This window comes from Amyelois transitella, chromosome 24 (assembly GCF_032362555.1).
Source record: "Amyelois transitella isolate CPQ chromosome 24, ilAmyTran1.1, whole genome shotgun sequence".
NCBI classification, from domain to species: domain Eukaryota; kingdom Metazoa; phylum Arthropoda; class Insecta; order Lepidoptera; family Pyralidae; genus Amyelois; species Amyelois transitella.
The window spans coordinates 5,968,722-6,257,079 of record NC_083527.1 but is presented as its reverse complement, the minus strand read 5'-3'; the positions used below and the strand labels follow the sequence as shown (position 1 = coordinate 6,257,079).

General features: G+C 36.5%; 17 protein-coding genes across 19 annotated transcripts; 7 read left to right on the top strand and 10 right to left on the bottom strand.

Annotated features, from left to right (window-relative positions):
• Positions 1–13,344: 13,344 nt before the first annotated feature.
• LOC106137573 (lipase member H-B-like) lies at positions 13,345–15,756 on the bottom strand. Its single transcript, XM_013338417.2, has 4 exons — positions 15,687–15,756; positions 14,968–15,117; positions 14,204–14,357; positions 13,345–14,023 (listed from the first exon to the last, which is right to left on the bottom strand). The coding sequence occupies exons 1-4, from the start codon at positions 15,754–15,756 to the stop codon at positions 13,345–13,347; spliced, it is 1,053 nt and encodes a 350-aa protein (XP_013193871.2).
• A 17,095-nt stretch (positions 15,757–32,851) lies between these two features.
• On the top strand, positions 32,852–41,839 carry LOC106137577 (lipase member H-A). The gene is made up of 5 exons (XM_013338422.2): positions 32,852–33,239; positions 34,700–34,824; positions 37,396–37,545; positions 40,153–40,306; positions 41,011–41,839. The coding sequence occupies exons 1-5, from the start codon at positions 33,232–33,234 to the stop codon at positions 41,681–41,683; spliced, it is 1,110 nt and encodes a 369-aa protein (XP_013193876.2). The 5' UTR covers positions 32,852–33,231; the 3' UTR covers positions 41,684–41,839.
• A 22,708-nt stretch (positions 41,840–64,547) lies between these two features.
• Positions 64,548–81,951, bottom strand: LOC106137575 (phospholipase A1). Its single transcript, XM_013338419.2, has 5 exons — positions 81,552–81,951; positions 72,332–72,459; positions 68,969–69,118; positions 67,748–67,901; positions 64,548–66,197 (listed from the first exon to the last, which is right to left on the bottom strand). Exons 1-5 carry the CDS (start codon positions 81,563–81,565, stop codon positions 65,522–65,524), a joined length of 1,122 nt encoding a protein of 373 aa, XP_013193873.1. The 5' UTR covers positions 81,566–81,951; the 3' UTR covers positions 64,548–65,521.
• LOC132903288 (myb-like protein X) lies at positions 76,250–80,943 on the bottom strand. 2 transcript variants are annotated; one of them, XM_060951172.1, is made up of 2 exons: positions 80,361–80,943; positions 76,250–79,905 (listed from the first exon to the last, which is right to left on the bottom strand). In XM_060951172.1, exon 2 carries the CDS (start codon positions 79,893–79,895, stop codon positions 78,258–78,260), a length of 1,638 nt encoding a protein of 545 aa, XP_060807155.1. In that variant the 5' UTR covers positions 79,896–79,905; positions 80,361–80,943; the 3' UTR covers positions 76,250–78,257. The 2 variants fall into 2 exon arrangements, with proteins under 2 accessions (XP_060807155.1, XP_060807156.1); XM_060951173.1 differs by having other exon boundaries at positions 80,361–80,937.
• Positions 81,952–94,167: 12,216 nt separating the features above from the next.
• On the top strand, positions 94,168–95,214 carry LOC106137578 (carbonyl reductase [NADPH] 3). Its single transcript, XM_013338424.2, has one exon. It carries the CDS (start codon positions 94,280–94,282, stop codon positions 95,135–95,137), a length of 858 nt encoding a protein of 285 aa, XP_013193878.1. The 5' UTR covers positions 94,168–94,279; the 3' UTR covers positions 95,138–95,214.
• A 690-nt stretch (positions 95,215–95,904) lies between these two features.
• On the top strand, positions 95,905–118,466 carry LOC106137574 (snake venom 5'-nucleotidase). Of its 2 annotated transcripts, none has more exons than XM_060951245.1 (15): positions 95,905–96,071; positions 101,795–101,915; positions 103,837–103,944; positions 105,433–105,519; positions 106,426–106,592; positions 107,686–107,784; positions 108,403–108,525; positions 108,860–109,025; positions 109,558–109,736; positions 110,013–110,168; positions 110,384–110,563; positions 110,992–111,116; positions 111,320–111,424; positions 112,064–112,160; positions 112,550–118,466. In XM_060951245.1, the coding sequence occupies exons 2-15, from the start codon at positions 101,855–101,857 to the stop codon at positions 112,631–112,633; spliced, it is 1,737 nt and encodes a 578-aa protein (XP_060807228.1). In that variant the 5' UTR covers positions 95,905–96,071; positions 101,795–101,854; the 3' UTR covers positions 112,634–118,466. The 2 variants fall into 2 exon arrangements, with proteins under 2 accessions (XP_060807228.1, XP_060807227.1); XM_060951244.1 differs by lacking the exon at positions 95,905–96,071 and adding an exon at positions 97,067–98,273.
• Positions 118,467–134,173: 15,707 nt separating this feature from the next.
• On the bottom strand, positions 134,174–136,928 carry LOC106142713 (protein SYS1 homolog). Its single transcript, XM_013344583.2, has 3 exons — positions 136,475–136,928; positions 135,797–135,918; positions 134,174–134,991 (listed from the first exon to the last, which is right to left on the bottom strand). The coding sequence occupies exons 1-3, from the start codon at positions 136,652–136,654 to the stop codon at positions 134,802–134,804; spliced, it is 492 nt and encodes a 163-aa protein (XP_013200037.1). The 5' UTR covers positions 136,655–136,928; the 3' UTR covers positions 134,174–134,801.
• Positions 136,929–137,650: 722 nt separating this feature from the next.
• LOC106142720 (uncharacterized) lies at positions 137,651–165,277 on the top strand. The gene is made up of 23 exons (XM_013344591.2): positions 137,651–137,803; positions 140,494–140,600; positions 141,339–141,480; positions 141,649–141,815; positions 142,951–143,214; positions 143,557–143,645; positions 145,793–145,940; positions 146,262–146,422; positions 147,332–147,493; positions 149,239–149,330; positions 149,973–150,255; positions 150,497–150,560; positions 154,540–154,591; positions 155,496–155,605; positions 156,548–156,689; positions 157,270–157,436; positions 158,638–158,901; positions 160,367–160,455; positions 161,482–161,629; positions 162,812–162,972; positions 163,746–163,907; positions 164,132–164,223; positions 164,878–165,277. The coding sequence occupies exons 1-23, from the start codon at positions 137,775–137,777 to the stop codon at positions 165,149–165,151; spliced, it is 3,369 nt and encodes a 1,122-aa protein (XP_013200045.2). The 5' UTR covers positions 137,651–137,774; the 3' UTR covers positions 165,152–165,277.
• A 266-nt stretch (positions 165,278–165,543) lies between these two features.
• On the bottom strand, positions 165,544–183,187 carry LOC106142718 (uncharacterized). The gene is made up of 14 exons (XM_060951264.1): positions 182,959–183,187; positions 182,221–182,683; positions 181,315–182,001; positions 180,194–180,346; positions 178,617–178,770; positions 177,211–177,388; positions 176,204–176,333; positions 175,739–175,871; positions 170,586–170,675; positions 169,240–169,351; positions 168,219–168,336; positions 167,269–167,446; positions 166,357–166,516; positions 165,544–165,660 (listed from the first exon to the last, which is right to left on the bottom strand). The coding sequence occupies exons 1-14, from the start codon at positions 183,109–183,111 to the stop codon at positions 165,562–165,564; spliced, it is 2,808 nt and encodes a 935-aa protein (XP_060807247.1). The 5' UTR covers positions 183,112–183,187; the 3' UTR covers positions 165,544–165,561.
• A 338-nt stretch (positions 183,188–183,525) lies between these two features.
• On the top strand, positions 183,526–196,656 carry LOC106142711 (trafficking protein particle complex subunit 12). Its single transcript, XM_013344581.2, has 11 exons — positions 183,526–183,731; positions 183,825–184,081; positions 184,612–184,692; positions 185,501–185,581; positions 186,645–186,825; positions 189,887–190,044; positions 191,217–191,360; positions 192,661–192,807; positions 194,223–194,389; positions 195,229–195,352; positions 196,019–196,656. Exons 1-11 carry the CDS (start codon positions 183,602–183,604, stop codon positions 196,265–196,267), a joined length of 1,719 nt encoding a protein of 572 aa, XP_013200035.2. The 5' UTR covers positions 183,526–183,601; the 3' UTR covers positions 196,268–196,656.
• Positions 196,657–201,932: 5,276 nt separating this feature from the next.
• Positions 201,933–204,828, bottom strand: LOC106142722 (histone-arginine methyltransferase CARMER). Its single transcript, XM_013344593.2, has one exon. The coding sequence runs from the start codon at positions 204,696–204,698 to the stop codon at positions 203,100–203,102; it is 1,599 nt and encodes a 532-aa protein (XP_013200047.1). The 5' UTR covers positions 204,699–204,828; the 3' UTR covers positions 201,933–203,099.
• A 778-nt stretch (positions 204,829–205,606) lies between these two features.
• LOC106142723 (protein LTV1 homolog) lies at positions 205,607–213,218 on the top strand. Its single transcript, XM_013344594.2, has 11 exons — positions 205,607–205,747; positions 205,828–205,986; positions 206,589–206,708; positions 206,971–207,130; positions 207,526–207,639; positions 208,005–208,117; positions 208,434–208,568; positions 209,863–210,020; positions 211,788–211,935; positions 212,255–212,442; positions 213,028–213,218. Exons 1-11 carry the CDS (start codon positions 205,745–205,747, stop codon positions 213,203–213,205), a joined length of 1,476 nt encoding a protein of 491 aa, XP_013200048.2. The 5' UTR covers positions 205,607–205,744; the 3' UTR covers positions 213,206–213,218.
• A 472-nt stretch (positions 213,219–213,690) lies between these two features.
• LOC106142727 (vacuolar protein sorting-associated protein 35) lies at positions 213,691–237,630 on the bottom strand. Its single transcript, XM_060951171.1, has 18 exons — positions 237,478–237,630; positions 237,257–237,333; positions 236,523–236,643; positions 235,459–235,652; positions 234,293–234,421; positions 233,517–233,602; positions 232,863–233,055; positions 231,248–231,376; positions 229,476–229,580; positions 227,773–227,921; positions 226,825–227,044; positions 225,655–225,764; positions 224,614–224,782; positions 222,489–222,586; positions 221,863–222,041; positions 220,575–220,708; positions 219,754–219,927; positions 213,691–214,321 (listed from the first exon to the last, which is right to left on the bottom strand). Exons 2-18 carry the CDS (start codon positions 237,329–237,331, stop codon positions 214,163–214,165), a joined length of 2,424 nt encoding a protein of 807 aa, XP_060807154.1. The 5' UTR covers positions 237,332–237,333; positions 237,478–237,630; the 3' UTR covers positions 213,691–214,162.
• Positions 237,631–237,713: 83 nt separating this feature from the next.
• LOC106142724 (isoleucine--tRNA ligase, mitochondrial) lies at positions 237,714–261,546 on the top strand. Its single transcript, XM_060951170.1, has 13 exons — positions 237,714–237,961; positions 238,231–238,353; positions 238,668–239,035; positions 239,727–239,840; positions 240,502–240,701; positions 241,263–241,429; positions 241,805–241,880; positions 242,167–242,324; positions 243,620–243,786; positions 244,598–244,736; positions 245,319–245,473; positions 259,645–259,788; positions 260,593–261,546. The coding sequence occupies exons 1-13, from the start codon at positions 237,767–237,769 to the stop codon at positions 261,449–261,451; spliced, it is 2,865 nt and encodes a 954-aa protein (XP_060807153.1). The 5' UTR covers positions 237,714–237,766; the 3' UTR covers positions 261,452–261,546.
• LOC106142725 (mpv17-like protein) lies at positions 246,268–257,217 on the bottom strand. The gene is made up of 4 exons (XM_013344597.2): positions 256,874–257,217; positions 255,448–255,581; positions 253,731–253,862; positions 246,268–249,590 (listed from the first exon to the last, which is right to left on the bottom strand). The coding sequence occupies exons 1-4, from the start codon at positions 256,998–257,000 to the stop codon at positions 249,405–249,407; spliced, it is 579 nt and encodes a 192-aa protein (XP_013200051.2). The 5' UTR covers positions 257,001–257,217; the 3' UTR covers positions 246,268–249,404.
• A 7,406-nt stretch (positions 261,547–268,952) lies between the features above and the next one.
• LOC132903287 (uncharacterized) lies at positions 268,953–275,296 on the bottom strand. The gene is made up of 4 exons (XM_060951169.1): positions 275,205–275,296; positions 274,462–274,619; positions 273,498–273,640; positions 268,953–269,030 (listed from the first exon to the last, which is right to left on the bottom strand). Exons 1-4 carry the CDS (start codon positions 275,294–275,296, stop codon positions 268,953–268,955), a joined length of 471 nt encoding a protein of 156 aa, XP_060807152.1.
• A 5,161-nt stretch (positions 275,297–280,457) lies between these two features.
• LOC106142712 (pancreatic lipase-related protein 2) lies at positions 280,458–285,222 on the bottom strand. Its single transcript, XM_060951332.1, has 8 exons — positions 285,112–285,222; positions 284,743–284,803; positions 283,932–284,080; positions 283,396–283,482; positions 282,864–283,010; positions 282,298–282,490; positions 281,312–281,449; positions 280,458–280,573 (listed from the first exon to the last, which is right to left on the bottom strand). Exons 1-8 carry the CDS (start codon positions 285,155–285,157, stop codon positions 280,516–280,518), a joined length of 879 nt encoding a protein of 292 aa, XP_060807315.1. The 5' UTR covers positions 285,158–285,222; the 3' UTR covers positions 280,458–280,515.
• Positions 285,223–288,358: the final 3,136 nt, after the last annotated feature.

Genomic DNA, 288,358 nt, shown 5'->3' with positions numbered 1-288,358 from the left:
GGGTAATTCAATTAGGGCAAAATATAATTGGCGCCACTATTTTAACAGGTGTAGGTAAAGGGGAAAGTGTAATGATACCTCGAATTCCAATAATCCCCACTGATTTTACTTTTCAATTTAAATGGGTACAGTTTCCCATAAACCTAAGTTTTGCCATAACAATTAACAAAGCGCAAGGGGATACATTGCAAGTTGCGGGAGTGCATCTGGAAAAGCCATGTTTTTCCCATGGCTGCCCATGTATATGTCGCCTGTTCGCGTGTATCAATTCACAAAATTTGTTTATTTTGGCCACCAAATGGAAGAACAAACAATGTTGTGTATAGCAGCGTACTAAAATAATTCTCAATTTACATACATACATCGTACATAGGTACATATGGTCACGTCTATATCCCTTGCGAGGTAGACAGAGCCAATAGTCTTGAAAAGATTGAATGGCCACGTTCAGCTATTTAGCTTAATGATAGAATTGAGTTTCAAATAGTGTCAAGTTGCTAGCCCATCGTCTAAAAAAGATTCCAAGTTTATAAACCTATCCCTAAGTCACCTTTTACACACATCCATAGGAAAGAGATGGAGTGGTCCTATTCTTTTTTGTATTGGTGCCGGGAACCACACGGAACAACCTATTTTATACCCTCATAACAAATTATTCCAATCCCATTCTAATATGGAGAAAAAACTGTGAGAAAAAACTGAAAAAAATGTACAAAAGGCGGACTTAATGCCGTTTGGCATTCTCTACCAGTAAACCAGCTGACCGAACAGAAAAAACTTTAAGTTGGTGGTGCGATAAAGTGCTGTGTGGTTCCCGGCACCAATACAAAAAAGAATAGGACCACTCCATCTCTTTCCCATGGATGTCGTAAAAGGCGACTAAGGGATAGGCTTACAAACTTGGGATTCTTTTTTAGGCGTTGGGTTAGCAACCTATCACTATTTGAATCTCAATTCTATCATTAAGCCAAATAGCTGAACGTGGCCATTCAGTCTTTTCAAGACTGTTGGCTCTGTCTACCCCGCAAGGGATATAGACATGATGATATGTATGTATAAAGTGCACATGCATACTGAAAAATACATACATTACAGATAAAAAGTGTGATGTGATGTGTGTATGACTCTAGATTATATATATACTTGTTTATCTTAAGTCATACTTATGTATGTATATATATATATATATATCATATAAAATAAACATATTAACATACTAATAGAGTTGGACAAGATAATAAAATTAGAACCTACAATAAACTAAACTAAATAAAATTTAAAAAAAAGATTTTTAATTTGAATTCAGTTCCCATCTATATCTTGCCTTGACCAGGATTCAAACTTGGGACCTTATCGCGATCTTATTGCACTTGAAGGTGACCTGATAGGGAAGCCCATATAGTATTGAACTAGTCCAAAACTAAGGAGAGGAGACGGCATCCTTAACATCAAAACATACGAGAATTAATTAGTAAGAGCTTTGCAACCCTTACGTTTATTTATTTAGACGATGGGCTAGCAACCTGTCACTATTTGAATCTCAAAGCCGTACAGCTGAACGTGGCCTATCAGTATTTTCAAGACTGTTGGCTCTGTCTACCCCGCAAGGGATATAGACGTGATTATATGTATGCACTAGAGGCCGCCCGCGACTTCGTCCGCATGGAAACCCTATCAATCCCGCGGGAACTCTGGGATAAAAAGTAGTCTATGTGTTATTCTGGGTCTTCAGCTACCTACATACCAAATTTCATGGTAATCGTAGTTTATGTAGTTATGTAGTGGTTATGTAGTGGTATCGTAATGGTTCAGTAGTTTTTGCGTGAAAGAGTAACAAACATCCATACATCCATACAAACTTTCGCCTTTATAATAGTAGTAGGATGTATGTAATTAGTTCCACTGTCATACTGGAATGTCAAATGTCATACTGTCTGGAAAATACTATTGGGCCAGACAGGCTCTCAACAATCCTGTCTTCAACCTTATACATAATTTTTTCTATGTAAGTTTATCGGTTTATTGTTTTCCAGACCTTTTTTTTTCCTTCACTTCTTCCGGGTGAGTGTGGGACTCCTGGCACCTAGTATACCAGCCTACCCACTTAAACCCCTCCGTTCGCCCTTCTTGCCATTTTGAGGGCATCATGGGATCGCAGGCATTTCACCACGATACCCTCTGGCCGCCCGGCGCTTCTGTGCCGGGAATTTTGCTCTAATGGGTAAGTTGCTGGCCACCCTTTCCATCCCAGGGTCGGGAAGTGACCCTAGTGAGGCAGCAGGCGCGCACGATAAAGTGCACGCCTTTCCAGACCTGACCTTTTACCAGTCCTCGATTTGACCAAGGAAGTTTCATCTTGGTGACGTTAAAGGTTACTTAGGTATTGGCTGGTAAACTTGGGATTCTTTTCGTATGCTATAGGCTTAGCAACCTGTCACTATTTCAATCTCAATTCCATATTAAACCGAACAGCTGAACGTGGCCTTTCTGTCTTTCGAGACTGTGGGCTCTGTCTACCCCGTTCTGTCTTAATATAATATATAAGTAATAGATATAGACGTGATTATTATGTATGTATATGTAAGGTCGGAGTGGGAAGACCTAGACGAACGTATCTTGATCAAATTAAGGACGTCCTGGTAAAGGGTCAGGTCAAAAGTACCCGAAACCGCCGAGCTTGCATGAAGAGAATGTGGATGAAGCGAAGGAAATATGCTGAGATCGTGGCAAGTGGAAAGAGGTAGTCTCTGCCTACCCCTCCGGGAAAGAGGCGTGATTTTATGTATGTACCTATGTATATGTAAGTGTAGTCTTGTCCTCTCCCTGTCGACGAGCAATGATGATTGATGATCTATATAATTAAAGTTGTAAGCTCTGTCTGTAACAGTTTGTAGATAAATTACGGAGACCTGGAATTAATTTTGTGGTAGTGTGACACTATTATTCGGGAGCGAACATAGGTGCCAGTGACGGTAGAATTGAGATTCAAATAGTGACAGGTTGCTAGCCCATCGCCTAAAGGAAGAATCCCAAGTCAATAAGTATATCGTTTAGTTGCCTTTTACGACATCTATAGGAAAGAAATGGAGTGGCCCTATTCTTTTTTCTATTAGTGCCGGGAACCACACTGCACTAATTGGATCTAATTAAATAATTATTTTCCTTCTCATATCATATAAGTATTTCCCAAAATTGATGAGAAATCAACTTTTTCTGATTGGCCTGGGTCTTGAATATTTATCTACATACATACATACATACATATGATCACGTCTATATCCCTTGCGGGGTAGACAGAGCCAACAGTCTTGAAAAGACTGAATGGCCACGTTCAGCTATTTGGCTTAATGATAGAACCGAGATTCAAATAGTGACAGGTTGCTAGCCCATCGCCTAAAAGAGGAATCCTAAGTTTATAAGCCTATCCCTTAGTCGCCTTTTACGACATCCATGGGAAAGAGATGGAGTGGTCCTATTCTTTTTTGTAATAGTGCCGGGAACCACACGTAATAGTATTTATTATTATACAGTATCGTTGCGTTAGTATCTCGTTACACAAGTCTCGAACTAACTTCGAGGCTAACTCAATCTGTGTAATTTTTCCCGTATGTACGTATGTATGTATTCGCACGTGGCCAAAACTAAACAGGATAGAGAATTTTTGTATATTTGAACCAGTAGTTCCTGAGATTACCGCGTTTAAACAAACAAACTCTTTACCTTTATAATATTTTTTTTTAATAATATTAATAATGAATATCTTTATTTGCTCCACAAAAACAACTTAAATATAACTTAATATTATAGATAGCATGCGCAATACAGCAAGAGATTGTGGAGAGCTGGTGCCCGTGCTAGGTGTCCGAAGAACCTGTGTTACGGGTCACCAGGTCTCACCCATTAATTTATAACTATTGTGGAGTGGAGTGAGTGTAGACGTATACAAAAAACACAATATACATAATTATTACATTAGGAAACCATTATTATTATATTAGTATAGATTTGACTTTATACAAAAATTTAAAAAGCAACAGCTTAATACCGGTACCAAAAATCCATTAGTACTTATCATGAAAACGTTTTAATGAAAGCCTCGTTCCTGGAAAATTAATAGGTAATTATTAATGTTTATTTGTTTCGTCGGCAAATTATAAAGCTATGCTTAATTACAGGAGATAGGTCATTATTTAGTGCAACTGGCTGTTGCCTGTGACGTTACCTTCATAATTTTCCATTTTTGTACGTAGTTACGTACATACATACATATAATCACGTCTTTATCCCTTGCCGTGTAGACAGAGTCAACAGTCTTGAGAGGCCACGTTCAGGTTCCACCTTTGGCTTACTGATTGAATTGAGATTCGAATAAATTTACAGGTTGTTAGCCTATCGCCTAAAAGAAGAATCCCAAGTTTAGAAGCCTATCCCTTAGTCGCCTTTAACGACATCCATGGGAACGAGATGGATGAACTATTCTTTTTTCTATAGGTGCCGGGAACCACACGGCACCGTTGCGACAACAAATACTAAAAAAGATTTGTATTTGCTTTTTGCTCTATATTAATAACGGTAACAGGTACACGCTTAAAATTTTCACAAAATATTTACTTTTATAATAGGTACATACTTTTCTAAATAAATAATTAAATAACAATAAAACTTTTATTATAGGTAGGCACCCATATAACAAACGTATTTTTAAGCAATTTCTTGGTCGATTTAAAGCATAATAAAAATTATTTATATAAAAGATAAATATTTAAGAAACAAACGCTATGATAGTTCGGAACCATTCGTGCGCGCGATCGCCTGCCACTTGGGCGCTTTATATATAGAGATGGCGCTGATATAGTTTCTTAAAATGCGGTTTTTTAAATGTTTATATATCTTGGGAACCGAGCTTTTCTCGAACCTCTCTTGGGGCTCTCTTCTTAAGGATCTTGATAAATCGATTCCTTGAGCCCCTAATCTGTAACTTTCATGAAAATCGTTGGAGCCGTTTCCGAGATCCTGATCATATATATACAAGAATTGCTCGTTTAAATATATTAGATATAGATTTTTAGATTTAGAAGTTTAATTTACATTTCTTATCTGTACCACATGTGCCCGCGACTTCGTCCGCGTGGAATAGATATTTTGGGCATCATTGAAGCCCTCAAGGATGAATAATTTTCCCCGTTTATTTTTTTCACATTTACCATTATTCTTCGCTCTTAATAGTTGCAGCGTGATGTTATATAGCCTAAAGATTTCCTCGATTAATGGTCTATTCAACGCAAAAAGAATCAATTTGAACCAATATAATTCTTGAGATAAGCGCGTTCAAACTGTGGCGCCATCTCTACGCCACTCGTCAACAACATCAAATCGCACAACAACTGTCAATCATCTCGAAGAAATCGACGCGCTCAGCCAATAGCAGCGAAGAACCCAAATCGCGATTTCAGAGATTTCACGGATTGGAGCTATATATACAACCTCCGACACAACATCGTCGGAGCCGCGGTTCCCCAGGCATAACACCTAGCCTGGCGGAAGATCTTCCCTTTGGTGGCGGTCGAGCCGAATCATCGCTCCCGCTACATTGGTGACCCCGACGTGATTGGAAGCAACCTTCTTCATCAACTCCAATCCTTACCATCATCACTCCTCACTCTGCAAGCAGTCTCACAGCAAGCCAGCAACTGGGTATCACAGCAGGTCCATCGCAGCCAACTCAACGAGCTTCCTGGTCCTGTCTCCACCCGCACTCACTCTCATCGACTTCAGCGACCGACGCATCTACCGCAGCCCACGCCTAGATCTCTTCGACGGCCGCTCTTCTCTCCAGCGTGGCAGCTCTGCACGATTTCTCCCGGCGCCAACAAGTCGACTTCGCTCTCTACTGTCTCGACTCACCACAGACTACGAGCAACGCAACAGCTCACTCCTGACTCACTAGGACTTCGAGCAACTTCCAACTCACTGGAAGACAACTGGCACTTGCAAGCTACTGAAGCACAGATTGCACAGCAAGATCAAGACTTCAGACCTCCGGTCTTGGGGGGGAGTACTGTGGCGCCATCTCTACGCCACTCGTCAACAACATCAAATCGCACAACAACTGTCAATCATCTCGAAGAAATCGACGCGCTCAGCCAATAGCAGCGAAGAACCCAAATCGCGATTTCAGAGATTTCACGGATTGGAGCTATATATACAACCTCCGACACAACATCGTCGGAGCCGCGGTTCCCCAGGCATAACACCTAGCCTGGCGGAAGATCTTCCCTTTGGGGGCGGTCGAGCCGAATCATCGCTCCCGCTACAAAACAAACAAACAAACTCTTCAGCTTTATAATAATAGTATAGATTTAAGACACTTCTATATTACTATAATATTTCTAATTCTATACAGGATGACTTTTAATTCAACTGCATAACTTTAACTGTTAAGTGTACTCATCTAAAGGATATTTAAAAACGTTAAAAGAAAAATATCGGTTCATATTCCAGAAAGTACGAAAAAAAATAAAAGTATCAAAATCCACGATCCTAAATACGTCATATCACCCCGGCCGGCGGAAAAGCGACGCGTAAGATTCAGAGGTCAACGACACAATTCATTCAGCTGAGCGATCTCGACAACTCTGTACTTTACTTGATCTTGATACTAGAAAAATAATTTATTTTTCAGACATTTATTTACATGTTTAGTTTTAATTTCTTTTTGTAGTATTGGTCTTTAATAAAGCGTGTGACGTAGTTTTTGAGGGTTTTTTAAATGTGAAAATGATGACGTTTAATTTAAATAAAAATAACTCAACAGCCAAACAGCTCAGAAGCATGGGTAATGGGATAGTCTATGTTTAAAAGGCTGCAGTTGTTTTAAATGTCACCCTGTATATATAAAATAGATAATTCCCAAACAGGTTACATTTCAACTGCAGCCTGCAACAATAAAGTTGCATACTGCAGATTTCTCCAATCTGAAACTTACTCTATTGGTTTGTAAGATTGTAGATTGAAAACATACGGAGCCATAATCCATCAATTCCGGTATAATAATCGCAAACCATATTTATAGAGAGATTCCAATAGTGACAGGTTGCTAGCCCATAGCCTAGAAGAGAAATACCAAGTATATATAAGGCTTTCCCTTAGTCATCTTACGACATCCATGGGAAAGAGGTGGAGTGGTCCTATTCTTTTTTCTATTGGTGCCGGGAACCGGGAACGGGATCAATATCATTATGTTTGAAAAAGCCTACTATGTGAACATTTTATTAAAAAAATGCCTGATTATTAATGTTTTATTCAAAATTGTATTTATTAACCATTCTACATACATATCATCACGCCTGCCTCCCACTGGGGTAGGCAGAGACTATGGATTTCCATTATTAACCATTCTGAAGTTATAATATATACTAATATTTTAAACCTGAAGAGTTTGTTTGTTTGTTTGAACGCGCCAATCTCAGGAACTACTACTGGTTCGAATTAAAAATATATTTTTTTTTAGACCATTTATCGAGGAAGGCATTAGGTTATATAACATCACGCTTCAACTATTAGAAGCGAAGAAATAATGGAGACTGTGAAAAAGTCGGGGAAAATTATCCTTGAAGGCATCTATGATGCCCAAAATAACTATTCCACGCGGACGAAGTCGCGGGCACAGCTAGTTTAGAAAATAAAATACAACACTAATTTCTCGTTCGACAGGTGTAAACAAAATAAATTTAATTCATCTTAATAACATTTTCGTGATTGTACAAGTGTTTTACAAAAAAACTTAATATTTATTTTTAATTAATTATCGTCGCGTATGTTTTCAACACAAATATTATATTTTAGTACACCAACTAAACCTATGTTTATGTTTAAAGAACTTTATTTCCTCATAAAGAATTAACAATTCACTTACTGAGAAACTAACAATGTACATCATAATTATAGCAAGACAGCGAGCGTATATAAAACAAAAATTAAAATAAGGAACCATGTAGGGTAGGAGTCACAAAAATCTGCGTCGACTGCTAGTTGCGCGTCGGGCAACCACGGATCTAAAGTTCACAGAGCGCAATCTGGATGTGGCATAATAGTATCAATGGTATTATAGTAAATTATTTTGCATCTGTTTTTATTAAGATTTTGTGATTAATTTCTATTAAATAATTCGTAATTTTCTATATAATATTATTGTTTATTAATTAACGTTTTTTTTTATTAATTCTACCTGTTGTAGGTTTTTAATGCATTACTTCTAATATGTATTGTTTTAAGAGTTTCTTAAAACTGATTAGTGATTTTGCGTCTTTAATTTCAACAGGTAATTTATTATACATTTTTACACCTTCGAATTCGATATTTTTTTTGCCATAATTAGTCCTTGGAGTGCGAGATATTAAATGATTTGCACTACGAAGTTTCATTTTTTGTAGTCGTCCCTTTTTCTGAAAAGATAATGTCGTATGAATCAGCTTGTTTAAAATTTTATGAATTAGTATACACGTATAATAAGTATATGTTTGTTTAATTGTCATAATTTTTGTCTCCTCATAGATTTTTTTAGATGGCGTACGATATTTGTAATGAAATAAGGATTTTATTAATTTATTTTGAGCAATTTGTAGGATTTCCAAGTTACATTTAGCTGCGGTTCCCCAAATTTCTATCAAATAGTCTATGTGTGGTTTAATTAATGAATTGTAAATAATATATTTTACTTTTCGGGGAAGGCATTTTGCAATATTTCGTACAATACCTGTCAAGGATGTCAGTTTAGTTTTAATTCTGTCTATGTGCTTTTTCCAGTTTAATTGGTGATCGATAACAAGGCCTAGATACTTTTCTTGAAATTTTTGTTTGATTATTTCGTTATTTATCCTAATGTCTGCAATGTCGTTAATTCGTTTATTTTTTGCGGCGAATATGATAAAATTTGTTTTTGTTGCATTAATTGTGAGTAAATTTGAGAAAAACCAGTTGTTAAGTAGATTTAAGTCGTTTTGTGCGTTAGACATAATAGTTTTAATAGAGTGACCAAAGTAAAATAAACTTGTATCATCTGCATATAAGGTGATATCAGCTGTTAGACCTATATGTTGTATATTATTAATATAAATTAGAAATAAGAGCGGACCCAAAATAGAGCCCTGAGGAACGCCAAAGGTAATTGGATTAGCAAAACTTTGATGTGGACCAATTTTAACAATTTGTTTGCGGTTTTGGAAATATGACTTTAAAATCTCATGAGCCTTGCCAGTGATACCGATGTCCAAAAGTTTTTCAAGAAGAATTTTATGAGAAATAGTATCGAATGCTTTTTTAAGGTCAATAAAAACACCAAGTATGATTTGTTTTTCGTCTATCTTGTTTCTTATTTTGGTTACGATATCGATTGATGCGGAAAGGGTATTTGACTTACTCCTAAAACCGTACTGCTTTTTATACAAAATTTGGTTGTCATTGAGATATTTTTCAATTCGATAATAAATTACCTTTTCAAAGATTTTTGAGATCACCGGCAAGACAGAGATAGGACGGTAATTACATGGATTAGTCTTGTCTCCCGATTTATGTATTGGTGTCACTTTAGCTATTTTTAGACTGTCGGGAAAAACTCCCTGTTTTAGACATTTATTTATACAATTTGTTAATGGAGTGACTATAAGTTTCAGTATACATTTTATGGATTTCGTACTGATACCATCAAAACCACAGCTTGTATTAGCATCCAGTTGGTCTACGATCTTAGTGATTTCATCCGTGGTTGCTGGCTCGAAGTAGGACAAACTTGTTAAATCCGCTGCTTTGGGTGTTAGCGATAAGCGGTCTCGGCTTGTCATTAGCGTATTTGGGATTTTACTTGCTAATATAGAGCCAATAGTTGAAAAATAATTATTAAAGCACTCACAAATTTCTTTTTCGTCTGTAATAGTTGTATTTGAATCCGTGACTAGTTTACTTGGGCCAACCGTGTCTTTTATTTTGTTGCATGATAGGTTATTGATCGCCTTCCACATTTTTTTCGGCTTCTTCATATGTTTCTTAAAATAATCAACATAGTAAGTTCTTTTAGTTTTCTGTATTGTATCATAAACTCTTTTTCTATATTCTTTAAATTTTGCTTCTAAATTTTTATTTGTTTTATTATTTTTATAATATTGCCATAATGTGTTCCGCGTATTTATATCATATATTATATCTTTGTTTATCCAATCTTGGCGTGGTAGATTCAATACTTTTGATTTGCTAATTCTGCTCTTTGCTGTGCAGTTTAGTATCATTTGTTCCAGGGTATTATAGTCATGTATATTTGTTCCATCGGTGTTGTTAAGGGAGCGTTCTACCAATTCATATAGTTTGCCATAATCTGTTGTTGTGTAGCTGACTTTGTTAACAGGTGCAGGTTGGTGATTTTCAATTTCTATGTATATTTGTTTATGATCGGACATAGAAGTATCAATAATATTGAAGTTGATATTGGTATCTTTTAAATTGGAGCAGACATGATCCAAAATAGATTTTCTGGATTCTGTCTCTCGGGTACAGTATTTTTTACAAATTTTATTCACAATTTTGAAATCGTTTTCTTTTACTGTATCCTTATATTTTCTAGTTTCTTTGTCATTCACCAGCAAGTCGAAATTGAAATCGCCAAATACAATTGCTCTCTTTTTATTTTGTAGCTGCATAGCGTAAGTTTCAAGAAAACTATCCACCTTTTTCCTATTGGGATTGTACACTGCGCCAATATCAAGACTTTTCTTTTCCAAATGAACCCAGAGATAGTGGACGTCGTCATCAATGCAATGTTCCTCGATAAGGTTATGCTTCAGATCATTATGAACGAAGATTGAGATTCCGCCTCCTTTTCGGTATTGCCTATGGTTACCATAGTGGGTGTAGTTTGGAAGTTGTAACATTTGGTGATCACTTTCATTTTTTATCCAAGTTTCTGATACTACAATAATGTGGGGTTTGATTGAGAAAACAATACATCTAAGTTCGTCAAATTTACCTGCCTTAACGAGACTACAGGCATTCATATAAAGACATTTAAGAGACTTTTAAACCTAACTTCGCTTGCCTGTTGTCTACAGATAAAATACTAAGCCGGTCCAATTTTAACCAATAGCTCTGTCGATAGTTTCCAGAATATTCCTAGAAAGTTACCTACCGCCATGCGATGTTCTAAAAATTGAATTTGACTTTCACATTTACATATAAAATTAGGTGGTATTATTACAATGAAACATTACTTTTGAAAAAGTATAAGAAACAGTCCTATAATTTTTTTCTTTTTTTATTATTTTTATAACGACGGTCAAAAGCTGTACTGATTACAATTTATGACTAAAATACTTATTGAACAAGCCAATTATCTATTCACTATTTGGCGACCCATCCGTCACGAGGCAAGCTAGCATTGCTTAACTTAATATTAGACGGCCTCAGTGGCGCAGCGGTAGTACTCTTGTCTGTGACACCGGCGGTCTCGGGTTCGAATCCCGGCCAGGGCATGATGAGAAAAGAACTTTTTCTGATTGGCCTGAGTCTTGGATGTTTTTCTATATAAGTATTTATTATAAAATATAGTATCGTTGAGTTAGTATCTCGTAACACAAGTCTCGAACTTACTTCGAGGCTAACTCAATCTGGGTAATTTGTCCCGCCCGTATATATTTATACTTATTTATTTATAATATAATTAAACACCTGCACCACAGCGTTGGAGGCACCCCGCGGTCTCTTAAATTACCGAATGTTTTATCGAATATAAATAACTGAACAAATTTCCCAATACACGCGTAGGATGAGTATGTTTCAGGGAAAATTTGATGTGTGTGCCGTGTGGTTCCCGGCACCAATAGAAAAAAGAATAGGACCACTCCATCTGTTTCCCGTGGATGTCGTGAAAGGCGACTAAGGGGTAGGCTTATAAATTTGGGATTCTTCTTTTAAGCGATGGGCTAGCAACCTGTCACTATTTGAATCTCAATTCTATTTTAAAGCCAAATAGCTGAACGTGGCCTATCAGTCTTTACAAGACTGTTGGCTCTGTCTACCCCGCAAGGGTATAGACGTAATTATATGTATGTATGTAAAATTTGATGCAAAAGTACGTTCATAAAAACACGCCTCCAACCTGAAAGGGTAGGCAGAGGCTACGTCTTTCTACTTGCAACAATTACAAGTCATTCGTAACTGTCTTAACGCAAGGTTCATGTTATGTATGTCTAAGAAGAAAATAAATTTGAAGATTTTTTGGTTTGCCATTAAGACTAAAATAAATATGCGAACCAATAGACAATTAAAAATGCCGTAGATCAAAAATTCATAGCAAAAAAAAATATATATTTATTTGTAAATCAAGGAAAAGTACATTTAAAACACCAAGGAAAACGAAAACACGAACCGCCATAACTAAAACTATAGCTGTCTCGCTTTTTATTGTAACGTAAAACGGGACAGCTATAATTTTTCGCTCGATCAAAACGGCGTCTTACGTGTTATGCTACGAGGGTTGCAAAAGTTTTTTTATCTGTGTCGCAAATGTCAACTTTTACCTCCAAAATAACATTTATATGATTAAATATTTAGTATTATCCGACCATGCGCGGTGACCTTTCACGAAATATTATTCCTATCCTTTTTTTAATCATGGTGGAACGTATATCAATATAGTCACCCTACAATGCGGCTTCCAGCAGTTCCAAATTATTATGCTCAAAAATATACTCATTCAATATTTTGATTGAATAACCTTTTTGTAAAAATACTTTCGCATTTCATGTTTTTTTTATTTACGCAAATAAAAAAATATATGTTTGACTTTGTCGGCGCGGTTACAACTTTTACAAGGCAAAAAGTAGTGCTCCTGGCACCAATAGAAAAGAATAGGACTAATAAATCTCACTTCCATAGATGTCGTAAAAGGCAACTAAAGAAAAGGCTTATAAACTTGGGATTCTTCGATTAGGCGATGGGCTAACCGGTCACCGTTGTTATCAGTTTTTTCAAAACTTTTAGCTGTTTACCCTTCAAGTGATTGAGACGTGATAGTATATACGCAAATTTAATACCTACTTTCCCAAACATTTTTTTTTAAACGACATGACTGTAAGACCATTCTTGGTAATTGACTGATAGAAAACGTACAGCAAAAACTACTGGGCGTAGGAAGCTGTAGAATGTATGTCTCTTTATAGGGCCATCAACACCCTTGAAAATAAATATCATTCAAATAATAATTACAAAATAGAAAAATTATAATAATAATTTTTAATTTTAAAAGTCCATCTTTGTTTAAAACTGTGTAACCTATCGGAATATATCTCTTCATTGTAATTAAACTTCTAGCACATCATTGTTATTGATCACTTTAATGCCGAGCAGTGCAAAATCATTGTCCGGTTTCACCGCGTCTTCCGGATTTTCATAGTAATAAGGGAAAACATTTATCGTACCCAAATAATAAATACCAGGGTTAGAAAAATTAGTCTCAGCGCCTAAAAAGTTAGTCTGACTATCTTCTTTGAACTTCCCCAACCTCGCATCTTGGATAGAGTTACACCTAATGCCTATGAACTTTTTTGGATTCTTCAAAGCTTGCCACCAATAAAAAACAGACTTTGCATGGCTACACGCTACACTACAGGGATTAAAAATAAGGTCACCAGGTTGGAATTCTCCTCCATTGATATAAAAATCTACGTGTCCTAGGCGTTCGGCTATACCAAAGCCATCCATATTTGTATGGACGACATCTACTTTTTCTCCATCTGAAGAATCTAATCTAAATTCCGGTGGCACAGACCTAAAGCAAGGTCCAGCTGGATCTAAACCAGTGACTCTTGATGGTTTATTGCCAGTTACCGAATAGAAATGTTTAGCAGCTAAGCCTACTATATGGGCACCAAGGCTTACGCCAACTAGTTCTAAATTATCAGCTTTCATCCCTTGTTTCGATAATTTTATCAGAAATTCACCCATTTCCTTGCCAATTGCTTTCACCAATCGAACTGATCTGAAAAAAATATATAAAAAATTATAATAATTTTGGTTGGCCATCAGCGACTTTAATACAATATTGAGTTAAGAATAATGCTTAGTCTCACACATTACGATAAAAAATGTGAATATAAAACGGTACGCAACTTTAGTAATCTTTCAAACGAGAGAGCTAAGAGATGATTGAAGGACTTACTTCGGGTAAATGAAATGGAGAAAATCGAAGGTATCAGTGATGAAGACGTTGTATCCTTTGCTGAGATATGTAGAAGCAATGACCCGGCTATCCAGCAAACCGGAGGTTTCGAAGTAGCCTACCGCGTAGAGGACTGTTTTCTTGTTCCTTAAATCTAAAAACAACAGGAAGACAAAAATAGAAATTGTGTCACAAAATATTTTTGTTATATAAAGTAACAGGAAAAAGAACAAGGAGTAGTGAAGTGAAAGAAGATTTAGCGACTGGAATAGAAAAGGGAAACTTTGATTTAATCATATTAAGTAAGAAAATATAAGATTATTGTTTACGTAGAAAAGTTGGAACAGGAAAGTCTAGATGATAAATGGATCATCACCAAGCTGGTATGTTCTGATGAAGAAGTAGGTACCCTAAACGGACTAGATTGTGTTATAATACATATTCATTTTATCTTTGTGGCTAATTAAATAAAGAGATAAATGAATCCCTGACTCTCCAGGGAGAACCCAACTGTTCTAAATGCCAAGAAGATAATCAAAGGTAAAGATTCAAGCGAGACCGACGATTCTAGCTCCACTACCATAAAAGGAAAGATCTTCTGCCAGATTTGGTATTACGGCTCAGAGTTTGTATTTATGCTCCAATCCGTGGAAATTTTGCTTGCACGAGTATACGCGCTTTGATTGACTATTGGATAGGATGATTGAATAACAAGCCACAATATTGTAGATTATGCAAAAAACATACAACAACAGCTGTCGTACCTATATTTCTATCATTGGCCACCATTTTGTCAGCCACGGGTATAGGCAGAGCCTTTCTAAAGTAACCACGCGATGTATTCTGGTGTGATATAACTTGAAGTCGCTGTAATGTCTTCGGATTTATAATGGCTTTTTTAAAGACCCCAGGACCTGGAAAGATGTTTCATGCTTAAAATGCTTTCGTAGTTACTTCAAGGGCCGCCTGGTGAGCAGTGTAGATATAATTAGTACCTATTAAGTGATGTGACGTCAATAAGTGATACCTTATATCCAGTGCCGTGTTCGTCCGTGGTTCCCGGCACCAATACAAAAAAGAATAGGACCACTCCATCTCTTTCCCATGGATCTCGTAAAAGGTGACTAAGGGATAGGCTTACAAACTTGGGATTCTTTTTTAGGCGATGGGCTAGCAACCTGTAACTGTTTGAATCTCAATTCTATCATTAAGCCAAATAGCTGAACGTGGCCATTTAGTATTTTCAAGACTGTTGGCTCTGTCTACCCCGCTAGGGATATAGACGTGACAATATGTATGTATGTATGTTATATCCATATTTGAAAATAAATCTATTCTATTCTGTATCAGCTGCTTTTCTTCGCCGTATGGTACCAGCAAAGTAGAATAGCACCACCCCATATCTTCCCGTAAGAGTCGATTAAGGGACACTATAGTCCAAAATCAATAGACACTGCGGGCACTAACCCTGCCTTCTACTCACAATATGGCAATAGCCCCGCAGGTCGTCCTATATCCGGTGGAATGTATGATCCAGCTTTAACAGAACTCATAAGACAGCCAATAACCATAGAAAACATTGTCCACCCCGATATAACAGCCATATTTCTGGAAAAATAAACGATAAATCGATTTCAGACTTAGAACGTGCCGTGTGGTTCACGGCACAAATAAAAAAAGAATAGGACCACTCCGTCTCGTTCCTATGTTGTTAAAGGCGACTAAGGGATAGGCTTATAAACTTGGGATTCTTTTTTTAGGCGACGGGCTAGCAACCTGTCACTATTTGAATCTCAATTCTATCATTAAGCCAAATATCGTCCGCCATTGTACATATTCTTCTAAATCCAATAACTGTTTTGTAATTTGTTATATTTATTTTTATGTGCCGTGTGGTTCCCGGCACCATTGCAAAAAAGAATAGGACCACTCCATCTCTTTCCCACGGATGTCGTAAAAGGCGACTAAGGGATAGGCTTATAAACTTGTGATTCCTCTTTAAGGCGATGGGCTGGCAACCTGTCACTATTTGAATCTCAATTCTATCACTGAGCCGGGCAGCTGAGCGTCTTTTCAAGATTGGTGGCTCTGTCTACCCAGCTAGGGATATAGACGTGATCATATGTATGTATTTTTATGTGCAATAAAGAGTTAACAAACAAACAAACAGACTTACTATACCTCATATACCATAAACCTATTACAAATAACGAGTATAACAAATCACTTTCAAATTCAAACTCACTTAAAATTTCATTCAGTTCCATATGTTGGCATCTTTACTCGTGAACTACTACTAAGTCTGAAAAACATTGTTTTCTTAAATCATCATATTTGTCCATACTATAATTTATGTAATAGTATTATCTATACCTAATAATAAAATTGTAATTGTTGTTTGTCTGTTCAGAGACAAAAATATGTTTAAAGCTTTTGAATGCAAACAGTATTCGAAAAGCTTATGTTTTAGAATCTGTCTGTCTGTATATTTGATGACGTATAAATCTATACTAATAATACTAGCTATGCCCGTGACTTCATCCGCGTGGAATATTTATTTTGGGCATCATTGAAGGCCTCAAGGAGAAATAATTTTCCTCGTTTTTTTCACATTTTCCATTATTTCTTCGCTCTTAATAGTTGCAGCGTGATGATAAATAGCCTAAAGCCTTCCACGATAAATGGTCTATTAAACACAATAATAATTTTTCAATTCGAACCAGTATTTCTGTATGTTGGCTTTGTCTACCCCGCATGGGATATAGACGTGATTATGTATGTATGTTAAAGTTATATTATTCGTATGAAATCCGCGGGCAAAAGCTAGTATCTGAATAATGGCACCAATCAAAAGTAATTTCCGGTAATCGAAAATAATTTCATTCTATCTAATTTTGTATAGGTACAGAAATAAAAAAATTATTTACATCCTGTTCAGCTTTAAAATACATTTTAACCGCCTTAAAAAATTAAGTGGTATTTAGTTTGACTTGTAGGTATGTGTGTCTGCCGGCGATTATCTTGCGTTTCGCTGAACCGATTTCGATGCGGTTCCCAGGAAAGTGGTTGTTACACTTAGGAGAATGTTTTGGAAATTTTACCGACTTTATTAAAGGAGGACATCGATTGGAGTTGGTTCTCTTTTTACAAAAGTTATACCATGTTGCGTCCCTCCCAGAGAACACCCTGGTTAAAAATACCCTGGTCAATATTTGCACAATTTTTTTTTCATTTTTCATTTTTCATTTTTATTTTCATACATACATACATATAGTCACGTTTATATCCTTTGCGGGGTAGACAGAGTCAACAGTCATGAATAGACTGATAGGCCACGCCCAGCTTTTTGGCTTGGTGATAGAATTGAGATTCAAATAGTAACAGGTAGTAAGCCCATCGCCAAAAAAAATTCCAAGTTTATAAGCCTATCACTTAGTCGCCTTTTCCGACATCCATGGGTATGAGAAAGAGTGGTCCTGTTCCTTTTTTTATTGGTGCCGGGAACCACATGGAATACATCTCTTTTCCATGGATATCGTAAAATGCGATTAACGGATAAGTTAATAAAGTTGTGATCCTTATAGGCTATGGGCTAGCAACATGTCACTATTAATATCAATTCCATCTTAAGTAAGCAAGGGATATAGACGTGATCATATGTAGGTATGTAAAATTATATGACCGTAGTACAAAAGTTTATTACTAGATGGCGCTAAATAGTCTAATTGCAACGTCTAAACAAAGGTTCATTTGAGCCAAAACAGTTAATGCGTTTATGATGAAGGTTTGTCCTAATTACAGAACATCAATCATGTTTCCTTTAAAACAGAAATAGGGTCATAAAAGGCTTCGAAATGAAGGCTCAAGACCACGGTGGTCATATTCTTTAGTGCAGGAAACCATATATTTTTACATATTAGAATAGTGCCGTGTGGTTCCCGGCACCAATACCAAAAAGAATAGGACCACTCCATTTCTTTCCCATGGATGTCGTAAAAGGCGACTAAGGGATAGGCTTACATACTTCTGATTCTTTTTTAGGCGATGGGCTAGCAACCTGTCGCCATTTGGATCTCAATTCCATCACTAAGCCGAGCAGCTGAATGCGGCCATTCAGTCTTTTCGGGACTATTGGCTCTGTCTACCCCGTAAAGGATATAGACGTGACTATATAGTCATGTATGTATGTAGAATAGAATTAGATTTATTTTCAAAATTGGATACAAGGTATCAATTTATTGACGTCGCATCACTTAAATCTAATTATACTACTACCGCTTCCAATACATACATGGAGTCACATTTATATCTCTTGCGGGGTAGACAGAGCGAACATTCCTGAACAGACTGACAGGCCACCTTTAGCTGTTTGGCTTTATGTTAAAACTAGAGGCCGCCCGCAACTTCGTCCGCATGGAAACCCTATCAATCCCGCGGGAACTCTGGGATAAAAAGTAGCCTATGTGTTATTCTGGGTCTTCAGCTACCTACATACCAAATTTCATGGTAATCGGTTCAGTAGTTTTTGCGTGAAAGAGTAACAAACATCCATACATCCATACAAACTTTCGCCTTTATAATAGTAGTAGGATTGAGCTTCAAATAGTGACATGTTGCTAGCCCATTTCAAATAGTGATATGTTGAAGCGATTTTGATGACTTACGATCTTGAAAACATCTTGCGGATTTAATACTAGAAGCATTATCTACTAGTCATATAATATATATAACATATAACCATTGTTGTAGTACCTAACATTTCCTATGTATCTACCAAATATCATCAAAATCACACCAACGTTTCGAAATTTATCGCACGTTATAACGTTACAAACATACATACATTCAGTCAGAAAAGTATCGGGAATGGATTATTTATTTATGTTTCCAAATTCAAATTTTTGTTTTTTTTGTTGTTGTTAGATTGGCACAACTGTGTTCCATTTTGGCGCGGAGTTTGAGTTGCATCTGTTGTTTACATTAAATACAGTGCTATTTTTAGTTATATCATATCTAGTGTGTATTGCTAATTTCATAATGGATAAAAACATCGAACAAAGAGTTTGTCTTAAATTTTGCATTGCCAATGGAATATCGTGTTCGGAGTCACTGAAAATGTTACAGAAGGTTTACGGTGAATCGACTTTATCAAAAACTCGTGCTTATGAGTGGTACAAAGCGTTCAAAAGCGGTCGAGATGTGATGGAAGATTTGCCTCGCTCTGGTAGGCCATCAACGCCTGCAACTGAAGTTAACATCGCAAAAGTGAAGGAAATAGTGACTGAAAATCCTCATTCAACTTTGAGAGAGATAGCCACCGAACTTTCTGTATCTCACGAGTCGATCCGTACCATTTTAACTAATAATTTGGGTATGAAACATGTTGCCGCTCGGCTAGTCCCAAAAGACCTGAATTTTTTTCAAAAACTCAATCGCATGAGAGTCGCTGAGGACATGCTAGAACGAGTCAATTCCGACCCAACATTCATGAAACGCATTGTTACTGGTGACGAGACGTAGGTTTACGAGTTTGACATGCAAACTAGTCAACAAGCTTCGGAGTGGCGCCTTCCAACTGAACCGAAACCGAAAAAACCACGCCAAAGTCGTTCAAAAGTCAAAGTTATGTTGACTGTTTTCTTTGACTATCGCGGTGTTGTGCACTCGGAATTCTTGCTGGAAGGTCAAACGGTAAATAAGGAATATTATTTGAGTGTTATGCGGCGTTTAAGAGAGCAAATCCGACGAAAAAGGCCAGATTTGTTGAAAGAAAATTCTTGGATTTTGCACCATGATAATGCACCTTCGCACAAGGCCATCATTGTGAACGAATTTTTAACCAAACACTCAACAAATACCATCAAGCAACCACCATATTCACCAGATATGGCTCCAGCCGACTTTTTTCTTTTTCCTAAACTCAAATTACCACTTCGTGGCACCCGTTTTCAATCGGTAGAAGACATAAAAGAGAATTCGCGGCGAGAACTGACCTCAATTCCGGAAACAGCGTTTAAAAAATGTTTTGATGATTGGATTATTCGTTGGCGTAAGTGTATCGTTTCTAAAGGAGCATATTTTGAAGGTGATAAAATAAATTTGGATGAATAACAAACAGTTTGTGTATTATTGATCTTTTCCTGCTACTTTCTTGACAGAGTAGTACATACAAACAAAAACCTTCTTCGTATAAAGCCTTGACTTGGGTCGTTTATCAACCTTTTACACGAACGTTAATCCTCATGAGAAATCCAATTGACATTTTAAAAAATTACAATCCACATTATAAAAGTAGGTTGCTTTAAAAGAGTTTTATCACGGACTTTATTCGCGCTAAAAGGCATTTTCAGCGACATTATCTATATCAACCATAGATTACAATTAAACGTTAGATACAGCACCCGTAGGTACTCATTTCAATCTTACTTACTTACTTTCTATACTTATCTTACTTAAGTAGCATTCCCATATTAATGATTTTCCCCGTTTTTTTTTTCACATTTTCCATTATTTCTTTGCTCCTTATAGTTGCAGCGTGATGCAAATTTTTTCAAATTTTTTTCAATATGAACCAGTAGTTCCTGAGATAAGCGAGTTCAAACAAACAAACTCTTCAGCTTTATAATATAGAAACATACTTTTTTATTTAGTTACTTTAAACCATTCGACCACCAACGAACTTAGTGTGCTTAGTAAAACAAAAATTACTTATAGGTTCCTGACTAAAAAGAGTAGCGTATCTTCTGTTTATTTTTAATCTGCGCCTCCATTTTCTATTTCAGGTCGAAAGTTGCAGCTCAGCCTATTCTACCTTCCATTACATAACATCATTTGACATTACCACAGTCTCTATTGCTAATCCAAAATGCACTCTGTTAACAAGGAAAAAGGTGGAAAATAGAGTAATTTTCCCGACCATTCGCTAAGTTAACTAGAGTTCAAAATTGGGTATTGTAACTTTTGGTGCACTTTGAGTATTTTTAGGTGAGAAATAGGTTTAAATTTGTAGCTTGAGCGATTTTAAGTACTCATATAATATGAGTACTAAAAATCGCTCAAGCTACAAATATGGTTTCTGCATGATTTAAATGTGTATTATCCTACTTAATATTATAAAAGCGATTATCCATGATCATATTATACAGCGAATTTAACTATATCTGTCTTTTTTCCTGTTTGTTTTTTCACGCCTAAACCACTGAACCGATTTCGATGAAATTTTGTACAGAGATAATGTTGACCTTAAGGAATATTATGTATGTATGTCCTCTTATTTATCCTTGGTTACCCATCCATCCATTTTTCCTTAAGATTTTCTCTCACCATTAGAGTATCGATAAGCAGCCAAACAAATGTACGGAACACAAAATAAAATAAATGACCGCGGTAGGATTCGAACCAGTGCATTACGTTTCTTCACATTTTCACCGTAAGAGTATCGGTTAGCAACCAAACAATTGTACGGAACACAAAATATAATAAACTAGCTGTGCCCGCGACTACGTCCGCGTGGAATAGTAATTTTGGGCATCACTGAAGCTCTCAAGGGCGAATAATTTTCCCCGTTTTTTTTTCACATTTTCCATTATATCTTCGCTCCTAATTGTTGCAGCGTGATGTTTTATAGCCTAAAGCCTTCCTCGATAAATGGTCTATTCAACACAAAAAGAATTTTTCAATTCGAACCAGTAGTTCCTGAGATTAGCACGTTCAAACAAACAAACAAACTCTTCAGCTTTATAATATAAGTACAGATGACCGCGGTAAGATTCGAACCAGTGCTACCCGTTTCATCATATTCTTAAGCCACTCTAACCGTTCGTCCATCGACGCTCAACTTGTAACAAAGACCATACCTTAAAAGTAGTCACGTCGGCGTTAAAACCCGCGTTTGCGAAGTTTTATGTCGCTATCTCCAAAATATATCTTCTAACATATATTGTACTCACATCTTTGTATCTTACGGGGTAGACAGAGCCAACAGTCTTGAAAAGACTGAAAGGCCACGTTCAACTGTCTGGCTTTACGATGGAATTTAAATTAAAATAGTAACAGGTTGCTAGCCCATCGCCTACAAGAGGAATCCCGAAAGAAGTATGCAGAGATCGTGGCAAGTGGAAAGAGGTAGTCTCTGCCTACCCCTCCGGGAAAGAGGCGTGATATTATGTATGTATGTATGTAAGAGGAATCCCAATAATCGCCTACAAGAGGATGTGAGTACAATTATATTTATACTTATCTGATATATAACATTCTCGAGTCACAATGTTCGTTCCCGTACTCCTCCGAAACAGCTTGACCGATTCTCATGAAATTTTGTGTTATTTTTCATACCCCTTAGTGATTAGCGTTGCCCACCCTCAAATTTTTTTTTTTAACTAGAAATTATTTATAAATCTATCTATACTAATAGTATAAAGCTGAAGAGTTTGTTTGTTTGAATGCACTAATCTGAGGAACTACTGGTTCGAATTGAAAAATTCATTTTGTATTGAATAGACAATTTATCGAGGAAGGCTTTATTTAGGCTATACAACATCACGCTGTAACTATTAGGAGCGAAGAAATAATGGAAAATATGAAAAAAACGGGGATAATTATTAATCTTTGGGGGCTTTAATGATGCCCAAAACAACTATTTCACGCGGACGAAGTCGCGGGCACAGCTGGTCATTTATATGGCAAAACAACGTTTGCCGGGACAGCTAGTATGTATGTAAAAACCTAAATGAGCAGATGCCACATTAACTCTTGTTTTATAAAATAAATGATTTACTATTTATTTATTAAAACTTCATTGCACAAATTGGCGGACTTAATGCTAGAAGCATTATCTACCAGTCATCCATTGAGTCTGACAGAGAACTTTATGTGGGGTCTAACTAAATAAATATATTTATATGTACATACATTCTTCATTCATACATAAAATCACGCCTCTTTCCCAAAGGGGTAGGCAGAGACTACCTCTTTCCACTTGCCACGATCTCTGCATATTTCCTTCGCTTTATCCACATTCATAACTCTCTTCATGCAAGCTATTTTTACCTACACAAAATATAAATTAATTATAATAGATATACGTACATAAAAAGTACAATAGATAAACAATATACATAAATAAATAGGTGCAGCGATTACCGAAATGAGTGAAAAGGCTTACCTTTATGTATTAAATACCCTCGCGACTCAAGAGAAACCCGTATACCCGTGATTTGAAACTAGAACGACTTAGGGATGTCCCGGCTTCAGAAATGGAGGGTATTCAAAATTGCACGGAGGGCCATTACTTATAACATTAGCATATTCTGACTATTTCACTACTCAACGTCCTAATGCAGTTTTAATGGCATTAAAAACTATATATTTCAGTACTCTGACTTTAGAATTTGGACTGGTATTTTAAGGAGTTAACTGGGACTGCGGTTTTATTCCGGTCGCTGTATTCTTTTATTTATACTAATATTATAAAGCTGAAGAGTTTGAGAGGGGTAGACAGAGCCTACAGTCTTGAATTGACTATAAGGCCAAGTCTATATCCCTATAGACGAGATTTTATGTATATATGTATGTATTTATGTACTTATTTAAATATTATTTTGATATTTTTACTTCGACGAGGTTCTTTATACTTTGAAAGGTACCCTATGTCCTTTTGCAGACCAAAAATATACGTAAAATTTCAAGAAGATTTATTCAGAAAATAACCCTAGAAGTGGTAACAAACATACAAATAACTAACTTTCGTATTTACAATATTAGTTGTGATGATTATTCTTCTTCTCCATTGTCACTATTATATTATACTAGAGGCCGCCCGTGACTCCGTCCGCATGGAAACCCTATCAATCCTGCGGGAACTCCGGGATAAAAAGTAGCCTATATGTTATATTGGGTCTTCAGCTATCTACATACCAAATTTCATCGTAATCGGTTCAAAAGTTTTTGCGTGAAAGAGCAACAAACATCCATACTGACATCCTGACATACAAACTTTCGCATTTATAATATTAGTAAGATTGCCATGTACTATAATCGAATTCACTTGTACTGACATTTCTAAGTCGGTTAAAAAAATAATTTCAGACGAAAGCTAGAATTTTAAAACGAGTGGTGTTACCATAACCCGTAAATTTTATTCTACTATTTTACCGCAATAGCTTAATAAAATTTCCCAAAAATTAATTAGAAGCAGATTACTTATTAATAGATAAAATGAAAAATAGATCAGATATAAATTAATATGAACACAATATTAACATATCTAACATATCACGAACGACATAATTATTTATATATTTATGTACATCAAGGAAAAATAATTATAATAACAAAACTTAAACTAAAGAGAAATTCAGCACAAGGGAACTACTTACTTAATCACGTCCATATCAGATAGACGTAGACAGAGCCTACTGTCTTAACGTCAGTTAAGCCACGTTCAGCTATTTGGCTTTAAGGTATCCTTTAGTCGCCTTTTACGACATCCATGAGAAAGAGACGGAGTGGTCCTATTCTTTTTCTTTTGGTGCCGGGAACCACACGGCACAAAATACCAAACACACATAATCCATACATTCTGTAATAACATTAGAATAAGCATTTGTTATCTATTTAGTTGTAACATCTGTGGTTTCCTTCTGATTTGTGGGACCACATAATAAAGAGCATTGTTCTTAAATTTTAATTAAAAAAATGTCTTTGTTGCTGAAGCTTACCTACGTTTAAACGAAAGCATTCTCCCCCTACATTTTTACAAAGATAAATGTGGGAATTTTTTCCTATTATGTGGTTCATTCATAATTGTTTATTAACGATTTTTCGGGCTTTCAGTCTTTCAATGACTGATGGCTTTGTCTTCCCCGAAGGGGATATGGACGTATTTATATGTTATGTTTTAATACCTGTATTATTTACAAATTTCAGCATATCATAGTATTGAACAATATCATTTTTAGGGTTTTTAGAAAAGTATTAACAATTTGAATGTTGAAAAATTTTTTTTCATCTTAACCACGGTAATCATGATACCTGGTAAATTAGAAATTGAAGTGGTACAGTCGGCATTGCAAATTCCGTCGCGCACCATCGCACAAGTATTTCATTGGTGACTGTACGTGATCTGCATATTGTTCTCGCACAGAGCACAGCGCTCCGTGTAGCGTTCAGTGCTCTGTGACAGCCGCAGAGAAAGTTGAGTGAAGAAACTTTATAAATGCAGAATCAGAGCGAAATTGAAAGCTTTTTAACGTGCGGCGGAGGATCTAATTGGCTCTGTCTACCCCGCAAGGGATGCGGGGTAGACAGAGCCAATTAGATAAGCCACTTTCAGCTGTCTGGCATAATGATAGAACTGAGATTCAAAAGGCGACAACGGGATGGGCTTTTAAACTTGGGATTATTTTTAAGCGATGGCCTATCAAGTCTTTTCAAGACTGTTATCTCTGTCTACCCCGTAAGGGATAAAGACGTGATCATATGTATGTATGTATGAATATGATACTGTTCTTTGCGAAACATTTAATCTAGAATTGTATATCATGATGTTGTGCCGACGGGCCCAGCTTAATTTGCATGCCCAATGACTGTCTGTCTGTATGCTCGTGCATATCTCATGAACTAAAAATGAAATGATGATTGCCCCGTCTCCGGGACACTGGGGGGTTAGGAGCGACTTTCATACCTTATAAGGTTATTTTTGTTTATGTGTTATTTTTATGAAAGTGAAGTAGACAAAGTGTCAAATTGAATATTTCGTAGGTAGTTTTTTTTTTTTTTTTGATATGGCAAGAATCAGTGTTTTCGTTTTAATTACTACATACATACATAAAATCACGCCTCTTTCTCGGAGGGGCAGACAGAGATCACTTCTTTCCACTTGCGATCTCTGCATACTTTCTTACTTCCTTTTTTTAATTAAGTATTTATTAACTTCTTATTTAGAAACCAAATTTATATCGAAGTATTTAAATTAAAATATTTAACATTTTATGTTGTGTAAAAACTACTGAATATATTTAAAAAAAAATCATACCCAAATCAGTAAGGAATTTTTGAGTTTATCAGGCAAAAACGCACATATAAAAAATTTTAATTCGAATATTTGTATTCTTTTTAGGACGTGTATTTAAATGTTTGCTCTGTCTACCCGGTAAGGGAATAAATCATGATAGGTATATGAATTAAATGTTAATGCGTTTGTAGGTATATCATATTTTATTAGTTTTACAGTGGTGTAAGGGTCTAAAAAATTTAATTGAGCTTCATGACTTTACCTTTAATTAGGTTTGTAGGGAGTTTTTAGGTTTTCTTAATCAGTGAAGAACCATCTTCAGAGCGTCGGTAAATCGGCAAAGTGCCCGGTTAAAACGCGTGTTGCGCATAATAATATAATATAATATATCTTTATTTCACCATAAACAGAGTTAGGTAAATAAATATAAAAGGTAGGTTACAAAATGAATATGGTGGGTTGACACCTGAACTAGGATAAATCCTGTATCTCAGGTTGCCAACCCTCCACCCCATATAATGGTCTTAATAACTAGGTAACATTATTTCTGATCTTAATACAGTAATTATGATTATCATTTATTACAAAGCTTGGAGGGTAGCAGCACATTTGTTCATCAGTAAGTACCAGACATCGCATACACAAAGTGCGCAGCGCAAGTGACTTCTGGCGTATGGTACAAGTTATAAGCTGTTAGTTTTAACAAACATTTTCAATTTTTCTTTTAAGAAGTAGTAACTCAATTTACTACCGTTATTATTATTTGTCTTTGCAAAATTGACAAAGAGAAGAAAAAAAATATATAAAAAATAAATAAAAATTAAACCATACAGAACTATAAAAATATATAATATACATAATAATAAAACAGTGAGTATTCAAAAATTGAAATTTGCACTATCTAAATTAACTTGTAATCTTAAGTATGTTTTCCGTTTCAAGGTAGTCCAATGCTATCAAGTTATTTTTCAATGACGTTTTTAGACTTTTTCTATTCATATTGAGAATTTTATTTGAATTATTGAAGTGTCTGTATAAGAAGGGACCAGTGAATGAAGCTTGCCGTTGGGCGAATGCAGATTTGAATGAAGGCACATTGGTTCGTATTCTTCTTCTATGTTGATTTATTTGGGAGGGTACAATTGTTTTGTGATGGCGGAGAACTGACTGAAGAATAAATAATTGTCTTACCGTAAGCATTTGAGATTCTTTGTACAGTGTATCTGTAGGGTATCTTCTGGGTTTGCGTAACATAACCTTAATAACAGCTCTTTGAGCTCTCTCTAACTCTAATAGGTGTGTTACAGCAGCTCCACCCCAAACAGGTATACAATAGGTTAAGAGGGATTGAACAAGGGCAAGATAAATATTTTTAATTAAGTTAATGTCAGCAGATTCCCTAAGATTTTTGAATATATGGAGCAGTTTACGAACCCGTTTACTGAGCTCAGAAATATGTGGTTTCCATGTAAGGTTTTTGTCCATTACAATTCCTAAGTATTTGTGGGTGTCTGTATGAATAAGATTCGGGCAGTGGCAGGTAGTGTTCGACTGGGGGTCTCTGGTACAGCTTAAAGTGTGGGCTTGAATATCAAAATCTGGTGGTGGTTTAGTTGCTTCTGAAATTCGAAAGCATATATATTTCGTTTTAGGAACGTTCAATGTTAAAAGGTTATGATCTAGCCATTTCATAACAGTAAGTAAACCAGTTTCTGCCGCTTCTTTTACTTCTGTCCACGAATCACCCCAAAACATCAAGGCAGTGTCGTCCGCGAATGCTAGAATATTACCGCTACTCAGTTTAAGATTACACAAACTATTAACATAGGCTAAGAACAGAGTAGGACCAAGTGTGCTACCCTGGGGTATACCGTATGTAATAGGTAGACTTGTGCTTTGAACATTATATCACGTCACGTCATCCATAAAGGCATGGATGACGTTAAAGGCGACTAAGGGATAGGCTTACAAGAATTTTTTTAGGCGATGGGATAGTAAGCTGTCAATTTAAATCTCAATTCTATCATTAAGCCAAATAGCTGAACGTGGCCTATCAGTCTTTTCAAGACTGTTGACTCTGTCTACCCCACAAGGTATATAGCCGTGACAATATATATGTACGTATGTTATTTTTTTATACAAATGCCACAAACTTAGTTTAATTCTGATGGGTGATCACGGAAGAATAGACAATTTGGCGAGATTTTTTTTTAATGCTTCATTTAAATGGGTTTCGGAGCTGTCACCCCATTTTTTTATATTGATTGATGAGTCCCACCCCGACAGCGTCCTAATAGAGTCTTAGGAGGCCCTTAAAAAATAGATTGGTATGGTAATATATCGGTTAATATCACCGAGTGCCGTGTGGTTCCCGGCAGCCATAGATAAAATTGCTCTCAGCATTAATTCCGCCAATTGTGCTGCTTTAGATTTGTATTTGTGTAATGAAGTTAAAATAAATAAACAAAAAAAGAGTAGGACCACTCCATCTCGTTCCCATGGATGTCGTTAACGTCGACTAAGGGATACGCTTATTAACTTAGGATTCATTTTTAAGCGATGAGCTAGCAACTTGTCACTATTTGAATCTCATTACTATCATTAAGCCAAACAGCTGAACGTGGCCTATCAGTCTTTTCGGAATGAATTAGATAATTTAGTTAAAAAGTTTGTTGCAATATTTAACAGCAATAGCACCTATATTCCTATCGATTTTAAAAGAAAATCAGACACACGCCATGAAAAAAAAAACTTAATTACTCTCTACGCAACTCAAAACCGTACGCCATCTTCAAAAAATAACTCCAGAATCCATCTTACATCTCTCACAAACGCACCGTGCTATCCGTCTTGCGTTATGTCCACCATAACGCGTGGCAGCCGTGATTTATAAAGTTAAAAAAGTTTGTTGCAATATTCAACAGCAATAGCACCTATATTCCTATCGATTTTTAAAGAAAATCAGACAAACAGCATGGAAAAAACTACATTGCTCTCTATGGACCCCAAGACCTACGCCATCTTGAAAAATAACTCCTGAATCTCTCACAAACGCAACGCTCTAACTCAAGACCTACGCCATCTTGAAAAAATAACTCCAGAATCCATCTTACATCTCTCACAAACGCACCGTGCTATCCGTCTTGCGTTATGTCCGCCATAACGCGTGGCAGCCGTGATTTATATCGCTTGTTATAAAGACTAATGATTGCTCTTGATGGGGAATAAACATGACTATGACTTGATGCCAGACTGGGCTGATTAACCCTCGAAGAAAATGAAGAGTGTTTTTGAAAAATACTTGGATAGTTCCTTTTTGTTCGAGTAGCTTGTGACGTCGTAGCCACTGCGTCCCTCTTCACAGCTCGGGAGCCCTACAAAAATGTCCGCGAACGTTCAAAAGTAAAATAAATGGGTATCTCTTGGACAGGCATGTAACATCATTGTCACTCACCATCAAGTGAGATGGAAGACAAATTCTTAATAACACAACATATAATCCCGTCTATATCCCTTGCGAGGTAGACAGAGCCAACAGTCATTATAGACTGAAACGCCACGTTCAGCTGTTTGGCTTGATTGTAGAATTGAGTTCAAATAGTGACAGGTTACAAGCCCATCGCCTAAAAGTGGAATCCCATGTATGTAAGCCTATCCTAAGGACTAGGCTAACTAACTACAGGATAATTAAGGGCTAACTAAAGGATAGGCTTACATACTTGGGATTTTTACTACATCCATGGGAAGGAGATGGAGTGGTCCTATTCTTTTATCTTTTTGGTGCCGGGAACCACACGGCACAAATGCTTATCCAATATTGAATAAATAAATATATATTTTTTTGTGTACATTCATTGATTCATATCTCAATAAGTCATAAAGAAAATTCATTATTTATAAGCAAATTAACATATTTTTTAACAAACATAACAACAAAAAAAGGTTATTATGTCAGTTTTAATTAACATAATTTCTCCATACGTACCTACTTTGATGATTCGCGCATTTCAATTGTTTTATGTTAATTCTTTTGTTTTTATACAGTGTAATTTCTTACATACATACATACATACATATGATCACGTCTTTAGCCCTTACGGGGTAGACAGAGCCGACAGTCTTGAAAAGACTGATAGGCAACGTTCAGCTGTTTGGCTTAACGATAGAATTGAGATTCAAATAGTGACGGGTTGCTAGCCCATATGCCGTGTGGTTCCCGGCACCAATACAAAAAAGAATAGGACCACTCCATCTCTTTCCCATGGATGTCGTAAAAGCCGACTAAGGGGTAGGCTTATAAACTTGGGATTCTTCTTTTAGGCGATGGGCTAGCAACCTGTCACTATTTGAATCTCAATCCTATCTTAAAGCCAAATAGCTGAACGTGGCCTATCAGTCTTTACAAGACTGTAGGCTCTGTCTACCCCGCAAGGGATATAGACGTGATTATATGTATATATGTATGTATGCTAGCCCATCGCCTAAAAGAAGAATCCCAAGTTTATAAGCCTATCCCTAAGTCGCCTTTTACGACATCCATGGTAACGAGATGGAGTGGTCCTATTCTTTTTTTTGTATTGGTGCCGGGAACATCAAAACATAAAGTCACCCCATTTTCTCTGTCTGTATGTATTGTTTTATGAGAAAGGTCTATCTATTAATGTTGCTTGTCTAAAGATAATCTACATTTTTTTTATTCCCATTATAAAGAACATACAACTTTTTTAACTATGTACTTACTATTTTCTTGTTACTGTGTAAATTTCTTTGCAATAAAGATATTACAAACAAACAAACAAACATAGATACATTTAGTCACGTCAATGTATTGCGGGGTAGACAGAGCCAACTGAAACGCCAAGTTCAGCATGTATGGCTTTATGATGGAATTGAGATTCAAATAGTGACAGATTGCTAGCCCATCGCCTAAAAGAAGAATCCCAAGTTAATACGCCTATCCCTTAGTCGCTTTTTACCACATTCATGGGAAAGAGATAGAGTGGTCCTATTCTTTTTCCTATTGGTGCCGGGAACCACACGGCAGAAATCTAATACATTTGAATTCAAATAACCTGAACCCTCGTTTTTTTTAAAGTCGTTTAAAAACACCATGGCACTTAACAGATGACATACGTAAACAAAAATGGCCGTTATAACCTGTTATTACATAAGTACTATTAATAATTCCGTGTTGACACATTTAAAAAATCTGCTATATCATTTACGACGTGCTTAACTTGTTTTGATAGTAATTTTATAGGGTCACGGTTCCTAAATAATAAGTCTAAACATGCTTTATGACGTCACAATAAAAAAATTAAAGAAAAAAACATGGATTTGAGTCATGCTCAAAATAATGAAAGTATAGAAAGAGTGTGCTTTTAAAACTTACAAACTTTTTTATGAGTTACTTGAAATTTTAGTTTTGTATAGGTGAGACCTCACTGAGCCATAACAGCTGAACGAGGTTTTTCAGTATTTTCGAGACGTTTAACTCTGTTTACCCCGTAAGGGATAAAAACGTGTGAAAAATTCTACCATCAAGCCAAAAGCTTGATAATAGAATTGAGATTCAACTAGTGACGGGTTGCCAGCTCATCGCATAAAATAAGATTATATTTTATAAGCCAAACCCTTAGTCGCCTTTGACGACATCTATGGGAAAGAAAAGGAATGGTGGTGAATTCTTTTTTTTTTTGTGTCCGGAACCACACGAAACAACTATAGTCAGGGTAAATCAGAAACACGAAGCGAATCATTCTTGACCTCCGTAAAATTTGCAGGGTAACCTAGCCCGTATTTTTTTTAACGTCTGGAAATACCTTCGTCTACCCGGCCGGCTACGGGAAGCCGGACGGGTTATGTGGGGCTTGAACCCACTAAAACCACACGGTGCTATCGCCTACCGCTTCGTTGCCAGGAGCATGAACTGCCCTCGATCATATTCCTGACGCGGCAGCCGCTTCCACGGCGGCCTCGGCTCGGCCGCTCTCCACGGATCAACCTAGCCCGTATAGCATCATGTTAAATGATGCCTAGTGATTCCTATCAGTCGTTTCGCGTGACAATTCAAAATCATAGTCAAAAGGTATATCTCTACAGATAGTGAGAACTCAAATGGAGTCAAAAAGATAACGCTAATAATAATAATTCCATCTGAATTAACAACCGTGAAAGTAACAACAAATAAGTGCCGTGTGGGTCCCGGCACCTACAAAAAAGAATAGGACCACTCCATCTCTTTCCCATGGATGTCGTAAAAGGCGACTAAGGGATAGGCTTATAAACTTGGGATTCTTCTTTTAGGCGATGGGCTAGCAACCTGTCACTATTTGAATCTCAATTCTATCATTAAGCCAAATAGCTGAATGTGGCCATTTAGTCCTCAAGATTGTTGGCTCTGTCTACCCCGCATGGGATATGGACGTGACCATATGTATGTATGAATTAACAACTATAATAGACCATAATAGTAACTTAAAAATGATATAATATTTTTATTACATTAATTATATCCATTATCAAGCTTCTTCGTATGAAGAGTCATCTTTTATTTTTTTTTAATTTGCATCACATTTAGTCACCATATCAGCCTTGCCATTAAACTTGGCCGCTAGTACCATGCACATCTCGTGATGGCAACATATCACCTTCATATTACGAACGAGAATCACGCGTGTTCGAATTTCGATCGGCATTTACTTTTTTTTTTTTAATAAAGACTTTTTAACTTTTTTTTTGGCATATTTTGTTGTTTTATAATCCGGTACGATTAATTTTTTTTTAATTTGTGCCAGTTCATTTTTTTTTATAATTTTTTGTGTCAATGTGAGATTTTTTTATTAATTTAATTAATAAGGTAATAAGCTACCTACAAATAAATTAAAAAAAAGAAATATAACTTACTGATTCAAGTGCAAACAAACATGGAAAGTTAATCACTGGTAATAGATTGCGAAAGTTTATTTGAACTTTTAAATGAAAAAGATTTTCTGTGTTACAAGTGTTTCATCCAATGAAAAGGTAAGTTTTTCTTTGCTTAGTAGGTAAATCTTTATTTTATCGTCTACAATTTACAAAAACACTCTTCAGCGAAAGCATGTTTCGCCGATTTTTTTATTGTCATCTATACTAATATTATATTATGCTGAAGAGTTTGTTTGTTTGAACGCGCTAATCTCAGGAAATATTGGTTTGAATTGGAAAATTATTTTTGTGTTGAATAGACCATTTATCGAAGTCTTTAGGCCTTAAAACATCACGCCCAGCTATTAGAAGCGAAGAAATAATGAAAAATGTGAAAAAAAAAACGGGGATAGTTATTCATCCTTGAGGGCTTCATTGATGCCCGAAATAACTATTCTACGCGGACGAAGTCGCGGGCACAGCTAGAAGTTAATATAGGTTAGGTCGGAACAGATTTAAACTTTAAGAAACAAACATATTTTTTTCAACGAAACGTGCTTTTTCTGACAAGTGTTCCTGTTTCAAGTAACTTTATATTGACTTATAACAAATAATTAAACATGAATTATTCATGTACCTTGAACCCATAACTCCTTTTTTGGCGTAGTCGTGCAAAACCGATTCTACAAGGAAATGGTCGACAAAAGTTAAGGTCAAATTTGGATAGCTTTTGTAAATTTGTTTAACATCTGTCATACAAAAACATTACAGGATATATCCATTGTATATAAATATATGTATGTATGTTTGTTTTATTAATTTAATACTAACTTTTGCACAGAGTTACGTTCCCATAGAAATGTCAAAAAAAAAACAGTTTGGTTTGTCGCTGTGCCAAATATTATCAAAATCAGTCAAGCTCTTTTTGAGTTTATTCCTTACAAAGATTTTTTTCGTATTGACCCTATACCTACACCACACCATACAAAAAAAAATAGGAAACATTTATTTTGTAGTAAGGCATATAAATTGAGTCATTTTAGCCTGAAAATAATAGATTATTCCCATTAAAGGGCATCCACATAAAGGTCATGCATACATACATATATGTATATAATCACGTCTATATCCCTTGCGGGGTAGACAGAGCCAACAGTCTTGAAAAGACTGATTGGCCACGTTCAGCTATTTAGCTTTAAGATAGAATTGAGATTCGAATAGTGACAGGTTGCTAGCCCATCGCAAGAAGAATCCCAAATTTATAAGCCTACCCCTTAGTCGCCTTTTACGACATCTATGGAAAGGAAAAGGAGTGGTCCTATTCCTTTTTTCTATTGGTGCCGGGAACCACACGGCGCAAAGATCATGGGATAGATAAACGACTAAAAAAATTTAAACAATAATGTTTTTTGCTTGTAATTTAGAATATTTTTTTTTATTATTAGTTTAATATTAATATTAGTTTTTAATTAGGTTAAGTATTTATTTTTAGTAGGTACATTTCTGATTAATTATAATAATCATAATAATTTATTGTTATTAAGGTGATAAACAACTCATTTATCCATTTCTTTCAGAAAAATGTCAAGCGCGAACATTGCAACTATATTGGCTATAGCGACTATGTTATTAGTCGGTTATGTCAAGACTGCATATATGCCATCACCTGATATAGGCCGGCCGGCCGGATTCCTACCAGATTGTAAGTCTATTTGACGTTCTGCCCTGTAGCGTGTCACGAAAACTATCGCCGTCCCGCTTCACGTCATAGTAAAAAGCGAAACAGCGATAGTTTTTTTGCGCGATAAAAAAGGTTTCTGCAAAGTAGCGAAAACTAACGCCGTCCCGCTTCACGTCATAGTAAAAAGCGAAACAGCGATAGTTTTTTGCGCGATAAAAAAGGTTTCTACCCTGTAGCGAAAACTATCGCCGTCCCGCTTTACGTCATAATGAAAAGCGAAACAGCGATAGTTTTTTTGCGCGATAAAAACGGCATCGCGCGTGCTGTGATACGGGAACTGGTCTGCGCAAGAGTACTCGATCATTTTGCATGAAGAGAGTTCATGATGTGGATGACACGAAAGAAGTATGCTAGGAGCAGCGGAAAGATGTAGTCTCTGCCTACCCCTCCGAGAAAAGGGATTTAAAGTCAATCTGAGAAATTTTGGCGAAAGTTTACGTCAAGGATTCCCTTAATATATAATACAAACATAAATATGGTCATGTCTATATCCCTTGTGGGGTAGACAGAGCCAACAGTCTTGAAAAGACTGATCGACCACGTTCTGCTATTTGGCTTATTGATAGAATTGAGATTCAATTCATTCAACAGGATGCTAGCCCATCGCCTAAAAAAGAACCCGAAGTTTGTAAGCCTATCATTTAGTCGCCTTTTACGACATCCATGGGAAAGAGATGGAGTGGTCCTATTCTTTTTTTATTGGTGCCGAGAACCACACGGCATTTGCATGCTGCATGATGTATTTCTTAATATTTGAGCCTTTTAAAAGAGATTGATGAATGTGCATTAAGCATTAGATTTGTCACGGTAACTGAAAATATTTTAGATTAAACTAAAGACTGCCCGCGACTTCGTACGCGTGGAATCATTCCCGCGGAAACTCCGAGATAAAAAGCCTATATGTTGTTCTGGGTCTTCAGCTACTTACATACCAAATTTCATCGTAATCGGTTCAGTAGTTTTTGCATGAAAGAGTAACAAACATCCATACTGACATACTCACAAACTTTTGCATTTATAATAGTAATAGGATTTATCACTATACATTGCCTACATCTACGGGAATCGGGAAGTAATTGTATTATGTAAGACACGAAATATAATACTTTCTGACGCTTTGAGAGTCACTTATTTTTCTGATACTTGAGATGATGTTACAGAAATCCAGTCAAAGAGGACAGACAAATACAAAAAAAAAAAGCAAAGACGAAAATGATGATGTTTTTGCTATAAGTTATTTGGAGTTTAGTACACGGGCATATCCCTTGCGGGGTAGACAGAACCAGCAGTCCTTTGTGTACATACATACATACATATAATTACGTATATATCCCTTGCGGGGTAGACAGAGCCAACTGTCTTGTAAAGACTGATAGGCCACTTTCAGCTATTTGGCTTTAAGATAGAATTGAGATTCAAATAGTGACAACTTGTTAGCCCATCGCCTAAAAGAATAATCCCAAGTTCATAAGCCTACCCCTTAGTCGCCTTTTACGACATCCATGGGAGGGAGATGGAGTTGTCCTATTCTTTTTTCTATTGGTGCCGGGAACCACACGGCATCCTTTGTGTTGTACAAATACATATAAAACAGAAACATGTCTGAATGTACTGGTTTCCTCACGATGATTTCTTCACTTTTTATCTTCCTTGATCGAGAATTGGTCGGTTGGGGAAGGCTATGTTCAGCTGTGGACGACCTACGTCTGTAATAGAATAGAATAGAATAGATTTATTTTCAAAATTGGATACAAGTTATCACTTATTGACGTCACATCACTTAAATCTAATTATAACTACTACCGCTTCCAAAGCGCATGTGTAAAAGAAGCGGCGGAACAAATGATGATGCTGCTGGTGAAGAGCATCTGTTAGCAATGAAACGTCATTCTAATCATTGTCCTTACCTTAATTATACGTTAGGTACTCATCATTTCCTAGTACCTAGTAACATTATACATAATTAGATAATTCATATAACCTTCGATATAATTAATCATTCATTCATCGACATAGTAAGTATTATCATTTACAAAGTATGTTTCCTGATGTTTTATCAATCGATATAATTAACAATAAGACTTAAGAACATAGACAAAGGTCAATCAAGTCGGGGACGTTCTGGAGGTAGGTCAGGTCAAGAGTACCTTAAACCGGCAAGTTGGCAAGTGGTCCGGTCAAGAGTACCCTAAACCAACAAGTTGGCAAGTAACGATTATATAGTATATATCCCTTGCGGGGTGGGCAGAGTCGACAGTCTTGAAACTACTGATAGGCCAAGTTCAGCTTCTTAGAATTATTATTTATTTAATTAGAATTGAGATTCCAATAGTGACAGGTTGCTAGCCCATCGCATAAAAAAGAATCCCAAGTTTGTAAGCCTGTCCCTTAGTCGCCTTTTACGACATCCATAGGAAAGAGATGGAGTGGTACTATTCTTTTTTGTATTAGTGCCGGGAACCATACGAAATCTATTTATTGGTTGGACAAAAAGACGTGACTGTATGTATGTTCGTTTCGTTTATTCCCCAGGCCCTGGAGTCCTGAAGAACACCACCATAAGTCGCAAGTCGCTGAGTCTGTTGAAAGTGGTGTCCCATCAAAGTACTCCCCACGGGAACATAAGAAGACCATATGCCCTTCCTGACGCCCACAAACTTGTAGCTGCTGATAAGAATATAGGTGAGATACATATACATACATAATACATACATACATAATACATACATACATAAAATCACGCCTCTTTCCCGGAGGGGTAGGCAGAGACTACTTTCTACAGAGCTCATCGCTTAAAATGTATGATATTTGTGTATCGGTGTAGATTTGAATACTAACCGATGCTCTTACGGTGAGGGAAAACATCGTGAGGAAACCTGCACATTCAGCAACTGTATGTGTAGCCATGATCGATCCAATACGGGTTCTTTTATAACTATGTAATTACTATTTTCTTGTTACTGTGTAAATTTCTATGCAATAAAGATATTTGAAAAAAAAACAGACGGGTTAGGTTCGCCTGAAAAGGTAGCGGAGGTCAGATGAGAGTCGCTTCGTGTAAAAACCTGACTTGCCCAATCCAGGGTCCATGGTCAAAGGCATACCCCGGGCGTCTTCTCTAGAGTGGTGAGAATGCAATCGTGACACCAAAGCCAAAAGGAGACAGACGTCGGCACGTCAAACTTATAACAACCCTCCTTTTCCGTCGGGGATTAATAAACTTTACCCATGATGTTCATAACGGTAAGAATTGCCCTGAAAAATAACAGATCATGAAGCGTAATAAAGATGTACCATGAATAAGATATGAGAGGCATTACAACCGCTTTTGCTTTAGGATATGATCACAAAATAGCGAGGGAACAGAAAGGTAGCCGATGGCCACATTAAAAAATAAACACACATTTCAGTGAATGAAAAAATTATGATATTTTTTTCTCTAATTTGAGAAAACAAACAATTTCTACCGGAAAAAAATGTGTTGGATAGCGACAAAAATTTATCGTATATTTTTTTCATGCTTTGCAATGTTACTTTTATTTCACAATATTTTTTTTTCAAACGTTCACTAAAGTATGAATTTGCAAAAATCCCTCCTAATAAATTTCTACCACAGTTGTAACCTGCTAAATTACAGGTGAATAATTCGGCTGTGAGTTGATATTTATCAATTACCTTAATTTTTTTACACTTACAGATAAAGCTTGTCTTCTATCTTCTCGCTATTTTTTATTACGCAACATGGCTTCATTTATGAGTAACTTTTGCTTGTTTCGTGACAAATTCATGAACTAAAATCGTATATCTAAGTTTTGTGTTATTCTCAGAAAATGTTTATTTTGAACCAAGACGATAGACAGATCTCTTTCATTTGAATATTGAATATATTACGCAAAAGAAATGTCTTACGAAACTACCCCACAAATGTATAATTTTTACAGATACTTAATACTTACCTCTTATACCTAGTATACCAGCGCTTGCGTGAAAAGCACAATACAATACAAATCATCTTTATTGCCCATAAAAAATACGTATATAGTAGAAACATACAATGAATATGTTGAGCAAAGGCGGACTTATCGATATGCAATCTCTTCCAGTCAACTTTTGGGTAGTGAAAGGTAAAAGGTAAGGTGAAAGGTAAAAACATGGAAAGTACCCTATGACCTTTTCTATACATCACTCTAAGCTACAGCTCTAAGGTTTCTTCTTTCTCTTGACTTTAGTCCCATTTACATCTGTAGCGGAAGCTTGACCGCTACCAAAGGGAAGATCTTCCGCCAGGCTAGGTGTTATGCATTCATGTTTTTTCATGTAGACAGTGTGCATTCGTCCACGATTTAGATTTAAGAGATCTATATTTGTAAATTGACGTCCGATGAAAATGCTGCAGTGTAGTTTGTTCCGCCGCTTCTTCTACACATGCGCTTTGGAAGCGGTAGTAGTTATAATTAGATTTAAGTTATGTGACGTCAATAAGTGATACCTTGTATCCAATTTTGAAAATCTATTCTATTCTATGCCTGGGGAACCGCGCGACAGACGATGTTGAGTCGGACATTGTATATATGCTCCAAACCGTGAAATCTTTGCTTACGCGATTTGGACTCTTCGCTGTTATTGGCTGAGAGCGTCGCGTAATGCTATTGTGACTTGTGGCGTAGAGATGTCGCCACACATCTTAACCACTCTAGAAAGGTGCCTTGGGAACGGCCTTGTCCATGAATCCTGGATAGAAGGAGTCAGGTTTTTTCGAAGCGACTCCCAATTAACCCCCACAATATTTACAAGGGAACCTAACCCGTACTGGATCATGGTTACACATCTGAATGTGCAACTCCTACTAGAGACTTAAAGCATCGGTTAGTGCTCAAACTAATGTAAAAAACTTCGAAAAAGTTATCGGTACATGACCGAGTTTAGCTTTAAACCGAAGCTCTTCTTACCTAATACATACATAGACTAAGGGTGGAGACACCCTTAGTATATACTATGTATGTATTTATTGTGCGGTTGTGTACCGTGAGGTTCCCGGCACCAATACAAAAAAGAATAGGACCACTCCATCTCTTTCCTATGGATGTCGTAAAAGGCAACTAAGGGAAAGGCTTATAAACTTGGGATTCTTTTTCAGGCGATGGGCTACCAACCTGTCACTATTTGAATCTCAATTCTATCATAAAGCCAAATAGCTGAACATGGCAATTCAGTCTTTTCGAGACTGTTGACTCTGTCTATCCCGCAAGGGATATAGACGTGACCATATGTATGTATTTTTCGTTTCAGATCTGAAGAACAAGAAAACAATACTTTATGCCGTGGGTTACCTGGAAAGTTCCATACTGCCGCATAGCCAGGCTATGGCCAATACTTATGTGAAGAAAGGCTACAACGTTTTTGTTACAGAAACCTTTACCTTTCTCAGCTACGTATACCCTAAGTAAGTATGAGTTTGAATGCCAACCGGTGTTTTAAGATGAGGAAGGAAATGGTGAAGAAACCTGCTTCTTCTTGCATCCTCACTACTCTGTAGAAGAGCCCGGGGTGAGCCCTTGACCACGGATCCTGGATTAAATAAATAAATATAAATATACACGGGACAAATTACACAGATTGAGTTAGCCTCGAAGTAAGTTCGAGACTTGTGTTACAAGATACTAACTCAACGATACTATATTTTATAATAAATACTTATATAGATAAACATCCATCATCATCATGGATTGGGTGAATCATATTTTTACAGAAGCGACTCCCGTCTGACCTCTATTACCTTTGCTGTCCTGTCATAGGTTTACAGGCATACAGATACTCTTACACATTTGTAATATTATGGTATGTTTGGCAAATATAATGAAACACATCTTCATTCTTGCCGTGTGGTTCCCGGGACCATTACAAAAAAGAATAGGACCACTCCATCTCTTTCCCACGGATGTCGTAAAAGGCGACTAAGGGATAGGCTTATAAACTTGGGATTCCTCTTTTAGGCGATGGGCTAGCAACCTGTCACTATTTGAATCTCAATTCTATCTCAAAGCCCAATAGCTGAACGTGGCCTATCAGTCTTTACAAGACTGTTGGCTCTGTCTACCCCGCAAGGGATATGGACGTGATTATATGTATGTATTTTCATTCTTCCAGAGCTGTTCGCGTATCAAGAGTAGTAGGACGGGAACTTGGTGAATTCCTAGCCAAGCTGACACAACACGGTCTAGACCCTGAGAATCTTGAACTATTAGGCTTAAGCTTGGGAGGTCACATCATCAGCTTCGCTGCCAAACGTTTCTACGCCCTGACTGGGAAAAAACCATCAAGAATCACCGCTTTAGACCCGTCCGGACCCTGTTTCAGAACCGTACCTCCAGAACATAGACTTAATCCGACTGACGGTGAAAGAGTTGATGTGGTACATACAAATATAGATGGATTCGGCAACGCTGAACGTTTGGGACACGTAGATTTTTATGTTAACGGCGGAGAGTTCCAACCGGGCGATTTGGCTATCAATGCCTGCACAACATTTTGCAGTCACGCTAAATCATTCCTGTACTGGTGGCAAGCTTTGGAGAATCCAAAGAAATTTATCGGCATCCAATGTGATTCGGTGCAAGATGCCAGAACCGCTAACTTCAAGAAAGGTAGCCTGACTAACTATTTGGGTAGCGAGACGAATTTTTCAAGGCCGGGTATATTTTATTTGGGGACTCTGAATTATTTCCCGTATTACAGAGGTGAAGACGCGTTGGATCCAGAAAATGAGATATTCAGTTCAGGAACTAGGGATTTCAATTCGGAAGATGTGCTTGTTGTTTAGGTTATTTGTGTTTAATTATTATTGTCCGTCTGTTTGTTTGCGATAAACTCTTAAACTAACGAAGATTCAATAAAATTTTATCAGACACAATAAATTTCATATAATAGTTTCGTATTGTGATTTTTATGCAAATAATGTGCCTATTAAATTTTTTATTGCTTTTAGAGTATTTGTTTTTGAAATTAAAATATTTTAAAAATAAAGCCCAGTCAATATCCAAGACTCTGATGAAAAAAAAAAACAATTTGTTCTCTCGTCCACATTTCTATTCTAAGTTTGTATAGTAGTGAAGTTGACGTTGTTGAAGACAATGCTGCAGTGCAGTTTGTTACCGCTTCTTCTGCACTGACGCTTTATAAGCGGCAGTAAACTTAATTTTCAGTAATTTATTTGACGTCAACCAATGTTGTGAAAACAAAAGACATGACAATTATTAAGTGATATAAAGATATAGAAATATAATGAATGAAAATTTTGAATTTGAATTTGATATAATACAGGTATTATAAATGCGCACGTTACGTACCTATTTGTTTTATCTCAGACGTTTTGAAATCATGTTACAATCCGAAGCCATTTGGACGTCCGAGATAAAATAAAGGTACATTACGTGCGCGTTAAATACCTGTATTATTTATAAATAGTAAAGTTCTTTCTCCTTTAGATTTACGAAGAAAATTTCAACCTGACTATCCCGAACGTTTATTTAAACTATCTGCAAGTGTATTTTGGATAAATTACTTTTAAAGTTTCTACGTAGTATGGGGAAGAATTCAACTACAGTTTCATGAAATTCTGTTGCACCGTATTCTTGGCTCTAAATATTTTAAAACGGAGTTGGTTTTCAATTTGAGAATTAGGATTCTTCTTTCGCCTGCCACTACATTTTGGATGGTATTAGCTCCGTCTACCCCGTAAGGGATAAAGAAGTGCTGTAACACGGAGCACGTACATACATACACGTACGTAAAATCATGTTTTTATTCCTTACGGGGCAGACAGAGCCAACAGCTTGACAACGGCTAAAAGGCCAGCTGGTAATTGATATATATTCAAAGCTTGCTAGCTGTGTGGTTCCCGGCACCAATACAAAAAAGAATAGGACCACTCCATCTTTTTCCCATGGATATCGTAAAAGGCGACTACGGGATAGGCTTATAAACTTGGGATTATTTTTTCAGGCAATGGGCTTGCAACTTGTCGCTATTTGAATCTCAATTCTATCATTATGCCAAACAGCTGAATCAGTCTTTTCAAAACTGTTGGCTCTGTCTACCCCGCTAGAGATATAGACGTGACTATGTATGTATGTGTGTACACCAGCCCAAGGCCTAAAAAATACCAGGTTTATTAAATTAATTAGCCTATCCATTAGTCCTATCATTCACAGAATTGATAATAGTTTCTTCCTGAAATCTTGAAATTTTGTACAATTATTCGTCTTTCTCGGTTACGGGCGACGTTGGTCCCAATTAGGACAATATTACAAAAGGGGACGAATTTCTATAAGGAAAATGGAGTTTACAGTTCTCAGACACGTAGGTAGGTACATTTCAACAAGTCTAAATTAAAACCACTCTCCACAATCTGACGCCGGTAATTATTCATTTACATTTAGCGCGTACATAGTAATCTGGAGGGGTAGGCGTAGAGACTACCTCCTTCCACTTGCCACGATCTCTGCATACTTCCTTCGCTTCATCCACATTCATAACTCTCTTGACAATTGATTCTTAGGGAAAGAGGCGTGATTTTATGTATGTATGTATGTATGTGTAATAATCTGGTAAACAGAACGACGTGCCGTGTGGTTCCCGGCACCAAATACAAAAAAGAATAGGACCACTCCATCTCTTTCCCATGGATGTCGTAAAAGGCGAATAAGGGATAAGCTTACAAACTTGGGATTCTTTTTTAGGCGATGGGCTAGCAACCTGTCACTGGTTGAATCTCAATTCTATCATTAAGCCAAACAGCTGAACGTGGCCATTCAGTCTTTTCAAGCCTGTTGGCTCTGTCTACCCCGCAAGGGATATAGACGTGACCATGTGTATGTATGTATGTATGTATGTATGTAAACAGAACCAACAATCTCGTAAAGAGGTACAGGCCACGTTCAGTTCAGTTTTTCACGCGATTCGTTCAACACAAATTCGCAATATACAATATTTTACGGGGGTTGCATGGACGATAGCGAAATATGAGAAGAGAGGAGAGAGAGAAGAGAGAGATATAGAAAAGAAGATCATGTTGTGTGACAACCAGAGACAAGAGAAATCTGGATAGCGTGGAACCTGAAAAATTATTTCAAAAATGTATCGACTTGAATGAATGAATGATTAAAGACTTGATGTACCCTTGTAGGTATACCGTAAAATATAGAAGTGTAGTATTAGTATGTAGACTATTAATAGTTTCAAAAATCTCGTTAGGTCTCATTATCTTTCTACTCTATCCTTAGTATATGTTATTATTATGTATTTATCTGTATTTATGCGTATTTGTATGTATTTATATGTATTATATATAGATATATATTATGTATGTATTTTATTATGTTCAAACATTTATTTATCTTGCTCTGCGCCAACGCCAATCTCCTGTTTGATTTCCTTCCACCCAAAGGTTGACTGGAAGAGATTGCTTTAGCGATAAGTCCGCCTTTGTACCATCTACATCTGCTTTGTGTTGTTTTGTATGTTTTACTCTTATGGTGCAATAAAGAGTTTTATCTATCTATCTATCTATCCAGTATAGAGACAGGAACAAAAAAATCGTAATTGTCAACAATAAAAATTTCCTAAATAATAGGTACCCAGGATCAAATTGACGGCCTCTGTGGCGCAGCGGTAGTACGCCTGTCTGTGACACCGGAGGCCCCAGGTTCGAATCTCGGCCAGGGCATGATGAGAAAAGAACTTTTTCTGATTGGCCTGGGTTTTGGATGTTTATCTATATAAGTATTTATTATAAAATATAGTATCGTTGAGTTAGTACGAGTATATCGTAACACAAGTCTCGAACTTACTTCGAGGCTAACTCAATCTGTGTAATTTGTCCCGTATATATTTATTTATTTAATAAAGATTGCCTAAATAATAGGTACCCAGGATCAAAAGGCGCCAAAATTTCACTGTTCAACAGTTTTGTCCACATAATTCACGGATAATTACCCCAAATCCGAATGAAAAGAGCGTAATCAATCAATCGTAGACGTAATGAAAATGTAAATGCTTTAAAATGGACGCTTTTGTAATATTGCTTCGTGGTTTTTATTTTTATTTATTTATTTATTATTATCACACAAAACAGATAACAACTATTACAAAAATTACATTAAAAAAAAAAAAAAGATATTAAAAACGGGTTGCAATCCAAAACATGTGTGTACACAAAAAACAATTAATCGAGAAAATTCTTACGGTCTAAGAGATAACCCAAAGAAGAATTCAATACAAATTTAATACAAAAAAGAAGAATTTAATACAAAAAAGGAAACTAAATATATAAGTTATTAAGTAGGTACCCTAGTTATTATGCTCCTGTAACACAGTACAGGATGTCTTTGACTATTTTAATATAGGAGCCAAGTTTTGAATTAAAAATATCAAATTCAGGGTTATCTAACATCACCTCGTTATACTGACGGGCCATCCTAACAATGGGGTTATAAAATGAGGTATTATTTTTATAAGTTTGTAAAGCGAAAAGTTTTGTTCGATTAGCCCTGCGGTTGCTATATCTAGTGTTAAAAGATAGTTGAGAGAGCAAGGAAGGAACATCAATTATAGAGTGAATTATTTTGTACAAATAAATAAAATCAAAATATTTTCTGCGTGATTCCAACTTCTGTATGTTAAACATTGATAGTCTTGCCTCATAATCGAGAGCGGTACGACTCAAATGTTGACGATAACATAAAAATCGTAAGCACTTTTTTTGAACTCGCTCTATTTCATCCACATGTACCTTGTAGTGTGGTGACCATATTGGGCTGCCGTATTCCAAAATTGATCTGACCAAGGTATTAAATAAATATATAATTGACTGAGGCTTTTTAAAACCTTTAGTGGATCTGAATACAAACCCAAGGAGCTGATTTGCTCTTTTTGTTATATGGTCGTAATGTGCTCTGAAAGTCAGTTTGTCATCAAACATAACACCTAGATCTTTGACAACATTACATCTTTTAAGGACCTGGTTTTCAATAGTATAGTCAACAACAATCTTATTACACTTGTTTGTGAATGTTATGACGAAACATTTGCCTATGTTGAGATTCATAAGTTTTTCCTTGCACCAATTTGAAATGGTATCTAAATCTCTCTGTAACAATTTACAATCGTTGGTGTTCTCAATAGTTTTAAATATTTTTAAATCATCAGCGTACAAGAGACATTCACAAGATAGGCGCTCGATAAGACTGTTAATGAACACAACAAAGAGTAAAGGTCCCAAATGTGACCCCTGCGGCACACCCGATGCCACTGCAATGGGAGATGAAGTATACCCTCCCAAGGTCACCAGCTGGCTTCTTTTGTCTAGGTAGGACGTCAACCATCGCAAGAGGTTACCGTGAATACCACAGGAGGCAAGTTCGATGCAAAGCTGAGTATGACTGACCTTGTCAAAGGCTTTCGAAAAGTCTGTATAGACAGAGTCAACCTGACCACCTGTCGCAAAGCTCTTACATAAATAGTTTTTGTATTCAAGAAGATTGGTCACGGTTGATCTCGATTTCACAAAGCCATGCTGCCTTTCAGATATGATTGGTTTAAAATGATTGTATAACTGATTGTGAACCAACAATTCCAAAAGCATAGCAAGACATGACAAGATGCTTATTTGTCTATAATTCTCACAACGAGACTTATCTCCGCTTTTATACACAGGAATGATATGAGCTATTTTCCATCGTTTAGGGAAGGCTCCCAGTGTTAGCGATTTATTAAATAAAATGTAGAGCGGCGTACATAGCTCATTAGCACATTTTTTTATGAAAAACGGAGGTAGTTCGTCAGGCCCAGGACCTTTCTTGGCATCAATTTGTTTGATTTTCATCATAATATCTTTTTCGGTAATATTAATATGAGACAATGTGCTAATCGCTCCATTCGAGAATAACTCATTACTGCGAAAACATTTCACAGATATCTCGGCCATTAGAGGAAGAGGAATCACCCAATTGCATAACTTGAGGCATTGAGGAATGTCCCTTTCTATTGTTAACGAATTTCCAAAAATGTTTTATATTATCCGACAATGATTCTTCAATTGAAGCAATATATTTCTTATAGCACTGATCAGAAATTTTTTTCGATCTGGCCCGAAGTAGAGAGAATGTGTCATAATCTCTAGGATTATTAAATTTTTTGTAAAGTTTACTGGCGGTGTGTAAAACCCAGTATATGCATTGTTTAGATTAAAAGTTTTTGTACATACATACATATGTCATAGTCACGTCTATATCCCTTACGGGGTAGACAGAGCCAATAGTCCCGAAAAGACAGAATGGCCACGTTCAGCTGCTCGGCTTAATGATGGAATTGAGATCCAAATAGTGACAGGTTGCTAGCCTATCCCTTAGTCGCCTTTTACTACATCCATGGGAAAGAGATGGAGTGGCCCTATTCTTTTTTGTATTGGTGCCGGGAGCGACACACATAAAAGTTTTTATACGAAGGAAAAGATCGTGTGATAACCTACTTACATATTAAAATAAAACTGCAAAGCACTTTTCATTTATATAAATTAACAAAATAAAATACAAAATATTTGTATAAATTTATTTTCAACAACATTTTCAATCTCCTGGCGTTAATTCCGGTTACTTCCTCACCGGGAGAGGAGCCCAGGGCGCGCTTTTTTCATCATAACCCAGGATAGGACCCTCCGCAACCTTTGCAGGGGAACCTAATCCGTATTGGATATATGGTTTCAAACTTATCCAACACAGATTTCGTCACCACATGTCAAAATTACACAAAGAATTATCCGCAACTACGAGTATTCCTCACAGGCCTGTTGAAAAATCTTCCACATTCATAACTCTATTCTTGACCTGACCATCCGCTAAAACATACTCGATTCAACCAATGTACGTTCCTAATGTCATCCTATATCAATACGTATTTTAAATTAAAAAAAAAACATTTACTCTATCTTTAACTTGCGTAGATCCCTAATTGAGTGACCGGCGAAAAGTTTACTTGTTTAGTGGCAAAATGGCCGACAAAATTAGCCTTATGGTATGGTAATGATGATTTATAAACTATGGTCCGCATAAATTTAGTGTTACCTGGGACTAATTTTTCAATTTTTCTTTATCGCAAATCATATTGTACTATTCAATTCTAATTATATAAAAAAAATACAAAAAAGAATGAATGAATATAGATTTACTTTTAAATTACATTCTTTGTTTTGTTTTGTATTAATTTGTAATATTACAATTGTAATATTCAGCAATATTTTCATGCCAAAATATGACCTATCACAAAAAAAAATACTGAAAAAATATTTTATTTTCCTTTTTTTTTCAACAGGAACTTGGTCACCCCGAATTATAAGCTTAGTGAAATATCACGAATATTTATCAACGCGGTAAATTAATTTGTTGATAATGCCCTAATATTGTGGTCTAGTAAAAAATGTCTCAAAATTTTACATCATAACCTAGATATATACCAAACACCAGAAGGAATGTTAACAATAAAAAAATTAAATATACGCTTAACTGTATTTTATGCATAATCACTGCTTTCAATATATTTTTGCATAAAAAATACCTGTTGTAATTAGTTTTTCTTTATATTTTTAATAACACAACAGACACTAAGTAATAATATAACATGGTTTCATTGTTTTACTATTTCCACAGAATTAATTAATGTTGCTTTTTTAACATTATATAGTACTAGAGGCTGCCCGCGACTTCGTCCGCGTGGAAACCCCATCATAACGTAACAATCAATCCCGCGGGAACTCCGGGATAAAAATAGCCTATATGATATTCAGGGTCTTCAGCTACCTACATACCAAATTTCATCGTAATCGGTTCGGTAGTTATTGCGTGAAAGAGTTACAAACATCCATACTGACATCCTTACATACTCACAAACTTTCGCATTTATAATATTAGTAGGATTTCTAAGGTTTTAAATTTTAACGCAACTAGGAACGGACTTGACATGTATTTTTTCAATAAATAACTAAAGCAAAAGTTTTTTGTAAGTGACAGCACTGATAGAAAAGAATAGAATCACTCCATCTCTTTTCCATGGATCTCCTAAAAGGAGTCTTAGGGCTTATATAAAATGGGATTCCCCTTTTAGCCGATGGGCCAGCAAACTGTCACTATTTGAATCTAAATTCTATCATTAAGCCAAATAGCTGAACGTGGCCTTTCAGTCTTTTGATGACTGTTGGCTCTGTCTACCCCGCAAAAGATATAGACGTGATTACATGTTATGTTATTAGTTAGAATCGATTCAGTTCTAGTTTTTTCAGTACTTAGGTACCTAGTATTTTTTACGTCAACAATAGGTATATGTAAATTATGAGCAAAACATTTTCCACTTAATTTCGACGTATCTACATATTTTATGTCTATGCGATAAATAATGTTAAAAAATTATGACACATTTTATCATGATTCTCATAACGGAATTCTTAAAGATACAACTTCATCAATTTTCATTAACTTTATATTACTTCAATTTTTTTACTTGAATAAAAAATCATAACGAAGAAATTGAATGTTCTTTTCCCTGTGTGAAGAAAAATAACTAAGTAATTGATACAAAGAATGATTAATGTAATGAAGTCATGCATATAATACGTAATCACGTCTATATCCCACGCGGGGTAGACAGAGCTAACAGTCTCGAAAGGCCACGTTCAGATGTATGGCTTAATGATGAAATTGAGAATCAAATTAAGTTACTAGCCTATCACAAGACAAATACTAAGTGTAATTATTACCCTTTGCCTTAGTCGCCTTTAACAATATTCAAGAATAGAACAGAAAAGAATAGATTTATTTTCAAAATTGGATACTAGGTATCACACTTATTGACGTCACATCACGTCATGTCCAAAGCGCATGTGTAGCAAGCGGCGGAACAAACTACACTGCAGCATTTTCATCGGACGTCATATTACAAATTCATGATGGACAAATGGCATGAAATTTGGTACGTGGGTAAAATATAACCTGAAATAACATAATATGCACTTTTAATTGCGAAATTCCCACCAGAGGGAAGTCTCAGGGCGCAGCTAGTAAATCAATAATCCTACTAATATTATAAACGCGAAAGTTTGTGAGTATATCAGGATCTTAGTATGGATGTTTGTCACTCTTTCACGCAAAAACTACTGAACCGATTACGATGAAATTTGGTATGTAGGTAGCTGAAGACCCAGAATAACATATAGGCTACTCTTTATCCCGGAGTTCCCGCGGGAATGATTCGCGGGCAACCACTAGTAAGCACTATAGTATTTTATGTTTCGAACAAAAAAAAATAAAGCCGACGAATCTCGAACGCAGGGCGTACCTACGTAAATGAAAAAACTTTGTTCGGGAAACCGTGACAATTTTGATTGACAGCAAAAAAGTCGCCATTTTGTGGATACAAAATTTTTTGAATTTTAAATTAAATGGACACCGAATATTCACTTCACTCTACATTTTCGACATGCAAACTTAATTTGGTGAAAATATAATTCACATTTTCATAAAAATAATTCCGATTTTAATTTAGCTCTCATTCTGTTGTTTGATTAATCCAAAAGGCAGTGTTATTACATTTTGTACAAGAGGCCGCCCGCGACTTCGTCCGCATGGAAACCCTATCAATCCCGCGGGAACTCCGGGATAAATAGCCTATATGTTATTTTGGGTCTTGAGCTACTTACATACCAAATTTCATCGTAATCGGTTCAGTAGTTTTTGCGTGAAAGATATAACTACTATTACTTATAACAAAAAGAGTACAAACATCCATACTGGCGTCCTGACATACTCACAAACTTTCGCATTTATAATATTACTAGCGACCCGCCCCGGCTTCGCGCGGGTGCAAAATTATAAATGTTATTATACATAAAAACCTTCCTCTTGAATCACTCTTGCTGTTACAAAAAACCGCATCAAAATCCGTTGCGTAATTTTAAAGATTTAAACATACAGACAAACAGACTAAAATAGTGACTTTGTTTTATACTATGTAGTGATTAGGATTCTATCAGTAAGCCAAGCAGCTGAACGTGGCCTTTCAGTCTTTTTAAGACTGTTTGGCACTGTCTACACCTCAAGGGATATAGACGTGACTGTATGTATGTATGCAAGCATGGGAAAAACCGAAAAAAATATCAGTTAAAAAATAGAAAGAATCATCTAAGTAAGCAAAATGCTATGTAGAATAACACCAAATCAATTCAACGCAAAAGGCTAGCCGAATTTCCTCTCCCATGTTTATACAAGCTACTATTACTGCACCCGTGTTTGCTTGTCACTTATCCTGATCGACATGAACAAACATATCGACTCTGTGCTGAATATAGGAGTGCAAATAATATTAGTTACGGATATATAGTCAATAAACTTGATAAACAGAGCAATATTAAGAAATGGCTGCCGAAAAATGCGGGTATCTATAAATTATTCAGAGATCGAATAACCTTAGCGTACGCGGGAGAGAATTCTTATTAAGACCATACCTATCTTTAATCATAAATAAGGTGGTCTACGGTTACAAAGATCCATACAAATAGTCACGTCTATATCCCTTGCGGGGTAGACAGAGCCAGCAGTTTTGAAAGACTGAAAGACCACGTTCAGCTGGGCCTGTGCCTTTTTTAGGCGATGGGCTAGCAACCTGTCACTAATTGAATCTCAATTCTATCTATAAAGCCAAATAGCTGAACCTGGCCATTCAGTCTTTTCAAGACTGTTGGCTCTGTCTACCCCGCAAGGATTATAGACGTGACCATATGTATGTATGTATTCCAATATCGATGATTAATAATGTTTTTGACAGCCGGTCATTTTGAATTGACAATGGAATCATTCTGCTACTTACGTTTGACGCGGTTCTCTCTGTCGGTTTGCTGATAAGGTAAAATAAATGTAATCACATAAAATATTTGGTATTATTCCTGCTTACTTCTGAATTAAGCTAATACAAGTGAAAAGGAAACTACGTTGCATAAAAATTTCTAATTTCCAGCATTCGCAATCGCCTATTCCACAAAAGAAAGATGTCACCTCATCTATAGACAATTCCTCAGTCGATATATTGATTGCACCTTTTTTTTTTCTTTAAAAAAAAACATCGACGTCCGCCGTTCTGTAAATGAAAGATGTCACCTCATCTATAGACAATTCCTCAGTCGATATCCTGATTGCACCTTTTTTTTCTTTAAAAAAAACATCGACGACCGCCGTCGCAAATCGCTTCATAATCGAATGGGCGATAACGTGATAGACGATTGGACTCCCGTTAAGGTTATCGTGTTCTCCTCGTGATGTTTTGCCCTCACCGTAAGAGCATCGGTTAGCACTCAAACTAATGTACGTAATTCGGAAACAAGTAATTGCTACCGAAGTAGGATTTAAGCCTGTGCAGACAAGCATTATATACGTAGTTTTAGTGAAGGGAAGTTGTCTTACACCCAAAACTTCATGATAAGCATTCATTTTATGTAGTAAGCTAGTACCCGCAGCTTCGGCCGCGTGAATTTAACGACATATACCAAAATCGATTTACCGCGATCTACAAATAAGTGACGAAATTAGCACCACCTACAAAAAGCAACGAATTAAACGTCATCAAAAAATGCGACGAATTTAGCGCCATCCGTAAAAGAATACAGGTTTGTCGCAAACTCCACAGGGCTATAGTTTCCACCAGAATGAAAGGTACCCTATATCGTTCTCCAGACTCTTAATTATATAAATAAATAAATAAATATATACGGGACAAATTACACAGATTGAGTTAGCCTCAACTATAACGACTAGTGATACTAACTCAACGATACTATATTTTTATAATAAATACTTATATAGATAAACATCCAAGACCCAGGCCAATCAGAAAAAGTTCTTTTCTCATCATGCCCTGGCCGGGATTCGAACCCAGGACCTCTGGTGTCACAGACAAGCGTACTACCGCTGCGCCACGGAGGCCGTCATAAACGTAAAATTTCAATAAGATTAATTTCAATAAGGTTATTCAGTAGATAACTCGTGAAGAGGTAAAAAACAAACAAATAAACTTACTTTCTCAGTTATAATATAAGTTTGTTTGTAATATCTTTATTGTACATACGAAAACGGTGCCGTGTGGTTCCCGGCACCAATACAAAAAAGAATTGGACCACTCTATCTCTTTCCTATGGATGTCCTAAAAGGCGACTAAGGGATAGGCTTACAAACTCGGGATTCTTTTCTAGGCGATGGGCTAGCAACCTGTCACTATTTGAATCTCAATTCTATCATTAAGCGAAATAGCTGAACGTGGCCATTCAGTCTTTTCAAGACTGTTGGCTCTGTCTACCCCGCAAAGGATATAGACGTGACCATATGTATGTATGTACATACGAAATAACACAAAAATACAGTAAATTTGTAAGACAAAATATACAATTGCGGATTTATCCCATTTCTGGGATCTCTTCCAGTCAACCATTAGTTGGTATCAAATACAGTGACTTCAACGCGCCTATCATTTGACCGTAATCGAAATGGCGGAAACGAAAATTTCATTCTATATTTGCTATGGTCTGTCATCAAGTTCCTCGGTAAGGTCTACAAGTTTGACATCATTATTTTAATACTTGCCATTATCCGCAACTCCGTTTGCGTGTTATTGGAATATACCACGACTTAATGCTGGAGGGGGGAGGCATACATACATACATATGGTCACGTCTATATCCCTTGTAGAGTAGACAGAGCCAACAGGCTTGAAAAGACTGATAGGCCACGCTCAGCTATTTGGTTCAATGATAGAATTGAGATTCAAATAGTGACAGGTTGGTAGCCAGGGGGGAGGCATTTTGGTACAAAAGTTGTTTTAGATCAAGGTTTCTGTTCTTGATAGTTCTTGATATATTATTATGTACTAAATAAACATTTCTTTCTTTCTTTCTTTCTTTACGAAAGTTAAGGTTATTAAATTAATTCAAATTCTACAAAATAAATTTCAACAAAATTTGGCATTACATAGGATATGATTTGGATTAAAAAAAAATACTTTATAGCCCGAAATTCTCACGGCAGCGGAGCCTCAAGACACGTACAGTTGACAGCAAATATTTAATCCGTACCTACTAGTAATATATCATGAAAAAAGATTAGTATTTTTGTTTGTAACAAATAAACTCAAAAACTACATACATACATTATGGTCACGTGACATCCCTTGCGGGGTAGACAGAGCCAACAGACTTGAAAAGACTGAATGGCCACGTTCAACTATTTGGCTTAATGATAGAATTGAGATTCAAATATTGACAGGCTGCTAACCCATCGCCTAAAAAAGAATCCCAATTTCATAGTAAGCCTATCCCTTAGTCGCCTTTTACGACATCCATGGGAAAGAGATGGAGTGGGCCTATTCTCTTTTGTATTGGTGCCGGGAACCACAAGGACACGGATACTAATGGACCGATATATCATCAGGTGGAACAACTTTTACAAAAGCGTCATTTCTGTACATATTACATAGTAGCTGGTACCTTTGGCTTCTCGGAAAATTCATTCCTCATCATGCCCTAGCTGGGATCCGAACCCGGGACCTCCGGTGCCACAGACAAACGCAATACCGCTGCGACACAGAGACCGTCGTGTGTGGATCTAATTATTACAAAAATCAACGAAATTGTGAAAGCTGTTTTAGGAGACATCGTTTCTTAGTATTTGACTCCATGAGTCAAAACCTAGGTACCTACCTATGTATATGGCAAATTTCAAAATGTTTTCCCTATACATATTTATGAGATATATTTTTCGCTCTTAGTTAAAATGTTTGTGACGTGTGGTTGCCGGCACTTAAAAATAGAACCGTTCCATGTCTTTTCCCTGGATGTCGCTAAAGGCCACTAAGCTTATAAACTAGGCTGCTCTTCCGCGGCTAAGGGCTAGCAACCTGTCACTATTTGTATCTCAATTCCATCATGAAGCCAAGACTGTTGGCTCTGTCTACCCCGCAAGGGATATAGAGGTGACTATATGTATGTATGTATGTTATTATAATGTCAATAACATTTAACACGCACAGCTTGCAAGCCAATTATTTATTTTACAATAACGGTTTATTGCCTGTGAACTGAAGGTGTATGCGCTATAACTCAACTTTTCATTAGCCGGGCTTGGCCATTTTTTGCCACTCAAATACTTTACGAGTAACAAACAGACAGGGTTAACATTTTATGAGTTGTTGCCGTATTACGTAACTAATAGCTGTGCCCGCGACTTCGTCCGCGTGGAATAGTTATTTTGGGCATCATTGAAGCCCTCAAGGATGAATAATTTTCCACGTTTTTTTTTTAAATTTTCCATTGTTCCCAATATATTTCTTTGCTCTTTATAGTTGCAGCGTGATGTTATATCCTTAGTCGCTTTTTATGACGTCCATGGGATAAATATGGAATTGTACTATTCTAACTGCCGGGAACCACACGGTTTAAATATAACCGCAATACAAACGTGTCATTCAAAGGTTTGAGAACTTTTCATGGAGAACTTTACTCCATGAAAAGTTCTCAAACCTATTAATTATAAAAAATTTGAAAATCAGTATTTTTTTTAATTGTTTATTGCGACACGTACAACATACATACAGAGCCAAGAGTCTTAAAAAGACTAAAAGGCCACATTCAGCTGTATGGCTTTGAAATTTAATCGAGAGTGAGACACGTAATAAAACCCCCAAAAAAATCTGGAACAGATTGCAACTGTAAAATTGTTTTATTGCATCTGAATAATGAACTATAACAGCTCATTTCTTTCATATTACACGAAGGCGTCCGTCGGTTGTGAAATTCGGAATTTAACACGGAACACGGGTTCAATTCGCGAGGTCCAATTTGCATGGAAGTCATTTGGGATGCGAAACATTTGTTTATTAAATTTTGGGTTAATATTGTGTTACGACTAAGGGATTGGTTTATAAACTTAAAATTCTTATTTTAGGCGATGGGCTAGCGACCTGTCCCTATTTAAATCTCATATCTGTTATCAAGTCAAACAGCTGAACGCGGCCCATCAGTCTCTTTAAGACTGTTGGCTCTGTGTACCCCGCAAAGAATATAGACGTGACTATATGAATGAATGAATAAATTATGTTACTAGTAGTGTTGGTGACGTGTGGTTCCCGGCACCAATAGAAAAAAAGAATAGGACCACTCCATCTAATTCTCATGGACGTCGTTAAAGGCGACCAAATGAAAGGCTAATAGACTTGGGATTCTTATTTTAGGCGATGGCCTAACGACCTGTCACCATTTCATTATCAATTCTATTGTTAAGCCAAATAGCTGAACTTGGCCTATCAGTCTTTTCAAGAAACAATCTCGGGAAAAAAAAATAATATTTTGATGACACTCCTCTTCTTTACAGTTGCGTAAAGGCCAATCAGAAAAACCGCAGCAAAACGACTCACCCAGGGGAAAGCCGCGTATAATATTGAGTGGAAACATTTTGTATTCATTACCCTGGCGCATTTTAATTTACATCGGTGTCCAGGGGAACGACTTATGAGGTACTAGCGGGCGATATAAGCAAAATGAGTTAGGTTTAAAATTCATGGTTCTGTATAAAGATGCATTTATATATATTTTTATTATGTAGGGTTCCGTAGATATTATATTTTAATTTTTCAGCTAGATAGCAGTTTAGGTGAGTAGCCCGGTTAGAATGCGTGATGCGCAGAAAGGCGCAGGTTCAAATCCCACCTCGGCCATGTACCAATGATTATTTTCAAAGTTATGTACATTAGTTTGAATACCAACCGATGCTCATACAGTAAGGGAACATCGTGAGGAAACCTGCACATTCAGGCAACTGGATGTGTAACCATGATCGATCCAATACGGGGAAGGTAATTTAAACATAATGTTTGTTTGTTTGTTTGTAAACTCTTTATTGCACATAAAAATAAATAAAACAAATTGCAAAACAGTTATTGGATTTAGAAGAATATGTACAATGGCGGACTTATCCCCAATGGGATTTCTTCCAGTCAACCAAAATATATAGGAAAATCCATAATTAAAAGGCAGCGCACATAAAAAGCATTGAGATGCAGTAAAATAAACAATAAATTTCTACATATCTAATTAAAGATAAACATTCATAAATAATATATATATATATATATAAACTTACATATTTATAAGTACACTCAATTGTTAGATGCATCAGAACACAGTCTTTTGATAAGTGATTTAAAAGAACTAAGGTTCAGAGCAGATCTCGTATCTTGTGGGAGGTTATTCCAAAGCTGAGCAGAACGAACACTAAAAGACAAGCCATAAGTCCGAGAAGAATAAGGAGGAATAAGTAGTTTAAGATTATTATGAGATCGCATGCGACTATCCGTCTCACGGAACGAGAAATTTTTATGAAGATAGTGAGGAAATGAAGGATTAAAAAGGATATTAAACAAGAGAGATAGTGTGTGAACATTACGTCTAAGGCGAATGGGGAGCCAATTCAATTGGCGACGAAACTCAGAAACATGATCGAATTTGCGAAGACCGAAAACAAAGCGAATGCCCTGGTTCTGTAAACGCTCTAATTTGTCAAGCAATTCTTCAGTAACGTTAAGACAAGCCACATCGGAATAATCAAGAAGAGGAAAGAGAAGTGATTGTGCAAGTAAAATTTTAGTGGCGGTGGGTAGAAATTTTTGCATTCGGCGAAGTGAATGTAACGATACATACATCTTACGGCTGATTTCATTGATATAGGGGCTCCACGAAAGAGTTTGGTCCATGATGATACCCAGATTAGTCACTTTGGAAGATAAAGGAATAATATTGTTATCCAGAACCAAACTAGGAACCAACACATTTGCAAATCTTGAAATATAATGTGGGCTACCTATAACAATAGCCTGAGACTTGGCAGCGTTAACTAAAAGACCAAAACGGCCTGACCAATCTGCAATTCTCTCCAAATCCAAATTTATGGTACTAAAAGCATCGTGAATATTATCCAAACTGGAAGACGCATAGATCTGCAAGTCATCGGCATAAAGATGAAAATTAGAGGAAAGAGACGCAGTAATACCATCAATGAAAATTGAGAACAGAACCGGAGATAGAATGCCACCCTGCGGAACACCAGCCACTAGATCACACCAATTTGAAAAGCAATCATTCAGTTTTACACGTTGTCGACGTCCAGTTAGATAAGATGAAAACCAACAGAGGGAATTTAAGGAAAAATTTAAAGAACGTAGTATTTCAATTAAGACATCAAAATCAACTGTATTAAAAGCACTAGTAAAATCCAAAAGAACGAGTACGGTAAGCTTTTTATTATCAATATTGAAACGTATGTCGTCTGTTATTTTCACTAGAGCTGTCGTAGTACTATGGCCACATTTAAAACCCGATTGAAAAGAACTTAACATATTGTAACGTGATAAGTGGGCACTTAACTGTTGATGGACGTGATATTCTAAGATTTTAGAAAGTATTGAGAGAACTGAAATAGGACGTAAGTGAGATGGACAAGAAGGAGGGTTTTTTTTAGGAAGAGGAATTATGTGAGCAAGTTTCCAAGCAGCCGGGTAGACACCCGTTGAGATAGAGCAGTTTATAATATCTGTAATAAAAGGGGCAATCATTTCCGCAATTGGTTTAATCATATCAAGAGATATACCGTCATCCCCAACCGCCTTAGACTTTATGGACTTGATTAATCTTATAACGTCATCAGCGGTAATTTCATTTATACAAAAAGAGGGGAAATCAAAAGCAGGACGAACAGCTAGACTAGCAAGCGTAGCCTGCTTAGTGACTGATGGAAAATTCCGAGGGGAAGAACAAAAGTGCCTATTCAAATCATTGACGTCCATAACAAAATTCTCGTCAGGCCCACGCTTGCCGAAACCTAGACCCTTCAAAAACTTCCATAGTTTGCCAGGTGGACAGTTTTCCACATTTGAATGAATGTAATTACGCTTAGCCTCCCTACACTTTTTATTGCAATGGTTGCGGAGACATAAATAAGCAGAATGGCTTTCTTCAGACGGGCATTGACGTAATCTTAACTTGGCCCTGTCTCTTCTGGCCATGCACTTTCTGATTTCAGGTGTGAGCCAAGGAGCTGGGTTATATTTAATACGAACAGGATGAACAGGAGCATGTTTATCAAACAGGGATAACAAAATTTCATAGAATTTAGAGACTTTTGAATTGACATCTGGGGCAATCAAAACAGCGTTCCAGTTCGCATTATTAAAATCAGTTAAAAATGAGTGTTCATTAATTGCCGTGAAATCACGACGGAATATAACTTTGTGTCTACGCTTAGGAGAACGCAATTTAAAAGACGCATAAAGAAGATCATGAGCCGAGAAACACACTGCATTAAATTGCCCATGCGCTGACACAAGATCCGGGGAGGAAGTGATTATTAGATCAAGAAGAGATGGAGGACCATTGTGTGGAAAATGAGTGGCACTAAGAGGAAGGCAATGTAAATCTAAGGAATGAAGAAGGGAAAGGAGAGATCTTGATCTTGAATCATTTTTAATTAGACAGGTATTGAAATCCCCCATTATAATAATATGTTCATAACGAGTACGGAAATCCGCCAAAAGAAGCTCAAAAGAATCAAATAATGATTTTACTTTCAACTGTATGTTAATTCCATTATGAAGCAAGATACAGCTGAACGTGGCCTTTCAGTTTATAAGACTGTTGGCTCAACCCCGCGAAAGATATAGACGTAACTATAGGTGTGTATGTTATATACATACATACATACATATATCACAAATATATATCTGTCGCGGGACAGAGCCAACAGTCTTGAAAAGAATTAGCCAATCGCCTACAAGTGGAATCCAAAGTTTATAAGCCTATCCCTTAGTTGCCTTTTACGACATCCATGGGACGGATATGGATTGTATGAATCGTCTATTCGTAAGTGCCGAAAACCACACGGCAAATGATATTTAACATGACTATATGTATGTTTGATTTCACATATAAAAGGACGAAAATTATTTGAACGTAGGTAACACGCGGTACCCAAAATAAGGGAAATTAAATTATGCAGGCGTGTCACACCGGCCGTGTTTTCTGTTGTTGAATTTCCCCAATTTCTGTGACATTTCAATGCCGGCTCTGAATTATTCATAAAAGTGGACGTAAAATCATTATTCTGGTTCGATGAGCCATACATCATATCGACACGGCCGGTGTGTTGAATTTGTTTTTGTTAATGTTTGTTTGGTGACGTGCGGGTCACGGCACCAAATTTTTGCTTTGAATAGACCATTTATCGAGGATGGCTCATTACGCTGCATCTATAAGGAGCAAAGAAATAATGGAAGGTGTGAAAAAAAAACGGGGAAAATTATTCATCCTTGAAGGCTTCAATGATGCCATCATGAACATTAGTAGATAACCAGTGAAGTGGTTACAAACAAATAAACTTACTTTCACATTTAAAATATAAGTTTGTATTGCATGTATATTATAGACCACGAGAAATAACGAGCAAGCAGAAGGTAGACAGGATATTAAATGTTTGTGTTATGAGTGTAGCGTCAGAAGCATAGATCTTGGAATACAATGAGACTGCCTACCCCTCCGGGAAAGAAGCGCGATTTTGTGCATAAATTTGTATCTGCTAACCGTACATTTTTGTAAAAAAGTGTTTGTTTTATATTTAGTCTTATTTGTCTTTTTAGTCCTTTAGTTCTCTAAAATTAAAGTTTTATTTAGATTTATTTTAGTTTTATTAAGGTGACTTACAATATGTTATTATATCCTAAGACTTTAAACTAATGCCATGTGGTTCCCGGCAGTGCCATGTGGTTCCCGGCACCAATACAAAAAAGAATAGGACCACTCCATCTCTTTCTCATGGATGTCGTAAAAGGCGACTAAGGGATTGGCTTACAAACTTGGGATTCTTTTTTTAAGCGATGCGCTAGCAACCTGTCACTATTTGAATCTCAATTCTATCATTAAGCCAAATAGCTGAACGTGGCCATTCAGTCTTTTCAAGACTGTTGGCTTTGTCTACCCCGAAAGGGATGTAGACGTGACCATATGTATGTTTAAACTAACCGTACATTGGTTGGTCGGGACGTACATAATCCACGGTCGATGAAACCGTGAACTATTTTAACCAGACTCCATTATATTTCATTCCGGGCCGCACCGATCCGTCCGCGCAACTTTGAACGAGTTTTCAAGTCTTGAGTACTTATTTTCAAATAAAAAAGTAAACACAAAAATAACTTTTTTAAATCTTATTAGAATAGAATAGAATAGATTTGTTTTTAAAAAAGTGCATACAAGTTATCACTTATTGACGTCACATAACTTAAACTGATTATATCTTCTACCGCTTCCAAAGCGATGAATAGAAAGAGTACTACTATTATATACAAGTTTATATAATTACGTCTTTATTCCCTAAGGTATAGACAGAACCAACAGTCTTGGAAAGACTGTAAGCTCACCTTCAGCTGTATGGCTTAATGATGGAATTGAGATTCAAGTAGTGACAGATTGCTAGCCAATCGCCTTAAAGAAGAATCCCAAGTTTTTAAGCCAATCCCTTAGTCGCCTTTTACGACATCCATGGGAAAGAACTGGAGTAGTGCTACTCTTTTTTCTATTGGTGCCGGGAACCACACGGCAATAAATATATAAGGGACAAATGACACAGATTGAGTTAGCCTCGAAGTAAGTCCGTGACTTGTGTTAATAGTTACTTACTGAATGATACTATATGTAATAAAAAAATACATCTAAGACACAGACCAATCTGAAAAAGTTCGTTTCACATCGTACTCTGGCCGGGATTCAAACCCGGAACCTCCAGTGTCACAGACAAGCGCACTACCGCTGCGCCATAGAGGCTGTAGATTTTCTTTACAGGCCACGCCAAAAAACCCATAAGTCTTACTCCCAAATAACTCCGCCATCATGAAGTACTGATAAAATAATCCCGTTATGAAAGTTTTCTCATTTGCCACGAGCTCAAACAGTATCAAGTGAAAGTACACTTTTATTAATCATAAAACTGTGTTATCTGAACGAAATTTACTATGATTAAGCTGTCATAAATATATTCAGGAGTTTGTCGTCTTTCCATCACCTTTTTATAAACTTGGGAAGTTGTCGCGTGGTTCCCGGCACTAATACAAAAAGAATAGGACCACTCCATCTTTTTCCCATGGATGTCGTAAAAGGCGACTAAGGGATAGGCTTACAAACTTGGGATTCTTTTTTAGGCGATGGGCTGGCAACCTGTCGCTATTTGAATCTTAACACACATACACATAACACATAAATCACATATGTATATATATATGTTATGTAGTACGTAGCATAATGTTACACTACGAAATGTTTCTGCCTACCATACCGACTCTATATTATAAGCACATTTGAGAAGGGTGAACTGACTTCGCAGAACCGACCACTGCATTATGTATTGTGCATATTGTCGCATTCACAGTTTTACTTGAGATTTCATTCATTTTAAATTTGACTGTTATAGTTTATGAAATTGAATATTTTTGGCGCCTTTCCGTTATGTCTGTTTTATAATACGTAGATTAGTTGCTGTATATCGAACTAGCCCCATATGTTTCTTCACTAAAACGATCGCTTGACCTAAAATAGTTAGACAAGAAAACATCTTCAGGCCAAAGACAGCGAAATGGACGAGAATCGAGCAGCACACCAACACTCATAAAGGGATGTAGCGCCGCTGAAAGTACTGACGCGTCATGACTAACAAATATTTTCAGAAATGCACAATGCAGCTGCAGATCATTGAATCTTAATTTTATCTTAAAGCCAATATCTGAACGTGGCCTATCAGTCTTTGCAAGACTGTTGGCTCTGTCTATCCCGCAAGGGATATAGATGTGATTACATGTATGTATGTATCTATCTTAAATTTCTTGCAGAAGTTTAATTCAACTCTGACAACTTGGGAATTCATTTTCTCGAAATTAATAATTATTGTTCAACTGTTCTGTTCGCTGTTTTATTTGACTTGTGTTCTTTTGAACGAATGAAGGAATTGAATAACGGAACGGAAACTTAAACTTCCTGCATCACATTGATTTTACATAAAACGATTTTGTTTATGTTTGCAGCCTTAACAGAAGACCCCATCTCATATTGGATCATAGATCATTTTGATTTTGCAGAAAAAGGAATGACATTTGTCACTCGGAAAATCATCAACAGATAAGTAAGTAATGTCACTAAGTATTTAAGAGTATACATGCGCTTTGGATGCGGTAGTAATAATTAGATTTAAGTGATGTGACGTCAATAAGTGATACCTTGTATCCAATTTTGAAAATAAATCTTTTCTATTCTATACTGTAACAGCAATAGAAAATTCAAGCAAAATAAAGTGGAATAATAAACGTGACAAGAGTTCAAAGATTCCATTAAAACTTGTATCCATTGCGCCTGGGGTGTTGGGAATTTCACTTTGTATGTATGTATGTTTCAATGTATCGCTTTTACATTTTGCTAACTTTTTAGTGGAACACGCTTTTGTTATATGCATCGCGAGAGTATATTTTTAGTAAAGATAAAAGTTTGGTCTGCATTGCATTTTCATGCCGTGCTGGCTCCCAGCATTAAATTAATAAATAAATATATACCTACGGGACAAATTACACTGATTTAGTAGCCTCGCTGTAAGTTGAGGCTTGTGTTACGAGATATACTAACTCAACGATACCATAATTTGACAAAAAATACATATCTATAGGTATAGATAAACATCCAAGACCCGGGACAATCACAGAATTTTTTTTTTCTCATCATGCCCTGGCCGGGATTCGAACCCGGGACCTCCGGTGTCACAGACAGGCGTACTACCGCTGCTTCTCTTCGCGTATTCTTCTCTAAGGCGACGGACTGTCACTTTATATGAATATCAATTCTTTCAGTAAGCCAAACAGCTGAACGTGGCCTATCAGTATTTTCAAGACTAATGGCTCTGTCTACCCCGCAAAGGATATAGGCGTGATCATATGTATGTAAGTATGTCTTTCTCCTTCTTTGTCCAACCCTTATCCCATTATTTGGGGTCGGGTCTCGTAACTAATTAGCGCCAAGTTAATATGTCCTGAGTTGTCTCATCGGGAAGTTGGGCTATCTTCAGGTCTCTGTCGGTGCTTCACCACCAGGTCAATGGCGGGCTCGTCATCTCTTAGCTACCGATAGTTTCAAGGCGAATTGCACATCATGGTCCCCACTGCGTCTCATTATGCGGCCGCAATATATAAGTCGTCCTTAACAAAAATACATATAATAATGTCTATGGGGGTAATACTCTTGCAGGGTAGACAGAGCCAACAGTCATCAAAAGACTGAAAGGCCACGTTCAGCCGTTTGGCTTGATGATAGAATTGAGATTCAATTAGTGACAGGTTGGTAGCCCATCGCCCAAAAGAGGAATCCCGAGTATATAAACTTATCCCTTGGTCGCCTTTTACGACATCCATGGGAAAGAGATGGAGTGGTCCTATTCTTTTTTCTATTGGTGCCGAGAATCACACGGCACAATGAATGAAACATTTAATAATTTTTTATTTACTTTATTATATTTGTAACGCACACATAACAATCTTAACCTAGATCACAGTCAAACATATTGTCTAATAAGTTTTTAATATTTGATTTTTAATAATAGCAACATTACATTTCAATTAAGGGTCAGCTCAAGAGTACCCGAAACCGCCGAGCTTGCATGAAGAGAGTTATGAATGTGGATGAAGCGAAGGAAGTGTTCAGAGATCGTGGCAAGTAGAAAGATGTAGTCTCTGCCTACCCCTCCGGGAAAGAGACGTGATTTTATGTATGTATGTTACATTTCAATTCAACTTATTGCCCATGTAATAGGTACTATCAATTCAATTCAATTTGTTAAAAAAAATTACATTATTAATAGAAACAGGAACCTGAATGAACGTAAGTTGATCAAATTGGTGACCTTAAGGTTCTAGTCAGATCGAGAATTTGACCTTCGATCAAACTGATGAGCCTGATCAAAAAGTTTGATGAATGAGGATAAGTCAGGAGAAGTATGCAAGGATCGTGGTAAGTGGAAACATGTCATCTTTGCCTACTTCTCTGAGAAAAAAGCGTGATAATACTATTCTAAATTATGCATAATAATGTCACTTATTTATATAATAGCTGTCTTCGCGACTTCGTTCCCCATAAATGTTCACTGACAATCTTTAATTGCTTCTTTTAACCCCTTCTCCCCCTTTTTGTCCTAAGTTCAACTAAGTATATCTTTGTGCCAAATTTCATCAAAATCGGTACAGTTGGTTTAGACGTGAAAGCGTAAGAGACCGACAAACAAAGTAACAGTGACATTTATATCATTAGTAGGGGAAGAAAATCTTACTTTGGAAAAGTTAACCTCAAATTATCTCGATATGGATCTAAATTTATGGTACAAAATGCTATAGGTAAATATTTATCGGTCTTTATAAAACCTACATTAGAAAACCGATTAGTAATTTTAACACCAAGATCAGGATCAATCGTCAAAGCAACGCACTCAAACTAAGCAATAGCAAGCATTTATTTAACTTCAAACAAATCATCCGAATTAATACTCCTAATAACAGATGTATAAATCTCATTTTCAGGTTTCAAACCATCTTTCCCTCTGTAATAAGGAAACCCATTATTCGTGCCCAAATAAAAAATACCAGGTCTCGAAAACCTAGTTTCGGCGCCTAAATAATTGACTTCGCTGTTATTGTAGCAGTTAGCCAATCTCGCATCTTGTACCGAATCACATTTCACTCCGATAAACATTTTCGGATGTTCCAACGCTTGCCACCAATATAAAAGAGACTTCACGTGACTACAAATAACTAAGCAAGGAACGTAAGAAAGATCGCCAGGTTGGAACTCTCCGCCGTTGACATAAAAATCTACATGACCTAAGCGTTCCGCTATACCGAAACCATCTATATTTGTATGGACAACATCCACTTTATCAGCGTCAGATGAATCTAGTCTGTATTCAGACGGGAGTGATCTGAAGCATGGACCGGCTGGGTCTAAACCAGTAATTCTAGACGGTTTTTTTCCTGTAGCAGCGTAGAAATGTTTAGCGGCGTAACCCACTATGTGGGCTCCAAGACTTAGGCCGACTAATTCTAGATTTTCAGCCTCCATTCCTTGTTCTGATAGTTTAACGAGGAATTCGCCCAGTTTTTTGCCTATAGCTCTGGTGAGGCGGACCGACCTGGAAAAAGAGATGCGGATTGTAAATAAATTTCTGACATAATCTGAAACGCTTTAAATATATATAAACATACAGATGATAATACATACATATATAGTCACGTCTATATCCCTAGCGAAGTACACAGAGCGAAAAGTCTTGAAAAGACTGAAAGGCCACGTTCAGATGTATAAATTAATGATGGAATCGAGATTAATAGATAATAGTGACAGGTTGCTAGCCCATAGCCTAGACAAGTAATTTCAACTTTATAAGCCTATCCCTTAGTCGCCGTTTACGACACAGCGACGTTTTACTTAAACGTCACGAGTGAACGGTTCGACATTTAAGTATCTATTATTGGAATATTCCTACGAGAGAATGGACCTTCTTAAAAAGAAACAAAAACTGAAAAAGATTATGAAAATCAATATAGGTACAAATAAATAGATACTCGTAAAGTAGAAAAGATTCTTAAAAAATGGTCGCAAATATCAAATATTCGTTTGATGAGATAAATAGCTAAATATAGATAAAATGGATCGTATTTAAAAGAATTTTCAGATGAAAATTTAATACATAATTAGCGTAAGGCAAATGTAACAAGATTTCCTAATTAAAGGTATTAATTAATTTGCTTTCAAATTCATAGAATATATAATATTCACGAGTAATGTTTTTCCTGCAAAAATCCTCAAGTTTGACATTTTGATGGTATTTTCATATGTTTTTCCAAAAAAAAAATATCTTGTAATCCAGGTGCCGTGTGGTTCCCAGTACCAATAGGAAAAAGAATAGAATCACTTCATCTCTTTCTCATGTCGTGAAAGGCGATTAAGGGATGGGCTTATAAACTTGAGATTCTTCTTTTTCTATCATTAAGCTTCTTTTTCTATCATTAAGCCAAACAGCTGAACGTGGCCTATCAGTCTTTTCAAGACTGTTGGCTCTGTCTACCCCGCAAGGGTTACAGCCGTGATTATATGAATATATGCATTCTAATAGCTACATTACGTGAATTGATTGGAATGCATTAAGGAAGTGTCGTTACGCTAATTTCAGACATTTAACGCCCGCTATCACGATATTAATTAATTTTAATATAATTGTTGCAATTTAACTTCAAGTATAATATAATTATTACACACGCACGACATAATAATGACATATTGTTTTGTTTCTCGTACTCGTATGTAGGTAGTACTTACAAAAGGAATAGCGTAAAAATCCTATTCTGAAGTGCCGGGTGGTTACCGTTACTTCAAAATAGGAGCACTCCATTGAAATCGGGATAATTCATCATTATTTTGTTCATACATTCACGTCTTTATCCCTTGCGGGGTAGACAGAGCCAACAGTCTTGAAATAACTGAATGGCCACGTTCAGCTATTTGGCTTGATGATAGAATTGAGATTCAAATAGTGACAGGTTGCTAGCCCATCGCCTAAAAAAGAATCCCAAGTTTGTAAGCCTATGCCTTAGTCGCCTTTTAGGACATCCATGGGAAACAGATGGGAGTGGTCCTATTCTTTTTTGTATTGGTGCCGGGAACCACACGGCAAATACTTACTTAGGATAAATGTAAGTGAGGAAACTGAAGGTCTCAGTCACGAAGACGTTGTACCCTCTCCTCAGGTAAGTGTTGGCCAGAGCCTGGCTGTGGGGTAGCATGGAACTGTCCAGGTAACCCACGGCATAGAGGACCGTCTTCTTGTTCTTCAGATCTGGAATGAGAATACATACATACATACATAAATCACGCCTCTTTCCCGGAGGGGTAAGCAGAGACTACATCTTTCCACTTGCCACGATCTCTGCATACTTTCTTCGCTTCATCCACATTCATAACTCTCTTCATGCAAGCTCGGCGGTTTCGGGTACTTTTGACCTGACCCTTTACCAGGACGTCCTTAATTTGATCAAGATACGTTCGTCTAGGTCTTCCCGCTCCGACCTTTCCCTACACACTCTCCTTGTATACCTGCTTAGTCAACCTTCTTTCATTCATCCTCTCCACATGACCGAACCATCGGTCTGGAATGATAAAATGTGAATTAATAAGTTAATACTAACCTATGCTCTTACGGTGAGGGAAAACATCGTGAGGAAACCTGCACATTCAGGCAACTGGATATGTAACCATGATCGATATAATACGGGTTAGGTTTACCTGCAAAGGTTGCGGAGGTCAGACGGGAGTCGCTTTGTGTAAAAACCTGACACCCAATCCAGGATCCATGGTCGAATGCATACCCCGGACTCCTCTCCAGAGTGGTGAGGATGCAACCGGGACTGAAGACAGGAGGAAGAATCAAAATTACTTCGGAAATTATTCCCTCTTGAGTAATGTTCTCAAAACTCAATAATGCCGGCTGTCTGTATGTTTGTACTCGTATCCCGCGAAAACTATTGCTCCATTTTGAATGCGGTTTTCTGAGATATGTTAGGTTAGGTTAACTTTGAAACTGGTATTCAATAATTACTGCCCCCCAATTAAAGGGACTATAAACGTGACTTTTATGTACCTATATGGGATGGATTTTAATGAACATCTACGGCAAACAGGCGCCGCGTGGTTCCCGAAACATAGAATAACACCACTCCATCTTTCACATGAATGTCGTAAAAATCGACTAAGAGAACACCTAAACAAACTTGGGATTCTTCTTGCATTCTATGGGCTAGCAACCTGTCACTATTTAAATTACAATCTGAACGTGGCTTTTCAAGCTTCAAGACTTTGGCTCTGTCTACCCCGCAAGGGGTAAACGTGATTATAATATAACCTTACCTATACTCTTGTCAGCGGCTACCATCTTAGCAGCGACGGGGATAGGCAGCGACCGCCTGGTGGCACCAAAGATGGAACTTTGGTGCACTATCACTTGCAACAGCTGCGCCATTTTGGGACTTATGGTGGCGTTTTTGAGGACTCCAGGACCTGAAATTGATACATTAACAGATTGATTAATATTAATGAAACTTCCATACACACATATAATTTAACAGAGCCAACAGACTCGCAAAGGTTGTAAGGTCACGTTCAGATATACGGCTTAAAGATAGGATTCAAATAGTGACAGATTGCTAGCCTATCGCCTAAAAGAAGAATCACAAGTTTATTAGCCTAGCCCTTAGTCGCCATTAACGACATCCATGGGTAAGAGACTGAATACTCTAAGCAAGAGGGACATAAACTAATAAATAGATTTCGTATGGTTCCCAGCACCAAAAGAAAAAAGAATAGGACCACTCTATCTCTTTCCCATGGATGTCGTAAAAGGCGACTAAGGGATAAGTTTATATACTTGGGATTCCTCTTTTAAGCGATGATCTAGCAACCTGTCACTATTTGAATCTAAATTCTACCATCAAGCCAGATAGTTGAGCGTGGCCTATCAGTCTTTTCAATACTGTCGGCTCTGTCTACCTCGCAAGGGATATAGGCATCACTGTATGTATGTACATTGTCTCAATGGGGAAAAATATCATAAAATGGATTGATGTCAAGTTGAACTATTATCACTCCATAACCATATAGCGGGTGAGAATTAGCGGCCACGGTCAACTCGTTTGGAAAATTGTATAATAATTAAACTGAGGCATTTTAATTTGTAATAGTCTAGTAACTAACCTAGCCTTTAGAGTAGACTTAATAGAATTCGTAATAATGTAAGACGTTATAAATTAACATAACATAACATTTTGTTGAAGTAAATGCTGCAGTGCAGTTTGTTACCGCTTCTTCTGCACTGTAGTTTTAATAAATAATTTATTTGACGTCAACCAATGTTGTGAAACCAAAAGATTTGACAATAATTAAGCGATATGAAGTATCCTATAATAATAAACAAAAATTTAAATAACATATAATCAAATCGTCCCTTGCGGGGTAGACAGAGCCAACAGTTTTCAATAGAGTGAAAGGCCACGTTCAGCCGGTTAGCGTAATTAATGATAGAATTGAGATTCAAATATAATACGGAATTTCTAACGTGTGCGTACCGTGTGGTTCCCGGCACCATTATAAAAAAGAATAGGGCCAATCCATCTCTCTCACATGGATATCGTAAAAGGTGACTAAGGCATGGTCTTATATACTTGGGATTCTTCTTTTAGGCGATGAGCTAGCATTAATTTAATCAAAATACCATAATTATTACAACATACAACCAGACCTCTTATTGATTGATTTCAGTCATTTCAGAGATGTTGGCTCTGTCTACCCCGCAGTATACATATATCGACGTGATTATGAGTACAATTACAAATTGTCGGTAATTCGGAAATACGTATGGTAATGTTTTTCTATCTGTACCTATATTTTTTTTTCGCTTTTAATGCTCTATAATAATAGACCATTAATTCATTAGCTACCATCGTCAAGAGATGTGTTATAATTAGCGAATTAAAAGTCATCAGTAGAGAGGTACGTTATCAAAACAATTAGGTAAACACTATTTGTTTGACGGCCTCTGTGGCGCAGCGGTAGTGCGCTTGTCTGTGACACCGGAGGTCCCGGTTTCGAATCCCGGCCAGGGCATGACGAGAAACGAACTTTTTCTGATTGGCCTGGGTCTTGAATGTTGATCTATATAAGTATACATTATAAAATATAGTATCGTTGAGTTAGTATCTAGTAATACAAGTTTCGAACTAACTTTGAAGCTAATTCAATCTGTGTAATTTGTCCCGTATATATTTTTTTATGTGGATGTTTCACTCGTAAGACAAATACTACATACACGGATCACGTACAACTTGCACATTTATACAAAGAATTTAAACTAGTTTAACATTACAATTATGTCCTTTTAATGTTCAAAGGATAAATTTAATGTGTTTTAATTCAAGATTCTTGGGATTCTTCTTTTAGGCGATGGGCTAGCAACCTGTCACTATTTGAATCTCAAATCATCATTAAGCCAAACAGCTGAACATGGCCTATCAGTATTTTCAAGACTGTTGGCTTTGTCTACCCCGCGAGGGATATAGTCGTTTTAACATGGACATATGTATGTATGTTTTATTCAAGATTATCCTTATGTAATTAAATAAAAATCTTGTTTTCATTGAAAGTCAATCAGATCTGTCAATAACATCCTTCTAGAAGATTCTGTGACTACTGGATCGTGGATTAGATAAGTTATGTTGGTGAGTCAGGTTTTTACATGAAGCGACTGCCGTCTGACCTCCCAAACCATTCCAGAGGAATCATGGTTTCTTATTCAGTTGCTTTTTTTTTCATTTATTATCGTACAAAAGATGTTACAAAAATTACAGATATTATACTTAGCATTGGTGCCGGGAACCACACGGCAAAATGAAATACATAATAAAATAATACAAATATATTATATACCTACTTACTTTACACGACCGTTTAGCATAATAGCAGGAAGCATGTAATTTTTATTTTTCTACCTAAATGTAAAATAAATCGACAAATGAACGACGAACACACAGAAATGTTTATTGCTACGATACAATGAGCCACAATATGTTATTATTTATGTGACTGTAAACATAAGTAATAATAAAGGCTAACAAGATATATCTAGTATCGGTCGTGTTTGTATAGGTAATTTTTATTATAAACTAGCTGTGCCCGCGACTTCGTCCGCGTGGAATAGTATTTTTGGCATCGAATTAATAATTTTACCTGTTCTTTTTATTTTTCACATTTTCCATTATTTCTTTGCTCCTAATAGTTGCAGCGTAATGTTATATAGCCTAAAGCCTTCCTCGATAGATGGTCTATTCAGCGCAAAAAGAATTTTTCAATTCGAACCAGCAGTTCCTGAGATTAGCACGTTCAAACAAACATACTCTTCAGCTTAATAATATTAGTATAGATACAATTAGTTTCTTATATACATACATATATATAATATTCACGTCTATATCCCTTGCGGGGTAGTCGGCGCCAGCAGTCTTAAAGAATAAAAGGTCACGCTCAGCTGTATGTCTTTATGATGGAATTGAGATTCAAATAGTGACAGCTTGCTAGCCAATCGCCTGCAAGTTGAATCCCATGTTTATAATCCCTATCCCTTATTCGCAGTTTACGATTACCATGGGAACGTGATGCAGTGGTCCTCTTAATTTTTAATAGGTGCCGGGAACCACACGGCATAACTTTCTTAGTACTCACATTCAGGGATAAGTCCCGCGGGATACCCGATGTCCGGTGGAGGGGCGAAGGTCCCGACCAGCGCTGGACTGCCCAAAACCAGGATGAATGTGATCAGAGTTGGAGACACCTGACTGCGTAACATTTTCCTGGAAAATTGAGTACGATTTTAAAGGATGATTTGGAACATTTAATTATTATGTACTAGAGGCCGCCCGCGACTTCGTCCGCATGGAAACCCTATCAATCCCGCGGGAACTCTGGGATAAAAAGTAGCCTATGTGTTATTCTGGATCTTCAGCTACCTACATACCAAATTTCATGGTAATCGGTTCAGTAGTTTTTGCGTGAAAGAGTAACAAACATCCATACAAACTTTCGCCTTTATAATAGTAGTAGGATGGATTAAATTTGATTTGTTAATTTTTTTATAATTCTGCCGTGGTATAACTAAAATGCCGTTATGTGACATCAGGATTTACTCCTTTTTTATCAGTAAAATAAGGAAAAAAAATCTCTTTCGATCTCTATATACGACTTCTTGATACCTTTAAGTCATAAATAGGCGTTCTCATTGATGAATGGCATCAGTTTACATTTTTACCGCAGTTTTTGACGTTTTACCTTAAAACAAGGATTTGGCAGATAACGGCATTTTAGTTATACCAGGGCAGAATTATAATACACTAGAGGCCGCCCGCGACTTCGTCCGCATGGAAACCCTATCAATCCCGTGGGAACTCTGGGATAAAAAGTAGCCTATGTGTTATTCTGGGTCTTCAGCTACCTACATACCAAATTTCATGGTAATCGGTTCAGTAGTTTTTGCGTGAAAGAGTAACAAACATCCATACATCCATACAAACTTTCGCCTTTATAATAGTAGTAGGATGAACCTTTAATATTTGTATGCTTTAAACAGCAAGACATAGCGAACTGTACTCGTATTATTATTCAACAACTGTATCTGTGTACCTATGTTTGACAAATAAATTGATTGATTGATTTATTGAACATACTGCACTAGCACCTAGGTCATAACTGAAAATCAGCGTATTGCTCTACTTATAGCAATAAATTCGTTGAGTTGTGACCTTTTTGTATTGCTGCAACTCACACCCTAATTAATTTGTATTTCATATGAAATTAAAATTGTGTGTAGCAAATCAAATAAATGAATTATCTATCAATCTATCTAACATATACTTATGTCTTTATCTCTCACGGAGTGGACAGAGCCAACAGTCTAGAAAAGACTGAAAAGCCACGTTGGCAAAAGGCTTGATGGTAGGATTGAGATCCAAATAGTGACAGGTTGCTAGCCCATCGCCTAAAAAGGAATAGCAAGTTTATAAGCCTTTCCTCTGATTGACTTTTACTAAGGCAATTGGCGTTAAATCCTGATTAAACATCCGTTCCCTTGGGAATAACAGGATCTGCCTTATCCACATCCACGATAATGATGAAGAGAAAAGATTCGTATATTTGTAACAAATAAACTCAAAAACTACTGAACCTGTTTTAATGAAATTTGGTAAACAAATAGATTAGGACCTTTAGGAATAACTAAGGTTTATTTTCTGGAAATTCCCACGGGAGCGAAGCCGCACGCATATGCTCGTTGTTAATACAATTCGCAAGAAATTACAAATAATTAAGAACAAATTAATTATCTTTTATTTTTCCTCGTCAGAAAGTTCTATGTTACTGTCACTTTGTAAACTTTGACATTATTTGGGAGATCAGAAAAGAATCACATTTATCCTAAATATGTAAATACTCGTACATTTTATCGTAAATACATCCTATTATTTTCGAATTTAGTTTTTTTATTAATTAATAACTTTATCAATATACATATATATTTATTTGTGAAAATGAAAAAAGTGCTCTGCTTTGTGCCTATAGGCATGCAAATATACAATTAAACATTTAAAAAGTCAATAAAATTATAATAGCATTTTATGCGAAAGTTCATATAGATAAACCAATAATAAGAAAGATGCCACGCGCAAAAGTTTATAGTATATTTTTCATGGCACGCACTCAATCCTACTAATATTATAAATGCGAAAGTTTGTGAGTATGTCAGGATGTCGGTATGGATGTTTGTTACTCTTTCACGCAAAAACTCCTGAACCGATTACGATGAAATTTGGAATGTAGGTAGCTGAAGACCCAGAATAACACATTAGCTACTTTTTATCCCATAGTACGCGCGGGATTAATAGGATTTCCATGCGGACGAAGTCGCGGGCGGCCTCTAGTACATCATAAGATCAATTTAATGAATACTTGGAAAAGAGATTGATCAAAGATTAAGAAATAAATTAAGTCGGTTGCTACCAACTTAATTTAATTCTTATAAGGATCTCGATAGGGAATCAAATAATTAATTTTAATTTTACTTCAAATACCTACCTAATTTCAGCGTTGACATTTTGCTAATTAAAATGTTGTATAATTTTTGTGTATTAATTTCTAATTAAAAAAGATTTGGTACTTACATAATCAAATATTCTTTTTGATTATTTGTCGTCACTTATTTATATTTCTAAGAGTTAAGTTAATTTTTCGTCACTTATTTATATTTCTACGAGTTAAGTTTATTTTGCGACACTTCGTTTAAGAATATTCTTTAAATCTTTTGAATAAATCATAATATAACAAATATTTAATGAATTGTAATTAGTAGATAATATTCTAATGGTTATTGTACATATTAATTCGACAGTTAATTAGTTAATGACAACATAACAATTCGTACTTATTTTCATAATGCTAAATGTATATAACACAATAAATTAGGATAATTTAAAAGCAAATTAAGGACGTCCTGGTAAAGGGTCAGGTCAAAAGTACCCGAAACCGCCGAGCTTGCATGAAGAGAGTTATGAATGTGGATGAAGCGAAGGAAATATGCAGTGATCGTGGCAAGTGGAAAGAGTACATATGTATGTAATTTAAAAGCGTCGATAGACGAATCGTTTAGATGTCCGGTTGAAAAAGGGGGCACAGATTCAAATCCTACCTCGAACATGCACCAATGACACTTTTCTGAGTTTGTGCCGTGTGGTTCCCGGAACCAATAAAAAAGAATAGGATTACTCCATCTCGTTACCATGGATGTCGTAAAAGGCGACTAGGGGAAAGCTGTATAAACTTAGAATTCTTCTTTTAGGCGATGGGCTAGCAACCTGTCTATATTTGAATATCAACTGAACAAAGCCTATCAGTCTTTTCAAATCTGTTGACTGTGTCTTCCCCGCAAGGGATATAGACGTGATTATTATACATGTATGTACTACAATAACTGATTTTAATTGTAGTAAGGGCAATGACTACAGAATTTAGCACCAAAAGAAGCAAATTACTAACATAAAAAAATATTTTGCAACTGGCAAGATTTTAAAAATAATTTTAATGCATTTTCTTAAGATTATACAGAAAAAACAAACTCTCAACTTCGGTCGCAGCTTAGAGTATTATAAAACCTCATTTAAGTTCGAAGTTGCGCTGTGCTAATAAAAACTATGAAGAGTTTGCATTAATTTGTCGGTGACCTACAACATGACCATATACACAGACATGCCACATACATATGGTCACGTCTATATCCCTTGTGGGCTAGACAGAGCCAACAGTCTTGAAAAGACTGAATGGCCACGTTCAGCTATTTGGCTTAATGATAGAATTGAGATTCAAATAGTGATAGGTTGCTAGCCCTTCGCCTAAAAAAGAATCCCAAGTTTGTAAGGCTATCCCTTAGTCGCCTTTTACAACATCCATGAGTCATTTTCAAAATAGATGTACCGTAACACAATATAAACACAAAAGAACAGTCCGATTTTGTTACACAAAAGATAAACTGTTCCACAAAGGAATTTGTAAGGGTCCGTACATAGGTATAATTATGTGGTTGGAAAAAAAGCATCAAAATAATTATCTGATCTTTATTAAAAAAAAAGGTACACATACCATCCATCCATAGCCAAATCACTTACAAAACATTTTTTTTTATCTGACAAAAGATTTAAGCGAAAATAATGTTCATGAACATAAAAAGTCAAATAACTTTGTTTAAATGAAAGTAAATTATTAAAATAAAACAAAAGTCAAACTTAAAAAACTTTGTCCAAACGAGAATAAACAATATCTTATTAAAATTAATAAAAAGTCAAATAACTTTGCTTTGTTTAAATGAAAGTAAATTATTAAAATAAAACAAAAGTCAAACTTAAAAAACTTTGTCCAAAAGAAAGTAAACAATATCTTATTAAAATAAATCAAAAGTTAAACTTATAAAACTTTGACTGAACATAATATTTGTGCATATCAAAAATTTAAATTAAGTATTAAAAGTCTTAATCAAAATAAATGCGATCACTGTCTTCTGATAACATATAGTAATTTGAAACTGAACTTAAATGGACATTTTTTACAATATTTGCAGCCGGGAGTGTATCTCTGTCAATTTTTTTTGGGGGTACGAATTTAAGCTGAGGTTTTTTTACAGTTTTTAAGAAAAATATTGTATACTTTATTTCAGGTCTGAGTTCGACGTTTTCAATAAATCCTATATAATATGTCCATCCCTTTTTTTCATAATATCTAACCAACACACTATCATTTTTATTGTAGTTTATAAAATTTTCTAATTCTTGTACTTTGGTTTCTTTTTCAGTTTTAGTTATATTTTCAGTCTCATTGTCTCTTTTAGCATAGTCTTTATTTTCTGATTCAGTCTCATTTTCTCTTCTTTTATCCTTGTTCAAATAGTATTTTTCTGGTTGTTTTTCTTCTATCACTACTTTTCCCTCTTCTATTATGGTCTCTTCAGTATCATCACTTTTTAGTTCTACTTCCGTACCTATTGTGGCCCCTTCTATTTCTGCCTTCTTTTCTTTTATCGCATTAGCATTATTAGTAATATTGTCATCTGCTGCATTTTCCATATCTTTTAACACTTTCTTATTTTCTTCGGCTGCACTCTCATTTCTAATATCTTGGAATCTTGATTGAATATTTGTGTTTGTTCCGAAACTTGTAGCTAGTTGATGTTTTATAGAAATGTCTATTTTGTCGACGTTATTAAGCCTAAATGGGCCGTAATTTTTTAAATCGAAATATCTGACATTTTCTGGAGTATTTCTTATATCAGATAAGAGGGTAATTTTCTTATTACTACTCTTAATTAGGTTTGTTGTCTTACTTTCTTCTAAAATATTTTCTTTGTCACCTGTTTTACTGTTTTCTGACTTGCACTCTTCTTCAACCTTCCAATCACTATCTTCGGATTCAGCATAAGTTATATCAGAATCAACGCTTGTATCACTGTCTGCTCTTGCTAATCGTTTCTTTTTTGTAATGCGTCTTCTTTTGATTGTCGTTCTTTCCGTTTCCGTTATATTTCTATTATATTTTCTCTTCTTATTCTTAATAATCAAGTTATGCTCTTTTAAGTCAAAACAATCACATAATGCTTCTTTACAGAAACAAGCCAGTTTTCTATATTTTATTGTATCGTCCTGGTCTGTTGTAATCACTTGATGTATAGTCATTGTGTTTGGAACAGGGATCAATTCTCTTGTACCAAATTCTTGTTTTACAGTTTGTATATTTTCTTCCGATATGTAAAAGAAAGCAATTTTCGACTGACCCTTTATTAGAGTGTCGTAGGCAGTTTGTGCATTGATAATGTCTTCACCGTGTGCAACTTTTTTGTCTAATGTCCGTTTTACTGCACCGCCTATCCCATCTGCTGCCCCTTTGCCGTGGGCAGATTCAAAGAATGACCAAGTAGAATTTTCAAAACCCATTTTTTTAATCATAATTGAATGTAGATAAAAATTGCCTTTCTGGCGATACTGGGTGGTGGGCCCATCGGAAAAAAAGTGTATTGTAGTCACATTCGTTATAATTTTTTTTATCTGTTCTAAAATAGGTGTCAGATGAGCCCAAATAGCTGAGGGTTCGTGATTATTTGAAGGTGAAATAGTGCAAAATGATTTTTCTTGTAAGCCCAGCTCGTTTTTGTAATAAATGACTCCAGTATGTAATGTAAACTGTTGTTTAGAACCGGCAAAAGTGTTGCTTGTACCTCTTCATTTAATTTGCAAAGATAATTTTCAGAGAAATCGCAATGTATAATGCACTGATTTTCAGTTAGTGTTTCTTTACATCTTTTATACATTTGGTATGCATGATAAATGTTGAAAAAGTGTTTTTTGAATATGAGAAGTTGTTCCGAAAATGTCTGTATCAAAGTTTCTAACGTACCTTGTACCATTTCTTTAGAAGTCTTCTTTGTAGTCTTGGTTTCAGTTTCCTGGTCAGTACTTTTTATTTTAGTGTATTCATGTTTCTTTGTAACCCAGCTGTACCAAAACACAGTCATATCTTTATTTTTTTGTGACTCATCAAATGAAATAATCTTATCTTTACATCTATCGCATTCATTATACATACACTTCTCATTGAACTTGTCACATACAATTTCTGAAACCAACTGTTCCAAATCGTCTGTTTCAAGAAGTCCGAGTATTTTTAGTTTCTGCGCTAGAAATGACAAATTTGCATGTTTGACACATGCACATGTGTTTCTTTGGGAACTCTTAGGATCCAAAATATAAAACGGCTTGTATCTGGTGAAAGTTGTATATGAAACCGAACCACCTTCCTCTTTATACTTTTTATGTAATTTATCTAGTGAATCTAGTAGATATCTTCTTTGTTTTTTATTTTTCTTACATGTTATAGTCTCTTTTTTTCCTGCTGTAATTCTGCTGTTATCGTCCCTTTCTAAAAATAATTGTATCTCGTTCATCCTTCTCCTTTTCTTCTGAAGTTGTGTTTGTCTTTGTCTGAGTCTACCTTTTAATCCGAAGCAAGAATGGCCGAGTTTAGTCTTTAATTTGTACTTTCTTACTAATTCGTTGTCAACCACATTCTTTAAAACCTTTTTCTCGGGTTTTTTTTCTGCTTTATTGTACTGATTATTCAACGATTCTTTCAAAACATATCCTTCAAGTATCACCTTTTTTACTTTTTTTTTCTCTGGAGTAGGTATATTTGGCACTGTTTCTTCCAAAAATTTTTCTGTTTTTGAACATGGTGTTGTTGCTTCTTTATTTTTCGTAGTGATATTTTTGTCTAAATTTTCGCAAAACTGTAAGTCCTCTTCTAATTTGTCTATGGATTTTTTTAAATTTTCAATTTTTACTTTGTAGCGAGATATAGCTCTTCTTTGTTTTTTTATAACTCTAGCCATCTTTTGAACTTTGTCTTTTAATACTGAATTTTCTTTTGATAAAATATATCGAACTTTACGTTTTTCTTTTTGAGTCGTTTCAGCAGTGTTGGTTGGTTTGCTAGTGGATGGTTCACCATTTCTTTTCTGCTTTTGCTCTCGCCATTTTTTTCGTTTTTCATTCTGCAAATAATCTGAAAATTGGTTAATCGGTTTATATTTTCTCTTGGTCCTCTCAGCATTCTCTTTTTTCAATTTTTCTAATTTATCGGGATTTTCGCGTTTTAATTTTTCTCTGTATTTTTTTTGGCGTTCGGCTGGAGTCATCGGAGGCATTTTTCGGTACCTATAGAGCAAACACACCAATACTTATCATTTTTTTTTAAATTAAAATACTATAGTTGAACAAAAAAAATGTCATAAATATCTGAAAGGATAATTAATAATATTTACCAAAGATACCTAATACCTACTCAAAATAAAATTGATCAAGCAGCATAATAAATAGGCAACCATACCTATTTTTAAAAAATATTTTATAATTTTACTTATTCAAGATATTACAAAGTGCAGATATAGATACACCCTTATCCTTTGTGTAACGTTACACATGTTACACAAAAGATTGTGTAACGCTTGAACGTCACACAAAAGAACAATTTCCAGTGGTGTCAACATAACCTTCAAAAAATTTATAAAGAAAAATCTTACTAATATAATTGTTTCATAGTTTTATTCTTATTGTACAAAACCAAACAACATAATTCAAAAAGATTTTTGCGGAATTTACTATTTACTTACCAGAAAAGTCCACGTTAAACAAGAGAATTTTTTGTTGACAAATCTCGAGCACACCATGATTCTTAACCTCAAAGTGAAATGACCGGCCGCACTGTCATTTGGTCAAGTTGGTAGTACCGTACAGTATTGCCATACTAAAATTTATTATGAGTGCGTTCAAAATCAATTAAATAGCCATAATATTTCAGTTACACATAAGAATTACACAAAAGAAATAAATTGGAGACATTTAATTAAAAACCAATAAATCGCCTATGCATTATCTTTTACTAATAACAATCGGTTTTGCGTAAAACAATATTTTCACCTATTCTACTATGAGCTAAATACAATTAGATTTAAAACATAAAATACCAAATTATTAGTTTGAATTAGAGGGAGTGTGTGGGCGACAAAAAAATATTGTATGAAAGGCATTAAATTACGTCTTAATTTTATTACTAATTTAGAAATTATTTATAAATCTAGTGTTATAAAAGTGATAAACGTTTAAATAATAGTTATAAGAAGCACATAAAATAGAATTAATCATATAAATCCAACATTAAAATAGTAAATATTCAAGGAGACAGATTTTGTTTAGTGTATGTACAACTATTTTGCAAATGACTCCCATAGGAAAGAGTGGTCCTATTCTTTTTTGTATTGGTGCCGGGAACCACACGGCACCACATACACAGACATGCCATAGGAGATAAACCAATGGTTTCTTTTTTAATCAAAGTTATCTTATTCCATCTGGTCTCGTTGCATTCTCACCTCTCTGGAGAGTAACCTGGGGTAGGCCTTTGACCATGGATCCTGGATTGGTCAGGTTTTTACACGAAGCAACTCCCGTCTAACCTCCGCAACCTTTGCAGGGGAACCTAATCCGGTATTGGATCGATCATGTTCACACATCCGGTTGCCTGAATGTGCAGGTTTCCTCACGATGTTTTCCCGCACCGTAAGAGCATCGGTTGGTATTCAAACTAATGTATATCACTTCGAAATTAGTTTGGTATATGGCCGGGGTTGGATTCGAATCTGTGCCTTTTTGCGCCAAACGCATTTTAACCGAACACCTTACCAATTCGACCACCTATCCTTTTTATTAAAGTTTTGTTTGCTATATAGGTTTCGCGATGAGAAAGAGATGGATAAATTAATAAATATAAATTTATAAATAAATATAAATAAAAAATAACTTACCTACTTACTGACATCGATATTTTTTATAAGCGCCAATAACTTTCGGAGTTCAGAACACGAAATCAGATTAAAACTTTTCCATCTGATTATTAGGGCGTAAAAGTATTCCCAATGGCGCGAATTTTTTTATAATATTCCCACAATTATTTCGTAAAGAAAAATAAATTTATTTAACCGTATTATTTTTGAGCATCAATATGTTTTCAGCCAGTATTGTTTTAAAAACTTTTATATTACCGCAGGAACATTCAGTGAAAATTTGCAGCCAGGATTATTTTAAATCCAATAACCGAATATTTAATAAATATCACTGGCACAACAGAATTCCGCAATTCAAGTTCGAAATCAATCAATTTGAAAATCGAACGCGTTTAACGCGGCCACTACAACATGCGGATGGCGTGCGCGTACACTGGGTGCGCTTGCGATTAGCTGTCAAGTTTAAGGGCAAACCGTATAGTACGGTCGACTTGCACATGAAGAGACTTTATGCAAGAGGGAGGCAAGATTTTCAAATTGATTATTTTTTTTTATTAATTTTAAGCGAGGACTAGATACATTTTTACTTATAGCAAAATGTTTATCCCTTACAAGATAGACAGTCACAAGTATCCAAGGCCACGCTTAGGTGGATGACTGAATGATGAAATTCAGTTGAAATATTAGGTTGCTAGCCCATCGAATGCAAAAAGTAGTTTATAAGCCATTCCGTTAGTTGCCTTTACGACATTCATGAGTAAGATATGGTAGATATATACTAAAGTGCGGTTCCCAGCACTTATAGGACCACCTACCCGTCACTGGATTAGGTTCCCCTGTTAAAAGAGTCACGGAGGTCAGATTGAACATCTTTCCTGTCCTACCTTACCCGCTCCCATCCGGGAGTCATATGCGGACCCCGGGCACCCTCGGAGGACGCAACCGGAACAAACACTAGGTAGATTTCATTAACAATGGTGTAAAATTAGTATCTCAGCTTTTTGCCATAAAACAAGCGAGACGCAAAAAAAAACAATAACAGGAGATGAGATGACATTTAAATTTTAAAAAAAGAGTTTTAATTACTTCGTGACTTTCAGTAACATCTTTGTTTTTGGGTGATTAAGGGAAATACATGCATAATATGTATATCATAAAATCACGCTCGGAAAGGTAGGCAGAAACTATATCTTTCCACTTGCCATGACCCTCTACAGAACCTTCGCTTCATTCAAATTCATCACTCTCTTCATGAAAGATCAATGAATTAAAGAGATTTATATCCAAAAAGTTTATCCTTATTTTGGTACAGACAGTTATAAAAAAGACTAAATAAGTAAGTACGGTCGCGTTCATAATTGCAGTCATAGTTCGCAAAACTTTATAGCTTGCACCGCTGCTATCACTCACACATTCACACAAATAACACAATAAACAACAAGCGGTGAAACGTTGGGTAACGCGCCATCAAGAAGAGGGTAGTGTAAAAAGTCGACCGCGCAGCGACCGTCGTCCGCTAATAATCAACACAGCGACAGCCACACAGTGGAGATCCATGGTGGAACAGTACGAAAATAATGGCTTCATACCGACCAGAATATTTGCGGAACAGTTCGACACATTAGTGGTTACTGTTCGTTGAGTTTGCATCGTGAGGGACTACACCACAGACAGCCAGCAAGAAAGCCGTATTTATCCGAAATAAATAAGCAAAGACGTTTAGAATTTGCTGGGCAGTATTTGGATTTTACCTGGAAAGAAGCGATATTTACGGACGAAAAGTTCGTTTATGTCATCACTACACGGTAGGCTTCATTTATGGCGAAGAAATGCAACTCGGTTGAAGAAAAAAATATTGTGCCAAATATGGAGTCTGGACACATATCTGTAAATATGTGGGGCTGGATGAGTGCTGCTTGACCTGGGGAACAGGTGTGGATAGCAGGACGCGCTACAGCTACTCATTATGTGCAAGTGCTGGAAGAAACCATGTTACCAACTGTGCGGTATAAATATACGATTGATATCCGATTGATGATATGCCAACAATATCATTTGTGTCCTGTGCATCGAGTCCATATAGTGCGTGAAAGATTCTGCCAGTTTATATTAAAACTACTAATTACTTAGATAGTATTTAAGGACAGCTTCAATATCTTTTCTTTATGAAAACGAATAATTAAGCTGTAACCTTAATAACAGGAGATAAGTAGATGATACAATTAGTGTAATATGCTGTATGTATAGCTTTATATAATCATCAATATGTAAACAAAACTACAGGTAAACTGTTTCAATAAAATTTACTAATTTTAATTATTGAATGTTTTATTTTCTCCCTCTTGTTTAATATTTCTTGCTGATTTCCGTGTTTGAAGACAACTTTCCGTGTTTGTAATTCTTAGATATCAGTTAGTTAGTCAGTCAGTTACTTAGTTCAAATGGCACCTTGAAACATTAAAAATTGTCAGTAACACAATTTTTTTTTATAGGCAGAAAAAATCCTTGAATAACTTCGAAATCCAAGTAACGCTAGTAACTAGAACAAGCGAGTGTGAGCAAGCGAGATTATCTAATATATCTTAGATCTCACTTGCTCACACAAGTAATAAAATTGCTACCCAATAACTTTCAAAGGAACCACTACCTATGTTAGGGTCGTGTGCAGATAAACTTTCAACCTTATTGAAATGTCATAAGTCTGGCAGTCGCAGGCTTCCCTCTATAGGCAAATCTTATGCAAATAATGAGAGACGACGATATCTCGATCGACAATTATCGGGCCCAGTTCGGCCATCGTTGATTACCGTCTCTTTCTGTTTTGTTATGTTATATGTCATAGAATAATAAACTGTTTTACTTGGTAATCATTGGTATTAAAGACCGTATTCATTTGATGGAATATTTATTCTTTTTAAATATGCATGTGTGTGTGTATCTATTGGATCCACAGTGCACGCTATTTTAACCCGTAAGAATTTTAAAACTATGACTGCAGATATGAACGCGATCGTACTTAGAAAAAAATAATGAACATCAAACAAATATGAAATGTGTCATCTATTAATACTTTATGTGTGAATTAGTAGATATAACTCAAAAGTCTGAATGATAACTCAATTTTTTTGGAATTTAACTGTTGTATAACGCTCTATATTATTCGTATGTAAGTTTATCGTTTCAGACTCTTATTTAGTTCATAACTATTTATAGATATAAAATCATTTAAGAGGAAGGCTAATAAACTATAAGTGCTTTATTTAGACGATGGGCTAGCAACCTGTCACTAATTGAATCTCAATTCTACCATACAGCGGAACGTGGCCTATCAGTTTTTTCAAGACTGTTGACTTTGTCTACCCTGTAAAGGATAAAGACGTGATTATATGTGTGTATGTAGTTACACACATACATGTTATCACGACTTGTATATAGGTACGTGTATTTTATACATGTATTCTTAAAAATACATGCACGTTAATAACATCACAGCGTTTATAAACTGTCTGGTGCATAACACAATAACACTTAATTTGTCTTTATTACAAGCATAAGCTCAGTCATAAACAAAATTTGTCAGTTACACCCCTAAATTATCCATTTACAGTATTAAAGCGGAGCATAATGACAAGCTGTTTTATCCCAAAAAGTGTGTAGGTAAACCACATTCTATCTTTCTATCATCAAGCCAAAAAGCTGAACGTGGACTATCAGTCTTTTCAAGAATCAGGTTCTGTCTACCCCGCAAGGAATATAGACGTGAATATATACATATATATGTATGTATGTAGATTCCAGTGCCCACTCACAGAGACCAGTCGCTTTCAGGAATCTCCCTAATATTATTTCATTTCAAAGGGATGATAAATGTGAGGGCAGAGTTGTTTAATTGGTGTTTACTTAACGGCTTTTACCTTTGGCATGAATTCATAATGAGACATCCTTTTTCATGTTTAATGAGATTGATTTTAATCATTAATATGGGCATCAAAGGGTCTTATAGTCCTTTTATACAATTATTTTGGGATCAGTCTTAACTTAGGATTCTTCTGAGGCGATGGGCTAGCAACCTGTCACTATTTGAATCTCAATTCCATTATATAGCTATACAGCTGTACGTGGTCTTTCAGTCTTTCCAAGACTGCTGGCGCTGACTACCCCGCAAGGGATATAGACGTGACTATATGTATCTATGTAGAAAACTAATTGCATTCATAATAAAAAATATACAAACACGACCGATACTATATCCTGTTAGCCTTCATTATGGCCTATCAGTATTTTCAAGATTGTTGGTTCTGTAAAACCCGCAAAGGATATACTTAATAGTGACAATATGTATGTATGTTTTTTTTATTTGATTATTTTTTTTTTTACTTGTGTCACAACTTGGTTCATTAATGCATTGCTTGTTTCTGCATAAACTCATCCTCATATTTACCATACAAACCCTAACATTAATTATGTATTTTGTGTTACCAAGAGTATTACGTGTTATGATAATCGTTAAATCACCATAAAACTATGTGATTTGTTTAATAAATCACTTTACGAGACGAGTCATAGTCATTGTTTTAAATTTTACTGATTCGTAATCAGTTTTTTTTTTGATGCCGTTTATTTCCCGGCACCAATATAAAACAGAATAGGATCACTCCATCTCTTTCCCATGGCTTTTGTAAAAGGCGACTGAGGGATACGCTTTTAAACTTGGGATTTTTCTTTTAGGCGATGGGCTAGCAACCTGTCACTATTTTAATCTCAATTCTATCATTAAGGCTATCAACTGAACGCGGCCTATCAGTCTTTCAAGACTGCTATCTCTGTCTACCCCGCCAGGGATAAAGACGTATTTATATGAATAAATGAAAAAATTGTCTTTTCTTACGAAATAAATTCGCCATGTTTATAGTTAGCAAACAAATAAATATTTTACATCACTATAAAATAATGAAAATAAACTAAGACTAAATATTAAACCTAACCTAAAAAAAAGAAAATTAAATTTAAAAAAAAAGAATTAGTAGATAGTTAATATAAAAAAATTGTAGTCTTTTGGCATGGTGCCAAGAAATCCGGCTGCATTTCCAAGCTTGATGAAAACCGTAATTTCAGTAAATATTATATTTTATTGAATGGCCATCGGGTGCTATCCCATATCGAATCATGATAGATAATGATCTGATGGAATTGCGTCATCTTAATCCTTCTGATGATTGTTTTCTTTTCTGGTGGTAATGTGTGCTCTTTGGAAAATAAATCCCAAAATTTCCATGGGAACAAAGAAAATAACGAGATTATTACTTTATTACAAACATAATAATAACTTTGTGGGCCATTAGACAATTTAATTTCCGGGTGGAAATTACAAAATTCAAATTATGGTTATAAAATTAGATAAATTCTTAATTTTAGTCATTTAGACTTTAGTCTAAATTACTAGTCCATGCATAGGTTTATTATTTATTTATTTATTATTTATAGGTATAATAAAATAGTTCCTGATCGATGTCTGTACCTGAAATATATTGGTAAAAAATCAACATACATACATACACATAGTTAATATCCCTTTCGGGGTAGACAGAGCCAACAGTCTTGAAGAGACTTATAGGCCACGTTCAGCTTTTTGGGCTTGATGATAGAATTGTGATTCAAATAGTAACAGGTTGCTAACCCATCGCCTAAAAGAAGAATCCCAAGCTTATAAGCCTATCCCTTAGTCGCCTTTTACGGCATTCGTGGGAAAGAGAAGGAATGGTCGTATTAATTTTTTTTATTGGTTACGCGAACCACACGGCTCTACCAACACGGTAAAACCAACAGAAGTCAGAAATATGACTTTTAGGATTTCTATCATTCTGTCTGTAGGTATGTTTGTACTCGCATCACGCGAAAACATACATCTGCCTTTGATTTGAATAAGGTTTTCTTAGATTTCTGCGCCCAACCCTGTAAAGGACAATACAGTCGGCTTTTTTAATTTTTTTTACGGCGAAAGAAATCGCGGTCATTAACTAGCGACCAAAGTACATCAATGATTGGTTGAATTATCATTTAAAATTAATTACGGAAGTCCAAAATGATCTAGCTTCATCGCAGTGTTTGACAGTCAAATAATGGGTTAAGCATTAACTCAGGCTTTTGCCATACAAATTTGGAACGTTTTTTTTTTTTGGTTAAATAACTTTACTCATTAACTGTCATATTTATGCAGAATGACATAATCATCATTAAATATTCATCAAATTTTACTCACTTCTAGACCGGTAGGTATTGTGAATGAAACTGGAAGAATGAAGTACAACATCATTGTTTATACTTCTACTAACAGTGCCCGCGACTTCGTCCAAGTGGAATAGTTATTTTAGGCATCATTGAAGCCCTCGAGGATAAATAATTTCCCCCGTTTTTTTCACATTTTCTATTATTTCTTCGCATCTAATAGTTTCAGCGTGATGTTATATAGCCTAAAGCCTTCCTCGATAAATGGTTTATTCAACACAAAAAGAATTTCCAATTCGAACCATTAGTTCCTGAGATTAGCGCGTTCATACAGACAAACAAATAAACTCTTCAGCTTTATAATATTAGTACAGATAAGTCACGTCTCAAGTCTTTACGAGAGAGACCGAGCCGCGAGAAGACTGACAGGCCACGTTTTACTCATACAGCTGAACAACTTGCCAAGGTTCAGCTTATGGCTTGATAATGAAATTGATATGTAGATAATAATGACAGGTTGCAAGCCCATAGATAGTGGCGTGTGGTTCCCGGCACCAATATAAAAAGAATAGGACCACTCCATCTCATTCCCATGGATGTCGAAAAAAGCTACTAAGGCATAGGCTCATAAACTTGAGATTCTTCTTTTTAGACGATCGCGATGGCCTGTCACTATTTGAATCTCAATTGTTTAAGCTAAACAGCTGAACGCCTTCAAGACTGCAAGCTCTGTCTACCCAAGGGATATAGACGTGACCATATGTAGGTATGTATGTATGCTACGCCCATCGCCTAAAAAAAGAAACCCAAAGTTTACAGAAAAAAAAAAAAATTATACTCTATATACAATTGGTATTGATATTCTCAGACAGACTTTAGATTAATGTCTTAGATAGCCTTTTGCCACCTTGGTATCTCCTGATTTAATTATAAATTTCAACAAATATATTAAGTATGCGAGCGTCGTTGGTCGAATGGGTAAGGTGCCTTGTAAAAATGCGTGTGGAACAAAAAAGCACAGGTTCGAATCTAACATGGGCTACTAACCGTGTGGTTCCCGGCACTAATTAAAAAATTAATAAGACCACTCCATCTCGTTCCCACGGATGTAAAAAGCGACACAGGGATATTCTTGAAATTCCTCTTTTAGGCGATGAGCTAACAATCTGTCACTATTTGAATCTCAATTCTGCCTATCTATGGCATATCAGTCTTTTCAATACTGTTGGCTCTGTCTACCCCGCAAGGGATATAGAAGTGATTATATGTATCTGAATCTCAATTCCATCAGCTGAACGTGGCCTTTCAATCATTTCAAGAATGTTTCCTCTGTCTACCCCGCAAAGGATATAGACGTGATTATATGTTGGTATGTGAATATCTCGAAGGACTGTATAGTATTAAGATGTAGTCATGAAATAGTTGACAAGTTAATTAAATGCATTCATTTTATGTTCACGTGGATCACGACTTAGTTCCTACATCGATAATAAATTAATTTATTACAATTAATAGCTGCATTTGTTTTTCAACATAATTCTTCTGTATGATATGAGGTTTCCCTCTCCTTATTCTTCTGGTTACATCCTGTCTTCTAGGAACTGGAACGGGGCATGCCTTATGTCAATCTTGACACGCGGCTCACGGCTGGCGTCCGAATCTTTTGAAAAGCAACCGACGATACTAGCCAATTACTGCGAACAGTCTAAATCGCGCAAGCAAAGATTGTCAACCCCAGGAATAAAACTTAGACTTGCGGAAGATCTGTCCTTTAGTGGCGGTTGAGTCCGAATCATCACTCCCGCTAAAATCATGATTACACACCGCAACCCTTGCGTAACAACCTATCCTTTATTGAATCATGGTTGCAAGTTTCTTTTTATTTTAATTTACCTGAAAAACAACACTCTTAGTAATAGCAAAAGAACTATTGAACGAAAAAGCGAGATATATTGACAACTAGCTGTGCCCGCGACTTCGTCCGCGTGGAATAGTTATTTTGGGCATCATTGAAGCTCTCAAGGATGAATAATTTTCCCCTTTTATTTCACATTTTCCATTATTTCTTTGCTCCTTATAGTTGCAGCGTGATGTTATATAGCCTGATGCCTTCCTCAATAAATGGTCTAATCGACGCAAAAAGATTTTTTTATTCGTACCAGTAGTTTCTGTGATTAACGCGTTCAAACAAACAAACAAACTCTTCAGCTTTATAATATTAGTATATATAGATGACTCTTTTCTTAGTCGTATACAGTCAATAGCACATCAACCTACCTACCCAATGCCCTGCAAATTCGCCTATATTACCGCATCATAGAGTCCCATACAGGGTAACTTGATATGCAGTTGACTGTACATGACTAAGAAAAGTCATTGTTATCACGTTTTTTAGTTCTTTTGGTTAAGTAAAGGTTAAATTATTAATTCATTAACATTTTCTGCATAATTACTTACTTCTTTGTGAAAAGGCGATTAATTTCTTTGTACAAAATTTACATTGTGTCTGTATGTGCTAATAATATTAACTAACTAACCAGCTTTACCCCGCAGTTTCACCCGTCCATATTGAGAGCCACATTCAAAAGAATACAGGCTTTTCGCAAATAAATAAATAAATAAATATATACGGGACAAATTACACTGATTGAGTTAGCCTCGAAGTAAGTTCAAAAAAGTTCTTTTCTCATCATGCCCTGGCCGGGATTCGAACCCGGGACCTCCGATGTCACAAACAAGCGTAGCTACTACCGCTGCGCCACAGAGGTCGTCAAATCAAATCCCACGGGATCTATAGTTTTTACCAAGATAAAAAGTATTATTGTGTTATTCTCCAGTCCAGACTCTTAATTATAATAACGTACGTTAAGTTCATTAGAAATAACCAAAGCTAATAAAAATAATTTTATTTTATACTTAGTAGGTCTACTTATTTTTTAAACTTGTAAATGATAACCAAAATAAAGAATGTCACACAATAAAAGCTAGTAGGTATTTAAAAATACCATCACGGAAATGAGGCCATCTTTGCGGAAGCGATCGAGTTAAGTGACACCGACCGAATTTTAATTGTCGAATATCAGAACAATTAATGAAACTCACGTCTTTATAGGTGCCGGGTTAGAATGTCAAGAAACCTTCATTTTTGGGAATTCCATTTATACATATACATTACCACGACTTTGTCTCTTACGAGGTAGACAGGGCCAAATTAGATTTTTTTTAATTTGAATTTTTGAATTTGCATCTTATGTGCAAAAAAAATCAAATACGAGTATTTATAGGGATGGGTGAAAATGTTTTTTTACTCTTTCGTCCAAAATCTACTAGGCAGATTTGATTTACAGGTAAATATAACTATACAATACATACATTCAAATAGTCACTTCTATATCCCTTGCGGGGTAGACAAAGTCGACAGTCTTGAGAAGATTAATAGGGCACGTTCAGCTGTATGGTTTCAGGATGGAATTCAAATACATAGTGAGCGGTCGACAGCGCGTCGCCTACAAGAGGAATCCCAAGATAAGCCTATCCCTTAGTCGCCCTTTACGACATTCGTGGGATAGATATGCAGTGGTTCTATTCTAATGTGCTAGAAACCACACCTGTTATAACATAATAAGTAGGTACATTTAGGGATATGCCCACTAAAGCGGAGCCCTGGAGCGCCGCTAGTATATGCGAAAGTCTGTAAGTATGTCGGGATGTGCGTGTTTGTTACTCATTTACGCAAAAACTAAAAAACGTATTTTTATAAAACTTTGCAGGAATATAAGCATAGTCATAGGAATAACAAAATAAGTTTAAATTTATGAAGAACTAGCTTCACTCCCGTGGATAATTCTAGAAAGAAAAGTAGCCTATGGTACTCCAGAAGGTCTATTTTATATCTGTGCCTAATTTCGTGAAAATCGTTCTAGTGTTTTTTGAGTTTTTTCGTTACAAACATACAAAAATACAAATCTTTTGTCTTCATTATTATTGCGCGAATGAGGGCGGACGAAGTCGCTGGCGACACCTAGTATTATCATAAATGACATGTTTGTTCGCACTACCTATGCTAATAATGATGTGCTTTGCGATTTAAATAGGCCATTAAGGAAGATCATGAATAAAAAATCTATTATTTTTGCCGTAAGCTTGACAATAGCACCTATGACTTGCAGTGGAAAAAACATGGTAGAAATAACAAAAATAAAATTTCAAAAATAAATCCTATTTTTGAACGTTAGGAATATCCAAATTATTTGGTACATAGATACATACATATAGTCACGGCTATATCCCTTGCGGTGAAGGCAGAGCCAACAGTCTTAAAAGGACTGATACGAGTAGGCCACGTTCAGCTTGGCTTAATGATAGAATTGACATTCAAATAGTGACAGATTGCTAGCCCATCGCCTAGAAGAGGAATCCCAAGTATATGTATAGGGTGACATTTAAAACAACTGCATCCTTTTAAACATAGACTATACCCATGCTTCTGAGCCGTTTGAGCCTATTTTTATTTAAATTAAACGTCATCATTTTCACATTTAAAAAACCCTCAAAAACTACGTCACACGTTTTATTAAAGAACAATACTACAAAAAGAAATTACAACTAAACATGTAAATAAATGTCTGAAAAATAAATTAGTATCAAGATCAAGTAAAGTACAGAGTTGTCGAGATCGCTCAGCTGAATGCATTGTGTCGTTGACCTCTGAATCTTACGCGTCGCTTTTCCGCCGGCCGGGGTGATATTACGTATTTAGGATCGTGGATTTTGATACTTTTATTTTTTTCGTACTTTCTGAAATATTAACCGATATTTGATTTTTAACGTTTTTAAATATCCTTTAGATGAGTACACTTAAATTAAATTAAACAATTAAATTTATGCAGTTGAATTAAAAGTCACCCTGTATAAGCCTATGCCTTAGACGCCTTTCACGATATCCATGTGATGGAGTGGTCCTATTATTCTTCCATTGGTGCCGGAAACCACACGGCACGGTTTCAATCCCGTTGAAATTTCTTGGCTTAAGTTTTATTTTTAATTCGCGTCTGTATGTGGCCAGCACTAGTGTCAGATTTTTTTTAAATCGCAAACCTTCAATAGTACCCATAAAATATTCTCGTATACGCATTCAATTCATTTACAATGTTACTTTTAACACTTTAGTGCGAAATTCTGAAGACCAAAGGAAATGTATGATAATAATGCGCTACAATAATAAATTATTTAGGTATTTATGTTACAGTTTGCCGTAACTACCTACATAAACATGTGTAAATATAAATATTTTATCGTTACTTATGAGTGTATAGATTTTAAAAGTTTAACATTAATCTAAAAAAATGCGCACATTGGCCAATTTAGTATTAGTAGGTACCTAGTAGTAGGTACTTTAGAAAAATTTAAAGAAAAACTCGTAAGGTCGAGTTTGTTTTATCTAAAACATCATCTTCTAGCTGTGCCCTCGACTTCAACCGCGTGGAATAGTTATTTTGGGCATCATTGAAGCCCTCAAGGATGAATAATTTTCCCCGTTTTTTTTTTACACATTCCATTATTTATTTGCTCCTTATAGTTGCAGCGTGATGTTATATAGCCTAAAGCCTTCCTCGATACATGGTCTATTCAACGCAAAAAGAATTTTTCAATTCGAACCAGTAGTTCCTGAGATTAGCGCGTCAAAACAAACAAACTCTTAAGCTTTATAACCTAGTTAGTATAGATCATTATATGACGCACATCGATGACGACGCGGCAGCCTGTACAGAAACAAGAATAAAACTACCTGTAAAAACTATAAGATTTCAGCATATTACTCTACCAAGTTAATCTTAATTACCAAGTCATTAATTTGTAGAGTCTATGACACATAAGTATAAGTATCTACATTATCTATTGTGAATAAATTAAAAAGATATTTTTAGTGTTGCTAGATGTCGAAATATAAACGAATACTGTACCTAATTTCAGAATAGATTCTGGTGGTTCAATTCAAACAATAGTTATTCTTTTCTGCTTTTTCTACTAAAAAGAAAAACTGTAGTCTATTTTAAATGATTTTTTATAAAAAAAAAAAACAAAAAAAAAGGGTTTTTAAAAATCTACCAAACTTTCCGAGCAAGTTCAGTTCATAAATCTGATCAACTTTTCAACAAACCTGAAGCGAAAATATGAGAATAATATTTGCCGCCGTAATTAAAATTTTCAGGTACGACTATGAATTTCCCGATTTTTATGTTTTATCCCATGGTTTAAGGCATAATGACAAGGACTACTTTATTTATGTATCTTATTAAGAAGTAAAGAGTTAAATACAAGTAAGTGCACTTGTAAATAAACAAGCAACATTTTATTGGCTTCTTAATTGAATTTCATTAGTTTCTTTGTTATGTATGTAGTTTTGAAACTTTGTACATGGCAAGACCGTATTACATCATATTAACAACAAATAAACATCAACATAGTGATTTCATTCTTATCACAAAGTCAAATGAGCGAGTCGAGTCTCATTTTAAAACACGATGGTAGAAAAAATAGCCGTGGTCACCGGCTCCAACAAAGGCCTTGGATTTGCTATTGTGAAGGGATTGTGCAAGAAATTCAAAGGGACGGTGTATTTGACAGCAAGAGATAAGATTAGAGGATTGGAAGCCGTTCAAAAACTGAACAACGATGGCCTATATCCACAATTTCACATTCTTGATGTAAGTAACAGTGAAAGTGTCAAAGAATTTGCTGATTTTCTGAAAGCAACCCATGGTGGATTGGATGTTCTTGTCAATAATGCAGCTATTTTGGAGTGGGATGAAATTTATCCGAGTTACGAAGCGGCCAAAAGAAACATAGAGGTAAATTACAAAAGTTTATTGAAAATCGAAGAGTATCTATATCCGTTGTTAAGAGATGGCGCTAGAGTCGTTAACATTTCGAGCTCTTGTGGACATTTATCTAACTTGAAGAACAAAAACTGGATTGACATGTTTCTCAAAAAGGATTTAAAGGAACACGAGGTTAATAAATTTGTTGAAGATTATTTGGAGAGTGTAAGAAACGGGACATTTGATAAGAAAAACTTTGCTGATGGCGGGAAACACGCCGAGCATAGAGTATCAAAAATTGCCGTCACAGCGTTAACTTTTATTCAGCAAAGGAAATATGCTGACAAGAATATTTCCATCAATGCTGTGCATCCGGGACATGTTAAAACTGATATGGCTAATGGTGGTGGAGAAATAGATACTGATGAAGCAGCAGAAGTTGTTTTGTACCTCATTCTCGATGCTTCTCCGAATTTGAAGGGCGCTTTTGTTTGGCACGACAAGAAACTGATAGACTGGTACGATCCTGAGGGTGATTTTTATTGCACCGGAATATGGTGATGATGTCTGCTGACACACAAAGCAAGAAAAATTAAATTTGATATGCTACAATAAACGATACCCTTGATTTTAAATGACTATTTGTATATTTTTAATTGTAACAAACTATTTACCTAGTTCAAAAATGTCTGAGCCGCATTTGATGAGCAAAGCTTGAGAGTTGTGTTGTGTAGGGTAAGGTGACACAATTCTTTCCCATGGATGTCGTAAAGGCTAGTATAAACTGCGATGATCTAGTATAGAAGAAAAAAACATTATACCAGGGCCACCTTCACTTGCCACGTAGATCATAAAAGTCAGTCAAAGGAAAATAGTACCAAGCACCACAAGTATACGATTTCACAAGTACCGCCTATATACGAATGTGGTAACCTTTTATGTGGCCAACTGTACTTTAGTCCCCGGTAAGTTAGTTCAAAAAATTTTATTCTATTCTATAGATGCAGCGTAGAATATTTTTTTAATGAAAAATTACTACTACGCATCGCGTACGTGTTAAGTTCAAGGGATTGATATATACGTCTATATTATTCTGTAGTAGTTCAACGATACCCGACCTGGTACACAATCACAAGAAATTCTATCAAAACTAGGTGACTTGGTTCTATGGGGCCCCTCCCCACTCCTGTTTTAAAATCTCGCTGAGTGGAATCGATGGAAAATTGGAAAGTATGAACATAAGATATTAAAAAAGTTTGCCTAGAACGGAACGTGATAACTGTCAGCGAAGCGATCGAATTTGATTTGACAGCGGACTTGAGTGACAGTTGCCGATATTCCGTTTACGAGTGTGCTTGTTCGATCGAAATACCAAAATTACATCGACAATTTCGTAGTTTTATTAATTAACCATACTGATTAACATTGTGAATTAAAAAGTGTTTAATTCACAAAAGAAACTGGTGTTTCGCACATCACTCCGCCGGTCTGATAGGTAAGTTATCCCTGTGAATTCAATCATTTACAACGATTTGTAACGAGAAAAGGAATACACATTCATCTGATAGGTATTACAGTTTTTCTATCAAGGTGTACTAGATCGGGCCTTGTTTTTGTGTCTAAAATGTAGGATAAAAATAGTATTCGACACCTTGACCCACAGGCCTTCGAAGTGCAATGCGCAGACCTAGTTTAAAAATTTTCTAAGTGAATAAATCGAAATATAATAAAACATTAGTATAACAATACATGCTTAGTTAGTGAAGGTGACGATTATTGAATACTAAATATAAGTTGTGTGATATTTTTATAATCGCCGGATGAGACCTTGTGATTGGTGTTCTAATGTGTCTTCCAAATAGTTTTTACTGTGATATTAAATTGTCATTGGATCAATTTTTTTTTTATATTTTGAAAGGAAAACTAATTAAGTTCTAATGATTTAAATTCATAAAAAAGGAAAGGAAAACAATACATAGCTTGTTACTGGCTGAAAAACACTATGATATTTTTTTATTGTCATTTTATTTGAATTTTTAGTCATAATTTGTAGGTATTAATACTTCTATTTCTAATTATTTCGCTAACTTATTAGAGTCAGCTGTGCCTGCTAGCTTTTGGACAGTGTGTCCTGGGTTTACATAGTTGCCAGGTTTAAAAAAATATATATAATGGAGTTGATTATGTATACAACATATCAGTCATATTTTTCTATCAGTTACCTATAAAAGACAGACAAAAAAAAACATACAATAAATTAAAAAAAAATATATTAAGCAAGTAGATAAAGTAAAAACATAATAAGTTCAAAATTGGAACACTATCTTTTATTAATTTTAATTATAACCATTCTTAGAGCTCATCGGTGGTTACTCAAACTATCTTTCTACTCGGTAGACATTGCAAAATTGTGTTGCCATGCAAAAAAAAGATTTTATTTATTGATAAAAATATCTCTCTTAGCTGGGATGTACACTGCTATCTATTTATAGCTTATTGATGATAAAACTTATTAATTAATAAGATTTTTATCTATAATCTAAGTACATATTATTATCTATTATGTAATAGTCCATGTAATACATCAATGACAAAGTATTACATGTTCGTTGTACTTCTTATCAGTTTTATTGCTTAATTATCTTCTTAGCCGTAATAAGCTATATTTAAAAAAAAATGATGACAGGTATTTATTACTAACTTTTGCCTGGATTTAGATCATAAATTTTTTGAGCCAACTGCATGACAAATCTTATGATATCTATCTTTAGTCTGTACAGTGCCAGCCTGCACCAAACATAAATAGGTATATCATTTAAGGTTCTAACCAGAATGACTGTATTTTAAATTAAAAAAAAGCCTTAAAAATTTGACTTCTAACGTAACTAAGGTTTGCACCATACAGAGCTGGCCTGTTAACGAAATTATGTGTGTTCTAGTAAAGAAATATTGCAATAGTGAACATGTAGAAACTTTATACATATAAATAAAAATATATTCGAACTTTACAGACCAACATAATCAACTGGACCTTTACCGTGTATATAATACAATGAACTACTATACAACCTTACATTATAAGCCTGCTATTGTCTTTTTTAAGTTGTACAAATAATACAGGTGTTAATAGGTCATATAACATACCTTTATTTTATCTCAGACGTTTCCCATAGTATATTGGAATGCAAAAGTTAAAAATCACTTTTAGGCTCAATTAAAAATCAGTTTTGGACTCAGTTTTAAATATGTTTGCCAAGCCAAGAAGATTTATTAGATGTAGCCTGCAGATTTAGGGCTAAACCCATCCCTAGAAGAATTAAAATATGGATCTTTCTGCCAATATTCGGTGTAGTTCTCAACATTTCTTATTGTAAGCTTTGGTTAACAGCGTTGATATTGCATGTATTTCATTTACAGTTTAATAGAGTGTAAAATTGTTATTTGACCCCATTAAATGAAAAAAAGACTCAATAAAGTTCACGTGTGCTGAGCCTGAAAGAAATTGTTTACGTCTCAATAAATTTTTAAATGAACGGCAATGGTTCTAGTAATAGTGCGGGCTGTTCGCGCTATGGCGTCGTTCGGTGCGCAGGCGGCGCTCCGCTCTCGTTGGAGCTCTCTCATCGAGTCCACCAGCGTGGATGTGCCCGGCGAGGTGACCGACGGAGTCAGGTCCGTCGTCGGATGGCTGAAACAGGCACGGATTAAGTGACTACTATATTTTTGTAGCATAACAATTTTTTTTTTTATTTGGGCTGTGTTTATAGTAGATTCGCATTTTTTTTTTTTTAATTTTTGTTTGTTATGAACGCAAGACAAATATGGGGGGCTGAAACAGGCACGGATTTTGAGATATTATGTTTTTTTTTTATTTGGGCCAGTAATTTGTTTTAAACCTTTATTGGACACGTTTTTAATTTTGTTAGGATTTTGTTTCTTGTTCTTTTTTGGCACGAATAGGTATTCTGAGATTACTATGCATTTTTATTGTGAGTTGTATTTTTTGTAGCTTCAGAAGTTATTTTTACCTTTTTTTCTAGTTTTAATTGTAAAAGCTTATTAATACGGCGTAAGGTCCGTATTCAGGTGACTGAAACAGGCTGAAGTAGAGAAAAGAGAAGACTGGATATTGACATTACAATTTTTATTTGGGCTGTATTTTTGGTAGAACCGCCATTTTTTTTTATCTTGTTCTTAGTTACTGTGTTCTTTTTTTAATTTGGGCCGAATTTCGTTTATAATAATTATTATTCTAGAAGAACGGAAACGTGTAGGTATTTCTAGCTGCGTCGCAGATTTTTTAAATATTTTGTTCTGTTCTAGGTAAATTGAAAATTTACCTGCAATATTTTTATTGATATTTATATTTTGTAGTTACCCTGGTTATTTTATAATGTTACTTTCTAGTGCAAGGAACATTGTATGACGTCAAATATTTTTTTTTTTGCATTTTTCACTCTTCGTGTTTGTATCTGAAATACCGAGATTTATTTTTCTTCTTTCCTAGTTGTGTATGACTAGTTAATTATGCTGGTATTATAATGGTTGCTTATGTACATGACATATTTTTTTTATATATCTATGTCTTTTTTATAAGTACTTGTGCTTAAGTTAAATAGGCATGGATTTAGCGTCGGACGGATGACTTTTATTTTTGAATTTTCGATGTTTTTTTGTTGCACTAATTGTTAGCGTTTTCATCTTGTTTTTCTCCTACACATCCACAAGAAGAAAAAAGGTTAAGTCAATACAACTTCGTAATGTACATATTGTATTAAAAGAAAATTAAAAAAAGAAATACATTTCTATCCAATCAAAAAGATAATGCGGCAATAAGTAAATATTAAAATAATGTCAATACAAAAATATTCTACAGTACCTACCTATCGGCCTACAAAAAAATGGAAGATTATCTTGATAAAAGAGCAACTTAAAACCATGATTGGCCTTGAAACGAGTTTGACTAGTGCCGAGCTCAGCACGAAATGACTCATTATCATATAACCTTGACAATTTTTGGAATTTGTGTCACCTATGATATATCACCGAATAAGAGCACGCATGATTTGATAGATACATACTAGCTAAAGGGCTAAATTAAGCTCTCTGCTGATATAAATAGGCCACATTTTGCACGATTGCATAGTTTGTCTTATCACATTTTTTACGATTAAAAAACAATAGCTCTGAATTATTTTGGGACAATTTAAAAATGTATGACCGACCAGATTCGTGTGGTTTCTATTTAGGAATATTTAGCCGATCATTCGAAAATCAAAATGTTTTTAGTTATGATAATATGTGTACACACAAAAACATCTGTAAGGCAACAAAATTATTATTAAAAAGCTAATAAGCTAATGTCTTATAAAAATAACAGGCTTACGGCGCAAAGAAAACAAAAAACAAATAGTAAAAAAGAAGCGGTACATTTTTTTTGTCATTGACATCTATCTTAAGCTAATTAAAAATAATCCAAAACTAAAAACAGCAAGAATAATGCTGTCAATTAATTAACTAACAATAGACATTGGCGGCGATTTCATCTTATTTTTAGCAAAATACTCGTACGTAATGTCAAGGAAGTTCATGTTATTTTAACGTGTTCCTGAGCAAAATTTACCAGTACCTACTGAAAAGTACAAAAAAATTCTTCTTTCACAACTGGTTACCAAACAGCGAAAGGAAAATCTTCTTTTGGTAACGTTTGTTTAGTTACCAAAGTAGGCGAAGGGGTGAAAGTGAAATCATTAAAGAAGTGCGCTACTCTCTATTCGTACAAAATACCTACAAAATCTCATAGGTGTCTCTATAATTCATAAATTATGAATAACCTTAACTATTGACTGACTATACCTACGATTACGAAACATTGTTGTTTAAAAGTGCAGGCACTAGAACCGAGATTTGAACCCGAGACTTTTTGGCGCCAAGGCGAGACAACCACTACACCACATTACACAGGCAATTGATTTGATAACCGGATGGTAGTCGTGTGAATCTCGTGACCTTGCATCACCCCTTGTTTAAAACGCACTGGTTTCTATGTAGTGCCGTGTGGTTCCCGGCACCAATAGAAAAAGGTATAGGACCACTCCATCTCCTTCCCACGAATATCGTAAAAGGCTAATAAATTTGTGATTATTTTTTACTCGATGGGCTAGCAACCTGTCACTATTTGAATCTCAATTCTCCCGTAGCTAAAAAAGGCCTATCGTCTTTTTAAGACTGTTGGCTCTGTCTACCCCGCAAGCGATGTAGATGTCATTATATGTATGGGTGTATTTACATAATACAAGAATGAATATATATTTTTATCTAGAATGATGAACACAACAAACACTTCTTCTTCAGAAAATTTCCTTCACCAATAAAAATTATATTTTTTGTGAAAGCGTCAGTAGTTAGAATATCAGACTGATATGCGAAAAGTCTTGGGTTCGAATTCTGCGGCATCATATGGTCAAGTTATGAGGTCAGTGCTCAGTATAAGGACTTTTAATTATTTGTTCACAAATTTAATTTTAATTTATTTTTACTTTATGGTTCACGATTTGAGCATGGCACATTATTATAGCGCTTCTTACGAGTAGAGATGTCTTTTCTTTCGTTCTGGCAATTTTTGCATGAAATTAGTAAATTATTTATTTTACTTAATAGAAATGTATAACACAATTGGCGGAGCATAATCTACCAGTCAACCATTGGGTCTGACAGATAACTTTATGTTGGGTTATGTACATACTTACATAAAAACTACAATAAATAAACAATGTAGGTACATAAATAAATAGATGCAACGATCCCTTAGTCACCTTTTACGACATCCATGGGAAAGAGATGGAGTGATCCTATAATTTTTTATATTGGTACCGAGAACCACACAGCAAAAAATACATACATATATACCTATATTATATAGGACCTATATTATACCTAATATATATATTATATATATATATATATATATATATATATATATATATATATACTACATATTATAAAACAAAGTCGCTATTTTAGTCTGTTTGTATGTTTAAATCTTTAAAATTACGCAACGGATTTTGATGCGGTGTTTTGTAACAGGTAGAGTGATTCAAGAGGAAGGTTTTTATGTACCTACATATAATAACATTTATAATTTTGCACCCGTGCGAAGCCGGGGCGGGTCGCTAGTATATATATATATATATTAATTAAATGCTCGATGATTTCCAGGCGTCGTTAGAAGTGCGTCAGGTGGGCCGCAGGGCGGTCAACCAGCTGGCAGGCCGAGGCATGGGCGACGACGTCCTCATAATACACTACAACGATGTCTACAACATAGAACAGACTACCAGTGAGTATACAATCTTCTTTACCACATTTCGTTTGGCGTGTGGTACATAAAATGGAGTCATTCCATCTCTTTCCCCATTGATGTCGGGATTGGAATAAGCACATTCATTTAGTGCAGCATTTACCACGATCCAATGGGTTTGATTCCCGTGCAAAGGTTGCGGTGGCTTGATGGATACATATAGTCACGTCTTGACATTGCGGGGTAGACAGAGCCAACAGTCTTGAAAAGCCTGATTGTCACGTCTATACTATACAGCTCGGCGGTTTCGGGTACTTTTGACCTGACCCTTTACCAGGACGTCCTTAATTTGATCAAGATACGTTCGTCTAGGTCTACCCACTCCGACCTTTCCCTCCACACTCTCCTTGTTTGCTTAGTCAATGAATGTGGATGAAGCGAAGGAAGTATGCAGAGATCGTGGCAAGTGGAAAGAGGTAGTCTCTGCCTACCGTTCCGGGAAAGAGGCGTGATTTTATGTATGTATGTACTATATAGCAGTTTCCCGTAACTTAGTCCGCCTTAAATTAAAATTTAATATCAAAAATTCTTCAACTCTCTGCAGAGAATGATTTTAGCTATATGTATATACGCCTGACTCTTTTACGGAAGGGTAGGTAGAGATAACGTTTATCACTTGCAACGATCTCTGCTTACTTCTTTCGCTTCATCCACATTCATAACTGTCTTCATGCAACCTTTCGGTTTAAGGTGCCTTCCGACAGGGACATCCCCGACTTGATCAAGACACGTTGGTTTGTTTGTTTGTTTGTAATATCTTTATTGCATAGAAATTTACACAGTAACAATAAAATAGTAAGTACATAGTTATATGCCGTGTGGCTCCCGGCACCAATACAAAAAAGAATAGGACCACTCCAAATCTTTCCCATGGATGTCGTAAAAGGCGACTAAGGGATAGGCTTACAAACTTGGGATTCTTTTTAGGCGATGGGCTAGCAACCTGTCACTAGTTGAATCTCAATTCTATCGTTAAGCCAAATAGCTGTACGTGGCCATTCAGTCTTTTCAAGACTGTTGGCTCTGTCTACCCCGCAAGGGATATAGACGTGACCATATGTATGTATGTATGTATAGTTATAATAGAAACAAATCATTTGCAATGGCGGACTTATCCCATGAAGGGATCTCTCCCAGTCAACCGGCAAACAATAATTGGTATTGATCTTCCCTTCCGTAGGGTAAGGTTTAGGCACATTTTTCTTGCACGATTTCCGTTATGCAGTTCCTTAGGTTTGTATTTAGTTCAGTTTTGTTTTATCACGATGTTTCCCTTCACCGTTAGAACATAGGTCAGATTTCAACACATTAATTTCATACTTTGTATTAAACAAATGTTTCTATTTTATCAGGGGAATACCCGAGAAATTATAGTTTATGTACTTATGTGGCTGTAAACAGGAAGAGATCAAAACAATGAATTCGTACTCGGGATTTAGTTTCAGAACTACATTTTAGACAAGGTTTTTTAATCTTTTGGAATTTAAAAAAATATCAAGGATTTTTAGTGATGAATGTAATCCTTCTATCCTGCTTATATAATAATATAAATGAAAAAGTATGTAAGGATTTGTGGACGTGTGTCTTACTGTAACCGAATCGGATCTGTACAATAATTTGTAAGTGATACTGCTGGCCACTAAGAAAAAAAGAAGAACATGTGTACGTACATACATATAATCACGTCTATAACCCTTGTGGGGTGGACAGAGCCAACAGTTTCCAAAGACCAATAGGCCACGTTCGGACACGGGACATATACATATGTACGTGATTATCAACGCAAAAATATGTTTTTAATTGGAACCAGTAGTTTCTGAGATTAGCGCGTTCAAACAAACAAACAAACTCTTCAGATTTATATTAAGTATAGATTATTATACTGATATCTGATTTTTAGACACGGAGCCGGTAGGGGGCGCTCTTCGCTTCTCCACGGCGGTGAAGGCGCTCCATCATCTCAACCCCTTGATATTGTTCAGCGGTGATGCCTTCTCGCCTAGTATGCGTAAGTACATACATACATACATAAAATCACGCCTCTATGCGTAAGTAGTTATTTATAACTAGCTTCTCGACCTGACCTGACCAGACCTGACCTGACCCGCCGCCTAGCACGCGTGAATTAAGCGCTATCTACAAAAAAAGTGAAGACTTTAACGTTCATCTACAAAAAACGGGCGAAATAAGCTACAACTACAAACGGCAACGAATTTAATGCTAACTACAAAAAGTGACAAATTTAGCGCCACCTACGAAAAGTGACGAATTTAACGCCACCGACAAAAGAATATAAGATTTTCGCAAACTACACGGAAACTTTAGTTTTTACCGGCATGAAAGGTACCCTATGTCCTTCTCCAGACTCTTAATCATATATAAGTTTATAAGAACGTTCCCTTAGTCGCTTTTTACGACATTAATGGGAAAGATATGGAGTGGTTTTATTCTAGAGTGTCGAGAACCACACGGCACAACCATCTTATTCTACAAACTCCGAATGAAGTATTCCTCGAATAGAACTGATAACAATAACAGTGCAACTTTATATTTTGTACGAAACAATGTCGATAATATTGTTCCGTTTCGTCGTAACGAATACACAAACAAACAGACGTTGTGCTCTACATATATAATAATAAGCTGTTTTTTTATTGTATGAAGCCTATATTGTGTGAATAATTAATTTGTTGTAATAGCAACGAATAGGTTATGAAGCATTTAATCTTAATATATATATATATGTATATATGTATATATAAAAGAAGAAATTGAATGACTGACTGACATACATATCAACGCAGATCCCATCGCGGAATTGGGAATTATGGTGATTTTTCTAAATCCAATGACTGTATTATGTGTTTTTTTTTTTACTTTTTATGTCAATAAAGAGTTTACAAACAAACAAAATTAATAATAAAATATACCTACCGTGAAAGAATAATGTCACAAAATAAAATCGCAACGCATAATTAAAAAATAACTAATGCTTAACCCAATGGTAGACTGCTACATACATACATACATATAATCACGTCTATATCCCTTGCGGGGTAGACAGAGCCAACAGTCTGGAAAAGACTGAAAGGCCACGCTGAGCTGTTTGGCATGATGATAGAATTGAGATTCCAATAGTGACAGGTTGCTAGCCCATCGCCTACAAGAAGAATACCAAGTTTATTAGTTTATCCCTTACTCGCCTTTAACGACATTCATGGTAAAAGATATTGAGTAGTCCCATTCTTTTCAAACTGTAAGATAATTTATCTTTTTCACATACATACATACATATAATCACGTCTATATCCCTTGCGGGGTAGACAGAGCCAACAGTCTTAAAAGACTGATAGGCCACATTCAGCTATTTGGCTTTAAGATAGAATTGAGATTCAAATAGTGACAGGTTGCTAGCCCATAAAAGAAAAATCCCAAGTTTATAAGCCTAACATAAACGATAGGAGTGTTATATAGATATTTTTTTTTATTATTTCAGTAAGTACCTTCACAAAAGGCGAGCAAATGGTGCCGGTTCTAAACGAAATAGGCACGCATTGCTCTGTGTTCGGGAATCATGATTTTGGTAAGACATTTCAAAATACATAGATTAAAGAGTTGTTCTTATTAAATTTTAACTTCTTTTCTTTACACTTTCCATCTTCACCACCTCGTGAAGAGCCCAAAATGAGCCGTTTGCCATGACCCTTTATTGGGTGAGTCAGGTTTTTACACGAAGCGACTCCCGTCTGATCTCCGCGACTTTTCAAGGGGTATCAATCTAACCCGTAATGGATCACACGGTAACACATCCAGTTGCCTGAATGTGCAAGTTTTTCCACGATGGTTACCCTCACCGTAAGAGCATCGATTGATATTCAAAGTAATGTACATAACTTCGAAATAAGTCATAGGGATAACTTAGAAAAGATATAGGACATAACTTAGAAAAGAGTCGTTGGATCATTTATATAGGAAGTATAGTAAAAAGTCACTACAGGAGACCGAAAGAGAACAGAGGAAAGAAATAATCAGGTTTAAAGTACTATATTAATGGACATAAAACAAAAAAAAATTGGTAATAAATACAATCTATGACATTATTTCCTAACTTAACAAAACGATGGCAACCGCTGCTATGGCATACGTAAAGAAGGTTGCCTACAATTAAGAACATACATAAATACATACATACATATAATCACGTCTATATACCCTTGCGGGGTAGACAGAGCCAACAGTCTAGAAAAGACTGAATGGCCACATTCAGCTATTTGGCTTAATGATAGAATTGAGATTCAAATAGTGACGGGTTGCTATCCCGTCGCCTAAAAAAGAATCCCAAGTTTGTAAGCCTATCCCTTAGTCGCCTTTTACGACATTCATGGAAAAGAGATGGAGTGGTCCTATTCTTTTTTTTGGTGCCGGGAACCACACGGCACCACAACTAAGAAACAAATTAAGTTTGACGTAACAAGACTCCCTTTCCCAGATTTCGGCCTTGAAATCCTGTCGGGTTTGGTGGCCCAATGTAACTTCCCCTGGTTAATGTCGAACGTGATCGACAATGAGACGGGCAGACCGCTGGGGGACGGGAAGATCACGCATGCGCTGATGTGCAACGGCCACAAGATCGGTCTCATCGGATTGGTCGAGCAGGTATGTATGAGAAACGCTGAGAAATTAATTGTATACTATCGTTACGTACCTATGACGGTCTTTTAGAATAGGTGACAATTGATTGTTCAATAAAATGTGGGTGAGAAACATTGAGAAATGTACTTTTTGCAATTTAAGTAATACATTTTTTTAAAAGAAAATTACAATCGCGTAAGTTTGCCGTCTGACTGTTGACTAATGACAAAAAAATATATATAAGAAACATTGAGAAATGAATTTTGTGCCAATGCAAACATATGCTACTTATTATAACCCGGCCATTGCAAACAACTTGTTTATAACTAAAATAAACAAGATTTTTTTTGAAGTCGTCTTCCGCGTTCCAAAACTCGTACGAACGAGTCGAAAATTCTACTTGCGTCGGTAACACAATATCATTCTTGCGCCATTTTATTTCGAGATTATGAAACAATATTAAAAAAAAAAAAAAACCTTTATTTACTCCACAACAAGATGGCCTAAAAATGTGTAGTAATACTTATTATCTCTGATAAATATACCTGTGGACAATAATCGTTGTGGAGATCTGGTGCCTACGCTAGGTGTCAAAAGAACCTGTATTGCAGGTCACCAGGTCCACCGCCCGGTATGACACAATAAACGGTAACTATAAGTGACTAACTTAAGGTTATACAATTCTGCAATTTAAGAGTTTTAGACATTAAATGATCCATACGATTACTTCCGCACTTAGCCCTACGATTAGGGTTATCTTGGGATCAGTGAAAAATTTGTACTAAGTACGGGAGCCAAAATCATACAACAAGTTAACAAAATAGTTAAAGTTACATTCTAAACTACTTATTCCTAAAAAACTATAATTTAAAGTAATTAAGTATCTAAACTAGATTGGGTGATCCCACAAAAACAACTTAGAGTGTGATGAAATACATTTGTGTTAGAAACAAAGTCATATGAGCAAAAGCAATAACAGTATTCTTATAAGTATTTTTTATAAAATATCTCGTAACACAAATCTCAAACATACTTCGAGGGTAACTTATTCTGTGTCATTTCCCCTATATATTTATTCAATATTATAATTATTTTCTATTAATTGATTTTGTTTCAGGAATGGCTTGACACATTAGCGACAATAAACCCTGAAGAGGTCACGTTTATAGATTTTCTACAAGCGGGGACTAAGTTAGCCTCCCAACTTAAACAAGAGGTACTGAACCAACATTATTTTACTTAAAAACGTGAAAGACGTAAAAAAAGGCAGACATAATGTGGCTTGAAAAAAAAGTGAAGCATCGTAATGGCGGCCGACTGTCGCGCTATTAGTGAGAGTGTGCGTGAGGCGTGTATATATACTATTGCTTCATTTTGCCATGTAGTAAAACTCTGTCCGCCTTTTTTTCTACTTATTTGCCTTCAGCCGTATATATTATTAATAAAATTATTTTCTGTGTGTTACGAAAAATCTCTTTGACTATTTAACTACTGGGCTGTATTTTATCGAATTTATCACAATGATAGCTTGTATCTTAAAAAGTAGTAATGAAACAGAGATATTGAGCCGACATTTTCTCTTCAAACTACTTACATACATATAATCACGCCTATATCCCTTGCGGGGTAGACAGAGCCAACAGTCTTAAAAAGACTGATAGACCATGTTCAGCTGTTTGACTTAATGATAGAATTGCGAGATAGAATTGATTCAAATAGTTGCAGGTTGCTAGCCTGTCGCCTAAAAGAAGAATCCCAAGTTTATAATCCTATCCCTTAGTCGACTTCTTTCTTCTTTTCAAATTATAAGATAATTAACCTCTTTTTTTCACAGGGTTGTGAATATGTAATAGCCTTAACACACATGAGAACACCAAATGACATTAAATTAGCTGAGGGCTGTACAGAAATTGATTTAATATTAGGTGGTCATGACCACGTATATGAAGTTTTACAGGTAAGTAATAAAACATATTGAGATATAGAAATTTTAGATTTAAATAGTGACAGGTTGCTAGCCCATCGCCTACAAGATTAATCCCAAGTTTATCAGTCTTTCCCTTAATCGCCTTCAACGACATTCATGGAATATATACGGAGTGGTCCAATTCTTAAGTGCCGGAAATCACACGGCACTACTATATACATACATACATATACGTCACGTCTATATCCCTATGGTTTTTTTTCTTCGCTCACACACCAGCATGGAATTAAACCCATTTGCAGCTTTTGCTGAAGCATTTACTAACGCGGCTGCAATGATTAATAATGTATATGTTATATTTCAGATAAACAATAAATATATAGTCAAAAGCGGCACGGATTTCAGACAATTTTCAAAGATAACTATAACATTTGGCCCCGAGTCTCCTCGCGTCGACATAGTAGAAGTGCCAGTAAACAGTTCGTACGCTGAAGATCTGACGCTGAAATCTTTGACTGACAAATATTCAGGTAAGATTTTGAAAGAATTTTCATAATTTTTTGTTTCATCAATAGTTGTTAACTTGAACTATCTACATGTCAAATTTTAGAAAGATCGTAAATATGGTAAGATAATTTATTGATTTATTGCTGGAATAAAAGATGATACATACTCTGTTACGACTTTTTTTATTATTTTAAATTACTCTTTGTCCTTTAAAAAGGAGTTCGTAATAACTGTTCCAGTAGTTTTGTCATGATAGCGTAACATACATTCCTACATATAATCACATTTATATGCCTTGCGGGATAGTCTGAGCCAAGAGTCGTGAAGACTGGAAGACCACGATCAGTCGTATGGCTTTAAGATGGAATTGAGATTCAAATAGTGACAGGTTGCTAACCCATCGTCTTTGTGAAGAATTCCAAGTTCATTGGCATAACAGACAACTCATTAATAAGAAATGTAAAGATATAGTCTCTGTCTACTGAAAAAGAAGAGACTTCATTTATTCTTGGATTTTTTTAAATTTATTTTAATCAACTGGCTTTTTCTTTACAGCAATGATAGAAGGCAAAATGGACGAGGTTTTGGGCAAGTTCTGCGTGCCTCTAGAAGGTCGTTTCTCGTGTATCAGACGTCAGGAATGCAACCTTGGTAACTGGGTGTGCGATGTGTTGCTCGCCGCAACGGGGGCTGATCTGGTCGTTGTGAACTCCGGTACCTTCAGGTCTGACCAGGTTAGAGTTACTTTAATAACTTTTTCCAACTTCAGGTCTGAAATAAGGTAAGAAAAAAAAAATTAAAGTTTTCCAAGAATATACGAGTAAGTTGATCAAACGTGGTGGCTTGCGAAGGGTCTAGTAATCATATTTTATAATTACTACACCATAAACATAATCGGCACTGTTTGGTCTACTTTATTGTTTACTTTCTTTGTAATTCTATCTGTATTTTTGACTGTTTGTGCCACAATAAATGAAAAAAAAAATCATGAATATCCAATTATGTCACAGGTCCATGCAGCGGGAGATTTCACTCTACGCGACCTGTCAACTATAATCCCGATGAGAGATCCTTTGGTTGTCATAGAAGCGAATGGTTCTATAATCCTGGAATTACTGGAAAACGCCGTCAGCAAGTATCCCAGTTTGGAAGGCAGGTTTCCACAGGTAAGTAATGCAAAGTCGTATTAAATTTGATATAAGAAAATAAAATGTAAGAAGTGTTCAGATGAAACACATAAATGATAAAAATATTGTTAGAAACTTACTTACTTATATATACAAACTTAGACAAACTTAGAATACAAATGTGGACGAAATAATACAAAGTATGATATTATCATCATCATGTTACTAATCTCATAAAACATATTTTTCATCAGGTAGCAGGCATCTCGTTCGCTTTCGACCCTTCAAAGCCGCCGGGACAACGCGTCGCCGCGGAAGTCGTCAAAATAGGCGACGAGTACCTCCAGCTGGAACAGAAGTACAGGCTGGCCGTCAAACAGTATCTGTTTAACGGGAATGATGGGTTCACTATGTTGCCCAAATGTAAAGTTTTGGTAAGTCTATAAATACGTACTTAGTAGTGCGGGTTAAGGTTATTTTGTCTGCAGTTTTTAATGTTTGTACCTTCAATTCAAGCCGTGTGATTTTATTTTATTACCCATTAAAAAGAAAAATATCTGAAGATAAAATTAAAATGCTCGATCATGAGACTGGTTATTATCAAGTGAACACAAACACTTCAAGTCAAAAATGGTTATTAAATATAGGACAGTGCTTCTCTATGATATTTCAGATACATTGATTTGGTCTCCAATTCATTATTTTAAACAAAGCTTCCTTAAATATCAATGAATAAGATGATGCGTCAAACTAAAATTATTACTGGACAATTTATATTGACGATGTCATAATTCTGGGCAAGTTATCAAAGAAGCTATGTCTGATTATATAAGTTATTTAAGAATATCTCCTTTGCACGCAGGTATCTGAGGATATGTGCCCAGAAATCGGCATGGCCGTACAGAACCATTTTGCCGCGATTGCAGTAAGAAGTGGGAAGGCGAGGCCTTCTAAACACAGGCAGTCATTGGTCACTCTTAGCAGGAGGTATGTTAATGAGAACTTCTTCATTTACTGTTGCATCATTAGCGGTTTTAGCTTCAAAAAGATAAGGATAATCTAGACAAGTTTTCGTCGGCATTTCCACCATTTTGACTTTTTATTTTCAGGCATTTTTTGAGTGTTGATTAATTCATATTTGGAATAAACTTAGTCTTCTTCGATATGACTCAAAATTCGTTCTTTTTTAGGCACAGTCTAGTCAAAATGCTGGATGGCAGCGAGTTAGACGGCCCTCCGCCTCTCCGTCGGGCTTCCTCGTCTGCCACAGAGCCTACGCATCCTCCTCATCATAGGTAAGTTAATTTTTATTTCTGTATTATGCCAGCACCAATTAAAAAATGGGCTAAGACCACTCCTTCTCTTTCTCATGAATGTCGTAAAAGGCGACTAAAGAATAGGCTTACAAATTTGGGAAACTTCATTTAGGCGATGGGCTAGCAGCCTGTCACTATTTAAATCTTATTTCTATCATCAAGCCAAAAGCTGAACGTGGCTTATCAGTCTTACCATGGTATACTTAGTAGCTTTTTTGATCAGGTTAGGCCAGCGAGTTGGTGATCGGCTGCGTGGTCTCTTGCCTTCCACCTAGCCCTGAATAACCAGTCGCTCCATCGCGTTCTCATTTCGGGAAATGTGACCAAAGAACTTTAGTGTTCGTAATTGCACAGTTGACGAAAGTCGGTCTTTAATATGATGCTCTTTGAGGATGGAAACATTGGTGCGAAACGCCGTATTTTATTTATTTATTTTATAACGATGTAGTATTTCTTGTAACTGTGTCAATTTCTGTGCAATAAAGATATTACGAACGAAAAAACAAACAAACAAAGGTTGTAGTTATTTCTATGGCTCTTTAAATTATCACTCATCTCTCTTACCAGCGACATATTACCGAAACGTAACAATATACGTTATATTTTTACCATCCACAGATTAACACGACGTGCCTCTTTGGACGACTTGGAGCAGCGATCGTGCGAGTTGGCGCCGAAGATTGAAAACAGAATCGTCGTCTTAGACAAGCCTGAGGTGAGAATGTAATGGTCACTTAATACAATATCCCTTGCGGGGTAGACGGAGCCAACTGTCACCGAAAGACTGAAAGGCTACGATCAGGTGCTTGGCTTGATGATAGAATTGAGATTCATGAAGTGACAGGTTGCTAGTCCGTCGCATAAAAAAAGAATCCCGAGTTTATAAGCTTATCCCTTAGTCTTTTACGAAATCCATGGGAACGAGATGGTGTGGTCCTATTCACTTCATATAACTTTTATTTTATTTCAACTTCTTAACGCATGCCTTTCCGACTTAACCTCAATCCGCTCTCTCACTCACTCATACCCGTCTCTTTCACACTTAGGCTACATTCACTTTTCTTATTAAAAACCTGCATTATTTATGTATATATGTTTTTACAGAAACTCCAAGCCCTTTTGGCCGAACGAGCCCGATGGGAATCCGACACGGTTATCAAGGAAGTCGACGATGAGAACTCCCCTTAGGAAATACTACATCCCTTACTCGGCTGCTTTATAGGTTACCACGTGCTTAGCAGGAAGTTGAATGAATAAATAATATATACCTAATTATGTAATGTTGCTTGAGATTATTGAAAATTAAATTTTAATTACATATATATATTATATGTAACTACACACATATACATATATATATAGTTCTAAGCCCGCGGATCCGAACGTGTAAAATTAAAAAATCTCGTTTGTTTCTTGTACATACATACATAAAATTACGCCTTTTTCCCGGAGTGGTAGGCAGAGGCCTCTTTCCACTTGCCACGATCTCAGCATACTTCCTTCGCTTCATCCACATTCATAACTCTCTTCATGCAAGCTCGGCGGTTTCGGGTACTCTCGACCTGACCCTTTGCCAGGACGTCCTTAATTTGATCAAGATACGATTTGATAAGATTCGTTTCTTTTCCCGCGGGAATTCTGGGAAATCCTCTCTTCTATCTCCAAAACCTACATACCAAATGTTCTGTGCGTTGAAATGTCTGCATCGACATATATCTCAAACCGTGAGTTCTAGAGGTTTTAAATTTGCCATGAAAGTTTTATTGTAATTATTTTTTGATAATTAACGGTACATTTATTTACACGAGCGAAGCCACGGGCGTACTTTAGTAGTTCTACATTACTCACTATTTATGGTCTGCCTTTTGCGTTCATAGAATCATCTACCTCATATTAGTATTGATTCTGCAGTTATATTTTTTGAGGCTATTATCAGAGAATTATTAATAGTTTAATACGAGTAATATAACGTTTGGAACATACACTCATTCCTTTCCCCAATTCCGGACCAGCCTCCGTAGTATGGCACGCGCGATGCCGTTTTTATCGCGCGATTAACTATCGCTATCCCGTTTCACGTCATAAAAAAAGAGAGATAGCGATATACCCAGGCGTCATTATAAAGCTGTCTTCCGACTTATAACGAATTAATTCAAATAATTTTTATTTTATTTTTTCAAAAAAATTTTTTGCTTATACTATGTATTTGGTAAAACATGAAATACATAGGTATGATGTATTTCATGTATTACCAAATGCAAAGATTTACACGTTATTTAATTTTTTGCATATATTTTTGAATAACACACCCGTCTCCATTCGGATAGGCGGATATTATTATCAATTGCACATAACATATAAATTATATTTATTGTTCATGTAAAGGAGAAGTTAAAATGTTAGTTCAAACATATCACGATCACAAATGCAAGTATGATATATATTTTTATGCACAACAACATAATAAATGTTATGAATTTCTTGGCCTAATAATAGTAACCTACCACCTAAATTAGATTATATTTTCATTGCAAGCAAAAAAAAATACTATTATTATTGCGTTTTCACCCATGGGCTTTTGGGCTGAGTGTGCGCCGTTGAGTTTTGTTGTTTTTTTTTATCTATTGACTGTTTTCGTAATTTTAATATTATATAATCTTTAATCCTTAGATTATCTCCCTCGAGATGGCGCGAAAATTTGATGTCAACTGTCAGAGAGGGAAAGCAAGATATTGAATAAAGTCCAAAATGTTATGTATGTATTTATTGTTTATTTGATTTTCCTAAATAAAACTGTTTGCAGTGCCTTCTAAAGGTTATATACAAGATAATTTTACTACTACATATAATTATAGTAATGATTTTGCTATAACTTTACAGACTATTGAAAGTACAGTCGGTTACATAAATACATTTTATTTTAATTTTTTATGCAAATAGTGTCATTTATTAGGTACGCGTTTTTTTTTCAACTGCAAAAGTCTAGGGTTCCTATTAAAATTATAACACGGACTTTTGTAAGTGATAAGTTTTGCCGTTTTAAATATCAATTTATTTTTATTTATTTTCTTATTTTTACAAAATTATACCTGTTATATAACTTTATCCAAACAATTTGTTTTTTTATTTCATCTATAAAAGACCGCTGGTAGGTTTGCTCAAATCAACAAATCAACGAAATAACTGATTGTACTTAGTATTAACTAAAGTAATAATAGATATTATAATTTATCTAATGTTCAAAGCTTATAATAGTGCTTATGTGTTATATGCCTTATTTTCAAAGCAATAAGATTGCTTTCTATGTAGCGAGTTAATGTCGATGTTGTAACGTTTTCTCGTGCGACTGTACAAGGTATATTAGCTAGGCGAAAATTGTATTTGTGAAATGAATATTGTACATGTGAAATGTATGAGTCCAAATATGAAAAAAAAAGCAAATTTGAAATAGGTTCAAAAATGGAAGATGTTCATATGACTCACCAATTTAATTAAACTAATATTTTAAACGAAACGTTATTCCTCGTACTATCTCTATCTAGGCATTGTAGTGTAAAAGAGATAGCAAGTGATGCACTGCTGGTATATGGAATTATAGAACTTGCTGGTGACTATATAAATTACATACTGACTTTAAACTTTCACTATAATTTCGACTTATATACTTAGAGGTATATCAATGCAACATAATTCAATAATGATCTTGAATTACAAAATAATGAACATAATATTATGTACTGAACTCAATCTTATACGCGCCAAAATGCAATCTTTTGTTCTTTCTTTCCTTTTTTTTTACCATGAAGAATTATTTCCAGCCATTACTACAAACCAAAAAATGAGATTACATTTCCTTTTTTAAAATGAGTACACCTAAATTATACAGCAAGAGAACTGAGATAAAATTATTTTAACTTGAATGTTTGGAGATTAAATTTGAAAATGCTTTAATATTAGAAATTAGCATCAAAATTGTGAGAGAAGGTAATAAATAAATATTGTGAATTATCAAATATTTTCGTGATAGATTTAAATAGGATTAATCGAAGACTATTTATCTATTATCATATGTTTTTACAAATGTATCAAATGAAGGTAAATAAAAAAATTAACTAATGTCGCAGCCGCCATATTGAACGTTATTGAATTGCAATAACGCTCGGAAATAATAATAAATTCGGACATAAATCAAAATGGCGCCCGTTGGTACACATATTGAACCTTATTGCTAAGCATTTTAGTTCATTTTCGGCGAAATATCGCAGTATAAATACCCAACGCCTTTATGCAAACCTTATTTTGATACACTCTGTAAAACACATAAAATTTGGCGTGAGGCAAAATGTAGGAACAAGGAATTTTAGGAATACAATGTACACATCGCCTCTTTGAAGCCGCCTGTTAAAAATTGTGCCGTGTGGTTCCCGGTACCATAAGAAAAAATAATAGAATCACTCCACCTCTTACCCATGGATGTCGTAAAGGACGATTAAGGGATAGGCTTATTTATAAAATTGGGATTCTCTTTTCAGGCGATGGGCTATCAAACCATCACTATTTGAATCTTAATTCTATCATTGAGCCAAACCGCCGAACGTGGCCTGTCAGTATTTCAAGACTGTCGGCTCTGTCTACCCCGCAAGGGATATCGACGTGATTATATGTATGCATGTACAATATTAAATAATATATTAGTATTATTTAGATTCCTTGTTTTCGGAGGTAACATCAAATATTTTATTTATAGTTTCTATGTAGTCCTAGTAAAGGACTGTTAATTTCTAAAATATATCTATATTATATTATTATATTTATTTGTTTTTATATTTTTTCTCACGCCAAATCTATACCTATTCAAGGTATTATTACGACGGACAGTAAATATAAACGTCCTTATTAAATGTTGTGATTAAAAGACATGCACAATTTAGAAAGTGCACATATTATATATATACACTTGAGGACAAAATAATGCGCTCAAATATTAATTTTTATAGGTTAAGTGATATTTGAACTGTTTTTTTTAACGCCATGAACGCCATTAGACAAACAAGGTGTCTTTTCAGATATCAATAGACGTAAAAAAAAGGTTACAAACCCAAAAAAAACTTGTTACCAAATCGATTTCCAAATACTTGTAACACGAGTACAGTTAACAGCATATCAACTCGCCTTTATTACCGCGTCGTAAAAATACATGCAGCGCAACATGATATGCAGCTGACTGTACCAGTATTAAAACACAAAATGTACAGGCAGAGAAATGATAACACGTTTTAAAGTTTTACTCTCAAAGTTCAACAAGTGAAATGCGACAGTGATGATTTAACGCGTCGAGCAAGTAAACGCTAATTTGTATGTGATTTGATCAGCGCCATCTAGTTGTAACGCGATGGCACTAATAATGGTAACTCCATACAAACTCGCGTTTACTTGCTCGACGCGTTTGATCGAGTTAAACTCGCACTAACCCCTCTGTTTCATTATTGATGATTTTGGCCCAAAAATTGTTATAATAAGTATATTCATTTACTTATACTTACCGATACTATCAATTTATTTTTCTCAAGTATTATTTAAGGGGAAATGTCACTGAAAGTACAAATAATATGTTGCTATAGTTTAAAGTTTTATATAGGTAGGTTATATTAATTTTTAACTAACACACGAATCTTTCATAGACTACTAGTCACTAAAATATGTTGTAAAAATTAATATCACATATTTTAATGATTATTTATATTTAAGCCATATTTGTTGAAGTATTCATTATTTTTTTAAGGTGTTACTTTTAAGGCATTAGATGCCTGATTTTTCTGCTAGTTAGTATGTTTTGAAAAAAACTAATAAATGAATGAAATATGTACATACTTACAGCTGGCCTTACAGTCTTTTCTGATGGCTCTGTCTACCCCATAAAGATTAAAGTTACAATTGAGCTATCAACGTTCGCGGCGGAACATAGATGCCATTGTATGAAATGTAAAAGTTATAAAATTTGTTAAGGTAGATATTACAGTCAACGGCACATCAACCTGCCCTAATTCACTGCAAACGCGCCCCTATTACTGCGTCATAGGGTACCTAGAAGGGTAACTTGATATGCGGTTGGCTGTACTTTATGTTTCAAATAGTAATTTTGTCAAAATTACACAATTTTAATTGTCACCTGGATGAAGTATGACATTGTTTTGTCCTCCAATGTTTAGAAAGGTTGTGACGCAGTTTATCACTTTCGCAAATGGTCATCGCTGGAAATTTTTGCAAATAGTTTATAATCCACACATATTTATCTACCCTCTCTTTCAATCCTTGACCTTGACCAAAGAGATGGAGAAAGAGAGAGAAGATATAGCAACGGTCGTGAGAAGACTGGATATTCAATGTCTATAAACGTTGCAAAAAACGCTGGTGAATACCCAGTTGGTCGTAAACTTGTAAGAGCGTCGATACTCGATAGGTGGCCGATTAAAATTCGTAAGTACCTAATGAAGGCATAGGTTCAAATCATACCTCAGCCATGACTCTTATGATGAAGGATAACATCGTGAGGAGCCCTGCATATTCAGGCAACTGGGTGTTTAACTATGATCCAATAATTAGTGAAGTTCCCATGCAAAGGTTGCGGAGCTCAAATGGAAGTCGCTTCGTGTAAAAACCTGACTCACCCAAATCATGGTAAAAAGCCGTACCCGGGGCTTTACTTCCAAGAGTGGTAAGGTTATTAACGGGAATAACGCTAGAAGGAAGAAAATAAAGTTGGATTAATCACCTACTACCTACATTCTATTGTTCCAATTTCCATGTCGATTGAAGAAAACGATTTGCGAAAATGCCAAATTTACCAGCAATGACGTTTTGCGATATGACGCAATGCGTTGTAACCGCTTTAGAAATAAGAGAGTACTTGAATCTGCACGCCACTGTAGTCGTAAGTATTGTTTCGAATCAACGCTAGTATCATACGAATATGTGATATATTTTATTAATTTTGTTGCTAACAATTCATGGTTGTTTTAAATATAGAGTTTTAACAATTTCATGTTTTATTACAGCACTCCACGGCCATGTAAAAATGTTTTTTTTTTTTTAAAGGGAAATCACTTTTACGTACGACCACCCGGGTCTTCACCCGGAAGAGTGTGAGACTCTTGGCACCTAGAGCGCCAGCTTCAATGTTGTGAAACCAAAAGATTTGACTATTATTAAGCGATATGAAGTAGGTATCATTTTTATTAATGAACAAAAATTTTGAATTTTTTAATTAGTATGATCAATTACTTATTTATTTTACAATTTCATAAAACAGTATCTTAGGATTTGAATGAAAATAAAACCATATTTAGTTAATAAATCATTTATTTACATTTTATTACAAAATAATTAGTTAAATAAATACAATCTGCATTGTTGATCACATATTTAGTTTGCATACAATCAAATATAGAAATTAACTTTTAGGAAAGGGATGTTGGTTACATACCATTTGCAATAACATAATTTGAATCATATATCAAATCATAATTATGCGAACTGTTTTCGAATGAGAATTGAATAATTAGGAGGGAGGTGGGAGCAGCGCCTTCTACGCTGACATGACACTACTGACTAACAGTCCAGAATCAATAGAAACTGCGAACACCAACTAGCCAGCCCAGCGTGGTGACTGTGGGTAAAATCTCCCCATTTCTGGGGAGACCTAAGTCCAGCAGTGGACTTTAATGGGCGGTTAAGAAACCGTTTCCAAAGTCAAGTAGGCAAAGAATTTTTTAAGACTTGATCTGGTTTCCACGTTACATCGCAAATTGGTTTTTGAATAGGGCAACACGCAATTTGGAGTAATTACAACGGAATATTTGGCAAAATGTTGCTTGTTTTATCAGTCTTGTAATAAAAAACAACAATTATATATATAATTTTTTTTAAATAAAAAAAATATAGGACCATTCCTCCTCTTTCCCATGGATGTCGTAAAAGGCTACTAAGGGATAACTTGGGATTCTCCTTTTAGGCGATGGGCTAGCAACCTGTCACTATTTGAATTTCAATTCTATCATCAAGCCAATAAGCTGAACGCCTATCAGTCTTTTCAAGCTCTGTCTACCCCCACTCCTAATCCATTGTACACATCCAGCATCTCGTCTCCCGCACATGATAGGAAAACTGCAATTTTCCTTTCATCCTCTTGTTTTTCCAAGCCTGTTGCTACTAAATATAGGTTGAATATCTGCTTATACTTTTTCCATGAGTCTCCATCAATTATTGAATATCCCACAGGCGGCTTTATGGATCCTACCATTATTTTTTCCATTTTGTTGTCTTCCACCATCTTTTATTTCTAAGCACCGCTTAGCAAACCTCAAACTGAAGTACATATAGATATTGTGTTACTAATCTTATTTTCTTTTTGTTTACAACACTAAGGATCTTTTTTAAATTGTTTTCACCTGACACCATGTTTCATATAGGAATTTATGATTGTTTAGGACATTAATTATAAATAAAACACATAATAGCTTCGCTTGCATGATGACGCAATGCCCAACTGATTTATTGACTTGTATGGCCGTTACAACTGTTAGTCTATCTCTCTTGACAATGACATTGACACTAATATGACACATCCCCCCCTTATGTTATTTATTTTATTTATTTTTAAATTATTATATACTAATATTTATTATCTATTTTACTATATTATTTTAAATCAAAATCTTCCAAATAAACTGGTTTTCTAACAACTCTACACTTCTTTGAGATACCCCTGGGTCATCTAACACCACCGGAGTCTCCCCCCTTGTAGCCTCACCTGGTATACTACCCCACAAACATTCCTCTTTTTTAATAAATTTGTTTTTACTTTTTCTTATGTGTTTCTCATTTCTCCTGACTAAATTTCCCTTATCATTCATAACTGTGAACGATCTAGGACCATTTCCTTCTTCCATCACTTTACCTGAAGACCAATACTTGTTATAAGGTACATTCTGTATAATCACATCTTCCCCTTTTTTAAAAGACCCTTTCAATTTAGAAGTTTTATTATAAATGGTCCTAGATTTTTCATTATTTTTTAACAATTTTTCTTTAACATCTACACACAACTTAGATTTCAAAAGTTCTTTTGAGCATGGTAAGTTTGTTCTTAACAACCTGTTCATTAACAACTCTGAAGGAGAATAATCTAAATTTGCCACTGGACTGGTTCTATAATGCAACATTGCCAGATCAAAACTGGTACCACTCTCTTCCCATTTTTTTAACAAACTTTTTACAATTCCAACTGCTTTTTCTGATAAACCATTAGACTGAGGATAATGAGGACTAGACATAATTAACTCAATGTCATTTTTTAATGCAAATTGCTTAAAATCAAAACTACCAAATGGCATGTTGTCACTGACTATATATCTTGGAAGTCCATGAGTACTGAAAATTTTCATTAACTTTTGTATTATAATTGAAGCTGTTTTGTTTTCTAACCATACCATTTCAATCCATTTGGAAAAATAGTCTACCACAACTAAGAAATCTTTACCTGCATAGTGACCTACATCCATACCTACTTTACTAAATGGCAAATCCGGAATCTCATGAGACATCAGAGGTTGTTTACAGTTAGATACTCTATATTTTTCACATGGTTTACATGATAATACATAATTCTCTATGTCTCTCGACATTCCTGGCCAAAATAAAACTTTCCTTGCCCTCTTTTTACATTTCACAACTCCTGCATGACCTGAGTGCACAATACTTAATAATTCCTTTCTTAATGATCTAGGCACTAACACTCTATTCTCAAAATATACAATATTATCTTTTACCATTAACTCATTTCTTAATTTAAACAACTTTTTTAATTCTGTACCATATATATTTTTAGCATTTTTGGGCCACTCTGTATTAAACCAAGTCATAATATGTTGCAAGTTACCATCCTTCATTGATTCCTGTTGTAATTCTATCAGTTTCCTTTTTGAAATTTGTAATTCACCCTCTAAACCGTACACAGTTTCTGAACTCACACAATGAACTAATTCTTTTAATGTATTTTCTATCTGCCCGTTAGTGGTATTATAATGTCTAGATAGATAATCAGCTACAAACATTCTAGATCCCGGAATATACTTTATTTCAAAATCATATTTTAACAGTCTTAATACCATTCTTTGTAACCTAGCTGAGATTTGATTTATATCTTTATTCATTATGGCAACTAAAGGTTTGTGGTCTGTTTCTACAACTATTTTACGCCCATAAACAAATTGATGATATTTTTCCACAGCTAAACAAATTGCAAATAGCTCCTTTTCTATGGGTGCCCATCTTTGTTGACATTCTGTATAGCACCTAGAGTAAAAAGAAACAGGTTTACCCTTCTGTAACAAACAAGCACCCATACCACTTTTAGAACTATCACATTGCAATGTTAATGTACCATCTTTTTCTAATATTGCTAAAGTAGGTGCACTGGAAATTTTACATTTTACCTCTTGAAATGCTTTTTCTTGCAAACTACCCCAGTCCCACAACACATCTTTCTTTAACAAATCTCTAAGCGGCTCTGTTGTTTTTGAATAATTTGATATAAACTTACTTAAATAATTACACATTCCTAAGAACTTTTGTAATTCCTTAACATTTTTTGGTTTTTCTAAATCAACAATGGCCTTCACATGCTCAGGATCTGGTTTTATCCCTGATTTTGATAGCAATAACCCTACATACTTAACAAACTCCGCCCTATATTGAACTTTATTCTTATTAAACTTAACATTAAACTTTCTCGCTCTATCTATTACCTTACTTAAAATTTGATCATGTTCTGACAAACTATCTCCAGCTACGATTATGTCATTGTAGTACACATGTACTCCTTGTATATCACTAAAAATAACAGTATTTAACCTTTGCATTACCTCGGGAGCAGAGGATATGCCAAATGGCATTCTTTTGAACCTGTATCTGCCAAATGGTGTACCAAATGTACACAGCTTTTCTTCATCGTCCAAGACTACTTGAAAAAATCCATCCTTGAGATCTAATACTGTGAAGACACCTTTTCCTGCAAGTGAGTTATAAATTTCTTCAGGCGAAGGGATTTGATAATTTTCTCTTAGAATAGCTTTATTTAATTCCTTTGGATCTAAACATAACCGAAGAGACTTATCTGGTTTCTCCACTATAACTAAATTATTACACCAAGTGGTAGGTCCCTCTACCTTTTCAATAATACCTCTACTTTCATAATTACATAAAGTTTCTTTCAACCTATCTTTTATAACCTGAGGTACCCTTCTAATTGGCTTAACTACTGGTTGAACATTTTCTCTCAGCTTTATTGTATATGTTCCTATGTTGCCTAATCCTGAAAACACATCCTCATTAATTGCTAAAAATGTGCTTTTATCCTGTACAACTATATTGTCTACTTTATTAATTAAATTAAATTTTACACAATCTGGCAACCCTAACACTGGCTGAACCTGCATATCTACCAAACAAAACCTAATACAACCTTTTTGTCCTTTAACAATACAATTTAGTTCAACACTTCCCGATGTTTTTACCTCTTGACCATTATAAACTACCAGAACCGTTGGCTTTCCTAACCTATATTCTCCCTTTGTAATTTTATTAAATAACCTAAACGGCATAACATTACAATCTGCTCCAGAGTCCAACTTAAATTTTATATTATAGCCTTCTACACTTATAACCTCATGCCATTGTAACTTACTTAAACTACTTACTGAATATGGTCCGAATTCCTCACTACTACTGTCCTCACTATTATTTGACTCCTTCACTCCTTGTACTTTTTTATGTAACTGTTTCGTTGTGCCTGGTTTTTCTTCTTTTCTATTTTTGTATCGACACATTACCGCAAAATGATTGAATGTTGAACACAAAGCACACTTCTTTCCATACGCAGGACAATTTCTATATTCATGTTGTCTTCCACATCTATTACAATGAAACATCTTCTGCCGATGATCCTTTTTAGCCGAACTTTCCTTCATGAAACTTATTTCCTTTGCATTACTCTCCATCTCCTTTATTTGTTTTTTGCTATTTTCTGCTGCTTGACATAAATTTATCGCCTTGTCTAATGTTAAATCTGCTTCCCATAATAATCTTTCCTTGAGACTGACGTCTTTTACTCCTATTGTTAACATATCTCTTATCAATCTCTTTTCTTCTTTAAAATCACAGATCTTAGCTGCATTCCTAAGCCTTGTAACAAAACGATCTACTTTTTCCTCTTCCTCTTGCCTTAAATTGAAAAATTTGTAACTATTGGCCACTGTGTTATTTTTGGTACCAAAGTGATTGTCCAGATTTTCCTCTAATGCCTTCCAACTCTTTATCACTCCTAATCCATTGTACACATCCAGCATCTCGTCTCCCGCACATGATAGGAAAACTGCAATTTTCCTTTCATCCTCTTGTTTTTCCAAGCCTGTTGCTACTAAATATAGGTTGAATATCTGCTTATACTTTTTCCATGAGTCTCCATCAATTATTGAATATCCCACAGGCGGCTTTATGGATCCTACCATTATTTTTTCCATTTTGTTGTCTTCCACCATCTTTTATTTCTAAGCACCGCTTAGCAAACCTCAAACTGAAGTACATATAGATATTGTGTTACTAATCTTATTTTCTTTTTGTTTACAACACTAAGGATCTTTTTTAAATTGTTTTCACCTGACACCATGTTTCATATAGGAATTTATGATTGTTTAGGACATTAATTATAAATAAAACACATAATAGCTTCGCTTGCATGATGACGCAATGCCCAACTGATTTATTGACTTGTATGGCCGTTACAACTGTTAGTCTATCTCTCTTGACAATGACATTGACACTAATATGACACATCCCCCCCTTATGTTATTTATTTTATTTATTTTTAAATTATTATATACTAATATTTATTATCTATTTTACTATATTATTTTAAATCAAAATCTTCCAAATAAACTGGTTTTCTAACAACTCTACACTTCTTTGAGATACCCCTGGGTCATCTAACACCACCGGAGTCTCCCCCCTTGTAGCCTCACCTGGTATACTACCCCACAAACATTCCTCTTTTTTAATAAATTTGTTTTTACTTTTTCTTATGTGTTTCTCATTTCTCCTGACTAAATTTCCCTTATCATTCATAACTGTGAACGATCTAGGACCATTTCCTTCTTCCATCACTTTACCTGAAGACCAATACTTGTTATAAGGTACATTCTGTATAATCACATCTTCCCCTTTTTTAAAAGACCCTTTCAATTTAGAAGTTTTATTATAAATGGTCCTAGATTTTTCATTATTTTTTAACAATTTTTCTTTAACATCTACACACAACTTAGATTTCAAAAGTTCTTTTGAGCATGGTAAGTTTGTTCTTAACAACCTGTTCATTAACAACTCTGAAGGAGAATAATCTAAATTTGCCACTGGACTGGTTCTATAATGCAACATTGCCAGATCAAAACTGGTACCACTCTCTTCCCATTTTTTTAACAAACTTTTTACAATTCCAACTGCTTTTTCTGATAAACCATTAGACTGAGGATAATGAGGACTAGACATAATTAACTCAATGTCATTTTTTAATGCAAATTGCTTAAAATCAAAACTACCAAATGGCATGTTGTCACTGACTATATATCTTGGAAGTCCATGAGTACTGAAAATTTTCATTAACTTTTGTATTATAATTGAAGCTGTTTTGTTTTCTAACCATACCATTTCAATCCATTTGGAAAAATAGTCTACCACAACTAAGAAATCTTTACCTGCATAGTGACCTACATCCATACCTACTTTACTAAATGGCAAATCCGGAATCTCATGAGACATCAGAGGTTGTTTACAGTTAGATACTCTATATTTTTCACATGGTTTACATGATAATACATAATTCTCTATGTCTCTCGACATTCCTGGCCAAAATAAAACTTTCCTTGCCCTCTTTTTACATTTCACAACTCCTGCATGACCTGAGTGCACAATACTTAATAATTCCTTTCTTAATGATCTAGGCACTAACACTCTATTCTCAAAATATACAATATTATCTTTTACCATTAACTCATTTCTTAATTTAAACAACTTTTTTAATTCTGTACCATATATATTTTTAGCATTTTTGGGCCACTCTGTATTAAACCAAGTCATAATATGTTGCAAGTTACCATCCTTCATTGATTCCTGTTGTAATTCTATCAGTTTCCTTTTTGAAATTTGTAATTCACCCTCTAAACCGTACACAGTTTCTGAACTCACACAATGAACTAATTCTTTTAATGTATTTTCTATCTGCCCGTTAGTGGTATTATAATGTCTAGATAGATAATCAGCTACAAACATTCTAGATCCCGGAATATACTTTATTTCAAAATCATATTTTAACAGTCTTAATACCATTCTTTGTAACCTAGCTGAGATTTGATTTATATCTTTATTCATTATGGCAACTAAAGGTTTGTGGTCTGTTTCTACAACTATTTTACGCCCATAAACAAATTGATGATATTTTTCCACAGCTAAACAAATTGCAAATAGCTCCTTTTCTATGGGTGCCCATCTTTGTTGACATTCTGTATAGCACCTAGAGTAAAAAGAAACAGGTTTACCCTTCTGTAACAAACAAGCACCCATACCACTTTTAGAACTATCACATTGCAATGTTAATGTACCATCTTTTTCTAATATTGCTAAAGTAGGTGCACTGGAAATTTTACATTTTACCTCTTGAAATGCTTTTTCTTGCAAACTACCCCAGTCCCACAACACATCTTTCTTTAACAAATCTCTAAGCGGCTCTGTTGTTTTTGAATAATTTGATATAAACTTACTTAAATAATTACACATTCCTAAGAACTTTTGTAATTCCTTAACATTTTTTGGTTTTTCTAAATCAACAATGGCCTTCACATGCTCAGGATCTGGTTTTATCCCTGATTTTGATAGCAATAACCCTACATACTTAACAAACTCCGCCCTATATTGAACTTTATTCTTATTAAACTTAACATTAAACTTTCTCGCTCTATCTATTACCTTACTTAAAATTTGATCATGTTCTGACAAACTATCTCCAGCTACGATTATGTCATTGTAGTACACATGTACTCCTTGTATATCACTAAAAATAACAGTATTTAACCTTTGCATTACCTCGGGAGCAGAGGATATGCCAAATGGCATTCTTTTGAACCTGTATCTGCCAAATGGTGTACCAAATGTACACAGCTTTTCTTCATCGTCCAAGACTACTTGAAAAAATCCATCCTTGAGATCTAATACTGTGAAGACACCTTTTCCTGCAAGTGAGTTATAAATTTCTTCAGGCGAAGGGATTTGATAATTTTCTCTTAGAATAGCTTTATTTAATTCCTTTGGATCTAAACATAACCGAAGAGACTTATCTGGTTTCTCCACTATAACTAAATTATTACACCAAGTGGTAGGTCCCTCTACCTTTTCAATAATACCTCTACTTTCATAATTACATAAAGTTTCTTTCAACCTATCTTTTATAACCTGAGGTACCCTTCTAATTGGCTTAACTACTGGTTGAACATTTTCTCTCAGCTTTATTGTATATGTTCCTATGTTGCCTAATCCTGAAAACACATCCTCATTAATTGCTAAAAATGTGCTTTTATCCTGTACAACTATATTGTCTACTTTATTAATTAAATTAAATTTTACACAATCTGGCAACCCTAACACTGGCTGAACCTGCATATCTACCAAACAAAACCTAATACAACCTTTTTGTCCTTTAACAATACAATTTAGTTCAACACTTCCCGATGTTTTTACCTCTTGACCATTATAAACTACCAGAACCGTTGGCTTTCCTAACCTATATTCTCCCTTTGTAATTTTATTAAATAACCTAAACGGCATAACATTACAATCTGCTCCAGAGTCCAACTTAAATTTTATATTATAGCCTTCTACACTTATAACCTCATGCCATTGTAACTTACTTAAACTACTTACTGAATATGGTCCGAATTCCTCACTACTACTGTCCTCACTATTATTTGACTCCTTCACTCCTTGTACTTTTTTATGTAACTGTTTCGTTGTGCCTGGTTTTTCTTCTTTTCTATTTTTGTATCGACACATTACCGCAAAATGATTGAATGTTGAACACAAAGCACACTTCTTTCCATACGCAGGACAATTTCTATATTCATGTTGTCTTCCACATCTATTACAATGAAACATCTTCTGCCGATGATCCTTTTTAGCCGAACTTTCCTTCATGAAACTTATTTCCTTTGCATTACTCTCCATCTCCTTTATTTGTTTTTTGCTATTTTCTGCTGCTTGACATAAATTTATCGCCTTGTCTAATGTTAAATCTGCTTCCCATAATAATCTTTCCTTGAGACTGACGTCTTTTACTCCTATTGTTAACATATCTCTTATCAATCTCTTTTCTTCTTTAAAATCACAGATCTTAGCTGCATTCCTAAGCCTTGTAACAAAACGATCTACTTTTTCCTCTTCCTCTTGCCTTAAATTGAAAAATTTGTAACTATTGGCCACTGTGTTATTTTTGGTACCAAAGTGATTGTCCAGATTTTCCTCTAATGCCTTCCAACTCTTTATCACTCCTAATCCATTGTACACATCCAGCATCTCGTCTCCCGCACATGATAGGAAAACTGCAATTTTCCTTTCATCCTCTTGTTTTTCCAAGCCTGTTGCTACTAAATATAGGTTGAATATCTGCTTATACTTTTTCCATGAGTCTCCATCAATTATTGAATATCCCACAGGCGGCTTTATGGATCCTACCATTATTTTTTCCATTTTGTTGTCTTCCACCATCTTTTATTTCTAAGCACCGCTTAGCAAACCTCAAACTGAAGTACATATAGATATTGTGTTACTAATCTTATTTTCTTTTTGTTTACAACACTAAGGATCTTTTTTAAATTGTTTTCACCTGACACCATGTTTCATATAGGAATTTATGATTGTTTAGGACATTAATTATAAATAAAACACATAATAGCTTCGCTTGCATGATGACGCAATGCCCAACTGATTTATTGACTTGTATGGCCGTTACAACTGTTAGTCTATCTCTCTTGACAATGACATTGACACTAATATGACACATCCCCCCCTTATGTTATTTATTTTATTTATTTTTAAATTATTATATACTAATATTTATTATCTATTTTACTATATTATTTTAAATCAAAATCTTCCAAATAAACTGGTTTTCTAACAACTCTACACTTCTTTGAGATACCCCTGGGTCATCTAACACCACCGGAGTCTCCCCCCTTGTAGCCTCACCTGGTATACTACCCCACAAACATTCCTCTTTTTTAATAAATTTGTTTTTACTTTTTCTTATGTGTTTCTCATTTCTCCTGACTAAATTTCCCTTATCATTCATAACTGTGAACGATCTAGGACCATTTCCTTCTTCCATCACTTTACCTGAAGACCAATACTTGTTATAAGGTACATTCTGTATAATCACATCTTCCCCTTTTTTAAAAGACCCTTTCAATTTAGAAGTTTTATTATAAATGGTCCTAGATTTTTCATTATTTTTTAACAATTTTTCTTTAACATCTACACACAACTTAGATTTCAAAAGTTCTTTTGAGCATGGTAAGTTTGTTCTTAACAACCTGTTCATTAACAACTCTGAAGGAGAATAATCTAAATTTGCCACTGGACTGGTTCTATAATGCAACATTGCCAGATCAAAACTGGTACCACTCTCTTCCCATTTTTTTAACAAACTTTTTACAATTCCAACTGCTTTTTCTGATAAACCATTAGACTGAGGATAATGAGGACTAGACATAATTAACTCAATGTCATTTTTTAATGCAAATTGCTTAAAATCAAAACTACCAAATGGCATGTTGTCACTGACTATATATCTTGGAAGTCCATGAGTACTGAAAATTTTCATTAACTTTTGTATTATAATTGAAGCTGTTTTGTTTTCTAACCATACCATTTCAATCCATTTGGAAAAATAGTCTACCACAACTAAGAAATCTTTACCTGCATAGTGACCTACATCCATACCTACTTTACTAAATGGCAAATCCGGAATCTCATGAGACATCAGAGGTTGTTTACAGTTAGATACTCTATATTTTTCACATGGTTTACATGATAATACATAATTCTCTATGTCTCTCGACATTCCTGGCCAAAATAAAACTTTCCTTGCCCTCTTTTTACATTTCACAACTCCTGCATGACCTGAGTGCACAATACTTAATAATTCCTTTCTTAATGATCTAGGCACTAACACTCTATTCTCAAAATATACAATATTATCTTTTACCATTAACTCATTTCTTAATTTAAACAACTTTTTTAATTCTGTACCATATATATTTTTAGCATTTTTGGGCCACTCTGTATTAAACCAAGTCATAATATGTTGCAAGTTACCATCCTTCATTGATTCCTGTTGTAATTCTATCAGTTTCCTTTTTGAAATTTGTAATTCACCCTCTAAACCGTACACAGTTTCTGAACTCACACAATGAACTAATTCTTTTAATGTATTTTCTATCTGCCCGTTAGTGGTATTATAATGTCTAGATAGATAATCAGCTACAAACATTCTAGATCCCGGAATATACTTTATTTCAAAATCATATTTTAACAGTCTTAATACCATTCTTTGTAACCTAGCTGAGATTTGATTTATATCTTTATTCATTATGGCAACTAAAGGTTTGTGGTCTGTTTCTACAACTATTTTACGCCCATAAACAAATTGATGATATTTTTCCACAGCTAAACAAATTGCAAATAGCTCCTTTTCTATGGGTGCCCATCTTTGTTGACATTCTGTATAGCACCTAGAGTAAAAAGAAACAGGTTTACCCTTCTGTAACAAACAAGCACCCATACCACTTTTAGAACTATCACATTGCAATGTTAATGTACCATCTTTTTCTAATATTGCTAAAGTAGGTGCACTGGAAATTTTACATTTTACCTCTTGAAATGCTTTTTCTTGCAAACTACCCCAGTCCCACAACACATCTTTCTTTAACAAATCTCTAAGCGGCTCTGTTGTTTTTGAATAATTTGATATAAACTTACTTAAATAATTACACATTCCTAAGAACTTTTGTAATTCCTTAACATTTTTTGGTTTTTCTAAATCAACAATGGCCTTCACATGCTCAGGATCTGGTTTTATCCCTGATTTTGATAGCAATAACCCTACATACTTAACAAACTCCGCCCTATATTGAACTTTATTCTTATTAAACTTAACATTAAACTTTCTCGCTCTATCTATTACCTTACTTAAAATTTGATCATGTTCTGACAAACTATCTCCAGCTACGATTATGTCATTGTAGTACACATGTACTCCTTGTATATCACTAAAAATAACAGTATTTAACCTTTGCATTACCTCGGGAGCAGAGGATATGCCAAATGGCATTCTTTTGAACCTGTATCTGCCAAATGGTGTACCAAATGTACACAGCTTTTCTTCATCGTCCAAGACTACTTGAAAAAATCCATCCTTGAGATCTAATACTGTGAAGACACCTTTTCCTGCAAGTGAGTTATAAATTTCTTCAGGCGAAGGGATTTGATAATTTTCTCTTAGAATAGCTTTATTTAATTCCTTTGGATCTAAACATAACCGAAGAGACTTATCTGGTTTCTCCACTATAACTAAATTATTACACCAAGTGGTAGGTCCCTCTACCTTTTCAATAATACCTCTACTTTCATAATTACATAAAGTTTCTTTCAACCTATCTTTTATAACCTGAGGTACCCTTCTAATTGGCTTAACTACTGGTTGAACATTTTCTCTCAGCTTTATTGTATATGTTCCTATGTTGCCTAATCCTGAAAACACATCCTCATTAATTGCTAAAAATGTGCTTTTATCCTGTACAACTATATTGTCTACTTTATTAATTAAATTAAATTTTACACAATCTGGCAACCCTAACACTGGCTGAACCTGCATATCTACCAAACAAAACCTAATACAACCTTTTTGTCCTTTAACAATACAATTTAGTTCAACACTTCCCGATGTTTTTACCTCTTGACCATTATAAACTACCAGAACCGTTGGCTTTCCTAACCTATATTCTCCCTTTGTAATTTTATTAAATAACCTAAACGGCATAACATTACAATCTGCTCCAGAGTCCAACTTAAATTTTATATTATAGCCTTCTACACTTATAACCTCATGCCATTGTAACTTACTTAAACTACTTACTGAATATGGTCCGAATTCCTCACTACTACTGTCCTCACTATTATTTGACTCCTTCACTCCTTGTACTTTTTTATGTAACTGTTTCGTTGTGCCTGGTTTTTCTTCTTTTCTATTTTTGTATCGACACATTACCGCAAAATGATTGAATGTTGAACACAAAGCACACTTCTTTCCATACGCAGGACAATTTCTATATTCATGTTGTCTTCCACATCTATTACAATGAAACATCTTCTGCCGATGATCCTTTTTAGCCGAACTTTCCTTCATGAAACTTATTTCCTTTGCATTACTCTCCATCTCCTTTATTTGTTTTTTGCTATTTTCTGCTGCTTGACATAAATTTATCGCCTTGTCTAATGTTAAATCTGCTTCCCATAATAATCTTTCCTTGAGACTGACGTCTTTTACTCCTATTGTTAACATATCTCTTATCAATCTCTTTTCTTCTTTAAAATCACAGATCTTAGCTGCATTCCTAAGCCTTGTAACAAAACGATCTACTTTTTCCTCTTCCTCTTGCCTTAAATTGAAAAATTTGTAACTATTGGCCACTGTGTTATTTTTGGTACCAAAGTGATTGTCCAGATTTTCCTCTAATGCCTTCCAACTCTTTATCACTCCTAATCCATTGTACACATCCAGCATCTCGTCTCCCGCACATGATAGGAAAACTGCAATTTTCCTTTCATCCTCTTGTTTTTCCAAGCCTGTTGCTACTAAATATAGGTTGAATATCTGCTTATACTTTTTCCATGAGTCTCCATCAATTATTGAATATCCCACAGGCGGCTTTATGGATCCTACCATTATTTTTTCCATTTTGTTGTCTTCCACCATCTTTTATTTCTAAGCACCGCTTAGCAAACCTCAAACTGAAGTACATATAGATATTGTGTTACTAATCTTATTTTCTTTTTGTTTACAACACTAAGGATCTTTTTTAAATTGTTTTCACCTGACACCATGTTTCATATAGGAATTTATGATTGTTTAGGACATTAATTATAAATAAAACACATAATAGCTTCGCTTGCATGATGACGCAATGCCCAACTGATTTATTGACTTGTATGGCCGTTACAACTGTTAGTCTATCTCTCTTGACAATGACATTGACACTAATATGACACAACCATACAAGTAGTGTCCGACCGAAGGTCTATTTTTGGCCGAAGCCGAAGCCGAAGCCGATTAATCGGCTATCGCCACAACCTTCGGCCGAAGCCGAAGCCGAAGCCGAAGCCGAAGGTTTATATTCTCTCAGCACTCAGTAATTAATTTTGTTCAATATTGTCTACAAGCTACAATTAATATTAAAATCATTTCAAAACCTCAATATTGAAGGTTTATATATTGACTGTCTCATATAGAAGTTGATGATATATCATAGAGGTGGTTGATTTAGAGATAAACTAGCTGTTGCCCGCGACTTCGTCCGCGTGAATTTCGAGTTGAATTTTAATCATACAGTCAGATACAGACAGACAAAAAATGTAAAAAACAAATTCTCTATCCGTTTCAGTCAAAATATTAAATGTACAGAAAAAATATTTTTACCGTTTTATTATATGTAGTATTTTGATTTTCAGTTTTTTTACATAAAATACTCAAACAATACAAAAAAAATATATTTTTAATAATAAAAAATATCTAATGGCTAACCACTGGACCATCGAAGCCGTTGCGTTGGTGTCGAAATTAAAGTAGACTACATACATATGGTCACGTCTTTATCCCTTGCGGGGTAGACAGAGCCAACAGACTTGAAAAGACTGAATGGCCACGTTTTTTGACTTAATGATAGAATTGAGATTCAAAAAGTGATAGGTTGCTCGCCCATCGCCTAAAAAAGAATCCCAAGTTTGTAAGCCCATCCCTTAGTCGCCTTTCACTTATATTTATATGTTATAGGTATAATGCCGTCGTATAATGATAAATGACTTTGAATTTTTAATTTCGTAACTTATTTGCAGGCATACTGATGCCTAGAGTTCATTCAAATGTCGATAACTTTTTTTTTTGTGAACCGATTTTGATGAAACAAACTTTAAATTTTATTCTGAGTTAAAACAAAGCAATTGGTGAAAGTTTGAAATAAATCGGTTTAGTACTTTCGGAGATAATCGTGATCATACATACAGACAGACAGACAAGAAATTAAAAAAATATATTTTTGCTTTCTTTTATTCATTCTAAGTGTCCCTCTATCCATTTCAGTCGAAAATACTAAATGTACAGACAAAATATTTTTACTGTTTTATTATATGTATAGATAAAAGTTTGTGATTTACCTACTGGTAAAAAATAATGATTTGATTTCTTACAAAAACACTCGTTTAAATACACGTACGGACTTGTTTTGATGCATGCAATCAGCAATGTGATATTTTGACAGCGACTCCCCGCCGCCTCATGACTTTCGTAACATTTCGTTCAATCTCGACGGTCGCTCGGACCTTCGGCGAAACCTTCGGCTTCGGCCGGATTTTGGGCCGAAGCCGAATGTTTCGCCGAAGGTGGATTTTTTGGCCGAAGGTGGCCGAAGCCGAAGCCGAAGCCGAAGCTTCGGTCGGACACTACATACAAGAGACTAATAACCATATAAGCGTCAAGTTTCTCCCAAATCAACTGTACCACTTCTTGAGGCTATTTCTACATTATCAGAACAAGATCGTAGGTTCGCTATTCGTCACTGTCACTTAGTGGTAGTATAACGCCATTCTGTCAAACTGGAAGTCTCAGGTCAAATTCACTTAGGTCAAATGATTTTCGATTATACATACCTATCATCTGACATTTTGTCACAAATAAGTTTTTCCTTTCCTTTCCTTTCCTAGGGAGTAGCCTACACTCGGATTTACGTCAGATAATACATTTTTAAAATTTATGAAAAAAAAAAAGATTTATCGAGTTAGTATCTCATACCACTCTTTTGGAGCTAGGTCAAACTGTACATTTTGTCCAAACGAACTGCAATGCAGCACATCAGTTAAATACAGTCCTTTCAAAACTCTTCTTAACCTAAAAGAGATCCCATCACATCAGTCACAACCACACAAACTTTCATAAGTCCACTTTGCTCCCAATATTGCTGAGAGGTATCGCTTGCAACTCCGTCCGGAGACACAGGAACTCTCCAGTGACACACGTTATCGCTGCACAGGCTACGTTCAGGGTCCACCATGAAAACGTGGTGGGGAAGTTACCGTTGTAAATCCAGCAGACTAGCAGGTGTATGCCGTGGTAGGTGCAACTGAAAATTATTTATACATATAATAAAACAGTAAAAATATTTTGTCTGTCTGTCTGTCTGCATGTATGATCACGCTTATCTCCGAAAGTACTGACCGATTTACTTAAAACTTTCACCAATTGCTTTGTTTTAACTCAGAATGAACTCAAGGCATGACTTTGCCTGCAAATAAGTTTACGCGGAAAAATTCAAAATTTAAGCGGACGAAGTCGCGAGCAACAATTTGTAAATAAATATTTAGTAAATGAGAGTGAAGCAATAAAATTGCCTTTAAACATAGGCCCATGGTGTACCCTTGACCATAATTTAAGGACTTCCATCTCTTCGTTCTGATGTTAGTCCTGGTTACATCCTCAAGTAAGTAAGTAATTTCCATGAAACTGTTTTCAAGTTAACCAAACCAGGCTCAGATTGTGGTTTTTACATAAAGTTAAGTATGCAATGCGGTTCCATACATCTCAGAATAGGACCACTCCATATCTTTCCCATGGATGTGAAGCAAAAAGGATGATTTGGGCTCGAGCACCACAAAGGAAAGATCATCCACCAAGTTAGATGTTATGCCTGGAGAACCGCAGCTCCGACGATGTTGTGTCAGAGGTTGTATATTCTCCAATCCGTGAAATCTTTTGCTTGCGCAATGTACTCTTTCGCTGTTATTGGCTGAACGTGTTTCTTCGCTGTGATTTACAGTTGCTGTGTGACATTAGTGATGTTTATTGTCCTTGTATTTTTACAGATCAAAATGGCACATTTGTTCAAATTAATTAGTTTGGTGACACACATGTGACAGCTCATTTCTCACCTAAAGTCTAAGCACAACTTGGTTCTCCCAACAATGTGCCACAGCAGGAATGATCCGATGACAGCATTCACCACGAACGCTGCTATCACCGCTCGGCCTTCGCTGTCCCTCACATGGATTTCCTGAAAATATTTTTCACTTTAATTTTATGTCAAGTTACTTTTTAACTACAAACCTTGAAAGCAGTTTTGAATCGAATACTTTTTTAATTTATTTTTAAATGCTTTCGGTGAGTTTCTGCGAAGTAAAGATAAAAAGGTAATCTGTAGACTAAAGGCGAAACCCAAAAGAATGATAAATATTTTAATAAATTTTCTTTTTGTCTGCTTACTCTCCAATGTACTTGTAAAACAAAGTACAATGAAAACTGTCTGCGTTGTAACTTAATAGAAGCAAGACCTGGCAACTCGTAACATAGGATATTCAGGACCCAACATGGGCACCAATTGCTCACATGCTGTGTAATATTATTCAATTTTTTTATTTATATTGTAATTTTATGTGTATAGTTTTGTTAAAAAAAAATATATAAATATATTTATTTGAAACCAATGCAGAAATGTATACAATCTTTCTCTTATAACGTAGGGAACTCAACTTGCGCATGCAATTCTGAAAATTCGATCTACTTATTTTTAGTAAAAGCTAGGAAACCTCATGAAAACGGGAAACACTTACGTGATATTCAAATAAATGGTCCAGGGTCCTAGCAGAACCTGTGAGATCTTGCATGATAGCGGTGAGCAAACAAAGGCATAAATACATTAGAGACTGCATTGCCACTATCTGAGACACGATAAGGCAGGGGTCCCATTGCGTATAGCGGAATGAGCCCGTAAGCTTTTTTATTTTAGACATTTTTGTCGAAAGTTCTTACGAAATCAGCGATGCGTATTCGATGACCTAAGGTAAACAATTGGAGCAATTTAGTAAGATAGTTAGGTAGGAAACAGTTCTAATTGATTAATTTGTCTGGATTTGAACACTTTGAACTTTTTAACAAACATAAGGCTGTAATATTATGAGGATACTATTATTTTCCACAATTAAAATCACGAAATTCTTTGTAAGCAGCTGTAGTAATTTATCCCGAGACCTGTCGAATTGTATCAGTCATTGTCAAATTTAAACGAATGTTGCATGCAATCATGCTGTCAATGTCAACAATAATTATCAAATTAAACTATATAGTCATAATTTACTTTAGCAAAGAAAATCCAACATACATCTTTACATCTTTATCCCTTACGGAGTAGGTAGAAGCGACAGTCTTGAAAAGACCAAAAGACCTTTCCCTAATTACTTAGTTTTAGAAATATCGTTCCCACAAATAACAAATGGATACGTGCTTCGACGTATCTTTATAAAGAATGTCTGCCTTAGTTACGGAATATTTTTTTTGATGCGCAATGGGTGTTAACTAGGTAGGTACATAGATTTCGAAGCAGATAGCCCGTGATGTTGCAAAACGGATAAAATATAGAATAAAATTCGAACCCGTGTACAATGTGCTACCTATAAAAGTATATCCTTCATAAGTATGCCTACGATACTAAGGTGGCATCTTTTTAGTGGCCCACTATACCAACCTCTCGTTTACGATTGGACACCATTCATATTTCTTCAACGAAGCTTGCAGGGTAGACAAAGCCAAAGTCCAATCAAAGTGAAGAGACCGAAAAGTCACATTCAGCTGCATGGCTCAATGATGGACTTGAGATTCAAATAGTAAACCCATAGAAAAAAGTCGAAATATTATTATTCAAGTTTGTATGCCCCCAACCAAGCGCCGATACAAGGTCATGTAATTTCTTTCCTCTAATATAACAGATTAGAAAAAATACATAAGAGCTAAATAAAGATAAGAACACAACAGTAATTAGCCATTATTATTATCTATTTAAATACATTTATCATACAACAATAAACTTTTATCAATTATGCAATAAGTATACTTAGTTCTCTCTCAGTTATAACAATGTTCACATCAAGGATAGTTGTTTTTCTGTAAGTATATATTTTTTTTATTGTTTTCAAAGACATTTCTTGTATAGCTTCTAGAGCTTTGGTATTGGCGTAATGACAAATTTTTTTCGAAACGAACCCAGGCCGGTATGTTTTTTTTTCTGAAATTTGGTAAAGGCTAACACCAAAAAGACTTATGTGGAGTATGGATAGCAGATTATTCGCCATTCACCTCCTGACATTACCTCTCTAGCGAGGAGCCCGAAGAGACCATGACGATGGGTTGGTAAATTGAGTTTTTTACACGAAGCGACTCCCGTCTGGCCTTCTTAAGCTTTGCAGTAGTTTCTGCGAGGTTATATTTGTAAGGTTACATTGCAATGGAACCTGAGAATATCTATAATATTAGAATACCAAAACATCCAATTGCTTGAATAGATAGTTACTCCTTAAATTGTTTCTCTCTTCCTTGGTTAGCAATCAGAATAATGTAACATAAATCAGAAAAGTGTTATTGTATGATAGTGTGTGATTCCTGGCATTTAAGAATAGAACCACCCCATATTCTTCCCACGGATGCCGTAAAAGGCGACTAAGGGAAAGGCTGCTATACTTGAAATTATTGTAAGCGATGGGTAAACAACCTGTCACTATTTGAATCTCAATTTCATAATTTAGTCATACACCTGAACGTAGACTGTCTTTTCAAGACCGGATCTATGTACCCCGCAAGGGATGTAGACGTGATTTTGTGTAGGTATATATGTATGTAATTGCCAGGAAAATCGCCACAGTAGGATTTTACTGTGTATCACGCTTTTAATCTGACGGCCTCTGTGGCGCAGCGGTAGTACGCTTGTCTGTGACAGCAGAAGTCCCAGGTTCGAATCCCGGCCAAGGCATAATGAAAAAAGAACTTTTTCTGATTGGCCTGGGTCATGCAAGTTCTATATCAGTATTTACTTATTATAAAATATAGTATCGTCGAGTTAGTATCTCGTAACACAAGTCTCGCACTTACTTCGGGGCTAACTCAATCTGTGTAATTTGTCCCGTATATATTTATTTATTTAAGCTTTTTAGTCATTTACCATTTGATCACCGATCCACCGAATTGCGGTACAAAATTTAAAATAAATACCTTTTATAAGTTATGTTATGTATATAAGTTTGTTTCTCTGTATGTAATAAGTAATAACCTATCCGATATCTAAGGCAGTTGTGGACAGATTTTGTTCCTGTTTGAAATGTTGGAAAGTGGGTTTTCTGAGGAAGGAAGGTTTATATCTATAAATGCTACCCGTGCGGAGCCGAGGAGGGTCGTTAGTTGCAGATAAATAAAAATAAAAATATAAAAATATAATAAATAAAAATATATGTGAATTATAAAATTGTATAGACAAGATTTTCAGTGATATCTTTGAACATATAACTACCTAGTGATCGTGTTTTATCGACACAAGATTTTTATAATGTTATTTATTCAGCTAACAGGTGCTGTAATTGTTTTAATTCTTATAATAACACAAAATTCATTATACGATATAAGTATGTAACATACCTACTCAATTTACGATATATGTACCTTTACCTACTTATTACATTTGATAATTTAATTCCAATTTATACTTAGTTAGTCTTACCCAGAACTCCACAATTTGAAGGCAAAGAACAATAATAACCGTAAATAAATAAAAAAATATTTTAATAAGTTGTACCTAAGTAACATTTTTAGACGCTAATTTTATTTTCAACTATTTTTCTGCCATTGTTCTTTATCATTGTTTTAAAAATATTTTCTGCTAATCATCAAGCCTTATTAGGTTAAGTTCGTAGCCTTTTCGCTATAGTAATTATAATTGTTTTTGCTTTAGAAATATTTAAAGTTTTAAATAATTGTAATTATATTCAGTCAAGAAGGTACTTAAGTATGTAGACAACATTTTTAACAACAAATTCACTATTGCCATTCCGTTTCAGCGAAAAGCGAAACAGCGATAGTTTTTCGCGCCATAAAAACGGCGTCGCGCTTGCCTTGCTACGAAGACTGGACAAGCAACTTGTCACTTTCTGAATCAAATTCCGTCGTTAAGCGGAATCAAAATTAAAAATTAATATTTTATTCAGAAGATAGGCCTTCGCAGGCACAGTTCAGGTTCACGTAACAATCAAATCTTTTTGAGACTAAAGGCTCAGTCTACCCCGTACTTATTCGTATGTCCTGGTGTTGGTCCTCCTTAAGAAAAACTCGAGTATATTTCATGCCTTCTTTATTTTAATACATAGATACATATTATACATATAATCTTGCGGGGTAGACAGAACCAATAGTCTTAAAAAGTCTGATAGGCCACCTTAAGCTGTTTGGCTTAATGATAGAATTGAGATTCAAATAGTGACAGGTAGCTAGCCTGTCGCCTAAAAGCAGAATCCCAAGTTTATAAACCTATCCCTTAGTCGCCTTTTACGACATCTATAGGAAAGAGATGGAGTGGTCCTATGCTTTTCTTCTAATGGTGCCGGGAACCACACGGCACTGCCGCGAACCACTTTCTTTATTTTTAGCGAATCATAATTTCTGTCTGTTCCCTTAGTCGCCATTTATGACATCTATAGGAAAGAGATGGAGCGGTCCTATGCTTTTCTTCTAATGGTGCCGGGAACCACACGGCACTGCCGCGAACCACTTTCTTTATTTTAAGCAAATCATAATTTCTGTATGTTACATCAAGGTCCCTGGCGACAGCAGTTCTAGCAGACGACCTCATCTTCCCATCAACCCTGAAATTTGGTGTTGCAACATCTGCCTACCAGGTGGAAGGCGCGTGGAATGCCAGTGGTAAGATTAAATTGCTATTGCATGAGGGAGATGCTTCTTAAACGCTTTATCAACAGTCTTCAAGAAATGAGGGCCAAAGAATATGACCACAAGCAAGTGGAATTTGCTGATCGTGGGTAAATCAGTCCTCTTTTAATACATACATTCATACATATGGACACGTCTATATCCCTTGCGGGGTAGACAGAGCCAACAGTCTCGTAAAGACTGAATGGCCACCATTGGCGTAACTACAGGGTGGCAAGTCGGCAAAATGCCACGGGCCCCCAGCCGGAAGGGGGCCCCCGGTCAGAGGAGAATCCCAACTCCCAACATTTCTTATTTATCATACATGTTTAGTAAAAAAAAGTTTTAGTCTTTGATTTATTTTTGTTACCTACTTACTCAGTTTCCTACACAAGTAAAAAAAATATTAAAATTTCAAAGCTTGTGTAAAAAAAGGGTTGTAACCCAGTTTTAGAACGTACCTATCCGATGAATTTGCCACGGGCCACGAATGGTATAGTTACGCCACTGATGGCCACATTCAGCTATTTGGCTTAACGATAGAATTGAGATTCAAATAGTGACAGGTTGCTAACCAATCGCCTAAAAAAGAATCCCAAGTTTGTAAGCCTAACCCTTAGTCGCCTTTTACGGCATCCATGGGAAATAGATGGAGTGGTGCTATTCTCTTTTGTATTATTGTGCCGGGAACCACACGGCACGTCATCTTTTAATTTTTTCATAATTTTCCAGACAAAGGCATCACCAACTGGGATACCTACGTCCGCACGCATGGTGTCTCCGACGGGAGCTCCGGGGACGTCGCCTGCGACTCCTACCATCTCTGGCGGAGGGACATCGAAATACTAACAGACCTGGAAGTCGATTACTACAGGTAAGCACCCTCAATCATCAAATATTCAGAGATCAGAGATATAGGCAACCTTCTTGGTATACGCCTAGAAGGCCGAGGTGACCTTTACTTTGATGTATCACGCTTAACTTGTAGATGATTGATTGACTACACTGATTTCTCTACTGATGATCTACAATTTCTCTGAAGGTTCTCACTAAGCTGGTCCCGTATACTTCCATCTGGGTTCGACAACCGCATCAGTGAAGACGGGAAGCGGTACTACAACGAGCTGATCAACGGTCTCCTGGAGAACGGAATCGAGCCCATGGTCACCATATACCATTGGGACCTGCCGCAGCAGTTGCAGGATTTGGGTAAGTAGATAGATAGATAGATAGATAATTCATTTATTTGATTTGCTACACACGATTTACAATTGCATATGGAATACACATTAATATACACAATAAATGTGAGTTGCAGCAATACAAAAAGGTCACAACTCAACGAATTTATTGCTGTAGAGCAATACGCTGCTTTTCAGTTATGACCTAGGTGCTAGTGCAGGTCAATCTGCGCACGTAACAAAAAAATAAACATAAATAAACAAAGACTCGTGTCGTGACTTAAAGTTTCAATTGTATATGTGTGATAAATGTAGCCGCTTAATAAACAAAAGAGTATCCCAAAATATTTGAAAATTCAATACGGTAAGGTAAGTAGTGTTTTTCATATACGAGACAAATTACACAGGTTGAGTTAGCCTCGAAGTAAGTTCGGAACTTGTGTTACGAGATACTAACTCAACGATACTATATTTTGGAATAAATACTTATAAAGATAAACATCCAAGACCCAGGCCAGTCAGAGACAGTTCGTTTCTCATCATGTTCGGCCGGGATTCGAACCCGGGACCTCCGGTGACACAGACAAGCGCATTACCGCTGCGCCACAGAGGCCGTTCTCCTAGATATTGCAAGTCTTAAAGAATAACAGTATTTTTATGTTACAATTTATATCAAAGTTTCAAATTCTCTAGGTGCCAATGCAAGTTATGAAGAAAGAAGTCAAGATAATGAACTAGTGGCATGATTAATCTTACAAACCTATAATTTTGTCTATATCCCTTACGGGGTAGACAGAGCCAACAGTCTTGAAAAGACTGAAAGGCCACGTTCAGCTGTTTGGCTTTATGATGGAATTGAGATTCAAATAGTGACAGGTTGCTAGCCCATCGCCTTAAAGAAGAATCCCAAGTTTATTAGCCTATCCGTTAGTCGCCTTTTACGACATCCATGGGAACGAGATGGGGTAGTCCTATTCTTTTTTTTTATTGGTGCCGAGAACCACTCGGCACATAGAATAGAATAGTATAGAATAGATTTATATTCAAAATTGGATACATGATATCACTTTCATATATATATATATATAGACGTGATTATATGTATGTATGTCTATTCTATTCTAACCAATGTACTGGCATTAACAGCCCTTTCAAACTTTCAGGCGGCTGGGCCAACCCTCTCATCGTCGACTGGTTTGAAGACTATGCCCGTGTGGTTTTCAACCTCTTCGGCGACCGAGTGAAGACCTGGATCACCATTAATGAACCGATCTCCATCTGCGACGGCTCCTCCACCCTGGGGATCTTCGCTCCTGGAGTACTGTCCGTAGACAACGTGGGAACTTATCTGTGCACCAAAAATGTGCTGATGGCCCATGCAAAAGCGTGGAGGCTTTATGATAAGGAGTTCAGGCCGAAATTTAATGGTTAGTACTTTGTAGGTTTAAGAATTTTTTTCAAACAGACATACATACATATAGTCAGGTTTATATCCCTTGCGGGGTAGGCAGAGCCAGCAGTCTTGAAAATAGTGATAGGCCACGTTCAGCTGTATGGCTTTATGATAGAATTGACATTCAAATAGTGACAGGTTGCTAGCTCATCGCCCAAAAAAAGAATCCCTTAGACACCTTTTACGACAATCTTTTTTTAAACTGAGTCGTATATTTCAATTTCAGTCAGTTCCATCTTTAAACCATCTGAGATTGTCCGTTTAGTCTATTCTAGTCTGACCAAATATAGATTGTATTTATTATCCTTAATTCCAGGGCAAATATCTTATTGCAACAATCTGTTATGGTATGAAGAGAAGACGCCTGCTGATGCTGAGCTGGCAGAGTTGGCGAGACAGCACAATGTGAGTTCCATCAAAATTCAAATTAATTTTTTTTATTTATTATTATAGGATACTTCATATCGCTAAATAATTGTCAAATCTTTTGGTTTCACAACATTGGTTGACGTCAAATAAATTACTTAAAACTAAGTTTATTAAGTCAGTGCAGAAGAAGCGGTAACAAACTGCACTGCAGTATTTTCTTCAACAACGTTTACTTCACAATTGCTTAAATTAAAAACGTATCTCATGTTAATTCTCACTTCATATCCATGGAGTTTTTATTCATCGTTCGGACAAACTCAGAGTAGGTAACTACATCACAAATGCAGTATTACCCGTTGCAGAGTTGCTTAACTTTTTAAGTCTTGAAAAGCTTAACCGTAGTGACATGACACAGATTACAGTATTCCTTACATTATTTGTATTGTTGATAATAAAACGTGTTACTTGAAATAGTATAAGCAGGTAAGTATTAAGGTACAATTGATAGAAACTAGCGTGCTATCCTAGCGATAGCTACTAGAAGTTAGTAAATTACATACATACATACATATAATCACGTCTATATCCCTTGTGGGGTAGACAGAGCCAACAGTCTTGGAAACAATGATAGGCCACGTACAGTTGTTTGTATTAATGACGGACTTGAGATTCAAATAGTGACAGGTTGCTAGCCCATCGCCTAAAAGAAGAATCCCAAGTTTATGAGCCTATTCCTTAGTTAATTACTATCGCTATAATGTAACTATATATTGTCTTTACTGTACTAAATTTGAACAACAATCATTATTCATTAACTTATATGCCTAAATAGTAACATAACAATGAATTAAAATTACCAATAAGAAAAAAATAAACGTATAATTAAAATGTTTAACTATCATTTAAGAGCAGCTAGGTATTTATCATGATAATCACCACTAACTACTACGTAGAAAAAAATGTTGATAAATGCACAATTAAGATAATCTATTTAAAGTTCAATGATTCAATTGATGGATGATAACGTTTTGTTTTTTTTTAAATATAAATATATATATATATATATATATATATAATAGATTAATAGGTACTAGCTTTGCTTTGTCGGCGCGAATTTAGCACCACATAGGTTTAGTACGAATTTAGCGCCACCTAGGTATATATAAAGTAACGAATTGAACGCGCGAATTTAGGGTAACTGTTTAGTAATGAACTGTTGAAAGTAGGTCGGAACTTGAAATTAATGGAGAAATATGAAAACTGGTACTTGTTAGGAAAAAAAGAACTGTATTACCTAATGCACTAATTTTTACAATATTTGATAAGGACAAAACAAAGTTTATAATTATTTAAATATGCATTTATTGTTCTGTGTCGTGAAGAAAAAAAAATTCGAATTTACTTACCAACATTCTAACAAAAAAAAAAAAGAAATATCCTTTTTACAACTGGCCAACACTTAGCTAGCAATAAACACATGCTACAATACCTACAAAAAGTTTGAATGTTACATTCATAGAAGTTTGAACAGTAACGTAAAAAATAATAAGGGTTTTTCGTAAATTCTGTAAGTATGTATAGCTGTAGTTTTACCGGGTTAAAAAGTACGCTTAATATTTTGTGTAAAACACATCCTGTGGCCTGTGGGATACGACCCAGATATGATTCTACTATGTATTTTTATCTTATTATATGAACTACGCTGTATTCTGTTATGTATGAGTAAATAAAATCCAGACTCTTAATTATATATGCAAAATCTCAAGTGGTTCAATCTTCGATAAAATATTTTTTTTATAGGTACATGATCGAAGGGTTCAGTAGATAACGCGTTAAGAAAAAACAAACAAACTTACTTTACTTACGCTTTTAAAATATTATTATGGATGGACAATATTTTTATCCGATACAAAATGGACCATAGAAAATAGCTCACTTAGTAAAAAAATTCAAAATTCAAATTCAAATTCAAATTTTTATTTGCATAATATCTTCATATTTACCCTTTCGGATGTTGCAAACATTTATTATGTACATATTAGTAGACACACTAACTTATACATAAGGTTACACCTACTTAGTATCACATTATAATTTTAAATCTAATTAGAATTGTTTAAACCTAGTATTGCACAATTTATATCTACAGAACCAAATTAACCAAATTAATTCGTGCGTTGCAGGGAGGCCGTTACTCCCACCCGGTCTTCTCAAAAGAAGGGGGTTGGCCGCCGACCATAGAGAAGTTTATAGCGGAGAAGAGCTCCAGACAAGGATACCATGGCTCCAGATTGCCAACATTCACCGCAGAAGAGATACGTTTAGTTAGAGGTAGGCCTTAAAATAGTCGATGGACAAATCCAGATTGAAAAAAATGCGTATAGGTTCGGAGGAGCAGGTTTTAATACCTACCACGTACCTATGTAGTTAACAGTACATATGTACTCTGTGTATTAACTTGGGATTCTTCTTTTAGACGATGGGCTAGCAACCTGTAACTATTTCAATTTCAATTCTATCTTAAAGCCAAACAGCTGAACATGGCCTATCAGTCTTTTCGATACTGTTGGCTCTGTCTACCCCGCAAGGGATATAGACGTGATTATATGTATATATGTTGACACAAACAATTGACTGAAGTTAATTTTTCAGGTACATACGACTTCTACGGTGTTAACTTATACACAAGCCGGTTAGTCAGTCCCCAGGACCAGAACATCAGCCGTGGGTTCCCCCTCTCCGGCTCTCAGGAGTTGGGGGCGGCTCTCACCATGGACCCCAGTTGGAAGCAGGCCTGCAACGGATGGATTGCTGTAAGTCAGTTGGCTGAGTTTCTTTTGCTTTTCTTTCTTGATTCGATGGATGTGCCGTGTGGTTCCCGGTACCAATACAAAAAAGAATAGGACCACTCCATCTCTTTCCCATGGATGTCGTAAAAGGCGACTAAGGGATAGGCTTACAAACTTGGGATTCTTTTTTAGGCGATGGGCTAGCAACCTGTCACTATTTGAATCTCAATTCTATCATAAAGCCAAATGGCTGAACGTGGCCATTCAGTCCTTTCAAGACTGTTGGCTCTCTCTACCCCGCAAGGGATATAGACGTGAACATATGTATGTATGTATGTATTCGATGGATTGCTGAAGGTCTCGTTGGAGATTAAGAAGGAACAATTTAAATTCGTAGTTTAAATGTAAAAGGAAAGCAAGGGAAATACTGGTTCGGATTTCGTCTGTTGCTGAAGAAGAACAATGAGTTCATAGAATTTGATAGGTAATTAAATTGGTTTGATTGGAAGATGGACCCTCTTGCAGGTAAGTCACCAGGACGAGCAGATCAGCCGTGGATTTCCTTTTAACTTTGATCCAACAGGATCATAGACACTACATACATACATACATATGGTCACGTCTAAATCCCTTGCGGGGTAGACAGAGCCAACAGTCTTGGAAAGACTGAATGGCCACGTTCAGCTATTTGGCTTAATGATACAATTGAGATTCAAATTGTGACAGGATGCTAGCCCATGGCTCAAAAAAGAATCACAAGTTTGTAAGCCTGTCCCTTGGTCACCTTTTACGACATCCATGGAAAAGAGATGGAGTGCGGTTCTATTCTTTTTTGTATTGGTGCCGGGAACCACACGGCACAATAATCAGAGAAACTGTTGAAAAACTATCTTTTTTTTTTTCTTAAATTCACTGCACTTTTCGAGCCTTTAGGTCCATCCCGAGGGCATTCGGAGGCAACTGGTGTGGCTGAAGAAGCAATACGGAGACATAACCTTCTTCATCACCGAGAATGGGTACCCCACCTGCAAGGGGGACGACCTGGACTTGGACGATGAAGATAGGATTGATTACTATAGAGGGTACCTGAGTGAGGTAAAAAATTTATATTTCTTTCTTTCCCTTTCCCTTTCCCTTTCTCTTTCTCTTTCTCTTTCTCTTTCTCTTTCTCTTTCTCTTTCTCTTTCTCTTTCTCTTTCTCTTTCTCTTTCTCTTTCCCTTTCCCTTTCCCTTTACCTTTCCCTTTCCCTTTCCCTTTCCCTTTCCCTTTCCCTTTCCCTTTCCCTTTCCCTTTCCCTTTCCCTTTCCCTTTCCCTTTCCCTTTCCCTTTCCCTTTCCCTTTCCCTTTCCCTTTCCCTTTCCCTTTCCCTTTCCCTTTCCCTTTCCCTTTCCCTTTCCCTTTCCCTTTCCCTTTCCCTTTCCCTTTCCCTTTCCCTTTCCCTTTCCCTTTCCCTTTCCCTTTCCCTTTCCCTTTCCCTTTCCCTTTCCCTTTCCCTTTCCCTTTCCCTTTCCCTTTCCCTTTCCCTTTCCCTTTCCCTTTCCCTTTCCCTTTCCCTTTCCCTTTCCCTTTCCCTTTCCCTTTCCCTTTCCCTTTCCCTTTCCCTTTCCCTTTCCCTTTCCCTTTCCCTTTCCCTTTCCCTTTCCCTTTCCCTTTCCCTTTCCCTTTCCCTTTCCCTTTCCCTTTCCCTTTCCCTTTCCCTTTCCCTTTCCCTTTCCCTTTCCCTTTCCCTTTCCCTTTCCCTTTCCCTTTCCCTTTCCCTTTCCCTTTCCCTTTCCCTTTCCCTTTCCCTTTCCCTTTCCCTTTCCCTTTCCCTTTCCCTTTCCCTTTCCCTTTCCCTTTCTCTTTCTCTTTCTCTTTCTCTTTCTCTTTCTCTTTCTCTTTCTCTCTCTCTCTCTCTCTCTCTCTCTCTCTCTCTCTCTCTCTCTCTCTCTCACCTCGCGTGTTCCCGGTTGTACCCTCCATAGAAATGTTTCGGGCCCCAGGGTCTTCCTTTCCCTTTTTCTCCTATCATAATTGCATTAATCTTGGTGACGTCTCTTACTATAATAGTCCTCCAGGCAATGGTCCTAGTGGCGGTAGTCTTTCGGTTAAACGACTAAACTGATCTGCATGTAATTTTGCATGCGTATAGTTTTAGAGAAGGACATAGGCCTTTCAGCCTTTTATCCCGGTAAAAATTATAGTTCCCAGTGCGAAGCTGCGAGTAAAAGCTAACATAAGAATAAAGATAGTTGCTTACATAGACTTAGAAAAAAAATGGTTGTCTGTAAAGTCGGTTTACTGACGATAGTTGAACGTGACAACGTCTTAAGAAAATACTGATGGAATGGTAAAATTTTAATTTCATTTGTTTAATAGATTTGTATGTATATAGAGAAGGAGGTACGTTTAACGCGAAGGCCGATTGTGCCATTTTGTCACTCGTTCCGCGTTCTCGCTTGCACTTCAAGCCTTACATGGAACGCCTCAGAGCGAGGTAACGCCGCATGAGTCATGTATTTTCGTGCGTGCAGCCGGCTCAATCGAATTATAAGACGTTGTCACGTCATAAAAGGCAGACGGACTTTTACTATACGGCAAAATGAAGCACCAATAGTATGCCCGCTGTGTCACGCCTCACGCACACACATACTCAACAATAGTGTGACAGTCGACCGCCATTACGTCATACATAGATGCGTCATATATTATCTCACGTAATGACAAGATTTTTTACTGACGTGATGCGTAGAACCATTACGATGCTTCACTTTATTTTAAGCCATACTCCGTCCGCCTTATTAATGTCTATAGTTGGTTATTTATTTTTGGGGAATAATAATATTTTACTATATTCAAGGTAAACAAAGCGATAAAATTGGACGGTGTGAGGGTAGAAGCTTTCACTGCCTGGAGCCTTATGGATAACTTCGAGTGGATGGATGGATATAGGTAAATATTTCAATAAGTAGTACTTGTGCCTTGTGGTTCTCGGCACTTTGGGAGAGAACCAATTTAGAGTGGCCATCCTCCTCCAAATGAGAGTAACGGCCCGCCTGAAGCACGAATACATTTGGTTCTAAACAATTATTCTATTTACATGGGAGAGATTAGAATACGTACATAACGCATTCTTTCTTTCTTATGGATGTTTCAATACTTGATTTAAAGAATAAACTTGGGATTCCTCTTGTAGGCGATGAGCTAGCAACCTGTCACTATTTGAATCCCAATTCCGTCATTAAGCCATACCGCTGAACGTGACCTTTTAGACTTTTCGAAACTGTTAGCTCTGTCTACCCTGCATGAGATATAGACGTGATATTATGTATGTATGTTTTTAATAGCTACTTAAGCACACAAGCGTTACGTAGAAAATAAATAGAAGTGAAATATTTAGTCATCATTACGAAAATGAGCAAATGTATGATCTAAATAAGTCCTAAAGTACCTAAATTAGATACAGGTTCCAAGCTTGGATGGAAGTGAGGTTAAGAGAGATTCAACGAATATCATACAACGTGTGCCTTAAGTATTGTTACTTTTGTTTTTGTCTTGTATCCTGAAGTTCTAACCTGTTCTTTCGTTTTGCAGGTCAAAATTTGGCCTCTACGCAGTGAACTTCACTGACCCAAACCGATCAAGAACTCCCAGAAAATCTTCAATTTTCTACACACAGATCATACAAAACAGAACTTTAGTCGCATCGCAAAAATTACAAGAAAATAAAACTAAAAGTTACGTGTGGTATTCTTTTGTGGGCGTTTTGGCTGTAATAGTGGTTGTCTGTGCCGTTTATATGTATAAAAAAAAGAGGAATGTCAACGAGGAAGACAAGACTGTTGAAAACACAACACCTCTTATGAATGTTGGTTCGGTTAAACAATGAATCTAGTCCTAGTAGATTCAGATACTAAGTCCTAAAAATGTTTCATTAGATATTTAATTAAGTATTTAAAATCATTAAAACGTAATGGGCCATGACTTGTAATATTACCATGACATGTAAAGAGTAAAAAGTAGATTTTTTTGAGTAATATTTACAATAAATAATGCAGACGCTAATAAACAGTTTACGTTTGTTATATCTAATTATTTTAGTGTTTTACACCCGCAAGATATTTTGGGAATTAAGTTTAGGTAATAAAAAAGAGGTCAAGTGCGTGTCGGGCCACGTGCATTGTAGGGATCCGTAGTTGCGGATGCCAACTTTGAGTTCACTTAATTACGGCGGATAATGATTTGATAAATAAATATATACGGGACAAATTACACAGATTGAGTTAGCCTCGAAGTAAGTTCGAGACTTGTGTTACGAGATACTAACTCAACGATACTATATTTTACTAGCTGTGCCCGCGACTTCGTCCGCGTGGAATAGTTATTTTGGGCATCATATTTATTTTTGCAAACATCCTCCTCGGCTTTATCAATTATAGCTGCTAATTATTATGCGACTTGGCGACGACTTGGCCCACATCATTACCCGCGACCGAACGGAGACCGTATATATACGTTTAGGGTGAGAGGTTGTGCGTTTGTGTGTTTGTTTGTGCAAACCAATGTTAGCACACATCTCCAAAACTACTGGTCCGATTTTAATAAATAAAAGGTCAGGCGGTCACGCGTATTAGAAAGAACGCTGGTTCGCCGTATTAAATGTTTCGCTGCAAATTGCTTATAACGACTATATCTCAAAACCTATTCGTCTGATTTATATACTGTAAATGGCAATTTTAGTCTACATGAAAAGCCGAAAGTAATAAACATGTTTATTTGGATAAGGATTAATACTGAATTAAAGAAAATTGGTTTCAAAATAACTCATGTTTATAATGAAAAAATAATCTTAAAAAATGAACATAAAAGTGGTTATTGTAAGTAAACCTTAAGAGATAGATATATGCTCTCGCGGACTTTTTTGTGGCAAAAAATAAGTACTTCACATCTTTAGTACATTGTTTTACTATATCTTTGTTGGTTTGCGCAGCGTTCGCGTGGAAAGCTCGCAGATGGCCGACTTATTCAACTTTCACCTGCATTGTTGACGTTTCCCGTAGGAAATCCGGGATAAAATGTAGCCTATAGCCTTCCTCGATAAATAGACTATCTAACAGTGAAAAAATTAAATTAAATTATTCAAATCGGTTCAGTAGTTTCTGAGATTAGCGCGTTTAAACAAACAAACAAATAAACAAACAAAACAAACTCTTCAGCTTTATAATATTAGTATAGATAATAAATACTTATACAGGGTGACATTTAAAACAACTGCATCCTTTTAAACATAGACTATACCCATGCTTCTGAGCTGTTTGAGCCTATATTTATTTAAATTAAACGTCATCATTTTCACATTTAAAAACCCCTCAAAAACTACGTCACACGCTTTATTAAAGACCAATACTACTAAAAGAAATTTAAACTAAACATCTAAATAAATGTCTGAAAAATAAATTATTTTTCTAGTATCAAGATCAAGTAAAGTACAGAGTTGTTGAGATCGCTCAGCTGAATGCATTGTGTCGTTGACCTCTGAATCTTATCTACGCATCGCTTTTCCGCCGGCCGGGGTGATATGACGTATTTAGGATCGTGGATTTTGATACTTTTATTTTTTTTGTACTTTCTGAAAAATGAACCGATATTTTTCTTTTTACGTTTTTAAATATCCTTTAGATGAGTACACTTAACAGTTATGCAGTTGAATTAAAAGTCACCCAGTATAGGTAAACATCCAAGACCCAGGCCAATCAAAAAAAATTTCTCATGCCCTGGCCGGTATTCGAACCCGGTACCTCCGGTGTCACAGACAAGCGTACTACCGCTGCGCCACAGAGACCGTCAATGATTGATGCCGATTGAGAAATCCAGCAATTAGCGAAACGTTACCCCAGCAGAATCTTGGGTTCTACCGAAGTCTTACGATGCACTAATTTTATATATTCATTCACATTTACCTTCCATCAAATATTAAGTGCCGTGTGGTTCCCGGCACCAATACAAAAAAAGAATAAGGACCACTCCATCTCTTTCCCATGGATGTCGTAAAAGGCGACTAAGGGATAGGCTTACAAACTTGGGATTTTTTTAGGCGATGGGCTAGCAACCTGTCACTATTTGAATCTCAATTCTATCATGAAGCCAAATAGCTGAACGTGGTCATTCAGTCTTTTCAAGACTGTTGATACCTCTGTCTACCCCGCAAGGGACATAGACGTGACCATATGTATGTATGTATGTATGCAAATATAAATTATTATGGTAACTACCCCACAGAGACCGTCGGTGGTCTAACCGGTAAGGTGCCCGGTTAAAACGCGTGATGCGCAGAAAGGCACAGGTTCAAATCCCATCTCGGCCATGTACCAAAGACTATTTTCAATGTAATGATACATTAGTTTGACTAACCGATGCTCTTACGACGAGGGAAAACATCGTGAGGAAACCTGCACATTCAGGCAACTGAATGTGTAACCATGGATCCAATACGGGTTAGGTTTACCTGCAAAGATTGCAAAGGTTAGATGGGAGTCGCTTCGTGTAAAAACCTGACTCACCCAATATAGGATCCATGGTCAATGGCATACCTTGGGCTCCTCTCCAGAGAAGTGAGGATGCAACCGGGACTAAAGCCAGGAGGAAGAAGGTAGGTAACTACGCCAACATACATACATACATACATAAAATCACGTCCATATCCCTTGCGGGGTAGACAGAGCCAACAGTCTTAAAAAGACTGATAGGCCGCGTTTAGCTGTTTGGCGTAATGATAGAATTGAGATGCAAATAGTGACAGGTTGCTAGTATGTCGCCTAAAAGAAGAATCCCAAGTTTATTAACGTATCCATTAGTCGCCTTTTACGACATCCATGGGAAAGAGAAGGAGTGGTCCTATTCTTTCTTTTCTGTTGGTGCCTGTAGCGGGAGCGATAATTCGGCTCGACCGCCACCACAGGGAAGATCTTCCGCCAGGCTAGGTGTGACGCCTGGGGAACCGCGCGACAGACGATGTTGTGTCGGAGGTTGTATTTATGCTCCAATCCATGAAATCTTCGAAATCGCGATTTAGATTCTTCGTTGCTATTGGTTGAGCGCGTCAACTTCTTCGCGATGATTGACAGTAGTTGTTTGATTTGATGTTGTGGCGAGTGGCGCAGAGATGTCGCCACAGTGCCGGAAACCACACGGCACTCTACGCCAATAAGTAAGTAAATACATTGCGATACCTTAATATACCATGACCGTTACCTGCCTATGTAATTTTCATTCCGATGTCATTAATTGCTCAATTTAATCATTCCTTTATACGTATAAATGGATTGAGGAAGTTGTAAGACTAATTGGACTGAACAGTGAACATGCTTTTTAAAATATAACACCATAAATAACGAATTAAGTTAAATATCTTGTACGTCGTAACACTCATAACTTAGATCCAACAAAGAACTATTTTCCAGATCATCAAATTGTTGAAATTTTTTTTGTTAATATTTCGTTCCTTGATTCACGAAATATATCTTTCTAAAGTTTCGGGAATTCCCGTCATATAAAAATAATGACGAAAGGTTGCTGACGACTCGAATTTTTAATTTTAATTGAATTGACTCTTTTTTATTTTAATATGCCGTGTGGTGCTAGCCCATCGCATAAAAGAAGAATTCCACGTTTGTAACCCTATCCTTTAGTCGCCTTTTACTATATCCATTGAAAAGAGAAGGTGTGGTCCCATTCCTTTTTTTATTGGCCGGGAACCACACGGTACATTTAATTATACTTTTTATAAAATTAATTATAACTGATTGGAAGGTTAAAGAGAAATCCATCGCGAATAACTCAAATAAATAATCTAGGATACAATTATCTAGCATTTTATAAATGCAATAATTAGTTATAGCCATATAAGTATTATCCTACTAAAATTATAAATGCGAAAGATTGTCAGTATGTCAGGATGACAGTATGCATGTTTGTTACTCTTTCACGCAAAAACTACTGAACCGATTACGATGAAATTTGGTACGTAGGTAACTGAAGACCCAGTATGACATAAAGGCTACTTTTTATCCCGGAATTCCCGCGGTATTGATAGGATTTTCATGCAAACGAAGTCGCGGGCGGCCTCTAGTATCTTTATAAACTTATCAATTTAATACCTAAGTAAATAAACATTTAGTCGACGCCATGATTCCACAAGTGTCAGTCGTGTTTGCGTGAGTATATATATATATATATTGATTATTACATGTCGCCCGCGACTTCGTTCGCCCGGTATTAAGTAAGTGCCATACTTCACTGTGAAAATTCAAGAGAAATTCATTCAAAGGTAGGAAGAGAATATTTGTATTTTTGTTAGTGACGAATAAATTTAATCTGGACCGATTTTGATGTAACTAACGTAACATAATCAATATTTTATCTGGAAATTCCCATGTTCTTCTTACTTATACTATGTAGATTAAATAATTGCCGTGCGGTTATGAAAATTTTTATGAGGGCCACTCTTTTTTTGAAAAACCTATGGATTTACTTAGCAATTAACAATTACAACATATTTTCTATTAATCGTGATGCCAGATTGGATTATAGGTAAAAAAAAATCAATAAACAATCAAATTTACCACCAACAAATAACAATCTGTGACTTACAAGCTTATTTTGATAAAAAATATCTACTTACAAAAATAGAAAATAAATATTTTGTTATTCTTATCATTATAGGTATTACCTTCACACACCTTCAGATTATAAATCCATCTAGTTATCTAAATACAAAATCCACAGTTAGATTAAAAATGTTATTCATAACAAATACAAATTTTTCCGAGGAGTCGAAGCGATAATTGTAACTATGGGGAGCGAGGGATAATATCTCTTGCGGGGAATTACCGCATTGTATCAGCATCATTACTGGAGCAGGTATACCTATATTGTCATATCACATCAGCAGTCGCTTCCTTATGTATGTTTGCTTAAAAAAGAATCCCAAGTTTGTAAGCCTTAGTCGCCTTTAACGAAATCCGTGGGAAAGAGATACAGTGGTCATATTCTTCTTTGTATTGGTGCCGGGAACCACACGACATCTGTTATTGTATTTAAAAAGGAATTTAATTTTAGCACATTGTTGTCTGCGTCAATAAACGCCGAAGAGCTGGTCTTTCCCGACACCCTGAAATTTGGAGTGGCCACCTCTTCTTACCAGATCGAAGGCGCCTGGAATGTCAGCGGTAAGTTTACGAAACCATCATCCGAGTGTAATCCCGATTACCTACATCTTTTGCAAACTCCTTCATACTAAAATTATAAATACGAAAGTTTGTAAAAATGAGTACATGTATGTTCGTTTCTTTTAAAAATATGTAGATGTAGTTTCTTTTTCACACAAAATCTACGTGGTCGAATTTTGATGAAATTCCAGCACAATCTGGAATAACATATTAAAACATATTTATTTGGATAAAGCGAAAGATGTATATAGGGATAGTGGCATATAGAAAGATGTGGTCTCTGCCTACCCCTCCGGGAAAGAGGCCGAGATTTATGTATGTATGTATGTAACATACTTATTAAGGTCCTTTTTATCTTAAAATTACAACGGGTGAAACTCCGGGGCACTGCTAGTAGATCATAATTCCACCTTTGTAATCTCCACCTTTTAGTAGCCAGAAGCACCTATTATGACCACGATTCTGCATTGGTTAGTTAAATTTTTACACGAAGTGACTTACGTAACAGACCTCAGCAACATTTGTTGTGGAGGTCAGATTAGACGGCCTCTGTGGCGCAGCGGTAATACGCTTGTCTGTGACACCGGAGGTCCCGGGTTCGAATCCCGGCTAGGGCATGATGAGAAAAGAACTTTTTCTGATTGGCCTGGGTCTTGGATGTTTATCTATGTAAGTATTTATTTTAAAAATATAGTATTGTTGAGTTAGTATTTCGTAACACAAGTCTCGAACTTACTTCGAGGCTAACTCAATATGTGTAATTTGTCCTGTATATATTTATTTATATTTATTTATTTATTTATTTGGATCTCAATTCCATCATTAAGCCGAGCAGCTGAACGTGGCCTTTCAGTCTTTTCGGGACTACTGGCTCTGTCTACCCCGTACGGGATATAGACGTGACTATATGTATGTATGAGTATAAATTTGAATTGGTTTCAGACAAAGGTCTTAATATCTGGGACATCTTCGTCCGTGAGCGTCCGGTCGCAGACGGGAGCACGGGAGACATAGCCTGCGACTCCTACCACCTTCCGCAGAGGGATATTGAGATGTTGAAGGAATTGGGAGTGGACTTTTACAGGTAAGGACTGTTAGAGGGGACTCATTAACTTGTCTACTTCTTCTCATATTTAAGAGCTTATTTCTTGTCGTTGAAGTTAATAAATAAATAAATAAATAAATATATATGGGACAAATTACACTGATTGAGTTAGCCTCGAAGTAAGTTCGAAACTTGTGTTACGAGATACTAACTCAACGATACTATATTTTATAATAAATACTTATATAGATAAACATCCAAGACCCAGGACAATCAGAAAAAGTTCTTTTCTCATCATGCCTTGACCGGGATTCGAACCCGGGACCTCCGGTGTCACAGACAAGCGTACTACCGCTGAGCCACAGAGGCGATGGAGCGTCCTTCATTTATTCCTGACTTATCATCAGGTACACTTAATTAAATCTTTATAGTGTTATTGCGTTCTTCCTGAAGTGGGACGCAGGTTACTTTTGGTAATTTTAAACCGTGAGTCTTCATTAGATTAGAGATTATTATCTATACCACTCCATCTCTAAGAAGACTATGCGTAGCTGTATGCCATAATATGATGAAAACAAAATTACTTAAATAACATTTACAAAAGGAAGTTCTTTTCTAGATTCTCCTTAAACTGGGCCCGTATTCTTCCATCTGGGTTCGACAACCGCATCAGCGAAGACGGGAAGCGGTACTACAACGAGCTGATCAACGGACTCCTGGAGAACGGAATCGAGCCAATGGTCACCATCTACCATTGGGACCTGCCGCAGCAGATGCAGGATTTGGGTACGAAGGTCTACACACAGTTATCATGGGACTTCCAACCTTGTGGTTCCCAGCACTGCTAATAGGACTCTTCCATTTCTTCCCATGGATGTCGTAAATAGGTGACTTAAGTTTAGGGTAGTACGCTTGTCTGTGACACCAGAGGTCCCGGCTTTGAATCCCGGCCAGGGCATGATGAGAAAAAAACTTTTTCTGATTGGCCTGGGTCTTCAATGTTTATTTATATAAATATTTATAAGTATCTATATAAGTATTTATTAGTATCTTAGTATCTCGTAACACAAGTCTCGAACTTCGAGGTCAAATCAATCTGTGTAATTTGTTAAAAAAAAAGTTCTAGGTAAACACTTCACTCGATAAATGTGATCCATTATGGTCTCGAAGTAACAAACGTAGTAACAAACTTAACTCACTCACTCCAGAAGCGTACCACCTAGGCTTCTGTCCAGAGTAGTGAGGATGTAACAGGAACTATAGCCAGGATGAAGAAACGTATGTTAGCATAAACATGCATATCGCATTATATTTAATTAAAGCCTAATTAAACATGTAAATAATCATTGTTTAAAAGTCTATGATGTTTCACAAACACCTTATTCCCATTCATTATGCAAGGCAGTTTTTAGTTTCATTTTAATTAATTTATTTTCGTAATTTATTGTAATAAAATAAACTTGTTTTAAACAATATACATATTCAAAATCAAAACAGTTGTGAAACGATGACACTCTGTCAGGCGCCATCTTGTTGTTTACGTCACACTATTTAAAGCCAAGAGCGCACCGACCGAGTGTCATTTGTTTCGGAGTTGTCAGACTGTGCGCATCGGAGCCGCAATACTTGGTGAGTCGTTTTATTTTGATCACGTTATTTTAATCGCTGTAATAATAATATTATATTTTGCTGTTGCTATAATTTTATGGAATTATAACATCTGTAAAATTTGAATTAAGCTTGTGCTTAGATTTGTTTAATTAAATAAATCAGTTTAATAAATCAGATAATGAAATATAGCTGTTTTTCTTTTGCTTAAACACTAATCACTTTTAGTAAGCTATCTGACACGTATTTCAACACATCACACCCATGAGTTCCGTCCTAATGCCTATATTAAAATCTCTCTTGGTGTATGATCTCACAAAGCACGAGAATGTTTTGGACAACTTAAAATTTTTACATAAGCTCTCACTCAAATTCCCAGGCGGCTGGACCAACCCCTTAGTAGCCGACTGGTTTGCCGACTACGCAAGAGTGGTGTTCACCCTTTTCGGAGACCGTGTGAAGACCTGGATCACGATAAACGAACCCATAATCATTTGTGATGCCTCCTACTCATTGGGGTTGCTTGCCCCTGGCGTGAAAACCTCAGATCATATCGGGACGTACCTGTGTTCCAAGAATGTGATGTTGGCACACGCCAAGGCTTGGAGGGTTTATGATGAGGAGTTCAGGTCTTTGTATAAAGGTCGGTTTGATTTTAATTGTTTGGTTTGTTTTAAAAAGAAAAGTACCCGGTTGACCGAGCTATGCTCGGTCTACCAGAGATGGCGCTGATATAGTTTCTTAAAACGCGGTTTTTAAAATGTATATATATCTTGGGAACCGAGCTTTTCTCGAACCTAGGACCTTGATAAATCGATTCCTTGAGCCGAAAAGCCCCTAATCTGTAACTTTCATGAAAATCGTTGGAGCCGTTTGCGAGATCCTGATTGTATATATACAAGAATTGCTCGTTTAAATATATTAGATTAGATAGATTAGATTATATTATGGACTCAAACTTGGTCCTTAAATACTTGACTACCCACTTAAAAAAATTAAGTGCCAGACTGGTCTGGAAGTATAAAAATGTAAAAGATAATCAAAGGAGAGGGTTATATTTAAACTACGGATTGTTCCTCAATGTGATGACCTAGAAAACTGTTGGGTGCTTTAGCTGAATCTCAGTTCCATTTTTAAGCCGTAATAGCCTCTATCTACCTCACGTGTGATAAGGGCGATATGTGAATGAAAAATTCATACTTACATTCGGACTGAGTTAATTAGTGATTTACAAAGAAATATTTGATACAACTGACTTTATTGTTAACGCATTGTCTACAAAATAATAGGCAACATTTTTATGTTTCGTAACCGGCCACATATAAAAAAAAAAGAGATAGTCAAAAGAACGCAAATAAATAAGTGACGATCGTCAGACGAGTTTAAGAGAAATTAATTACATTTATGTCCCGATTGTATTAAGATGTGCCGTTTGGTCCCTGGCACCAATAAAAAAAACAGAATAGGACCACTCCGTCTCATTCCCATGGATCGTAAAAAGCAACTAAGGAATAGGCTTATAAACTTGGGATTTTTCTTTTAGTCGACGGGCTAGCAACCTGTCACTATTTTAATCTCAATTCTATCATTAAGCGAAACAGCTGGACGTGGCCTAATAGTCTTTTCAAGGTTGTAAGCTCTGTCTACCCCGCAAGGGATATAGACGTGATATACAGTTCCAAATTAGTACCGGAAGAGTGGACTTTTAGTTACTTTTATTTTTATATGTGGTTCCCGACACCATAACAAAAAGAATGGGAACACTCCATCTCTTTCCCATGGATGTCGTAAAAGGCGACTAAGGGATAGGCTTATACACTTGGGATTCCTCTTTTAGGCGATGGGCTAGCAACCTGTCACTATTTGAATCTCAATTCTATCATTCAGCCAAATAGCTGAACGTGGCCATTCAGTCCTTTCAAGACTGTCGGCTCTGTCTACCCCGCAAGGGATATAGACGTGACCATATGTATGTATGTTGTTTTTATATAATTCCCATAACATATCATTATTACAAGGTGCACCCGTCCCAGAAAAAGGCCAGATACGTGTTTCACTCCAACGACCATTATGTTATAGATAAGCCACTCATGTTACGGCTGTTCCAGGAGAAATATCAGTCACAAACAACCTGTTCTGGTTTGAAGAGACGACAGCCGAGGCCGCTAAGTTAGCAGCATTATCCAGAGAATTGATGGTGAGCATATTCATACCTCTCCAAGTCGTAGTACCGCGGCATATTTTGTAGATAACTTTAAATGCTGCACGATGCTGTTACGGTGAGGAATAACATCGTGAGGAAACCTGCACGTTTGAGCAACTGAATACATACTATGTACATAAAATCACACCTTTTGTACGTTTCTAGCAACTGGATGTAGCACCATAATACAATACAGGGTGACATTTAAAACAACTGCATCCTTTTAAACATGCTGCTGAGCCGTTTGAGCCTATTTTTATTTTAATTAAACGTCATCATTTTCACATTTAAAAAACCCTCAAAAACTACTTTATTAAAGACCAATACTACTATTTCCCCTGCAAGTTGTGGAGGTCTATGTCATATTTGTCTCAAAATGTAATTTACCCAAATCAGCCCTAGTAGCATGGCACGCGCGACTACGTTTTTAATGCCCGAAAAACTATCGCTGTCCTTTATCACGACGGCCTCTGTGGCGCAGCGGTAGTGCGCTTGTCTGTGACACCGGAGGTCCCGGGTTCGAATACCGGCCAGGGCATGATGAGAAAATAACTTTTTCTGATTGGCCTGGGTTTCAGATGTTTATCTATTTAAATATTTATTATAAAATATAGTATCGTTGAGTTAGTATCTCGTAACGCAAATCTCGAACTTACTTCGAGGCTAACTCAATCTGTGTAATTTGTCCAGTACTTATATATTTATTTATTTATCACGTCATAAAAAGCGAAAGGGCTGGATCGTGCTAGTATGCGCACCTCGGGCTCCCCTCCAAAGAGCTGAGGACGTTACAGGTCTAACGTCGGGATAATAATAAAGATTAGTAAAAAGAAGAACGGATAGATACAATAGATTTATTTGACACCCGATGAAAATGCTGCAGTGTAGTTTGTTCCGCCGCTTCTTCTACACATGCGCTTTTGAAGCGGTGGTAGTTATAATTAGATTTAAGTGATGTGACGTCAATAAGTGATACCTTGTATCCAATTTTGAAAATAAATCTATTCTTTTTTTGAATAGGCTGGGCGTTTTTCACATCCAATATACTCTAAGGAAGGTGGATGGCCTCCAAAATTGGAGAAGGCTATAGCTGAAAACAGCAAAAAGCAAGGATACCGCAGATCCAGACTACCTCCTTTCACTCCTGAGGAGAAAAAGCTGATCAGAGGTCAGTAAATTAATCTATACTAACATTATAAAGCTGAAGAGTTTGTTTGTTTGTTTGTTTGAACGCGCTAATCCCAGGAACTACTGGTTCGAATTAAAAAAATTCTTCTTTGCGTTGAATAGACCATTTATCGAGGAAGGCTTTAGGCTATATAACATCACGCTGCAACTATTAAGAGCGAAGAAATAATGGAAATAATGTGAATAAAACGGGAAAAATTATTCATCCTTGAGGGCTTCAATGATGCCCAAAATAGCTATACCACGCGGACGAAGTCGCGGTCAAAGCTAGTAATATAAATAAGTCCTTTGAAAACATCGGGAGATTAAAAAAAACTAATAAAACAGACTTGTTTTTTATTTCAATTTGAGTGCGTTTGCCTTCAATCTAGCTGGTGATAAGCAAGATGAGTCCTAAGGTGGTACGCCAACTCAAATAGTGCCTATTCACTCTTACCTTGAAAATGCCCCAAGTTGTATTATTAATTGAATTTATTACATACATACATACATAAAATCTTTCCCGGAGGGGTAGGCAGAGACTACCTCTTTCCACTTGCCACGATCTCTGCATACTTCCTTCGCTTCATCCACATTCATAACTCTCTTCATACAAGCTCGGCGATTTATTACAATTGAATTCATTGAATGATTTAAATGAAAAAAATGATCTGACTGAATTATTGTACGTCTTGTAAAGACAGATCACAGTGACACGAACTATTTTGTATCATCTTTTCTACCTGTGTTTCCGCAATAAAAAGATTTGAATTTGAATTTAAATTTGAATTAAAATTTAATGTTGATTTGGTCCTATTCTTTTTTGTATTTGTGACGTGTGGTTCCCGGCACCAATACGAAAAAGAATAGGACCACTCCATCTCTTTCCCATGGATGTCGTAAAATGCGACTAAGGGATAGGCTTACAAACTTGGGATTCTTTTTTTTTAGGCGACAGGCTAGCAACCTGTCACTATTTGAATCTCAATTCTATCATTAGGTAAGCCAAATAGCTGAACGTGGCCTTTCAGTCTTTTCAAGACTGTTGGCTCTGTCTACCCCGTAAGGGATATAGCCGTGATGATATGTATGTATGTATTTAAATTTGAATTATATATATCGGGGAAGATAGATGCGGGACATTAATTAATCATTTTGAATTGAATACCTGTCTATTTCTCAGGTACTTTCGACTTCTACGGTGTGAACTTCTACACGAGTCGGCTGGTCGCGGCAGGGGATCCTGAGAAAAGTTATTGGTTCCCTTTCACTGGTTCGGACGAGTTGGGGGCAGAGTTCAGTAAAGATCCAAAATGGCGGGTGGGGTGCAACGGATGGCTTGCTGTGAGTACGTTTGTTACCGCTTCTTCTGCACTGACGCCTTGGAAGCGGCAGTAAACTTAGTTTTTAAGTAATTTATTTGACGTCAACCAAGTTGTTAAACCATACGACAATTATTAAGCGATATAATAGTATCCTATAATAATGAATAAAAAATTTTGAATTTTGAATTTTACGAAAGTTTAAAAAAATACATACATATATACATACAATCACGTATAATCCCTTGCGGGGTAGACAGAAGCGGCTTGAAAGAAGAATCACAAGTTTTTAAGTCTATCCCTTAAACGCCTTTTATGACATCCATGGGAAAGAGTGGAGTGGTCCTATGTTTTTTTTCTAATGGTGCCGGAAACCACACGGCAAATATATACTATATATATAGAAAAGGTGCTAATAATTATGTAAGTACTTTTAAAAGGACTTAGCACGAACCTATTTCATTCTTTATTTCACTAGATTTAGATGAGTGAAAGAAATGATATATCACTAGATTGAAATAGTATTTTGTCATATCACTAATAATTTTTTAGTAAGAAGATTGTATTAAATAGGAATATTCACCACCTTCCGTGATTTCGTGGTATACCTAGGGATTTTGTGAAATCTCTGATATCCTCATTTCTCTGCGACATATAATATAAATTTTCACAGTATATATAGTTATGTATATATATATTCACAGTAAGGGCATACCTTGGTCAAATTTCAACTAATTAATTTCTGACTTTGTATATCTGCATCCACTTCATCTCACTCCAAAATCTTTTACACAGGTCCATGCAGAAGGTCTTCGAAAGACATTAATATGGCTGAAGCGACAGTATGGAGATCTCAAATTCCTCATCACTGAGAACGGATTCCCGAGCTGTTCCACTGAGGATCTGGCCCTGGATGACCAGGATCGGGTGGATTTCTACAGGGAGAATTTGGAGCAGGTGAGAAGCCAAAGAGCCTAAAAATATAACCAACACGTGGAGAACTAACTCCAACACCTTTTTATCACCACGATACCTGCGTACTTCTTTCGCTTCATCTATTAATATAACTCTCTCGACCCAAACTAAATAACTCTACATATAGTCACGTCTATATCCCTTGAGGGGTAGACAGAGCCAACAGGCTTGAAAAGAATAAATATTGTTGATTTCTAAAATTCCAGGTGCACAAAGCAATAACTTTGGACGGTGTGAATGTTGCTGCGTTTACTGCCTGGAGTCTCATGGATAATTTTGAATGGATGGATGGATACAAGTAAGATAATTAATATCCACCCATATTTGGTCGATAAGAGCACATTTATTATCCGAAATGCTGCAAAAATCTTTGAAATCACCGCTACTTAGGGGTGCAAGAATTTGTGAAGTTAAAATAATTTATGAAGTTAACTTACTTTCCAAGGCAAGAGTGAATGAGGCATAATTGGAATATTCGTGTTTATAGCAAGCAGATTAAATTGACATTTGAAACTTTATTTTCGCACAGAAAAATAAAGGTAAAGCCATTGCTTCTCATTCACAATGGTCCTAAGTTCGATCTTTTGAAAATAAGTCTGGAAATGTCTTCAAATTCATACAGTTATACCTTCGTGGTATAAACCATATTTTCATCGTGGTTACAAATCCAATTGCCCGAATTTGATTGTTTCCTCGGGATGTTTTCTAATAGTAAACAAAATACTGTACCTGAATAATTAAGACCTATATTGTAACCATATTAAAAAATAAATGATTATGATTACAATTTACATAACTTTTCGAAAAGTCATTGGCAGGTACATGGCCGAGATGGGATTTGAACCTGTGCCTTTTATGTGCATCACAGATTTGAACCGCGCGCCTTATCGATTCGACCACCGACGTAAAAAATAAAGTATATAGCTGTTTACTTTTTTCATCTAAATTTCAGAACCAAATTTGGCCTCTACGCAGTCAACTTCACGGATCCAGAACGAGCGAGAACTCCGCGGAAATCAGCGTCATATTTCACAAAAATCATCAAATCCAGAAAATTGACTATATCTGACAAAATATACAAGAGTGATTTGTATATGTGGTATTCTTTCGTCGCGGTATTAGTTTTCATTATAATTGTATGCGTTATGATGTTTGTATACAAAAATGGTGGAAAGAGTAATAATAACACTTTGGATAACGCTACACCTCTTATGGGGCAAACGTAGATTAATAAAATGTACACTCTTCGTGGTGAAACCTATATTTTCTGTTAAAAATATGAAAATATTTGAACCCAGGGTCCGCCTGTAACTACGATCCAACCCCTGTAGCATGTCACGCCCGACGCGGTTATATCGCGCGAAAAACTATCGCTGTCCCGTTCCACGTTATAATAAAAAGCGAAACAGCGATAGTTTTTCGCACGATAAAAATGGTGTTGCGCGTGCCATGGTACGTGTAGGTAAGTCAGTTAACAATAATTGACTTCGAAATTCGTATGGAAGGCACAAATATAACTTATTTATTTAGTAAAAAAAAAACATACAGATGAGGTTTCAAAGAATTAATATAATTACCCTAAAAAAAAGATTACAGTTAAAAAATAAAATATATCGCATATTTTACAAAAACACATTTATTTGCTTAATTGTTTCTGTAGTTTGAGAAGCGAGGCGTTCTTGCTTTTCCTCTTTTCTTTCTTCAATTCCCCGGATTCCATCGCCTTCTTCATAACCTGAAATAAAAAATATACCAAATTTTACCTAGAAGATGAGACATATTGAAAATTTATCCAAGTATCATATCACACTAAACAGAAATGGACCAAAGACGGAGCCTTGGGGAACTCCAACCGAGACGGGGAAGGGTTTAGTATCACCAACAGCTGTCCGGACTAAAGGACCGGAGTCACGATACATGTCGCGTATTACATCAATATAGATTTCTGGAACCCCTTTAGACCTTAGTGCCCACGTGATCGCTCGCTCGAGGAACACAGTCGAAGGCCTTACCCATATCCATAAAAGAGGAAGTAAAAGAAAGATATGATTATATGTTTGTGCGTATGTAAGTACACATTATTATGCATGATTATGGTTACATTTGGTTCCTTATACATTTTATCTTTTGCGCAGTGATACAAATGTATACTTCCGAAAATCATTATAGGTCCGATTTTTCGTTATAAGTTATATCAGGGGATTGTTTAAATGTAAGGAATGATAATTTTTCTTTTAAATATTATATTTTCGTTTCAGATTTTTAACAAGTTGGTCAGACGACGGCTAAAACTTGCTCTGATGTTTAAATTTTAATGTGACTTAGACATCCATATGTATATATGGAATGGAATGAGGCCGTGATATTTGTATACGAGCGTGCGTGCGTCCGTGTATGAGTGCGTGCGCGCATGCGTGTGTACGATATTTACCTGCAAAGCATTATCCTGGCTGACTGGCAAAGGCTCGTTGAGCGTCGGATACTTGAACGAGAAGGATTTAGGCAGTATCGGTCTCGACAGCAGGGCGTTCAGTTGTCGCCTCTTGTTCTTCAGCGCTGCGTCTATTGTGGGATCCGCTGTTTTCAGTGGACTATAGTTGTGTTTGTGGATTTAAGGTAAACCATATTTTCCATAATTAAAACTAGCCGTGCCGTGCCGTGTGTGTGGAGTGTGCCGTGTGTGTGGAGTGTGCCGTGTGGTTCCCGGCACCATTGCAAAAAAGAATAGGACCACTCCATCTCTTTCCCAGGGATGTCGTAAAAGGCGACCAAGGGATAGGCTTATAAACATGGGATTCCTCTTTTAGGCGATGGGCTAGCAACCTGTCACTATTTGAATCTCAATTCTATCATTAAGCCAAACAGCTGAGCGTGGCCTATCAGTCTTTTCAAGACTGGTGGCTCTGTTTACCCCGATAGGGATATAGACGTGATCATATGTATGTATGTATGTATTAAAACTAGCTGTTGTCTAGCGCGACTTCGTTCGCCGTAACTGTTCACTGAAAAAGCTGACCTACTGTATTGCCCTTTGGACTAGTATTTTTGCATGGTGCCGTAACAGGCTACTTGACTCATAGTGAATTTCATATATTAAATGAAAATTTCCTATTAGATTAAGCTTAGAAAATCAAAATTTACAAATTTGTATAATAAAAAGCGCGAGATTAATCAAGCAACCCCATTCAAAAATTGTTTTTTTTAAATCAAGTTTTGATACTCCATAGCGTATTTAAAAAAAATCGATCAAAATAACAAATAACGAACTATTTGAGACTGACTTGAAAACGAAAGTCAACTAAGTAGACTGTCTGTCTGTGTGTGTGTTTTTATAAAAGGATACAGATCATCGTCATCGATGATCATGTCCATTTCTCTGGCCGCTCTCTCCTTCCACCCCGCGGCCTGGGCGGCCCGCCTCTTCTTCAGCTCGAGGGCGTCCAGTTCCCGAGCGGTCACCACCAGCTCCCTGAGGGGGGAGAGCGCTGAAGGTGGCACTGGGAAGGTCGGCACTTCCGAAGCTGGAAGAAATCCAAAATTTTTGATGATCAACTTATTTTTTACCAACTGTTAATGGCCCATGTCGTTACCGAGGTCTCGAACTAATTCCATACAAAATTTCGTCCGAATCGGTTCAGTAATTATAAACGTGAAAGCGTTTCGGACAGACAACGATATTTCATCCAAATCGGTTCAGGGGATTAAGCGTGTAAGCATAAATATTGATAGATATAATGGATTCTTTCCAAAGCCAAGCAGGGTTAAGTCAGTTTTAACCCCCTATGACAAAACGACGGGGTATTATTCGTTTGTACAGCTCTCTTTTTCAGCTCGAGGGCTTCGAGTTCCCGCGCGGTCACCGCCAGCTTCAGATGCTATGTAAAAACACGAAATCATAATTCTTTAATCTTTAATTATTTGCCGTGTGGTTCCCGGCACCAATTTTAAATAAGAATAGGACCACTCCATCTCTGTCCCATGGATTTCGTAAAAGGCGACTAAAGGATAGGCTTATAAACTTTGAATTTTTATTTTAGGTGATGGGTTAGCACACTGTCACTATTTGAATCTCAATTCTATCATTAAGCCTAACAGCTGAACGTGGCCTATCAGTCTTTTCAGACTGGGCTCTGTCTACCCCACAAGATATAGACGTGACCGTATGTATGTATCGGGGAAGGCAGATACGGGAAGGGAATTCCAAATTTCTATTGGTTCATTCCAATTTTAAGGATTTTGTAAGACTTTGTTCTTTTTCCTTTCTTCTCATATTGACCTGTAAATTCAACTCACTCTTATTGAGCGTCCGGCACAGTTTAGCATAGAGATAGGCCTCCGAGGGCTCCATCATGAGGATCGTGATGCCCTCCTTCGAAGCCCTAGCGGTGCGCCCGCTGCGGTGGACGTAGTTCTGAAAAATATCCGAAATATTTATCCGAAAGGGTAAATATGAAGATCTGTTATACATTATATTTAAGACACAACAAGGTCTCATATTATGCAAATAAAAATTTGAATTTGAAAAATATCAACTAATTAAGAGGTGTAACTTTACACATACCTACATACATTTTAAGTTTTTGCGTGAAAGAGTAACAAACATCCATACTGACATCCTGGCATACTCACAAACTTTCGCATTTATAATATTAGTAGGCTAATATAAGATCTATAAATATTTTTAATTTATAAATCTAAAATAATAATATAAATATTTCGTTCTGGTAAAGGGTCAGGCCAAAAGTACCCGAAACCGCCGAGCTTGCATGAAGAGAGTCATGAATGTGGATGAAGCGAAGAAAGTGTGCTGAGATCGTGGCAAGTGGAAAGAGGTAGTCTCTGTCTACCCCTCCGGGAAAGAGGCGTGATTTTATGTATGTATGAAAAATGAAAAATACGTACAACATGGTATGTTGTAAGTTAACATAATACATAACATAACAACATGCCGTGTGGTTCCCGGCACCAATACAAGAAAGAATAGGACCACTCCATCTCTTTCCCATGGATGTCGTAAAAGGCGACTAAGGGATACGCTTACAAACTTGGGATTCTTTTTTAGGCGATGGGCTAGCAACCTGTCACTAGTTGAATCTCAATTCTATCGTTAAACCAAATATCTGAACGTGGCCATTCAGTCTTTTCAAGACTTTTGGCTCTGTCTACCCCGCAAGGGATATAGACGTGACCATATGTATGTATATATGTATAACATAACAAAAGTGTTTGAAGTCTCCTGTTAAGTATGTAATACCAGTGTTAGGAGAAGTATGTATGTATGTAATGTAATATATTTATAATTTCAAACACACACCTCCGCAGTCCTGGGCACCTGATAATGCACAACGTGGTCGACATCAGGTATGTCCAAGCCGCGGGCGGCCACGTCTGTCGCCACCAAAACCCCGTTGGGGTCATCCCTGAACCTGTCACAATCAAAAGTAATATTTTTAATAACCAAAATCTATTATTTTATGCAGAAAATAGGACAAGCCTATCCCTTAGCTAAAAGTAATATTTTAAATAACCAAAATCAATATTTTATTCAGAAAATAGGGCAAGCCTATCCCTTAGCCAAAAGTAAAATTTATCATAACCAAAATCAATATTTTATTCAGAAAATAGGGCAAGCCTATCTCTTAGCCAAAAGTAAAATTTATCATAACCAAAATCAATATTTTATTCAGAAAATAGGGCAAGCCTATCTCTTAGCCAAAAGTAAAATTTATCATAACCAAAATCAATATTTTATTCAGAAAATAGGGCAAGCCTATCTCTTAGCCAAAAGTAAAATTTATCATAACCAAAATCAATATTTTATTCAGAAAATAGGGCAAGCCTATCTCTTAGCCAAAAGTAAAATTTATCATAACCAAAATCAATATTTTATTCAGAAAATAGGGCAAGCCTATCTCTTAGCCAAAAGTAAAATTTATCATAACCAAAATCAATATTTTATTCTGAAAATAGGACAAGCCCATCCCTTGGTCACCTTGAACGATATCTATGGGAAAGAGATAGAGCGGTTCTCTTCTTTTTGTTCTGTTAGTGCCGGAAACCACACGGCACTTTTCATTCAAGTCTTTGGGAACCACACGGCACTTTTCTATTGAGTCTTTCTTTCAAAACAAGGCAGAGCATTTTTTTACTTGCCACCTTTAATTTATTCACTTCATCCACAATCCATATTAATTAATTAGCTGTGCCCGCGACTTCGTCCGCGTGGAATAGTTTTACTGGGCATCATTGAAGCCCTCAAGGATGAATATGAATAATTTGCGCGTTTTTTTTCTCACATATTCCATTATTTCTTTGCTCCTCTTAGTTGCAGCGTGATGTTATATGTAAATGGTCTATTCAACGCGAAAACAATTTTTCAATTCGAACCAGTAGTTCTTGAGATTAGCGCGTTCAACAAACAAACACAAACAAACTCTTCAGCTTTATAATATTAGTATAGATGATATACCTACAAAATTAGACTAAATGATGTTTTGCCGGTAGACTGGAAGAGATTCCTTTATGGGATAAGTCCGCCATTGCTAGTGATTTGTTTATTTTATAACTTTGTACTATTTTCTTGTTACTGTGTAAATTTCTATGCAATAAAGATATTACAAAAAAACAAACAAACAATGATTTACAAAAAAAAGCATTTACCTCTCCAAGTTCTTCAGCCTCTGCCGCTGCGGCATGTTGGCATGTAACGGCAGGGGGCGACACCCGAGGATAGTGAACAACTGCGCTAACCTGTCAACGACATACATACATACATACATCTGGTTGACTGGTAGAGAATGATAAACGGGTTTAAGTCTGCCTTTTGTACATTTTTGTTTATCTATACATATAATAAAACAGTAAAAATATTTTGTCTGTACATTTAGTATTTTTGACTGAAATGGATAGAGGGACACTTAGAATGAATAATAGAAAGCAAAAATTTTTTTTTTTAATTTCTTGTCTGTCTGTATGTATGATCACGATTATCTCCGAAAGTACTGAACCGATTTACTTCAAACTTGCACCAATTGCTTTGTTTTAACTCGAATAACATTTAAAGTTTGTTTCATCAAAATCGGTTCACTAAAAAAAAAGTTATCGACATTTGAATGAACTCAAGGCATCAGTTTGCCTGCAAATAAGTTATGAAATTAAAAATTCAAAGTCATTTATCATTATACGATAGCATTATACCTATAACATATAAATATAAGTGAATGGCGACTAAGGGATGGGCTTACAAACTTGGGATTCTTTTTTAGGCGATGGGCGAGCAACCTATCACTTTTTGAATCTCAATTCTATCATTAAGTCAAATAGCTGAACGTGGCCATTCAGTCTTTTTGAGCCTGTTGGCTCTGTCTACCCCGCAAGGGATATAGACGTGACCATATGTATGTAGTCTACTTTAATTTCGCCATTAACGCAACAGCCTCGATGGTCCAGTGGTTAGCCTGTGAGACTGTGAAGTTGGCGGTCCAAGTTCGAATTCCAACAATTACAAGATATTTTTTTTTAATATTTTTTTTTGTATTGTTTAAGTATTTTATTTAAAAAAACTGAAAATCAAAATACTACATATAATAAAACGGTAAAAATATTTTGTCTATACATTTAATATTTTGACTGAAACGGATAGAGAATTTTTTTTTACATTTTTTGTCTGTCTGTCTGTCTGTATCTCAAATTCAAATTCTAAATTCTAAATTCAAATTCAAAATTTTTATTCTTTATTATAGGATACTATACATCGCTTAATAATTGTCAAAACGTATTTTTTAACAACATTGGTTGACGTCAAATAAATTACTTAAAAACTAAGTTTACTGCCGCTTCCAAGGCGTCAGTGCAGAAGAAGCGGTAACAAACTGCACTGCAGCATTTTCTTCAACAACGTCAACTTTACAATATTAATTAAACTTAGAATAGAATGTGGACGAGAGAATACATTGTTCAGATTTATATATGAGATTGAATATTGAAAAAAGAAAAATATATACATACATATATATATTTTATGGATTGCCAATTTTAAAAAGATTTATGTACAGAGTGTACTGAATTTTGATTTAAGATCAAATCAAACTCCGGCAACCTATTATAAAATCGTATACAGTTCCCCATAAATGATTTACTGACTTTGCTAAGCCTATGAAACGGCATGACTTATTTATGTTTATTACGTAAATTTCTATCAGTTGTGGCACTAACTTTTTGAAAAAAAGAGGTATTTTTCCTAACATACATTATAAGATCAAAAATGTACTGGGACGCTACTGTAGGTATGTTTATTTTCTTAAAGAGTTGTCTTAACGAGTCTCTTGGTCCTAAGCCGTAAATTGCGCGAACGGCCCTTTTCTGAATTATAAAAATAGTTTGTATATCAGCCGCGCTACCCCATAAAAGTAAACCATAAGATAACAAGCTATGAAAATAGCTGAAATAAACAAGCCTAGCTGTAGCTACATCTGTCAATTGTCGGATCCTCCTAACAGCATAAGCGGCAGAGCTAAGTCTATTGGAAAGTTTTGAAATATGAGCACCCCACTGTAGCTTTGCATCAATTATAATTCCTAAAAACTTTTTATTTTCAACAAATTCTAATTTCTGGCCTTCCAGTATTATGTCAGTATTGGCCTGCCTTACGTTTGGAAGGGTAAATTTAATGCATTGGGTCTTATTAGCATTTAAGATTGTTGGCTGAGAACCAGATAGATATGGCCGACAGTATATTATTAACCGAACTTACATTTTCGCTATGGCGATCTAATTTTAATATTAAAGAAGTGTCATCGGCAAACAGCACTATACCCGCCTGTTTTTCCACCATAAAAGGCAGTTCATTGACATATATCAAGAAGAGGAATGGTCCTAAAATTGAGCCCTGAGGAACACCCATTGAGACGCTTGATCCGCTTGACTTCACTCCATTAATATCTACAGTTTGAAGCCTATCAGTCAAATAGGATGCCATTAGTTTAGTTGATTTGTGGTCAAACCCATATTGACGAAGTTTACGCAAAAGTGTCTGATGATCTACGCAATCAAATGCTTTAGAGAGATCGCAAAATACTCCAACTGAATCCTGTGAGCTCTCCCACGCGTCATAGATTTGAGTAACAAGTGCTACTCCCGCATCAGTGGTGGACTTCCCGGCAGTGAACCCATATTGTTGGGAATGGAAAATGTTATTGATTTTAAAATATTGTTGCATTTGATTAAGCATCATCTTCTCAAACACCTTGCTCAAAACTGGCAATATAGAAATAGGTCTATAATTGCCAAGGACTGTTTTCTCCCCTTTTTTGAATAAAGGTATTAATTTACTACATTTCATTAAATTTGGAAAAATACCCTCATCAATACATTCATTAAATATAAAAGCTAGATCAGATGCAATAATGTCTATGATTTCACTTATGATACTAACAGACATACCCCAATGGTCTTCAGACTTTTTCAAATTAAGTTGTTTGAACGCCTTTAATATATTATCAGAGTTAACATATTTAAATTTAAAGACAGATTTGATGGGAGTTGTGTTATTATTAGAAGATTCAACTCGAAATTAACGCGGACGAAGTCGCGGGCAACAGCTAGTGTGCAATAAAGTTTTAAATAAATAAATAAATACATACGGTATGGTCACGTCTATATTCCCTTGAGGGGTAGATAGAGTCAACAGTATAGAGAAGACTGATAGGCCACGTTCAGCTGTATGGCTTTATGATGATATTGAGATTCTAATAGAGGCGATGGTGCGGTTGCTAGCACCATCGCCAACTCGGAAGCCCCAAAACTTCACCTAAGGGGAATCACAAGTTTATAAGCCTATCCCTTAGTCGCCTTTTGCGACATCCACGGCAATGATATGGAGTTGTTCTACCTTGGGATTCTTCTTACAGGCGATGGACTAGCAACCTGTCACTATTTGAATACTGATTCCCTCATTTAGTCCAACAGCTGAACATGGCCTGTCAATCTTTCAAGGCAGGCTCTGACTACCCCGCAAGGGATATAGATGTGATTAAATGAATGATTAATTTAAATTCGTATCTTGCAGTAGATAAAGTTAACTTTCTATTCTATTCTATTCTAAGTTTAATTAATATTGTGAAGTTGACGTTGTTGAAGAAAATGCTGCAGTGCAGTTTGTTACCGCTTCTTCTGCACTGACGCCTTGGAAGCGGCAGTAAACTTAGTTTTTAAGTAATTTATTTGACGTCAACCAATGTTGTTAAACCATACGTTTTGACAATTATCAAGCGATATAATATAGTATCCTATAGTAATGAATAAAAATTTTGAATTTTGATTTTTTTTTTTCAATCACCCTTTAAAATCATCGCGTCCAGGCCCGGTAGCGTAGCACGCGCGACGCCGTTTCCATCGCGCGAGAAAAACTATCGCCGTTTCGCTTTATTTTTTTTTTTATTTATTTATTCGGTAAACAAAAAAATATTGTGTTCGAATTTATAAAAAATCTTAAATCTAGGTACTTATAAAAATAAAATATAATGTTACTACTTACTTACATACATTAAATTAAATTAAAATTCACTGAGGGAGTAACAACATTTTTTAACAAGAAGGGCCCTCAACTTTTTATTAAAAATGTTTCGACTGCGTATAGCCTTTAACTCTATAGGCAACTTGTTGAAAAAAACCACTGTTTGGAAACGTACACCTTGCGTTATCACTCTTAGAGTAGGATGTATTCCTGTCCTTAAGTTCTTTCTACGGCTGTTTTCTCTCTCAATCATTTCTTCTTCAGACTCGTAGAGATGCCTTTCTTTATAAAAGTTATTTAAAAGGACCAGGATATACAGACTAGGTACAGTTAAAATTTCTAATTTTTTAAAAAAACTTACACAAGACTCCCAAGGTGGAATTCTCGTCATGGCGCGTATAGCCCTTTTTTGAGCTATAAAGGCTCTTTGCAGATTACATTTAAAACTGTTCCCCCAAAATGCTATGCTATAACGCAGTTTTGACTCGACTAATGCATAGTACACTACCTTCAGCTGTTGAGTTGTCAATTCGTCTCTGAGACTACGGATTGCATAACATGAAGAATTAATTGATTTTTCTACAGCTTCAAGTTCTGTTTTCCAGTTCAAGTCTGAGTCGATATGTACTCCTAAGAATTTAACGTTTTGAACACAATTAATTATTTTATTTTGCAGTTTTATTACTAATTTATCCTTGTTCCGTGATGTTGCTCTAAAAAGAAGAATATTACTTTTGTTGACATTAAGCTCTAAATTATTTATCATAAACCAATTGTTAAACACTGCTATGGTTTTGTTTGCTATCGTTTCTAGTTCATTTATGTTACAACCCGTCAAAACAGCATTTGTGTCGTCTGCAAACAATATAAGTTTTATGTTGGGAATTTCATTATATAAATGTTTTATAACATCATTTATAAAAATTATAAATAATATAGGTCCTAAAATGGAACCTTGTGGTACCCCTCTATTAATTTGTCTCATTTCTGACTTGAAAACGTTTTCAGTTGAGTCATCTTTCATACTTCTTATCTCTACAAATTGTCTTCTGTTGCTCAAATATGACTTAAAGAGACTTAATTCTTTGTTTCTTATACCGTAATGCTCTAATTTATGGATTAGTATATTATGATCTATAGTATCAAACGCTGAGCTTAAATCTAGAAAGAGACCCGCGACTTTTCATTATGACGTGAGACGCGACAGCGATAGTTTATCGCGCGATGGAAACGGCGACGCGCGCGCCACGCTACGAGGGCTGTGATCTAAAATTTAAAAACAAAACTGGTCTTTACATACCTCCTTACACTTCCGATAGAGTTGCAGAACACTATGGTCCTACCGGGATGCCTCTTCAGGATGTAGTAGAGATAAACATCTTTCTGGTCCAGCGAGCAGGCTATACGACTCTCCGTGAGAGTTTCCGCTGTACCTGTTGAGATATAGATAGACAGATATAACAGCCGTGCCGTGTGGTTCCCGGCACCAATAGGAAAAAGAACAGGACCACCCCATCACTTTCCCATGGATGTCGTAAAAGGCGACTAAGGGATAGGTTTACAAACTTGAGATTCTTATTTTAGGCGATGGGCTAGCAATCTGTCACTATTTGAATCTCAATTTTATCATTAAGTCTAACAGCTTAACGTGGCCTATCAGTCTTTTCAAGACAGTCGGCTCTGTCTACCCCACAAGGGATATAGTCGTGACCATATGTATGTATGTATGTATGTATGTAGCCCTTAAAAATAAAACCTAACTCACCTAGATTCTGTGTAGTGATGTCGACAACTTTAGGCTCTGTCATGCCTACCATGTCCACCAATCTCTTTATTTTCTGCTGCGGCGTCATCTTCTCGATCTTTCTGTTCAATATCTTGCCGCGTTTCGTTACCTGCAATGATAAAATACGAATATTTTTAGTATGACATACATACATACACACACCCACACATAATATAACACAGCTGAACGTGGCCTGTCAGTCTTGAAGACTTGCTGGCTCTGTCTACCCCGCAAGGGATATAGACGTGATCATATGAATGAATGAATAAACATAGATACCTTCACAATAATCACGTCTACATCACTCGCGAAGATCAGAGCCAATATTCTTTAAAAAACCTGACAGGCCACGTTCAGCTGTTAGACTTAATGATAGAAATATATTCAAATAGTGGTAGGTCACTAGCCCATCGCCTTAAAGAATCCCAAATTTATAAGCCTATCCCTTATTCGCCTTTTACGACATCCATGTGAAAGATATGGAGCGGTCCTATTCCTTTTTTCTATTGGTTCCGGGAACCACACGGCATTTGTATACAAGTTATAGGTACTAAGGACAATTATGGACGTATTATTATTTTACTACAATTAAGGACGTCCTGGTAAAGGGTCAGGTCGAGAGTACCCGAAACCGCCGAGCTTGCATGAAGAGAGTTATGAATGTGGATGAAGCGAAGGAAGTATGCAGAGATCGTGGCAAGTGGAAAGAGGTAGTCTCTGCTTACCCCTCCGGTAAAGAGGCGTGATTTTATGTATGTATGTATAATAGGTACATACATAAGAAAAAGGTGTGGTTCCCGGCACCAATGGAAAGAGAATAGGACCACTCCATCTCTTTCCCATGGATGTCGTAAAAGGCGACTAAGGAGTAGGCTCATAAACTAGACTCTGCCTACCCCTCCGGGAAAGATGCGTGATTTCATGTATATGTATGTTATAGGTGCTAAAGCAGTGATAATTTGATAATATTTACTGTCTATCCCTACCTTCTTCCCTCTCATGTGCGCAGGCAGGTCGTGTACCATGGTCAATGTGGCGGAGAATACAAAGTTCTGTCTAGTGCCTCTTCTGGCGTCGTCAGCGTTCAACCTCTCCAAGAGTGGTTGGAGCTCCTCAAAATGGCCGCGCTCTATCATCCGGTCGGTTTCGTCTATGGCCAGGAATCTGTGGAAGAGAAATGTGATGCAATAAAAGATTATATTGTTGAGGTTTTGTTAGCGCGAACTTAGCGCATATATTTATTCACATTCACATAGCGATATAGTGCCGTGTGGTTCCCGGCACCAGTAAAAAAAAGAATAGGACCACTCCTTCTCTTTCCCATGGATGTCGTAAAAGGCGACTAAGAGATAGGCCTACAAACTTGGGATTCTTTTTTTAGGCGATGGGCTAGCAACCTGTCACTATTTGAATCTCAATTCTATCATTAAGCCAAATACATAGCTCAATGTGGCATATCAGTCTTTTCAAGACTGTTGGCTCTGCCTACCCCACAAGGGATATAGACGTGACCGTGTGTATGTATGTATGTCACATAGCGATAGGCTGCGAGCCCGTCGCGTACAAGAAGAATCCGAAGTTCATTAGCTTTTCCCTTAGTCGCATTTTACGACATCCATAGAAAATATATGGAGTGGCCATTATCCTAATTATATTTAAAGTGCTGAGAACCACACTATACTCAATTCCATCAATGAGCTATACTGCTGAACTCTGTCTACCCCGCAAAGGATATAGACGAGAGTGTATGTATGCATATACATACATCAATACTTAACTTAAGACTTAACCCATGCACATGCACAGATACAAAGATTCACGACAAAATTTCGTTGTTGATGAAACTTATAGCACACCATCTTTATTCTGGACAAGACCTAGACGAACGTATCTTGATCAAATTAAGGACGTCCTGGTAAAGGGTCAGGTCAAAACTACCCGAAACCGCCGAGCTTGCATGAATGAAAAATATCAATGTGGATGAAGCGATGGAAGTATGCAGAGATCGTGGCAAGTGGAAAGAGGTAGTCTCTGCTTACCCCTCCGGGAAAGAGGCTTGATTTTATGTATGTATGTACATACATACATACATATGTTCACGTCTATATCCCTTGCGGGGTAGACAGAGCCAACAGTCCTGAAAAGACTGAATGGCCACGTTCAGCTATTTGGCTTAATGATAGAATTGAGATTCAAATAGCGACAGGTTGCTAGCCCATCGCCCAGAAAAGAGTCCCAAGTTTGTAAGCCTATCCCTTAGTCGCCTTTTACGACATCCATGGGAAAGAGATGGAGTGGTCCTATTCTTTTTTGTATTGGTGCCGGGAACCACACGGCAAATGTATGTATGTATGTATGTATCTTTATTCTGAAGGCGGTTAAAAATACATACTTGACACAGTCCATTTGTTGTAAATGCGGTTGACCCTGGCTGAGAAGTTCCCACAGGCGCCCTGGGGTGGCCACCACTACTTCCGGTCCCTTTTGTAGCACCCTCTCTTGTTTTACGGCGGCCATGCCTCCCACAATAGTTGCTATTCTGATGCCTGTAACAAAAATGTTTGTCAAAGTCAAAGTTTGAAAATATTTGTTACAAGACATAGTAAATAAATAAAAGTTAGAAAAAAAAATCAATCACTCTCAATGGCGGACTTATCCCATGAAGGTATCTCTTCCAGTCAACCGGCAAACAATAAAGGAATTAAAAAATTTAATAAAAAAGTGGCATGTCGCTGATTATTTATGATTAATAGAGGCCTCCCGCGGGAACTCCGGGATAAAAAGTAGCCTATATGTTATTCTGGGTCTTCAGCTACCTACATACCAAATTTCATCGTAATCGATTCAGTAGTTTTTGCGTGAAAGAGTAACAAACATTCATACTGACATACTTACTTTCGCATTTAAAATAGTAGTAGGTTATAATAATAATATATTACCCACTTAATATGTAAAAAACTTATGAATAAATAAACATACATACAACTAAGATAAGCAAGAAACAGCTGAACGTGTCCCATAAGTCTTATCAACACTGTTGGCTCTGTCTACCCCGCAACAGGTATAGACGCGACCGTATGAATGTAACTATTACATACCTGTATATTTAGCAACAGCGGTCAAGTGCCTGCTGATTTGTATAGCGAGTTCCCTGGTTGTGACCCATCAGTCTAATCAAGACTGTTGGCCCTGTCTACCCCGCAACGGGTATATACGCGACCGTATGATTGTGCCGTGTGGTTCCCGGCACCAATACAAAAAAGAATAGGACCACTCCGTCTCTATCCCATGGATGTCGTAAAAGGCGACTAAGGGATAGGCTTATAAACTTGGGATTCTTTTTTAGGCGATGGGCTAGCAACCTGTCACTATTTGAATCTCAATTCTATCATTAAGCCAAATAGCTGAACGTGGCCATTCAGTCTATTCGAGACTGTTGGCTCTGTCTACCCCGCAAGGGAAACAGCTGAACGTGTCCCATAAGTCTTATCAACACTGTTGGCTCTGTCTACCCCGCAACAGGTATAGACGCGACCGTATGAATGTAACTATTACATACCTGTATTTTAGCAACAGCGGTCAAGTGCCTGCTGATTTGTATAGCGAGTTCCCTGGTTGTGGCCCATCAGTCTAATCAAGACTGTTGGCCCTGTCTACCCCGCAACGGGTATATACGCGACCGTATGATTGTGCCGTGTGGTTCCCGGCACCAATACAAAAAAGAATAGGACCACTCCGTCTCTATCCCATGGATGTCGTAAAAGGCGACTAAGGGATAGGCTTATAAACTTGGGATTCTTTTTTAGGCGATGGGCTAGCAACCTGTCACTATTTGAATCTCAATTCTATCATTAAGCCAAATAGCTGAACGTGGCCATTCAGTCTATTCGAGACTGTTGGCTCTGTCTACCCCGCAAGGGATATAGACGTGACCATATGTATGTATGTATGAATGTAACCATTACATACCTGTATATTTAGCAACAGCGATCAAATGCCTGCTGATCTGTATCGCGAGTTCCCTGGTCGGAGTCAGGATGAGAGCGTACAATGGCTTGCCCGTCTTGGTCACCACAGGACCTGGGATTTCAATGTCATCTATCACCTTAACACAGCCTATGCCTGGAAATTTCAAACAAAATTTCATTACGTAAACATTGTATACATACAACAACAACATGTCAACACAAACATTCGCTGGATACATACATACATACATATGGTCACGTCTATATCCCTTGTGGGTTAGACAGAGCCAATAGTCTTGAAAAGACTGATAGGCCACGCTCAGCTATTTGGCTTAATGATAGAATTGAGATTCAAATAGTGACAGGTTGCTAGCCCATCGCCTAAAAAAAGAATCCTAAGTTTGTAAGCCTATCACTTAGTCGCCTTTTACGACATCCATAGGAGAGAGATGGAGTGGTCCTATTCTTTTTTGCACTGGTGCCGGGAACCGCACGGCACATTCGCAGCATTATTGAGTCTATTAACGAATCATAAATGCGCGTGAGTAACATTAATCGCTATTATGGTGCAGTGAAGATAAACATCGTGAGGAAACCTGTACATTTAGGCAGTCACATGTGGAAACTAAGATCCACTATGGGTAAGGTTTCCTAGAAAAGGTGGCAAAGCTTAGCGCTTTGTGTAAAAATCTGACTTGTCTAAACACAAACTAAAGGGACATGATTATATGTATGTTTGTAACATAAATATAATCACGTCTATATCCCTTGCGTGGTAGACAGAGCCAACAGTCTTGAAAAGACTGATAGGCCACGTTCAGCTGTTTGGCTTAATGATAGAATCGAGATTCAAATAGTGACAGGTTGCTAGCCTGTCGCCTAAAAGAAGAATCCCAAGTTTATAAGCCTATCCCTTAGTCGCCTTTAACGACATCCATGGGAAACAGATGGAGTGGTCCTATTCTTATTTCTAATGGTGCTGGGAACCACACGAAACCTTAACATTCTAAACCTTGAATCATAAATTAAAAGAAGCAGTCCAAAGAAGTAAGAACACAACTAGAACTAACTCAAAGGTGAATTATGATGACTGAATAAGGCTTTATGTTCAGAAAATAATACCTTGTTCATTTTCATTGATATCTTCTTCTTCTTGGCTACCATCACTCTCTTCTTCAACTTCTTCATCATCATTTTGAACACTTTCTTCACTAGAATCAATATCATCCGATTCATCTTCTGCACTAACTTCTCCACTATTTGATGACACATTGCTATCTGAATCATCACTCTCTTTTCCATCATCATTCTCTTTGTCAGAATCTGTTTCAGCCAAATCATCAGAATCTATCATTTCAGACAAATGTACATAATTATCACTGTCACTATCATTCCCTTCGTCGGCCGAATTTTCTCTACGCTTAATTGGTACATCATATTCTTCTAAATATTCATCTGCACTATTCTTCGTTTGTTTTGTTTTTTTATTTTTAGAACTGACTTTGTTTCCTTCATTCTTTGAATTTAGAGTATTGTCTTCTTCTGCTTCAATATCAGAAACATAGCCATCTTCAGAAGATTCTTTATCAGTTTTACTCTTTGCAAATTTATTTCTCTTTTTCTTATTCTTGGGTGCTTTAACCTCCTCAGGTTTTCTCTTAACTGATGTCTTTTTGTATGGCATTTCGTACACATCTAAGCCAGCTTCAGCATTTTCTTTCAATTTCATGATTCCACTGAGGATTGGGAGACCGAAAGCGAGAGTTTTGCCGCTACCTGTCTCGGCTGCACCAAGTATGTCTCTACGTCCTGCAAAATAAATTCCAAAAATTAAAAAGTACTTTAATGCGCTTTATCAAAACATACATCTAAATACATAAATTCACATAGTAATAACTTGAGAAATGGGCAAACTAAAAAGGTAACAGAAATACCTGTCTCTATTAAATATCTTCAAATTACACTGGTAACCTCAAAAATAAATCTTTGAGTAACATATTAAAGTGAAAAATTTTATTCAGAACTTACCATGAATAGCAGCTGGTAAAGTCAGCTCCTGAATTTTTGTCGGCTTTTTAAATCCAAGTTCCATGAGAGCTCTAACTATTGGTTCCGGAAGCTTGAACTCGGCCCATGTCAGCATATCTTCAGGAGTAAGTTCAGAAATAACTCCAGTTATATCTTCACCGAGTTTGACTTTATTTTTCTTATCCATTTTTTCATTAGACCTTGTTGTCTTAGTTATTTTACCTTTTTTAATTACATCTTCTGTCACGAGTCTATCTTCAGGATGTTCTAAAGTTTTAGATTTTTCTTTTTTATTAGTTTTTTTATTAAGTTGGTTACGTTTTGGACTGACCTCATTTGTAACTGAAGGTTTGATAACATTGCAAGCTTCAACAACAAACCCATTGGATAATTTTACTTTTTTGTGTGGAACTATCGGTTGGTGCTTTTCTTCTGAAGGGAGACTGCGTTTCTTCTGCTTATTCTGGAAAATAAAAATTTGTAAGATTAATTTAAAAAAAAAAATATTCAAATTAATTTAATTATGAGTGTGTGGTATATATAAAAACACTTATCAATGTAAGTGTTATAATATATACCACACACTTGTCAATACAATTGAAATTTAATTCTACGTTTGATTTTGAACAAATTGAAATTACGGCTTTTCGCCACACAACAGACAATCAAGACTGTAGGCTCTGTCTACCCTTTAAGGGATAAAGACGTGAGTATATGAATGTAATAAATCCAAGCTACCTTTGTGTTTTTGGGACGTTTACTCTCCTTTTCCATGCCATAGTTGGTGCATTCTTCAAGCCCAACAAATCCTTGAAAATTATCTGTCATTGACACAGGAAACCCGCTTATCGCCACCGATTCCCATTTCAAATTTTTAAGCTTTTTACTCATTTTATTAAATTATTTCCTTTACAAATTATTAATTATCCTGTATTCTAACCTCAAATTACTATACTGCTGAACTGAAACTGTGGTACTAAAACGTGACTTTGACATGCCGAATTGACAATGACAGTCAGTAGGGTTGTCAATGTAGTTAAAAAACGCGGAGTTAGAAGGAAAGAAAGATAGAAATAAATATTGGAGCTTGAAATACAAATAAACATAACTTAAATTGTATGTATATAATGAGTAACGAGCAACGACCACTGAAATAATATAAAACTTCGATTAGAAGTTGCGATTGAATTTAGTGCATACATTTTAGCTTTTTCCACATATTTTCAGGCAACATTATGACCGTTTTGATAAGTCACCATGAGAATAAAATCAATGTCAATAAAGGGAAAATAGTGTTCAATGTTTACGTTGTCGAATTTTGCCAAAATTTTGCTATTGATTGGCTGGCGATAAGAAGTAAATAATCACTAAAAGACGGAAAATGGATAACAAACCGTCCCTGAGTAAGTATTTCGGGGACACAGAAGTACCGCCCGCTTCACAGTTCTTCGATGAAATCGGCACGTCCCCGTCAGAAATGATACAAAGTGTATATCTAGGTGATGGCGAAGGTATTTATTTATTCAATGTTACTTGATTTACCCGCAAAATTCATAGGGGACGTATAACAAATGTGATAAATAATTATCGCTGTCGTTCTACAGATGTCAAAACAACAGCCAGTACACTTTTCCCGCAAAATTTGACTGCATCGTTCAGCCAACATTCGACATCACAAGAACTGCAGTTTACCAATGTTGTACCGACTGTGAGCAGTATTACAGCCGTGCCTGCAGCAAGTCTGCCTGATCCATCTACATTCTTCGACACTATAGGCCCTGAACCACAAATTGGACATGTAAAAAGTAGTAATATGAACACATCAATGATTACAGATGCTTTGGACGGTCTAAGTATAAAGGTTGGTTTTGTTTTCTACGATTGTTTTGCATTCATACATAAATACATATCACATTTATATCCCTTGCGGGGTAGACAAGAGCCAGGCAGTCTTGAAAAAGACTGGAAGACCCCTCAGATGTATGTCTGGTTTGAATCTCATTTCTATCATTAAGCCAAACAGCTGAATGTGGCCTATTGAATCTTTTCAAGACTGCTGGCTCTGTCTAATGTGAATGAATGTGTGTCTGATATGAATGAATGAACTACAATAAGAATTGGGAATGGGTGTTGTTCATTACAAACAGTTTTATTTTTTTCAACCATTTTCCTTCCAAGCAACATCTGCCATGAAGTATTAGTTTCATTTAGTATTAGCTAGTTTACAGTTGAATGATATACTATTTTACAAGTGAATGCCTTTATTTCTGTTAACTTAATTGATAGTGAACTATGTATGTATGCCAACAATATCTTACATCAAACACAAATTGTATATACTTAGGTCAACTTACATGCCGGTAATTGAAAATGATATTCCCTTGGTTACAGAACCAACCAGTGGATAAGGAAGCAGACAGGAGACGAGATGCATGGATCCCCAATGAAGAGGCGAAGAAAACTCTTATGAAGGTAAAAGGAAATTATTGTTACAAATGTGTTATGGTTACCTAAATAAACATTTTTATTTTTATTTATTTATAAATGTTTGTTTTTCGTGTCGTGTGGTTCCCGGCAGTCCCGTGTGGTTCCCGGCACCATTACAAAAAAGAATAGGACCACTCCATCACTTTCCCATGGATGTCGTAAAAGGCGACTAAGGGATAGGCTTATAAACTTGGGATTCTTTTTTTAAGCGATGGGCTAGCAACCTGTCACTATTTGAATCTCAATTCTATCATTAAGCTAAACAGCTGAACGTGGCCATTCAGTCTTTTCAAGACTGTTGTCTCTGTCTACCCCGCAAGGGATATAGACGTGACCATAAGTATGTATGTATGTTTGTTTTTAAAGGAATTGTGAGCTATGCGCTCACTTCAGTTTTTTTTTTTAAATAATATTAAGAGCATAAGAACTGAAGAGAGTCGATGGTCAAGTCGGTAAAGTTCCAATTGAAATAAAAAAATAAAACGCTCTTACTGTGCGGGAAAACATCGTGAGGAAACCTCCACATTCAGGTAACTTGATGTGCAACCATGATCCAATACCGGTCAGGTTCATAGGTCTATTTGGCTTAATGATAGAATTGAGATTCAAATAGTGACAGGTCGCTAATTCATCGCCTAAAAAAGAATACCAAGTTCGTAAGCCTTTCCCTTAGTCGCCTTTTACGACATCCATGGGTAAGAGATGGAGTGGTCCTATTCTTTTTTGTAATGGTGCCGGGAACAACACGGCACATGTAATTAACTTAATAAACTTATACATTTATTTTTTTTAGGCCCAGTCATCTCCCAAAGGCTCGTTCTTCCCTGAACGGGAGGTGCTGACGATGCCAGGATTGGTCCTCGAAGAGGAGCTGGTAACATATTATCCATTTTTAATAACATGTCGAGAGAATGGATGAGAACACTTACACTTACGAAAGGTTCTGGAAACTTCTAAGCTACTGAACCCGCGTTCTGATTTACACCCGTATCTGCCGCGGGAGGTCAATTTTGCGAGCGAGACAGGAATATTTTCTAACTTATAGTAATATATTAATACTTAAAATATAATAAAAACGTGGCCGGTAGGCGAGCGCTGATCAGAGCTTAAGCAGTTGAAAAGATGAAGCAGAGCTGAATGTATAAGTGGCATGCCTCGTCGAACTTTAATGGATCAAATTTCGAATGTCTTATAATGGGCGATGTTAGGAGTACCCGTAATCGTCGAATGTGCATGAAAAGAGTATTGAATGTGGAGAAAGCGGGACAGGTCTGTAAGGATCGTAGCAAGTGGAAATCCATATTTAAACTCAAATTTTTCATTCATTATTATAGGATACTTGATATCACTTATTCATAATTGTCATAGCCGTGTGGTTCCTGGTACTAATACAAAAAAAGAATAGGACCACTCGCATCTCTTTCCCATGGATGTCGTAAAAGGCGACTAAGGGATGGGCTTATAAACCTGAGATTCTTCTTTTAGGCGATGGGCTAGCAACCTGTCACTATTCGAATCTCAATTCCATCATCAAGCCAAAAAGCTGAACGTGGCCTATCAATCTTTTCCAAGACTGTTGGCTCTGTCTACCCCGCAAGGGATATAGGCGTGACCATATGTATGTATACATATATGTATAATTGTCATATCACTTGGTTTCACTATGTATATATTTTATATATTTATATATATGTTATATGCTTGCATGAAGAGAGTTATGAATGTGGATGAAGCGAAGGAAATATGCAGAGATCGTGGCGAGTGGAAAGAGTTAGTCTCTGCCTAACTCTCCGGGAAAGAGGCGTGATTTTATGTATGCATGTATATATATATATGTAATATGTATATGTTAAGTAAATAAAAAAAAAAAGAATCCCTACACAGCCCGACGCCATATATGTAAAATAAATTAAAAAAAAAAAGGAATCCCCACACAGCCCGACGCCCTCCAAGAGATAGCGGTGAAGTACCTGGGCGTGAGCTCGGCGGGGTCGCGGGGCGTGGTGCGGGCGGAGCACGTGAGCCGGGACGAGGCGGGGCTGCGCGAGTTGTTGCGCACGGGGTACCTCCGGGCCGCGGTCAACCTCACCGGGGTGCTGCTCGGCGCCGCCGCACAGGGTCAGTGTGTTACTACCCTCCTGTATTTATTTTATTGCCATAATTTATTGACAATATTGTGAAGTTGACGTTGTTGAAGAAAATGCTGCAGTGCAGTTTGTTACCGCTTCTTCTGCACTGACGCCTTGGAAGCGGCAGTAAACTTAGTTTTTAAGTAATTTATTTGACGTCAACCAATGTTGTTAAACCATACGTTTTGACAATTATTAAGCGATATATCCTATAGTAATGAACAAAAATTTAGAATTTGAATTTAGAATTTTTGAATTGAATTTGAATTTGACATAACGGCCTCTTAAATGCTTGTGCATTTTTGACATGGTGTTGACATAATTTGTACAGTGTGTACCTACATATTTTATTTTATCTTTATTTATTTGACGAAATATTCGTGTTGAAATAACTAGTTCTACATTCATTCATGTTTTTTAATGTAGACAATGTGCATTCGTCCACGATTTAAATTTAAGAGATCTATATTAGTAAATTGACGTCCGATGAAAATGCTGCAGTGTAGTTTGTTCCGCCGCTTCTTCTACACGCGCGCTTTGGAAGCGGTAGTAGTTATAATTAGATTTAAGCTATGTGACGTCAATAAGTGATACCTTGTATCCAATTTTTAAAATAAATCTATTCTATACATACATACATAAAATCACGCCTCTATCCCGGAGGGGTAAGCAGAGACTACCTCTTACCACTTGCCACGATCTCTGCATACTTCCTTCGCTTCATCCACATTCATACCTCTCTTCATGCAAGCTCGCCGGTTTCGGGTACTTTTGACCTGACCCTTTACCGGGACGTCCTTAATTTGATCAAGACACGTTCGTCTAGGTCTTCCCACTCCGACCTTTCCCTCCACACTTTCCTTGTATATCTGCTTAGACAACCAGCTTTCATTCATCCTCTCCACATGACCATCCTAGAACCATCTTAACATACCCTTTTTTATTCCTGTAGCTACTAACTACTTGTTCCTCCTGGCTTTAGTCCCGGTTGCATCCTCACCGCTCTGGAGAGGAGCCCGGGGTATGTGTGACCATGGACCCTGGATTGGGTGAGTCAGGTTTTTACACGAAACGACTCCCGTCTGAATAGGAAGAATAGGATCACGCCATCTCTTTCCCATGGATGTCGTGAAAGGCGACTAAGGGATAGGCTTATGAACTTAGGATTCTTCTTTTAGGCGACAGGCTAGCAACCTGTATACTTACTAACTTACCAACATACTTATATCGATAAACATCTACTGAGTTGGATAGAAATTTTATAGGCTATAGTCGACGTTCTATAGCCCTTACAAGACAAAAACGTATTAAAATGCTTTCTCTAAACTCACTGTTATCATGTAAATGCAAAAATCAATTTCAAATGAACTAGCTAAAATCGTATAAATTTCGATAACCTGTTTTAAAACTGAACAGAGACATCTATTGATGATTTTACGAAAATAAAATAAATTTGAGGGTAGATAAAAATTATTACTTAGACATGCAATTTTGCAATGACATTGACATATATATAAACAATGTTACTTGGTAACTCAAATGTGTGTCTTGAGAAGCTAACGCGATTTATAAGTATACCAACTTAGAATTGAAATTATTATAACAGATTTATATATTTTGTATATAGTGACTTGTGAGTGTCTATTTATTACATAGTGTTATTAGATAGTTACATTACAGTGCCTAATTTCTATAGTGAGTGAGAGCAAGAAAAAGAAGGCCCGATTATAATAAAATTTGATGATTTCTTTTTTTTAACATCTCTAGTTCGCTTTAATTGGTATAATTTAAAAAAAATACTAAAAAAATATTCAAAAGTGGAAATCGGAAGAGTGAATACATATTTTTTTTAATGATCGAATTGTCTGGGATAAAGATTTTTATAAAAGTCAATGGGCAATGTTTACGACGTGTCATTACTTTTAATTCAAATTCAAAACTTTTATTCATCATTATGGGACACTACAACATCACTTAATAATTGTCATATCGTTTGGTGTCACAACATTGGTTGACGTCAAATAAATATATGTATAGTATATGTTAGTTAGAGGATAATTCAACTTTATGGGTGATGCGTAGAATTTTTTTTATTATAAAGAATTGCTTCTGCGCATGCTTGTAGTGTAAATTCTAGAATCGACTTATATGCTCAGTTATTTATTCAAAAGTTAACGGCCTCTGTGACGCAGCGGTAGAAGGTACGCAATGTCTGTGACACCGGACGTCCCGGGTTCGAATCTCGGCCAGGGCACGAGGAGAAACGAACTTTTTCCGATTGGCATGGGTCTTGAATGTTTATCTATATAAGTATTTATAAAAAAAATATAGTATCGTCTTTTTTTTATATGCAAATGTGTTTCGTGGGTAAAAAAATTGATATGATAAGTCTTCTACATTTAATTGTCGGAAGATTAGCGGTGATGGGTACCTGCCTGCTATTTGATTAGTATCTTATTTACTACGAACTTACTCAAGACTTGTGTTACGAGATACTCGACTTTCTCGAAGTCTCGAGGCTAACTCAATCTATATAATTTGTCCAGTATATATATATATATATATATATATATATACATACTAGAGGCCGCCCGCGACTTCGTCCGCATGGAAACCCTATCAATCCCGCGGGAACTCTGGGATAAAAAGTAGCCTTTGTGTTATTCTGGGTCTTCAGCTACCTACATACCAAATTTCATGGTAATCGGTTCAGTAGTTTTTGCGTGAAAGAGTAACAAACATCCATACATCCATACAAACTTTCGCCTTTATAATAGTAGTAGGACTAGAGGCCGCCCGCGACTTCGTCCGCATGGAAACCCTATCAATCCCGCGGGAACTCTGGGATAAAAAGTAGCCTATGTGTTATTCTGGGTCTTCAGCTACCTACATACCAAATTTCATGGTAATCGGTTCAGTAGTTTTTGCGTGAAAGAGTAACAAACATCCATATATCCATACAAACTTTCGCCTTTATAATAGTAGTAGGAAGTAGGATATATATTTATTTATATGCCGGTTGCTGCAACATTGATGATATTTGAACACAGGTGTGGGCCGCATAAACCGCCCATCGAAACATAGCCCTCGCACGTTCCAGCTGTGGCTGACTCGCTTCGCAGTCATGCTCAGGATCAGACTGCACGAGCCGCTTCTGAAGGAGGCCGAGCCGTTCGGGGACTTCGGCAAGCCGGACACCTTCTATCAGGTGAGAGAGACCTTTTGGCCGAAACGTCAGTAGTTGAGTGGAACTTTCTAGAAAACTGTTTTCAATTGCTCACGTTCTGTGAGGAAAAATAGGAAGATTTAAAGAATAATTGGGAGATTGTCTTCATAGAGTAAAAGCCACAAATATTGGATGTGTATGGAAATCCCTAAATGAGGTGGTTTTTTTAAGGGAGAAAGTGTTCAGTTGGCAAACATTTCTATAATTGGATATACTTGGTGTTATTGTAGAAAGGATTGCGTCGATGGATACCTGCTATTTGATAGAATAGAATGGAATAGATTTATTTTCAAAATTGGATACAAGGTATCACTTATTGACGTCACATAACTTAAATCTAATTATAACTACTACCGCTTCCAAAGCAGGAAACAGGAAAATGCCACCCTAAATTAGGTTGCGTTGGCCGTGTGGTGCCAGCGGAGTAGAATAGCGCCACCCTACATCTTCTCGTGGGTATTGAAAAAGGCGATTAAGGGATTAAGCGGGAGGTCCTACGCTGAAATGACAACATAATCCAGCATTAGACGCTGCGGTTACCAAACTATGGTAAAATCCCCCAATTTTTGGGAAGGCGTTGCGTACGTACGGCAGTGGACTTTCATAGGCTTTCATAGTCATTGTAGGGTAAGGCTGCAGTCGGGCGTGAGACGAGAGAGATAGATGTATGGAGAGCGTAAAAAGTGGGCTTTTTCTAATGATACTTATGTCTATGGTAGCATGTAGACCATGGACCATGACCTTAATGCTATAGGTGAAAAATATTTGACCACCGACGCTCTTTTTTAACAAGTCGCTACTTTAGACGTAGAAAAAAAGGCAGACGTAGTATGGCTTGAGAAAAAAGTGAAGCATCGTAATGGCGGCATTGTATGCATGTGTGAGTGACAGAAAATGGGGTAATCTATGACGTCCGGGCGGCCAACTGTCACACTATTGGTGAGAGTGGGTGATTGATATATATATGTATATACAGTGTGCCGGCATACTATTTAAACTTCATTTTGTCATAAAGTAAAACTCTGTCTGTCTTTTTTTCTACGTACTTACATGGTTAACCCTTAATACATACATATATATAAACACGTCTATATCCCTCGCCAACAGTCTGAAAAAGACTGATAGGCCACGTTAACCCTCAATGTCTGTGTCAGTTCTACCCGGACACATATGAGAACCGCGTGGGCAGTATGGTCCCGTTTTCACTTCGCCTGCTCGTCGCCGAGTTGCCCGCGCACGTGGGCAGGCCCGAACATGCCCGAGAGAGACTCTACGCCATGTTGGATGTCATACAGACGGTAATTATTGTTTATTTATTTATTTATTTAAACTTTGTGTTTGTTTGTAATATCTTTATTGCATAGAAATTTACACAGTAACAAGAAAATAGTACAAAGTTATAAAATAAACAAATCACTAGCAATGGCGGACTTATCCCATAAAGGGATCTATTCCAGTCAACCGGCAAAACAATAAAGGAACTAGATAATTCAGTAAAAAGCGGCAAGTCACTGTGTTTTTAGCAACAATATAATAATATACTAACAGAAATACATATAATAGACATATACCTATACCTAGAACTATACCTTTATCATACACTAGCTGTACCCGCGACTTTGGCCGCGTGGAATAGTTATTTTGGAAATCATTGAGCAAGCCATCAAGGATGAAAAATTTCCCCCGATTTTGTTCACGTTCTCCATTATTTCTTCGCTCCTAATAGTTGCAGCGTGATGTTATATAGCCTAAAGCCTTCCTCAATAAATGATCTATTCAAAGCAAAAATAATTTTTCAAATAGAACCAGTTGTTCTTGAGATTAGCGCGTTCAAACAAACAAACTCTTCAGCTTTATAATATTAGTATAGATATTACAAATTTGCCGTGTATTTCCCGGCACCAATAGGAAAAAGAGTAGGAGTGAAATGCCTTAAAGGTTTGTTGGTTTGACTTGACATGAAAAGAAACATTATTGGAAAGCTCAATTGACATTGACAGCCCAGATGAATAGAATAAATACCTAGATTTTTTTTCAAAATTGGATACAAGGTATCACTTATTGACGTCACATCACTTAAATCTAATTATAACTATTTGACACAAAAATTTTATGTTATGATAGGACTAGCTAAGCGGAATAGCTAAAATGATTCAATATACTTACATACATAATACATACGTCTGTATCCCTCGTGATGTGGACAGAGCCAACAATCTTGGAAAGACTTTTGGGCCACGTTCGGCTGTTTGACTTCATGATAGAATTGAGATTCAAATGACAGGATGCTAGCTCATCGCCTAAAGGAAGAATCTCAAGTTTAGAAGGCTATCGCTTAGTCGCTTTTAACGACATTCATGGGAACGAGATTGAGTGGTCCTCCAGAAAAACACAATTTTTCCAGCACAATCGTATGAAAGTTCATACCTCAGTTATAAAGGTGAGATATTTTACACCAAAAAAAAAACAATGGTTATTGAAAAATAACCCTATATTTATTTACAGAATAGAATAGAATAGATTTATTTTCAAAATTGGATGCAAGGTATCACTTATTGACGTCACATAACTTAAATCTAATTATAACTACTGATATAGATGCTATCGAACCTTCGAGAAGGGAAGACGGAAGACGGCACCGGTATCATTACATCAGAACAAGACAAGACAGAATCTATCCGCCTGTGGACGGGCAGGGAGACCAGGGTGCAACACTCTATAGTCAATTGCGCAATTGCTTTAAAGGTAAATTATCTATACCTACATATAGGTAATAAAACAGTAAAAATATTTTGTCTGTACATTTAGTATTTTTGACTGAAATGGATAGAGGGACACTTAGAATGAATAATAGAAAGAAAAATATTTTTTTTTTTTAATTTCTTGTCTGTCTGTCTGTATGTATGATCACGATTATTTCCGAAAGTACTGAACCGATTTACTTTAAACTTTCACCAGTTGCTTTGTTTTAACTCAGAAAAACATTTAAAGTTTGTTACATCAAAATCGGTTCACTAAAAAAAAAGTTATCGTCATTTCAATGAACTCAAGGCAAGGTTTGCTTGCAAATAAGTTTACGCGGAACAATTCGAAATTTACGCGGACGAAGTTGCGGGCAACAGCTAGTACATAATAATAATAATAGCCTTTATTCGAACTTTAGTTCTTTTTTCTTTACAATAGTTTCAATAAATTATAGTTACGTGTCCTTCTGTCCTTTGACGAAGGCCTCTTCCAACTTCTTCCACGTCTCTCTGTTGAAAGAAAGAAAAATATTTTATTTGATATCATTGTTGCGTTTTTTGCATCCACCCACCTTTTGTAGGGTCTACGCCTTTTTCTGGTCAGGCCTCTGGGGTACCAGTGCATACATACCTACATACTCACGTCTATATCCCTCGCATGGTAGACAGAGGCAATCTTGAAAAGACTCATAGGCCACGTTCGGCTGTTTGGCTTACTAATAGAATTGGGATTCAAATTGTGTCAGATGGCACGCCCATCGCTGAACAGAAGAATCGCAATTTTAAAAGTTAATAAAACAAAGAATAGGACCGCTCCATCTCATTCCCATTGATGTCGTAAAAGGCGACTAAGGGATGGGCTTGTTTACTTTGGAATTCCTTTTTTTTAAGCGATGAGCTAGCAATCTGTCATTATTTGAATCTCAACTCATTAAGCCAAACAGCTGAATGTAGCCTTTCAATATTTTCAATACTGTTGGCTCTGTCTACCCCGCAAGGAATATAGACGTGCTTATATGTATGTATTTAACTAAATGATGTAATAATAAATATGTGGAGAGGATGAATGAAAACAGGTTCACTAAGCAGATATACATGGAGGGTGTGGAGGGAAAAGTCGGAGTGGGAAGACCTAGACGAACGTATCTTGATCAAATTAAGGACGTCCTGGTAAAGGGTCAGGTCAAAAGTACCCGAAACCGCCGAGCTTGCATGAAGAGAGTTATGAATGTGGATGAAGCGAAGGAAATATGCAGAGGTCGTGGCAAGTGAAAAGAGGTAGTCTCTGCCTACCCCTCCGGGAAAGGGGCGTGATTTTATGTATGTATGTTACTAAATAAATAAATAAATGATGTTCCTATTGCAGGACTATATGTATGTAACTAAATAAATAAATAAATCATGTTCCTATTGCAGGACTACCGTCAAGCGGCCGAGATACTGACATCGCTGGAGCGGCGCGCCGCGTGCGCCGGCCGCAAGCGGGCGCTGTGCAGCGCGCTGTGCCGCGTGTGGCTGCTGGCCGGGCACGTGCGCCGCGCGCAGGCCTCCGCTGGCGCGGCTTGCGAGCACAGGCAGCACTTGTGAGTCTGTCGTGGTTATTTTTTAAATATTTATATAAGGTTATTCAATAACACCGTCAATAAAACACAATTGAGTTTCTCTGAAATGAATGAAGTTGCTTATTTTACATTGTAAACTAAATAATACGTATTCACATTGAATATCATATTTAAATTATTCCTTACATACTTGAAATGAAAGAAACGACATTTAATGTTTATAATACGGTGTCAGTTTCTGTTTTTCCAAATTATTTAAAAGTGCAAAATATCGAGTCGGTTATGAATGTATTTTCTTCATATAGACAATTCAAATAACGCGGCTCGGTGACATTGACGTATGTTATTCGCGGGAAAATTTGAAATAAGAAAAGTACCTATAGGTGATTTTCTTTACATTTATATTGTCTATTGTATGTATAGATTGTCTATTAATGTATAGATTGTCTATTAATGTATATATTGTCTATTACATGTCTAGATTGTCTATTCATACATACATATGATCACGTCTATATCCCTAGCGGGGTAGACAGAGCCACCAATCTTGAAAAAACTGATAGGCCACGCTGAGCTATTTGGCTTAATGATAGAATTGAGATTCGAATAGTGACAGGTTGCTAGCCCATCGCCTTAAAAATAATCCCAAGTTTGTAAGCCTATCCCTTACTCTCCTTTTACGACATCCATGGGAAAGAGATGGAGTGGTCCTATTCTTTTTTGTATCGGTGCCGGGAACCACACGGTACCTAATACAAACGTGAACGTGAACAAACTCGAATCTGTCCATTTTTTATTAATAGCGCCATCTCGTGATCAGACAACGAACTAAATATTAAACCATTGTCTCCGTTGGCCAGGTGCCCCACGCCGGACGTGCGCGAGCTGGTGGACGCGGCGCTGCTGGAGCTGGCCCGCGGGCGGCTGCCGGAGGCCTACGCGCACTTCCTGCGGGCTGCCGACCAGGAGCCCACCAATATCATGGTATGGCACTTGTCAACATTAGGTACAACATTACCATAAAACATAGGATAAAATCACGTTTTTTTTCACATTAACATTATAAACATATATACACACAAAACAACATAAAATCCCGTTTTTTTTTCACATTAACATTATAAATATACATGTTATCACGTCTATATCTCTTGCGGGGTAGACAGAGCCAACAACCTTGAAAAACTGACAGGTCACGATCAGCTGTTTGGCTTTATGATAGAATTGAGATTCAAATAGTGACAGGTTGCTAGCCCATCGCCTAAAAGAAGAATCCCAACAATCCTTAGTCGCCTTTTACGACATCCATTGGAATGAGACGGAGTGGTCCTATTCTTTTTTTATTGGTGCCAGGAACCACACGGCATGGGCTAGCAACCTGTCACTATTTAAATCTCAATTCTATCATGAAGCCAAACAGCTGAACGTGGCCTATCGGTCTTTTCAAGACTGTTGGCTCTGTCTACCCCGCAAGGGATATTGACGTGATTATATGTATATATATGTTCATTATTTGATCACAAGATGGCGCTATTAATAAAAATGCATAGATTCGAGTTTGTTCACGTGAAGTGCCCGGTTGAAATGCGTGTGGCGCATAGGATATAGACGTGATTATATGTATGTATGTAATATTTTTAAATTTTTCAGGTGGCCAACAACCTATCAGTATGTCTTCTCTACATGGGCCGTTTGAAGGAAGCAATTGCAGTGTTACAAAAGGCAATCCACTCAGACCCTGAGAGAGGTCTGAATGAGAGTCTACTCATAAACCTTTGTACGCTTTACGAGCTGGAGTCTTCGAAAACAAATGAGAAAAAACTGAATTTACTGTCGATGCTTTGTAAACACAAGAGCGATACGATACCGAATGTTCTGGAATGTTTGAAGCTTAGTTAAATGTCAACGTATAATCACGTCTGTATCTCTTGAAGGGTAGGTCTTAAGAAGATTGAAAGGTCACGTTCTGCTGTTTGGCTTAAGACGGAATTGGGATTCTAATAGTGACGGGTTGCTAGTCGCCTTGAAGAAGAATCCCAAGTTTATTTACCTTTCCCTTAGTCGCCTTTTACGTCATATCATATCGACATCCATGGGATAGATATGGAGTGGTGGTTTTCTAAAGTGCTAGGAACCACATAGGCATAATTAAATACCAGTGTGAATTAATTTATTAAGAAAAGCTTTGTCAAAAGTACTGAACTCCGGAGCAGAGAAGAACAATACTTAGCGAACTTAGACCCCGCGAATATTCAAAAATGTGAATATCTAAAACTACTCAACCGATTCTGGCGAACTTAAAAATTCTATTTACAGATTCTACATACATTTTAAATTTTATCAAAGTCAAACCGTCGAAAGTTGTCGCGTTACAAAAATACAAACACCTATATACGAATTATGTATTTTCAAGTAGATTGGTAGACCTTACTCGCTTCGTTCGCTCGGTTAATAAAACTTACTGAGTGACGTATAAAACAAAACGCAAAAGCTCAAACCGCTGGGTCTAGACTTTTAATTTGGCGTGTAGGTTCTTTGAGGTCTAGAATACTAAAAAGAATTTCCCGAAATTCCCACGGGAAAGAATATAAACGGGATTTTATTAAACGCTTTTTTCTAAACTTTTTGGGCATAAACGTGCAATAAAATTATAACCCTACTTGCGGATGTTAATATTTATGTATTATTATTTATAATAAAATGAAAACGTTTTAAAATAAACAAATTGAAGGACATCTTGAGTTTTCTTTAGAATTTCCTTGTCTGAAGGTAATTTACACATAGTCGCTAATTTAATATGTACTTCAGACTTTTTAACTTTATTGATTTGATGTTTTCCTTTATACTCCACTGCACACATAACATACATACATAAATCACGCCTCTTTTCCGGAGTGGTAGACAGAGACGACATCTTTCCACTTGCCACGATCCCTGCATACTTCTTTCGCTTCATCCACATTCATAACTCTCTTCATGCAAGCTCTTCGATTTCATCTAATCTGTATCTTTTACGGGGCATACAGAGCCAAGAGCCATGAAAGACAGGCCACGTACTGTGAAGTCGTGCCGCTACGGTCTCTTCAGACCCCGGGAGCCCTATGACGCGCAGGCCTTCCCCTTTGGACTAGTACAGCGCTCACCAAGTGGCTATCTATCTGACGGCTGCGGCAGCGGCAGTAGCGGTCTGCTCATGTGCTTTACTTGTAATAAAGGACTTCAGAGTCAGAGGCGACTAAAAATTCTCCTTCCCGGCCTCGGTTCGGGCTACGGGGTGAACCATCGGCCTTCAATTCTACCATCTGAACTGACCACAGGTCAACTTGCCAAGTACCGATGCACTTGCAAAGGAATAGAGGGTAGGCATATAATTAAATTAAAAAAAAAATAAACGACAATTATGATTAGAATAAAATTACTTGATATAATTACCGAACATTGCCGTCCATAGGTTTCCATAATTATTCTTACAAGAGTGAAATACAATTTCATTTTCGTTTTCGTCAAAAGTATAACAAAAATAAATTGGACGTGCACAGATTTAAACAAAAGAATTTATCTGTAATACTGGACTGCATCCGTCTTTGAGAAAAAAAAAATAGATTAATTCACTAGCATTTTTAAACATAAAATTGTTCTATTCTTTACTGGGCTCAAACACTAAGGAATAGTGTTGTAGTAATTATTTATCGATGGTTATCAGTCTTAATATCTATACTGTTGTCTTAAACGGAGAATGTATATATATTGACTGATAGATATCTTGTGCTTTACAACTGCCCAGAAATTTTCCTTATTTTTCGGGTTCATTGTGTTTCTTTGCGACGTGTCAGATGCCAGTGCAAAGTATATTTACGATTGTTAAATTTCTAGGCAATTGTGAAATGCACAACATGGTTTAAATTTAAAGAAATCCCTGATATCATTTCTATAAATCTTAATCTACTTAGGTATAAAAAGTATACACATTGCGACAAATTATTTGCTTGTCATCAGGCAGATTGCAGGTCAAACGCACTCAAATACCCGACAAAAAAAAATACTGGCCTAATCATAATATCCAGCGATATAGATACTAAAAACTATAAAGATGGACTAAACGCCCTGGGTTTTCAACCCAATCGTCTTTCTACGCTTACCTACTTTAAAAAAATAATAAAAGTAATAATTTATAACAATGTGTGTACCCAGCCCAGTATGTTACTTGTTTCAATCAATTCACTTATACACACAACCATTATTATCTTTGATTCGCAATAATAAAAAAAAAAACAAACTGAAAAATGTCAATCTGTAACCGAGTTTTATAATATACAGTCAGGCTTATTGTAAATCTGGGTAAATCTAATCTCGTATCCTGGCAAAAGTAATATAATGAATATATAGTAGAAACGAAGTTTTAGTTTCGACCGGCGCAAAGGGAAGATCTTCCGCCAAGCTAGGGTTAAACTTGGGGAACCGCGCGAGAAACGCTATTTAGTCGGAGGATAAATTTATGTTCCAATCCGTAGAAACATTGTTTTTATCACGATCTAGCATTGCGCATGCAGTAACAAACACCAGAGGATTTGTACTGAATAAAATGCGATATAATATTACTATGTGCATAGAGCTAAATAAAGTTAGAAAAGACAGTTTTTATGGTTTGCAAGTACTTTTTAAAAGGATGTCTGAAGGCTGACCGATGGTGACTAGAACACTACTGTTCCTCGTGCTACACGATGGAATTTAAACAAATAATAATAAGATTAATTTTATTTTTTAAATTTTAAAGATTCAATCAAACAACTAGTTTAACTTATTGCGGTTAATTTCGAAAAAATGGACTCCTTCACAGGGTATGTATGTAACATCTTCATTGCACAGAAATTTACACATTAACAAGAAATAAAACATGGTTATAAAATAAATATATCACTTGCAATGGCGGACTTATCCCATGAAGGGATCTGTTACAGACAACCGGCAAAATATAAAAGAACTACATAATTATGTGAAAAAGTGATAATAAAATACATAAATACAAATAATAAACATATACCTACCCACTAAATATACATGTATAAACTTATTAATAAATAAACATACATAAACTAAGATAATTTGCCTGACGTTCGATCAAGGTGCTTAAGTGGAGAGGAACATAAATACATTATTTTTGAATATGTTGTGGGTCTGTGCTTTTTAGTGTCCAAGGCGAGAGAATTCTGTTGCAGCCTTTACGGAGAAAGATTTAGAGTAGGAATGGGAAGAGTGTAAAGGTACACATAGAAGAAGTTTATTGTAGGATCTTAGACGACTTCCCGATACTTGAAATGAGAATTTTTCGCGAATGTATGAAGGGAAAGAAGGATTAAAAAGAACATGAAAAAGACGGGAGAGAATATGGAGATTACGGCGAGCTCTGATAGGCAACCAGTTCAATTGATCACGAAATTTCAAAATGTGATCGTATTTCGACAGAAATTATATCTATTAGAAACATTTTGTAAACGGTCCAGTTTATTGAGAAGCTATTTAGACGGATCCAAATAGACTCAGCGTAATCAAGATGAGGTAGTATGAGTGAGTTAACCAGCGTAATTTTAGTTTAAGGTGGCAGAAGTGTAGAAGTCGTTTAAAGGCGGGTAGCGAGTAAAAAATCTTTCGCCATACGTCATTGATTTTATATTGATATTTTAAGAGGTTAATTCTCGTTCCGACATAATGCCCATTGATTTTCATTGCAAATCGAAACATAATCCGGTCGCGCTATTGAGCGCGTCGGCAAATTAACAGATATGTAAGTAAGTAGGTTAATCTCTTCCCGTTAAATAGGTGTACATAGACTAAAGCAGACACAGAGAGATTCTAAAAAAACAATTAAAAAATATTTTTACAATTGGTGAGATAATACAGGTTTTGTCAGGACACGAGAATAGATTTTAATCGGGTGTCAATCCCGCAAGACAACCATACAAGCAGCAAGTCTTTAGTCGAGAGCACCAAAAACATTTTAGATTCACAAGTTATAAAGAAATTGAATCATCACACAATTCGCAACCACATAATGGCAAGTGCATCTGGCTTAAACGGTTCCCACGACGTCTTAATATAATCTATGACTACCTACCTACACTTAGTTACAGTAATTATTACCACTTTTATAAGTTACACCGATGTTCATCACTAGGGAGGCTGTAGTCCAGCAGTGAACTTTAATAGGCTTATTAAAGTGGTAACTACAATGTCGTAACATGCAAGTCATCAAATCCTTATTATGATAAGGCAGCGGACGCTGCTTCTACAGATGGCATCCATGCAATATAAGTTGAGATTTTAATCTCTCAAGTTACTATGCTAAAATAATTGTTTTATTTCGATTAGGTTTAATAAAAATTATCCTATATATCACAAAATTGAGATAACTTTCGTAGCATACCTTAAATGACAGGTACATTATAAAAAATAATACCTAAGGTATTATAAAAGTAAGGTAAGCTTTTCGAATTCGTGATAAAAATGAAATCTTTAATTCCACTGTTTATAAGGTATCATTGACACTTCTATGAGCTCATTATCCCTATAGCTTTTGTATTTTTTATACCAACTTAGCACAGCTTGTCTCGAGTTTAAAATCTCACCATATACTTGAAACAACATCAAAACAAACCATTTCCAAACATAATTTAGTAACATCGCAAATATCCGGCCTTTTAGAAACTTCTTGTTTCGCAAATATGACTCCACTTTTAAGAAACTCTGATTGTCTGCCAAATGAGGTAGTCACGTTATAAACTATTTTTGTGCAAAGAGGATACAGCACCGAATTTATTCAACTGTTTCTATAGATAAAACAAGATTGTAGATCCCAACTGGACTTAAATAATTCAAGTTATTTTTTATGTACAAATTATGATTCCATTGAGGCATTACAAATTCGATTTCTTTGAAGGCATCTAAACTTGTGACGACATTCCTAAGTCGAAAATCGCGCCCGTGTCTAGCAAGTATTTAAACTTAGCAGAAAAATGACAGACTAGAATCCCGCTGATTGCGGGTACGTCCCTGAAAAATTTGTAGTGTTAATAGTTTGGTTTTGGCGAGTTCAAGTCCCACATAACCGTCAAAGATAATATGGCCAGGCGTGGTTCTAACGACATGTTGAAAATAGTTAATAGTTCATGGATTGCAAATAAATTTTTGCGAAGGCAGAGGATTTACAGTCATTCTACTTGGGCCTGGTGCAATTGTATTAGTTTCCCAAATAACTTTACATTATCCCGCAAGACCTAACTAGAGCTTATTTATCTGCTATGTTACTAGCAAGAAATCTGCCAAGTTCCTCACGCGGTATACCACCACCCTAACCTTTTCATCTCTGTGACAAATAATGAATTTATAGATCTGTCCCCTGGTACCCCATTTCATATCACATTTATGGCAATTAAATAAAGTTTGACATTGATTTATCATTGAGATATTTTTTATGATGTTAAGATAAAAATTAACACTGATTATTTTATAATGATCTCGTAAAAGATGTTTTTGCATCTAAGTTATACCTGATGACATAGATGGATAGACAGAGCTTTAGCTCCAGAGGCCATACTTCAGTTGAAAAGATCATGAAAATTTTTCAGAAATATAAATGCCACAAATGTATTGTGCAATGTATTGCTTGCTTTGTAATGTATTGCTTGGAAATGTTTCCAAGAGACAGCTTAATATTCTTCCAATTATATATACATCCATATTTAGACCATTATACAAACTTCTTGAAATGACTACTTATTATTGACCAAATGTAGAAGGAAAAAAGAGCTCCAGTAATTTTGGTGGGATTTGTCATTATTTTAGGCAAGTTTTACTTACAACAAATACCTCCTACCATTATTCCATGAAAGAATGATTGTGATAATGAATACTTACAACAAATAAGCTTACATGATCGTATCTTGTGTTGGTGTTGCCATTTATTTCAAAAATTTACAACTAAGAACTATTTATTGCTCTAGAGATGCTTTAAATTTATATGGAACACAAAAAATACTGATTAATGAATAATCAAAAAGAAAATTGGAGCTACAGTACCCTAATTTAATATTTACATAAGTTTTTTAACATAATTATGGCTATCAAAACTATGTATAAAAATATGCAATGTATAATTATGCCAGTGTAATCCACAATCTCAAATCTATTTGATCGGCAGACAAGGAATCCATAGACAATCATAACATTTTATTTTTAATGTGGACTTGGCTCATAGATTGCCTACAAAGACCTACATGATTGAGCTGAACCTAATGACAAATGAGTATTGACAATGGTAAGCATTATCATTAAAAATCCAGCACTTATTGCTTATTATTACTAAGTGTACTTCCCACTTATATACGCTTACTCTACAGCTGCCAGCCCAAGATTCAAATCCATCAACAGGATCAAAATTATTTACAAAAAAAAAGTATATTTCGTTTCGTACATGCAGAATGTGTCTCGAATTACACTAGTAAGCGTCATTCAAAGTTAACAAAAACTTAAGACCAAAAGGCATAACTATAGTTCTTATTGCATTCACTTTCTCTAATTTACAAGGCCAGCCATTTGTCCCTGAATACATGTCACTGTGATGTTTCATTCGAAATAAATAAGTTCTCTTACACACTATAATGTCTGAACGGAAGAGAGTTCACAACCGATTACGGTTCCTTATAGCCCTAAGGCGCGCGCGGCGCGTTTTCGCGGATTAAATGTCGCCATTTTGACTAATTCCAATCCTCTTGATGAATTCCTCTTGCAACATCACTGTCTTGATCATGTTCGGATGTGTTCCGTATGCGATAGTCTGATCGGGTGTGGAACAATATTGCTGTGTCCCATCAGTCAATATAACACCCTGTCCATTGCTCAGTGAGCCAGTAGACTCAATTGAGTTCCAATAGGTTTCACTAGGCGATGTAGTGTTTACCCCTGGGGGCGGCGCTGCTGGAGCACCCGTATACCTGAAGTACGGATTCTTCAAGTCTAATGTATTAGACGAAGAGATATTTGTACCCTCCAAATTGACTTCCATAGTCACATCATAACTCTGTCTCTTGTTAGCAAGCAGTAACACCCGTCCTGTCAATGCCTGACCTTGTTTTGCAAAAATTGGTGTTTCTAACAGACATCTCACTTGGTACCAATGTGTCAGAGGTTCTGTAGGGGCAGTGGAGAGCCATATATGCTGTGTGCTTCCTGCGAATAACACATCAAACCAGAATGCCAGGCCATGGCACGTACCAGACTGAGTCAGTTCAAATCTAAATGGTACCTCAATACGATGCAAGTCAGTTTCATGAGCATTTAGGAAATCCACCACATGTCGCACTGAGCGTGCCATACAGATACGTACGTCAAATGTATCAACAATGGGCTGCCTGAAGTATTCCTTCATTGCTGCAGTGCGTAGAGCACTCAAATCTACTCCATGGAAGCATGTTTGATACCAAAAGTTTGCCTTGTTGTATTGTTCCATGAATAATGCGTCATCCGTGAAAGGGGCTATATGCAAGTCGCCTCTCGTAGGATACATATTACCATTCGGTTTCAACCATTTCTTGGCATGTAAGTAGGTTTCTAACATGCGTTCATTGTATAACATATAGCCCATAGGTTCAGAAATTATAACATCAACACTCTCCGGTAGCTCAATCTCTTCAATCTTGCCAGCCACGACCGTGATGCGGTCATTAAGCCCATTGGCGCGAACTAACGCTTGAGCGTGATGCGCCATATTACTAGCCTCCACAGCATAAACCTTCCGCGCGCCCGCTTGAGCAGCGAAAAAAGATAAAATACCTGATCCAGCACCAACATCCAATACAACTTTGTTTTTAAAATCGTTGATGTTAGACAATATAGCTCGCTGGTAAGTACTCGTTCTGACATAATCCTGCATCATATTCTGCTGCTGACTCAAGTAACCATAAAACTGGAAATATTGCATCGCCGATGAATCCTCGGTCCGGACCGTGAACACGGACGATGACCTGCCCGCTTTGATCTTGCTGACGAGCAGGTGAAAATTCTGACAGTCTACCTCCGATGCGAACTTGAAAAATAAAGTTTCATTGTCGATAGTGAAAATATACGACTGGCCGACTACGCGCGAACACTCACTCTGGTTGTGGACGGGAAACTCTAGCACCTCCTGTGCCAACACAGGATCAGCACGAATCACTTTAACACTTAGCCCTTGTGGATCGTAATCCACGTTTACGTTCGTAGGGAAGTTGAACTTCGGCGTCAGGGAGCCGTCATTGTTTACAGCGGAGATTATCACTCCGCGAAACGTGTTCGCCATTTCAACAGCTGAACGTGGGCGCGCGAATGCTTTAACGATATTGTCCTCGCGATAAAAGGCAAACAAAGAAAAATGCCGTTGAAAATGTATGAGGCCGGCGTAAAATCGATCACTCACAAACTTCCTTCCTCTATTGTCTATGATAGGCAGCGTGCTATTTTATTTTTTTCTTGCTATTTTCTGAGGGCATGACATCGTCTTGTAGACTGCCAATATCTATTATTGTTTATGGTTACAGGCGTTTAATTTTAGAATTCCGTTGCAAAGGTTCTAAGTTTATAAGTCTTCAATTGAACTTAGGCATGACTATTATGCATTAATAAATCAGTCTAACACCCGTGATAAAGGGTTTATGCTTTGTAAGACATTTTTGAATCTGTGATTTGAATGAATATGAAAGGTTTTAAACACTTTGTGGCGATATCATTTACGTCAAAAGCCATTTGTCAATCATAGCAAAAATTACGATGCGCTCAGCAGCGAAGATCGCGCAAGCAAAGATTTCACAGATTGCAGCTGAAATACAATCTCCTACTCAATACCGTTGAAGCCGCGGTTCCGCTGGCAAACCTCCTGCTTCTTCCTCCACCTAACTCACCTAACCTGCGACGTTTTATCTTAAACATCACACTCAGGCTAGTGGGCTAGGCGCACTGGGAATTATCTGAAAACAGGTTTTTATGAATTCGGTAGACAGACTCTAGGCTATCTACTCTTACGTATCAAGACGCGTAATTCTTAACATTCGCATGCTGCCCACACTTCTTCTCACTTAAAATATTATTTCAATTTCTATAGTTGGTATTATGAAAGACCGAAATAATGGATGCATATTCATTTATTCCAATGACCAATGTCGATTAAAAATAATGTGATAATGTCAGATATGTCTGTCATTGTCATTCGTCCTTTTGACGTGTGTGATTCCATTCTTTTCTTTAGTTAGATCCATTTTCTAAACAACACCTAAAAGGAACACATGTTTTGCAAATAATATTTTATAGTGAAGTTTTTCTGCACCAGAAATTGCAATTAAGTCTCCAAAAATGGTAATTACTTATCTTACTAATAACCATTATCAATATATTTAAAATACGTAGTAGATTTTTAATATTAAAATGCTTTACAGCCGAAGACAAAGAAGAAGTTCATCGATAAAAAGAGGGCAGTAACATTCAGTTTGGTACATAGATCTCAGAGGGATCCTTTAGCGGCAGACGAGACTGCGCCCCAGCGGGTCTTGGTGCCTGTAAACGCAAATGTACCGCCACGGAAAGAGAAAGATCCTGTAAGTTTATAACCTTTTCTTGATCATAATTTCATGGTCTGTTCAGTAGAAATAATACTGTTTGACGACTTTGATGGAAAATATGGTGATGATGAAAAAGAAGACCTATTCTCATGTATAATTATAAATAAAATGATATATAATTAGGTCTTGAACGTGACTTCGTGCTTGTGACAATTTAAAATAAAAATTTAAATTTTATAACAAAGATAGTAATCTATATTCAAGGACTTACCCCGGGCTCCTCCCTAGAGTAGCGAGGATGCAACCAGGATCTTCATATATATAAAAAAGTCAAAATGTATCTTTTTATATGGATGTATGTATCATACAATTATTTACACCTACGTAGACCTACATAGGTCTACAAAGCTGTCACATGAGAAGCCTTAAAGTCTGGCTATTCAGTGGAGAAATGCTGTCAGTTAATTGGGCCTGGTAATTTTTTGTAGCACTTCAATAGATGAATTCACAAATCTGTGAAGAAATTCCACAGGTATGAATCTAGGGTAGAGATAAATGAAGTAGTAGTGGTGTTTGTATCTTTAGTCCTTGTTCTATCATCACCAAGACAAACTTTCACATTTATTATATGGTTTTAGGAGCTTACACCAGAGCAGAGGCGGGAAGAGCAAATGAAGTATGGCATTTACTTTGACGATGATTACAACTATCTACAACATCTCAAGGACACTAAAGAGGTCACTATGGTACTGCAGCCGGTGAGTGTGCAATAGTTTATCAAATTTTCTAATCTGGTTTTTTTTACTGATTATTGCCACCCTGTAAGTATAATAAATTGCAGCTTAAAATTTCCATTATTCTCTAAATTGGAACCATTTCGTTCGGCTTAAGTCTGAAGTTTTGACGTAGTTAACGAGCACACGCAATCAGCATGTTACAAGTGAAAAGGCCGCTTGCAAAACTATACAACATTATAAAAAAAAAATGACTAATGCCATTATAAATATTCTTTATTACCAGAAAAGTACACACAAAGGTAAAGAAAAGTCCCAAAAGCCATCTGCCGATGAGGAAACAGATCGGGAGACAAACATCACGGACACTCTGAAACTGCCGAGCTCTGTGTTCGCTTCAGAAGTTGAGGAAGATGTAGGGCTGCTGAATAAAGCTGCGACACAAGGTGAGAAGGAATTAAGTTTTTTTTTTCAATTTGTTTTGTTTTTTTTTTAAAAAAAACATTTTTCTAGCCACTGTAGCGCGAAGCCGTTTTCAACAGGCGAAAAGCGCTGTTTCGTTTTTTACTACGACGTAAAAACGGGACAGCGCGCGATAGCTTTTCGCGCGATTACAAAGGCGTCGCGCACGCAGCCATCAACCTAACAGACTGGTTGTTAAGTTTTGAAGATTGATTTGTAGTATGCTAACTGATGCTTTGATGATACAGGAAATAAAATAAGGATACTGGCAGATTCAGGAAACTGGATTTGTCATTAGGATCCGAACTGATCCTGTAGCATTGCAGGCATGACTGTCTTTTTGAGAAAAGAAATAAACAATAAACCAATTTCATTCCAGGATTATGCCTTGATTTGGATCCGGAGGTGGTGGCAGCTCTAGATGAAGACTTTGACTTCGATGACCCAGAAAACCAGTTGGAGGATAATTTCATTGAACTGGCCATGGCTGAAGGTAGTTTTTTTTTTATTGGCTTTGATTATTCCGACTACTTATAATAGGCTCGGGATCCGCCTTCCAACTTTTCTCTCTCCACGTGGTCCAGTTTTCGGCTTCCTCGGAACTTGACAAAGTATATCAATTATTTATATGTATAGTCACGTCTACATCCCTTGCGGGTTAGACAGAGCCAACAATCTCTAAGGGACTGATAGGCCATGTTCAGCTGTTTGGCTTTATGATAGAATTGAGATTCAAATAGTGACAGGTTGCTAGCCCATCACCTAAAACAAGTTGTAGTTCTAGAATCCCAAGATTATAAGCCTATCCCTTAGTCCTGTATATGAGTACTAGTAATAATTTTGTAATCTGAATTACAGGGTCTGCAGAAGATGAAGAGTGTGATGATGATGACGGCAGTGTGTCCGGTGATGACAATTCAGATAAAGCGTTTGCTTCGGACCTAGACTCCGATGACGATAGTGACTCAAAGGTAATTCAATTTTGTATGTCTAAATAAAAGTCGCTTTTTGTAGGTGACGTTTAATTCGTCACTTTTTGTAGCTGGCGTTTAATTCGTCGTTTTTTGTAGGTTGCGTTTAAACGCAATTGCGCTTGCGCGTGATACTTATTTCGACGCTTTTTGTAAGTGATACTTATTTCGACGTTATAGGTAATGTTAGATGGCGTTTAAATTTAAATTCGTCGCTTTTTGTAGATGGCGCTAAATTCACGCAGGCGAAGTTACGGGTAAAAGCTAATATAAATAAATAAGATATAATTAAAAATTGTTAATTATTATGTTACAGGGCCAGCGGTTTGGCCGTATGCCCTGGGAGGACTACAAAGACGACACGAAATCTAGATTCTCCGAATACTCCATGTCTTCCAGCGTCATCAGGAGGAACCAGGGGCTTTCACTACTGGACGATCGGTTTGAAAAGGTATAAATATATACATACATACATAAAATCACGCCTATTTCCCTTGCGGGGTAGACAGAGCGAACAGTCTTGAAAAGACCGATAGGAACGTGGGTTCAGCTGTTTGATATAATGATAGAATTGTGATTCAAATAGTGACAGGTTGCTAGCCCATGGCCTACCGCCTATAAGAAGAATCCCAAGTTTATATGGTATCCCTTAGTCGCCTTTTACGACATCCATGGGAACGAGATGTAGAAGTCTTTTTTAATTGGTGCGTGTGGTTCCCACATGACACAGAAACAATATACTAAGGTTATATATAGGTTTACAAATGTCATCGGCTAAAACAAGATTATTTATTTACTAGCTGTCCCAGCAAACGTTGTTTTGCCATATAAATATTTTTTAAGTAACTAAAGGGTATAAAAAATAAATGTTGGCCGATTCTCAGACCTACACAATATGCTCACAAAATTTCATGAGAATCGGTCAAGCCGTTTCGGAGGAGAACATTGTGACATTAGAATTTTATATATAAGATTTACTAATTTATGTATTCAGAAAACATCGAGAATAGATAGATAGATATATAGACTCTTAACTGCACCATAAAGAAAAAAATAACATAAAAAAATAAAACAGATAATGAGGTACAAAGGCGGACTTATCGCTAAAGCAATCTCTAACAATAAAAGAGTTTATTATTATGTTTCTCCTCTTGGATTTCACGGGTCTATACTATACACCCCGGATTTTTGAGTGGCTTGCGTGGGGATATAAATCCAAGACGTAGAGGCCCTTTGGAGAAGTTGATGTTATTTATTATATATGTACTTTAAACACACTAGCAGCTCATTAAGCTGATACATACATATAATCAAGTCTATATCTCTTGCGGGGAAGACAGAGCCAATAGTCTTTTAAAGACTGATAGGCCACGTTCAGCTATTTGGCTTTATGATAGAATTGAGACTCAAATAGTGACAGGTTGCTAGCCCATCGCCTAAAAGAAGAATCCCAAGTTTATAAGCCTACCCCTTAGTCGCCTTTTACGACATCCATGGGAGAGAGATGAAGTGGTCCTATTCTTTTTTCTATTGGTGCCGGGAACCACACGGCACATTAAGCTGATGCGTGTGAATTTTGATGTTTGGAGATTTTGTTAAAGTTTGTCTAGCCGATTCTTAAAACAATTGACAGTAGGAGAAATTATGACAGTCGTAGGAAGCTTGTTCCAGTCTGTTTAATGAACTTTTAATCAAATTTAAGCAAAACAAATACACTTCTTTTTTTTTTTTGTATATCTTCACAGATGTACGCAGAATACGATGACATCGAACTAGGGCCGTTAGACCTGGACGAAATCGAGGGGTTCATGCCGGACTCCCATCGTATGCTGCTGCAGGCGGCCGAGGAGTTCGAGGAGTCCAAGAGGCGGCATCAGCTCGACAAGGAGAAGGAAATAGCGAGGTAACCGTGACGCCGACGATAGCCGACGGCCTAGCAAACTGTCTATTTGAATCTCAATTCCTTACAGTGCCGTGTGGTTCCCGGCACCAATACGAAAAAGAATAGGACCACTCCATCTCTTTCCCATGGATGTCGTAAAAGGCGACTAAGGGATAGGCTTATAAAATTGCGATCCTTTTTTTTAGGCGATGGGCTTGCAACCTGTCACTATTTGGATCTCAATTCCATCATTAAGCAGAGCAGCTGAATGTGGCCATTCAGTCTCTTCGGGACTATTGGCTCTGTCTACCCCGCAAGGGATATAGACGTGACTATATGTATATGTATGTATTCCTAACAGCTGAATGTGGCTTTTAGTCTACTTAAGACGGTTGGCTAAGATATTATGGATTAACAGAAATCCAAAGGTCGGCTGGAAGGTATTGCTCAGCGATGACTTATAGCTTATGCTGCTGCAGGCGGCTGAGGAGTTCGAGGAGTCCAAGAGGCGGCATCAGCTCGACATGGAGAAGGAAATAGCGAGGTAACAGTGTCGAGATGTATAGGGTATTGTTTATGTATGAGATGAATGTGAGCTACTAGGGTGTGTCCACTAAAAATCGGTAAGTTCAATCACAATAAGTTTATTCCTCACACACAATCAGTGGCGTAGCAAAGGTGGGGCGGGCCGCACCGGGTGTCACCTTATTTGGGGTGACACCCACCAAGTCTCTCAACTTTAAGAACAATGTTAAAAACAAAAAAATAATCGTTGGTAAAATCAAAAAGAGCACCACCCTGCAAATACGTAAATGGAATGTATTGCTGAGTTTGCATCTGTCAAAGCTAGAAAGAAGAAATTTTAATTGTATAAGTTGTACAGTATTTAACAGTTATTTTTCTGTCTTAGTTAAAATTATTGTTTTTTACTTTCGACGGGGACCCCATCATGGGGTGACACCACCAACTTCCGCACCGGGTGCCACCCAAGGTAGCTACGCCACTGCACACAATAGATACAGTCAAATGGCGATAGATATTATACATTCACGTAACATTTCCAGAGAATCGCTCAGTATGGGGGGCGCGGTCGACTGAGGAAAGTTCCACAGGCGACGGTCACCGTGCGGTCAAATAAGCCATCTTGCATTCTGTGAACAGTACCTATTGTGTGCCTACAAATGTATACAACTAATGTCACATGCCAGCCAATTTTGTGAGGAGTGATGACGGCCTCTGTGGCGCAGCGGTAGTGCGCTTGTCTGTGACACCGGAGGTCCCGGGTTCGAATCCCGGTCAGGGCATGATGAGAAAAGAACTTTTTCTGATTGGCCTGGGCCTTGGATGTTTATCTATATAAGTATTTATTATAAAAATATAGTATCGTTGAGTTAGTGTCTCGTAACACAAGTCTCGAACTTACTTCAAGGCTGACTCAATCTGTGTAATTTGACAAAAAAAAAAAAAAGAAAATGGAGTGAATTTTTATGGCATTCACTGTGAAAAACTCTCTTCATGCAAGCTCGGCGGTTTCGGGTACTTTCGACCTGACCTTTTACCAGGACGTCCTTAATTTGATCAAGATACGTTCGTCTAGGTCTTCCCACTCCGTCCTTTCCCAATAGAATAGAAGAATAGATTTATTTTCAAAATTGGATACAAGGTATCACTTATTGACGTCACATAACTTAAATCTAATTATAACTACTACCGTTTCCAAAGCGCATGTGTGAAGAAGCGGCGGAACAAACTACACTGCAGCAATACCAATTGTCTTCTTAATTTCAGAATGCGTCGCCTGCAAGAGATCGAGGAAGAGTCTGAAGATGAAATGGTCACAGTGGAGGTGGATCAGAAGGAGAAATGGGACTGTGAGACCATATTGTCCACATATTCGAATCTGTACAACCATCCTAAACTCATTGAAGAACCTAAGGTGATTGGGATTTTTATCCATAAAATTAGATAGATAGATAGCCGTGTGGTTCCCGGCACCAATACAAAAAAGGATAGGACCACTCCCATCTCTTTCCCATGGATGTCGTTAAAGGCGACTACTAAGGGATAGGCTTACAAACTTAGGATTCTTTTTTAGGGGATAGGCTAGCAACCTGTCACTATTTGAATCTCAATTCTATCATTAAGCCAAATAGCTGAACGTGGCCGTTCAGTCTTTTCAAGACTGTTGGCGCTGTCTACCCCCTAAGGTGTGATTATATGTTATATTCTTACTAACAATAAACCTTCCATTTCAGAAGCCGCACAAGATCCAAATCAGTTCCAAGACTGGTCTTCCCAAAGACACGCTGGGCAAAGACAATAAGCTGACGATGAAGTCGCTGGCCAAATTCAACGCTATGCAGGATGATGATGATGGTGAAGATGATGATGCCAGGACCCATGCGGAGTCAGTACTGTCCACGCTTAGTGTACTCTCTATCAGGTACTGTATTTTATGTTGGGTTATGAATATCAATAAAGCGCAAGTGTGCAGGGGTTGTGACAAGTGGAATGTTGGAGTCTCTGCCTACCCCTCCGGGAAAGAGGTCAGATTTAATGTATGTAGTTGTATTCTAGTAAATAAAAATAAAGGCTGGGTGGTTCCCGGCACTTTTGAATAGGACCACTCCATCTCTTTCCCAGGGATGTCGTATAAGGCAACTAAGGAATAGGCTAATATGTTTGGGATTCTTCTTTTAGCTGACGGGCTAGCAAACTGTCTCTCTTTGAATCTCAATTCCACCTCAAGCCTAACAGCCGAACGTGACCTTTCAGTCTACTTAAGACTGTTGGCTCTGTCTACCCCGCAAAGGATATAGACGTGATTGTATGTATTTATGTGGACAATGTGCACTTATATTTGTAAATTGACGTCCAGTGAAAAATGCTGCATAGTAGTTTGTTCCGCCGCTTCTTCTATACATGCGCTTTGCAAGCGGTAGTAGATATAATTTGACTTAAGTTGACGTAAATGAGTGATACTAATTGTATCTAATTTTGAAAATTAATCTATTCTATCCAATTTTAGACCAAAAGATGAGTCCCCAGAAGAGAAGCGAGAAAGGAAACGTCTGTTAAAAGAGTACAGGAAAGAAAGAAGAATAGAGAAGAAGGCCAATAAAGAAGCCTTCAAAGAGGAGAAGAAACGCCAAGAGAAGATCATGTTGAATAACAGAAACAATGTGCAAGGGAATAGAATATTATAAATAGTTATCAAAATTTAATGACTTTTATTTCTTTTACCATCAACACAATGAACAAATGAAGAAAGACTATGCCCGCGACTTCGCCTGCGAAAAAAAGTTAAGAGAAAAGTTTCATTAAAACCAACTTTTATAACGGCATAATAAGACTTTCGTATTGAAAATATTAGTTAAAGACCGGGTTTGATTACCCTGGGGTCATGATGAAAAACAAACCTTTTCTGATGCAAATATTTATATCTCCTTGCGGTGTAGACTAAACCAGCAGTCTTGAAAAGAGTGGAAGGCCACGATCAGCTGTTTGGCTTAACGATGGAATGGATTGAATTGAAAAATCCCTAGCCTTTGCCTGATTACCCTGGAATTTATTTGCCAGCCTTTGGACTTCTTGATGTTACTATGTAAGTAAGCGTTTTATTTTGTACATCATAGGAACCTGCCCATAGTCTCCTATGTCATATTTAAAAATACACATTAAAAAGCACAAGAAACAATAATACATTTATTGCATTTTATACACGTTACTACTCTACGAAATATAAAATAATTTATTTTACAACTTGATATAGTTAACATAATTGCATATTTTTAAGATTAAAGTGTTAGGAATGTTACTGAATTCCATTCCGGATGATTCAAAATTAACAATTATAACTTAATAATTATAGTTGGTATATAGGCATGCTTATACATCAATTCATTACATGTTTAACACTGGTTTCCATGAACTTGTTTTTTTTCATATGAAATCCTTTATAATAACCTTTTTTTTTATACATTTGTTTGTCTACTCACTTTTGTGTTGATCCAATATAATTTACAATATTTGTGTAAAAAGATTAATTTAAATTGTGTAAAACTTTTTCCCAAAAAAGTATACACATTTTCCCGCCATTTTTGACAATAACACTATGACATTGACAGATTGCATGACAGTTTTTATATTTTTGTTTCATCGATTCAAGACAACTGCAGTCCCTCGTACCCCAAACCGTCTGGGTCGGGGTTCTCCATTCTGTTTTTGAGGTGTTGAAGCGTGTTGTGGAAATGCTTCGTTATTTGCTCCACTTCTTCCGATTGGTCGAGGTTCGCTAGCTCCTCGCGTATCTTTTGGATCACCTGTTTAATGGAGAAATTAAATAATTTGCTTGCAGCTTATACATAAGAGTCAGTGGTAATAAAATTTCTTTATGAAAAGTATCTTGATACATGTCAACAGTTTTTTCGGTCATGTCGGGGTTTAAAAAATAATAACCAACTTTTCAGTTCTGGACTTTTTTCACAAAATTTGAAAATCGTTATAAAATGACATTAGCAGTCACTAATATTAAGGCGCTAAAATCGCCATCACATCTTTTAAATCATATAGCTGCTTCTTCCTTGCTTTAATCCCGATTGCATCCTCATCAATCTGGAGTGGAGCTCGGGGTATGCCTTTGACCATGGACCCTGGTTTGGTGGAGTCAGGTTTTTACAAGAAGCGACTCCTATCTGACCTCCGCAATCTTTGCATGTAAATCTGACCCGTATTGGATCGATCATGGTTACACATCCAGTTGCCTGAACGTGCAGGTTAGCTCACGATATTTTCCCTCACCGTAACAACATCAGTTAGTATTCAATGTATTGTTAGAAATAAGTACATTTATATTGGCAACACTGAAGTCTATGATTGACTATTTCTAAGTTATTGTTTGTCTTTGGTCTTTCCTTCTCTTCCCAAGACGCAACATGGCGTAATGTGCTCTTACTTTATTTTGTAGTAGGTAACAGTAAAATAATAAAGAATGTAAGGAACTACGACTTTTATTCAGAAAATATAACATGGTAGCAGAGCGTAGTTTAAAAGTTTTGTTGAAAAGTAGTTTAAAAGTTTTGTTGAAAAGTGATTAAAAGTTTCGAAAAACGACAAACAAAATGGCAACTAAAAATAGTGATATAAACATTCCAATCTTCGACGGTACAGATTATAGCAATTGGAAAATACGAATATTAAAATTTCTGCAGTTCAAAAAGTGCAAGGATGTTGTAATGAGAGCGAAAATTGCAACCGACAAGGATGATTGGGACGACAGAGATGTCCAAGCAACAAACTATATTTATAGTGCAATAACCAACAAACAGTTGGAATATATAAGTGAACTTGATTCAGCCTACGAAATAATACAGAAATTCGACGAAATGTATCTGAAGAAATCAACAGCGTTGCAAATAGTATGTCGACATAACCTTGAAAGTGTCAAATTGAAAAATTATTCTGAAGTGTCGCTATTTTTCGATTACTTTGAAAAAGCTGTAAATGAGCTAAAACAAGCAGGTGCAACGGTATCAGAAACAGAAAAACTAAATTATATGTTAAAAGCACTACCAGCAAGTCTCAGTTACATAGGTGATTTAATTGATGTCCTGCCAGCGGGTGAAAGAACAGTTGACTATCTCAAAAGTAAAATAAAATTGAAAAGTACGGAAAATATGAGTGAAACGCCAAATAATACATCAAATGTTTTTAAAGTAGACACAAAGCCATCATATAATTGTTATAACTGTGGAAAACCTGGCCACCTGAAAAGATACTGTAAATCTAGAAATGTAAACAGTGGTCGTGGGCATAGTTTTTCAAATAATAGAGGACGTGGTTTCACTAATAATAGAGGACGTGGTTTCACTAATTATAGAGGACGTGGTCTCTATAATAACAGAGGACAAGGTTCAGGAAATGATCACCAAAATAATCAAAATAGTCAAGGTAACAGTTTTCATACTACTATTGTAAATAATACCTACACAATGGAGGAGAATGATAAGTCAAAGAAAGGTCAAATAAATTGGTTACTAGACAGTGGATGCACAGACCATATTATTAATACTGATGAATACTTTAATTGCTGCGAGATATTAAATAAACCTGTTAAAGTTAAAATTGGTGATGGAACAATATTAGAAGCTACAAAAATTGGTAATATTAAAACTTATTTCTTAGTCTATGGACAAAAATCTGAAGTGACTCTGACAAATGTTTTTTATGTAAAAGAAATGAAGGCAAATCTATTGAGTTATTCCAAAATTACTGACAAACATTCAATCTGTTCAAGTGGGAGATTGTCAAAAATTTATAACAATTATGGAAAGGTTATGGCAATTGCGATTAAGGATGAGAGACTGTATAAGATGACAAGTTACATGTACGAAGAAATATTGCAAGCAAATATGAGTATAAAGGAAAAACTACATCGCACTATGGGCCATATTAATTTTAAAAATTTGGAATTAATGTGTAAAAAAGAGTCATTAGAAGGATTACCTAAAAGTATTGGATATGAATATTTAAAATGTGCTATATGTATAGAAAATAAAATGCATAATTTACCTTTTAACAATAATAGGAGAAGAGCAGAAGATATTTTACAGATTGTTCATACTGATTTAAATGGCCCACACCAAACAACAGGAAACCATGGAGAAAAATATTTCTTAAGTTTTATAGATGATTATAGCAAGCTTGTTAAAGTTTATTGTATACGCACAAAAGACGAGGTGTATGACTGTTTGGTCCAGTATGTAAATGAAGTAGAAAATTTAACTGACAAGAGAATAAAGGAACTGCGATGTGATAATGGTAAAGAATATATAAACACTAGAGTTTTTCAGTTTGCAAAACAAAAAGGAATAATAATAAAGCCTTGTCCAGCTTATGTACACGAATTAAATGGCACAGCGGAACGCTACCATCGTTCTCTGATGGACATGGGAAGGTGTCTCTTAACAGAAGCTAAAGTAGACAGAAAATATTGGCCAGAAATAATTAAAACTGCAGCATATTTGAAGAATAGGACTTTGACAAATAACTTTGAGAGAAAAACACCATATGAAATATTTTTCAAAACAAAGCCTACAGTTAAGTACTTAAAAATGTATGGAAGCAAAGTGTTTGTACGAATACCAGAAGAGAGAAGGAAATCTAAATGGGACAAGAAGGCAGAAGCAGGAATTCTACTAGGATATTGTAAAAATGGATATAGAGTATTGATTAATGACAAGGTAATAGTAGCAAGACATTGTGACATTATAGAAGAAGATGTAACATTATGTGGATTTGAATATGAGAGTGAAAATAAGTCAGAAGGTGAAAATAATAGAGAAGATAATATAACAGAATACTCAGATGAAACTAATTTACAGAAAATGAAAAGTGATAATGAAATTGAAGATACAGAACATAATATTGTAGTATGTGTGTGTGTATAATATTGAACATTATTAACGGAAGAGACAACCACCACTACGATTTGATGAAGAATATGGATACTATTGTATAACTGCTAACTACTGTGATGCTATGATTCCAGAAACATTTCAGGAGGCGGTTACCTGCAAGGATTCAAGTAAGTGGAAGGCAGCTATGGATCAAGAGATGGAGAGTTTAGTGAATAATAAGACATGGATACTAGTTGATAAGCCACCAAAGGATAAAAAGGTATTAGAAGTGAAATGGGTCTACAAGAAGAAAAGCGAAGGTAAATACAAAGCAAGGTTAGTAGTAAGAGGTTTCCAACAGACTGATTGTATTGATGAGACTTATTCCCCTGTAGCAAAGATGCCTACCTTAAAGTTATTATTGTCATATTGTTGTCAAAATTCTTTAGAGATTAATCAGATGGATGTAGAGACAGCTTTTCTTAATGGTCGAGTTATATCAGAAGTTTATGTAAAACAGCCTGTAGGGTATGAAACTGACACTGATAAAGTTTACTTGTTATACAAATCTTTGTATGGACTGAAGGAAAGTCCACGCGCGTGGTATGAATGTTTTAATAAATTTATTACAAGTCTTGATTTTAAGAGATCTAAATATGATTTTTGTTTGTATTATAAAAGGCATAAGGATTTAGTTGTTTATATTTTACTCTTTGTGGATGATCTTTTGATATGTTGTAGAGACAAACAAATTATTGCTGACATTAAAAGTAAATTATCAGAAAAATTTAAAATGAAAGATATGGGCAAAGTAAAAACTTATATAGGTATAGAAATTGAGTATAACTATGAGCAGGGTAATATTTTAACGTTGAGTCAAGAACATTATATAGAATCATTAGCTAAAAGATATAAGATTGAAAATACAAAGTTGTATAAAACACCTATGGAAATAAACTTAAAGTTAGAAAAGGCAGAATTAAATGAAGATTTAAAGTATAGAAATTTGATTGGAGCTTTGTTATATATTAGTTCAGGAACAAGGTCAGATATTTCTTTCTGTGTTAACTATCTTAGTCGATTTCAAAATTGTTCTAATGAGACTCATTATAAGTATGCTCTTAGAGTGTTGAAATATTTGTATATAACTAGAAATTTCAAATTAAAGTATTACAAAAACAATGATGCTGATATATTAGATTGCTTTGTTGATTCAGATTGGGCAGGAGACATAATTGATAGAAAATCTACCACCGGTTATGTTATAAGATTTTATGGAAATGTTATCATGTGGAAATCTAAGAAACAGAATTGTATAACAAAATCCTCAACTTTTGCTGAGTATATAGCTCTTTCTGAAGCTGTTACAGAGATTAAATTTTTGATATGTTTGGTAAATGAAATATTCACAAAAATTTGTAAACCTATAAAAATATATGAAGATAACTCTGGAGCTGTAGCTATAGCTAAATATGGAAATTTTACTAAAAATTCTAAACATATAGAGGTACAATATCATTTTATTCATGAAAGTGTAAAAGATAATATTATTGAAGTTGTTAAAATAGAGTCTGAAAATAATTGTGCTGATTTGTTAACAAAGTCTTTGGGAAATATTAAATTTTGTAAATTTAGACAAATGTTAAATATAGTTATTTAAAAGGATGTGTAGAAAAGTTTTAAGAGGAGCTGAATGTTATAATAAGTGAAAGAGAAGATAGTTATATAAACATATTAGTATTAAGAAGTTTAAAATTTATGTTAATTTTTGTTGCTAGTTGCAATATAAATGTAAGGAGGCGTGTTAGAAATAAGTACATTTATATTGGCAACACTGAAGTCTATGATTGACTATTTCTAAGTTATTGTTTGTCTTTGGTCTTTCCTTCTCTTCCCAAGACGCAACATGGCGTAATGTGCTCTTACTTTATTTTGTAGTAGGTAACAGTAAAATAATAAAGAATGTAAGGAACTACGACTTTTATTCAGAAAATATAACATGTATATTGAAGATATGGGATTCGAACCTGCGCTACACACATTTTAACCAAGCGCCTCACCGATTCGACCGTCGACTCTCTTTGAAAACAACAATTATTTATGTAGGTATATTTCATATACATATACCAATGTAGTATGTATTTATATGGTTTAGGTATATTTATATTCTGCGTTTAATTTTATATGTACTGCGCCAATCGCCTTATTATTTTTAATTTCCTTCCACCCTAAGGTTGACTGGAAGAGATTGCTTTAGCGATAACCGCCTTTATACCTCATTGACTGTGTTTTTTTTTCTGTTTTTCTTATGTTGCAATAAAGAGTTCTCTCTCTCTATCTATCTATCTATCTCTTACCGTCTCTATAAGGTTGACAGTGAGACTCGCGTTCCCCCTCTCCCTGAGCAGAGCGTATCTGCCCAGCAGCTCGGCCAGGAGCTGCGCTTGCACACCGCCGTCCATGCATTGCTGGGCGACGCGCGCGGCCTTCTTCAGGCAGTCCAGAGCCCTGTTCGCGTCGTTTAGAGGCCACTGGGGGAAACGAGGTTATATTTTATTAATAAAAATAATTTAAGACCACTCCGTCTCATTCCCATCGTAAAAGGCGACTAAGAGATAGGCGCTAGTAACTAGTCACTATTTGAATCTCAATTCTATAATTAAGACAAGCAGCATGTTATTCTGGGTCTTCAGCTAACTACATAACAAATTTCATAGTAATCGGTTCAGTAGTTTTTTGTGCGAAAGAGTAACAGACATCCATACTGACATCGTGACATATTTACAAACTTTCGCATTTATTATATTGGTAGGATACATACATATGGTCACGTCTATATCCCTTGCGGGGCAGACAGAGCCAACAGTCTTGAAAAGACTGGATATTTAGCTTAATAATAGAATTGAGATTCAAATAGTGACAGTTGCTAGCCCGTCGCCTAAAAAAATAATCCCAAGTTTGTAAGCCTATCCCTTAGTCGCCTTTTACGACATCCATGGGAAAGAGATGGGAGTGGTCCTATTCATTTTTGTATTGGTGCCGGGTACCACACATACATACATATAGTCACGTCTATATCCCTTGCGGGGCAGACAGAGCCAACAGCCTTCAAAAGACTGACAGGCAACGTTCACCTTTTCGGCTCGTGTAATCATAAATGTAATAGGTAGGTACTAACCTGATTGCCATCTTTAACCCCCTTCCAGAAAAGGTGTGCGCACAACGCCACCGCCCGGCTCTGGTCGGGTTTCTTCAGCAGCTTGCTGGCTGCTAGGGCGCATTGAGTGCGCATCGGCTCAGCGTTCTCAGCACCTGTGATGTGAAACGGGTTGAAAAAAGTGAGTTGTTGAATCGCCGTGTGGTTCCCGGCACCAATACAAAAAAAAAAATTGAACCACTCCATTTCTTTCCCATGGATGTCGTAAAAGGCGACTAAGGGTAATAGGCTCACAAACTTAGGATTCTTTCTTAGGCGATAGGCTAGCGACCTGTCACTATTCGAATCTCAATTCTATCATTAAGCCAAATAGCTAAACGTGGCCATTCAGTCTTTTCCAGACTGTTGGCTCTGTCTACCCCGCAAGGGATATTGACGTGACCATATGTATGTATGTTGAATCGCTAAACGGGTCATATAAAAATGAGTAGGTGTTCCCCGAAGGGTAGGCAGCGACTACATCTTCCCATTTGCCAGGTTGCCTATAATAATTATAATTGGTATATAGGCATGCTTATACATCAATATAAAAGCATGTCTTTATACCAACCATATCTTATAATTAGAGATCGGATAATCGGATGCATATTTTACCTAAACTAATATTTTTTTTACAGAAGTACTATACTAACCCAACAACCCAACTTTAGGTAAATATGCATATATATATAATACTTCTTTGAGAAACTAATTGGCTGTTAAATTTTTTTTTTTTCTATAAGAAAGCCTTTTTGACCATGGTTTAGTTAAAAACCTTTAGGAAAAGCAACCATTAAGAAAATTGGATTAACAGAAATCCAAAGGTCGGCTGGAAGATATTGCTGAGCGATGACTTATAGCTTATCGCTTTTGCTCAACATATTATTTTTATGTATGTTTCTACAAGGTGCTTATGTTCCTTTGTTATAGACAATAAAGATAATTTGTATTGTATTGTCTCTAATAAGATGATACGCCATGCAACAATTGCACTTTTGTGAAATAGTCCTTTTTTAAAATTGTTTTTATTTAATTAGGACTATATTCGCTATAATAACTTACAAAAGTGGCGATGACGAGATGGCTGCTAAACTAAGCCATTTATGGCTACTTGACTAAGTCATTTATGGCTACCTGACTAAGTCATTTATGGCTACTTGACTAAATAATTATGGCTACTTGACTAAATCATTTATGGCTACTTGACTAAGTCATTTATGGCTACTTGACTCAGTCATTTATGGCTACTTCAGAACTCCAGATGACTTACCAAAACAGTTGATCTGCTCGAATGTGGCGATGATGAGCGTGATGGCCGCCAACTGCGCCTTGCTGTCGGATATCTCGTCCTCGTACAGGGAGAACGCCTGCGACAGGAACTCGTACGACATCGTCTCGTGATTGGCGAAACCTATCTCGCTTATCGCTAGGGCTCCTTGGAGGTATAATCTGAAAATATAATACAATCCAATGGTTGCTTTGTATTTTTTTATTTTTTTTATGTGCAATAAGGGAAAACGTCAGGTCGAGAGTATTTATTTATTTATTTAAACTTTAATGCACAAAAAACAAAAAATGTACCAAAGGCGGACTTAATGCCGTTTGGCATTCTCTACCAGTCAACCAGCTGACCAAACAGAAAAAACTTTTTCGAGAGAGATTATTATTTTCGATTGAGAGTACCCGAGACTACCGAGCTTGCACGAATAGTCATAATTATTTATTCCTTGAAAATGGTTACAATGTAGGTCTTAGTATTTAGGAAGAGAGTTATGTATGCGGATGAAGCGAAAGACGTATGCAAAGATCGTAGCAAGTAGAAAGATGTAGTTCCGGGAATTTTTGAAAAAAAAAAAAATTTCAATGCGATTATAAAAAAAAATTTAAAATATTCACCTTAGCGGCAATTCGGCGAGCTCTGCTTTGACGAGAGTTCCAATCATTTGATAGCAGAATTGGAATATCTTCTGGCATTTCTTCTCCCACATGTCGTCCTGAAACAAATTAGCCTTTTCTTAGGTTATTGCCACAGATGATGCAGAACCTACAGTCAAAATTTTAGGAATTTTTATTTTATAAAATATAAATTGATTTATTATGTATGTAAAATACTCTTACCCAACAACATACTCTTTGAAGAAATAATTAATATAAATGTACTAAAAACCAAAAAATAATAAAATAGATACAGTCATGGGAATTATAAACATATGCATAGAGTAGACTAAAATAAAACCGTGGGGCACGTCAATTGTCTACAATCGTTGATTAAAATGTTTGTTTTGTAATGTTACACTATAATTAGGCAGTTGTTCAACCGACAACGATGGACGTGTGATAAGTAGGGCTAGAATGTGGAAACAAGTTAGCAAGCTCGATTAAGCGAGTTTTAGGGTTTCATAATGTTGAGCGAGTAGTACTTTTATCATAAGTTTTGTCGATTAAAGACAAACTACGAGCAGTGAAACGATTCCTCGCTAGCCAGCAAAATAGTAAGTAATTTGCGCACCGTCTGCGGGCCAACTGCCTAACGACGAATTAAACGATTCTTCTATCGCACATTAAGTCTATAATTTGTAGACAATTGACGTGCCCCACGGTTTTATTTTAGTCTACTCTATGCATATGTTTATAATTCCCATGACTGTATCTATTTTATTATTTTTTGGTTTTTAGTACATTTATATTAAACATTGCAATGTATGTTTAACATAAAACCGTTTAAATTAAAAAGTTTTTTTACCTATTTTTATTTTCTAGTTTTTAGTTTTTATTTCGCATTCTGTTTAATTCATTTAGTGCTTCATTATTGCAAGGTTTCTTGCCCGTTAGTTTATTGCAGTCCAACTCCTCTATACGTAGTCCCTGCAAAGATCTTACTCTACTAAGAGCCACGTAGGCTTGACCTTCTTCAAACAGTTTCGCACCTAAGTATACGACTGCGTGATCCACAGTGCTGCCCTGCATTTCATGTATTGTAGAAGCCCATGATAGTGACCTTTCATTTGATACCCATGTTGATGGGATTGATAAAACCTAAGTTATCCGCCATTTTGTAGAGGCCGCCATCTTGGATTTCAATTTTTTATAGTATATTGTATTCTGCTTGTTGAGCCCTTTCATTTGATACCCATGTTGATGGGATTGATAAAACCTAAGTTATCCGCCATTTTGTAGAGGCCGCCATCTTGGATTTCAATTTTTTATAATATATTGTATTCTGCTTGTTGAGCCCTTTCATTTGATACCCATATTGATGGGATTGATAAAACCTAAGTTATCCGCCATTTTGTAGAGGCCGCCATCTTGGATTTCAATTTTTTATAGTATATTGTATTCTGCTTGTTGAGCCCTTTCATTTGATACCCATGTTGATGGGATTGATAAAACCTAAGTTATCCGCCATTTTGTAGAGGCCGCCATCTTGGATTTCAATTTTTTATAGTATATTGTATTCTGCTTGTTGAGCCCTTTCATTTGATACCCATGTTGATGGGATTGATAAAACCTAAGTTATCCGCCATTTTGTAGAGGCCGCCATCTTGGATTTCAATTTTTTATAGTATATTGTATTCTGCTTGTTGAGCCCTTTCATTTGATACCCATATTGATGGGATTAATGAAACCTAAATTATCCGCCATTTTGTAACAGCGGCCATCTTGAATTTATAATGATAATGAATAAACATAATTATATTGTCACCAAAATCCAAAGTGTATACAAAATTTCAGATTAATCGGTTGACAGGAAGAGGGTGAAATTTGAATTACTAAATTTGACCCAAGAATAAAACAAACGGGGTGAGCTAAATAAAACCGTTTAAAAATGGCCAGTATCTTAAGATAAAATTATATTCCGGTTACAAAAATGTTCCGAAATCTATGTGGCCAGTATCATTACGTGATATACATATTATTTTATTAAACCGTTCCATTTTTTCTATTTTTTTTTTCTATTTAAAAGAACACAATGGCATTCTCTTCCAAATTTGAAAAGTTTAAGGCCATTTTCACACATTACCTGATCTTTGAGGTCCTTATACAAAAAGGCCAATTGGTACGCGTGGAACAATATTGGCGGGAAAGTGTGCTGAATCCGCCTCGCCCCTCCAGCGGACAATATTTTCCGTGCTGTACTTAGTATGAGATACTGTTGGTCAGGATTGTCCGATTTGAAATGGTGTATCAATCTGGAATCGAAATACATATCTATACTTATATTATAAAGCTGAAGAGTTTGTTTGTTTGAACGCGCTAATCTGAGGAACTACTGGTTCGAATTGAAAAATTCTTTTTGCGTTGAATAGACCATTTATCGAGGAAGGCTTTGGGCTATATAACATCACGTTGCAACTGTAAGGAGCGAAGAAATAATAGAGAATTTTAAAAAATATCGGGGAAGCTCTTTGAAAAAGTTCACAGCAACCTGTCACTTTTTGAATCTTAATTCTATCATTAAACCAAACATCTGAACGTGGCCTATCTATCAGTCTATTCAAGACCGCTGCCTCTGTCTAACCCGCAAGGGATAGGTATAGACGTGATAATGTGTATGTATGTATGTATTTTGCTATCTCACCTAGCCAGCAAGCCCTGCTCCTCCATGAAGTTCTGTCTAACTCGCAAGGTTATAGATGTGATTATGTGTATGTATGTATGTATTTTACTATCTCACCTAGCCAACAAGCCCTGTTCCCCCATGAAGTTCTGTCTAACTCGCAAGGGATATAGACGTGATAATGTGTATGTATGTATGTATTTTGCTATCTCACCTAGCCAACAAGCCCTGTTCCCCCATGAAGTTCTGTCTAACTCGCAAGGTTATAGATGTGATTATGTGTATGTATGTATGTATTTTGCTATCTCACCTAGCCAACAAGCCCTGTTCCCCCATGAAGTTCTGTCTAACTCGCAAGGGATATAGACGTGACCATATGTATGTATGTATGTATTTTGCTATCTCACCTAGCCAGCAAGCCCTGTTCCTCCATGAAGTTCTGTCTAACTCGCAAGGGATATAGACGTGACCATATGTATGTATGTATGTATTTCGCTATCTCACCTAGCCAGCAAGCCCTGCTCCTCCATGAAGTCTTCCGGGTCCTCATCAGCTGGAGGCTGGTCGGGCTGGTCCTTCACCAGCACGTCCAGCATGCCCAGGACCGCTTCCACCTGGATACCAAATATGGTCATCATTTTTTAAAAAATATATAACTACAAATGTCGTCCTGGTAAAGGGTCAGGTCAAAAGTACCCGAAACCACCGAGCTTGCATGAAGAGAGTTATGAATGTGGATGAAGCGAAGGAAGTGTGCAGAGATCGTGGCAAGTGGAAAGAGGTAGTCTCTGCCCACCCCTCCGTGAAAGAGGCGTGTTTTTATGTATGTATGTATAAATACAAATTACAAGGAATGAGTTAACCTCGAAGTGAGTTCGGGACTTGTGTTACGAGATACTGACTCAACGACACTTAGGTTGACTGGTAAATAGGTTCCCAGCACCAATAGGAAAATTATAGGATCACTCCATCTCTTTCTAGTGGATGTCGTAAAAGGCGACTAAGGGGTAGGCTTATAAACATGTTACTATTTGAATCTAAATTCTATCATTAAGCTAAACAGCTTCAAGTGGCTCATCAGTCTTTTAGAGACTGTCGGCTCTGTCTGCCCTGGGATAAAAACGTGATTGTATGTATGAATGTAAATAAATTAGAACGCGACTGTTGTGGTGTAGATATACACTCGGGCTGGTCCAACCCGATGCCAGATCAGAGGCGAGTAACGCTCCAGACACAGTCTCTGTCCACCCCTGTGACATAGCGAGCGTGCCACTCACGTGTTGCGGTGTAGATATGAAGTCGGCCTGGTCCAACACGCGGCCGTGACTCAGGTGACAGATCAGGGGGGGTGTAACGCTACAGACACAGTCTCTGTCCGCCCCTGTGAGACAGCGAGCGTGCGACTCACGTGTTGCGGTGTAGATATGAAGTCGGCCTGGTCCAACACGCGGCCGTGACTCAGGTGACAGATCAGGGGGGGTGTAACGCTACAGACACAGTCTCTGTCCGCCCCTGTGAGACGGCGAGCGTGCGACTCACGTGTTGCGGTGTAGATATGAAGTCGGCCTGGTCCAACACGCGGCCGCAGAGATGCACAGTGACAGATCAGGGGGGGTGTAACGCTACAGACACAGTCTCTGTCCACCCCTGTGAGACGGCGAGCGTGCGACTCACGTGTTGCGGTGTAGATATGAAGTCGGCCTGGTCTAACACGCGGCCGCAGAGATGCACGGCGAGCGTCACGCGGCCGCCGTGACTCAGGTGACAGATGAGGGGGGTGTAATGCTCCAGTTGTATTAGAGTCAGCATGTTCTTGTAGTGGTCGGCTGGCAACTTCAATATCTTCATCAGCTCTTTGAAGACGGGCGTGTTGTGTTCCAAGTGGGTTTTGCCGCTGTGGACAAAAAAATAGATAGATAGATAGATGGATAGATAAAACTCTTTATTGCACCATAAGAGAAAACATACAAAACAACACAAAGCAGATATAGAAAAATAACGGAATGATAACAATTTTTTTTTCCACAATTAAACTAATATTAAGTTTATTATTGAAAAATGGGTATATACATATAGTTACGTCTATATCCCCTGCGGGGTAGACAGAGCAGACAGTCATGAAAATAATGATAGTCCACGCTCAGCTGTTTGGTTTAATGATAGAATTGAGATTCAAATAGTGAAAGTTTGCTAGCTTATCGCCTAAAAGAAGAATCCTAAGTTTATAAGCCTATCCCTTAGTCGCCTTTTATAACATCCATGAGATCGAGACGGAGTGGTTTCCGGCACCAATAGAAAAAAAATAATATTCTATTGGGAATGTGGTTCCCGAAAACACACGAAAATAATACCACCACAGGCACGGTTCAAAAATAATTTTATTAAAAATAAAAGATAACGACAATATATTTCGTCAAATGCCAACAGCAACACGCTTCGTCAAAAAAGACATCAGTTACACAAAGAAAAACATTAACGTGGCGGCGGCCATCTTGTAATACGCTAATTTACGGTTACGTCATAAGTATATTATAATAAGATTTAAGTGATGTGACGTCAATAAGTGACACCTTGTAGGTATCCAATTTTGAAAATAATTAAAAAAAAAAAAACAAAAATCACCTGGTGTTGTGTATGTCCTGGCAGATGTTGTGCGTGTGCGCAAGCACGCGGTCCACGTAGCCCAGCTGGCCGGGGTGCACGCGCTGCGACAGCCGCAGCAGCGCCAGCTGCAGGCTCAGCATGTCCTCCTGGGGCATGTCCGCGCGGCTCTGTTTGCATACATACACACACTATAGTATATATCACTTGCGGGGTAGACAGAGCCGACTCGGAAACACTGAAAGGCCACGTTCAGCTGTACGGCTTGATGATTGAATTGAGATTCAAGTAGTGACAGGTTGCTAGCCCGTCGCCTAAATTCTTTACTAATTCTTTCTAAATAAATTCTTTATTTCATTTAATTTAATTTATTTTGCAATCCATAGAGTAAGTAACAATTGTACTTACTGGCTATGTTAGTATTAAACAATCTATATATATAAAACTCTTCCGTTACTGAGTGACTGACTGACAGACAACGCACAGTCGAAACTACTGGTCGTAGACAGCTGAAATTTGGAATGTAGGTTCCTTGGGATATGTAGGGGAGCACTAAGAAAGGATTTTTGGAAATTCAACCCCCAAGGGGGGGAAAAGGGGTAAAAACGTTTCTATGAAAAATCTTATTCCTTGGGTTTATAAACTTGAAACTTGGCATGAACACGTACATAGGCAAGTAAATATGTTTGACATTATAAGTTTTTTCAAACTACCCTCCAATCGTGATTTAGGGGGTGCGATTGGGTGACTGATTTATTAACGCACAGCCGAAACCGGTCGGTATAGGAGTCTGGGATTTTGAACAGAGGTTCCTTTAGTAACATAAGTGAGCACTAAGAAGGGATTTTTGAAATGTCAACCCCCAAGGGGGGGAAACGGGATAAACTGAGCCGGGGCTGCGGGAAAGTTCTAACGAGATACCGTGGCCCCGGAACGCAAAGGGCAACTGAAGGAACGAGGTGGGTTTTAGTCATATAAAGTCTTTTTTTTTTAAGGATGGGAAATCATCAAATGACCTCTTCTCCCGCTCTGGGTGGAACGGAAGGGAGAGTAAATAATAAAAAAACTAAAAATATTGTTTACAAGGAAATCCTGTAAGGCCTCTTCGTCCTATAAATCCTGTTTTTTTTTTCTTTTGAGACGATGATTTTGTCTCGCTTTACTTTTTCTATATAGATTTGTATGTATACTAATATTATAAAGAGGAACAATCTATTTTTTTATATGTTTGTTTACACATGTAATCGATAAACTTCGAAACTACTGAATCGATTTCAAACATTCACCATTAGAAAGCTACATCATCCCTGAGTAACACAGGCTATATTTAATTCCAGTTGTAACAAGATTTCAGCCTGTGGAAGAAAAAGCCCTGTCGAGATCATTAAAAAACGCTATATATAACCGAATTACATGTGGGCGAAGCCGCGGGCGGAAAGCTAGTTTTAATAATAAAAATAAAACATTTATAATTTGGCTACAATGGGTCGGCCCGTAATGCATCGGTTCACCCAAGTTTTCATAAAAGAAGAATCCCAAGTTTGTAAGCCTATCCCTTAGTCGCCTTTCACGACATCCATGGGTAAGAGATGGAGTGGTCCTATTCTATTTTTTTATTGGTGCCGTGAACCACACGGCAATTCCCATTAAATTCTCAATTGATATATCCGAAAATTAATTCGGTGTCATAAAATCTGTTTCACCCTATATAGAATTCAACTTACCTGAGTAATAGCGGCTACTTGGTCCGAGAAGACCTCGAACAATTGAACCTCCTGTTCTTGGCCGTCCTCCGTCACTACGTTCAAGTTGATTGTACCTTCGTTCCTCTGAAATAAATAAAATAAATAAATATATGCGGGACAAATTACACACAGATCGAGTTAGCCTCGAAGTAAGTTCGAGACTTGTGTTACGAGATACTAACTCAACGATACTATATTTTGTAATAAATACTTAAATAGATAAACATCCAAGACCCAGGCCAATCGGAGAAAGTTCGTTTCTCATCATGCCCTGACCGGGATTCGAACTTGGGACCTCCGGTGTCACAGACAAGCGCACTACCGCTGCGCCACAGAGGCCGTCTTATTGAAACAGAAATAAATATGAACCTGACCCGTATTGGATCCATGGTTACACATCCAGTTGCCTGAATGTGCAGGTTTCCTCACGATGTTTTTCCTCAAAGACCATCAGTTAGTATTTAAACTAACAATCCACTAGACTGCCATTTTTATGATCACTAGAGGCCGCCCGCGACTTCGTCCGCATGGAAACCCTATCAATCCCGCGGGAACTCCGGGCTTAAAAGAAGCCTGTATGTAATTCTGGGTCTTCAGCTACCTATACCAAATTTCATCGTAATCGGTTCAGTAGTTTTTGCGCGAAAGAGTAACGAACATCCATACTGACAACAAACTTTCGCATGTACCAACGTAATAATATAATACGAATATTTTCCATATGGTTCCTGGAACCGATATAAAAAAGAATAGGACCACTCCATCTCTTTCCAATTAATGTCGTAAAAGGGGACTTAGGGATAGGCTTATAAACGTGGGATTCTTCTATTAGGCGATGTTCTAGCAACATGTCACTATTTGAATCTCAATTCTATCATTAAGCCAAACAGCTGAACGTGGCCAATCAGTCTTTCGAGACTGCTAGCTCTGTCTACTCTAAATAGGCTATTTTACACCATGTAAAAAAAAATATAAAAATGCACGTATCTTATAGATTTTGTAAAAAATAAAAGAAAAACATCGATCATTATTCATAAAAGTGCAATATGGATTTTATAATTCAATTTAAAAAATCCTCTTTTTTTATCTGTTCTTCAAAAGTCGAAAACGCTATCCGCCATGTTGGGTACTGACGTGACGTCATACTTTTAGTAAACAAATATCGAATCGAAAACATATTGATGATGTCAGGCTTTGTTTATTTTGAAATTTTAAAATTTCTATCACGTTTTTGGGTTTTTACTCTTTAATAATTTAATAGAATCATGGAAGACGGTTTTGTGAAAGCAGACAATATAAATCTACCGAGGATTAATACGTTGATGGTTTCTCATTTTAATATCACTTGGCAGTGGAATCCACAATTTTTCTGGTGTTTTTATACTTGTATTCTTGCATTCAGGAACAAGACACCAACAATATGTATTGTAATTCATGATTACAAAAATCTTTTTACTTTAGTCTTACGTAGAGCCGTATTGTTTACTAAAAGTATGACGTCACGAGTCAAAACAGCATGGCGGATGGCGTTTTCGCGCGAAAATACAAAATCATAAATAATAAATCGTTTTTAGAGCACTTTTCGGCTTCAAAAAATTTTAATAAAAATTCTATAGGTATAACACAGTCTCAGGATTGATTTAAAACAGTTTTCAAAAAAGAGTGTAATAGCCTATTATACAAATGAATGAATGAATAATATATGGCTGTCTACTCTAAATTATACGAATGAATGAATGAATAATACATACCTGGCTATAAGCAGCAAGTCTCTCGATCAGTGCAATGATAATATTCTTAATGTTGACCCCGGGCTGTAGTTCAGCGCAGGACTTCAAGAACGGCTGCAAGTTGGCCAAGTGAAACTCGTCTGGGAACACCTGGAAACAATTAATTCAATTAAATATCCATATTCCATATAATATATAAATAGTATAAATAGTATTAACAGTAGTTTCCTTTTTTTTATAAATGTGTTTTATTTATTTATTTATTGGCACTCAATACAGTTTTACGACATAAAATATCTTAATACATTAGTGACAAGTAAATTATATGCATTGAATAGGTACAATTGAATACAATTTTAACCACCAATAAAAAAGAAGAATAAGACCATTGCATTTAATTCCCATGGATGGTGTAAAAGTTGACTAAGGGATGGGCTTATAAACTTGGGATTAATCTTTCCTGTCACTATTCGAATCTCAATTCTATCATTAAGCCAAATAGCCAAAAGCCATTCAGTCTCTTCAAGACTTTTGGTTCTGTCTACCCCGCAGAGGACATAGACGTGACCATATGTATGTATGTAAATTACATTGTATATTACACGCCTGTCACCCTTTTCATCATGTCTCCTATCTCGGGTCTCCTGGAAGAGATTTCATTTGAAATAAGCAGAACCTATGTAATTTTGTTTCTTGTGATTTTATCAGTCTCGATGTTTTGTGTGTACATCTTATATGTATACAGGGTGACATTTAAAACAACTGCATCCTTTTAAACATAGGCTATACCCATGCTTCTGAGCCGTTTGAGCCTATTTTTATTTAAATTAAACGTCATCATTTTCACATTTGAAAAACCCTCAAAAACTACGCCACACGCTTTATTAAATACCAATACTACAAAAAGAAATTAAAACTAAACATGTAAATAAATGTCTGTAAATTAATTATTTTTCTAGTATCAAGATCAAGTAAAGTACAGAGTTGTCGAGATCGCTCAGCTGAATGAATTGTGTCGTTGACCTCTGAATCTTACGCGTCGCTTTTCCGCAGGCCGGGGTGATATTACGTATTTAGGATCGTGGATTTTGATACTTTTATTTTTTTTCGTACTTTCTGAAATATGAACCGATATTTTGCTTTTAACGTTTTTAAATATCCTTTAGATGAGTACACTTAACAGTTAAATTTATGCAGTTGAATTAAAAGTCACCCTGTATAAAATTCTCGTGTCACAATGTTCGTGTCCGTACTCCTCCGAAACGGCTTTACCGATTTTAACCAAATTTTGCATGCATATTCAGTAGGTCTAAGAATCGGCTAACATCTATTTTTCATACCCCTAAGTGTTAAGGTTTGTCCACCCTTAACATTTTTTTTTACTAAAAATTATTTATATGGCAAAACAACGTTTGGCTTGACCGATTCTCATGAAATTTTGTGAGCATATTGAGAAGGTCTGAGAATCGGCCAACATCTATTATTCATACCCCTTAGTGATAACCCTTAACATTTTTTTTTTAACTAGAAATTACTTAAAAATTTAATATGGCAAAACAACATTTGCCACGACAGCTAGTATATTAGTAAAAAAAAAATACACTAAGTTTTCTCATCATCTTAACATCGAAATTACCTGAATGATGCACTCCATGAGATACTCCTGGGCGATGGCGTCCCTGCAGCTGACCACCTGCTCCAGGATCCCCGGCAGCACCAGCTTCCTGTAATGCTCCACCGTCACGCTCTCCAGCTGGGAAAGGCGTACCAAGTTGGTGCCAACCAGGATGCGTAGTTCGGAACGTTCGCGTTCGCGACGCTCTTTGTCCCTATGTACAAAAGTTTATCGTTATCGGTTTAGTGTTCGTGTTGGTATAAATAAATAAATATAAAAGGGGAAACTTATACGGATCGAGTTAGCCTCGAAGTACTCGTACTAATTGAACAATACTATATTTTATAATATAATAAATACATACATACATACATAAAATCACGCCTCCTTCCCGGAGGGGTAGGCAGGAAATAAATATAAACGGGAAAAATTACACAGATCCAGTTAGCCACGAAGTAAGTTCGAGACTTGTGTTACGAGATACTTACTCAACGATACTTAATATTTTATAATAATTACTTATATATAGATAAACATCCAAGACCCAGGCAAATCAGAAAAAGTTCTTTTCTCATCATGCCCTGACCGCGTTTCGAACCCGGGACCTCCGGTGTCACAGACAAGCGTATTACCGCTGCGCCACAGAGGCCGTCAATATGTTTTCCATCATATTACCTGGAGTGACCCTGATGCTGCATCCTCACCCAGAGCTTGTTCATCTCAGCGAAATTCATGAGGACGAAATCGATGGCGTCGCGCACCTAAAAATAATTGCATACAATTAACTTTTTTACCGCCTTTGAAAAAGAAAGGTGGTTCTCAAATTTCACTTGTATGTATGTTTGTATGTATGTAGGTACAGGTAGGTATGTTTGTCCGAGGTTATCTCGCGTTTCGTCGAACCGAATTTAATGCGGTTTTCAGAACAATGTTTGTTACTTAGGTTTTAGAAATTTAACCGACTTGAAAAAAGGGGGATATCGATTGGAGGCGATTTTCTTTAATTACAAAAGTGATTGTCTTTTTTTCTGCTATTTGTATCTGTTATGAGCGATGAGAGGCTTTAAGCGGATGTGATGATTTCCCGTGTAACTTATAAAAGCGTTAATCTTTATGAAGTTTACATACATACATACATATTATCACGTTTATATCCCTTACAGGGTAGACAGAGCCAACAGTCTTGAAAAGACTTATAGGCCACGTTCAGCTTCAACATAATGATAGATGACATTTATACAATGGCAGGTCGCTAGCCCGTCGCCTAAAACAAGAATCCCAAGTTTACAAGCCTTACCCTTAGTCGCCTTTCACGACATCCATAGCAAAATAAATGGAGTGGTCCTACTCTTTTTTATTTAGTTCCGGTAAACAACCATTTATTTGGTGCCGGTAACCATACGGAACATGAAGTTAAGACAACTGTTGTAAACCACACGGCAACAACTCACCGTCCCCTCATTCTCGTTCTCCGCCTCGGCGGTGTCGGGCAGGATGTTCCTGGTGCACTGCAGCAGGTAGTTCCTGAGGAACAGCCCCCGCAGCGGGTGCTGAACCCCGCGGCACATCTCCACCAGGTCCTGTTCAAATTTCATAAATATATACAGGGTGACATTTAAAACAACTGCATCCTTTTAAACATAGACTATACCCATGTTTCTGAGCCGTTTGAGCCTATTTTTATTTAAATTAAACGTCATCATTTTCACATCTAAAAAATCCTCAAAAACTACGTCACACGCTTTATTAAAGACCAATACTACAAAAAGAAATTAAAACTAAACATGTAAATAAATGTCTGTAAATTCATTATTTTTCTAGTATCAAGATCAAGTAAAGTACAGAGTTGTCGAGATCGCTCAGCTGAATGAATTGTGTCGTTGACCTCTGAATCTTACGCGTCGCTTTTCCGCAGGCCGGGGTGATATTACGTATTTAGGATCGTGGATTTTGATACTTTTATTTTTTTTCGTACTTTCTGAAATATGAACCGATATTTTTCTTTTAACGTTTTTAAATATCCTTTAGATGAGTACATTTAACAGTTAAATTTATGCAGTTGAATTAAAAGTCACCCTGTATATATATGGTAATTCAATTTGATAATTGATAAATATTATATATTTTGACGCCCTCTGTGGCGCAGCGGTAGTACGCTTGTCTGTGACACCGGAGGTCAACGAGGAATCAAACAAACAACGAAGAATCTAAATTGCGCAAATAAAGATTTCACGGATTGGGGCATAAGCCCGAAATATCGCTCCCGCCACAGTACAAGTCTCGATGGAGCAGGCAACTCCATCACTAAATTATCTCTAAAAACTAATTAAATCTAGACAAAGTCATGCCAAGTCTAACATTCCTTACTGTGATTTAACATAATTTATACATAGTGAGTTGGCCGCTGAGAGTAAAAGTCAACGGCCAACTCACATTTACCAGTAAATAATTATATCCTACAGGATGGCTGAAAATTTCAGCATTCTGGTCATATACAGAGATATATCTCAAAAAGGGGCCTGAAAATACGGCGAAATAGTTCCAGTAAAGGATGATACGGCAATGTCTGATTCGCGCTCGACTTGGCGGGAGCACTGCCGTGCCCCCCATATTATACCTTAAGCAGATCTCTCCGGAGATTGGTGCTGGTCTTGATGTAGACAAGGCCCACGGTGATGAGCAGGTACAGCCTCGGCACTATGTTTCCAGCGTACTGCACCAACTCGTACAGATCAGCCACCTTCCGACCCTTCTGGAACTCCTCCAGGAGGTACAGCTCCAGGTGTCTCAGCTCATCTGTTATTGCCATGTCTGGGAGTATGTTGAGGAATATTAAATACTTGTTACTGTAACATTGACCATGAACCAACAATGAAACGGCCACAAATGGTATAAATTAGTAATTCGTAGAAAGAATTTTTACATTGCATGACGTGTCTTACCTTACACAATAAGTTAGAACGAGATATATACATACATATAGTCACGTCTATATCCCTTGCGGGGTAGACAGAGCCAACAGTCTTGAAAAGACTGACAGGCCATGTTCAGCTGTTTGGCTCTATTATAGAATGAGACAACATTTGAAATGTAAACTCCAGGAGTTTGACTCTAGAATTTATGGGCGGCCTTATAAAGGTCGCCAACTGACCAGAGGATAGAAGATAGCTTTTGATTGTGAAGAATTTCAACATCACATTAAAAACCAAATACTTTTTAAAAAATAGTTATTGTAGTTGTATTAGATTTTTCAATAAACTACCATAATAATCTTAAAATACTGGACTTGAAACCATTTAAAACTCAACTACTTAACCTATTGAGAGATAAGTGTTTTTACTCAATTCAGGACTTTTTGACGAGTAAATTGACATAAGAAAATTACAATAATTATTGACTGTAAATTATAATAATGACTGACTGAAATGAGTATATCATGTAATTGTCTGACTTATATAATAATTTATTGTATTGATTAATTTATTTGATAATGTTAATTCATAAGACTATATTTTCGCATGCCAATTGCGGCTGAATGTTAAGTGCTTAAAACAAATGTAACAATTATGACTCATTCAATGCATAATAAATCATTCAATCATTCATTCATTCATAAAACCCGGTCAAATAATGTGCAGTAGCCTGCAGTGTGACTATCAACAAAAATAATGAAAAGGATACAAAGTTCGTAGTAGCTTTTCGGAGAGAGCAGAGAAGTCCTGAGTTCTCCGAGCATTGTTGAAGCGTGCTTCAACGCGTCCATCAGCTTGGACTTGTCCAGACATCTCTTCATTTGGAACGCCTGTAACATATGAGAGGCACTAAATTAAAAAATATACCAAAAAGAGACAAGAAATAAAGAGAAAGAAGGATAAGATTGGTTTGAAAATAAATAAATGTGTGTTCTTACATACAAACTTACTAATATTCTTCTTCTTCTACTTGTAAGTGATGGGCTAGCTACCTACATACATACATACATATTTATTTATTTATTTACTTTCTTACATCTACCATTACAGTCTTCATAAACACGTTAATATCCCTTGCGGGGTAGACAGAGCCAACAGTCTTAAAAAACGGATTGGTCACGTTTAGCTGTTTGGCTTTATGATAGAATTGAGATTGAAATAGTGACAGGTTGCTCGCCCATCGCCTAAAAGAAGAATCCCAAGTTTATAAGCCTATCCCTTAGTCGCCTTTTACGAAATCCATAGCTAGGCTAGCTACCTACCTGCCATTATTTGAATCTCAATTCCATCATTGCAGACATGGCCTTACCTACATTTAATTTAATAGAGAATTATTTTTGTAACAAATAATATGGACTTAAGATCCAGTGTAAACGAAGAGTGAAGCGACGCCCACTGGGAAAGGGAACATACCCAGCAATTAATAGCTATCACCGGACTTACCTGGACCTTAACAACATTCAAAGCTTCTTCCAGAAGCTTCTCCTGCTCCTCCACAGGAGATGCCTGGTTTGTCATCTCTGCAGGTACATTAAAAACAACTGTATTATTAAAAAATTGTAACAAGATGCGAAGTAGGTATACTTATTGGCAAATACTAGATATGGTTATAGACTTTAAGTAAACACTTTAAAAATATTGGTAACAGAGAAAGACAACCGAACCTGTATAGTTTTTCAATTAGAATCCAATGTAAAATATCTTAAAGAGAATCCTATTTTATCGTCCAATATCTTTGACGAGAGCTACGAGTTGTTGTGGAATTTTGACTTTAGGATATGGACAGGACACTTTTGATAATAACTTTGACAGTGTCAATTGACACATTTCCATTTTCTGCATCAGTTATCCATATGGCAGTATGATTTGGGGACCTTAGCCCGTTTCTGAGTAAAGCAAAATGAAAACAAAAAAGTACATCGGCAAATGTCATAATAACAAAATAACCTAAAAATGTTTTTAGTAAAAAACTCAAAAAATATTCAATTTATTTATAGAAAACCGCTTATAAATTGTTCTTGTGGGAGTTCTAGACGCTTGAAAAGCTCGGCTGAGCCTAAAATCAAGACCTATTCACACACTATTTTATCACCCAAAACAAATTTTCCTGCCCGGTCTAATGTCACTAAAAAGGATGAAATTCAAAAGGTATTTTTGGTTTTTATATGATTGATATTTGATATGATTTTTAAGCATCTTAGCCGCGGCTCACGAATTTTATTTTTCTTTTTGACCATGCCTCACAACTTACCTCACAGCTCATTATTAAATTATTTGTAATACGTACGCAACAGTAACTAAACTAGCCTACGTAATAGCTATTATCTTCTTTATTCCAGGAGAATCTTCCAGCCTGTTTTATTTTATTCTAATTGGAATCAGATATGTATCTTATTGCAATCCATCATTTCTTTCAGGCAGCTCAGTTTTCAGAACTTTATAACTGGCAGAGAGAACATCTCACCGGCCCGGAGTATGTGTTGCACGATGGGCCACCTTACGCCAATGGAGACTTGCATATGGGACATGCGGTCAATAAGGTAAAATCTATTTCGTTTGTAATTGTAAAGTATGTATCTTTATACAACAGAATATCAAATAATATTTAAGTAATTTTTTTTAAACTTTTTAATAATGAGGCTACTTGAAATAGCTAGCCAAGCAGACACATTAAATTATACTATTAAAATATTATAAATATGTAAATTTATGAAGGTACTATAGTATGTATTTCTAACTCTTTCACACACTAATCAAATCAGATAAAACTTTTCTGGAATATAAATAAGAAAGGTATATGTACCTACTTCCTAATTATAAATATCAGACATGCTTCTATATTTAATTTTTTCAGATAATCAAAGACATAAATAACCGCAGCCAAGTTCTCCAAGGCAATAAGGTCCACTATGTTCCAGGGTGGGACTGCCACGGACTACCCATAGAGTTGAAGGCTTTACAAAAAGCCAAAAAGAAGACCAAAGACGCACCAACAGACCCTGTTAACATCAGAAGGATTGCTAGAGAATTTGCTTTGGAGACGGTTGAGAAACAAAAGACAGCTTTTGAAAGCTGGGGTGTTATGGCCGATTGGAATAAACAGTATTATTTGACGTTGAACAATGGATATGTAAAGAATCAATTGCAACAGTTCTACAAAATGTACAAAGACGGATTCATTTTCAGGACGTTGAAACCTGTTTATTGGTCACCGTCCTCTAGGTGAGTTTATAGTATTAAATTAATTTGTGTACAGATAAACGTCATGGCAAAAGGTCAGATCAAGAGTACCCGAAACTGATGTGTTTCAATAAAGGATTTATTTCAATTTCAAATTCTTTATTGCATATCATAAAGTACATCAGTTAAATTACAGTTACTGCTTTTAAATAGGTACAATATGAACCCTGTTGGGCATCGCAATTATAAAATAATATGGAAGGCGGCAGGTTTATTTCGACTATTATGTTGAATATAACAATAAAAAAATGTCGTATTATATTTGGAGAGAACATTAATAAGTAATTTAAAATGAATATAATTTATAACATGTATTTTATTGATAAAAGTATATGTAGTAGTGTAGTATGAAGGCTATATAACATCGCGCTGCTACTATTAGGAGCAAAGAAATAATAGATGTTGAAAAAGTCGGGGAAAATTATTCATCCTTGAGGGCTTCAATGATGCCCAAAACAACTATTCCACGCGGACCAAGTCGCGGGCCCAGCTATGAAGTATAATACATCAGTTTAATTACAGTTACTGCTTATAAATAGACACAATTCCTATCATTAAGCCAAATAGCTGAACGTGGCCATGACTCTGTCTACTCCGCAAGGGATATAGACGTGACCATATGTATGTAAAAATGTAAATAGGTACAATAACCCGGTTGAACTTTGATTTTCAGAACAGCACTAGCGGAGGCGGAATTGGAGTATGACCTACAGTACAAAAGCACAGAAGTCTATGTCAAATTTCCCGTCGTTGACCTTCCTGACGTGTTCACAAATGTAACTAAGGGGTATGTTGACATACACCATAGTGCCGTGTGGTTCTCGGCACCAATAGAAAAAGAATGGGACTACTCCATCACGTTCCTATGGTTAAAGGCGACTAAAAGATAGGCTTATTAACTTGGGATTCCTCTTTTAGGCGATGGGCTAGCAACCTGTCACAATTTGAACCTCAATTCTATCATAAAGCCTAACAGTTGAACGTGGCCTATCAATCCTTTCAAGATTGTTGGCTCTGTCTACCCCGCATGTAATATAGACGTGATTATATGTATGTATGGCTACTGAACGAGCAATATTTGTATTTATATTTGTACTCGCGTTCTCGGCTATAACGATTTCGTTGAAATTTGATATCTATCAATCTGGGACTGTCTGGGAAAATATGTTTCTCTCATAATTTTACCAAAAATAATTTTCCCATGTCAGATAGTCGCGCAAATGGAAAATGTAAAGCGATCGGTTTTCAAGTCGGAGTATCCGGGATCAGTCCCAGGCTATGGATGCTTTTGATTTTATTATTTTTCAACGTGATTATTTTTTTTTTTATGGTGATTTTTAAAATACATTGATGATTTGGTTTATCTGACGTCCAACGAGCACCGCTCGGTTACCCAGGTATTGTTACATAATGAATTTTGGATTATTGATACTAAACTACTTTTTCAGCAAACCAGTATCAGCAATAATCTGGACGACCACACCCTGGACCCTGGTGGCCAATCGGGCAGTTTGTTTCAACCCACAGATGAAGTACAGCGTAGTTACTATAAATACCCACCAAGGGCTGTTTCTTGTGGGTAGTGCTTTGATTGAAGGCCTGAAGACTGTTCTAGAAGCCGATATCAGTAAAGTGGTGGAATTTGATGGTATAACTTTTTTTAATTACACTTTTTTTTTGGTTATTACTATTAGTATTTATTTGTTAATTAATATACTAGCAGTTTGAAGCTGATGCGCGTATATCACAGAATTTAGGTATTTAAATGTTTGTTTACTTTCGCAAATAAATTTTAATTGGACTCGGGCTCTTCTCTTCTTTTTTCTAGTTTCTTGCTCTTTCTCTCGCCAAGAAGCCACTAAAAGCAACATAAAAAAGAAATAAAAAGTTTACTTGCAAAGGTTGCGGAGGTCAGACGGGAGTCGCTTTATGTAAAAACCTGACTCACCCAATCCAGGATCCATGGTCAAAGGCATACCCCGGGCTCCTCCCAAGAGTGGTAAGGATGCAACCAGGACTAAAGCCAGGAGGGAGAAGAAGAGTTTTTAAACTTTTTGTGTCGTCCATTTTAACAACACACATTTTTCTGATGGACCTTAAGGCTCAATTAAGTTCTAAATGATCAATATTCATTGGCAATAAAAATTCAAGTACACAAACCTTTAATATGGAATTGAAATGAGACTTAATTTTTATTATACTTTTCTAGGTCACCTGCTGTCAAATACGAAGTACTACAACAAACTGTTAAAAGAAACACTACCATTCTTGGAAGCTGAACACGTAAAAGACGATAAAGGCACTGGTTTGGTACACACTGCGCCCGCGCACGGCCCCGAAGATTTTCTAGTGGCGCTGAAGAATAATATGACTGTGGTGTGTATATTATCTATATTCTCTCTTTTGTTCGTGCCGTGTCGTTCCCGCCACTAAAGAATAGGGCCACTCCCTATCTTTTCTACGGATGTCGTTAAAGGCGATTAAGGCAAAATTAAATAAAGTTGAAATTGTTCTTGTAGGCGACGGGCTAACAACCTGCCACTATTTGACTCTCAATTCGATCTTTAAGTCATATAGTTGAACATGGCTTTCAGTCTTTTCAAGACTGTTGTCTCAGTCCACCCAACAAGATATATATGTATATAATATACTTGATAATAATACCTACCATACGCACGAATTCATATGAATCTCAATTTATTTATTTTTTTATTTATTTATTTCTCTCATTAACAATTTTTTTTATTGCAGGAATGCAATGTGGACGAAGAAGGCTGTTATAGTAATCTAGATGAAGAACTCAATGGTCTTCCAGTGCTTTCTAAAGGTATTCAATTTAAGTATATATATATTAAAAAATAAATAATATACGGCACAAATTACTTAGATTGAGTTAGTCTCGAAGTTAGTTCGAGACTTGTGTTACGAGAAAATAACGATACAATATTTTATAAAAAATTACTTATAAAGATGATCAAACATTCAAGACCCTGGACAATTAGAAATAGTTCGTTTTTTTATCATGCCCTGGCCGGATGCATTCGAACCCGGGACCTCCGGTGTCACAGACATATATTTTATTATGAACCTTTCCGTCAATTTCTTCTTCGCAGGCCAAGAAATAGTAATATCTCGACTAGGCGACTCGGTGATTCGCCGCGGAGTGTACGTACATTCGTACCCGCTGGACTGGCGTACTAAACAACCGGTCATACTGAGAGCTAGCCAGCAGTGGTTCATCGATACTGAGAAACTGAAGGAAAAAGCTCAGGTTGGTGTCGATAAAACAGAACTGTGTTGTCGATAAAACAACATACTGTGTCGGTAAAACAGTTTATATTGCGTGGAACAAACAAAATGTGTGGGGCTGGTAAAACCAACATTTATTTATTTATTTAAACTTTATGCACGAAAATGTACAACAGGTGGACTTAATGCCACAAGGCATTCTCTGCCAGTCGAACCTTTGGACCAAACTGAGATGGACGTACGGGTGGTGCAATGAGTGTAAAAAAATATATATAATAATAATAAGAAAAATATGAATAATAGAATGCCTTATATACTTACATATAATATAGTTTACATATATAAGTTTGACGAGAAATATATACAGTATATAAATAAACATACATTTACTACATAAGTTGGATGATTGTGTAGAGTTTAAAAAAAAATAATACTACTGGTCAAAAAGATGTTTATGGACTTGCTCCCTGAATGCAAATCTATTAGGCGCTTTCCGAATAGATTCAGGAAGGGAATTCCACAGTCGAATGGCTTGTACCTGGAATGAATTCGACATGAATCCAAAGCGGTGGGCAGGAGTGGCCAGAAGAAGGTTATCAGAAGAGCGAAGGGATCGAGCGTGGGTAACGCTTAAAAGTGGGAACTTCGATTTAAGATAATCTGGAGCGAAAGGGTCGTTGAGAATAGTATACAGCATGGAAAGGATTCTAGCTTTGCGACGAAAAGGAATAGGCAGCCAACCAAGCTGAGAACGAAAAGAGGAGACATGATCATATTTTCGTAAATCAAATATGAAACAAATGCAATTATTTGCTAGTCTATCCAGCTTTAAGACAAGTGACTGATTAAAAAAAAAACATTTCTCCGCTTTTGAGGACTAAAAAAAATAAACCGTTTAAAAGAGAGTTTAAATTAATGTTTTGTACTCTATAAAAATAAGCGTGATAATTTTGTCGGCAATACAAAGTCATAACTATATACATGCATACATACATATTAGTCACGTCTATATCCCCTGTAAACTGAGCCAAAGTTTGTGAGTATGGATGTTTGTTACTCTTTCACACAAAAACTACTGAACCGATTACGATGAAATTTGGTGTGTAGGTAGCTGAAGACCCAGAATAACATATAGGCATACTTTTTATCCCGGAGTTCCCGCGGGATTGATAGGGTTTCCATGCGGACGAAGTCGCGGGCGGCCTCTAGTAGTGACATATAGTATAGACTATGTTTGTCCCACCGGTGAAGCCATGGCATACTTATATGTTGAGTAGTAATTTTTTTTATCTCAGAGAGTTCATAACTTTTTTACAGGCAGCCCTAGAAAAAGTTAAGATCCTACCGCCATCTAGCGCCGAGCAGTCGCGACAAGGCTTCAGGGCACAATTAGAGAAGCGGCCGTATTGGTGCATATCCCGGCAGAGGGCGTGGGGGGTGCCCATACCAGCTCTATATTGTGGCGATGACGTCATTGTGCACGAGTGAGTCACCTACATTAGTTTAACTACCCTCCACTAACAGAAGGAACAGTGATGTATTTTGTTTGTTCGTTTATAAGCTCTTTATTGCATATAAAAAGAAATCTAACAAAATATAAAACAGCCATTGGATAGTTATGTCATCCTTGAGGGCAATGATGCCCAAAATAACTATTCCACGCGGACGAAGTCGCGGGCACAGCTAGTATAATTATAATCATGTCTATATCCATTGCGGAGTTATCAGGGCTATCAGTATTTCCCTCAACTTTATGGTTTTATGATGTAATTGAGATTTAAATAGTCAAATCATTTAGGTATCATAGTGTGATCTCTGTTGTAGGCTCTGAGGCAACATAGGTTTGTCATTTGTAAGTCACCTACAATTAAATACTATCTTTTGACTTCCAACTAAAGATTTCTTACTACACTTATTCCCATACATACATACGTACAATGGTCACGTCTATATCCCTTGCGGGGTAGACAGAGCCAACAGTCTTGAAAAGACTGAATGACCACGTTCAGCTATTTGGCTTAGTGATAGAATTGAGATTCAAATAGTGACAGGTTACTAGCCCATCGCCTAAAAAAGAATCCCAAGTTTGTAAGCCTATCCCTTAGTTGCCTTTTACGACATCCATTGGAAAGAGATGGGTTGGTCCTATTCTTTTTTGTACTGGTGCCGGGAACCACACGGCACTAAACTAAAGATTATTACTACACTATTTATTCCCACTTTCCCATTTTTTTAAATACGAATTGTAGGTACCTATTAATTAGGTCTCTTTTTCAATGATGCACTTTGTTCCAGGTCTATCATAGAGAAGCTATGTACCCTCATAGATGTAGAAGGCCCCGACTCGTGGTGGAGTTGTGATGTGAGTCAGTTTCTGACTGACCAAGTGCTGCAGCAGTATCAGCTGACAGGCAGGGAGGTTGTCAAAGGACGAGTGAGTATATCATTTGTAGTAGGTACAGGGTTCATATAAGACTTAAATAAATAAATATAAACGGGACAAATTACACAGATTGATTTAGCCTCGAAGTAAGTTCGAAACATGTGTTACGAGATACTAACTCAACGATACTATATTTTATAATAAATACTTATATAGATAAACATTCAAGACCCAGGCCAATTAGAGAAAGTTCGTTTCTCATCTTGCCCTGGCCGAGATTCGAACCCGGGACCTCCGGTGACACAGACAAGCGCCCTACCGCTGCGCCACAGAGGCCGTCAACGTTGATAGCGCCAACAGTTTTATTGCATACTTCTTTCGCTTCATCCACATTCATAAATCTCTCATGCAAGCTCGGCGGTTTCGGGTACTTTTGACCTGACCCTTTACCAGGACGTCCTTAATTCTATCAAGATACGTTCGTCTAGGTCTTCCCACTCCGACCTTTCCCTCCACACTCTCCTTGTATATCTGCTTAGTCAACCTGATTTCATTCATCCTCTCCACATGACCAAACCATCTTAACATACTCGTTTTAAACTAAATGTTTCATATTATACTCCTTTGTTACAGGATATAATGGACATCTGGTTCGACTCCGGTATATCGTGGAGCACCCTGGGCGGGGCGAAGGCCCACCTGTACTCGGAGGGCTACGACCAGCTGACGGGATGGTTCCAAACCTCGCTGCTCACTTCTATAGCTTTGACTGGAGACGCGCCTTATAGGTATGTTTAGTTATATTTATACTTATCAAAGATATATGCATTTAATTACGTCTATATCCCTTGCGGGATAGACAGCGCCAACAGTCTTGGAAAGACTGAAAGGGCATGTTCAACTGTTCGGCTAAGAATTGTGATGCAAATGGTGACAGGTTGCTAGCTCATCGCCTAAAAGAAAAGTCCCAAGTTTATAACCGTATCCCTTAGGCAACTGGATGTGTAACCATGATCCAATAAGTGTTAGGTTTCCCCTGCAAAGGTTGCGGAGGTCATATGGGAGTCGCTTCGTGTAAAAACCTGACTCATACAATCCAGGCTCCATGGTCAAAGGCGCACCCCGGGCTCCTCTCCAGAGGGGTGAGGATGTAATCTGGATTATAGCCAGGAGGAAAAAGGGGGTAAGGGGCTTAATACTCTGAATTAAACAAAAAAAAAAATGTCACAAAATACATTTTATTTTATATAGCTAAGATATTCCCTGTAACAACTATTGAGATTTTATTATACCTACCTCACATTTAGGATGCGTCGGTCGATAGGTAATCTTTGTATTTCAGAATCTTAAAAATGCTTTTAATTTTCAAAACAGCTAAAACATATAAAAAAACATATATGTAATATGGTTATTTATAATTTTATTATATCTTCTAAGGAATATTTTTTCGCAAAAATTTCCAAGAAGCAAAATGTTTGAAAAATAATGGTACGTACAAATACCATATATAGTCGTATAAAGTTTCTTGCTTAAATAGTAGCTATTTAATACTTTTAATAAGAATCACCTACATTTTTGAAACTTTCTTTTATCTGTTGCACGATGTTGCATGATTTTTTTTGTTACGTATTTTTTTTTCATTAAATGTGTGTCAGCCGGTAGGTGACATAATAATATGACAAAATATGATCTGCAGTCTAAATTGCGTGTCGAATTGTAATTTCGTCACTCAAACACACACAATAAGGAAACATTGATAGTAATATCTAATCTAAATTCGATAATATACATTAGTCATAAAACAAAAATCTCGTGGAGTCACATCGCAAGTGCACTTAATTTAGGTATATTACAAAACTTTGATACTCCATTTTATTATGTCGCGTTTTTTTATTATATTTCTCCTCGATTCCGATGGAGAGCCCTGATGGAACATATGCCTTATCAAATTAAATGAATAGTTACTCAGGAAGGTTATTCAAAACATACATATAATCACGCGACTCTATCCTTTATGGGGTATGGCTTAAAGATGGAATTATGATTCAAATAGTGACATGTTGCTACCCCATCGCCTAAAAAGGCGTAAGAGAAAATAAATATTTATTATATTAGTTGCGATTGAGAATCCTGATTAGCTCCACCGGTCGAGAAATAGTCTTATGATATTATATGGAAAGTGCTTTGCACTATATCTACTTATCACAAGATTATCGCAGATAGCATTAGGTACTATAAAATAAATTGTACAGTGTCATGCGAAAATAACTGTTAATAAAATTTAAACCTTACTACACTGGTATAAGAATTGTAAGAGTCTGTATTAATTTTAAATGACAATAAGCTAATGTCTGCTATGGATGTTTATAGATGGGCAGGTATTAATTGAAAATTAGATTCTGAATTCAAAATGTAAAGCAAGAAATATTGATTTTATTAACGGTTAATATTTTAATCTTTATGGTATTGGTTTTGTAGGGTCTGATGTTAAAAGGAAAAATTTACGAATTAACTAATATCCATGGTTTAGTATTCCTTTGAAATCTTTATTTCCTTAGAGACGCATGTAGACAAATTGTAACCATATTCAAGGAATAAATGATTACGATTTTTCATAATCATAAACATTTAATTATATAAGAGGCTCAATTTTAGAAAACGGTTTTTGTTTGTTTGTTTGTAAATTCTTTATTGTACATAACAAATTATAAGTAATACATAAAAAACATAAAAAATAACGACGTACAAGGGCGGACTTATCCCTGTGAGGGATTTCTTCCAGTCAACCAGGTATTTCAAAGAAATATATTAGTTTTTTTTTCTTAGACATCTTGAAACATAAGAAATTTGATTAGAGTTGACGATATGGCATCAAAAATAGGGTCGTTTACGTGTAACTTTTGAAACTCAGGGCCGATCTATAAACATCACATACGGTGGTTATGATTTTTAAAGTAAACTCGATGTTGTAGGCACTAACAGGTCATGAACTAATTATATTATAACACGACAGATCTAGAATTTCCTTAAACAAATAGTTAAATACGTGTGACTATAATTTATTAGCAATTTCGTAAAAGTTGTCTAGCAGGAAATATTTTAAACATTAAAATGATCTGCTTAAAATTTATGAATGTTACATAGTCATATGTCTTATGTTCCTTCTCTTTTTTTCCTTTCTATTTTTGGGGTTAACCTTAAATAAAGAGATAGAAAATAGCTTAGACGAACGTAACTTGATCAAATCGGCAACGGCAACGTCCCGGCAAAAGACCAGCTAAAGAGTACCCGAAACCATCGAGTTATCACAAGAGAGTTATGAATGTGGATGAAGCGAAAGAAGTATACAGGAATCGTGGTCGAAGATATAGTCTCTGCCTCTGGGAAAGACGCGTGATTTTATGTAAATAGAGAGGGAACATAAGACATGCATTTGTCAACATTGCAATTCTAAAAAAAAATAAAAAATATATGCCAAATTTAGGTTTATATAAGAATAATCACTCAACATTGGCATATAACAAATTCTTTTTACATATTGGACTTTGTCCTGATAATAAATTATTTAGCTAGTAGATTACTTGTGCTTCACTTACATAAATTAAATAAATAAATTTATCTATATGCCTGTGCAAATATGACACTGAACGAATTTGAAGTAATCTATTATCTCAATTTCTTATTCTTGTTTTATAGAAGGCCAAGGTATGATGACACCCATCATCATGTCATCATGTCATGTCGTCATATAAAAATATGTTTTTCGACAAATCTTCGGATTTTTTTTGTAAATGAAAAATTGCATTGATAAAGAGTAGGTATATCGTATTGCTATCTTCTTCACTTTCACAAGTTATAATTATTTTTAATAACGAAAATATTGCTAGAGAACATTTTCTAATAATATTCCATTTTGAATTACGAAGCTAATATGTAATCCTTTAGTGAACAATAAAGCATTTACTCACTAGTAGCTACAAAAAAAAAAAAACAAAATTAGGCGCACATTTCATCTAGTATTCCATATTTGAAAACATAACTGGCTGTCTGTCTCTATTTTGCACAGGTCATAAATGAAAATAAATATGTAAGTCTACAATTAGCTAACACGTAAACAGTGACGATTCGAACTGACGTAACGGATCGTGCGGGACATTTTCGAGGCACGTGTAAGACTGTGAAGGTCACAACAATTTGAACATACTTTTTTTAAATTTTGCAATTATCGAGACGATTTAACGTCATATTCGGAAATCGAACAGTGTCCGTTCGAAATAAGAACAGTTTGTTTTTAAGAAATAGACCTCCTGTATTTTTAACAGACTTCTTTAAATATAGGATTTACGTACCTATTCCAATGCCGACTAAGCGTAATTTTTTCTAGTAATAGATAATTCTTAAAAATATCTCATTGGTATTTGGCATCCGTTTTAATAACGAACCATATAATTTTGTGCCAAATATTACTTTACTTATCCTTAAAGTCTTCGTCTCCATACTTGTAGTCTACAATGATTTACATTCCATACGTCAAAATAAGCCATACTCTGCAGGCTTAAGTTAAAATAAAAAAGAAAAAAAAAAAATTGGAAAAATACTTCTTAAAAATATTTTCTCACTTCGATCAATCTATGAACACAGCCTCAATTTAAAAAATTAACTACAGATCCCGCTTAAATAGTTCCCGAGATTCAGTTCGAAACATCATCATTCACCCCTTCATATATTCATCTTGATCACAGGCAACACTTTCCCCTTCTTGACCTTCTCCTTGTCCAAATGCTTCATGTACGCGAGGAAGCAGGTCCAGATAAGGCTGCAACAGCTGATGAAGGGGACCCTGTTCCTTGGCGGGATCAGGCAGAAGTTGATGAGGGCTACTGCAGGCCAGATCGAAGCTCCCACCTGGAATTTATATTTTTCCAATTGTATACATAAATACATACATATAATCACGTCTATATGCCTTACGGGGTAGACGGAGCCGACAATCTCATGGAAAGACTGAAAGGCCAAATTTATATTTTCCAATTGTATACATAAATACATACATATAATCACGTCTATATGCCTTACGGGGTAGACAGAGCCGACAATCTCATGGAAAGACTGAAAGGCCACGTTCAGCAGACGTGGCAGGTTGTTAGCCCATCGCTTAAAAAAAGAATTTCAAGTTTATTGGTCGTGTTGAAATTTCGTTTAAATCAATTAATCACAACAATCTATTCTTTCGTCCACATTTCCATTCTAAGTTTGGATAATTGTGAAGTTGAAGTTATTGAAGAAAATTCTGCAGTGCAGTTTGTTACCGCTTCTTCTGCACTGACGCTTTGGAAGCGGTTGTAAACTTAGTTTTAAGCAATTTATTTGACGTCCACCAATCTTGTGAAAACGAAAGATATGACAATTATAAAGTGATATTGAAATGTTCCATAATATCTGATAATTATGAATTAAAAGTTTTGAATTTTTAAAAGCCTTAAGTTATCAATATATCGCTGTAGCAATGTGGAGTTTCCGAGTCATCTCCTCCTTGCATACTACAATATACATAATTCTCTCACTGTATCGTATTTGCAATCATTCAATTGAGACGTAGTGGATGCGCGTGAGCATACCGTGCATATTACCGTTAGTAATGGATGGTCACGTGTTTATAAGTATATGTTTGTAGTATGCAAAATGCCTTCATCACTTCATTACACTAAATGGTTGCTTTAAGATCAGATATTCATATAGGTTATAATGAAAAACGTGATGAACAGAGTGGCACAGGTTCAAATTCGTGGTTACTCTACGGTCAGAACAGGTCAAGAGTACCCGAAACCGCCTGGCACGAAGAGAGTTATGAATGTGAATGAAGCGAAAGAAGTATGCAGAGATCGTGGCAAGTGGAAAGATGTAGTCTCTGCCTAACACTCCAGGAAAACAGTGTGATTTTATGTATGTATGTCTGTCAAATAATTTTCTAAATTGTGTACATTAGTTTCATTCCTAACCGATGCTCTTACGGTGATGTAAAACATCGTGAACTTCATTATGTTCAAATGTTCTTCAAAGTTACGGTGATGAAACATTCAGGCAAATGGATGTAAAATCATGATCCAATATGGACGTGACACGGTGATCCAAATTAAAGTTTATTCTGTGGACCGACTTTGGCCCGCGACTTTGTTCGCTGTAAAAGTTTACTGACAATCTCAATATAGAAAATCTGATCCTTGTATTGACTTCTTTAAAGGGGGTAGGTTTTAAGTTGGACCAAGCTTAACATAAGGTTATCCATAGACGACTAAGGGATAGGCATATAAACTTGTAATTCTTCTTTTAGGCGATGGGCTAGCAATCTGGCACTATTTGAATCTCTATTCTATCATTAAGCCAAAAAGCCGAACGTTGCCCATCAGTCTTTTCAAGATTGTTGGTTCTGTCTACCCCGCGAGGGATAAAGACGTGACTATATGTATGTATATGGACTATACAAAGATATAAGGAAACACGGAAAAAGTTAAAGTAGGTAATGAAATGAATCCATAAAAGTGACATAATTATATCTGCAATAAAAGTTCTAGAAGCCATATCAAATCACTTCAATTTTGTACAAATTGCCGTCGCAAAATTAATTGGCCCATTTCTTCTGACTGAACGATGATTGATTTCTTCTAAGTAAATATGCCGTGTGGTTTCTTGCACTTAAAAATAGAACAACTTTGCCGGTGTAACAAAAAAAAAAAAACTTTTTTTTCTACTCTGCCGGATACCACAAGGTTTACATTATCCGAAAGGTAACCTTCTTTGTCAACTTCATATACAAAATAATCAAATGTAAATAAAACCTGTATTTACATACTCATGTTTACGCCGTGTGGTTCCCGGCACTTAGATTATAGGCCCACACTATCTCCTTCTCGTGGATGTCGTAAAAGGCTACTAAAGGATAGGCTAATAAACTTGGGATTCGTGTTTTGGGTGGGCCAGCGACCTGTCGCTGTTGGAATCTCATTTCCTATTGATGGAGATATGAAATGAGCAATACAATGGAACGTTTCGGTTTTCGCGAGACTGTTGGCTCTGTCCGCCCCGCGAGGTATGTGCATACATACATACATATGGTCACGTCTAAATCCCTTGTGGAGTAGACAGAGCCAACAGTCTTGAAAAGACTGATAGGCCACGCTCAGCTATTTGGCTTAATGATAGAATTGAGATTCAAATAGTGACAGTTTGCTAGTTGGGCTAGCAAACTGTCACTATTTGAATCTCAATAAAAAAGAATCCCAAGTTTGTAAGCCTATCCCTTAGTCGCCTTTTACGACATCCATGGGAAAGAGATGGAGTGGTCCTATTCTTTTTTGTACTGGTGCCGGGAACCACACGGCACGAAGTATGTAGACGTGATATAAATGTATGTAGTTATGCGTGTGTTCACGCTTTGGACTTTGATTCATTAGCGCGCTTTATATGTCTCAACACATATGTACTCTATCATACAGACAAATGTCTGACAATAAGACGACCTTGGTGACGTAATACGGAGCTGTTGCGTCACGAATTCTTTAATTGTTACATATACAATAATAAATAAATATATACGGGACAAATTACACAGATCGAGTTAGCCTCGAAGTAATTTCGAGACTTGTGTTACGAGATACTAACTCAACGATACTATATTTTATAATAAATACTAATAAAGATAAACATTCAAGACACAGGCCAAATACAAAAAGTTCTTTTCTCGTTATGCCCTGGCCGGGATTCGAACCCGGGACCTCCGGTGACACAGACAAGCGTACTACCGCTGCGCCACAGAGGCCGTGTATCGCGCCTTTATCCCTTACGGGTTAAGAGCCAACAGTCTCGAAAAGGCTGAGGCCAGCTCAGCTGTGTATGGCTTTACGCTTTATGATGGAATTGAGATTCATATAGTGACAGGTTGCTAGCCCATCGCCTTGAAGAAGAATCTTAAATTTAGAAGTAAATTATCAAATATCCCCACACATCAAGTGCCGTGTGATTCCCGGCACCGATTGAAAAAATAATAGGATCCATCTCTTTCCCGTGGATGTAATAAAGGCGGCTAAGGGATAGGCTTATACATTTGGGATTCTTCTTGTAGGCGATGGGCTAGCAACCTGTCTACTATTTGAATTTCAATTCCATTATTAAGCCATACAGCAGAACGTGGCCTTCCAGTCTTTTTAAGATTTTTGGCTCTGTCTACCCCGGAATAAAGGCGTGATGATTATATGTTTGTATGCTTAGCTAGCATACAAACATATAATCATCACGCCCATTGCCAGAAACAATACAAACTTTAGAAGCCAATTTATGAACTAACAAACTTTGTTGTATCATCAATGACTTTTTTTAACCTTGGCATTGTGAAAATCATCGTTTTTGGCCGACGACGGAGTCATGATATTGAGCAATGATCTCATATTCTCGAGTTATATTTCTATTTAAATGTTCCTACTGTTACTTTCAAAGTAATTGATTTTTATTGTTGTGCTAATTGTTATCAATATTGTTGACATAGCATTTTCATTTTTATAATATCGTTTCTTGATGTTTGTGTATTATTATGACTAATTGATTGTTCTTTCAATGTTTTTGATTGTCTAAATACATACATACATACATATGATCACGTCTGTATCCCTTGCGGGATAGACTAAGCCACGTTTGGGAAAATAACAAGACAAGTGTATAAACTTCCTAGGAAATTTATAATCTTTTATAGGACTCTTAAGATGTATTACCTCACGACCACATTTCCATTTTTAAATCGGATATCTTTCCAGAATTAAAAGTATTATTAAATGTGAAGATAGTTTAGTTAAATATGTTAAATTTATTCACACGCCATCTCTCGTCATCATCTCATGGGTCTACTGGAAGAGATTTCTTTTCAAATAAGTTACACCTCTGTACTAGAATTACTATATTCAATGCTCATGCTTTTGTGTAGATACATAAATAAATAAATCGCTTTTGAGAGAAATGAGAATTCTACAATAAAGATGATGAAAACATAATACTCACTTTGTAAGTCGGCCAAAACTTTGCCTTAACCTCTGCCACCGCTTCGTGGAAAGGCTTCATCTCCAGCATGCTCATTATGAAATAAAAACTGCACATTGCAAATGGTGTGTACGTAAGTGTCTCCACTAATGTCTGTAACAAGATGATATTTGATTAGATGCATTACCATTTGGGATTCCTCTTGTAGTCTTTTCAAGACTGGTGGCTCTGTCTACCCCGCTGGGGATATAGACGTGATCATATGTATGTATGTATTCTTCTTGTAGACGATGGGCTAGCAACCTTTCACTATTTGAATTTCAATTCCATCGTTAAGCCGTACAGCTGAACGTGGCGTTCCAGTCCTTTCAAGATTTTTGGCTCTGTCTACCCCGGATAAAGACATGATTTTATGTTTGTATGCTAGCTTGCCCATCGCCAGAAGAAATACAAACTTTAAAAGCCAATTTATGTACTAACAAACGTGTGTAAGTCAGTGTCTCGACTAGTGTCTGTACATACATATGTAGGAAGTGTAGTTATAAAGTTACTTATTCCTACAGAAGATAGAAGGAGAAAAGAGGAGAGAAATAATCAGTTATAAATCACTATATTATTCACATAAAAATTAAGAATCTTTAACAATAAACATTATTTTTGACATCTCTCACTAATAAAACCATGGCAACCGTTGCTATGGCGTCTAGCAAGAAGGTTGCCTACACATACATACATAAAATCACGCCTCTTTCCCGGAGGGGTAGGCAGGTATAGTGTCTGTAACAAGATGAGATTTGATTAGATGTATTACCTGTAGCGCGCTACACACGTTTTTGTCGCGAGAAAAACTATAGTTCCGTCCCGTTTCACGTAGGTACATAGATACATATAATCACGTCTATGTCCCTTGCGGGCTAGACAGAGTTAACAGTCTTGAAAAGACCGATAGGCCGCGTTCAGCTGTTTGGCTTTCTAATGGAATTGAGATTCAAATAGTGACAGGTTGCTAGCCCCCATCGCCTAACAGAAGAATCCCAAGTTTACAAGCCCATCCCTTAATCGCCTTTTACGACATCCATGGGAACGAGATGGAGTGGTCCTATTCTTTTTTTTATTGGTGCCGGGAACTACACGGAAGCCTTAGCCTCGAAGTAAGTTCGAGACTTGTGTTACGAGATACTAACTCAACGATACTATATTTTATAATAATCTATCAAAGCTTGTCGGCTGAGGGAACTCATGACTAGAATTGTCACCTCATTCCCAAAGGAACACTCACCTTTATCAGTCCTACTCAAAGTGAAGTCCCTGGCCACATTAAATTGGCTATGGTCAGCCAGCTGTACCGTGTGTAACCCACAAAACATGACCCGTATGGACAGTACACATACTGTCTTTTCATAAATAGTATACAAATAATAATCTATCATAGCTTGTCGGCTGAGGGAACTCATGACTAGAGTTTTCACCTCATTCCCAAAGGAACATACATACATACATATAATCACGTCTATATCCCTTGCGGGGTAGACAGAGCCAACAGTCTTGAAAAGACTGATAGAATTGAGATTCAAACAGTGATAGGTTGCTAGCCCATCGCCTAAAAGAAGAATCCGAAGTTTACAAGCCTATCCCTTAGACGCCTTTTACGACATACATGGGAACGAGATGGAGTGGCCCTATTCTTTTTTTTTATTGGTGCCTGGAACCACACGGCACAAAGCAAAGGTACACTCACCTTGATCAGTCCTACTCTGAGTGTGGTCCCTGGCCACATTATATTGGCTATGGTCAGCCAGCTGTACAGCGTGGGTGCCACATAACATGATCCGTAAACACCGTATCGTGCGCAGCGTTGCCAATCGTAGTTTTCTGAAATTGAATGAATAATACAATCACGTGGCAATTGGAAAGATGTAGTCTCTGCCTACCCCTCCGGGAAAGAGGCGTGATTTTCTCGTATGTATGTAAATATAAAATACGGTGCCGTGTTCACGGCACCAATAGAGAAAAGAACTGGACCACTCCATCTATTTTCTATGGATGTCGTAAAGGCGACTAAGGGATAGACTTATATACTTGGGATTCCTCTTTTAGGTGTTGTGCTAGCAACCGGAGACTATTTGAATCTCAATTCTATCATTAAGCCAAACAGTTGAACGTGGCCTTTCAGACTTTTGATGACTGTTGTCTCTGTCTACCCCGCGGGGATGTAGACGTGATTATATGTTATGTTATGTAATATATACGGGACAAATTACACAGATTGAGGTTAGTTAGTTACTAAGTTCGAAACTTATGTTACTAGGTAGAAATCTTAACATGACAAAAAAACACGACCTGCCGTTTTTATCTAGTTTACCCGTTGACTGGAAGAGATCCATTAACGGATAAGTCCGCCAATGCAAGTGATTTATTCCTTTTAAAACTATGTAGGTACTATTTCTCGTAACTGTGTAAATTTCTGAGCAATAAAGATATTTACAAAGAATTTACAGTAAAGATTTTTACAACATAAAAATTTACACAAGCAAAAAATATACACAATTGCAGAGTTATGCATCTCTGATCCCTGATTGTTGATTTAGACTTTTTTTTAAGTGTAATGCCTACCTACTTAGGTATCAATTTGATTCTTTTCCTATGCTTCAGGTTCGCGTACTAATTCCTTAGGCCACGTTCAGCGGTATGTAATTAAATGACATGGTGTAATTTTATACATTACCTATTGCTTAAAAAATAGTAAAGTAAAGAAAAATTGTTTATATCGTTATAACAACTCATCGATGAACGGGAAAATGAATGAATAAACTTTATACATACATACAAACATACATTCACGTCTATATCGCTTCCGGGGTAGACAGAGCCAGCAGTCTTGAAAAGACTGATTGGCCACGTTTAGCTGTTGTTTGGCTTAATGGTATAATTGGGATTCAAATAGTGACAGGTTGTTAGCCCATCTCAGAAGAATCTCACGTTTATTAGCCTATCCCTTAATCGACTTTTACGACACCCATGGGAAATAAATGGAGTAGACCTGTTCTTTTTTATATTAGTGCCGGAAACAACAACAACACAACAAGTTTATAACTCGGCAAACTTTATAACTCGGAAAAAGTTAGTTGCCTTAACTTCCTATAAGTATATTTTCTATCACTCACCTATTGTTTTCCCTTCAAATGTCTGCTGAATTAAGCTAGATGTCGGCCAAATGATCGCGTACGATGCCATCCCTCTAATAAGAGGATATTTCTTAAAAACCACAACACATCTGCTCATAACACCCATTTTAAACTTTTTTTTTTTTCTAAATCACGATTTTCACTTTTTTCTTTCCCCCTCAAACACAGTTACGTAACTATCATAATTCCAAATGTACAATTCTCTGTTTGGTTTTCGAATAGGAAATGATGTGCGAATTCAAAGCATTTTTTGGTCAATTGCCAGCGTGTGTGAGCGAGACGCGTCACACGTGCGCGCGACGTGCCGTCTGACAAGTTACTGATGTGTGGCGATTGTGCTAACGGCGATTTCTACCATTGACAACTAACTCGTTCCGGTAAATAAACTACCATCGGAAGAATTTTCCTGTTTTTTTTTTATTATTAATTAAAATGTTTCCGTTTTTATCTTCGTTTTTTTTTTGTTAGTAAATTTATTTAATGAATCTGTTTGTTATATACGTTTCATCATCTAATTACAGATTTTTTTTTGCTAATTAAATATGCGAGTTATCAGTTGTACTTTTAACTTAAATGATTGTGAGGGGTTTAATTTTCCGTGGTTGAACTCACGTTCTCCGGGTCATAGAGCAGACTTCGAAGTCACGAGACTGCGGGGGCAACAGATATTTATTTTGTACTGTGTTATTATAATCATTCGGTCTTACACCAGAAGAATGATTGGCATTTGATTAAATTTATGTCATTCCCGCGGCTTCGAACCTGTTAATTTTGTAATTTTTGACAAATACATAATCAGCACCCGTACGTAGCATGGCACGGGCAATGCCGTCTTTATCGCGCGAAAAACTATCACTATTTCGTTTCACGACATAATTAAAAGCGAAAGAGCTACAACAGTTATTCGCGCGATGAAAACGGCGTCGCGCGATAAAGACAGAAAGGTAGAGATTACATCATTTCTCTTATTACGATCCCTACGCATACGTATTTTGTTTCATCCATATTTATCAATCATAAGTGCAAGCTTATCGGTTTGGGCTACTCCTAACTGGTAAACTTTCAATAGAACCATAAAAAAATAGACTTACGCAAAAAAAAAACGAGATAATAGACTTTAATCCATTAAATGCATGCTTGGTTTTCCATCCTGGGAATTCCTTTTGTTAGCAAAACACACTTTGTATCTCATATTTCAACGAAAACAAATTTGACATGTATTATATATATTGTAAAACGCGTAAATCATAATTTGTAGGTTTATTCGACATAATTACCATAGATACAGTCTTACATATAAGTATATCAGGACGTCTATATCTCTTACGGGGCAGACAGAGCTGACAGTCTTGAAAAAACTGATAGCCATATTCAGCTATGTATATGTCTTAATGATGGAATTGACATTCAAATAGTGACTATTGGTTGGTAGACCATTAGCATTTCACAACCTTAATCGCCCGCGTGGATCCCGGCACCAATTAAAAAAAGAATTGGACCACTCCATCTCATTTCCATGGATGTAATTAAAAGCGACTTAGGGATAGGCTTATAAACTTAGTTTGCTTCTTCTTTTCGGCGATGGGCTAGCAACCTGTCACTATTTGAATCTCAATTCTATCATTAAGCTAAAAAGCTGAACGTGGCGGCCTATCAGACTTTTCAAGACCGTAGGCTCTGTCTTCCCCGCAAGGGATAAAGACGTGATGATATGTATGTAAGTATGTATCTTAATATGTATAATCAATGTTCCTTATAATCTTAATTTTCTACCAAGTTGGAGTATTGCGTGCTCGCTGTTGGCAGTACGCACGGTATGCGACTACGTTCAAGGTCTATTCATTAATAGCAATTGTGACGTCTTGGGACGATGAATCAACGGGACATAGTCTGAGTTACTACGTATTAGTGCAAATTAAATATAGTAGGTACTATAATACGGCCTCTGTGGCGCAACGGTAGTACGCTTGTCTGTAACACCGGAGGTCCCGGGTTCGAATCCCGGCCAGGGCATAATGACAAAACGAACTTTTTCTGATTGGCCTGGGTCTTGGATGTTTATCTATATAAGTATTTATTATAAAATATAGTATCGTTGAGTTAGTATCTCGTAACACAAGTCTCGTACTTACTTCGAGGCTAACTCAATCTGTGTAATTTGTCCCGTATATATTTATTATTATATTTATAACAGAGCGTGTAGAGAGGTTCGGGAGTTCGAATCCTTATGGGGCTATATAGCGGTGACTCTTTTGACTAACGTACACTCGTCCGATTGCTAATTGTTATTATTACAAATATATAAATAAGTATTCCATGCGTTTCAGATCTTAGATTTTTAAACGCTAACGGAAAATGCTCATCAGGCTGAACAATTTTTGTTAAGACGCCTTCGATATTTCCTATTGTTTAGCTGAGTTGTTATGGTTTGTCAGATTCCAAAATAAATAATACCATATGTTGGCCAGGCATATGTACATAGGTAGAACTTGAATGAAACTTTGTTGTAGGCATACCTACAACAAAGTTTCATTCAAGTCCGTTCAGTAGTTCCGGAGATGAGCGTGTAAAAACAAACATACAAACAGACAGACAATATTTTTTTTTAAATTCATACTCGGTTACTATTTTTGCATCGTAACAAATTATTTTTTTGACAATAAACTTACTCAGTGTACAGATAATTTATTTTTAATTGTTTTTTTTTTATATGTACTGATTGATGATATACATAGATATATTAATTTCAGATCAATATTCGTGCACGGATTCGCCGTCGACGATAAGAAACGCAAGATGTCCAAATCTATAGGCAATGTCATCGACCCCACTATCGTGATACAAGGCGGCAGGGACAGGAACTCGCAGCCGGCGTATGGCATTGACACGCTGAGGTAGGTAACCCACCCACCATGGGCTGTTTCTTGTAGGTGATTCCCAAAGTGTACCGTGAGGTTCCCGGCACCAAATACCAAAAGAGAATAGGACCACTCCATCTCTTTCCCATGGATGTCGTAAAAGGCGACTAAGGGATAGGCTTACAAAATTGGAAATATTTTTTTAAGGTGTTGGGCGAGCAACCTGTCACTACTTGAATCTCAATTCTATCATTAAACCAAATAGCTGAACGTGGCCTATCAGTCTTTTCAAGACTGTTGCCTCTGTCTACCCCGCAAGGGATATAGACGTGACCATATGTATGTATGAACATGAAGAGGGAAACCGCACATTCAGGCAACTGGATGTGTGTGTAACCATGATCGATCCAAAACGGGTTAGGGTTTACCTGCAAAGGTTGGGGAAGTCAGATGGGAGTCAGTTCGTGTAAAAACCTGACTCACCCAATTCAGGATCCATGGTCAAGAGCTCCTCCCCAGAGTGGTGAAGATGCAACCGGGAATAAAAACAGGAGAAGTAAGCAATCGACCGGACATCACTACTTTTATCGATTTAGTGTATCGCGTCACTATTTTTCACTCTGACGTTGGGTTATATAGTTGTGTACTAGTTTAGGTGGAGTTTATATTGTCTGATGATGATTAAATAGTAATATTGATATTGATTGTATAAGATAAAGTAATAATAATCTTTCAACAATAGGTAGGCTTAAATCCTAAAAAAATAAAAGTGTCATTACCACATTGCGTGGTTCTCCTACTTGTAGAAATATTTGAAAACGATTTTTTTCTTGTTTCAAGGTGGTGGGTGGCCAGTCACGCGACTCAGCATTCCCAAATAGTCATAAGCAAGAAACTTCTAGACGATTGCTTAAATGAAGTTGTCAGAATAAGGAATATCCTGAAATACCTGTTAGGAGTCGTTGGAACTATGGAGAAAGTTCATTTCGAACGGAAACCACAATTAAACCACTTTGATCTTTACATGGTACAAGAAACTCACGATTTTGTGAAACAAATCAATGAACATTATAATAATTTCAGATACAATCTAGCAGCTCAATCTGTTATGTTCTTTATAAGCAATAAAGTATCGAGTTTGTATTGTCATTGTGTAAAAGATAGGCTTTATTGTTCAGAAAAATATTCCAATGGCAGAGTATCAGCGCAATTGGTGTGTCACACAATTTTCATCTCTTTATGTAAAGCTTTAGGTCCTATTCTACCGCATTTGGTAGAAGAAGCGTGGCAACACCATCCTCTTTTCGAAAAACCTTTTTATTTCTCGAACGATTTGAAAGTTTTGCCGCCAAATCCAATTGACAGTTCAATCATGAACGCCATTTTGGACGTGAAAAAAGATATTTGTGTTACAGCCAAGAATGAGAATTTGAAGAAATACAAAGCTAATATAAAACTAGAATTGAATTTGTATGATAAATTAAAAGATTTGAATGCCGAAATTGATGTGGATGATAGTGTTTTGTGTGAAATTCTTGAGTTGTCCCATGTCAATTTGGAGGTTATAAAAGGCGGGGGAAAATGGCAGATTGAATTGTCAGAGAGTGATAAAGATCAGTGTCTGAGATGTAGAAAATATAATGCATTGGAAAACAGCGATAAATGTGCTAGATGTGAAAGGGTTATTAGCTCATTGTAAAACGGAAATGTTAGTCATATTTTGTTGAGTTCTAGTCTCAAAATGTAAATAGCGTTAAGTATATGAATGGAAATTAAACATTGGTATTAAATGTTTATTGACTTTTATTTTACGTGTACACTAGATCAATTTATTCTGCGTAGTGTTAAAGTCATAAAATTAATCCGCCTTACTTATATTTTCTCGCGATACTGGGAATTTCGAGACATGCCAAATTTTACAACACACAAACATATATTCATGTCTATATCCCTACCGGGGTAGACAGAGTCAACAGCCTTGAAAGGATTGAAAGATAACGTTCAGCTGTTTGGCTTAAGATGGAAGTGTTACCAGTTCATCGCTTAGCTTAGCTTTCTACAACATATACACACATAGTCACGTCTATATCCCATGCGGGGTAGACAGAGCCAACAGTCTCGAAAAGTCTGAAAGGCCTCGTCCAACTGTATGGCTTTATGATGGAATTGGGATTCTTTCTTTCCCCAAATTTTCATAAAATGCCTTCATTCAGGAGAGAATCCTGATATGAAATATATAACGTCAGGTTACTCTTATTTTAATTGTATTCTTTTATTTTCTTCTTAACTTTTATTCCACTGTTCATGACTGTACTCAGCTCAATTGCTAATCTGTCCAGTTGCGAATCTGTCCACTTATCACGAAGGGTTTCATCCAAAGGACAGACAGAACAATGGAAAACCAATCAATATTCAAATGAACTGGAAAATCCAAAGATTATTATAATTGTTCAGTGAAAATCTATTGTCTATTTGTAATTGAAAACTAACTTTTCAGAATTATCCAATCGAGTTAGATACGGTTCTCTGACTCGGAGAGGCGTAGTTCAATGATCTATCTATACATACCTACAATATAGGTAATTGTAACGAAAGGAATTGAATCTGTAATATACATATAATCACGTCTTCACTCCTTACTGCGTAGACATGGCAGTTTAGATATATAGGTTAATTATGGAAATATATTGACAGGTTGCTAGCCCATCGTTTCAAGATGATTCTGTGCAAAAGAGGTAAAATAAATTGTGCTTTTAAAGGTCAATAAGTAAAATTTGATTCACCTTCTTTCTCTTATTTAGTCCTGGTTACATACATACATATAGTCACGTCTATATCTCTTACAGGGTAGACAGAGCCAATAGTCCCGAAAAGACTGAATGGCCACGTTCAGCTGCTCGGCTTAATGATGAAATTGAGATCCAAATAGTGACAAGTTGCTAGCCCATCGCCTAAAAAAAGGACCGCTTTTTTATAAGCCTATCCCTTAGTGGCCTTTTACGACACCCATGGGAAAGAGATGGAGTGGTCCTATTCTTTATTGTATTGGTGCCGGGAACCACACGGAACATCGTCGTCCGTCCTAGTTACATCCTCAACAATCTGGAGATGATCCCAGGGTATTGACCGGGATCTTGGATTGGGTGAGTAAGGTTTTTACACGAAGCGACTCAAGTTAGAGCGAATTAAATTAGATTACAGGCGATAATCAAATTTCACGCTTACATCCCGGAGAACCGCGCGACGAAGTCGCGGGCGGCCTCTATAAGTTATAAACATTCAAGACTCTTTAAATAAGAAAAAAAGTCGCATTTTAAATCATGACTTCGTTAAGGATCGAACCCAGAACCTCAGATGCAGAGACGAATACGTTGCCACTACGCCAGCGGTCGTTGAATATAGCATTTAGTTCCCCACGACATACCTAAACAAAAATAGTAGGTAACTACGTTAGGTATGAAATTTTAATTACACGAAATGAAATGGTAATTTCACAACACTCACAGTACATGATGGTCAAATCGGGATATTTATTTTTTATGTGCACACCATATTTCCCGGGAGACGTCGGGATAATCCAGGCTAATGGCTGACATTGAGTTACATTCCCTTTAAAAAAAAAAGTAAAAAAAAGTTTGTATAGTTGACTCCATACCATACCGATAAAAGATACAAACAAAAAAAAAACACATAGTCCTGTCTTTATACCTTGCGGGCTGGACAGGGCCAACAGTCTTGAAAAGCTAGGTTAGGCTTAATGATAGAATTGAGATTGAAATAGAGACAGGTTGTTAGCCCGTCGCCTAAAAAAAGAATCCCAAGTAGAATCCCAATCTGTACCATTTAGCAGTTTATATGGAGGGTAAAGTCTGCCACTGACAGTACCTATCGTAATCGTTGATACATTATGAACTTACTAGCTGTGCCTGCGACTTCGTCCGCGTGATCAAAAGAGAAAACAGGCTATGAAGTACAAAGGCGGAGTTATCGCTACTAGTAATGTAGGTAATCTCTTCCAACGGGGACCCGCGCGACGTAGTTTTTATCGCGTAATAAACTATAGCTGTCCCGTTCCACGTCATAATAAAATGCGAAACAGCTATAGCTGACCGCGCAATAAATCGCTACTGTGCCATGTCTGCCCCATAGACAACATTAACCAAGTCAACTTTCGCTTGAAAATAAAAGTATAAATTTTTTTAAATGTTTGTATCAATTCGTTGTGTGGTTGGTAAGCAATTGCGCCGTGTGGTTCCCGGCACCAATACAAAAAAGTACAGGATCCATCTCTTACCCATGAATGTCGTAAAAGCAGACTAAGGGATAGGATTATAAAATTGCTATCCTTTTTTTAGGCCATGGGCTAGCAACCTGTCACTATTTGGATCTCAATTCCATCATTAGGCCGAGCAGCTGAATGTGGCCATTAAGTCTTCTCGGGACTGTTGGCTCTGTCTACCCCGTAAGGGATATAGACGTGATTATATGTATGCATATATGTTTATATCAATTATCGGTTCTAGTTACGTTTAAATCAATGTGACAGGGACGGATGTCCCTGATCATTGGCTCAACTGTTTGAATAATTACCAGCTGGCGACATGACGCCTACTCTGTGACAGTTGTTTAATTCAATGGTAGTGTCATTTCTTACTAGCTGCGCCTCGGAGCTTCGCTCCCGTGGGAATTTCTAAAAAGTACTCTCTTAAAAAGTACTTAGTACGAGCATGTTATTTCAGGTTAATTGTACCCGTGTACCAAACTTTATCAAAATCCGTCTAGTAGAATTTGCGTGAAACTATAACAAGCATACATATGTACCTACTATCTACTAAGTTTGAAAAATTATCTTAAAGTACTAAATTCCTGCGAATAGTTACATTAAATGAACACTCTTGTTCTACTTTTTTTCTTCTTCACTTCTTCTTCACATTTCTTCTTCTTCTTCAAATAAATAATTATACTTATTTACTTCGCAAAATTTGGTACTTAATTATATTATATTATAGTAATACAAAAAAACCTAAATAAAATGTTTTAGTTACAAAAAATAAAACAAAAAGAAAATTGTTTTTTATATTTTTTAATGGGTCTTCGGACTAAATACTTGTTCATTCATCTGTACCTACTGTAATCACGAATTAAGTGAACCTACACAAATATTATATAAAAATGACGAAACTATTCATGATGATCTTGCTTTTAATTTAAATTATATTTCAAATGACGTATCGGAATATAAACATATTATGAAGAATGCTGAAAAAGAAAAGAAAAAACTTTCGTAGATTTTACGATGGACGAAGCATTTATTTTCCGGCTTTCGTAGAACGGCACACGCGACGCCGTTTCTATAGCGCGAAAAACTATCGCTGTTTCGCTTTTTATTATAAAACAATTATTTTTTTCACATATTCCATTATTTCTTCGCTCCTAATAGTTGCAAAGTGATACTCGTAGTATAAAACCTTCCTCGATAAATGAAATCTATTCAACACAAAAAGAATTTTTCAATTCGAACCTGTAGTTCCTAAGATTAGCGCTTTCAAACAAACAAACAAACTCTTCAGCTTTATAATATTAGTATAGATTTTATAGGTATCATGATAAATGACTTTGAATTTTAAATTTCGTAACTTATTTGCAGGCAAACTCATGCCTTGAGTTAATTCAAATGATAACTTTTTTTTTAGTGAACCGATTTTGACAAAACAAACTTTAAATGTTAAGCTGAGTTAAAACAAAGCAATTGGTGAAAGTTTTAAGTGAATTTGTTCAGTATTTTCGAAGATAAGCGTGATCATACAAACAGACAGACAAACAGACAAAAAATTAAAAAAAAAAATGTTCTTTCTATTATTCATTCTAAGTGTTTCTCTATCAATTTCAGTCAAAAATACTAAATGTACAGACAAAATATTTTAACTGTTTTATTATATGTATACCTAGATAAAACGGGACAGCGATAATTTTTCGCGCGATAAAACCAGCGTCGCGCGTGTCACGTCACGGGGCTTGCAGTTAGTCCCGGTTGCAGGATCCCAAACTTGGGTAAGTCAGATTTCTACACGAAGTAGGTAATCCCCCGTCAGTTCACCGGTACCAACTTAAAATTTTGGATCATGATTACACATTCAGTTCTAAGTGAAGAAAAACATCGTGGTGAATCCTACACAATGATAGGATTCACCACGATGATTTCCTTCACCATATATACGGGACAAATTACACATTGAAGTAAGTTCGAGACTTGTGTTACGAGATACTAACTCAACGATACTATATTTTATAATAATAATAAATACTTATATAGATAAACATCCAAGACCCAGGCCAATCAGAAAAAGTTCTTTTCTCATCATGCCCTGGCCGGGATTCGAACCCGGGACCCCCGGTGTCACAGACAAGCGTATTACCGCTGCGCCACAGAGGCCGTCGAAGTAGGTATGTATGTATGTACAATACAATACAATACAATACAAATTATCTTTATTGCCCATAAAAAAAAAAATACAAACGTAGTAAAAAAACATACATTATGAACATGTTGAGCAAAGGCGGACTTATCGCTAAGCAATCTCTTCCAGCCAACCTTTGGGTAGTGAAAGGTAAAATCCTGGAACCGGGTGGGCAGCATACTTAAGATATGTTAGTAAGTGTATAATAAATAAACTACACGCATACATAAACTATAAATATAAACTTACACAGACTACATACATAATATTACACAAAATAAATAAATACATAATAATATACATACCTATATAAAAAAAAAAAAATATTGATTAAAATGAATATTACCATGAATAAAGTTAAGAAGAAGTACTTCTTCAAGTTCGTTTTAAAGGTACCTATTGTTTGTGAGGTGCGTATGTCAATGGGTAAAGCATTCCACAGACGAACGGCCTGAACTGTAAAGGATTTAGAGTAGGCTGCAGTCATATTAATGGGAGTATTGAGGCGAAGGGCAATTAGACTACGGGAAGTGTGACTGTTATTCTGATGAAAAAAGGTGAAGCGCTCTTTAAGATACTGAGGAGTAGAAGGGATGAAAAGTACAGAAAAAAGCAGTGTGAGAATGTGATAATTGCGACGTAACCTGATTGGAAGCCACTTGAGTTGTGCACGGAAAGAGGAGATGTGGTCATATTTGCGTAAGCCAAATATGAACCTGATACAGAAATTTTGAAGGCGCTCAAGTTTATTAAGTAGATCTTCAGAAAGATTGAGATAGCATGAATCAGCATAGTCAAGGACAGGCAGAAGTAAGGATTGTGCAAGTGAAATTTTAGTTGCAATGGGTAAGAATTTTTTTAGTCTTGTGAGTGACCTTGCTGATGCGAATATTTTCCTGCTAACTTCTGCCACTTGAGGGGACCATGAGAGCTGACGGTCAAAGAGAACACCTAAATTTTTGACCCTTTCGCTATAAACAATGTTTACACCATTAAAGGAAATAGGAGGGAGGGAAGACCAATCAATTCTTGAAATCTGCCACGGGGAGCCTATAATGATTGCTTGAGTTTTGGTGGGGTTAACAATAAGCCCGTGATCCCTGCTCCATTTGGATATATGAGACAAATCGCCATTAATTTTTCCGATGCCGTTTGATAGGTCACTTAAAGAAGAGTGGCAGTAAATTTGAAGGTCATCAGCATAGAGATGATAGGAAGTGCAGAGCTGAAACGAGATGGAGTTTATAAATAACGCAAATAAGAGAGGAGAGAGCACACCACCCTGAGGGACACCAGCCACGGTATGGCACCAAGAAGAAAACTCGTCCTCAATGCGCACCCGCTGGCGGCGTCCGCACAGATAAGATTGAAACCAGTTAATAGCTGAAGGAGATATGTTCAGTGATTGCATCAGACCTAAGAGAACGTCAAAGTCCACAGTGTTGAAGGCATTACTGAAGTCCAGAAGAGCCAGGATTGTGACTTGTGAATTTTCAATGCCATATCGGATATCATCTGTGATTTTTACTAAAGCGGTAGTCGTACTATGTCCAGCCCTAAATCCGGATTGAAATGGGTTGAGGAGATTGTTTTTGACCAGGAAACTGTCAAGTTGTAATTGGACTAACCGCTCTAGCACTTTTGATAGGAATGGAAGGATGGAGATGGGTCGAAAATCCGAGAAAGAAGTTGGATTTGATTTTTTTGGGATGGGGGTAATATTAGCATTTTTCCATGCAGATGGAAAGGTACCGGATGTTCATGATGCTTGAGATCGTAGGTAGAAGGATGTCAAGGATTGGCAGGATCATGTTACGACTGATATCGTCTGTTCCCACTGCGTTCGAAGATACCGATAGCAAACACTTTTCAACATCACTAGCAGCTACTTGACTAAATGAAAAGGAAAAATCCGGGGTTGGAAGTGAAGACAGATGGTTTAACGTGTTGAGCTTGTCATTGCCATCAAATGAAGTGGAAGATGAGAAGTGCTTATTAAGCAAATTGATGTCGATGGTTTTAGGGGTCTTGGTGTTATTTTTTCCAACTCCTAGCGATCTAAGAAATTTCCAAATTTTGGCTGGGTCACCATTTTCGACGGATTTATGGATATGGCGGCGCTGTGCTTCCCTGCATTTCCTATTACTACGGTTACGTGCCTCCATGTATTTGTCCCGATATCGATCAGGGTCACGTTTAAATTTTGTTTTCATGATGTGCTTTATGTGGATAGCATTTTTGACATCTTCAGTGAGCCAGGGTGCGGGATAGTGTTTTACTCTTATCGGACGGATAGGAGCATGCTTATCATAAAGTTCTATAATCATGTTGTTGAAGTTTTCCACCTGCTCGTCGACAGAAGCTAGGTTGGATATCCTTTCCCAGTTAGTGTTGTTAGCGTCAGCCCGTAGAAAATCCACATTCATTGAACCAAAATTACTTTGCATTAGGACTTTAGATCTGGCTTAGGGCGGGCGAAGTTTATAAGAGAGAAACAAGAGGTCATGGTAAGAAAACATATCAGCACTGTGTTGCCCGTGTCCTGCAACCAGATCAGCAGAAGAAACTAGGATGAGGTCGAGGAGTGTGGGTTCCCTGTTAGGGAAATGATGGGTGGCTTGAAGTGGAAGAACAGATAAGTTGCAAGAATTAACAACAGATAGGAAACTAGAAGAACGATGGTCATTCCTAAGAAGGCAAGTGTAATCTACACTCATAAGATAAAAAATAAGTGTACTCACATTAATAAGACCGTTTTCTGTTCAATTTCGTCTTTCTTCTCCGTTTCGTACTACTAGTGCTCTGCTGAGGCTGCACGCCCTGAAATTGATTAATTAATCAAAATAACATAAAATTAAAATAATCCCTCAAAAGTACCCGAAACCACCGAGCTTGCATGAAGAGAGTTATGAATGTGGATGAAGCGAAGGAAATATGCAGAGATCGTGGCAGTGGAAAGAGGTAGTCTCTGCCTACCCCTCCGGGAAAGAGGCGTGATTTTATGTATGTATGTATGTGAAATAATCCCTATTTATATAACATATAATCACGTCTATATCCCCTGCGGGGCAAACAGGAAGGCCCGCGTTCAGCTGACCGGCTTAATGATAGAATTGAGATTCAAATAGTGACAGGTCGCTAGCACATCGCCTAAAAGAGGAATCCCAAGTATATGAGCCTATCCCTTGGTCGCCTTTTACGACATCCATGGGAAAGATATGGAGTGGTCTTGTTATTTTTCTATTGGTGCTGGGAACCACACAGCACCATCTATAATTACCTTTGTTTAAGTATTCACAGACAAAAGTTATCTGCTTAAACCGATGGTAGACTGTTAGATAATGCCATTAGCATAAATGCCGCCTATAGTACTTTACAAATTGTAATTGTTTCGATAAATAAATAAATAAAAATAACTTCTTTATATGTAACAAAAATGTTACAAACACGCTAACATATTAACTCTGACGAGATAGACTCGAGAAACAAAAAAAAGACTTACAGTCTCAAGATTAAAAAAAAACTCGTTTAGTTAGATGACATAACGAAGGAATTGAAATTAAAAATAGTCATACATACATACATACATATGGTCAAGTCTATATCCGTTGTGGGGTAGACAACAACAGTCTCGAAAAGACTGAATGGCCACGTTCAGCTATTTGGCTTAATGATAGAATTGAGATTCAAGTTGTGACAGGTTGCTAGCCCATCGCCTAAAAACGAATTTTGTAAGCCTATCCATTAGTGGCTTTTTACGACATCCATGGGAAAGAGATGGAATGGTCCTATTGAAAAAAAAATATTATAATAAAAATAGTCATCGGGAAAATTTATCATAATTTGTTCCAATAAGTCGAGTAGTTCCCTTTGAAGCGTCTTAAAAGAACCACGTGAAAAGTGGTCCTATTAAGATTAACTGAACAAGTAGCCTGAAGCCCTGTCACCCCCTCATCCACACTGATAATAAAGAGCAAATATTTTAATTTTTGTATTTTTGAAACGAATAAACTCATAAACTGCTCCACCTCAATTGATTAAATTTGTTACACAGATAAAATTGACGTTTAGGAATAACTTAAGCCTTTTTTAGGGATATTCCCACCGGAGCGAAGCCCCACATAAAAGCTTGTTACATATAAAAACGTGAACCACTTCTACTCTGTCTACCCCACAAGGGATATAGACGTGACTGCATGTATGTATAAATTGAAATTCAACCCGAATAGACGGCACAGTTATTATATCCACAATATCTATAAGTTAACCTTTCTGGGATTCGAACCCGCACCTTCATACGTCAGCGTGTTCTCCTGTGGCTCCTTGGGGAGATTTAACTGGAAAATATATCAGTTGTTTCGAACTGTACTAGTGTAAAGTCTGCTTTCGGATGTAAGAAGATAATCTTGCGAAGACACGACAATTTTTTTAAATGTTGTTTGTAGGAAAAGTTATGGGGAATAAATAAAGAAGACTAATTAATTTTCATTTATAATAATACTTAACACATACATACATACATATGGTCACGTCTATACCCCTTGTGGGGAAGACAGAGTCAACAGTCTTGAAGACTTATAGGCCACGTTCAGCTTTTCGGTTTCATGATAGAATTGAGATTCAAATAGTGACAGGTTGCTAGCCCATCGCCTTAAAGAAGAATCCTAAGTTTATAAGCTTATCCCTTAGTCGCCTTTTACGATACCCATGGGAACGAGATAGAGTGGTCCTATACTTTTTTTATTGGTGCCGGGAACCACACGGCGTATAATATTAGTTAAGTTTAATTTACTAGTTTTAACTTATAATCGGCAAAAATAAGTGTCATGTAAATTTTTTAACACAACAACATCTCTTCTTTCTTGCATCCCGGCCGCTTAATATATCCCACGGGAGCCGTTATCACATAGGTACGGCTGCGGCCGAGCATTTACAAATTCTTCGCCGGTTCGGACTGCCCGGGGTATAGCTAATGTGACCATTTTTTTTGCGTCAGAGCGGGACTTTTACGGAATTTTGTATATAAATAAATAAAAAAATTTACTTAATATATAAGTTAGTTATAAATAATTATCTATACATACCTACCTATAATAAAAAAGTAAAAATATTTTGTCTGTACATTTAGTATTTTTGACTGACTGTTCTCGTCAGCGAGATTTGAGTGCAATGTTGATATAAAATAAGTATATAAAAACTTGCTTTGTTTGTAAAGCGCGACATTTCGGCTCTCGCTGGGGACAGCGGGACAGACAGCCTGAAAGCGGGACAATCCCGCCGAAAGCGGGACGTATGGTCACTTTAGGTATAGCCGTATTGATGGAGGTCTGGAATCCGTATGGGCGGGTGTCGACACTACGTTATTGACTGGATATCATAAAGGATTCTCCAGGGATTAGAAAAAAAAGGTTGTCTAAATAGGGTTCCCGATAATTTTGAAAAGGGATCCTTTGGGAATTAAAAAAAAGTGTTTTAAAGTTTGGAGGGTTTTGGAAAATCTCAAAAAGAATTATTTCTAACTAAAGGCCGTCCGCGACTTCGTCCACATGAAATCATTCCTGCGGGAACTCCGGGATAAAAAGTCTATAAGTTATTCTGGGTCATCAGCTACCTACATACCAAATTTCATCGTAATCGGTTCAGTAGTTTTTGTGTGAAAAGAGTAACAAACATCCATACTGTCATGTCATCATTTAACATGTAACGCGAAAGTTTAAAAGTATTCATGAGAATTATTTCTCATAATTTTTGCCGTGTGGTTCTTGGCACTATAGAATAGGACCATTGCATGTCTTACCAATATATATCGTTTAAGATGACTAAGGGTAAATATAAAAAACTTATCGTTCTCGTAGGCGATGGGCTAGCCACATCTAGGTACTATTTGAATCTCAATTCTTGGCCTTTCAGTCTTTTCAAAACTGTTGGCTCTGTTTACCCCGCAAGGGATATAGACGTGACTTTATGCATGTATGAGAAAGACAGGGTAGTAACACTTAATATAGGAAAACTTACACTGACAACTTGAATCTATCATTCCCTTAATCGCCTCTACAAAACACAGGAGAAAAGATCCGAGACTGTGACCAAAATAGGTAGCCTTCAATGAATAAGTAATTTATTTCAACACTTTTGCAGACAACAAACATACATATGGTCACGTCTATATCCCTTGTGGGGAAGACAGAGCCAACAGTCTTGAAAAGACTGAATGGCCACGTTCAGCTATTTGGCTTAATGATAGAATTGAGATTCAAATAGTGACAGGTTGCTAGCCCATCGCCTAAAAAAGAATCCCATGTTTGTAAGCCTATCCCTTAGAGGAAAGAGATGGAGTGGTCCTATTCTTTTTTGTGCCGGGAACCACACGGCAATTTGTAGACAAATTGGACTGAAAACATTGTAAACAAAAGAACATATCTTACACAAGCAATTTTAGGTCACCAGGGATCTAGGTGTTAGCGCTACAAAGAATAAGAATTTCACTAGTCACGGCTCGCTCGTAAAGTTTTATTTTTACCTTTTCAGGAATAGTCACAGTCGCAGAAATTAAATTCAATTTTAATTTCAAATATACGGACAGAAAATTTAAAGGAAAATTGCTCAACAATTATAATAATAAAGATCTGAGTTGCTTATTCTCATTTGTTTATCATCATCGTCATCATATAATCACGTCTTTATCCCTTCCGCAGCAGACAGAGCAAGCAGTTCTGAAAGATCGATAGGCCACGCTCGACGGGGTACATAGAGCCAACAGTCTTTTTAAAGACTATTACGGCCAGATTCAGATGGCGGCTTGATGATGGAATATTAAATTGTTGTGCCGTGCGGTTCCCGGCACCAATACAAAAAAGAATAGGACCACTCCATCTCTTTCCCATGGATGTCGTAAAAGGTGACTAAGGGATAGCCTTACAAACTTGGGATTCTTTTTTAGGCGATGGGTTAGCAACCTGTCACTATTTGAATCTCAATTCTATCATTAAGCCAAATAGCTGAACGTGGCCATTCAGTCTTTTCAACACTGTAGGCTCTGTCTTCCCCGCAAGGGGTAGGGACGTGATGATATGTATGTATGTATGTTTAAATTCTATATGTTTCAGCCAATGTAATATGTCTTCTTGGACCTTGGACAGGCTCTGGCACCTGTAGGGGTAGAGAAGATGAGAAATGCCCAACTTACAGTAACAAGTCTTCCAATCCAGACCAATATAACAAGTCTTCTTGGAGCTTGGAGTAGACCTTGCATCTGTATGTGGAGGGAATAAAAGATATCCCACTCACGCTTATGTTCTTCCTGACCAATATAGCGACTCCACCTCCCCGACCAGGCTTGGAGCCAGGCGACAAAGGCACTCGCCCCACGAGGCACCTGTCCTTAGATAAGTCCATCTTGGAGTAGTCTGGCTCGTCTTCCTCTTCTGATGCTGAGGGAGGAATGAAATTGAGTTATGTGGACTTTTACTTTTTCACTCTTTCTTTAGGCCATCCAGCTTAATGAGGCCAAGTCTTGTATCCATTGTAGCGGGAGCGATCATTCGGCTCGACCGCCACCAAAGGGAAGATCTTCCGCCAGGCTAGGTGTTATGCCTGGGGAACCGCGCGACAGACGATGTTGTGTCGGAGGTTGTATATATGCTGCCATTAGCCTTGTAAACAGCGATAGGCCAAGTTCAGCTGTTTGGCTTAATGATAGAATTGAGATTCATATAGTGACAGGTTGCTAGCACATCGCCTAAAAGAAGAATCCCAAGTTAATAAGCCTGTCCATTAGTGCGTTTTAGTCTTAATAATATTTTGTCTAAAATAACAGTTAAAAGTACAGTTAATTTTCAATCAAAAACAATTTTGACCAACCTGATTGCTTTTTTTTATTAGTGCCGTGTGGTTCCCGGCACCAATAAAGAAAGAATGGGACCACTCCATCTCGTTCCCATGGATGTTGTAAAAGGCGACTAAGGAATAGGTGTATAAACTTGGGATACTTCTTTTAGGCGACGGGGTAGCAACCTGTCACTATTTAAATCTCAATTCTATCATTAAGCCGAATAGCTCAATGTGACCTATCAGTCTTTTCGAGACTGTTGGCTCTGTCTACCCCGCAAGGGATATAGACGTGATCATATATATGTAGGTACGTTTGCTAGTCAATAGTAGGTTTTGACTGGTTAAGAATTTTGACTCCATCATACAGTACATTGCCTCACAAAACTCATGTAAAAGCGAGCTGGTCCTTCTAAAAACTTACAGTTTTCCCGCTCCTTGTAAGTATTGGCATTCTTCAATATTCCCGGCAGTTTGTAACGGACGCGGTGGCTGCTCACCCCCCGGAGGCCGGGGTAGTCAGGGTCAGATTTGGTGTGCTTGCCTTTCTTCTTCACATTGTTGGTCGAGTACTTCAGGATGCTGTAAATTATGAATGTTGATAATTTTAAGGAAATATATGTATATCAATCCATTTCTTTCAAATGGATGTCGTGAAAGGTGATTAAGGGATAGGATTATGTGGATGAAAGTGAAATTGCAGTGTGGTTTCCGGCACTTCGGATTAGAATCACTACATATTTTTCTCATTGGTGTTGTAAAAGGCAACTAAGGATTAGGCTTATAAAAATGGGGTTCCTCATGTAGGCGATGGCTTAGACCTGTCAATATTTGAATCTCAATTCCATCATAAAGGCATACAGCTGAACGTGGCCTATCAGTCTTTTCAAGACTGTTGCCTCTGTCTACCCCGCAAGGGATATTGTCGTAACTATATGTATGTACCTATGAAATGTCTATGAAGGGAAAGGTAATAAACTTAGGACTTTAGGCGATGGGCTAGCAACCTGTCGCTATTTGAATCTCAATTCCATAATTAAGTCATACTTACAGCTGGACGTGGCCTTTCAGTCTTTTCGAGTCCGCTGGCTCTGTCTGCCCCGCAATAGACAAAGATGTAATTAGCTACATGCACGTATGAATGCAACATAACTTAAATAAACTCACGAGAATTTCTTTTTCTTCTTCGCACACTCCACAGAGCTGGATGTTTCCTCTGTTTCGTCGGAATCGGTGTACAAATACGACAATTTTCCCATTTTATTGTAATGCATAAATTAATATAAATATAAATAAAAAACAACCTTTGTGTTACATTATTATTATATGTTATTTTGTCATTAGTTACATTTTTAATTTTAATTTGTATATCACATCGTTGTTATTTAGAATTAAAATACTTAGGTATGTTTAATTTATTTTGGTAAAATCATTTTTTTTTTGTATTTATGTGTACCTATATTCGTGATTAAGAATTTTGTTAATGTTTTATTATATAAAATTGGATGGTACTGGAAAGGAATTTTGACGTCTCGAGAAGTCACGACTGACACTCCTATCAAGAGTGTAATTTTATTTATAAATAAAATGTGTCATTTTGAGGTTGTATGTGGTCTTATAGTAAATACTTCGAATTCAATGACAAGTCATCTAAGACTCAAATTAACTTTCTGTAAAATAATGATTTTTACACATTTTATTGTAATGTGTGTGCAATTTGAGATGAACCTATAACCCTTTGAAGGTGGCGCTAACAAAAGCTGCGGGAAGCCTAATTAGGATTAGGCTTCCTAGGTCTAGGTTTAGGTCCTATCCTACTAATATTATAAATGCGAAAGTTTGTGAGTATGTCAGGATGTCAGTATGTATGTTTGTTACTCTTACACGCACAAACTACTGAATCGATACGATGAAAGTTGGTAGGTATGTAGGTAGCTGAAGACCTAGAATAACATATAGGTTACTTTTTATCCCGGAGTTCCCGCAGGATTGACAGGGTTTCCATGCGGATGAAGTCGCGGGTCTAGTTTCACAAATATTTGCAATACTCGCTTCAGGTTAATAAAATAGATTAAGTCATATAATTACCCAATGCCTAATTACGAAGGAAAGCGATCGAAGAAGACACATAGACCCCGAGCACAGGCAATAAGGAACAATTTATTACCAAAATTACTTAGATATAACTGAGAATTGAAGATCTTCAGTTTCGCTTCTGTTAAGGGCGGGTGCAGACTGAGAAATGGAACTAAATTATTAGGTATTTTATTTTTATTTTATTGAGAAAACCAACATCGTAAACAATTAGTTTTACAATATCATAGACAAAAACAAAGCCAAAAATGGATTCCATATCTATCTAACTAGCTATTGCGCGGTGCGTCGCTTCCATGGGAAATAGCCTATGTTACTCCCATAGTATATACATACATACATAGATGTAGACAGTAGACAGAGCCAACAGTCTTAGAAAGACTGATTAGCAACGGTCAGCTGTTTGGCCTAATGATAGAATTGAGATTCAAATAGTGCCAGGTTGCTAGCCTGTCGCCTAAAATAAGAATTCCAGGTTTATAAGCCTATCCCTTAGTCGCCTTTTACGACATCCATGGGAAACAGATTGAGTGGTCCTATTCCTTTTTTGTACTGGTGCCGGGAACCACACGGCACACTTACTTATTTTTATTAGGATAAAAACTATAGTTCCCGTGGGATTAGCGAAAAACCTGTATTCTTTTGTAAGTAGGCAGGCAAAATCACTAATGATAAAAGAGGGACTTTTCACATCTGTCCGCAGTCTTATATTCCCAGGGCGTTTCTCTAAACGATAGATTATTCTAAGTGGATCCGGTTACCCGGGCGGGGGATTAGGTATGTCCGTCCGGATATAACCGGATTTTTCCAGTTTCGTGCGCAGAAAGCTAGATTTCTAGCGTTTGTAAGAGGTAGATTTGATGTCTGTTAAAGACTTTTTCACTTTTGCCGATTGAATAGATAAATTGGAAAGAAGTACTGGGAATATATATAAAATCAGAGAAAGGTAACTGATAATAATTTCTTACAAACGTGTGATAACACGAAGGAGTATAGAAAATATTTACGTCAGAAAGGTAAGACGTGAATAAAAAGTTGTGATGAAAGAGAAGATTTGGTGATTATATATAAAACATGATTAGTATGCTTTGATGCTTTGATCATGATTGATAGAAGGTTTGATATAATGAGCGGGTGTGAATTGCAACCTTGAAGGATAAGGGCACGATTTCTGTATTATATCATATTTTTGCTTCTTCTTGTGCCGTGTCGTTCCCGGCACCTATACAAAAAAGAATAGGACCACTGCATTTCTTTCCCACGGATGTCGTAAAAGGCGGCTAAGGGATAGGCTTACATACTTGTGATTCTTTTTTTAGGCGATGGGCTAGCAACCTGTCACTATTTGGATCTCAATTCCATCATTAAGCCGAGCAGCTGAATGTAGCCATTCAGTCTTTTCGGGACTATTGGCTCTGTCTACCCTGCAAGGGATATAGACGTGACTATATGTATGTATGATGCTTTGATCATGTTGATAGAAGGTTTGATCAAGATTGAGAGAATGTAATGAGCGGGTGCGAATTGCAACCTTGAAGGGTAAGGGCACGATTTTGCTGTATTATATATTTTTGCTTCATCCACATTTATCTATGTCAGCAACACTGAGTTAGCTTGACAACGTTAAAGATCGCCCCAAGAGCGTCTTTGGTCGAATCGGTAAGGTGCCCGGTTAAAATGCATGTGACGAAAAAGGCACAAGTTCGAATCCCACCCCGGCCATGTACTTATGATTATTTTCGAAATTATGTACATTAGTTTGAATACTATCCGATGCTCTTAAGGTAAGGGAGTGAGGAAACCAAAATTATAACCTTTAATAAAAGATGGTGGTCTCTGCCTACCCCAACGGGAAAGAGGCGATTATATCTATGTATGTACTAGGAACCTCCGGGAAAGAGGCGTGATTTTATGTATGTATGTACTAGGAACTGCCGAGCTTGCATGAAGAGAGTAAAGTTATGAATGTAGATGAAGCGAAGGAAGTATGCAGAAATCGTGGAAAGAGGTAGTCTCTGCCTACTCCTCCGGGAAAGAGTTGTGATTTTATGTATGTACGTACCAGACTACTATAAACTAATAGTTAGTCTAGAATATCAACGTCAGCTAAGCAAAATTTCAATAAAAACCCTTCAGTGATAGACAGCGGCGGCTTAACACACTTGCCGCCAGTTTTTTCCTTTTTTTAAATTTGAACAACCTTCAAATTTTGTGATCTATATTATTATCTATTTCGATACCCCACACGGAGAAAATAAGGTTAAATGTCAAATTTTATAATAAAAGAAAACTAAGAAATATTATATTTAAGTAGGTATTTTTTTACTTATCTAAGTAAAAAAAAAATTTGGGGCTGAATTTACCGCCCCCTCAAATCCGCCTGCTGCTCAGTCTGCTGCTAAATCCGCCTCTGGTGACAGAATATCGAACAATGTCACACAATTGGCTCAAAGGATTTAATCCAACACGTAATACTTTATAAGTTATTTCAATTGGATTTATGAAATCACAAATATTTGAAAAACAGAAATGTAACTCGTGTACATTTGTCTTTCACGTATTAATATTTTTTGCATAAGCAATTAGGGAAAAAGCTGGAAAAACTAACTTAAGAAAAATTCAAGTTTCCAATTTAAATGATACAAATATATCTCAATAATACATACATACATATAATCACGTCTATATCCCTTGCGGGGTAGACATAGCCAACTGTTGGCTATGTCGGCCACGTTCAGCTATTTGGCTTTAAGATAGAATTAAGATTCAAATAGAGACAGGTTGCTTGTCCATCGCCTAAAATAAGAATCCCAAATTTATAAGCCAACCCTTAGTCGCCTTTTACGACATCCATGGGAGAGAGATGGGAGGGAGGTTCTCAATAATAACATATTAATTTTGGATTGTTATGGGTTAACTGTTAACCGCGACTCCACCCGTGTAAAAAGTATCCTGCTCATGTCCTGCTTCTAAGGTAGGCTCAGGAGATAAACTGTGCCATTAACCTTGATTGGTGTATGTCAGGTGGCCTAGGTATCTCTAGAGCCGTGTGTACTACCTATATGTGTGCAAAATTTCAGTGATCAGTCAGTTTAGGACACGAAAGGCAGATAAAATATCACACAAACACATACATACATACATAAAATCACGCCTCTTTCCCGGAGGGGCAGGCAGAGACTACCTCTTTCCACTTGCCACGATCTCTGCATACTTCCTTCGCTTCATCCACATTCATAACCCTCTTAATGCAAGCTCGGCGGTTTCGGGTACTTTTGACCCTACCCTTTACCAGGACGTCCTTAATTTGATCAAGATATGTTCGTCTAGGTCTTTACACAAACACACTTTAATATTTATAGTTATCAGTATGATAAAACCATAGAACGGTCTTCATACTAATATGACATATTCCGCTCTTTCTATATTTGTTCTTTCAATATTTTATTGTCAAGCTCACAAAACGAAATATCATCTCGATGAATGAATTGTCCAATTAAAAATGGACTCCATGGACGAATACGAAATCGTTTTGTGTATTAGGGTACGATGATTCCTGCTGTAAATTGCTTTATCAAAATGTTTTATAATCAGATTTGTCGGAATTTGGACGTATTCAGAAAGAGTTGAGGACTGGATAAGAACAATCAGGATTTCTTTGTAAAGTTGGTAAGTTGATTTGGTTGGAATTATGAAACTTATCTGTACCTACGTTTAATCTGTCCTAAAGTTTTTATGCAATGTTCATTTGCTTTATTTAAAATATTATATATACTTATTGAATTTTGACTATTATTTTATTTTCAAAACAGCGTCATAAAATTGTTGCATTGTTTTGTAAAAATTTCAAAAATAACCTCTTTTCTATATAAGTATAATTTATAGTTTACGGGAAAATTATATTTTTTTCCTTCATTCTCTTGATGTATGACGGTTGCGTGCTTTCTATGAGTCACTTGACCACAAATCGGGAGTGGGGAAGTCAGGTTATTACACAAAGCGACTTCTGTCTGCTTATAATATCTAACCTGTTAGGTTATAGCAGGAGTTCTTCTTTTCAAAAGACGTACCTACCCCAGGACTCCTCGGCAGAGAGGTAAGGTTGTTACCGAAACTAACGCCAGGAGGAAGAGAAGAGAAAGTAATAATTGGATTTGAATCAGCTTGGATTTTGGTTAATGAGATGAATAGAATAGAATATATATTTGAGTGAGATGCCTGAAAATAAAGTTCATTGCAAAGTGCAGTTGACTCAAGGAATCACTCAAATATTTTAACAAAGAATGCTTCTACAATTACTTAAGAGAGAAATAAAAGTAAATAGGGAAGTTATTAAAAAATGCTTTCATTTAGTACAAAATTCTTAAAAAAATATTTTCTTTATTCAATCGATTGAAAATGGTGGTCCAGCATTCGTTTTCAAGTGATAGGTTCCGGTGGCCCTGGAATTAAAAGAAAAATGAAATCGAATTGACAAAAAATGTCTGCGATATTTTTACTGAAAATAGATAATGCTTGAATCTCTTTTATTTGCATGAGATATCAGGTATCCGTTAATTTATAAATATAGATCTTAAATGATGATTAAGGTGGATGAAGGGAAATAAGTATGCAGAGATCGTGGCAAGTGGAAAGATGTAGTCTCTGCCTACCCATCCGGGAAAAAGGCGTGACATTTCGTTTGTATGTATGTATATATCTTAAATGTGCCGTCACTTTAGAGTAGGACCACTCCTCTTTCCCACGGATGTCGTGAAAGGCGAGAATGGGAAGGGAATGTCAACAAACTTAGTTTTCTTCTTATAGGAGATGGGGAAATCTCAATTCTATCATTAAGCCAAATAGCTGAACGTGGCCATTCAGTCTTTTCAAGACTGTTGGCTCTGTCTACCCCGCAAGGGATATAGACGTGACCATATGTATGTATGATTGTAGGAGATGGGCTATCAACCTGTCACTATTTGAACCTCAATTCCATCATTACGCCGTACAGATGACTGTCTTTCAGTCTTGGATGGAACAGCTGACAGTCTTTCGAGACTATCAGTTGTTCCATCCCGCAAGAGATATAGACGAAACTATATGTAGATCTTTAAATCTAAACCGTAGACAATGAATATGTAGACGTGACTATATGTAGATCTTTAAACCTGAACCGTGGACGAATGTCTTAAACTTACCCATAGTTGGGCAGCCGCGCACCCATCTGCAGCCTGGCAGGCAGGTCGCAGCTCTCCGCCACGGCCTGCTGGTGGTCCTCGCACTCGGTGCCCGTGAACCCGCCCGACACTATGGACTCCGCGAAGTAGAAGTAGGCCCTGGAAACATAATGTGTTTGTTGTGCGTGTATTTAAATGTAAAATGACGTAAGAACCGTACCGTGTGGTTCCCGGCACCAATAAAAAAAAGAATAGGACCACTCCATCTCTTTCCCATGGATGTCGTAAAAGGCGACTAAGGGATAGGCTTATAAAGTTGGGAGTCCTCTTTTAGGCGATGGGCTAGCAACCTGTCACTATTTGAATCTCAATTCTATCACTAAGAGAAACAGTTGAGCGTGGCCTATCAAGACTGGTGGCTCTGTCTACCCCGCTAGGGATATAGACGTGATCATATGTATGTATATATGACTTGAAAAAGGCCTATTTTCAGAATAAATTATTGGGAAAATGTAGCTTTTGTCTACACCTACCTATAAGAAAGAAAGTAGGTACGTTTGTGTAGCTAGGGAATATTAAAGTTGGCTTGCTTTAAGGAGTAGGAAACAAACAAACAAACGAAATAAGCATTCCAGCCCTGGTAGCATTGCACGAGCGATGCCGTTGTTATCGCGCGTAAAACTATCGCTGTTTCACTTTTTATTGTGAGGTGAAACTGGACAGCGATAGGTTGTCGCGCGATAATGGCGTCAAACTTGCCTTTCTACGGTGGCTGGGTTGCTTACCTTGTTGTTCTTTAGCTTTTTGTAAAAGGTAAATGCCGAAATTTCATTATTGACTTTTAAAAAACGCATGCATTATTGTGAATACTGAAATTTCCTTAGAAAATGGAAAATGGAGTTAAATGGAGTGAAATGAGTTAAATGGAGTCAAGTGGAGTTGGAGTTAAATTCAAATCTTATTATTCCTAAAAGCAAAACATAACCTCCTTTTTAATTTCTTTTTACCTGAAATGATTGCATAAAGGATCGAAGTTACACCCTGGCATGTGCCTCCCGCCATTAGGGTAGAAGTTAACCTGGGCCAGGTTACCCAGGTGGGCCAATTCACCAGCGTTAGTGAATATTGCTTCAGTGTACAAGCCATCGTCAGGGTGGATCCGGGTGTCGTTGGTAAACGAAATACCCGCAGGATCTAAGGCTGTGAAGAATGTTCATGGAATTATCATCATTTAAAACTTTATTGAGCCTAAAGATGTTTACCGTGTGGTTCCCGGCACCAATACAAAAAAAGAATAGGACCACTCCATATCTTCCCAAGGATATCGTAAAAGGCGACTAAGGGAAAGGCTTACAAATTTGAGATTATTTTCTTAGGCGATGGGCTAGCAACCTGTCAATATTTGAATCACAATTCTATCATTAAGCCAAAAAGCTGAACGTGGCCATTCAGTCTTTTCAAGACTGTTGGCTCTGTCTGCCCCGCAAGGGATATACGACGTGACCATATGTATGTATGTATATATAATAGGCTTAAATAGATATAGCTGCTACAGGTTCACAAAGTCCCTTACCAGTGATGTAACTAACTCCTCCTTCGACATTTCTGCCGGTGATGCCTGCGTGGTGAGCTCCGAGGCTGAAGCCTACCAAGTGGAAGTCTTCCGCTGCTCTGCCGGTGAAGAACTTGAGCCAGCTGATAAAGCGAGCCACGCTGAGACCTAACAAAGTTTAGATGATGTTTTAGTTGTAGCAATTCAAATCTGTAACTTAACTTTTATGATCACGTCAAGAAGGTATAGTTTTCATTGATAAGTGGACCTTTTTTGTGTGCAACACCAGATATATTTTTATGGAAATTTGATCTTACGTCCTTACGGTTCAGTATTTTATAGTATTTTATAGTATGTACTTTGTAGTTTGCGACTTTCCAAATTTATGTAAGAATTGGCTATCAAAGCAACTCATGTAGTAATCCACACTTTTTAGGACCTTTTATTTTGTGTCAATTGCTTCCCCATTCCCATGGACCAGAATCAATATTCTACCACCGATCATACTACCATCTCGTATCAACTACAAATGTCTATAATTTAATTAACTTACCAGATTCTAGAAGTGCGTCAAGCCCAAGAAGCGAGCCCTGGTGCCAGTCAACAATGATAAGATTCACATCATCGCTTGCCAGGATTGCTGTTGGGAATCAGACATTATTATATTAGATCCAACTACATCAAAGTTACGTTCATTAGTTTAAATACTAACGTATGCTTTTATGGTGCGGAAAAACTGCACATTCAGCCTACTATCCAATGTTGAGAAGATCAGGTAGGAGTCACTTCCAGAGTAAAAACCTGATTCACCAAATCCAGGCTCCATGGTCAAAGGCATACCCTGGGCCCCTCTTTAGAGAGGTGAGGATGCAACCAGGACTATAACTAGGATAAAAGAGATATTAGATCCATCTATATTGCATACATTGGTAACATCAGCTACCAGAAACCGTCGAGCTTGCATGACGAGAGTTACGAAAGTAGATGTCCTGGCAAAGGAAAGGATGAAGTCTCTGCCTGCTCCTTGGGGAAAGAGGCGTGATTTTATGTATGTATATATATTACGACTGACCTATTTGCCTGACTTACCAGGTGCAACGACGCTGTTGTAATCGTCGAAAGCGAATCCATTCCAGCCGTGTATGGATACTACGGTCCTCAGACGAGGGTCGTAGTTGCTGGCCACCAGGATATCAGCATTCCCGTTGAGTAGGGGCTGGCTCACTGTAGGGTTTCGTCTGAAATTGACATGAGAAGCATTTTCCCCATTAAGATGGTAAACTGGGTTAGGTTAAGCGGACGTCATACAAATACGGGAGTCACATACATACATATAGTCACGTCTTTGTCCCTTAGGGGGTGGAGACAGCCTACAATCTCGAAAAGAAAGGCCACGTCCAGCTGTAGAGCTTAATGATGAAATTAAGATCCTGACAGTGACCGGCAGTCGCTTTGTGTAAAAATATGACTTCAATCCAGGATTATTGTCAAAGGCGCACCATTTAGATGGACCGAAACGTATACGTTTCATTCCCCAAGAGGTAGGCAGAGACAAAATCGTTTCATTAGCCGAGAACCAAGCATATCTCTTTGACTTCCATCTACATTCACCAATAGTTTTATGTGAGCTCGTCGGTTTGTGCACACTTGACCTGACCTTTCAACAGACCTGTTTTTACCATAATTTACCAGGTTTTTGTTTTGGCCTGGTTTCTTTACGCCTTTTACGATATACTTTGCAAAGAGATGGAGTAGTCCTATTCTATTGGTGCCGGGAACCACACGGCGCCACTTGGACTGTGCTGCTTCACGTCATAATAAAAAGCGGAACAGGGAAATTTTCGGCGCGATGAAAACCGCGTCGCGCTTGCTATACTATGACGAAGCTGTAGTTACTCACCTAGTGAACAGATGGTATTGTGTATCTACATCAGCATTATATTTGGATTCAGCACTTATAGCTGAAAAAAAAGAGAAAGCCAAAAAATATAGAATAATACAAACATACATAAAATCACGCCTCTCTCCCGGAGGGGTAGGCAGAGACTACCTCTTTCCACTTGCCACGATCTCTGCATATTTCCTTCGCTTCATCCACATTCATAACTCTCTTCATGCAAGCTCGGCGGTTTCGGGTACTTTTGACCTGACCCTTTACCAGGACGTCCTTAATTTGATCAAGATACGTTCGTCTTTTTCGATATATAATAATCCTTAAATAAAATGGCCATAAGGGAAAAAAGGGATATGTGTGTATGTAAAAACTTACCGCAAACGAATCCAAGAAACACGACCGCCACACTTAACGACTTCATGATGATGCTCACATCAAATATCTTATCACCTACTTTTAAATAAGTACATATCACAAACAGGTGCCAGAACGATAATTAATTTATAGATTGGGTTCCTTATAAATAAATATAAATAAATAAATATATCCGGGACAAATTACACAGATTGAGTTAGCCTCGAAGTAAGTTCGAGACTTGTGTTACGAGATACTAACTCAACGATACTATATTTTATAATAATAATAATAAATACTTATATAGATAAACATCCAAGACCCAGGCCAATCAGAAAAAGTTCTTTTCTCATCATGCCCTGGCCGGGATTCGAACCCGGGACCCCCGGTGTCACAGACAAGCGTATTACCGCTGCGCCACAGAGGCCGTTATAATATAATTACATATTATTACTCGATGCAATAAGAAAGTTCGGTCTAATTGTATTAGTACATACATACATATGGTCACGTCTATATCCCTTGGGGGACAGACAGAGTCAACAGACTTAAAAAGACTAAAAGGCCACGCTCAGCTACTTATTAGAATAAAGATTGACTGTTTTGAATCTTTGAATAAATTAAAAGTTAACCAAATAATTTTATTATTAATAATTTTATATTTATTTATATTTAAGCGAAATATTAATTATAAGTTGACTACAGAATTGCCAACTCTGTGTGATGGTAACTCTGTTGACTTGACAGTTAATTTAAACTGCACACTCAGACAACGGGAAACCCTCGAGGGTTAAGAATTATCCATCAAAATATACAAGGTCTTCCCGGCAAAGAATTAGAAGTACAACTAGTTTTAGAAGAATTAAATGTGGACATTTTATGTTTGACTGAGCATTGGCTCATGGAGGGGGAGATGATGTTCAGCCTAAACAATTATAATATTGTGAGCTGCTTAAACAGAAAGTCTGCAATTAGAGGTGGGTCTATGATATTTATCAAATGCGGTCTTCGCTGTAAAGAGCGAACAGACATAACCAGACTTTCGGTTGAGCGGTGTGCCGAAGTGACCTGTGCCGAGCTAGATCATCATATAATTGTTTGTGTGTACAGTCCCCCAAACTGTGAATTTAAACAATTTTTAAAAATAATGGATCAAGTGTTACATGTTACCTCAAAATGTAATAAAAAATTAATTATTTGTGGTGATTTTAACATTGACATTTTAGTTAAATCAACCGTTAGTATACAATTTATTAATTTGTTTAAATCTTATAATTTAGAGTATGTTTTTTTCGAACCAACCCGAATAACATCTACATCTGCCAAGTGTCTGGATAATTTTTTTTGCAATAATCTTTATATACGGAAATCAATTATTCACAAATTGCCCTCGGATCACACCGGTCAATATGTTACCTTTGAGAAAGAGTCCTTAAACAATTTAAATAATGATAAAATTATGTGTAGACCTCTTTCTTCCAAAAACATAAGAAAATTTAAAATAAACATTGCAAATCAATTAAATACTTTAACATATTCTGGAAATAATCCTAATGAACATTATAACAATTTATTTGATATGATTTCTGCTGAATACTCAAAAAGGTTCAAGCAGAAACAAGTCAATATTCGTAATAGATTACAGTTCAGTGAATGGGCTACAGTAGGTATTCACAAGAGTAGGAATAAGTTATATGACTTATATGCCCAGAAACAATACAATTTTGACCCCAGTTTTGTAGAATATGTCAAAAATTATTCAAAATTATTTAAAAAAGTTTGCAGGCAAGCCAAGTCTTTGCACATAAGTAGTAAAATAAACAACGCACCAAATAAAATTAAAGAAACATGGAACATTATTAATAAAGAATCTGGCAAAATCAAAGATAGAGACAGTATTAAACAAATATCATCCGGTAACAAAAGTATTTCTAAAACTCAGGACATAGTAAATGCTTTTGATAATTTCTTTGCAAAAATCCCTGTGGAGCTAACTTCTGACGTTGACTCTTGTCCATTGCGCGCTGAAACCCTACTTAATAATAACACAACTCCCATCAAATCTGTCTTTAAATTTAAATATGTTAACTCTGATAATATATTAAAGGCGTTCAAACAACTTAATTTGAAAAAGTCTGAAGACCATTGGGGTATGTCTGTTAGTATCATAAGTCAAATCATAGATATTATTGCATCTGATCTAGCTTTTATATTTAATGAATGTATTGATGAGGGTATTTTTCCAAATTTAATGAAATGTAGCAAATTAATACCTCTATTCAAAAAAGGGGAGAAAACAGTCCTTGGCAATTATAGACCTATTTCTATATTGCCAGTTTTGAGCAAGGTGTTTGAGAAGATGATGCTTAATCAAATGCAACAATATTTTAAAATCAATAACATTTTCCATTCCCAACAATATGGGTTCACTGCCGGGAAGTCCACCACTGATGCGGGAGTAGCACTTGTTACTCAAATCTATGACGCGTGGGAGAGTTCACAGGATTCAGTTGGTGTCTTTTGCGATCTCTCTAAAGCATTTGATTGCGTAGATCATCAGACACTTTTGCGTAAACTTCGTCAATATGGGTTTGACCACAAATCAACTAAACTAATGGCATCCTATTTGACTGATAGGCTTCAAACTGTAGATATTAATGGAGTAAAGTCAAGCGGTTCAAGCGTCTCAATGGGTGTTCCTCAGGGCTCAATTTTAGGACCATTCCTCTTCTTGGTATATGTCAATGACCTGCCTTTTATGGTGGAAAAACAGGCGGGTATAGTGCTGTTTGCCGATGACACTTCTTTAATATTTAAATTAGATCGCCATAGCGAAAATGTAAGTTCGGTTAATAATATACTGTCGGCCATATCTATCTGGTTCTCAACCAACAATCTTCTTTTAAATGCTAATAAGACCCAATGCATTAAATTTACCCTTCCAAACGTAAGGCAGGCCAATACTGACATAACACTGGAAGGCCAGAAATTAGAATTTGTTGAAAATACAAAGTTTTTAGGAATTATAATTGATGCAAAGCTACAGTGGGGTGCTCATATTTCTAAACTATCCAATAGACTTAGCTCTGCCGCTTATGCTGTTAGGAGGATCCGACAATTGACAGATGTAGCTACAGCTAGGCTTGTTTATTTCAGCTATTTTCATAGCTTGTTATCTTATGGTTTACTTTTATGGGGTAGCGCGGCTGATATACAAACTATTTTTATAATTCAGAAAAGGGCCGTTCGCGCAATTTACGGCTTAGGA

Coding starts and splice junctions, on each gene's coding strand:
- LOC106142724 (XM_060951170.1), top strand. CDS start 237,767: ATGTTTTTAGTAAAAAACTCAAAAAATATTCAATTTATTTATAGAAAA. Junction 238,354..238,667: donor TGGGACATGCGGTCAATAAG/GTAAAATCTATT, acceptor TAATTTTTTCAG/ATAATCAAAGACATAAATAA. Junction 243,787..244,597: donor GATGACGTCATTGTGCACGA/GTGAGTCACCTA, acceptor ACTTTGTTCCAG/GTCTATCATAGAGAAGCTAT.
- LOC106142725 (XM_013344597.2), bottom strand. CDS start 257,000: ATGGGTGTTATGAGCAGATGTGTTGTGGTTTTTAAGAAATATCCTCTT. Junction 253,863..255,447: donor TCAGAGTAGGACTGATCAAG/GTGAGTGTACCT, acceptor ATCTTGTTACAG/ACATTAGTGGAGACACTTAC. Junction 249,591..253,730: donor AGTTTTGGCCGACTTACAAA/GTGAGTATTATG, acceptor TATAAATTCCAG/GTGGGAGCTTCGATCTGGCC.
- LOC132903288 (XM_060951172.1), bottom strand. CDS start 79,895: ATGCCTCCGATGACTCCAGCCGAACGCCAAAAAAAATACAGAGAAAAA.
- LOC106137575 (XM_013338419.2), bottom strand. Junction 69,119..72,331: donor CGCGGGACTTATCCCTGAAT/GTGAGTACTAAG, acceptor TATCAATTTCAG/GTCCTGGAGTCCTCAAAAAC. Junction 67,902..68,968: donor AGCCGCTGACAAGAGTATAG/GTAAGGTTATAT, acceptor TTCTCATTCCAG/ATCTGAAGAACAAGAAGACG.
- LOC132903287 (XM_060951169.1), bottom strand. CDS start 275,296: ATGGGAAAATTGTCGTATTTGTACACCGATTCCGACGAAACAGAGGAA. Junction 274,620..275,204: donor AAGAAGAAAAAGAAATTCTC/GTGAGTTTATTT, acceptor CATAATTTACAG/CATCCTGAAGTACTCGACCA. Junction 273,641..274,461: donor TTACAAGGAGCGGGAAAACT/GTAAGTTTTTAG, acceptor TTCCTCCCTCAG/CATCAGAAGAGGAAGACGAG.
- LOC106142722 (XM_013344593.2), bottom strand. CDS start 204,698: ATGGCGAACACGTTTCGCGGAGTGATAATCTCCGCTGTAAACAATGAC.
- LOC106142712 (XM_060951332.1), bottom strand. CDS start 285,157: ATGAAGTCGTTAAGTGTGGCGGTCGTGTTTCTTGGATTCGTTTGCG. Junction 284,804..285,111: donor GTTTCTTGGATTCGTTTGCG/GTAAGTTTTTAC, acceptor CTTTTTTTTCAG/CTATAAGTGCTGAATCCAAA. Junction 282,491..282,863: donor AGGAGTTAGTTACATCACTG/GTAAGGGACTTT, acceptor CATTCTTCACAG/CCTTAGATCCTGCGGGTATT.
- LOC106137573 (XM_013338417.2), bottom strand. CDS start 15,756: ATGAGTTCTGTTAAAGCTGGATCATACATTCCACCGGATATAGGACGA. Junction 15,118..15,686: donor TGCGGGGCTATTGCCATATT/GTGAGTAGAAGG, acceptor ACATCTTTCCAG/GTCCTGGGGTCTTTAAAAAA. Junction 14,358..14,967: donor GGCCAATGATAGAAATATAG/GTACGACAGCTG, acceptor TGTTGTTTTTAG/ATTTAAGGAACAAGAAAACA.
- LOC106142720 (XM_013344591.2), top strand. CDS start 137,775: ATGTTCACATCAAGGATAGTTGTTTTTCT. Junction 141,816..142,950: donor GCAGCAGTTGCAGGATTTGG/GTAAGTAGATAG, acceptor TCAAACTTTCAG/GCGGCTGGGCCAACCCTCTC. Junction 147,494..149,238: donor ATAGAGGGTACCTGAGTGAG/GTAAAAAATTTA, acceptor ACTATATTCAAG/GTAAACAAAGCGATAAAATT.
- LOC106142713 (XM_013344583.2), bottom strand. CDS start 136,654: ATGTCTAAAATAAAAAAGCTTACGGGCTCATTCCGCTATACGCAATGG. Junction 135,919..136,474: donor ACCATTTATTTGAATATCAC/GTAAGTGTTTCC, acceptor AAATATTTTCAG/GAAATCCATGTGAGGGACAG. Junction 134,992..135,796: donor AAGTTGTGCTTAGACTTTAG/GTGAGAAATGAG, acceptor AATAATTTTCAG/TTGCACCTACCACGGCATAC.
- LOC106137578 (XM_013338424.2), top strand. CDS start 94,280: ATGGTAGAAAAAATAGCCGTGGTCACCGGCTCCAACAAAGGCCTTGGA.
- LOC106137577 (XM_013338422.2), top strand. Junction 34,825..37,395: donor GGCCGGATTCCTACCAGATT/GTAAGTCTATTT, acceptor TTTATTCCCCAG/GCCCTGGAGTCCTGAAGAAC. Junction 37,546..40,152: donor AGCTGCTGATAAGAATATAG/GTGAGATACATA, acceptor TTTTCGTTTCAG/ATCTGAAGAACAAGAAAACA.
- LOC106142711 (XM_013344581.2), top strand. CDS start 183,602: ATGGATAACAAACCGTCCCTGAGTAAGTATTTCGGGGACACAGAAGTA. Junction 185,582..186,644: donor TGGTCCTCGAAGAGGAGCTG/GTAACATATTAT, acceptor ATCCCCACACAG/CCCGACGCCCTCCAAGAGAT. Junction 195,353..196,018: donor AGGAGCCCACCAATATCATG/GTATGGCACTTG, acceptor TAAATTTTTCAG/GTGGCCAACAACCTATCAGT.
- LOC106142727 (XM_060951171.1), bottom strand. CDS start 237,331: ATGACAAACCAGGCATCTCCTGTGGAGGAGCAGGAGAAGCTTCTGGAA. Junction 234,422..235,458: donor TCCGGAGAGATCTGCTTAAG/GTATAATATGGG, acceptor AAATTTGAACAG/GACCTGGTGGAGATGTGCCG. Junction 222,042..222,488: donor CTCGCCGAATTGCCGCTAAG/GTGAATATTTTA, acceptor TTATATTTTCAG/ATTATACCTCCAAGGAGCCC.
- LOC106142718 (XM_060951264.1), bottom strand. CDS start 183,111: ATGAGTAAAAAGCTTAAAAATTTGAAATGGGAATCGGTGGCGATAAGC. Junction 175,872..176,203: donor CATCACTACACAGAATCTAG/GTGAGTTAGGTT, acceptor ATATCTCAACAG/GTACAGCGGAAACTCTCACG. Junction 167,447..168,218: donor GTGCCGGACGCTCAATAAGA/GTGAGTTGAATT, acceptor GATTTCTTCCAG/CTTCGGAAGTGCCGACCTTC.
- LOC106137574 (XM_060951244.1), top strand. CDS start 98,115: ATGGTTCTAGTAATAGTGCGGGCTGTTCGCGCTATGGCGTCGTTCGGT. Junction 110,169..110,383: donor TGGAAGGCAGGTTTCCACAG/GTAAGTAATGCA, acceptor ATTTTTCATCAG/GTAGCAGGCATCTCGTTCGC. Junction 111,117..111,319: donor TTGGTCACTCTTAGCAGGAG/GTATGTTAATGA, acceptor GTTCTTTTTTAG/GCACAGTCTAGTCAAAATGC.
- LOC106142723 (XM_013344594.2), top strand. Junction 207,640..208,004: donor TGAACTGGCCATGGCTGAAG/GTAGTTTTTTTT, acceptor TCTGAATTACAG/GGTCTGCAGAAGATGAAGAG. Junction 208,118..208,433: donor ATGACGATAGTGACTCAAAG/GTAATTCAATTT, acceptor ATTATGTTACAG/GGCCAGCGGTTTGGCCGTAT.